General features: G+C 48.0%; 14 protein-coding genes, 2 long non-coding RNA genes and 1 other non-coding gene across 72 annotated transcripts in view; 10 read left to right on the forward strand and 7 right to left on the reverse strand.

Annotated features, from left to right (window-relative positions):
- Cavin1 (caveolae associated protein 1) overlaps positions 1-7953 on the reverse strand; it is a 12262-nt gene extending 4309 nt beyond the window's left edge. Inside the window, exons 1-2 of one of the 2 annotated variants that reach the window (XM_087570775.1) lie at positions 7326-7953; positions 1-1401 (exon numbers count right to left, since the gene is read on the reverse strand). The exon at positions 1-1401 is cut by the window's left edge and continues 502 nt beyond it. In XM_087570775.1, the coding sequence (XP_087426901.1) occupies positions 1192-1401; positions 7326-7802 (687 nt within the window). In that variant the 5' untranslated portion in view covers positions 7803-7953 and the 3' untranslated portion in view covers positions 1-1191. 2 annotated transcript variants of the gene reach the window in all.
- Positions 7954-29748: 21795 nt separating this feature from the next.
- LOC120095498 (U6 spliceosomal RNA) lies at positions 29749-29855 on the forward strand. Its single transcript, XR_015632458.1, has one exon. It is a non-coding gene; the product is annotated as a U6 spliceosomal RNA (small nuclear RNA).
- Positions 29856-47601: 17746 nt separating this feature from the next.
- On the forward strand, positions 47602-101900 carry Atp6v0a1 (ATPase H+ transporting V0 subunit a1). 23 transcript variants are annotated; one of them, XM_087571260.1, is made up of 23 exons: positions 47622-47697; positions 49885-50063; positions 55231-55309; positions 57362-57459; positions 58339-58467; positions 64258-64361; positions 65035-65161; positions 67303-67385; positions 68447-68540; positions 71761-71973; positions 74756-74906; positions 76493-76632; positions 76997-77154; positions 78016-78106; positions 81049-81167; positions 81798-82014; positions 82556-82663; positions 83493-83567; positions 86852-86959; positions 87893-87910; positions 93889-94006; positions 94309-94480; positions 100483-101900. In XM_087571260.1, the coding sequence occupies exons 2-23, from the start codon at positions 49947-49949 to the stop codon at positions 100574-100576; spliced, it is 2613 nt and encodes an 870-aa protein (XP_087427386.1). In that variant the 5' UTR covers positions 47622-47697; positions 49885-49946; the 3' UTR covers positions 100577-101900.
- Positions 101901-113546: 11646 nt separating this feature from the next.
- Positions 113547-121050, forward strand: Naglu (N-acetyl-alpha-glucosaminidase). Of its 6 annotated transcripts, none has more exons than XM_087573178.1 (6): positions 113547-114096; positions 114617-114764; positions 115562-115708; positions 115889-115974; positions 117362-117618; positions 119632-121032. In XM_087573178.1, exons 1-6 carry the CDS (start codon positions 114077-114079, stop codon positions 120834-120836), a joined length of 1863 nt encoding a protein of 620 aa, XP_087429304.1. In that variant the 5' UTR covers positions 113547-114076; the 3' UTR covers positions 120837-121032.
- Positions 121051-121729: 679 nt separating this feature from the next.
- Hsd17b1 (hydroxysteroid (17-beta) dehydrogenase 1) lies at positions 121730-123930 on the forward strand. Its single transcript, NM_012851.2, is given in 6 exon segments — positions 121730-121865; positions 121944-122111; positions 122248-122427; positions 122508-122601; positions 122988-123162; positions 123262-123930. Coding segments are annotated over 6 exon segments (1035 nt in total). The 5' UTR covers positions 121730-121768; the 3' UTR covers positions 123583-123930.
- Positions 123931-126638: 2708 nt separating this feature from the next.
- Coasy (Coenzyme A synthase) lies at positions 126639-130894 on the forward strand. Of its 5 annotated transcripts, none has more exons than XM_087570776.1 (10): positions 126639-126714; positions 126894-127731; positions 128621-128835; positions 129049-129180; positions 129284-129473; positions 129558-129622; positions 129805-129889; positions 130059-130156; positions 130270-130416; positions 130520-130894. In XM_087570776.1, the coding sequence occupies exons 2-10, from the start codon at positions 127035-127037 to the stop codon at positions 130580-130582; spliced, it is 1692 nt and encodes a 563-aa protein (XP_087426902.1). In that variant the 5' UTR covers positions 126639-126714; positions 126894-127034; the 3' UTR covers positions 130583-130894.
- A 713-nt stretch (positions 130895-131607) lies between these two features.
- On the forward strand, positions 131608-136356 carry Mlx (MAX dimerization protein MLX). Of its 4 annotated transcripts, none has more exons than XM_087573183.1 (8): positions 131608-131847; positions 132073-132109; positions 132548-132637; positions 132898-133004; positions 133207-133306; positions 133485-133584; positions 134051-134252; positions 134790-136356. In XM_087573183.1, the coding sequence occupies exons 1-8, from the start codon at positions 131644-131646 to the stop codon at positions 134796-134798; spliced, it is 849 nt and encodes a 282-aa protein (XP_087429309.1). In that variant the 5' UTR covers positions 131608-131643; the 3' UTR covers positions 134799-136356.
- On the reverse strand, positions 136311-139411 carry Psmc3ip (PSMC3 interacting protein). Its single transcript, NM_134458.2, is given in 8 exon segments — positions 136311-136610; positions 136682-136741; positions 136884-136937; positions 137019-137164; positions 137611-137722; positions 138948-139037; positions 139172-139272; positions 139356-139411. Coding segments are annotated over 8 exon segments (654 nt in total). The 5' UTR covers positions 139390-139411; the 3' UTR covers positions 136311-136553.
- Positions 139412-140792: 1381 nt separating this feature from the next.
- Positions 140793-164626, reverse strand: Retreg3 (reticulophagy regulator family member 3). 2 transcript variants are annotated; one of them, NM_001135804.1, is given in 9 exon segments: positions 140793-142886; positions 143289-143421; positions 143844-143926; positions 145273-145410; positions 146300-146384; positions 147055-147181; positions 148012-148042; positions 150759-150865; positions 164338-164607. In NM_001135804.1, coding segments are annotated over 9 exon segments (1401 nt in total). In that variant the 5' UTR covers positions 164577-164607; the 3' UTR covers positions 140793-142428.
- Positions 164627-164876: 250 nt separating this feature from the next.
- Tubg1 (tubulin, gamma 1) lies at positions 164877-171458 on the forward strand. Its single transcript, NM_145778.2, is given in 11 exon segments — positions 164877-165038; positions 165341-165453; positions 165661-165828; positions 167602-167670; positions 168498-168577; positions 169222-169348; positions 169542-169628; positions 169735-169884; positions 170317-170469; positions 170548-170709; positions 171072-171458. Coding segments are annotated over 11 exon segments (1356 nt in total). The 5' UTR covers positions 164877-164989; the 3' UTR covers positions 171270-171458.
- A 31736-nt stretch (positions 171459-203194) lies between these two features.
- On the forward strand, positions 203195-209568 carry Tubg2 (tubulin, gamma 2). Of its 2 annotated transcripts, NM_001399488.1 has the most exon segments (11): positions 203309-203462; positions 203739-203851; positions 204043-204210; positions 204516-204584; positions 204860-204939; positions 206495-206621; positions 207805-207891; positions 207999-208148; positions 208582-208734; positions 208813-208974; positions 209183-209564. In NM_001399488.1, coding segments are annotated over 11 exon segments (1356 nt in total). In that variant the 5' UTR covers positions 203309-203413; the 3' UTR covers positions 209381-209564.
- An 879-nt stretch (positions 209569-210447) lies between these two features.
- On the reverse strand, positions 210448-218878 carry Plekhh3 (pleckstrin homology, MyTH4 and FERM domain containing H3). Of its 8 annotated transcripts, none has more exons than XR_015630824.1 (13): positions 218287-218878; positions 216218-216273; positions 215794-215873; positions 215513-215704; positions 215270-215427; positions 215042-215162; positions 213976-214282; positions 213185-213392; positions 212770-212897; positions 212373-212505; positions 211744-212180; positions 211242-211433; positions 210448-210822 (listed from the first exon to the last, which is right to left on the reverse strand). XR_015630824.1 is itself a non-coding variant. In XM_087573189.1 (13 exons), exons 1-13 carry the CDS (start codon positions 218446-218448, stop codon positions 210646-210648), a joined length of 2385 nt encoding a protein of 794 aa, XP_087429315.1. In that variant the 5' UTR covers positions 218449-218878; the 3' UTR covers positions 210448-210645. The 8 variants fall into 8 exon arrangements, 4 of the variants coding, with proteins under 4 accessions (XP_087429315.1, NP_001032279.1, XP_087429316.1 ...); XR_015630823.1 differs by having other exon boundaries at positions 212761-212897; XR_015630821.1 differs by having other exon boundaries at positions 212761-212897; positions 217717-218878.
- Positions 218879-220535: 1657 nt separating this feature from the next.
- Positions 220536-222973, reverse strand: Ccr10 (C-C motif chemokine receptor 10). Its single transcript, NM_001108836.1, has 2 exons — positions 222927-222973; positions 220536-222230 (listed from the first exon to the last, which is right to left on the reverse strand). Exons 1-2 carry the CDS (start codon positions 222948-222950, stop codon positions 221166-221168), a joined length of 1089 nt encoding a protein of 362 aa, NP_001102306.1. The 5' UTR covers positions 222951-222973; the 3' UTR covers positions 220536-221165.
- On the forward strand, positions 221253-237579 carry Cntnap1 (contactin associated protein 1). 7 transcript variants are annotated; one of them, XM_087574676.1, is made up of 24 exons: positions 221253-221973; positions 224737-224838; positions 224951-225144; positions 225550-225697; positions 225788-225991; positions 226332-226516; positions 226992-227135; positions 227797-228058; positions 228775-228924; positions 229312-229483; positions 229755-229861; positions 229985-230104; positions 230425-230628; positions 230775-230931; positions 231018-231145; positions 231419-231604; positions 232046-232267; positions 232560-232799; positions 233607-233960; positions 234096-234223; positions 235143-235236; positions 235382-235627; positions 235732-235779; positions 236237-237574. In XM_087574676.1, exons 3-24 carry the CDS (start codon positions 225010-225012, stop codon positions 236515-236517), a joined length of 3915 nt encoding a protein of 1304 aa, XP_087430802.1. In that variant the 5' UTR covers positions 221253-221973; positions 224737-224838; positions 224951-225009; the 3' UTR covers positions 236518-237574.
- Positions 237580-238002: 423 nt separating this feature from the next.
- On the reverse strand, positions 238003-273928 carry Ezh1 (enhancer of zeste 1 polycomb repressive complex 2 subunit). 5 transcript variants are annotated; one of them, XM_087572280.1, is made up of 21 exons: positions 273898-273928; positions 264256-264323; positions 262769-262889; positions 262523-262651; positions 260831-260950; positions 259348-259468; positions 257144-257320; positions 255899-256001; positions 255301-255464; positions 254840-254931; positions 250467-250647; positions 249838-250034; positions 247811-247902; positions 246895-246935; positions 246140-246265; positions 242552-242730; positions 241928-242023; positions 241503-241584; positions 240714-240794; positions 240211-240295; positions 238003-239992 (listed from the first exon to the last, which is right to left on the reverse strand). In XM_087572280.1, exons 3-21 carry the CDS (start codon positions 262883-262885, stop codon positions 239932-239934), a joined length of 2244 nt encoding a protein of 747 aa, XP_087428406.1. In that variant the 5' UTR covers positions 262886-262889; positions 264256-264323; positions 273898-273928; the 3' UTR covers positions 238003-239931.
- LOC134480876 (uncharacterized) lies at positions 273673-274588 on the forward strand. The gene is made up of 2 exons (XR_015632121.1): positions 273673-274039; positions 274358-274588. It is a non-coding gene; the product is annotated as an uncharacterized LOC134480876 (long non-coding RNA).
- A 5143-nt stretch (positions 274589-279731) lies between these two features.
- The window catches only part of LOC120095184 (uncharacterized), a 1874-nt gene continuing 1367 nt past the window's right edge, over positions 279732-280238 (reverse strand). For both annotated transcript variants that reach the window (XR_015632122.1, XR_015632123.1), the window contains exon 3: positions 279732-279967. This is a non-coding gene — a long non-coding RNA (uncharacterized LOC120095184). The remainder of the gene's footprint in view (positions 279968-280238) is intronic.

The following is a 280238-nucleotide window of genomic DNA, read 5'->3' on the forward strand; positions in this document are numbered from 1 at the left end:
GGACAAGTATTAGCCAGCTGGGGGTAGGAGCCTCTCTTGACCTAGTGCTAATCAGTTCTATTTACACTGGTGCAGAGAAAGACACTGGAGTTGATTCTGAGACCTAAGATCTGCTTAAAGAGCTAGTAGAAGAGACGATATTGTGGCACGGAAGATGCATTGTGAATAAGAAATGAAGCGGGGAGTCCTAAAAGCCCAAGACCTCTCTCTGCTTTGTGCTATGGAGTCAAGGAGGCACTTTCTCTACAGCTCCCTCAGCAGTCGACATTGTTCCCAAGAGGAACAGAACTGACTCTCGGGAAGATGGCAGGGCCTCTGTTATTAGGACTGTTTGTGGTGCTCCAAAGAACCCCCATACAAAAACAATCATAACGCATATCTATAGTATTAAATTTTCATGAGGGAGGTAGATGGGGGGGGGGAATGCACAAGGATTCCCTAGGGGGATGGATGAAAAGAACTGAGAAGCTTTGTGCGTGGAGTCAGCTAAAATGTCCTCCCTTTGGGCCTCTCTGAGCTGGCAGCTTTTGGGTGCCCCACCCAAGGTAGGATCTGGCAAACATAAGGGATCCCTTTGCAAAACACTTCCTAAAAGAAAATGAAAAAGAAAAAAAAAAAAAAGTAAGTGTAAATGTTTTCCTCAGCTACAGGGAGTGGGTGAAGAGGGCACGGAACAACTCCCAGGCCTGGGCCTCATGAAGGCCCCCCTCCAAAGAGGCTTTGAGCCAAGCTGGCCTGTCCCTGAGGGGTAGGGAGTGAGGGGGCAGGGAAGAGGGAACCAGAAGACACACCCAGTCTCATGCAGTTTTATGCAAGGCAGCCTTCGGGTGCAGCTCAAGTCTGGTGCTGAGAGAGCTACAGTTTAAAAAGAAATCAACCAGTTCTGTGGTCGAGCATTTGCTTAGCATGCAGGGAGTTCTGGGGTCCATCCACAGCACCGGGAGAGCAAAACATCCCCACCACCACCCAAGAAAGGGAGAACCCACTTCCTTACCCTCCACCCTCACCACACACACAACATTTTTCTGAGCACTGAGGCACAGAAGCATTTTCCAACACCCATTGCCAGCCCATAATGGACAGCAGCTTGAAAGGACAGAGCCATGAAGGCACTGTCTTCCATCAAATGATGAGCCCATAAGAACTGGGAGGGACACCCTGTTCCCAGAGGGCCCGGTGTCCCAGGAGATCCTAGATCCTCCCACCAGCCGTTGGCTCCTCTGGGGTGGATCGGAGCCCAGGCTCTGGGTAATAGGGCAGTGGGCTGGGCATCTGCTCAAAGGCTGGGCGGTCAGGCACTGTTTCAGGCTTCAGGTGAAAGGGCTCAGTCTCAGGCAGGAGGTCAAGAGGCACGATCTTGGGTGTGGCTGGGCCAGAGGGTGCATTCGGCTTCTTCTTGGGCTAAGATGAGGAAAAGGGGTTTAAATGGCACTTGGGATGAATGCAGGGAGGTTGACAGAAAGAGGCCTCTGTGGCATGCGGAGCGGGGTCTGGTTGAAGAGGGAGAGGCCCCAGAATGAATCAGGGTGTGCCGAAACCACATTTGAAACACTTCTTTAGGAGGGCCCAAGGGCTAGGAAGGGGTGGGACAAACCCAAGCCCATGAATTAATAAACCACTTCAGCTGAACCCCCATCCACCTCCTTCCTGTCTTCCAAAATGTTCCCTGGTCCTCTCCTATGGCTCACACCCTCTATTGCAATGTCACTGTCCTGCACGAGATGGTCATGGCTTACTGAGGGGCTGGAGTGAGTGGGGAGAGATTCTGCCAGGCATGGAGAAGGAATGTTTTGAGACCAGTTGGTAAATCCTAACAGGAAGGCTCGGCTGAGTGGAAGAGACTCACACTCCCTTCCTTCTGGTTCTTCCCCAAGGCAGGGTGGGCATGCGTAGGTGCCACCCTGGACCAGAAAGGGGATAGACACAAAAAGAAGAACATTCTGGCTACTTCCCTTTTGGCGTCATTTCTACCTCCTCCCTCCTTTGCTATCAGGCACTGTAACACAGAGAGAAATCAGAATCTAAAAACAAGCTATCTTCAGGACAGGTGGGCCTCCAGGATTCCCAGGAGCAGCTTCTGACCCTCTCCAGAGCTGAGCTCACACTCTTGCTTTGTGGAGTCAGAACATAGGAGAGGGACGGTTGGGGGAGCAGCAGACTCAGACAATAGTGATGTTCAGTAAAGCACGTAAAAGTCCCAAGGCAGCAACAGGTCCCTGCCTGCAGAGTCCGGGGAAGAGGCAGGAATGGCAGGGAGGTGGGTGGGAAATGACTCTCCTAGAAAGGGAACCTAAGCCAGGGACGCCCATGGCTGCCCTGGTTTGTACTCCTTATCCCGGGCAACTTCTCCTCACTGCCCTCACATTCTAGGTGACCAGTCTTTGCTTCTGCTTCAGCCACTAATGGCCATCAATATTTTATTGCTGGCCAACATAGCACATGTATCTGCGTGCACGTGCACGCGCGCACACACACACACCCCCCACAGGGCCTATATACCCAGGTTCTTGCCCAGTTTACTTGTTGCGTCAGCGTCTCCTGTAGCTCAGGTTGACCTCAAACTGGCTGTGAAGCCAAGAGGGACCTTGAACTTCTAATCCTCCTGCCTCTCCAGACTGAGTACTGAGATTACAGGCACATACCACCCAGCCAATTTTTGTGGTGCTGGAGATGGGAGCCCAGGGCTGTAGCCCGCTAAGCAAGCACTCTAGCCAACATAGCTAGATTCCTATCCTGTTTGCTTGTCTGGGGTGGTGGTGGTTGTTTGAGAGGGTCTCCCTAAGTAGCCCAGGCTGGTCTCAAACTCACAATCCTGCTTCCAAAGCCTCCAGAGAGCTTAGAGTTCAGCTGTGCACTACCACACTCAGCTGGCCCCAGTTTTTTTTTTTTTTTTTTTGGTTCTTTTTTTCGGAGCTGGGGACCGAACCCAGGGCCTTGCGCTTCCTAGGTAAGCGCTCTACCACTGAGCTAAATCCCCAGCCCCGCTGGCCCCAGTTTTAAGGTTACCTCATCGCTTAAGTGACAATAGGCAAGTAACTTTCCCGGTCTAGGCCCCAGCTTCCTAAGACACACAATGGAGAGGATGAAGCTGGTTATCTTCTAGCTCAGAGGGCTAGAGCCACCGAAGGATGAAATATTCACATGAGTAGTGTTGCGATTAGCTTTGCTATCCCACCTAAGCTCTGGGAACGGGCCCGTGCTACACTCATCTCTGACGTTGTTGCTTAACGGTGTGCTACCCTGTCCCCTCTTGCTGCCGGCTGCTGGCTTTATACCCTCCCCTCACCTTTTTAACTTGGACTTTTACAGCAGTCAGATTTGACTTTTAAAATGGGGTAGTGGGTGAGCAGATAGTAAGATTTCCTTCAGTCCTGGGAATGCCCCTAAAAATACCCTGTCTGCTTTGGATTGCATGACCAAGAAAAACAGCCCAAAGCTGTCAGTTAGACATACCCCACAGGGATGAGGCTGAGGGGGTAAAAGGGAGCAGAGAAACAAGCTGCAAGTATTTTTAGATAAAGGTTTAGGGTTCTTCTAGAGAAAGGTATCTGTGATTCACGTGGAGTACAGGAAGGAAGGAATTAAAGGCTGGTGAAGTTTTGAGGAGAAGCCAGCAAACCCTCGTTCCAGCCATACTGTCTCTCCTCTAATGTCTGTGAGTAATCTGATCTCTTCAAGGCTTCTGGGTCCTCTCCCCAAGCCTGGGGAGCAGATCGAAAGGGTATCATAAGCTTTGCCTCATCCAAACTAACACACCTTTGGGGGGATAGGGCAATGGCAAATCACTTTGCCTAGGGTGCTTGAGCTTGGAAAAAATTACAACTTCCGGAAAGTATTCGTTTCCATTTTGTCTCCCCTTCTAGGTTCCAATCTAGCCCTGGAAGTATCAAAATCATCACTGTCCAAGTGGCCGTGTGGATTTCGGCTCTCCTGGGTTGCACGGTGCCCATCTGCCTCCATCTGCACAAATTACCCAGACTTCCCAGTGGCCCTCAGTCTACAACCCTTAGACTTTACTTCCTTGCCTAGCAGTGGTGACACACACCTTTCATCCCAGAACGGAGGCAGAGGCAGCCGGATCTCCGAATTCGAGGCCAGTTTGGTCTATAGAGGGAGTTCCAGGACAGCCAGAGCTGAAAACAACAACAGCAGCAAACCTCTGTCTTAAAATAACAAGACAAAATAAAACAAAATAATAAAAGAATTCAATCATTCACTTCTCCCCTTCACTAGCTGTTGCCTATAACTGTTACCCTGGGGCTGGAGAGATGGCTCAGTGGTTAAGAGCACGGACTGTTCTCCCAGAGATCCTGAGTTCAAATCCCAGCAACCACATAGTGGCTCACAACCATCTGTAATGGGAATCACCCTTTTCTGGTGTGTCTGAAGACAGCTTACATTGTGCTTGTATATAATAATAAATAAATATTTTAAAAAAATGTTAGGGCTGGGGATTTAGCTCAGTGGTAGAGCGCTTACCTAGGAAGCGCAAGGCCCTGGGTTCGGTCCCCAGCTCCGAAAAAAAAGAACCAAAAAAAAAAACTAAAAAAATGTTACCCTATAGGACAGAATGAGACCGCTTCCTTTTGTTTAGAGCCACACACTGGTATCCCGACATCAGGAATAGGGCATGGGTGGCCAGACATCCTGATCCCAGCACGGAGGCTCCCAGACCCTTGGATACCTTCTTCTACAGTGTCCCCTTTGCACATCATGACCCCCCACACCTAGAGGGGTAACGTCGAATCTCCTTTCTACTTCCCCTCTAAAAACTCCTATCTTCTCGAAGTTCCTTTCCAGTCAGTATCTCCCCCCCCTTCCACTCCCCACCCCCCGCCCAGCCTGCCTTGCTCTCTCTGCCTGGCCATCTCCTTATCCTGAGTTTCCCATAAACTCTGCCGCCCCCAGTCTTCCCTATTAGGCCTGCCAAGACACACGGCTATTTTTACCCTATTCTTTTCTCAGACCGTGGACCTCTGCAGACCCGGGAGGATCCGACCAGGGAGGCTCCTCCCCCTCACCCCACCTGGAACATCCTGGGGCAACTCTGGGAAGCTCTGCAACTCTGAGCCCTACCCCAGGTCCTGGAAGCCAGTCCTTACCTCTGAGCTTGTCCCTGTCACTTAAGTGACTCCTTCTTTCTTTTTAGATTTATTTACTTTTTTCTATTTTGTGTATGGGTGTTTTGCTTGTATGCGTGTCTGTGCAGCACCCCTGCTGAGGCAGAAGAGGGTGTCAGACCCCCTGGAACCGGAGTTAGATTGTTGTTAGCCATCATGGGGGTGACTGGTTCTCTGGAAGGGCACTCAGTGCTGTCTACGACTGAGCCATCTCTCCAGTCTCAGTCCCCAGCCACTCTCTCTTAACTCTCTGCCCTCTTCACCCACTGGCTTGGTTCAGACGTAGTCAAAGCCATCTGGTGAGTGCCCCACCCCACCCCATCATTCAGACAGTGACGACTGTCAAATGTTAGAGTTGGAACAGAACAGAGAGGACGCCGACCTCAGCAGGGAAGTCCCCCACCCACTCGACATTTGTCCTTTCTCTCAGAATCCTCAGCGTGGGGAGCTTTACCTCCAGGATGAGAATGTCCCCAGTTTGCACAACCTGGGACATTTAAAATGAGAAAGTCACCTATCCGAGTTCTTTGTGACAAGCACTGAAAAGAGCTAGCTTACTTCTCTTTGCCTAAACATCACCCGAGAGGGCCACACAGGTCTCAAAAACAACTCACAGGACCCAAACCTCCTGCCTCTGAGTAGTTAGACAGTGAAAACAGCTTTCCTCCTCCCCAGCGGGTGCTATAAATGGGAGAAGCAAAGCTCTTTGCTTGGTTGGTTTTAGACTGAGTCGTGTTAGTTACATGGCCTCAGGAATGATGGGGCCATGGGTATGCACCAGCAGGGCAAAACTGTTTGCAAGTCCCTTGAAAGAGTGTCTCATTAGTGTGTAGAGATAGGCACTGGAGCAGGCCTGTTCTGCCTCTGTCCTACCACCAGTCTCCAAGCATACAGACTGCTCAGTTCTTCCCCAGACACTGATCCATCCGCACAGCTCACGGTTACTCTTGGGGGAAAGGAAGCTAAGGTCCTCATCTCACATCACATGGTTACTCTGAAGCATCCTGATCAGGGATCAGGCAAGTCTCAGAGCTTGGTGATCACAGCTCCTTTACACAGGTCCTTAAAGGTGGGGCGTGCGGGAGACCTAGTCTTCTATTTTTCCATTCTCCTCAGGAGCATAAACTAACCCTACAACCGTCAGTCCTCTTAGGAATGGAAGCACCAACCAGACCCAAGCAGGAGGATGCTGGGCTCAGCACATTCCCTTCCAGGGAAAGAGCGCCAATTCCACACTCAGCTCAGACTTTCTGTCAAGGGGATCGGGGAGGGGAGAGCAGGGACAAATCTGCACTGACACTCTCAGATGCTTTAGGGGTTAAGCTACTACAGCAGGAGGAACCCAGAAAGGTGCAAAGAATGCAGCGGGTGGAGCCTGAGTGAGGCAGCCTCCACCCGCCAGCACCTTCAGAGCTCGGGGACATAGCCCCCGCAGTCATGAGGGGGTGATTCACAGCGCCCAGACTGCCACCTCCACCAGCCCCACTAACACTTCTAACGCCCACCCTACCTGCCCCACCCGCTCCTACCAGGCGCCAAAGGCGCCCGCGCACCGCAAAACAGGCTGTCCCCAGGGAACTGAAAGTGCCTAAAGGCCAGGGGCAGATCACGGCCTGGGGACATGCGTGGGCAGCCAAGGTTGGTGCGGGGGCGCGGGGATAGGGTGAGGGGGGACTGACGGTCGTGTTCCTTGCATGGCGCCCCCGCCACTGCGTGCCTGAGCCCTGAATCACCCTCTATATCGGGCCCACAGCGCCAGAGGCCCCAGGCCCCGGGCCCCACCTTTAGTGTCTGCTTACAGAGGGGTACCCAAAGACCACCAGGGACCTCGGGCATCCCCAGCACCCCCCCAAAAAAAAACTTCCTCTAAGTGGAAAGGCGTTTGACAGAGACAAGCTGGGAACTTTCAGCGTTCCCAAGCCTAGCCCGCTAACTTTTCCAATAGAGTTAGAGACCGAGGGGAGGAGCCTGGAGAGGAAGGCGCAGGGTGCGCCCCTCTGTGAGCCCCAAGAGTTCGCCACTCCCTGAATCCCACTCCAGCTGGGCTCACGGGAAGGAGGGAGGAGCTCCTGACCGCTCTCACCCGGCCGGACTGACGGAGAGACGAGCCTCAGCCCGGTGTCCCCACCCGGATCCCAGGCCAGGGCCGCGGGGGTGGGGGTGGGGTACCCCCAACTCTGGGCGCGGTCCGCCCCGCGGGCTCACCTGGTAGATCATGACTTTGAAGTTGCGGCGCCGCAGCAGCTCCGCCTCGTTGACCTCCAGTTTCTTTATCTGGCCAGCCTGGCGCTCCAGGCTGCCTCGCACCGTCTTCACGTTGACGCTGACCTTGCGCACCTTCTCCAGCAACTTGCTCACGGTGTTGCTGGTGGTGGCGTGCGCCTTGCCCAGCTTGCTCAGCTCTCCCTGGATGCTCTGCACAGCGCCCTCCATCTCCGCCTGTCGCTCTTCCAGCTGGGCTTGGGTCAGCTGGATCTGGTCAACGGCGCCGATGATTTTATCCAGAAGGCTCAGCACCAGTACACCGTTTACCTGGTCCGACTTGATCAGCTCGTCGGAACCGGTCCCCGACGGCTCCTCGGTGGCCCGTGCCTCCCCTGGGGTGGGCTCCGGGCCCTCGGAGGAAGCATCGGGATATCCGGAATACGGCCGCTCGACGATATGGAGCGTGACATCCTCCATGGCTTCCCGGAGCCGTGCGGGGCCGACTCGGTGGAACTGGAGCGGGAGACCCGGAGAGAAGGAGGAGCGAGAGAGGGGAAAGCGAGCAGGAGCCTAGAGCGGAGGAAACTCGAGCCACGTCCGTGCGCACCGGGACTCTAGCCAGAACTGTGGGGCGGGGAATCCGCGAGTTGCCCGGCTCCCAGACCAAACCTGGAGTCACGTCGGCCATTGGCTGGACCCACCCCAGAAAGGGAGGAACCGGGGCTGGAGGGGAGACCAACCCCGGAGGGGCAGCGGAGAGGGACCCAAGAGCCGGGCGCCCCACCCTGTTCAGGATGGTTGGAATAGTTGGAGCGGGAGTCTAGGGCCCCCCTTGGCAGTGAAGGCTGCGGCAGGCAGCGGGACTGGGGCGGAGGAATGTGAGCTGGGGAAAGGAATTAGGTCCTCCTGAGTGTGCTCTACAATTCTCTTTCCTTTTCTTTTTCTTCACCCACAAACCCACTCTAGCCTTTGAAAATCAAGCTGAGGCCCAAATGGAGTGTGAATTGGATGTAAACAAGTTTTATGTGTCGTGCCTCATGTCCTTGTAGGATCCTTGCCTTATACAATCTTTTTCAAAGGTTTGGGGGTCCTCCCTACGTCTATCTATACACTGAGCTAACCACTGTCCCCCAAAGCTTGTGGGGCTGTTAGTGAGAGGGAGGGAAGAGATAAAATGGCAGAAAGGTTGACAGCCTACAAAGGGCCTCTAGGTTTCTCTCAGAATTGTCAGGACAGGGCAGGATTAAGGCAAGAAGCAAATTATGAAGTAAACCTCTTGACCACCTCTCCCTGTGACCCTTCAGCAGGTATCTAGCAAACTCCAACCTCAGAGAATGTGGCATCGAACTTGTTCTTCCCTCAAGTTCCCGGATATTAGGTGAGCATTCAGGGAGATCATGGAACCACATCTCTTTATCTAGCAGAGAAAGGAAGGCCAAGAGGAGGCAGGTGGCTCGCCAGGGTTCACTCCAGGTTACTGTTGCCATGTGTTCTTAGCTCCAGGTCTCTGAACTCCACCGACACTCAGAACCTTTCCCTGGGGCAGGAATTAGGGCAACTATAACAACACTACTAAATGGAGAAGCAAACGGTTTCTTTATGGTGAACACCAAGGGGCAAGTTCTGCGCAGGCGCAGAAAAGTCCTTCGCACAGAGGTCTAGAGACACTGGCTGGCCTGCTCCCACACATCTGGTTCTCAGCAATCCCTGGAGCAACCCCAATTCCCTTTCCCACAGAGATACAGAAAACCTTTTCCCTGCTTAAGAAACCAGGCTTGGGGTTCCCCGGCTGGATGGGCTTTCGGTAAAAGGTCATTTCTAGTCTGGTGTCCACCAGCATTAAGAAGAGTTAAATGCTGCTCTGTGGAGACTCGAGGGTCGTCAATCTAGTCGTACAATTCACCAACGTGTGAGGCAGGAGATTGCCATATGAGGTATAGAACTTTAGGGACCACTGAATGTAACAGCAATCCCGGCACACACACACACCCCCCAATACTCCAATCGGTTTTCTCACTTGAGGTTAAAGATGAGACCTTCAGGCTGGTGTGGTGACACAGGCCTTTAGTCCCAACAATTGGGAGACAGAGGCAGGCAGATCTCTGAGTTCGAGGCAGCCTAGTCTTCACAGTGAATTCCAGGACAGCCAGGGCTACAAAGAGAAACCCTGTCTTGAAAAACAAAACAAAAAGGAAGAGGGAACTTCTACATACAATTGAATATTTGCCAGGAGCAGTGGAGCACACCTTTGATCAAAGCATTTGGAAGGCAGACTGGCAGATGGCTATGAGTTCGACACCATCTTGATCTACGTAGCTAGTTCCAGGCCAGCCAGAGCTACACATTGATACCCAGTTTCAAAAACAAAACAAATGGGAAAACAAAGAAACAAACAAAGAACAAAAACCCCACATATTTTATAACCATTACAATTGGCAGATTACCAACTTTTTAAAAGAAAGAAAGAAAAGAAAGGGGGCTGGAGAGATGGCTCAGTGGTTAAAGGTGATTGCTGCTCTTGAAGAGGACAAAAGTGTGGCTCCTGATAACCACGGTTCCTTTGCGTCCAGAGAATCTGATGTCCTCTCTTCTGCCCTCAACTGGCACCTGCCCACACTTGAGTGTTCCTCCACACACACACAATAAATAAATAAGTGAAATAAAGAATTTAAGAGAATTATAACAATGTAAATTTTTTTTCTATTAAGAACTGAGCATGCTTTGAGGAAAAAGAATGACAGGAGAAAGCCTTACTGACCCTTCAAACTATTCCTGTTCCTCTATTTTCAGAACAGGGCATGGTGGCACACACCTTTAGTCCCAGCGCTCGGGAGTCAGAGGCAGGCGGCTCTCTGTGAATTTGAGGCCAGCCTGGACTATAAAGCAAATTCCAGGACAGTCAGGGCTCTTACAAAGTGAAACCCTGTCCCCCAAAACAAAAAAAAAACAAATAAAAGAATGCGGCACACGGAAGAGTTGCTCATGGGTTAAGAGCATTGCTGCTTTGCAGAGAGAGAACCAGGTTCAGTTCCCAGCATCCACGTGGTGAGATGCCGATGACCAACCGTAACTCCAGTTCCAGGGGCTCTGGTGCCCTCTTCTGATCTCTGCCAGCCCTAGGCCAGCACATGGTGTACATACATCTATGCAAGGAGAACGCTCAAATGCACTAAACAAATGAATCTTTAAAAAAGATTAAAAGAATCGTGTGTGTGTGTGTGTGTGTGTGTGTGTGTGTGTGTGTGTGTGGTGTACGTGGAGGTTTGCACGTGCAGAAATGAGAGGACAAGTTTGGGAGTCAGTTCTCTCCTTTTGCCGTGAAGAGTTGGGATGGAACTCAGATCATCAGGCTTGGAGGCAAGCACCTCTACCTGCCATGCCGCCTCCCCAACAGCCCCCAACTGCATTACAGGCAAGGCGCAGATTGCAAGCACTATGCCAAGCAACGCAGAGGAATGAAGCCATGCATGTGCTGTTTTCTCTTAGAGTGCAGACATGCACCAACATGCCCAGCTCTTTTTGTCCCTTGAGATAGAACCTTGCTAGCCGCAGACTCATGGCCTCATGCTCATGGTAATTCTCCTGCCATCAACCTCCAGAGACCTGGGGTTACAGACATGCTCTGCTAGGCCCAGCTGAGGAAATTGGACTTCTTTTCCTATCCTAGATATGGTCTTCCCTCCCAGAAAACCAGTGTTGGTATTTTCCTGCGGAATTTTCTCCAGCACATGTCTGCATACGTGTTATGTTTAATCATATATTAATCATATATACCTGTAATTCCAGCTCGTGAGAGGCCGAAGCAGGATGTTTATGAGTTGGAAGCCAGCCTGGGCTACAATAGCAGAACTTATTTTTCTTTAAAAAAAAAAAAAGGAGGAAGAGGAGGAGGAAGAGGAGGAAGAAGAGGAGGAGGAGGAGAACATGGTAACATACACTTTTAATCCCAGCACTTGGGAGGCAGAGATAGAAAGCTCTATAAATTTGAAGCCATCCTAGTCTACCTAAGAGAGTTCCAGGCCAACCAGTATTACCCAATTTCAAAAGAAAGAAAGACAAGAAGAAAGAAAGAAAGAAAGAAAGAAAGAAAGAAAGAAAGAAAGAAAGAAATTTTGTGCACAAAGAGATCATATTATATATACATATGTTTTGTGTGGGGGGGGTTTGTTTGTTTGTTTGTGTTTTTTTTGGAGTTGTTAACATTCCCTAAGACTTTCTTTTCCACCCAGAACTGCCTTATTTTTCTTTCTTTCTTTCTTTCTTTTTTTTTTCCGGAGCTGGGGACCGAACCCAGGGCCTTGCGCTTGCTAGGCAAGCGCTCTACCACTGAGCTAAATCCCCAACCCCAATATTTTTCAATGTATCCATAGGCCTATTCAACCCATCAGCAGACATTTACATATTACATTTCAAAGAGGCATTTACAAATGATTGGCTTCTGTGGCTACATCTTGCTAAAGCAATGGTTAAGTCAATCTGGCTGTGACTTTCCCACCAGGAAAGTATTTGCAGCCCACTTCTTCAAAAGGAATGTCGGTATTTGTGGATGAGTCAAGTCGTGTCCCAGGGGGTAGCCCCATGAACACAGATCTGACTCATTTGCTGCCTCTCTCCCTCCCTCCCTCTCTCCCTCCCTCCCAGAGAATCTTTGCAAAAGGGCCCTACCCCTGCAAAGCTATTTTGCAAAAAATATCCACATTGGCAAACTTCTCCCGGGATTCTTATTAGTAAATGCCAACTAATTCCAACAGGGGATGTGTCGAGCCGTGCGCAATGTTTTACCAACTCTGACAGACACCCAGACCTGGAGCCCAGCCATCCTTTCCAGAACCCTTCGTTTCATTTCAGTGGAAAGCAGTGAGCCCTTTTCCTGTGTCACTGCAAGCCACCCGGCATTGCCGACATTTCAGATTCATCTTTGGGCTTTCCATTGCTCTGTCTGCTCACTGAAGTGTGTGTGTGTGTGTGTGTGTGTGTGTGTGTGTGTGTGTGTGTGTGCGTGCGCGCGCGCGCTATTCGCTATTCCCTGGTTTGTTTCAGCTGCTGAATATGAGTCCAAACAATGGATGGTGAGGGCAAAGCAAGTATTTCCTTAGGTGCAAGAAAAGCACACACACACACACACACACACACACACACACACACACACACACACCAGATTGCAATCATATCAGCAGCTAGACTCTCCCGGTGATCTATCGTGTTCCTCCAACCATGCATCTGCTCAATAAAGGGCAAGAGTTTACCGTGAGCCAGCTTTGGGGGCATAAGAGAGGATGGAGAAGCATCTGTAGGAGTCAAGTAAGGGACCAGCACGACCCAGGAAATGGCGGAGTTATGAAAGCAGATGGTGAAACAGTCGAGCACTGTCCACCTCACTGTGGTTCTGTCCTTCTCTTTACTAGGTTGCATGTAAGGAAATGCAGCGAGAGATGTCTAATCTGTTCCACTCAGCTTCCGGTCTCAGCTGAGAGAGATCCCAGGCGGACACTGTGTTTGGTGAACAATAAACCGTTGGGATGGGGGATGTGTCCTTACATCAGAGAAGCCAAGGCCAGCCATCAGCAGCTGGCTCACAGCTGCCACAAACAGCAGGCACCCCCACCCCAGCTTTAATGGTGCTATTCTTATTTCTCTCGTGTATTTAAAAGACCTTCAGTTGTCCGTATGTTTCTCCTCCTCAAAAATCCCTTCTCATGCCAGGCTGAGGTGGTGTACACCTTTAATCCCAGCACTGGGGAGGCAAAGGCAAGTGGGTCCATGAGTTCGAGGTCAGCCTGGTCTACAGAAAGAGATCCCCGGCAGCCAAGGATACACAGAGAAACCTTTCCTCCAAAGGGTAAGCCAAAACAAGTCTCTCTCTTTCTCTCTCTCTCTCTCTCTCTCTCTCTCTCTCTCTCTCTCTCTCTTAAAGATTTATTTATTGTATGTATGTGAATACACTGTCATTGTCTTCAGACACACCAGCAGAGGGCTTCAGATCTCATTACAGATGGTTGTGAGCCACCATGTGGTTGCTGAGAATTGAACTCAGGACCTCTGGAAGAACAGTCAGTGCTCTTAACCACTGAGCCATTTCTCCAGCCCACAAGTCTCTTTTCAAAAAAAAAAAAAAATTAGTATGTTGGAGCCAAGTGTGGTGACATATGTAACCGCACCATTTGGGAGGCAGAGCCAAGAGAATCAGGAGTTCGAAATCATACTCAGTTACATAATGAGTTTGAGGCCACCCTAGCTACATGAGACCCTATCTCAGACAAGCAAGCAAACAAAAACTGAACAGAATAGCTACTGGGCTGGGATGTTAGTGGAGTCATATACCTAGAGAATGTTAGGCCCTGTCTTGGGTCCCATGAATCAATCAATAACTTTTTTTTTTTTTTTGGTTCTTTTTTTCGGAGCTGGGGACCGAACCCAGGGCCTTGTGCTTCCTAGGCAAGCGCTCTACCACTGAGCTAAATCCCCAACCCCAACTTTTTTTTTTAAGACAGTGTCTCCCTATGTTGCCCTGGCTTCCTTGGAACTTGCTACGTAGACCATACTGGTCTTGAACTCACAGAGACCCACCTGCTTCTGCCTCCAGAGTGCTGGGTTTGAAGGTGTGTGCCATCATGTCTGGCTTAATTTCTAAAATTTATTTATTTTTATTTTATGTGCATTAGTGTTTTGCCTGCATGTATGTCTGTGCGAGGGTGTCAAATCTTGAAGTTACAGATAGTAGTAAACGGCTGTGTGTGTGCTGGGATTTCCCCCGAGGTATCTCTCCAGCTCCCAGTCTGGCTTAATTTTTGTTGGTTGTTTGCTTGTTTGTTTGTTTGTTTGTTTGAGACAGGATCTCACTATGTAGCCCTGGCTGTCCTGGAACTCTCTATGCAGACCAAACTGACCCTAAACTTAACAGAGATGTAGTTACCTCTGCTTCTTTCTCTCTCTCTTTCCCTCCCTGCCTCCCTCTTATCCCCCCCTCAGATTTATTTATTTATTTTATGTATGTGAGGATACCATCACTGTCTTCAGACACACCAGAAGAGGGCATCAGATCCCATTACAGATGATTGTGAGCCACCATGTGGTTGCTGGGAATTGAACTCAGGACCTCTGGAAGAGCAGTCAGTGTTCTTAACCACTGAGCCATCCACCATGCTCATCCTTTTTTACTATTTTATTTTTTCCCATTAATTAATTTACATCCTGATCACTTATTTTGGAATTTTGGATAATTAGCCTTGGACTCCCAAATGCAAGGCTCCCTCCTTCCATCCCTCACAACCTACTTAGCTATCCAGCCATCATACCAACTCAACACTAGAATGCTCTTCTGCAATCGTAGAGGGTCCTTTCTGTTAACGGCACCATCATCAACTAAGGTCACAGTGCATTCCCGACTCCTTTAACTTCTCTCTTGCCCACATGTCCCAAACCAAGTGAAATCCCACCGTCTGCCTGTTCTCCTCCATGACTGCTTCCCTGCGGTTTCCGTTCCTGGAGTCAGGGTGCTGGCAGTCACAGACACCCACACTGTTACCATATTCCTTATTAGTACATTGCTGTAGTCTTTAAAATATATATTTATTTTTATTATTTCAAAAAAAAAGTTAACGTATTTATTTGTGTGTGTGCACAGATGTGTGTGGATTCCTAGGGATTCAGAAACGGGCACCAGATCCCCTGGAACTGGAGTGATAGGCAGCCGTGAGCTCTAAGAGTCATGGTCTGGTCCTCTGAAGGAGCGGCGAGTGTTTTTAACTGAGCCATCTCTTCGGTGTCTTGTTGCGTCCTTTTAAACATTTTGACAGTGTGTGTGTCTGTGTATGCTATGTGTGTATGAGAGCAGATGCCCACAGGGGCCAGAAGAGGGCCTTGAGAGCTCTCAGGTTTGGTTCCCGGCATCCACACCGCAGCTAACAACCCTCTTGTAATTTCTGTTCTAGAGGATGCGACGCCATCTGCTGGCCTCCTCCGGGCCTAGGAATACCTGTGGTACGTAGTCATACACGTACACGAAATAACCATACGCATAAAATAAAAACAAATAAGATTTTTTTTTTTTTTAAAGAAAAGGGCCTGGGGCTCTCTGGAGCTGGAGCTCCAGGCTACTGTGAGCTGCTGGGAACTGAACTGGTGGGTCCTCTGTAAGAGCAACGCTCACTCTTTTGGTTTATTTACCTTGAGGCAGCTTCTGGGATCCCAGGCCATCTCTCCAGCTCCTGTCTCTGGGTCTTTAACTCTTCTTTTCAATTCGCACTGCAGGCACAGCATGGCTGGTTAATTTTCCTAAAACTTTGCCTTGGCTGTCCACTCCCTTTGGAGGGGAAGGCACCCTCTGCAGCTTTACCTCCCTGGAGAGGGCGGAGTCAGGAGACCTGGCTGCCGGATCTTGCCTGGGATTTAACCTTTAATACATAGTAATGATTGCTGCTCATTTCTTCCGTTTTTTATGTTAACCTCCTGCTAGTCCAGTTCGCCTGATAGATCCTAGTCCAAAGACAAGCCACAGCCACCATCTAGTTGGGTATTGCTTCGTTCTATGCATGGGTTTACTCTCCAGTTAGACCAGAACCTCTCTGATGCCGATCTGGTGGGAACACAGATATGTTTAAAAGGAGCTGAGGATAGTGGTTCATACCTGTACCCCTCCACACACGGAAATCAAGGAAGGAGGATTTTTAAAATATATATTTATTTATTTTATATGTGTGTGTGCCCATGTGTGCGTGTATACATGTATGTGTGGATCTGCAGAGGCCAAAAGAGGGTGTCAGATCCCCTGGAGTTAGTTACAGGTGATTATGAGACGTCTGGATATGGTTGTTTAGAACTAAACTCAGGTGCTCTGCCAGAACACGGAGAATTTTTGAGTTGGGAGTCAGGTTTTCTATAAGAGCAGGGGGACACTCTTGACTTGGGAGCCACTCCTGCTTCCCCAGAAAGAGAATCTCGAGTTCAAGGCAAGCTGGGTTTTATAGTAACAAGATCCTACCTCAAAAAATAAATAAATAGGTCTGGAGAGATGGCTCAGTGATTAAGAGCACTGACTGCTCCTCCAGAGGTCCTGAGTTCAAACCCCAGCAACCACATGGTGTCTCACACCCATCTGTGGTGGGATCCGAGGCCCTCTTCTGGTGTGTCTGAAGATAGCTATAGTGTACTCATGCACAAAATAAATAAATAAATCTTTAAATTAAAAATAAAAGGAGGCAGGTAAGGGCCAACATAATGGCTCAACAAGTAAAGATGATTGACACCAGGCTCTTACAATCTGAGTTCCATCCTAGGATCCTCAGGGTGGAAAGAGAGATCCCCTCAGATTGTCCTGCACACACACACACACACACACACACACACACACACACACACACACACACACGTATTCTCAATAAGACTAGGCCTGGCGGTGCATTCCTACAATGTCAGCACATGGGAGGTGCAGGGAAGAGAATCAGTTCAAGGTCATACCCAGCTCCACAGATATTTCCAGACCACCAGGGATACCCCATGAGACCTTGTCTCAAAATAACAACAGGGCTAGAGAGATGGTTAAGCAGTTAAGAACACTAGCTGCTCTTCAGGAGGACCCAGGTTCAATTCCCAGCACCCACACCGTGACTCACAATTGTCTATAACACCCTCTGGGACACCACACACACACTGGTGCACAGATGTACATGTAGGCAAAATACACATGCATGTAATGTTTTAAAATTACAATAACAGTAACAATAGCTAAGGATGTTACAAGGAGGAAATATGTTCACGTCTGTGAGGAACATGTCAGAACAGTTGATGTGCTCTTGTGGCAAGCAACCTGCATGGCCCCTTTCAGTTTCCCTCACTTGAACGAGTCTAGAATGAGGTTTCCAGTAGTTCCCCATAAGCTCATTCTACATCGGAGCTGAGCCTCCTTTCTTTCCAACTTTCTGCTTGGAACCAAACTCAAACTTTCAAAACAAGTTGTTCTCTACAAACACAGAAGCATTTAGCAGCTGAGCTCCATTCGGCCACGGTGTCTTTGGTGGAATTTGGCCCTTATCCCAGGAAACAGTGTTTCCATTTCACAATGTAACAACAGGAAGAGTGTGAACTTCGCTTGGGTTATAGATTCCTGCAGGGCCTCTAATTTCCACAACTCCATTGTGCTCTGCTTGGGAGAGTCCAGCTGTGCGTTGGCGGAGTGACTCACGTTTCCCTCAAGACACATATTCCTGAGTCCCAGGGGCTCTGACTAGTGTGGAAGGGCAATTATCTCAGACTCTTGTCCTGGATCCCCTGTGTGATTTCCAAGACATAATGGTTTCCCCTTGGGCTGAAATTCAAAGAAGCCACTGGGCTATGCAGAATTGTATGCACCAAACATTGTATGGCTTACAAGTGATTGAGTGACAGAGTGACCATTTTGACACCCAAAAATGGTACCCAAAAGAAGCAGGATCTATATGTACCGCTGGATTGCCTAATAGTCTCTTGAAGGAAATATACAAAAAGTAAAAGGTGGTGTTTTCTTCTGGTTGTTTGTTTGGTTGTTTTGTTTTGTTTTTTTCAGACATGATCTCTGTATGTAGCCCTGGCTGTCCTGGAACTCATCGTGTAGACCAGGCTGGCCTCAAACTCAGAGGTTCTCCTGCCTCTGCCTCCTGAGTGCTGGGATTAAAGGTGTGTGCCAATGCCACCTGGCAGAAGTTTTAAATAAGATGTGGTGACTCATGCATGTGATGTCAGCTCTCAGGAGGCAGAGGCAGGAGGATTACTAAAAGTTTGTGGCCAACCTGGGTTACATAGTGAGTTCCAGGTCTCCTGACTGACTGGGACTCCCCCCCCCCATATATATCAGAGAGAAAGTATAATTTACACATAATTTACAGAGAGAGAGAGGAAAAGAGAAAGGAACTTTGTTTCAATGAAGAAAGAAGAAAGACTAGATGCTTCAAAAAGGTGTATGTCATTCAGGGGAAACAAATATGTAACAGGATCTCCAGAATAAGGGAAGAGACTATCTAAAAACGTTTTGTTTTGTTTTGGAGACAAGGTCACAAGTAGCTCAGGCTGGCCTCAAATTCAGTATGACCCTGAAGGTGACTTTAAGGCCTTGATTGTGCACCTGAGTTCTGAAATCATGGGTGGGTCCCACCATATCTAGGCTAAAAGTCTTCATTATTTTTTTAGATTTATTTATTTATTATATATGAGTACACTGTAGCTGTCTTCAGATACACCAGAAGAGGGCATCGGATCCCATTACAGATGGTTGTGAGCCACCACGTGGTTGCTGGGAATTGAACTCAGGACCTCTGGAAGAGCAGTCATTGGTGCTCTTAACTACTGAGCCATCTCTCCAGTCTCAAAAGTTTTCGTTTTAAAAAAAAAATTGAATTTACAGGAAAAAAAAATTCTTGTGTCAGGACATGATGGTTTGTATATGCTTGGCCCAGGAAGTGGCACTATTAGGAGGTGTGGCCTTGTTGGAATACATGTGTCACTGTGGGTGTGGGCTCTAGAACCCTCATCCTAGCTGCCTGGAAGTCAGTATTCTGCTAGCAGCCTTCAGATGAGGATGTAGAACTCTCAGCTCCTCCTGCACCATGCCTGCCTGGATGCTGCCATGCTCCCACCTTGATGATAATAGACTGAACCCCAGAACCTGTAAACCAGTCCCAATTAAATCTGTCTTTTATAAGACTTGCCTTGGTCATGGTGTCTGTTCACAGCAGGAAAACCTTAACTAGGATTCAGGGTCTCGCTAAGTAGCCCTGACTGGCCTGGAACTAGCTACGTAGACTAGGCTGCTCTCAGACTCACAGAGTCATAGCCTCAGCCTCCTCAGTGCTGGAAGTTGAGGTGTGAATTATCATTCATTTTACAGTCAAACCCCAGACCTTATGGATGCTAGGCAAACACTCCAGCCCCAGATATATACTCCCGGCCAGATAACGGTCTCTTTAAGGGACTCCCTTCAACTAGCGCAACAGCACCTCATTCTTCCGTTGGCTTTGGTAACAGAACTTCTGAAGGTTACATGACACTTATTCTGAAAGTGTTCCCCAAGTTCCCATGAGATTAGGTGGCGGGGATTTTATCACAGCAGGGACAGCAAAAAGACGGAAGCTATGTTCCTTTTCCTTCCAATCAGGTAGACAAAATATGTAATTTGCCTATTATTACAGCAGTTAACCTTGGTCACGTAAGGGTCAAGGATGTCCTCTGCCAGCCAGATTTCCCGTAGGAAATGACTCTTTATCTCTCCCATAAACAGTAAATATTTTTACAGGGCAACATTTTGAGACTCGTTTAATATTCCATTTCTTTATAAACGTTTGCTTGCTCATTAGTTTGAGAATGCATTGAGTTTTCTGATTGAATTAGTGATGTCTATGATAGCTGTTCAATGATAATTTTTAATCTGAGTTCATATTTATTTATTTATGGGTACAAGTGTCTTGACTGTATGCAGGGATTGGGCACCATATGCATGCCTGTTGGAGTCCCTGAAACTTTTAGTGACCACATGGATGCCGGGAATTGAGCCCTGGTGCTCTACAAAAGCAGCAAGTGCTCTTGACTACTGTGCCGCCTTTCCATCCCAGAATGGTAATTTTCTCTCTCTCTCTTTTTCTTTATTATTTGTTTAACGTATATGAGTGCACTGTCTTCAGACACACCAGAAGAGGGCATCAGATCTCATTACAGATGGTTGTGAGCCACCATGTGGTTGCTGGGAATTGAACTCAGGACCTCTGGAAGAGCAGTCAGTGCTCTTAACTGCTGAGCCATCTCTCCAGCCCAGAATGGTAATTTTCTAATCCCTTTTTTATTACTTCTCTATTCAAATCGATGTTCTCCAAGCGAATCTCTCTCTTTTATCTTACTTATATAGACTATAGGCTTTGAATTACTATTTTTTTTTAGAGGCATGTAATTTTTTTTTACTCTCACCATTTTTGTTTGTGTTTCAAACACACACAAAAAGATCTTGTGTAGCCTAGGCTAGACTTAAATTTTTTTTTTTTTTGGTTTTTTTTCTTTAGACTTGAATTCTTGATCTGCCTCCTCCTCTATCCATCACTGGCCTGCTTCACAACCACCAGTATCATCGATTTGATGCTCAAATTGTCCCAGATTTGGCAGTGGAAGGTCCTCCAAGATGGTTTATGTACCATTTTGCCATTGCACCCCATTCCTCAAACCCCATCATATTGTTACTACAAGATACTCAATGTTGCCAGGCAGTGGTGGTCATGCCTTTAATCCAGCACTCCCGAGGCAGAGGCAAGAGGATCTCTGTGAGTTCCGAGCCAGCCTGGTCTATAGAGGCCAGCAAGGCTACACAGAGAAACCCTGTGTTGAAAAACAAAAATAAAAACTAAAACAAAACAAACACAAGATACTGGATGTGAACTCTCACAGCTCCTCCCGACAGTGTTGTTTTGTTAGACCCGGCCGCGGGCTGCAGCACTGCCGTGGGTTGATGTGATTAGTAAAATGTCTATTGAAGAAAGAAAAAAGGAAAGAAGGAAGGAGTTTGCTTGGAACAATTGAGGTCCTAAAATCGATCCTCCGCCCTGCTCTACGGTAACCCTCCTGCACCGTTAAAGGAAACAAAACTCACTATCTGGTAGCATAAAGTCATAAAGAACAATTGCGGGGTTGAGGATTTAGCTCAGTGGTAGAGCGCTTGTCTAGCAAGCGCAAGGCCCTGGGTTCGGTCCTCAGCTCCGGAACAATTGCAAGCCCTTAAGTTTTGTTTGCTTGAGACAGTCTTGTATAGTCCAGTCTGGTCTCAAATTCTTTATGAAGTCTGGGATGGCCTTTAAATTCCTGACTGTCTTGCCTCTCCCTCCTCAGCGCTGGAGTTACAGGTGTACACTACCCCATCGTGTTAACGCTGTCCAGGGGATCCGTGGGTGCATGCTAGTCCAGCACTCTACCAAAGGAACTGAACCTCCCGCCCTACAAAGTAACTCATAAACACAGGGCTTAAATTTCTTACCCAGAGAACGCTGTGCTCAGCGATCAACAGGCAGTCTAGGAAATCAAGGAGAACGGAGCTCCCACCAGCTCCTCGTCTGCTTCTGGGAGAATAGGAACAGCAGCCTCGAAATGTCCAAAGACCCTAATACAATAGCAAAGCCAGGACCCTGCCTTAAAAGAGTGAGGGTCTCCCAAGGCGACCGGGCTGGAGAGGCAGGCCAGCTTCCGGCTCAGCTCTAAATTATCCCACCAGAGGGCGCTCTGGTGCAACAGTGAGTGTGCCTGTGACTGGGCAAAGGCGACGCTGCACTCCCTGGGTCTCCTCTCTGTGCCCCTTTTCGTTCCCCTTTTGGGAACCCAACGCTGAGTAAAGTTCTGGAGCACAGCTGCATCTTGAGGAAGAAATCACCATCTGTTTGATGGGGTGTTTTTCAAAAATGCAGGCAGCGCGCAGTTCCTTGTCTCCATGACTTAGAAGCTTGACGACTGAGCCTATCTATGTTCTACTGCAAAATGACTTTGACAGTTTGGGATCTTAACAGAGAAGCTCAGCTACCCAGTGAAGGTAGCCGTGTTCCTTGCCGTTAATAATATAAATGTGTATCATACACTGGAAACGAGCCGCCTCTTGGCTCCATGGGCTGCACAAGTTTCCACACAATTTCACACTGCGTGACCCTGTTTTGAGAAGTCCTTACTGAGAGGCAGACACTGAAGCACAGAGGTAAAGGAACCCGACTGCAAGGAGATGCACAGGAAGGACCCAGAAAGCCATCATTCCTCTTGTTATCTTTTTTTAATATTTTTTATTTACATTTCAAATAGCATTCCCTTTCCCAGTTTCCCGTCCATAAACCCCTTATCCCAATCCCCCTCCGCCTTCTTCTATGAGGGTGTTCCCTCCACCAACCAACCTCCCCTTCCCGCTCCCTGCCCTGAAATTCCCCTACTCTAAGGGGATCCAGCTTTGGCAGAACCAAGGGCTTCTCCTCCCATTGGTGCCCAAGAAGGCCATCCTCTGCTACATATGTGGCTGGAGACATGGGTCTGTCCATGTGAGGTCTTTGGGTAGTGGTTTAGTCCCTGGGAGCTCTGGTTGTTTGGCATTGTTGTTCTTATGGGGTTGCAAGCCCCTTCAGCTCCTTCAATCCTTTCTCTAACTCCTCCGATGGAGACCCTGTTCTCAGTTCAGTGGTTGGCTGTGAGCATCCACCTCTGTATTTGTCAGGCTCTAGCAGAGCCTCTCAGGAGACAGCTATAACAGGCTCCTGTTGGCATGCACTTCTTGGCATCAGCAACATTGTCTAGTGTTGGTGGCTGTATGCATATGGCCTGGATCCCCAGGTGGGGCAGGCTCTGAATGGCTGTTCCTTCAGTCTTTGCTCCAAACTTTGCCTCCATATCCTCTCCTGTGAGTATTTTTGTTCCCCCCTTTTAAGAAGGAGTGAAGCATCTGCATTTTGGTCATCCGTCTTGAGCTTTATGTGGTTTTTGGGTTGCATCTTGGGTAATTTGAGCTTTTGGGCTAATATCTATTTATCAGTGAGTACATACCGTGGTTTTTAGATTATTTGTCTGTTTGTTTTTGTTTTTGTTTTTTGTGATTGGGTCACCTCACTCAGGATGATATTTTCTAGTTCCATCCATTTGCCTATGGATTTCATGAAGTCGTTGTTTTTAATAGCTGAGTAGTACTCCATTGTGTAGATGTACCACATTTTCTGTTTCCATTCCTCTGTTGAAGGACATCTGGGTTCTTTCCAGCATTTGTCTATCATCCCCTTGGTATTCTTTAATAATACCTGTAAAACCAGAAAAGGTTCTTTCAGTTAAGGCACACTATAAGCTGCCCAGTGCCGGTACTGGGAATCGAACTCTGGAAGGGCAGAACACACTCTTTTATTTGTTTTTGTTTTGCCTTTTGGTTTGAGATTAATGTTCAGGTTTTGTTTGGTTGGGTTGGTTTTTGTTTTTGTTTTTTTTTTTTTTTTTTGAGACAGGGATTCTCTGTATAGCCCTGGCTGTCCCGGAAATCACTCTGTAGACCAGGCTGGGCTCAAACTCACAGAGATCTACCTGCCTCTGCCTCAAAGGTGCTGGGATTAAAGGAGGAGGCTGTCATCACCTGACAAAAAAAATTTATTAATTATTTGTGCGTGTGTGTGTGTGTGTGTGTGTGTGTGAGAGAGAGAGAGAGAGAGAGAGAGAGAGAGACCTTACTCCTTACTCCTGTGGAGGTCAGAGGACAACTTTGTGGCATTAATTCTCTCCTTCCACCTTTACTGGGTTCCAGGAATTGAACTCATGTCCCTGGGCCTGCTCAGCCAGCACCTTCGCCTGCTGAAACATCTCTCCAGATTGGGGAGGTGGCAGGGCTTTCTTTTGGAACTGTCTCTGTATGTAGCCCAGGCTTGCACTTCTTATCCAAGTGCTAGGATTATAGATAGGGACCATGATGCCTGACTTTAGTAACAAACTTTGATGGGTAAAAGTTCTTAACTTAAGCTTGAATTAAAAATTTAGATCTTAGATACCTGCCTCTTTCTCTCTTTCAAGTGCTGAGATTAAAGGCATATGCCACCACCATCCAGCTGTGTCTCAAGTTTCTGTGATGACACATCTTCTATTCCTGAGGTGGTTTCTTTCCCTTTAAAAAAAAAAAAGATTTATTCATTTATTATATATAAGTACACTGTAGCTGTCTTCAGATACACCAGAAGAGGGCATCAGATCTCTTTACAGATGGTTGTGAGCCACCATGTGGTTGCTGGGAATTGAACTCAGGACCTCTGGAAGAGTAGTTGGGTGCTCTTAACTGCTGAGCCATCTCTCCAGCCCCTCTTTCCCTTTTTAAAAAGATTTATAGGGGTTGGGGATTTAGCTCAGTGGTAGAGCGCTTGCCTAGGAAGCGCAAGGCCCTGGGTTCGGTCCTCAGCTCCAAAAAAAAGAACCAAAAAAAAAAAAAGATTTATTTCTTATTGATGTGTATACGATTTATAAGTGTGTGTGTGTGTGTGTGTGTGTGTGTGTGTGTGTGTATGTGTGTGTGTTGTGTGTTGTGTGGTGGTGGTGGGGATGTGCAGATACCTTTAAAGGCCACAAGAGGGCACTAGATCCTCTGGAACTGGAGTTACAGGAGTAGGCAGTCTGATATGGGTACTTAGAATCCAACTCCAGGTCCTCTGGAAGAGCAGAAAACTTAAACTGCTATGCTATCTCTCAATCTGCTCATCCCCTCAGGTTGTGTCTTGTGCCCCCAATCACCTCTTCCTCTGAATTTCTCCAAAGTCTCTTAAGTTTTACTAAGTCTAGGGGCAAGAGGGATGGATCTGAGGTTAAGAGCGCTCACCATTCTTCTAGAGGATCAGAGTTCTGTTCCCAGAAGCCATGTCAGATGGCTCACAACTGCCTGTAACTCCAGCCCCATGGACTCAGCGCCCTCTTCTGGCCTCCACAGGCACTTGTACTCACATGGTATAGACACATGTACACAAACTTTTCTTTTTTTTTTTTTTTTTTTTGGTTCTTTTTTTTTTTTTTTTTCGGAGCTGGAGACCGAATCCAGGGCCTTGCGCTTCCTAGGCAAGTGCTCTACCACTGAGCTAAATCCCCAACCCCCACAAACGTTTTTAAAAGTTTTTTTTTACTAGTCTGTTCACCAACTTTTGGGTTGGCTGGTCATTATAAATTTCCATTAAATTGGGGTTGGGTATTTAGCTCAGAGGTAGAGCGCTTGCCTAACAAGCGCAAGGCCCTGGGTTCGGTCCCCAGCTACGAAAAAAAGAAAATTAAAAAAAATTTTTTCCATTAAATTGCCTTTCTTCCTCTCTCTGTGTTAATTTGTATAAGTGTTTTGCCTGCATATACGTCTGTGTGCCGTGTGTGCCTAGTGTCCGCAGAAGCTGTAAGAGGGCGTTGAGTTCCCTGGAACTGTAGTTACAAATAAATGGGGGCTGGGGATTTAGCTCAGTGGTAGAGCGCTTACCTAGGAAGCGCAAGGCCCTGGGTTCAGTCCCCAGGGCCTTGCGGAAAAAAAGAACCAAAATAAATAAATAAATAAATAAATAAATAAATAAATAAATAAATAAATAAATAAATAAACTGTGCCATGGTTTGTATCTGCTCGGCCCAGGGAGTGACACTCTTAGAAGGTGTGGTCCTGTTGGAGTGGGTGGAGTAGGTGTGACTTTGTTGGAGTAGGTGTGCCACTGTGGGTGTGAACTTAAGACCCTCACCCTAGCTGCCCGGAAGTCTGTATTCTGCTAGCAGCCTTCAGATGAAGATGTAGAACTCTCAGCTCCTCCTGCACCTGGATGCTGCCATGTTCCTGCCTTGATGATAATGGAGTGACTCTCTGAACCTGTAAGGCAGCCCCAATTAAATGTCCTTTTAAGAGTTGCCTTGGTCCTGGTGTCTGTTCACGGCAGTAAAGCCCTAAGACAAACTGCCCTGTGGGATCTGGGAGCAAACCTAGATGGTCCAGGAGAGTAGCCAGCACTTTTAACTGCTGGGCCATCTCGCCAGCCCCCTGTTTTCTATTATCTCTGTACACTAGTCACTACTTTCCTCCTTTTCATTGTATCTATCTATATTTTTCAATTTCCAGAAATAAATTTATAGCCTTTTTTTCCTTTTCCTTTCTTTTCCTTTTTTAAAAAAGATTTACCTATTTATTTTATATGAGTACACTGTGGCTGTCTTCAGACACACCAGAAGAGGGCATCAGATCCCATTACAGATGGTTGTGAACCACCCTGTGGTTGCTGGAAATTGAACTCAGGACCTCTGGAGGATCAGTCAGTGCTCTTAACCACAGAGCCATCTCTCCAGCCCCCTTTTTTCTTTTCTAATATATTCATTAAAAGCTATAAATCTCCATGTAGTCCAAGCTGGCCTCAAATTTTGAATTGCTTCAGCTGCCCGAGTGCTGGTACCATTACCCTTAGCTGTTATGGTCTGACACTCCGCCCCCACCCCACCCCAATAGAGTAGCCATTTTGTTCCATGCCTGCCAGCTATTTCATATTGTTGCTGTAACATGCCTGTCAGTCACTGACACAGAGCAGTGACTTGGCTCAAGGCCATGCTGACCACATCCCCTGTTTTGTTCTGTATGTCCTGAATGTTCTCTATGAGGTTCGCTAGTCTTAAGAAATTCCACAAAGCTTTACACAGGACATATCAGATCAAAGGTCAATATGAACTGTTACTTTCAAATATCTTGAGTCAGAGCTGACCACCAGGCAGCCCTTCCTGCACCTACGTATGAGCTCACTCTGGTTTTTGTATGGCTGACACTGAAGAATGCTACTAATAAGCCAAAAAGTTATGATTATAATATGCATGCTCTGTTACCTCAATTTTCTGAAATTCCCTGCTCACCACCCATCCACCACCCCCAATCAGGACCTATCACCTCCAGGTGAGCTGACAATACTTTGCCTAGTAAGTCAACTACTGCCCTCCTTGCCCTTTAAATTTGCGAACCTGGTTTTCCCTATAAAAAGCCTACCCTGAGAGCAGACTAATTGCAATTAGGCTCCTGAGTCCTTTTTACAGTCCTGGACGTCCAACATTATGGTGTGCATTCAGCAACCTATTCTTGCCTAACTGGGATCAGTGTTTGCATGGTTCGAGTGGCAATTTCTGAACCTCAACATTAGCCTTGCAAACATTTTACTATAAAATAAATGTGAGCTTACAGAAAGGTTACAAGAAGGGGGCTGGAGAGACAGTTCAGTGGTTAAGAGCACTGACTGCTCTTCCAGAGGTCCTGAGTTCAAATCCCAGCAACCACATGGTGGTTCACAACCATCTGTAGTGATATCTGATGCCCTCTTCTGGTGTGTCTGAAGACAGCGACAATGTATTTATATATAATGAATAAATAGATCTTTAAAAAAAAAAAAAAGAAAGGTTACAAGAAAACAAGCATGTGCTTGGTACCCCATACAGTCCTTATCATACCAAGATTGCTTGATCACTCTCTGTCTCACACACACACGTATACACACACACACACACACACACACACACACACACACCAAACACACACACCAAACACACCACAGGAGAGTTGTGGATGCCACCATGTCCTTTACCCCAGAATCTACAGCACTATTATTCCCTAACGACAAAAAAACACAATCTCGCATGTAACCACAGTACAACTGCTAAAATGAGGAAATTCAGCACAGATGTGATATCGTCTAACCTATCACAAAATCTCATCAACCGTTCAATAATGACTGTTGTGAGCTTTCTCTGGTTCAGAATTCAGTTCAGGAGCGCAGACTGCATTAAATTATCAAGTCGGGGCTGGAGAGGTGGCTCAGCAGTTAAGAGCACCGACTGCTCTTCCGGAGGTCCTGAGTTCAATTCCCAGCAACCACATGGTGGCTCACAACCACCTGTAAAGAGATCCAATGCCCTCTTCTGGTGTATCTGAAGACAGCTACAGTGTACTCATATATAATAAGTAAACCATCAAGTCGTCTTTTTTTTTTAAGATTTTTCATTTATTATATAATTTTTTCATTTTTTCATTTATTATATATACGTACACTGGCTGTCTTCAGATACACCAGAAGAGAGCATCGAATCCCATTACAGATGGTTGTGAGCCACCATGTGGTTTCTGGATTTGAACTTAGGACCTTCGGAAGAGCAGTCAGTGCTCTTTTTTTTTTTTTTTTTTTTTTTTTTTTTGGTTCTTTTTTTTCGGAGCTGGGGACCGAACCCAGGGCCTTGCGCTTCCTAGGTAAGCGCTCTACCACTGAGCTAAATCCCCAGCCCACAGTCAGTGCTCTTAACCGCTGAGCCATCTCTCCAGCCCGCCATTGGAAAATTTCTAACAAGCTAGTTGTTGTTGCTGTTTTAAATTTTATTGTTCTTGTTACTATTATTGTTGTACACTGTGCTACACACTAAATGTAGTGGTCAGAGGGCAACTTTGTAGCATCCAATTTTCTTTCTCCTTCCTTTCCTTCTTTCTTTCCTTCTTTCTTCCTTCTTTCTTTGTCTCTCTGTTTCTTTCTTTCTCTTTCTTTCTTTTCTCTTCTTCCTTCCTTTCTTTTTCTCTCTTTCTTTCTTTCTTTCTTTCTCTCTCTCTCTTTCTCTTTCTTTCTTTTTTTCTTTCTTTCTTTCTTTCTTTCTTTCTTTCTTTCTTTCTTTCTTTCTTTCTTTCTGTGAGACAGGGTTTCTTTAGTTAGTCATAGTTGTCTTGAAACTGGATCTGTAAACAAGGCTGGCCTCAAAGTCACAGAGATCCACCTGCCTCTGCCACCAGAGTGCTGATGTGTGCCGCCACCACCCAGTTTCTTTCTTTCACATATGGGTGCCGGCGCTTGGATTCAGGCCCCTAGGTTCGCACAGTAGGGGTGTTTTGTTGTTGTTGTTGTTGTTTTAAGATTTGTTTATTTTGTACATGTGAGTACACTGTCACTGTCTTTGGACACACCAGAAGAGGGCATCGGATCTCATTACAGATGGTCATGAGCCACCATGAGGCTGCTGGGAGTTGAACTCAGCACCTCTGGAAGAGCAGTCAGTGCTCTTAACCACTCCAGACCCCCGCACAGTAGGTACTTTAATCTGCCGAGCCATCTTTTGCTATCCCAGAGTAGAAATTTGTAGAATACACGCTAATTTTAGTTGATGTACTGTATACTGTAATTAGATTTAGATTATGTAAGATCTCAGATTCAAGATGGACAGTGAGACAAGTTGACCTTTTGGATAAAAACTTGGGCTTTTGAGAAGATAGCAGTGCAGGGGCTCTGAGAGGAAATCAGACTCACAAGGCTGAGTGGGGACTCCTCTCACATGGCAAACAGGGAGAGGGAGGTCTCATGACATCGAGTTGATGAGTAGCCATGGTCTGTGCTTGGAGTAAAGTTGTCTGTGATTTCCAACCAGCAGGGGAAGGGGGAAGGTTCAACCCTTTAGTTAATGCATGTCCATCAGAGAGCAAGCACTCCTGATAGCTTAGGGTGCTTGGTTAAGCTTCTTTTGGGGGAAGTGAGGACTAGAGGATTACAGATTCACAGGCAGCCACAGCAGGGTGTCTGATCTTACAGAGCAGCTGCGGTGAGGGCAGAGAATTTACTTAAGTAAATTCAGACGGTGTTTGTCTCCTCTCTACACTGTAGCATTATTATTATTTATTAATTATTATTTTAATTAATAAGTCATTTATAGAATGACAATATCTTCTATATACACTTAAGTTTTTGCCACCAGTTTTAACATTCACTTATTTCTTCTTCTTTTTTTAAAGGTTTATTTACATATTTTATGCATGTGAGTACACTGTGGCTGTCTTCAGACACACCAGAAAAGGACATCGGATCCCATTACAGATGGCTGTGAGCCACCATGTGGTTGCTGGGAATTGAACTCAGGACCTCTGGGAGAGCAGTCAGTGCTTTTTTTTTTTTTTTTTTTAAGAATTATTTATTTAGTGCTCGCTTCGGCAGCACATATACTAAAATTGGAACGATACAGAGAAGATTAGCATGGCCCCTGCGCAAGGATGACACGCAAATTCGTGAAGCGTTCCATATTTTTATAGGACCCCCGTTGAAGGAATCAGAGAAAGAACTGAAAGAGCTTGAAGGGGCTCGAGACCCCATATGTACAACAATGCCAAGCAACCAGAGCTTCCAGGGACTAAGCCACTACCTAAAGACTATACATGGACTGACCCTGGACTCTGACCTCATAGGTAACAATGAATATCCTAGTAAGAGCACCAGTGGAAGGGGAAGCCCTGGGTCCTGCTAAGACTGAACCCCCAGTGAACTAGACTGTTGGGGGGAGGGCGGCAATGGGGGGAGGGTTGGGAGGGGAGCACCCATAAGGAAGGGGAGGGGGGAGGGGGATGTTTGCCCGGAAACCAAAGAATTATTATTAAGTATTAAATAAATTTAAAAAAAGTAAAAAAACAAAAAAAAAACAAAAACAAAAAAAAAGAATTATTTATTTATTTTATGTATTAGAGTACACTGTAGCTGTCTTCAAGCACAGCAGAAGAAGGCATCAGATTCTATTACAGATGGTTGTGAGCTGGGATTTGAACTCAGGACCTCTGGAAGAGCAGTCAATGCTCTTAACAGCTGAACCATCTCTCCAGCCCGCAGTCAGTGCTCTTAACCACTGAGCCATCTCTCCAGTTTTTATTTATTCTTTATATGACAATGTTTAAGTACTTATAAAGTAACAGGTTTAATGGTGATATTTTCACTCAACAAATAACATTATTAGCATTATGGTTATTTTGAGACTAGGCTCACTCTTTTAGCCCAGGCTGGCTTTGAACTCACGGACAGGCAGTCCTCCTACTTTAGCCTCCAGGGTACTGGGAATTCAAGCTCATTTGTCCTCTTCTGTACCTCTTCCCCTTCTCTTTCTGGTCCTCTTCTTCTCTCCAAATAGTCCCTCTTGTTTTCATTGTAGTTATTAATAGTTTTCCCCCAATCGAGTATCACTAGAGTTGTTTGTAAGAGAATGATTTTCTAACTCTGCCATTCCTTCTACAACTGGTTGACTCTCTGTCACCCATCTGCCAGTCATCAATGTTTGCCCTGCTATTGTTCAATGGATTTACTACTGAGTCCTTTAAAAATTAACCATCAAGTTAATAGAGGTTTTTAAATGTCTTTCGGAGACCAGTGGGATGCTAAAGATACCAGCTATCAGGACCTGAGGACTTGAGTCCCACCTCGGGAACTGTGGTGGAAGGAGAGAACTGGCCACTGTAAGTTGGCTTATTCATTCATGAGCACAAACATGTGCGTGTGCACATAACACACCCACAGTGCAAAGGACATTGAGGTGCATTTTCTATATAGAACAGTTCACTCCGTCCAAGTGTACAACTTAACTTTACCAAAGCAATGCAACAGCCAGCATAGATCAGTCTAGGCATTTGCACAGCCTGCATGGCAGGTCTTTCTACCCACTTACCTTCAACTTTATAATTTAAATGTCTAGACAGGGGCTGGAGAGATGGCTCAGCGGTTAAGAGCACTGGCTGTTCTTCCAGAGGTCCTGAGTTCAAATCCCAGCAACCACATGGTGGCTTATAACCTTATGTAATGAGATCAGATGCCCTTTTCTGGTGTTTCTGAAGACAGTTACAGTGTACTTGTATATAATAAATAATAAGTCTTCAAAAAAAGTCTGGTTGGTATACACTACGTTGTAATTTTTTTATCCTTTCTGATCATCTCTGTCCTTTAACTCGATTATCTTTTTTATTTCATCTTTTTCGCCTTCTTTTTATTTTTGTTAGTTTGATTTGGTTTTCTTTTTCTTTCTTTCTTTCTTTTTTTTTTTTCTTCCAGAGCTGAGGACTGAACCCAGGGCCTTTTACTTGCTAGGCAAACGCTCTACCACTGAGCTAAATCTCTGACCCCATGGTTTGGTTTTCAAGAGAATGTTTCCTGCATAGCCGGCTGTCCTGAAACTCACTTTGTAGACCTGGCTGGTTTTGAACTCACAGAGTTCTTCCTGTCTTCACCTCCTGAGTGCTGGGATTAAAGGCGTGCCCTGCCACCACCCGGCTCCTTTATATTTATTTAGGAAATTGATGTAGTTGAATTTAGTGTTATTATTTCATATTTTCCTGTGTTTTGTGCTTGTCTCCTTTGCTGTTATTGTTCTGTTGTTCCTTTCTGCCATCTTGTATGGAATTAATTTTATACATTTTAGAATTCTATTCTTATTTATGTGTTTGTTTATATTTAGTGTGCATATGCATGTAAAGAGGGCAGGAGACAACTGGCAGGAATCGGTCCTCTCCTTCCACCTTGTGGGTCCCAGGTTTTAGGCATCAGGCTTGGAGGCAAGTACACTTAACTACTTGAGCCATCATGGCAACCATGGAGGTCTATTTAATTAATTCATTTATTCTTTTAAAGATTTATTACTTATTATATGTAAGTACATTGTCGCTGTCTTCAGACACACCAGAAGAGGGCATCAGATCTCATTACAGGTGGTTGTGAGCCACCATGTGGTTGCTGGGATTTGAACTCAGGACCTCTGGAAGAGCAGTCAGTGCTCTTAACCGCTGAGCCATCTCTCCAGCCCTAATTCATTTACTTTTGAGCCAGGGTCTCACTATGTGTCCTTACCTGGCCCGGATCACACTCTACAGACCAGGCTGGCCTCAAACCCAGACAGAACTCTCTGCCTCTACCATGCCAGAGATTAAAGGTGTGTGCCACCAGGCCTAGTCCAAATTCTTTATTTTATTTTCTATGTGTAAATGTTCTGCCTGCATGTGTGTCTGTGTACCATGGGTGTGTCTTGTGTCTGCAGAGTCCAGAAGTGTTACAGTTCCTGGAATTGAAGATATAGACTGTTGTGTGATGCCACGTGGGTACTGGGAATTCAACCTTGGTCTTCTGGAAGAGCAGCCAGGCAGCCAGTGCTCCTAACCACAAAAGCATCTTTCTAGCTTTCATATATATATATACACACACACACATACATACATACACACATACATACGTATATCGACGAATGGGTGTGTGTAGGTGTGCATTTAAGAGTTGGAGGAGGGGTTGGGGATTTAGCTCAGTGGTAGAGCGCTTAGCAAGCGCAAGACCCTGGGTTCGGTCCCCAGCTCCAAAAAAAAAAAAAGCTCAGTTGTCATCTTCAGGAATGCTGTGATCCTCCTTTGAGACAGTCTCTGATTGGCCCGGAGCTCATCCATTAAGCTAGGCTGAAAGGCCAGCGAGCCCCACTCTGCCTGTCCAGCACTGGGATCACAGGTTCACACTGCCACACCCAGCTTTCCCCCTTGGTTCCTGGGGACTGAACACTCCTGCTTACTCCTGCTTAGCGGTGCGTCTTCACATCCTCTTAGTGAGTATTACAGAGATTACAGAAAAATAAACCTCCACATTTTACAATCTACTAAGCGTTAACTCTGTGACGAGTGCCCATGGAATGTGAGACTCTCGGCCTTTTCATAGCTCCATTCCCATTCTTTGGTTGGGGGCTGGGGTTGCTTTATTTTATCTTTTTTTTTTTTTTTCCGGAGCTGGGGACCGAACCCAGGGCCTTGCGCTTCCTAAGCAAGCGCTCTACCACTGAGCTAAATCCCCAACCCCATTTTATCTTATTTTTGACACAGGATCTCTTTATGTAGCCCTAGCTGTTCTGGAAATCATTATACAGACTGGCTCTGAACTCATGGAGATCCCCCTTTTATCCTCCCAAGATAAAATTAAGTAAGTAAAATATAATAAAAAAATAAATAAATTTTTTAAAAAAGAAAGAAAGACTGAATGAACGAGAGAGAGAGAGAGAGAGGAAGGAAGGAAGGAAGGAAGGAAGGAAGGAAGGAAGGAAGGAAGAAAGAAGCCCTTGGGGTTGGAGATTTAGCTCAGTGGTAGAGCGCTGGATTCGTGGGTGGGAGGGGAGCCCTTTCAGGAGCCCAAGTGTTTCTTTGGTGTTGCGGTTTCCTTCCTAAAGATGCGGGTTTGTATCATGTGCTGTTTATTTTAGCAGAACTCCTTTTACAATCCACAAGGTTCAGATCTAGCAGTGGCAAACGCTTCCATTTCATTTATTTTCCCTCTCCCCTCCCTTTCTTCTTCCCCCCTTCTCCTCCTTCTGGAAGCTCTCAAACCCAGGGCCTTGCACTTGCCACTGACTTAATTCTCCGGACCCTGCTTGCCTGCCTGCTTTTTTTCTTTTTCTTTTTGAAGAATATTTTCCCTGGATCTAGAATTTTAGATTAGCACTTAGTACTTTGAGCACTTAGTAATATAATTTTACTGTCCACGCAGAGAGAGAGGGAGAGGGGAGGGGGTGGGAGGAAGGGAAGGGAGGGGAGGGGGAGGAGAAGGGGGAGAGGAGGGGAGGGGGAGGGCAAGGGCGAGGGAGAGGGCGAGGGTTAGTTTCTAGCTAGTGCCTACGCTGGTTTTCTATGTATTTGTTATGCCTGCGGTTACCTAAGAATTTCTTGGAATCTTTTCTCCTACCCACTACAGACTCTCCCTCTCACTTCCCCTTTCTGCCTCTTCCTCTCCTCTTCCTTTCTCTACTCTTCCCCCTGGGTTCCTAGTGAAAACTCAGAAATGAGACAAAGTCTCTATGTAGCTGAGATTGACCTGAATTTACTGTGTTGTCCAGGCTGGCCTCATGCTGGAAATCCTGTTGGGATTGCAGGAATGGAGACTTTGTGTTCTGTCTTCTCAGACTACAATCATACACCATCAGTTACTTGTGTCATCGCTGGGACAAAGTGCCTGAGAGAGAGCAACTTAATGAAGGAAGGGTTTAGGGGTTGGGGATTTAGCTCAGTGGTAGAGCGCTTGCCTAGCAAGCGCAAGGCCCTGGGTTCGGTCCCCAGCTCCGGGGAGGGGGGGGGGGAGGAAGGGTTTATTTGGTCTAAGGCATTGACGGTGTAGTCCTCTGGTGGTAGGGTAACAGTGGCGGGATGAGTAAATTCCAGGCCATCTGTTACACAGAGAAACCTTGTCTTGAAAACCAAAACAAACAAACAAACAAACAAAGATTAGACCCACCATGTCTGGTCAGATTTTTAAGTTAGAGTACAAAGTATTGTTTTTCATTAAGGCATTTTTCCTGTATCAAGATTCCTTGTGGGGTTGGGGATTTAGCTCAGTGGTAGAGCACTTGCCTAGCAAGCACAAGGCCCTGGGTTCGGTCCCCAGCTCTGAAAAAAAAAAAAAAAGAAAAAAAAAAAGATTCCTTGTTTTGCATTTTACCAGCACATTTTCTTCTCTATCCTTGAGCACAGCTATTATTGTCTTACTCCTTCCAGTCAATTCCAGCATCTGGTTCATCCTAGGCTTAGTCTCAACTGGTTCCCTTTTCTCTTGAATATGGCTTAGATTTCCATTTCGTCATCTGATTAGTAACTTTGATTCATAGTATGGGTGTTGCAGATGACACTGTATAGAGAAAAATCTGGGTTTTGTCATACTCCTGTGGAAATGATGAAAACTTTTATAGTCAGAGGAAATAAACTATGAAGCTGCTGATTGTTTATTCTTAGCTAAAGGCTGACCTTTGTGTGCTGAGCTAGAGACTTGGGAAGAGGTTTTGGTCTGCCTCCCTTTTTCCCTTCCCCTTCCCTCCCCTTTCTCCTTTCTCCCTTTCTTCTTTTCTTCCTTCCAAAATGGTCTCACTAAATGGCCCTAACTAGCTTTGAAGTCACAATCCTCCTGCCTCTGTCTCCCAAGTGGCTGGGATTTCAGATGTGAAGCACCTGTCTCTTAGCACTCTGTCTGTCTGTCTGTCTGTCTGTCCTCCCTTCATGAGGTTCCCTCCCTGGATCTCTAACTGCTCTGTTTGTCTTTTTCCTTTAAGTTTATAAAATTGTGGGAACTTTTTTTCAAGGTTTAACTACTCCATGTAGGTCTGGAGAGATGGTTCAGAGGTTAAGAACACCGACTGCTCTTCCAGAGGTCAACCATCTGTAATGGGGATCTGATGCCTTCCTCTGGTGTGTCTGAAGACAGCAACAGTGTATTCACATGCATTACATACTTACATACATACATACATACATACATACATACATACTGCTCCATGTAGGTGTCTAGAAGGCTAAAAGTTGTTTTAAAAAACTAAATGAAAAAGGAAACCGGGGCTGAGGGTGTCGTCTGCTTGGCAGAGGGCTCTTGGCAGAGGTCTTGCCTAGCATGCGCCTGATCTTTGGTTTGCTCCTCACCACTGCAGACTCCTCAGATAGCATAGGCTGGGTGGTTTTCATCCATTGACACAAACAAGGGTCATCTGGGGAGAGGGAACCTTAACTGAGGAATTGTCTCCATCAGATTGGCCTACAGAGCCATTGTTTTTTCTTGATTAATGATTCATGTGAGAGGGCTCAGCCCACTGTGGGTGGTGCATCCCCTAGGCAGGTGATCTTTGAACTTATAAGAAAGGAAGCTGAGCAAGCCATGGAGAACGAGCCAATAAATAGCAGTTCTCCATGGTGAGAACATTGTAACATATTGCTGAAATCCCAAATGCTCTGGAATGGAGGCGGGATGATGGGAGGATCCGTGAAATGGCTTTGGAAACATCATCTTGTCCTGACTGTTTTGTGTCAGAGTAGATACACCTCAGCCACCCGCCCCCACAATGGCCTTGGCAACACTTTTTGGGACTCTCCATGACCCTGACTATTGTCCAGACATATCAGCCAGAATAACTGATGTTATTATTAAACGCAAAACTAAAATAGCTAAAATAAGAGAAAGTCTAAATCAGAAATAATTGACATAGCCTGGCATGGTGGCGCACACCTCCTTTAATCTCAGCACTCAGGAGGCAAAAGCAGGTGGGAGTCTGTGCATTCAAAGCCAGCCCGATCTACAACGCAAGTTCCAGGATAACCAGGGCCACATAGAGAAACCCTGCCTAGAAAACCAGAGAGAGATGGGCCAGAGAGATGGCTCAGTGGTTAAGAGCACTGGCTGCTCTTCCAGAGGACCTGAGTTCAATTCCCAGCAACCACATGGTAGCTCACAACCATCTGTAATGGGATCTGATGCCCTCTGATGTGTCTGAAGACAGCTACAGTGTAACTCATATAAATATAGTAAATCTTTGAGAGAGAGAGAGAGAGAGAGAGAGAGAGAGAGAGAGAGAGAGAGAGATGATTTAATGTTTGGAGAAAGATGTAATTTTGTACCAAGAAACAAAATTCCTTGTTTGCTGCTATAGCCCCACGACTAAGCCTAGAACCTAGCATCTGACTTACACTTAATAAATATTTTTGAAGGCAAGGTAAGGGAAACTGGGATGTAGTTTCTTCCCTCAAACTTTGATTATTCGGGTTTCTAATGCATACCAGAGTTTTATATAAGGCCACAGAGTTAAGTGCTATAGATGAGCTCTTTGTTTTGTCTTCCCAATTTGTTTCTTTCTTTGGTGCTGAGAATCGAACCCAGGGCCTCCAGGTTCAATTTTCCTGTTTCCTGTTCCCGAGTCTCTGGGATTTCCAGCTTGAGCACCACCTCTGACTCTTGTTTGTTTTGTCAAACGGTTACTGGGTTTGTAACATTTTAAACAGGAAGCTGTGGGCAACAGAACCTGTAGAGCATGAAGGGTTCTCCAGAACACGAAATGTCTCCTTAATATATATATTAATACATATGTATACATATATATGTATGTATGTATTATATATACATAATACAGCTTTTTAAAGCTTGTGCTGTGTTCTCCAGAACACAAAATGTTTCCATATATATACATATGTGTGTATATATATATGTGTGTGTGTATATATATATATATATATATATATATATATATATATATATATATGTTATGTATACATCATACAGCTTTCTCCCTGAATGTATTTCTGCAGCCCAGAAGAGGGCGTCAGATCCCATTACAGATGGTTGTGAGCCACCACGTGGTTGCTGGGAATTGAACTCAGGACCTCTGGAAGAGCAGTCAGTGCTCTTAACTTCTGAGTCATATCTCCAGCCCTTACTTTTGGTCTTTTTTGAAACAAGGTTTCTCTGTGTAGCCTTGGCTATCCTGGAACTCTGTAGAACAGACTGGCCTCAAACTCAGAGATCTTCCTGTCTTTTTGTCCTGAGTGCGGGATTAAAGGCCTACGCCACCACCACCCCACTCACAAGAGGAGAAGAAAATTATTCAGAAAGAAGGGGACTGGAAAGATGACTCAGCGGTTAAAAGCTCTGCTCTCACAGAGAATCCAGGTTTGATTCCCAGTGTCCACGAGGCAGCTCACAGCCACCTGTAACTCCATTCAAGGGACTTCAGCGACCTTTTCTGGCCTCCACGCCCATGGCACATATTCATACGTACAGGCAACACACACACACACACACACACACACACACACACAGACACACACACAGACACACAGACACACAGACACACACACACACACACACACACACGCTAGGATGAGGTGTTTAATTTTGATTGGGCACGTTAGTGAGTGAGCCAAAGGGGGCTTCTGATTGCTGGACTTTAATAGTTCCATAGTTCAATCTTCTTAGCCTCAGAAGGAGGAAGTAACCAAATAAGGGAGTAGACCTGGGGAGCTCGCTTTAAGAATGTAATCTAACAGTCGCCAGGCGGTAGTGGTGCCTGCTTTTCATCCCAGCACTCTGGAGGCAGAGGCGGGTGGATCTCTGAGTCTGAGGCCAGCCTGGTCTACAGAGTGAGTTCCAAGAGAGCTAAGGCTACACAGAGAAACCCTGTCTCAAAAGGGAGAAGGGCAAGGCCATGTTCTCCACACTCAAGCTCCTCAGAGTCCCTTCATAGTCCAGGCCGAGTAGGACTATGAAGTGAGACAGTCTCAAACAAAAACAAACAAACAAACAAACAAACAAACATGTGGAGATGTGGCTCAGTTGGTGGCCTGCTTGTTCAGGACACCTGCAGCCTGGGTCCTGACCCTAGCACTGTATAAAGCAGGAGTGGCCGTGCACACCAGTTATCCCAGTGCTCAGGAGGCAGAGACAGGAGGATCTAAAATCCGAGGGCATCCTCAGCTACATGAGAGTTGGAGGACAACCTGTGCTGTCTGTTTCAGGGGAGGGGAAAGGAGCTGAGGCAGCCATTGTAACCACACAACCTCTGGGAATCTCTTTATAAATATAGACCCTGTCTCTGCCTGTTGAAAAACCACAGAAGCACTAAAACTATGTAACAGTGTACACACTTGATACCAGTGGGCCCGATTTCTAAATAGTATCCCTCTCTAAAAGGAAGCAGAGCTCCTTGGAGAAATGGCTGGCAGAACAGGGAAGGCTGTCAAAATGGGAAGAAGGTCCCTTTCCAGTAAGAGCTGAGCTCTTCCTTCCCAGCAAGCCTTTCCTAAAAAAGAAGTAAACAGGCATAGATAAAATATAAAAAGGAACTCCCTGAAGGCAGAAGCAAGCAAATGTGAGAAGCCGGGAGAGCGGCCTCCTTAAGGGTTGTTCTTCCTGTACCCACTGTGTTGTTGAGTTGAAAGACCCCCCTCCCCCCAGAAAGGGAATTGTACAAGCCCAAGGCCCTCAACTATAGAAGTAAAAAGTAAGTTTTTAAATACACAGACTCAGAACTAAAATAAGCCTGGGAAAGTTCAGATGTGTCCAAGCTTTGTGGGACAAGCTGACCCATCATTTAGACGAAACAGACCATAAAAGAAAACAAAATACAGAAACCAGACTAAATTATTGATATTGCTTTATGGGCCACCTAACAAGAGATAAGCCACTAGCCCCTGACATTCCGGACATTAGGCGCGCCAGTCCTCTCGAGCTGACTGGGACGCCCGCAGGTACCTGTGTACCCCAAAATAAACCCTCTTGCAGATTGCAGCCTGTGGACTCGGACTGGTCATTGGGCTTGAGGATCTCCCTCCTGAGGGAAGATTCTCTCTGAGAGTCTTACAGAGTTTAGGTTTCAAACCTGGGGTGAGTGGCTAAGGTGCCTGTTTAAAATATCAAAGCAGACCTGGCTGCCAGGTTCTCCCAGAATCCCTCAGTCCTGCTACATGGCCCTTCTGGCTGGTATACCCCACTGGTACCCTGAATTCTCCATCACATGGACTGGGTGCTCCTCCCTATATAATCCAGCCATTTTGGTTACCTGCTCTTTTCTTACCGCTGAGCCTTCTGATTCCCCCTCTCCATTCTCCCTTCTCCCCATCTCCCAGTGTGGCCCAGTTCAGTCTGGTCATGTCTACTCTGGTGTCTCCCAGAGATCCCTGTCTCTGACCATGCCCTTCCATATATCTAGAATAAATCTTCTCCTCTACCATAGCTAGGACTCTGTTATGTTTCGTAAAACGGCTGTATAATGCGGTGGGAGCGGGTGGAGCCTGCCGAGGGTACCTGCACAATCGTGCCAAGCGATCGGCTTAGTATAAAAGGAAGTTTATTGGGAGACGGGAAGGGGAGCTGGAAAAGGGTAGAGACAGAGAAAGCGGGGACAGAGGAAGACAGAAAGAGAGAGAAGAGAGAGAGGAAGAGGCTGGCCAGGAACACACACGAGATGACAGAGAAAGAGAGAGTGTGAAGATGAGGGGAGAGAGAGAACAGGAGATGGAGAGAGAGCTGGGCTGCAAGCAATCCTCTTATGCACCTGCCTGGCACCTGGTGGCAGGTGATGATGTAAGCTGTTGCTCGGTCACTGTTGCTAGGTTCCTGGGAGGAGCCTAGTGGAATTGCCTCAAGCCAAGCAGGAGCGTATTCTTCTTTTTTTATTTCTTTTTCTCATTCATCTGATGTCAAAACCTAGGATTCATGTTCCTTTGCTTTTTTTTCACTCAGCGACTACCTGTAGTTCCAGCTCCTTGGTATCAGAAGGTTTTGTAGCTTCCGAGACACATGTGATACCTACACACAGACAAGTTCGAGGAATATACTACCTGGGAGTCATATGGCAAAGGAAAAAGCAATGAATGTTCACACATGGCCACACGCGCGCGCGCGCGCGCGCGCGCGCACACACACACACACACACACACACACACACACACACACACTTCAAGAACAGGTCTCTAATCCAGGCTGCCCTTGAATTCCTGAAATTGTTGAGGGGGATCTTGAACTTCTGATAAAATGGTTCACTTACGAAAGCTATGAAAACCACCCTAATTAAGCCAATTATGAGTATATAAGTCCTGGACTGGAGAGATGGCTCAGGGGTTAAGAGCACTGACTGCTCTTCCAGAGGTCCAGAGTTCAATTCACAGCAACCACATGGTGGCTCACAACCATCTGTAATGGGGTCTGATGCCCTCTTCCGGTGTGTCTGAAGACAGCCACAGTGTACTCACATACATTAAATACAAAGAAATCTTAAAAAAAAAAACCTACAATATTTTTTTTTATAAAAAGTATATAAGTCCTTTTATTAGCCAGTGACCAAGACCGAGTTCAGGCCTCAGTGTCTCTTGGTGCTGAAGCTCTGGGGTGCATCATTCTTAAGAGCAAAACCACACTTACCACAGCGTTTGAAAGGAGCCAGAACCACATCTGTCTTTTTTTTTTTTTTTTTTTTTGCAGAGTTTAGCAGTATTTTCCAGACACCACATGACTTTAATCCCAAATGTTGGGATTAAAGGGATAAACCACCATCACCACCACTCAGCCAACTCCTCCCTCCCTGTTTCTTTCTCTCGCTCGCTTTCCTTCCTTCCTTCTTCTCTTTCTTTCTCCCCTCATTCGTCTTTTGGAACAGGGTCTCCTGTATCCCAGGCTAGCCTTCAACTCACTATGTACCTGGCTCCCGCCCAGGCTCCTACCTCCATTTCCCCGAATGCCAAGATTACAGGCCCGGTGCCACTGCACCTGGCTTAACTGAATCTTTTTTCCTACTGGAATCATCGGTGTCTTTCTCACTCCAGGTGAATCGATATAAAAAGCCAACACAGTTATAATTGCTAGAATATTCCTTCAAAAACCTGAAGATGGTTTCTTAGTTTCCTGGGCAAGTGTTGGAGGTCTGAGGTCGTGGAGCCTTCTCTGGCCTTTGTGGACCACCCTGTTGTTCATTCCCATCTCCAGCTTCCTCATGCTTTGAACATCTTGTTTCTTTAGGGCTCCCCTTTGCACAGCATTCCAACGCCCACAAGCTAAAGGGCTTCCTGCCTGCCTCGTGTGTCTGAGAGTCATGAGGGCTGCTTAAATGCTACATGCCTTAGGCTCATTCACATCTCCTCATCTGTGTAATCATTAATAGAACTAAAGGGAGTTCACCCTTGAGGCATCAGAGGCTGCCTCAAAAGGCATTTCAAAAGGTTTTTTTTTTTTTGCATTTTACCGAAAGGCCTTTATCTTAAACATTCTTGAGATTTGAAAGTAAAAGCCTGAGCATTATTTTGGGAAACTCAAGGGTAAAATTGAAAAATAGACCCCTTCCATGGAAACAAACTGCCAGTCAATACCTCAAGAATGCCCAAAGGTTTAGTAGGTCGCATAAAGATTCTTATACAACTCTCTTGCCTCAACACTGGGATTCTTTACTGGACAAGGTAAGAAATAGAATTTGTTTTTATATGAAAGGAAGGCACTCTAAAATTATTGGACTAGATACAGATGATCACAGATTTACTGTTCTTTCAAAAAGTGCAGAGATAAACTTGTGTGTCTGTATGTGTGTGTACACATACATGTGTGTGCAATGTATAAGTGTACGTGTGTGTATATGTGCATGTATGTATATGTGTGCACATGCGTGTGTATGTGTGTAGACTAAACTCAACATGTGTTGTTCCTCAGGTTTTGTCCAACTTCTTTTTTTTTTTTTGGTTCTTTTTTTCAGAGCTGGGGACCGAACCCAGGGCCTTGCGCTTCCTAGGCAAGTGCTTTGCCACTGAGCTAAATCCCCAACCCCTTTGTCCAACTTCTTATTTTATTATTTTTATTTTTTTTAATTTATTTATTTATTTATGAGTACACTGAGCTGTTTTCAAACACACCGGGAGAGAGCATCAGATCCCATTACAGATGGTTGTGAGCCAGCATCAGATCCCATTACAGATGGTTGTGAGCCACCATGTGGTTGCTGGGATTTGAACTCAGGACCTCTGGAAGAGCAGTCAGTACTCCTAACCTCTGAGCCATCTCTCCACCCCCTTATTTTTACTTTTTTGAAACAGGGTCTCACTATGTACCTCTGGCTGGCTGGCTGTGGACTCACCACATATATCAGGCTGACTTCTAACTCACAGAAATCTGCCTGCCTATGTCTCCCAAATGCTGGGATTAAATGCATGTGCCACCACACCCAATTAGGCTAGGCTGGACGACTAGTGAGTCCTGGGGATTCTCTTGTCCCTTTTTCCCCAGAGATAGGATTATTTGTGAGCATCGTGCTTGGCTTCTTTTTATGAGTCCTGGGGACGGGATTCAGAGTCTCTTAAGATTTTTTTCTTTTTTTTTTTTCTTTTTTTTTTTTGTATGGTGTGTGAATACATTGTCACTGTCTTCAGACACAGCAGAAGTGGGCATCGGATCCCTTTACAGATGGTTGTGAGCCACCATGTGGTTGCTGGGAATTGAACTTTGGGGCTGGAAAAATAGCCAATGTTCTCAACTTCTGAGCCACCTCTCCAGTCCTTTTTTCTTAAGATTTATTTTTATTTTTATGTCGGACTCAGATTCTCGTGCTTCTGTGGCAAGCTCTTTACTAAATGATCTATCTCCCCAGCTCTCAGAAGCAAATTCTCTTTCTTTATTTTTCTTTCTTCTTCTTCTTTTTTTTAATCTCTCAGATCTTAGGACCAAACCAGAACCTTGTGCTTTCTTTTTTTTTCCTTTCTTTTTTTTTTTTTTTCTTTTTCTTCGGAACTAGGGACCGAACCCACGGCCTTGCGCTTGCTAGGCAAACGCTCTACCACTGAGCTAAATCCCCAACCCCAACCTTGTGCTTTCTTTTTTTTTTTTTGGTTCTTTTTTTTCCGGAGCTGGGGACGGAACCCAGGGCCTTGCACTTCCTAGGTAAGCGCTCTACCACTGAGCTAAATCCCCAGCCCCCAACCTTGTGCTTTCTAAGCAAGGACCAACCCCTGTAGATTCATAGAGTTGAAAAATTATGTACAGCAAATTTCTTTACCAAAGTCTACATAAGAGCTATAAGGATTGAACAGTTCTTGCCCCTCAAATTTACAGCTAATCTAAATGTGTGATTATTGTGATATTGTCCCCTTATTTGAGAATAGGACATTTTCAGACGTAACTGAGTCAAGGCCCCATTGGACTCATGTGGGTTGTAATCCAGTAACTGATGTCCCCATAAGATTGAGAAAGTGTGGACGTAACAAGATACATGAAGGAAAGTGAAAAGAGGGTGTGTATTCCAGTGTATCCCCAGAGTGATACCTCCGAAAGCCAAGGAATACCACTGATTGGTAGGGATCACCAGGAGCTGGGAAAAATAGGAGTCTTTTCAGAATTATGACCACAGACACCTTCGTTCAAGTCTGTAGCTCCCAGGATCGTCAGAGTCTAAACCAATACCAGCTACTCCTGCAATACCAGCACATGGGAAGTAGAGGCAAGAGGATTGGGAGTGCCAGGCTAGCCTCAGCTACATATTGAGCTTCAGGCCAGCCTGAGCTACATGAGACCCTGTACAACAAAACTTCCACAGCCAAAACTCTCCACAAATAAGCAACCCACTGTGATTATTATGGCAGTTAAAGGAAGTCATCCAGGAAGTATACAGACAGGAGTGTAATAAGCAGATATTATACTTCGAAACACTTTATTACTGTCCTGTGAATCTAAGTTGCAGATTTAGAAATAGAGCTAACTCCTCACTGGTGGGAATTTAGATAATTGTCAGGTGTTCATTCAAGCAGAAAAATAGAAAGAAGCCTTCTTTATTATAACTACAGTAACAAGTCTTGTAACGTTGTGTTTAGTTTTTGAAACAGAATCTCATGTAGCTGAAGCTGTCCTTGAACTCTTGATCCTCCTGTCTCCATCTATCAAGTGCTAGGAGAACAGACATTTGCCAGCATAGCTTCTGTTTCTGATTTAAATTGTCTGTCTGTCTGTCTGTCTATCTATCTATCTATCTATCTATCTATCTATCTATCTATCTATCTATCTATCTAGAGTGTGTGGACATGTGCTTGAATGTGCTCACATACACAGGAATCTCATCTCACTGGCCCTCTTGTGACTTCCCAACACTCTATTTCTTTGATTCTTATATCTGCTATCTACTTTGGCTGGGTAGTGAAGGGTTAATTAATCTTTGTTATTTGGGTGTCTAAGCGAGGTTTAGAGTTGATAGCTTTGCTTAAGTCTCAAATGGAATTGCCAAACTCCTTTAGGGCGGTAGGCATAGTCAGCAACATCTTATTTTATCATCTTATTTTTGGTTTTGTCTTTGTGAGATTGGTTCTCACCCAGTTGCCCAAGCCAGCCTTGAAATTCTGGGCTCAAAGATCCTACTGCCTCAGTTTCCCACAGTTAGTAGACTACAGGTGCTTAACAATACACCTGACCCAACTGCATTTCTTTTCTCTCCTTTTCTTTACTTTTCTTTTCTTCTTTTCTTTTCTTTTTTTTCTATGCTTGGAATTGAATCTCATTCATGGCAAACTTGTGTTTTATCTCTGAGCCATATCCTCAGCTTCAAAAGCATTTAAACTTTTATCTTGTTGGACAATGCCTCCAGCCGGCTGTATCCTCTGATAAATGGGTGTATCTACCTCCTAGGGTGATTGTAAAAGTTAAATGAGTCTGTATTTACAAAGATTCGAGGAAATTTCCTGGCACATAGTACAATATTGATCGTGGCACTCACACCTCTCTCTCTCTCTCTCTCTCTCTCTCTCTCTCTCTCTCATAATTTCTTTAGGTGCTTTGTTGTTCTACTTGGCCTGGTATTCACTAGGAGGCAATCCTCCTGCATCAGCATTCCAAATTACTAGTTACTTGGGTTACGGGTGTGAGCCACCTCCCCCCCCCCCCATACATATTGAAATGTGACTTCTCAAGGTATTGGGATAGGGATGGGAAATGCACCTGCTCCCTTTTCCTACCTGCAGTTCCTAATACTGTTTGGTTCATAGTAGTAGACTGAATTCAGCAAATACATTACCCATGAGGTATTATCTAACAGGCAGAAATGCCCTCTCTGACCACAAAGAAAGCTGGTGGATAGAAAAATAGACATAAATCCCAAAACATAGATGCATAGAGGCAAGATAGCCAAGAAGAGAGCATGAAAAGAAAAATAACCAAACACTGGGGAAAGGAGTCTAGCAGGAGATGAAAAGTAAAACAAAAGGAGCCTCGGCTTAGCAGGTTAAAGCATTTTCGGATAAGCCTGATGCCTGAGGTCAGTCCCCAGGAAACACGGGGTTAAAGAGAGAACCAACTCCCACTAAGATTTGTTCTCTGACCTCTATGCTCATGGGATGCATGCTCACAAACACACCTTTTTATATATTATTATTATTATTATTATTATTATTATTATTATTATAATACTTCTAAGAGGACAAACTTTCAGGGAAACCAAGGCACAGGGTAGAATTATAGTCCAGGACAGGCTTTCTTACAGGTAGTGTATGAAACATTTGTTTGTGGTTAGGAAGCAGCTGACTCTGAGGTTAGCTTTTTTTCCCCTTCTTTTTCAAGTCTATGAGGAAGGAAGTGACAGTCATTGTGAAAGACTTGGCAGGATTTCAACTATAGGTCACTGTCTTTCTTGCCAGGAAAGTAGAAGGTGCTGTGAAATGTGAAAATGGTAAAGTCTAGGTCTCAGAAAAGCTGCTTCTCAAGAGAATTGTAATGAAACGATACCTTCAATTACCACATGCAGTAGAAAAATTCAAATAAAATGTTCACTGTGTCCATCATTTTGTTCGGGGTCACAAAACACGTTTTGTAATACTTTTGCCAGGCAGGCAAAATTATCAGTACATGTTTTTTTTTTTTTTGTTTTTGTTTTGTTTTTTTTAATCTGAAATACCTCCGTCACTACCCTTGAATCTCAATGAGTTCTGCCACCCACAGAGACTGACTGACCAGTTCTCCGAGTTCCTCCCGACGTTTCTGCTGACTCCCTACTCCTCTCGAATAGGGGGGAAAAGGACTCTATCAATATTTAGAAAAGGAGCTTTAAATACAAATAGGTATCATTTTGCATTCAAAAGATGTATGAGGAACTGAAAACTCCTACGTGGTCAGATGGGTTCACAGGAACCTACTAAGCAAGATAAAAATAATTACTTTGTCAACAAACGGTCTTCTGGGGGACTTTTCTTATCATTTGGGTAAGTGTAAAGCCTAGGTGGCTGCTGGAAGAATGAATCCGATACTTTGTAAGTGGACGAGATCCTATGCCTCTATTATAGGATTTATCTTAAGTCGCTCTCCAGTCTGGGGCTCAAATATTTTCAGAGGTCTAAGAACGACAAAGGATGCGTATATGTAGAGAAAACGAGCTTTGAGGCCCCCTGCAGCTCTCAGATCATTCTAAAATGTGCCCATTTTTTTATGCTGTTTTCTCTAAGAAAAGGTTGTGAAAGGGTTCTCTGGAAAGTAGAGATGGCAGATGAGATGGAAAGTCCGAGGATAGCAGAGAGAAAGGATTCTGATGGACTCAGAAGGCAAACACTTCAAAAGTCACACGCCCAGCCCCGATGGCTTCCAGTCTGAGATAGAAATCACAACGCCGGAACAAAGATGGCGACCGCACACCAGGACTCGCCCGAGCCCCATAGACTGTACTGAGGCAGCACGGGAGAGGCAATGTCTCATTGGTCAACTGAGATGAAGTCATCTTGGGGGCGGGACTCGATGGTGGCGTGGGGGCGGAGCCTTGCTTGCGTACGCTGGTCCGCGACTCTGCTCAGCCTGAGCCGGGGGCTTTGCTGCGGCGGCTGCGGTCGCGGCGGCGGAGCGGGCGAGAGGTGAGCGAGGGTTGTAAAAAGAGCGCTTCCCCGGGGGGCCTTCGAGGGGATGTGGTGCGCACTCCGATATCTCGGACGCTTGTCAGTAGAATTAGCCCGGATCTTAGGTCCCTGAGAGAAATATGGGGGGCTCATCTCCCTCTTTGGACACCCTTCCTGTGGGCAGAGGAACTGGAGGGCCACTGCCTAGGGATAACCCGGGAGGGAGGAGGCGAAAGGACAGAGGGGATTGGATAGGCAGAGGGAACTGGGGGGGGGGATTTCTTAAAGGGTCTTACAATTTGGGGATTTCTCCCTTAACCAAGAGACAGGTTATGCCTGGTCCAGAAAATTCCTGCTTTTTCACTGTGCAGCCCAGAAATGAAGAAGTGAACGATATATGCTCCCTGCTAGGAAGGGAGGATTGGAAAACGTGAGCGAGAGTCCTCCTGGGAGGACCTTAGGTGTGGATCACCCTTTTGCAGAATTACTCTTTCATTCGTATTTCATTTCGCGACCCCCGGAATCTGCTTTTCCAAATTCGTTTTGTGTTTGGTTTCAGTGGGTGTAGAGATAGTCTTGGAGAGGCCTGTAATCATGAAGGAACAGGAGGAGGGCGGCAACTCTTGGGAGGCTGTCATCCCTGTCAGCTCCTGGTCTATGCCTGTCAGACATGATTTCATTTATTTTGAGGTTGTGGCATCTATCCTTGTTCAAGGTGGAGAGGACTGGTTATAGCTGATGTGGGTGATTCAGATTCTTAAGTCAACCCAACGTAATCTCTTGAGAAATGTTTGCTTTAGTCGAGCGTGTTGTTTTGCTGACCTTGAACGCCAAATGCAGAGAGGATTTGTTGTCGGGTTCCTCAAAATGTCTTCCTGCCTTCCCGAAGGGCAAATCTTCTCTGAAACATCAGCCTTACCTATCAGTTAACATGGAGTATGCATGCCACTACGGCATTAAAGGTAATTCAGTGTATGATCTGCTGAGGATCGATATTGCGGATGCTGTTGTACGTAAACTGAAGGGAACTTATCGCGAATAAAAAATTGCGATTTCAGTACCACTGATAGCGCCAACTGCTGACCTGACCGGAAACCTTCAGGCTCCTAGGAGAGACGTGACAGATGGGAGAGGGCAGTTGTCTTGAGGATGGGGATGAGTCGTAGGAAGCCGCGGAGGTGGAAGGCTCTGGCTTGTTAAAAGTGCTTTGTCATTACCGACGTTTTCCTCTCTTGCCTGTATTGAAACTACGCTATGTGGGCTCCTTTGTCTTTTTAAAGTGATGCTAATATGTTGGGATTCCTTAGCCAAGGAATACTATTTTCCCAGTAGTTTGGAAGCTTGGTCCTTTTAGCCAGAGCTATAGGATAGTGCTGGGAATTTTAGGTGATGGAAGTGGGCATTGCCAGTGAGAGGGGAAGCTAGTCAGATCTTTTATATAAGAGAGTAATTAAAGTCTCTTTTTATTGTTTCCTGCTCACAAAACAAAAACAACCCCAAAATGAAACTAGAAAGAGGATGGTTTTAGCAAGAAAATTGTGCCAAGTGTGAAAAAGCAAACAGTAACGAGAAAAGGCTCTGGGCATGTTGGCACATCCCTATAATCCCAGCTCTAAAGAGATGGAGGCACTGCCTGCCGTTGGTGGTGGCACAGGATCCCAGCACTTGGAGGCAGAGAAGCAAGTGGATCTCTGTCAGTTCGAGGCCAGCCTGATCTGTAGAGTGAGTTTCAGATCAGCCAGGGCTACACAGAGGAAATCCTGTATGGGAAAAAAAAAAAAGCAAAACAAAAACAAAAACAGGTGGGAGACAGGAGTTCAGGGCCAACCTCCACTATACATTGAGTTTGAGGCAGGCTTCGGGTTATAAAAGACCCTGTCTCAAACAAAATAAAACCAAATCTGCTGGTACTGTCAGTGTCCCTGCCTCATATTGAAGAACTTTTTGGGGTTCTCAGTTCCTGTCCTTATTCTGTGTATATTCTTTTATATTGCGTTGCTCCAAGACACTGTCGTCAATCCTGATTCCGTGATCACAAAGGAAATGCCTCAGTCTAGACTCCCTAGTCTGGGATTTAGTAAATGCTTTGGCAATTTCTCTTTTGCACCCTTCTAAGCTAGAAAGCAAGAGTGCTCTTATGACTTACCCTCAGGGCATGCAAAAGAAGGACCTCACCTAGGGTATTGTTTGTTCTTGGTCCTGTAGGTTAATTCTCAAGCCACCGCCTTGTCTCTCGCCTCAGATTGGAGTGAACAACCATCGCCACCATGGGGGAGCTTTTCCGAAGCGAGGAGATGACCCTGGCCCAGCTCTTTCTCCAGTCCGAAGCTGCTTATTGTTGTGTCAGTGAATTAGGAGAACTTGGAAAGGTTCAGTTCCGGGATGTAAGTGAAAGTGAAGCTGCCTTCTGAGTACCGTTGAACTGTTCTTGTTTGTCATGTTTAATGGCTTTATCGTGAGGGTTTTCCTTTTTTTTTTTTTTTTTTACTTGCAAAGTAACAGCATGGCTCTGGTTTAGTACTGGCAGACGTAAGCTCAGGTTGGCTTTTGTCTTTCTAGAAATGGAAATGGTTTTTGCTAATTTTTCCTTGGATGCTCATCTTCAGGGTGGGGCATGGTGGTTCATCTCTAGAATGTTAGTACTTGGGAGGCTGAGGCAATAAGGTGATGGACCTGGACTAGGAGGAATGAGACCTTGTCTAGGAGGGGGAGGAGGGGGAGAAGGGGGAGGAGGGGGAGGAAGAGGAGGAAACCAAAAACTCAACCAAAACAAAAATACTAAGCATGATGGGAAATGGCCAGTGATCTCTGTCTGCACTTGGGAGGTAAAAAAGCAGTATTATGAATTCAGAGCTGTTCTTGGCTACATAATAAGTTTGAAGCCAGCCTGAGCTACCTGAGACCTTGTCTGGGGGAAAAAAAAGGAAACTATTTTAAGTACTCTTTTTTTAAAAAATATTTATTATTTATTTTATGTATATACGTACACTGTCTCTGTCTTCAGACACACCAGAAGAGGGCATCAGATCCCATTACAGATGGTTGTGAGCCACCATGTGGTTGCTGGGAATTGAACTCAGGACCTCTGGGAGAGCAGTCAGTGCTCTTAACCGCTAAGCCATCTCTCCAGCCCCCTATTTTGTGTGGTTCTTTTTTTCGGAGCTGGGGACCGAACCCAGGGCCTTGTGCTTCCTAGGCAAGTCCAGCCCCCTATTTTAAGTACTCTTGAAGTAGTTGTTAGGAATGCTGGTAGTGGGGTTGGGGATTTAGCTCAGTGGTAGAGCGCTTGCCTAGGAAGCGCAAGGCCCTGGGTTCGGTCCCCAGCTCCGGAAAAAAAAAAAAAAAAAAAAAAGGAATGCTGGTAGAAATATTTTTTACTTTGTCTGGATCTCCTTAATATTACAGCCTGATATTTAAAACAAAAACAAAACAAAAAACACCCCCCCAAGCCCCTTGCAGTTTCTCATATAGTAAGAGCTAATAGGAAAAAATTAAAACAACATCTGAGACATCTAGGTACATCAACAAAACTTATATAGTACTCAAATAAGCATATACTAATAATTCACTGTTTTGGATATTAGGGAAGCATCTCAAAACTAAAAGGACAGTTTCTGATTTATGTGTGTGTGTGTGTGTGTGTGTGTGTGTGTGTGTGTGTGTGTGTGTGTGTGTGTTTTCTGGGAGTTAATAATCTGAACAAGAAGTCACGGTGCACATGATGAAGGCTGTGGCTAGTCAGGATTGGGGCAGGGTGACTCAGATTCTGTCAGTCAGAGTTCCAGGTACTTTTCATAGACTTTATAATGGTCACAACTTGACATTTATCAATGGGAACAGTTGATTTAAGTCTCTCCTCACAATGATCTCAGCCCCACGGAGACGAGCACACTCTCTGTTTTTCTCACATTTTTGTGTCTTTAGTGCCTATATAAGGTATCCACATTGCTTGGTTGAATGAATGCGTGAATTAAACAAGAGATGATTAGAAACCAGCAGGGTTGACTCATAGAAGTCCTGGAGCTGGCAATCTCTTAGGAAATTAGCCAGCAGGTGGTACTTCTGGAACTATCGCTGTACCCTCTGTGTCTTCAATGCACTTGTCTTTTTCTTTAAACAACACAAACCTAAAAACCAAAGCCAGGCATGATCACTCGCACCGCCAATCCCCTCACAGTCCTTGGGAAGCCAACATGGTCTCTGTGGTAAGTTCTGGGCCAACCACTGCTAGGTCGTCTCTGTAACTAAAAGGTCATTGTGGGGTTTCGGAGGCAGCCTAGCTGATAAAATGCCTGCCACATGACACGTCGACCTTCTTTAAAAAGGTAGCTGTGGTAGGTAGCGCGTTTGCGATTCCAGCCCGAGGGAGGCTAAGATGTGTATCCTGGAGCCTGTTAGCCAGAGGGTGCAGCCTCCTCAGTAAGCCTCAGGTTCGACTCAGAGATCCTATCTCAGAAAGCAAAACCAAAACAAACTCCTGAAGAACAATATCCAAGGTTGACTTCTGGCATCTGTGTGTGAGTGTGCTCAGACATACGCACACGTGCACAGACACACACACACCTCACAGAGGCACCACCAAGTATCATATACATCTTTAGCATTTTTTGATGCTGTCATAGTGTCTGTCACAATGGAAGCACGCATGTGTTCTGCTCCTGTTGGCTGTCAGGTTCAAATGTCGATAGGTCTATAAATAATGATTTTATAGGTATGCAGTGGGCTCTTGTTTTACTCTGCACTTTCTGAATGTACAGCTGGCAACCTTTTGTCGTTCAGGGACAGGGCCTTTTCTCTTCTGTGACCTGTGTGTCCCTTTCCTCTGCCTATAGCTATCTGTGGGGTTCCCTGACTTTTGATTATTGACTTGGGAGGTTTGTAAAAATTCCCCATGTGTCCTAGGTGCTCTCCCTAACTCACTCTCCTTTCTCTTTTTCTCTCGCCCCCCACCCCCACCCCAACCCCTCTTTCCTCCCCTCCTTTTCCCTGCCCTGCTTCTTTTTGTGACGAGGGCTTGCATGGACAGGTCTGGAACTCATAGTAGTCAGACTGGCCTTGAACTCACAACAGTCCCTTCTGCCTCAGCCTCCTCAATGCTTAGGTGTGCCTACTCTGCTAGTCTTCTACTATTGTGTGTGTGTGTGCATTTGTATATGTGCTTCTTTGTATACACTTGCATGTGCACATGTATATACATGTGTGCAGAAGCCAGAGGCCAATATCAGATATATTCCACAGTTACTTAGTATTTATTTAGTTTTTTTTTTGTTTTTTTTTTTTTTTGAGCAAGATTTTTCTGTATAGCCCTGGATGTCCTGGAACTCTTATAGACCAGTCTAACCTCAAATTCACAGAGATCTGCCTGCCTCTGCCTCCTGAGTGCTGGGATTAAAGGCTTGGGCCACTCCTACCCTACTTCCACCCTAGTTTTGGGGACATGGTTTCCTCGCTGAACCTGGTGCCTGTCCAGCTTTCTTCCCTGGGTTCTAGATAGTGAACGCAGGCTCTCAGGGTCACATCAGGCTCTTTGCTGACTGAGCTGAGCCCAGCCCTGTTCTATTATTAAAGATAAACTTGATCACTTGGTTAATGTATTAGTTCTTAGATGTCTCCAGTGTAAAAGTATCTTATCCCTCGTATAATTAATAAATAATCTGAGGTCATACTTCTGAAAGCTGGTGGTGGTGGTGGTGGTGGTGTGTGTGTGTGTCACACATATGGAGGTCAGAGGACGGTTTTTGGAATCGATGCCGTCCCTCTAGCTTTATGGAGGCTCCAAGGGCTGAACTGAGACCATCGAGCCTGCTTTGTCTCCAGGCACACTCCTTTATGCACTGAGCTGTCTTGTCCACCTTGCAGTGGTTTATTTTTGGGCTGGAGAGATAGCTCAGTGGTTAAAGCACTAACTGCTGTTACAGAGGGGCCAAGTTTGGTTCCCAGTGTTGCATCACTCCAGTTATGTGGAATCAGATGTTCTCTTCTCCATGGGTACCTATACTACACGCACGCACCCACACGCACGCACGCACACACACTCACACACACACTCACACACACACTCACACTCACTCACTCACACACACATACTCACACATACACACACTCACACACTCACTCACACTCATATGCACACGAATTCACACACGCACACGCACACACTCACTCACACACTCACACTCACACACTCACACAAAGTACATAAGTAAATGTTTTTTTTTTTTTTGGAGCTGGGGACCGAACCCAGGGCCTTGCGCTTCCTAGGTAAGCGCTCTACCACTGAGCTAAATCCCCAGCCCCAGTAAATGTTTTTTTAAAAATGTATCCCAAATAGCTCAAACTTTTTACCCTTTGGTCAGCTACTTGACAGTTCCTCCCTATTCCGTTCTATCTGAAAATCTGTGAACTTTGACCTACATCTTCCCCTACTCACCACACTTCCTCTTTGCCTCCCTCTCTAGTAGCCGTTTGGTGGCCACCTTCCTCTCAATACTTCTATGAATTCAAGCCTCTAACATGTACATGTAGGAGGCTGGAGAGACGGCTCTGAGGTTGAAGAGCAGTGGCTGCTCTTCCAGAGAGTCAGATTTGGCTCTCAACACCTACATGGCAGCTCACAACCATCTTTAATTTTAGTTCCAGGGGATCTGATACCCTCTTCTGGCCTCTGAGGGCACCTTGAATGCCCATGGTGCACAAGCATTCATGTAGATGTACCACCTATACACATAAACATCTTTTTAAAAAGTCTAAATAACAACATAAAATTGTATGTGTAGGTAAGACTCAATGTGCCTGGTGTATTTCATTCAGTATAGCACCCCATGTTTTTTTGTCCATACACCTCTTGGCAGGTTGATTGCATATATTAGTTACTGGGAATAGCTCTGCATATTGATTTCCGTTCTTCTGTGTGTACCCAGAAGTGGGCCTGCTGGGTTGTCTGGTAGTTCTGCCCATTCTAATTTATATTCCTATCAACAATACACAAGAGTTCTCTTTTGTCAACATCCTCATCAATTCATAACACTCATCTTTTTAGACAGGTCTTACTATGTAGCCCAGGCTAGCTTAGAACTCGCTTTGCTCTCCAGGCTAGCTTTGAACTCCCAATCACCCTGCTTCTACAGAGTTGTACTGGCTCCCATCTTTCTAACATTCTAACAGGTGTGAGGTGGTATTCCTTACGGCTTTAGTACATGAGTAAACTCAGACTGCTACCAGAAGGTGACAACCTGGGGCAGAAGAACAGGTATTTACCTTCGTGTTTTCCCAAGCTGAGCACCTATGACTTAGCTGCCCAAGTTCCAGGCAGAGGGAAGGAAGGGAGCTCACTGTTTTGGCTAATTTGTCTTGTGCTGCCGTAACAAAGGAGGCTTTTAGCTTTGCCTGTGTGACCAACACAAAGCCTTTGTATTGATCAGTGGGCAATCTTGATTAGAGTTGCGTTATACACTGGTTCAAAATTTCGTTTCCATTCACGGCATGTGCTGCTTATAACACAGAACGTAGACTCGGCGTTTGAAGTCTTGCTTCCTGTTCTTGTTCTTTCAGTTAAATCCAGATGTGAATGTTTTCCAGAGGAAATTTGTGAATGAAGTTAGAAGATGTGAAGAAATGGATCGAAAACTCCGTACGTGCAATGCGGTCTCTTGACATCCCCTTGCCGAGTCATTTGTCACACGTTAGTCATTAGTCCTCTCAGTAAAGGAATAAAAACTCTACAGTAGAATCAGGAGTGCAGGCCCTAAGCCTGAGTGAAAGAAAGCCAGAAGTAGCTGCCAGCAGGGTCCTAGTGACCATCCAGCCTGCTGGCCCTCTGCAGCGTATTCAGTAAGCAACAACAAATAGATAAGAACCAGATGAGCAAGCTCAGCCTTCCTACAGTGAGGTGGGAGGGGGAGACTTGCGGGCCAGCTAACGTGGAGTACAGTACACTGGCAGGAAGCAGCTAAGTCAGGAACCAGTTCCCCAGAGGGCATAGTGGCCTCTGACCGCCACACTCACGCGTTTATGTACGCAATATAAACAAGTTTGTTAAAAGATTGTAAAAAAAGGAGAGGGAAAAAATCTGCAACCACAACATTAGGCTGAACTTCTTATATGTAAATAGATTTTATGGACTTTGACCTAGGTGGTGCTTAAGGTTGTTCAGATGACAGGCCGGAAACATTGGTTGGTTTTTATTGTTGTTGAATTGGTTTTTTCTTTTACTCTTTGACACTGTAACTCAGGCCTCACTGGAACTCTGTGTAGCTAGCTAGAACTAACCCAGGCAATGATTCTCCTGCCTCGGCTTCTCTGAAGTACTTTGGTTGCCTGTATATGCCACTACTCTTAGATTCTCAGGGGGTTTTGTTGTATTTGTTTTTATGGTTTTTGTTTTTTGTTTTTTGGGTTGTTTTTTTTTTTTGTTGTTGTTGTTTTTCTTTTTTCTTTTTTCTTTTTTTCGGACCTGGGGACCGAACCCAGGGCCTTGTGCTTGCTAGGCAAGCGCTCTACCACTGAGCTAAATCCCCAACCCCTGTTTTTTGTTTTTTTAAGATAGGGTTTCTCTGTGGGACCCTGGCCATCCTGGAACTCTCTCTGTAGACCAGGCTGGCCTCACCCTTAGAGATTCACTCGCCTCTGCCTCCCAAGCACTGGGATTCAAGGTGTGCACCACCTCCGCCCAGCCAGATTGCCATGGCAGAACTATGTTACAGAATTCTGAACGGTAGGACTCAGAACACTATCAACTTTAGAAGCCATCTGAGCAGTTGGTCAAAAGCGTAACATTCCCTAAGGCTTTACAGTTAGGGTACTGAGGAGTGGTGAAAACTTCATTCATTCCCCACAACATGCTTTTAATATATTTTTTTTTTCCGGAGCTGGGGACCGAACCCAGGGCCTTGAGCTTGCTAGGCAAGTGCTCTACCACTGAGCTAAATCCCCAACCCCAACATGCTTTTAAGATGTGGTGGCAAATGCCTTTTAGCCCTGTATTCAGAGACTTAGGATCTCTCTTAGTTCCACCGGTTTGGTCTACATAGACAGTGTCTCAAAAAAAAAAAAAAAAGATAGGTGTTACCCTCGTGAAATGCTAAGGGGCCTGTAATTTCCTTAACATACTCAAGGGCACAAGCAGTCGTAATGGAGCCAGCATTTGAAACTAGGTCATTCTGTCTGGCTCCAAACTCAGGCTCTTGCCACTCTGCCAAACTGATAGGTAAATTGGTCCCTATTCTGGGGTGGGGGATGGGGAGTCAGTAGTTGTCATAGAAACACTCTTTCAATGTTTTGGGTCCTCTTATGCTTAATTTTTGGCTTTTGATGTTTAAAAAGAATGACCCAATTGTTTCTAAGTTAAATGAATCTTTTTGACCTAGAACTGTTAAATGCTCTGTTAACTCCGAATTCTTCTGGTGCCTTGATTGACCAATAATACTTGTAAAGAGAGCTATCATACCTGAAGGAAGTGACACTCGCAGGAGGTGAAGGGACTGCAAGCCAGTTTTAAACTACCAGCAAGTCAGCCCTGGCTGTGCATGTGGAGGGGGGGGGAGCTGCTTCTTTCGTTCGCCAGTTCTTAGAATGAAGCTCTTTCTAGCCAGGGGTCACATCTCTGTAGGTGTGTTTTCTCCGTGAGAATTCCAGGCACGCGCGCACGCGCACTCCACATGAATGCTCTGCCTCTATCTTCCAGGGTTTGTTGAGAAAGAGATAAGAAAAGCTAACATCCCAATTATGGACACTGGAGAGAACCCGGAGGTGCCCTTTCCCAGGGACATGATCGACTTGGAGGTAAACAGTTCCCAGATGACTTTCTACATTAATGCAGGAATCGCCTTCCTGACCGGTTGGCACAGAGGAGTTCTTGCCAACCTTGTGAGCGTTGCTTTTCATTGTCAGCTTTTTCTAGGTGGGGACTGACAAACAGCAGCTCACAGAGATAACATCATAGAGCACTGAATTCATGCTTACTGGTTTACTGAGCCCTCGTTGATGATGGCCCTCACATACTAAACAGGTCTTTGATTTTTTTTTTTTTAGTTCTTTTTTTTCCGGAGCTGGGGACCGAACCCAGGGCCTTGCGCTTCCTAGGCAAGCGCTCTACCACTGAGCTAAATCCCCAACCCCAAAATGCTTTATTTATTTATTTATTTATTTATTTATTTATTTATTTTTTTGGTTCTTTTTTTTCGGAGCTGGGGACCGAACCCAGGGCCTTGCGCTTCCTAGGCAAGCGCTCTAACCACTGAGCTAAATCCTCAATCCGTCTTTGATATTTTTGAGTCCCTGAATTATCGCTGAGTTTATAGTGGAATCTGTAGACAAAGGCTTTTTTTTTTTTTTTTTTTTTTGGTTCTTTTTTCCGGAGCTGGGGACCGAACCCAGGGCCTTGCGCTTCCTAAGTAAGCGCTCTACCACTGAGCTAAATCCCCAGCCCCGACCAAGGCTCTTTTAAGTGAAATGTTTTCCTTAAAGTTGCTGGGGATGGGGGTGGGGAATCACAGCATTTGAAGCTGTAGATAATTCGTTACCATGGCAACAGTTGGGGGTACAAATTCAGTTAATGTCTTTTAGAGTGAGCACAGCAAGCTGAATTTGAGTTAACCTCTTAATTTTTCCCCCTTTTCTTTCTTTCTTCTTTCTTTCTTTTCTTTTTAAAAAAAACCCTAGGCCAATTTCGAGAAGATCGAAAACGAACTGAAGGAAATCAACACTAACCAGGAAGCTCTAAAGCGAAACTTCCTGGAACTGACTGAATTAAAATTTATACTGCGCAAAACTCAGCAGTTTTTCGATGAGGTCAGACTATTGTTTCTTCTAGTACGGGCAGCTGGTATAGCTGCACAAGTGGGCCATGTTTTGATCCCAGTGGTTATTTTAGCCCGTTAGTTTGGAAGCAGTGCCATTTCGCACCCTGTTTTAGTTAAAGAATGTCAGAACGTGTTCCATTTTCCATGTAGTACACAGCCAGCCACGGCTTCCTATGTTTTTAACATTCCCTGCCAGCTTTCACCTCAGGACGGGGGTGGGGTGGGGTGGGGGTAGGGTTAGGAAGGCACCTCCAGCCGCTGGGCAAGTAAGTTGAAATGTTTGCATGATGCCTCCAGCTATGTGTTATAAGGTAAGTATAATTTATATGGCCCTGGAGAAACAAGTCTGGTTACGCCCAAAATTACAGTGAAATGTCTACCTCCAGACCTTTAGTCATGAAATTATTTTGTTCCCCACATTTGGGAGTCTTTTCCGAGTTTTCATGGTATCCTATGGAAATAGCGATATGACGCTAGTTTGGATTTTCCCATAGCACAGTTTATTATTTATAAGGAAAGATGTGACTAAGTTCCCGGGTTTAATATACAGGGACTGAGTTGCCAAATGGCAGCTTTCTAAAGAGAACCCACCCCCTCAGCCCCCCAAAGGAGTTAGCTCAGGTCTGCGGATGGCTTCCTTCTCCTAATTAATCTTAGCAAGGAACATTCGCTTCCAATCCAGATATGTTTTTCCTGATGGTCTAACAGGTATCTTTGCCAAACTTTAGACACTTTATATATCACCCTAGTTACTGTTACTGTGTTCACCCAGAAAGTTTATTTCCTTTACTCAACAAAATCCTTGACAAAGATTTTTAGATATGGAGGACCCATTTCAATCAGTATCTTTCTTGGTTTCACTTTTAATCTGCCTCTCTCGAGAAGAGAACAGTCCTCCACAGTTGTCAAGGTTTCCAGCCAGCAACAACAGCCTCACCTGGAACCTTGGGAGAAGTGTAAAAACTCAGTCCCCACCGCAGACCTGCTGAGTCAGAAACCAGGGCCGGCAGGGACAGGGCCCAGCTGGCTGTTTTAACATGTTTGAACTCAGGCATGCTACTTTGAAAACCACTATGTGGAGAAAAGTCTGCCGAGGATGTGATACATTCTTTAGTAACCATGGATTTTGATTCGGACAAGTCGTGCTAATCCAAGGAGTCTGTGGAGGGAGACAAGGAGATGAGGAAAGTTCCTAGGAATGTATCTACCTCGTCTTCCCAGGAGTAGGGATCTGGTTGTAAAGTAATAGACATTTCCTATTTGCTTGCCACCGAAGCTGAGAGTTTTGAGCCTGGCCACATTAGGAGGCCTGAGGTAATGAGATCAACGCTCAGTGAGCACTTACGTCTTTGCCAGAGGCAAAGCCACCTTCTGCCATCTGATCCCATTGAATGTGGATCCCTGGATGGTCACTGCCACACATTGATGTATTCTTATCTGTTAACTCCTCGGGTGTATAAGGAGTACTTACTCCTGATGAAGTTCAGGCTGGGAAAGACCTTTTCGGTCGAAGGCTATGTCATCTGGTTATATCGGTTATGCTCGGGGGACCCTTGAGCATAGCCCTGCGTACGCTCACAGATCCATTCTATTCTAAATGTGCCCAGGCTGCCCTGGTATATCCTACCTGGCCTCATAGTCAAAGCTTAGCTACTTTTAAATTCATTTGCGGCTTCTCTTACGAGTCATGCAGCAGTGAGGAAAAGGATCTCATTACATCGCTCAGGCAAGCTTTGAATTTGAGGTCCCCCTGATTGCCAACTCAAGGCCAGCCCAAGCTAAACAGTGAAACTCTCTCCCGCCCCCCAACTCCCCCCAAAAGAAATCACTAAAAATAAGATGAACCTTTTAGAAAAACGAGTTGCTACTTCAAAAGCGCAGTTAGGCCCCGGGTGTGGCGGTGAGAGGCAGAGACGAGAGGACCAGGAATTCAAAACAAGCCTATGCTTTATGGAGGGTTTGAGTCCATACTGCGCTATGTAAGGCCCTCTCTCAAAAACAAACAAACAAACAAACAACCAGAAAGAAAAGAACACAAATAGGACTTTATTTCTTTATGATTATTAAGTCTAAACGTTAAGTGCCCTAAAAAGAGACTCCAAGTCTGTATGGCCTTCATGCTCTATCCAGGGTGGGTTCTCTCTCTCTCATGCTAAGCCACCCCAGCCCCGATCTTCCAGGCACTTTGAGCATAAGGCCTTGGCTGTGAGAGCTTCTCCACCGCTTTTTTCATCAATCTCCCTTCATTTCAAGCACGACCCAGCAGTGCACAGTCTTCCGGCCACAATCACCATGCTTTCTCTCACCACTCGCAGCCGGCACCTGGCCCATTCTTGCCGCTGTTCCACTGTCTCAGCCAGGTCCCTTTCCATAGACCTTGCCCCCGCTACCAAATAGCGATCGCAGACGCTGACGCTGCCCTTACCAGAGGCAAAGTCTCACTGAGTGATCACATTGTATGTGCAGGTGCACACTTAAGCCACACAGAAAGGTGAGCAAACCTCGGACCTCAGATGCGGGAAATTCAGTGTGTAATGAGATTTTGCTTCATGTTTGCAAATGGCGCCAACCACTGCCAACCACAAACCTCTCCTCTTCTCTTATAATTGGGTGACTTCAATCAATAACTCAGAGTAATCAGTCAAAAGTGGCTAAATCAGAAAAATGACGCTTTCCTATTGGTGGTAATAATTGGCAGGGTGTGTAGAAAGGGGATGGTAAACATATGTTGAATCTTACGATTTAAGATGATTGTGAATTCAGCGTAGCCATTCCTTGCCCAGAGCGTTTAAGATGATTTATTAATGATTATCCTTTTCTAGTCTTCTTGCTTATGAAGAACTGTAAGAGCTGGAGAGGTTTCTCTACATCTTTTACCATAAGCACCATAACATATGCGAGCGTAAAGAAGACTGGGAAAGTAATGGTTAATGGCATGCAGACCCCGCCTCCCTCCCCTCTCCGTTTCCTCCCATCTGCTTTCTTTCCTTTTCTTTTCCATCCGCCATCTCCTCTGGGTGAATGCTTCAAGTAGCAACATTTCATTTCTTTCTCGTTGTAGCAGGACAGTTAAGTGCACGCAGTAGCTGACATAGCTTGACGGGACGTGCTGCTTATATTGAGTTGCCACAGACAGAGCTGAAGTTCTGTAAGGTGTGTTCTCAGTGTTCCCAACAGAGAAGGGACAACCCAGAGAAATACAGGTGACTTAGAGGATTTGGCAGTGTTGTCATTACTAGAGAGATGGCGCCGTGGGTGAGAGCACTAGCACTGGTTACTCTCCTAGAGGACACTAGCACTGGTTACTCTCCTAGAGGACCTGGGTTTGGTTCCCAGCACCCACACAGGCAGTTCTCAATTGTCTGTGACTCCAGGTCCACGGGATCTGGCACCTTCACACAGATAGACATACATGCAGACAAAACATCAATGCATATAAAAGAAATAAACCTTGGGGGACGGAGAGAGAGAGAGAGAGAGAGAGAGAGAGAGAGAGAGAGAACCAGCGCACCATGGTCTCTGTGATCATGTTTTACTTTTAGATCTTTTTTTATACAGGCTCTTAGTTCTGGTCACTGCAGTCTCCCAACAAGCAAAATTTTATTTATAATTTTTTTGAGTTTCCTATCTAAGACTTGGTGCTCTTAAATAGGAAGTGATGAAATTAGTATTTAGAATTTGATCTTTCAGTTGGGGATTTAGCTCAGTGGTAGAGCGCTTGCCTAGCAAGCGCAAGGCGCTGGGTTCGGTCCCCAGCTCCAAAAAAAAGAAAAAAAACAAAACAAAATAGAATTTGATCTTTCTGTTTAATTTTGATTCGCCTGGGTTTTTTGGGTTTTTTTGTTTTTCTTTTTTCTTTTTTTCAGAGCTGGGGACCGAACCCAGGGCCTTGCGCTTGCTAGGCAAGCGCTCTACCTCTGAGCTAAATCCCCAACCCCTCGCCTGGGTTTTTTTAAGTCTCCGCTCCAGATAGCATCTTTGGAGCAGTTGAGTCTAAGTACAGACTGTTCTTGTCTGCTGTCCCGTGTAAAAGCACACATCTCACACTAGTAAAAGCCAGGTTCTGAGAACCATGTAAAGCCAGTAGGAGAGTCTTGTGGGGAAAAGTTAGTGCTTTTCACTTTGCCAGTGGACACCCCAATATCCATGGGAATATGGTAATTTGACGATTCAGATTGCTTTCAGCTGGCTGATTTGTTTCCTGGTTGAAAAAAGAAACCCTTATCTTCCCATTTGACAGAAATGCAATAACCAGTAATAACCAGTGTTCCCATCATCTCACCTTAAATTCTAATCACATGGCAATATTCCTTTGCTCCATGTGCCTAGTAATAATAGTAATAATAATAATCAGCCCTGATCCTAACTTCCCAAAACAATTACTGTTTCTTTTTTTTTCCTTTCAGAATTATCTGGTTTACACTGTTGTTTGTTATATGTATGGTCCATGACTTTACCATATAAAGCAAGCATGTGCCTTTGTTCCCCCTTGTAGTTTAATTGACAGGATTAAGGTGAAATTGAAATTTGGAATGAAAATGAAAGGAATGTCCCCTGGTGTTTTGATTGCTTTGAATGGGTAGATTGTTCTAACTTCTTCTAATCTTTGGTCATACACATAGCACATGGATATTACAGTTGGGTAGATTAGGCAGTGGAGGTGGATATTGCAGTTGGGTATATTAGGCAGTGGAGGTGGATATTACAGCTCGGTAGATTAGGCAGTGAAGAAGCTGATCAGAGTTCATGTTCTAATGCAGCTTCTCCATTTCAATGAGACTAGAGGTGTTAAAGGGAGAGAGGTGAGAAACAACAGACCTCTGTAGGAAATCCTTTGCCTTCATTTCATTGTATAAACTGTCCTAGTGGAAGTCATTTTACGTTTCACCAACTAAGCAAGGCCAGTAACTCTAGACTGTTTATCTGTGGCCCTTTATTTACTGGTTGTTGTTTTCTGCTGTAAGTCTGTACAGATTTTTCAGTATCACTAGATTTTTAGTCAGAAAATATAACCATTGGAAATTTTACCTTTATCTTGCCTTTATGAGGGCAACAGAGGCTCAACACTGTCCAACTGCTGCACTTCTTTTTTTTTTTTGAGCTGGGGACTGAACCCAGGGCCGCTGCTGCACTTCTTATCCATGTGAAGAAGCTCTCTTTAAATCCTGTGCTTTGAGGCATTTGTGTGTGGCCATGCTGACAGTCCTCATGTTCTGCATTTACCAAAGGCTAGCCTAGCTGTGCCCCTTCTAGCTCCAGGTCGCCGCTTACTTGAAAGAGTGTCCCACCTCCTGCATGCTCGCACAGACACACTCTACTTGGTTGCTGCCTAGAAATGAGGTATCCACAATATCTGCAGAGCTGTTTGGGAGTTTGTTTGTTGTTTGTTTGTCTGTTTCTCTCTCAAAAAGGAGAACTTTTTGGCTTACTGACCAGGAAAGCATTAAAGAACAAATGACTTCCACCTAGTTACAGATTTATACATGTCACCATCACTTCATGTTTTTCTTCTGTTTGCTGTTTCCCCAGATGCTTTCCTGGGGAAGTTTTGCTTTCTTTAGCTTGTGTGTAACCTTTGTCCTTTCTTATTACTCTTCTCTTCTTTTTGTGGGTTTTCTCTATCTTTTGGTGTTTTGGGTTTTTGTTTTGGTCTGTTTTGTTTTGTTTTCTTCCTTCTTTTTCTCTTTTCATTTTTATTTTCTGAACCCATCTCCTGGTTCCTCGTTCCCTGCATGCCACTAACTATTTTCATTAGATATTAATTGATTTGTGAATTCAGGCTGAATTGCATCATCAGCAGATGGCGGATCCAGACCTGTTGGAAGAGTCCTCATCACTCTTGGAGCCAAACGAGATGGGAAGAGGCGCGCCTTTACGACTTGGGTAAGGAGCACTTCAGTCTCCGTGGGGTTAAGTTCTTCTCTGCAGCTGTTCTAAAGAGCAGTGAGTGCTGCATGCATGGAATCCCACCCCCAGCAGGCAGAAGCAGGAAGACCATACATTTAAGGCCAGCCTGGGTCGGCTACAGTGAGATCATATTTAAAGCATGGCCTGGAGACATGGATCAGTGATAGGCCTGGCCCTGTGTTTAATCCAAGGCTGTGTGTGTGTATGTGACTATGTAGATGTGTGTGTGTGTGTGTGTTAGACTATGTAGGTGTGTGTATGTGTGACTATGTAGGTGTGTGTGACTATGTAGATGTGTGTGTGTGTGTGACTATGTAGGTGTGTGTGTAACTATGTAGGTGTGTATGTGACTATGTAGATATGTGTGTGTGTGTGTGTGTGTGTGTGTGTGTGTAGAATCATAAGTCTAGGGATTGATTTGCTGTCGGGAACCACTTTGCTCTGAGACACCGAGAGCCTTCTCTAGTTTGTCTGGACTTTCTGGCAGCCCTCTGTGTGCAGAGGTGATGTCAGGAAGAGAGTAGCAGACTCCCCTCCGGACACCGCAGACCATAGTCTCCTGTGCAGTGTAGAAGCTTCCCGCGTTCCTTCTCGCTCTCCTGCTCTGTCTCCCAGCCTGGAGTTCCCAACCTGACTCTTCTCCCTACAGCTTCGTAGCTGGTGTGATTAACCGGGAACGGATCCCGACCTTTGAGCGCATGCTTTGGCGAGTGTGCCGAGGGAATGTGTTCCTGAGACAGGCTGAAATCGAAAACCCGCTGGAGGATCCCGTGACTGTAAGACAAGGAAATTGTGTCCTGAGGAGTAGGTCTACCCCAGAGCAATAGCATAGTGTGGTGTTCCCCAGATCCGCCATCCACTAAAGGAACAAGCCCCGACACTTGAAGGCTCACTCCCCTCTCTCCAACTTAGCGCCTCCCATGTCTCCACATATGTAGACATGACACACACATGTTTTCAAACTTTACCAGTGCAGGGTCTTTTTTGTTTTGTTTTGTTTTGTTTTGTTTTTGTTTTTGTTTTTTTTTTTTTTTTTTTTTTTTTTTTTGGAGCTGGGGACCGAACCCAGGGCCTTGCGCTTCCTAGGTAAGCGCTCTACCACTGAGCTAAATCCCCAGCCCCTTGTTTTGTTTTTTGTGCATGTTTTCCTCTATTATTCTAAACCTTAGCTTATATATAATTTTTGTTACTAATCTGAGCTGAAAGAAAAATGGCCTTTTGTGAAAATTAGCATAAAATCAGGATACCTCATTCCAAATTTGGTAATATTGTATATAAAAAGATAGATTTCAGGGTTGGGGATTTAGGGTGCTTACCTACCAAGCACAAGGCCCTGGGTTTGGTCCTCAGCTCTGGGAAAAAAAATAGATTCCTTAAACCTTAATCTTTATAAGCTGATGAAAACTTTACTCTCAAGATCCTATTATCTGCTTGCTTCTTGGGAGAATCGGAAACTTAATTAAGCACAGATAAATGCATGGTGAGAGCGATCTTGCCCACCCAGCTCTTTGGAAAGGAGGAATTTTCTAATGTCTTGGCACAGACAGGACGGTGCACAGCAACATCTACATGGCGTGGGTTCAGATGCGCCATGGCGACTGCATGTCGTTCTTGCCCGAGTATCAGAAGCTGATAGCTAGCTTACCTCACGAATGCTTTAAGGTTTTTTTTGTCCTAGGAGAAGTTTAACTTGGAAATTCCTCAGCTTTGGTGGGGAGCACTCTGTGGCTTTTACCCCACCCCGCTCCCTGAGTAGAAGCACGGTGACAGTGTAAATGCTTCAATCTTGGGGTGCGCTTTTTCAGGCTGCCTTGGGTTGTGGAAGCATTGTAGTCTGTAGCCATGTCCAATATGGAGCCCTCCTCAGGGGTGTTCAGTCAGGTTTCCTCTATACAGCCGAAAGGTTATTTTATCACAACGCCAGGAAAGCAGGGTGTGGTGTCTCTGGCTGAGCAGCTGTGCCAAGAGTGGGCCCCATTTTAGCCAGGAGAGTTAGGGATTGATTGCCTGGCATCTGACTTTCTTTCCTCTTTATCTTGTGGTAGCCATCTGAAGTTGTTTTTTTTTTTTTTTTTTTTTTTTTTTTTGGTTCTTTTTTTTCGGAGCTGGGGACCGAACCCAGGGCCTTGCGCTTCCTAGGTAAGCGCTCTACCACTGAGCTAAATCCCCAGCCCCTGTTTTTTTTTTTTTTTAATAAAAGCAGTACACACTCTGTATGTGGGGTGTTATAGACAACCAGAGGAATGGAATCTGGGTAAATAGCTCACACGTGTATTTTTTTCTGATTTTTCCTCGCTGCCCTTGTACTTGAGGTGTGAGCTTGGCGTTCAGGGTTGTCCGCCTTCTTGTTCCGCACAGTCTAAGTTAGTCCAGTTCATGAGCTTGAACACCGCTGTTTTTGCCAGTGACTTAGTGCCTTGTATTCAGGCAGCTCTTTTCATCTGGGTTCTCTAAGCCCAGGGACAGACAGGCTTCCTTCTGTTTCCTCTCTGCCTTTGTCATTGTGGAAACGGAAGCGTCCGAGTAGAACTGGAGAAACAGGCTCCCCTGTACTGAGCATCCTCAGCCTCTCCCAGCCTTCTGGTTGTATCTGAAAACAGGAAGGCTTTGTGAGTCTGGGCTCTAGGGCAGATATCTCCAAACGAAGCTTAGAAATGGGGTAAGGGTAAAGCACAGAAGGCCGGGTCCGCAAAGGATCCGTTCTGATGCCACTCAGGTTTCATTGTTCTAGAACTTTAAAGCTGTGCCTGTAAGCCCAGCACTCAGGAGCCTGGGGCTAGGACTGCTGTGAGTTCAAGGCCAGTCTGACCTATACAGTGAATGCCAGGCCAGCCTGAGCTGCAGTGTAGACTGTGTCAAAGGAAGTTTTCACCCATATTGAGAGTTCTGAATCTTTGGTTTTCCTTCTGGGGTCCAGGGCGACTACGTGCACAAGTCCGTGTTCATCATTTTTTTCCAAGGTGACCAGCTGAAAAACAGGGTCAAGAAAATCTGTGAAGGGTAAGAGATGTTGCCTGCAACCAAGAGGCATACAATGCTGTCTGCTACAGGCTCAGGAAAGTGACCAGATCCCTGTTAGCTCTTTTACACTGTGAATGATGTTAAGAATATTTTAAAGCATCAGAATTAGCTCAGGCTTTGCTTATGTACTTTTCAAGGATCAGAAGGGCAGCTCAGGCTGTGGAGATAGCCCTGTGGATAGGGTGCTTACTGCACAAGCATAAGGCCTGGAGTTTGGGTCCCTAAAGCCCACATAAGTACCAGCTAGGCATAGCAACTATAATCCCAGCATTTGAGAAGCTGACGATGGGATCTCAGGAGCATGCTGGCGAATTAGGTTCTTTGAATGAGCGAACTTGGGTCAATTGAGACCCCACCTAAATGACTCCTGGTGTCAAACTTGAGTTCCCAAGACATGCACACACACATACATGTTCCTGCCCATACATACATACATATATATATGCTACACACACATGTCCCCATCCAAAAAATCCAGCAAAGTTGTAATTCCTTTATTCAAGGACAGTGGGTTTACATGCCAGCATAGTGCCATAGGCATTGTATAAACTTTCTGGTACTCTGGTTATGAACAGAAATTTTTCCATGCCATTTTTCCCTAGTAACATAATAAAAACTATTTTTTTAAAGTTATTTTTTCAACATTCTTTTGCAAGGATTTATTTATTTTGTGTTTATGAGTGTCTTGCCTGACTGTGTTATGTGCACCACATGCATGCCTGGTGCTTTTGGAGGCCAGAGGAAGAGTGTCACATCCCCTAGAATTGGGATTGCGGGCAGGCGTGGCCCACCATGCCGGTGAAAGAGAAGCAGTGCTCATAACTGCAGAGCAAGCTTTCCAGCCCCTTATAGAGAATGTGCAGTCTGTTCCGCATTATTCCTGTCCGCAGGCCACGTCCCATAAGTGACCAGAGTTGATTGCCACAAAGGCCAGTCTGGTTGTACTTATCCTGTAGTAGCTAGGATTGTTTTCTGAGGGGATTCACATGCAATGCACGAAGAAGCTTCAGTGTCCCTAAAGCTGTTCCTCTGCCCTGCAGGTTCCGAGCCTCCCTCTATCCCTGTCCTGAGACTCCACAGGAGAGAAAAGAAATGGCTTCCGGAGTCAATACCAGGATCGACGATCTCCAAATGGTACAGGGGGCCATGGGAGTCGGACTTTGTGAGCCACTACAGTAGCAAGCCAGTCTCCTCCCTTAAATCCCTGACAGTTTGTTAAGGCACCTGCAGCAGTTGGGTACCACAAAGAGAAATTCGTGTGGGTTGGAAGTCCCCCTGGGAACTGGCAAAAGTCTAGGATAGGACCGTTAAAAACAGCATTAGCCATCCTCTAAAGAGAAAGGAACGCTGTGTCCTCCGGAATCCTTACTGCTTAAGAGCAGTCCGTTCCCTCCATTTCTTGAGTCTGGGGTGGTTTTTGCAATAATAAGTTTTTCTTAAGATTTGCTGCATTGGGGCTGGGGATTTAGCTCAGTGGTAGAGCGCTTACCTAGGAAGCGCAAGGCCCTGGGTTCGGTCCCCAGCTCCGGAAAAAAAAAGAACCTAAGAAGATTTGCTGCATTAAGAATAAGAAAAGTCAAACAACCCAGAAGTTCCTGTAGTCTTTTCTCTCCTCACACATTCTTTTAGCAGCCTCTTACGACAGCACAATATGTCTGGTTACCTTTGATCTTAACCACATGGGCCAGTCAGAGAGCCCGGAGCTGACTCTTGAACCCAATAAGAGGACTGTTAGATTTTTATCAATTTACAACTCAAAAGTCATGCACATCACAGTCCTATGAGGGTTCTAAGGGAAGACCCGTGATTTGTGCTTATTTGGAAGGAAAAGGTCACCAGGGGACTTGTTACTTTAGGAAAGAAAGAGTGCCGTAGTTGTTTGTTTTCTTTAAAACATTAATAGACCCACCAGCTTGACCTGCTGCTGGCTTCTTTGAGATACACTTACCCATTTAACCATGGGAAAGACAAAGGTTGATGTTTGTAAAGAACGGTTGTTGGGTGATATAGATCATTTTTAACACAGTTTGGTGTCTAAGCCATTATACTCCCTTCTAGGCTTAGGGTGGGTTTAAAGAGCATGTGTAGGAGCCATTGTGAATGACTAGAATTTGATTTTTTTAAAAGTCCAGCTAGGGGCAACACAATGACTTAGCAGATAAAGGCATTTGACACCAAGCTTAACATCTCCAGATCACACACTGTGACACAGCGTATTTGTCTACACACACACTTTTGAAAAGTTAAAAAAAAAAATGGCCAGGGGCTGGAGAGATGGCTCAGTGGTTAAGAGCTCTGATTGCTCTTCCAGGGGTCCTGAGTTCAATTCCCAGCAACCACATGGTGGCTCACAACCATCTGTAATGAGATCTGATGCCCTCTTCTGGTGTGTCTGAAGACAGCTACAGTGTGCCCACATACATGGAATAAATAAATAAATCTTAAAAAAAAAAAGTCCAGCTATAGAAAACCAAGGAACAGCATGGAGAAAGGGAAAAGCAAATAAGACAAAAGAGCTTGCAAATTCAGACATTATTCAGATTGAATATTAAGAAATTTCAGCGTTTTTTGTTTGTTTTTGTTTATTTGTTTTTGTTTTTTAAGACAGAATTTTTCTATGTAGCCCTGGCTGTCCTGGAACTCCCTCTGTAGACCAGGCTGCCCTTGAACTCAGAGATCTGCCTGTCTCTGCCTCCTGAGTGCTGGGATAGGGGGTGTGTCCCATCGCCACCTGACAACTACAGTTTCTGAGCCTTGCTCTGTCCCTGTCATTCTAGAAGGTGGAAAGAATTGGAAACAGCCACAGCTAGCAGGAAAGAAACGAGTGTAACACACCCCTAAAGTGGCATGGCTTCCCAAGCATGGTGGCTTTTTTTATTTTTTTTTTTCTTTTTTTTTTTCGGAGCTGGGGACCGAACCCAGGGCCTTGTGCTTGCTAGGCAAGTGCTCTACCGCTGAGCTAAATCCCCAACCCTGGTGGCTTTTTTTTAAACCTGTAGAACTCACCTCCTTTGTGCAAGACAGATTTTCAGGGATTAGCTGCTACCCTGTGAGTGGAGGCTTTTCCTTTACATAGTTAATATGAAAGGCTTTCCTTTTCAAAGAATTTAAAAAATCCTCCCAAAGCTTTAAGAGATTCTCACACAGAAGTGCGAGGGTGGGTAGTTCGCACAGTTCCTTCCAACCGGGAGCAGTGGGCTTAGCTTCATGTCTCAAAATTACATTTTTTATTTCATTGTATTTACCGCATACATATGTGCTTGTGCATCACGGCACACACGTGGAGGCCAGAGGACAACTTGGGAAATCTGTTATCTCTTTCCCCTGGGAATGGTACTCGGCTTCTCAGGCCTAGTCCCAAGCACCTTTACCTGTTAAGCTGTCCATCTCACCAGCTTCTTAGTTTCCTACAACTACGAGCGTCTTACATATTTGTCAATAAACAAGACTTGGGAATATAGACTGTCCCTGTCTCTTCCTCTAAGGGCGTCTGTCCCCATTTTTAAAGGACCAACACATTAGCTGTTTTCCTCCTTCATAGAGTGGCGCCTGGACCTGCTGTTGCTCACTGCCCACTGACCCTTTCCTTAAAGATTTATCTTTATTATTTTTAATTATATGTGTGTATGAGTGTCTACATGTGCGTGTGAGTGCCTTTGGAGACCAGAGACTTGCGTGGGATCCCCGGGGCTGGAGTTACAGGGGATTCGGAGCCTCCTGGCATGGGTGCTGGGAACTGGACTCTGGAGCAGCAGCAGCAGCAGCAAGAGCTCTGACCTGTGAGCCACCTCTCCCACCCAAAAAAGTCACTGCCCTTAAACAATGCAAGCAAAGCCAGGGGTCTTTCTGTGTTGTGCCTTAGATTCGTGGTAAGATTGAATATTGAGGAAAAAAAACTACAAAATACGTTTCCATTTGTCATTAGCTTGAAGCTAAAGAAGACAGTTATAATGAGAGCTCATTTCCTTTCCTTTTTTCCTGCTTTCATTGTGGTGGTGCTGGGATGAGCCTAGGGCGTCAGGCGCGCTGGACAATCCCCTCTACCACAAAGTTACGTTCTCCACCCAGAACTCGTGTTTTGTGAGCTGGACACATAATTCCATGGTGGCTTGCTTTTATAGCATGTACAAGGCCCCAAGCCCTGTCCCCAGCACTGTAAGAACTCCCATTTCTTGTCCTTTGACCCCCACAACCCTCAACCCACAGAACCCCAAATAATACACCTTGCTAGGGGAAGAATAAGACTGTTTCCTGGCAACCCTTTTTAGAAAGCAGTGCCTCTCTGCCATCCCATTCTATGATGGAAGGCCTGTGTTGGAAAGGTCCCTTCCCCTACTCCTTCCTCTCCCAAAAGGTTCTGAATCAGACAGAGGACCACCGCCAGAGGGTTCTGCAGGCGGCTGCTAAGAACATCCGGGTGTGGTTCATCAAGGTGCGGAAGATGAAAGCTATCTACCATACCCTGAACCTCTGCAACATCGATGTGACGCAGAAGTGCCTGATCGCGGAAGTCTGGTGCCCCGTCACTGACCTGGACTCCATCCAGTTTGCACTGCGAAGGGGCACGGTGAGTGTCCAGCCAGCAGTGAACCTGCTGGGCAGGAGGCGAGCCTCCTACTAATTAACTTCATATCTACGACACTCTTGCTTTCTTTTTTTTTTTTTTTAAAGATTTATTCATTTATTATATATAAGTACACTGTAGTGTCTTCAGATACACCAGAAGAGGGCATCAGATCTCTTTACAGATGGTTGTGAGCCACCATGTGGTTGCTGGGATTTGAACTCAGGACCTCTGGAAGAGCAGTCAGTGTCTTAACTGCTGAGCCATCTCTCCAGCCCCACTCTTGCTTTCTTTAATGTGTTCTTCTACCCCAAGAGTGTGCTCTGTTGTCTGGAGGACTGGCCGTATCCTACAGAGCGGAAGCTGCAGCTCAGTAGTGGGAAGGCATTTGGTCATGGCTGTGATTCCTCAGAGCAGACCATGCTGGAGCTTCCTGACTGACTCGCTCTCTCTGTTGACTGCTCCTACTTGGTGGATAGAGCAGCTGCTTTCTAAGTAAACCAGGGAGGGTGTGTATATGCATATGTATGGATATATGCACATGTATGTGTATAGGGAGTGGTTCTCACCTTTCCTAGTGCCGTGGCCCTTTAATACAGTTTTTCAGGTTGTGCTGAGCCCCAATCATAAAACTGTTTTCATTGCGACTTCATAACTGTGATTTTGCTACTGTATTGAGTGCTAATGTAAATATCTGATATGCAGAATATCTGATATAAGACCCCTGTGAAAGGGTGGTTCAAACCCCAAAAGAGGTCTTGACCCACAGCTTGAGAACCACTGATGTAGAGGGAGAGTGGACTTTTTTCTAACAAATATGACTAGAAAAAGTGTCAAGAAAAAGTAGAGTTTGGTGGAACAAGCAATTGGCTTGTCATGTGTGAGGCCCTGGGCTCAGTCCCCAGAGCTGAAAAAAAAAAAAAAAAAAAAAAAAAAGCAAACAATTAAAGGGCGACGAGTGATCAGGAGCCAGAATGGTGCGGTGGTTACATATGTGGGAAACCATGTACACAATTGTACACAAGGCAGGGGAGGCAGCGCTAGGAGATTGCTGGCTGGTCTTGCATGTACAAAGCCCTGGTATTTTTGTTTGTATGTTTTGCTTTTCAAGATAGGGTTTCCCTGTGTAGCCCCTGCTGTCTTAGCACTCACTCTGTAGACTAGGCTGGCCTTGAACTCAGAGCTCCACCTCCCTCTGCCTCCTGAGCGCTGCTAGCTCTTGCTGTGTGAAGCCCTAGTTTAATCTCTGGTGCTGCGTAAACCAGATATGGTGGCAAATCCTTATCCTTGTAATTCCAGTACTCGGGAAATAACAGCAAGGGGGATCAGGAGTTCAGGGCATCCTTGGCTATCTAGTAAGTTTGAGACCAGCCTGGGCTACATGAGACTTTGTCTTAACAAACAAAGCCTCCCAGTACAAAAGGAAAATCACTGCAGATAGCAGCCGAAGTACAGTGTGGTAGAGCACAGTGTTTATAATGGCTTCTGGAAGAGTAGCTGCTGAAAGTGCATCCAATCAATGAACCCAGTTACGAATGACTTTTCAAAGGTTACAGGATTTAAAACTTCACTCTGGGAGGTTAGAGAGGCCGTGAGTTGGGCAGCTGTGATCAAAGCAGATTTGAAAGCATGATCAGCAGACCATGAAGAGCAGAGGAATCCTGAGGGTCAGTGGCCAGTCATGGGGCTACTGTGAACATAGAGCTGTCATTGATGAGGGCTGTAGGCAGAACTTGATGAAACACGATGGATTTGTGAGACATTCTCAAGGGAAAACTGAGTGCATATCCTCAGGAATGAGAATTAAAAATGGTTCTTAGGCACCAAAACTGTGTGTCTCAGGTGATTAAAGTTCATGGGAGTCAGAGCCCAGCAGGAGGAGCTTCTTAATGGGAAGGCTAGCAGGTTGAGTGGCAGTCACACCGAGGCCCTGAACAGAAATCTGTGAGAAAATAGCAAGCAGGCAATGGGGCTAAACTAAAGAGATCGGACTGTTAGCAAGCGTGAGGACACCGAGACCTGCGGTGATCCTGGTGAGAGGAGTCCTCCAGAGTTCTGCAGTGCTACTGGTGGGCAGCAGAAGAGCTGGCGTGTGGTCAGTCTCTCCAGGCCTTCAGGAAGGACTAGGCGGGGAGCAGGGCAGAGTGTGTTTTGCTGTCTCTGGTTTTGAACTCTTTTTTTTTCTTTTTTCTTTTTTTCAGAGCTGGGGACCGAACCCAGGGCCTTGCGTTTGCTAGGCAAGCGCTCTACCACTGAGCTAAATCCCTAACCCCAGGTTTTGAACTCTTAAATTCAAGTGATCCTTCCCGTCAGCCTCCTGGGTGTGCCACTACCTGGCTTACATTTTTTTCACCATAGTGATGTACTTTCTAAGAATTCATTAAAGCTCACTTTTTATTTATTTGCCTGCAGATATCCACTCTGTTTGCTTTACTCATTGCTGTTTTCAACTGTTGAAACCATTTCTCACTCTGTACCTCAAGCTGGCCTTCATTCCCAGCCCCTTAGCTCGCCTCGTGGAGTTCTGGGGATCACAGGCAAATACCACCATGGCATGCTCTGAGACACGACAGAAATCTTCTGTTGTCAATTTTAGATCTAGTCCCAGTTTTTCCAAAGACTGAGGAAAAACATAAAATAATCTTGAATTTTGTTAGTTTAATTGGAATGTATGTATACTGAAAAAGGTACGTGTTTTATGTGTGCAGCGTGAGTGAAAATACGTGCGCACACCTGCGTAGCCATGGGGACAACCCAATGCTGACATGTTTCTAATGTTTCCTAGGAGCACAGCGGTTCCACTGTCCCCTCCATTCTGAACAGGATGCAGACAAACCAGACACCCCCGACGTATAACAAAACCAACAAGTTCACGCACGGCTTCCAGAACATAGTGGATGCTTATGGGATCGGCACTTACCGAGAAATTAACCCAGGTAAACACACTTGATCCTTTCCTCTAGCAGGTATGTCTGGTCCTCGTTCTACTGGCTGCCTATGCATTAGGATAACTGTGAGTGCAGCCCAGCACACAATTGCAAATTTATTTAATGTTTTGTGTGTGTGTGTGTGTGTGTGTGTGTGTGTGTGTGTGTGCAAACCTTGTAAATGGCATCATTATGTCAAGAGACTGGACATGTCTACCACTTGGTTTGATTCTTTTAATATTTTAAACTGTTTTTGGTGTTGTTTTGAGATAAGGTCTCACCATTTTTCCCTGGCTGGCCTGGAACTCACTTTGTAGACCAAGTTGGCTTCCAAGTCACAGAGAATCTGCCTACACCTGCTTCCTAGTGCTAGGCGTGGGCCACCATGCCTGGCTAGTATTTCAGTTTTTTTTTTTTTTTTTTTTTTTTTTTTTTGGTTCTTTTTTTTCGGAGCTGGGGACCGAACCCAGGGCCTTGCGCTTCCTAGGTAAGCGCTCTACCACTGAGCTAAATCCCCAGCCCTAGTATTTCAGTTTTAAACTCTGTTGGACAACTGTTTTAAAGATCTAAAGATGAGACTGGAGAGATGGCTCAGCGGTTAAGGGCACTCACTGGCTGCTCTTCTAGAGGTCCTAAGTTCAATTCTCAGCAACCACATGGTAGCTCACAACCATCTGTAATGGGATCTGATGCCCTCTTCTGACACATAGGTCATATATATATATATATATATTTATACACATATGTGTGTATGTATATACATACATGTATATATATGTCATATACATAAAATAAATAAATCTTCAAAAACTGTTAAGTTAAAAAATAAAAAGATCCGAAGATGGCCAGACTTCAGCTGTTGTGTAATTCCTGCAAAACGTGTCCATTGGACAAAAACAGATCCATCACCAAATAACACTTGTGTGTGTCCTCAGTGCCACAAAATATCGCCCTCTCAAAAGAGTAACATCACTAGGAATGGTGGCGCACACCTTTGATCCCCGCACTCAGAAGGAAGAGGCAGACAGATCTCTTAAGTTCAAGGCCAACCTGGTCTACAGAGTAAGTTCTAAGCCAGACAGGGCTACACAGTGAAACCCTGTCTCAAAAACTCAACCAAAGACAAGCTTGGCTTTGGGGAAGCTGAATGACTTCTTGGTTTCCTCGTCCTGAGGCTAGAGAGAAAACACGGCACTGGGAACTGTTTTCAGCATAAGCCAGGGGTCTCCTGTGTTCAGTTAATTATCCATTCAAGAGTCCAGCATTCATTTTTAGCCTGCAGCTCAGAAAGCGTTGCTGCACAGAGAGGCAACAGCTGGCCGAGCCCAGAGCAGAGTCCCGAGGCTGAAGGAAGGAAAGAGAACAGGGCTCTCTGTTTCCCTCCATCCTTACCGTGAAGTGTCAGCTGTAATGCAGCCGTCGGCTGCTCCGTGAGGGTGTGGACCTCACCGTGACAGATTTTCCTGAGAGAGGGTCTGTTCGTGCGACATGCAGGAATAAGCATTCCACGTCAGCCTCAGAGCGCAGGCAGGAATGAGGAATGGGGGACTCGTGCCTTCACTTACCTCGTGTCTTTCCCTCTGGCTCCTTTGTAGCTCCGTACACCGTCATCACCTTCCCCTTTCTGTTTGCTGTGATGTTCGGAGATTTTGGGCACGGCATTTTGATGACTCTGTTTGCTGTGTGGATGGTGTTGAGGGAGAGCCGGATCCTCTCCCAGAAGAACGAGAATGAGGTACCCTGCACTGGCCTGGGTGGTGTGGTCTCCCCAGCATTCATGATTAAAGTAATGATCAGAAGGCCATGAAGTTACAAAACGGGAATACTAAGTTATATGAATATTGAAGAAGCCATGTGCTGAGCAAGTGATTTATTTTAGCATTTTTCTTATTTCATTGGTAGTTCTGGGGGTGATCCTTGACGTCACTGGGGATAGGCTGGTACTCAGTGAGCTGCTTCTCTGGCCATCCTAGCCTCCTATTTTAGTTGTTAGTTAAAGCTCTCAGGGTGGAGTGGGCTGCTGTGTGGTTGGTGTAAGTAACATTATCACCAGGGAAACTGCCACACTTCATTCTCGCAACCTTTCCTCTGGCTCCCAGATGTTTAGCATGGTGTTCAGCGGCCGATACATTATCCTTCTGATGGGACTGTTCTCCATCTACACTGGACTCATCTACAATGACTGCTTTTCCAAGTCTCTGAATATCTTTGGGTCATCATGGAGCGTACGGCCAATGTTCACCATAGGGAACTGGACGTAAGTTGCGGAAGCCAAAAGCCAAAGCTAATTCCTTGTATGGTTAGCTCTGTAGGGCCAGCAGTGAACCAACACCCATTTCCGTAGTTGAAAATGTTTGGTTCAGAAGGGCATATTATCTCCTCATATTTACACACCAGTTTATGAAGGGCTTTATGATTTGCTCAGCAAATATCAAGGATCTGAGCCTACCAATGAATGTAACCTATCTACTTAGCTTGTAAATTAAAAGCAAGTTACCTAAATGCCCTACTCAGTTATGTATTAGTGCTTACTTTTGTTATTTTGTCTTTTTTTTTTCCCCTGGAGCTGAGGACCGAACCCAGGGCCTTGTGCTTGCTAAGCAAGCGCTCTACCACTGAGCTAAATCCCCAACCCCTCTTACTTTTTCTTTACGTTTGATTCCCTCTTGTTCTTAACTACTAATTCCTCTTTTCTTCTTTTTGTACGCATGCACGCGGGCATGTAATTGCATAGAGATACATGGGTGTGTTGTGGAGGCCCAAGGCTGACGCTGGTTGTCCTCCTAACTGCCATTCTCCTTACACATGGAGCCTTCAGGGTCTCCTGAACCTGGGGCTTACCACACAGCGAAGCTGGTTAGCTAGCTTGTTGGTCTCCACCTCCCTTAAGGACTGTTACACCAGCCTGGCTTTTATGCAGGTTCTGGGGATGCAAACTCTGGTCTCCTTGCTTACCAGGCATGCACACTCCCCCATAGCCATCTCCCCCAACCTCTAGTTTCTTCATTTTCACTGAGGAATCGAGATAGCTGTGGTTGTTTCTTTTGTGCTTAGTTTTTAGACTGAGTAGCTCCCTTTTCTCAATCAAAATTAAATGTAACTTCCTCTAACCCAATAGGGAGGAGACGCTCCTGGGGAGTTCTGTCCTCCAGCTGAACCCAGCTATCCCTGGAGTCTTTGGTGGCCCTTACCCATTTGGCATTGATCCGGTAAGTGTACCTCTTTTTGACGTGAGGCTTTCCTTACAGATTGATGTGTATTTGTTTGAGTACGAAGAGTTGACCTGAAGGCCTTGTGTGTGCAGAGTAGATCTGAAGGCCTTGCGTGTGCTGGACAGATGCTTTCTAGCTCTTGAGCTGTGCGCCAGCCCTCTGCCTGTTTTGTTTCATTTTAAGATAAGTTCTCAGCAGGCTGTCTTTGAACTCACTCTAGCTTAGGCAGGGCTTGAGCTTTTTAATCTTCCTGCCTCAGCTTTGAAGTTTTTTAACTGATCTGGAAATGAGAGGTTAGGTAGGGATAGCTAGAGCACACCCATAACCCTAGCACTTGGGGAGTTGAGCTGGTAAGATCACCCAAGTATGAGGCCAGTTCAGGCTTTGTAGTGAAACCTGTACAAAAACGCCCAAAAAACCACCACCGACAAAAAACCAAACCCCAAAACTGACTTAGATATTAAAAATTAAAGCAGGAGCTGGGATGTGCTCAGTCAGTCAAGGGCTTGTCACACAGCATGAGGACCAAAGTTCAGATCCCAGCAGCCACATAATGGCTGGCATGTTGGCACGCACCTTTAATCCAAGCACTGAGGAGTAGGGACAGGCTGGGCCTCTGTTCTTGTGGAAATGCAATCGTATAATTATGGGAAACTAATGTTTTTCTGTCATCACTCCTCAGCACGTAAGTCTCAAAGGGGCTTCTCTTTGGGTTGTGTTGCATTAGAAGGTTTTGTTTTCATTTTTTATCTTAGTGTGGTTGGAGCCCAGCATCTCAGGCAGCCTAGCCAAGCATTCCGGGCACTGAGCTAGGCCCCCAGCACACAATGTTTGAATCATTTGCCCTGAGTTCATTTAAAAGGGGGGAGGAGGAAGGGCACTAAAAATTAATCCTGCGTGAAATTAGGACAGAATTTCCAACAACTTTTGCAATGGTACTTCTGCAATTCTGTACCATGTACCTGACCAGAGCAGTTTTCTCGGGTTGGTGATTATAAAGTTAGACTATTGATCAAGTCTGAAAACTGTTGACGATCCTTTATATCACACAGTATCAGATGCTCAGGGAGGCTCTAACTCTCGTGTTTGTTTTTTGGAGACAGGGTCTCACATAGCCCAGGCTCAAACTCCTCAGGTAGTGGAATGTGGCCTTGAACGTCCAATTCTCATGCCTCTGCATTACGGAGATGTGCCACCACGCCTAGTCTAGATTTAATGTTTCACTTTGATTGAGTGTTTGATTGCCATGCCTATTTTATATTCCTATCTAAAGGGGTTGGAAAAAAATCTGTGAACCCTTCATCTAGGCATTGGGTCTTAATGGCTCCATAAAGGGGGAAGAAAAAAGAACCCAACAATGTAGAAAGAAGTCTTCCATTCTTAATGAGCCAGGCAGTGGTGGCGCAGGCATTTAATCCCTCAGTGCTCAGGAGGCACAGGCAGGTAGATCTTTGCATTCAAGGCCAGTCTGCTCTATAGAATGAGTTCCAGGACAGCCAGGACTTCCAGAGGAAGCCTGCCTTCAAAAATACAAAACAGGGGCTGGAGAGATGGCTCAGCGGTTAAGAGCACTGACTGCTCTTCCAGAGGTCCTGAGTTCAATTCCCAGCAACCACATGGTGGCTCACAACCATCTGTAATGGGATCAGTGCCCTCTTCTGGTGTGTCTGAAGACAGTAACAGTGTGCTCATATACAGAAAATAAAAACAAATTCTTTTAAAAAAAACAAAACTTCTGTGGCAAGAGTTATGCCAGTGATACTTAGTCATTTTACCTTTATTTTTCTGTGTTCTGTGTATGGTGTTTTGCCTCCATATGCATCTGAGCATCACACGTATGTGGTACTTGAGGAGACCAGGCATTAGATGCCCTAGGACCGGAGTTATAGATGGTGGGTGCTGGTCATTGAAACCAGGTCCCCTGGATGGACAACAAATAATACTAAACAACCGGGCCCTCTCTCCAGTGCACAACTGACACTTAAAAAGTAGGTGGTCGGGGTTGGGGATTTGGCTCAGTGGTAGAGCACTTGCCTAGCAAGCGCAAGGCCCTGGGTTCGGTCCCCAGCTCCGGGGGAAAAAAAAAAATAGATGGTCCAGTCGTGGTGGCACATGCCTGTGATCCCTACACACTGGGGAGATAGGTAGAGCATTGGAAGTGCTGAGGGCTTAGCTCCATAGTGTAGCATTTGCCTACCGTATACAAAATGTATAAAGCCCTGGCCTTAGACTCTAGTGTGTGTGTGTGTGTGTGTGTGTGTGTGTGTGTGTGTGTGTGTGCGCGCGCACACACACACACACAATCACTGTTGATACTTTTGTGATATGATGATTGTATTGTAGACTTTTTTTTTCAGAGCTGAGGACCAAACCCAGGGCCTTGCACTTGCTAGGCAAGCGCTCTACCACTGAGCTAAATCCCCAACTCCTGTAGTCGTGTTTTTAAAAGACATCTTTTCCTTTTAGAGATCCAGACTGATCTATTTATAAATAAACACTAGGCTATTTCAGCTTTATCCCAAAGTAATATGCAAGTGGAAAGACAGTAGGCAGAAAAGAGGTTGGCCAAGTCTTTAAATTGGTGGGAATGAAGCAGGGCATGGGGCACATGCCTTTATTCCCAGCACTCGAGAGGCAGGCAGATCTCTGAATTCAGCCTGGTCTACAAGTGAGTTCCAGGACAGCCAGGGCTATTACAGAGAAACCCTTTCTTGAAAAACAAAGTCAATCAAATCAAATCAACTGCTGATCCCCAGCAGTTTGATCATCCCGATCAAAGCTGGCTGATACGTACATAAATGTCTGTTATGGTATTATCTTTATTTGAATAAATTGTTCCGAATTTTCACTAAAAAGGGTATTTTTTAGGCAGATGCATAGTGTTTTCCCACTTGAGAATTCTTGGTGTAGTACCTTCCAGTTTTCTGTCCTTGTAACAGATTTGGAACATCGCAACCAACAAGCTGACCTTCCTCAACTCCTTCAAGATGAAGATGTCAGTTATTCTTGGGATCATCCACATGCTGTTCGGGGTCAGCCTGAGCCTTTTCAACCACATGTGAGTCCCTCTGTCACTGTCATCATACAGCTGCATCAGTGGGTGACACCCTTGCCTAAAGATAGCTTCACATTAGTTCCTTATCTGTCTATAGGTACAGAAAAAGACCTTTGAAAAAGATGCAGGAAGTTTCTTTCGATTTAGTGAACTCTTGTTTTGAAGTATGTGTATGTGTGGTTACATGCACGAGTGTGTAGTGTCCACAGAGGCCACAGGCATCACGTCCCCCCGGGGCTGGAGTTATAGATGGTAGTGAGCTGCCTGGTGTGGGTGCTGGGAATTTGTACTTGGGTCATCTGCAGAAGCAGTAAGTGCCCTTAACTGATAAGCCATCTCTCCAACCCCATTTTTTCTTCCTTGCTGTGTAATTCATACAAAAGTATGAAGTGTGATTTGACTTGATTTTCCAGGGACTTCCTTGGAGAGTATGGAGGTGGTTCTAGAGCCAATGGAGGCCCAGAAGTTGGAAGTGTAGTCTCTGTTGTCTCCAGTGCTTCTGGCTGCCGCCTCAGTGTGATGCAGACGGAGCTGAGGGAGCAGTGTGTGGACAAACCTAGCGAGGGCTCCCTCCCGTCAGTGCAGGGTCCATAGGCTGATCACTCTTAACGTCATTTCTCTTTCCCTTCTTAGCTATTTCAAGAAGCCCCTGAACATCTACTTTGGCTTTATTCCCGAGATAATCTTCATGTCCTCGCTGTTTGGCTACCTGGTCATCCTCATCTTTTACAAGTGGACAGCCTACGATGCCCACTCGTCTAGAAATGCCCCGAGCCTCCTGATCCATTTCATAAACATGTTCCTCTTCTCCTACCCAGAGTCTGGTAACGCAATGCTGTACTCTGGACAGGTACGTCAGCTCGAGGAGGGGCGTTGTAGGTGGCTACCCAGGTCACATGTAACTCTGATCTGAACAAAGCCTAGAAACGTTGTTCTGTAATACCTGGCTTTCAGTTTGTACCGTCATATAGTATGAACTAAGTAGTACCGTAGAGTCAAACCACTCCCTATACTGCCTAGCTCGGGGGTTCAGTAACGACTCCATGCTATAGAGGTAGAACTTGTAGGGCTAAGGAGTTGTAGTCCCTGAGTACAGGCCTGTACTCACAAGGCTGCGGTGGGAGAGGCCAGAGATCTAGGCAAGCCTAGTGACTTCCAAGCCAGGGTGAGTTACATAGTAAGATCCTGTCTCAAACAACTAGATGAGTAAAGGGAGCACAATGTAGATCTGCCACTTAATGGGATAGTTACTGGTTTTGTCATGGCCTCCTCATTATTTAGAGAACACAGATAATAGTCAGAGGCCAACAAAAACATATTGTTTGGGGGAAACGTGCTGCTGTTGGAAACAGTCTGTTTGGCTAGTGGATTTTGTTGTCTCTTATTTGCAGAAAGGAATTCAGTGTTTCCTCATAGTGGTGGCAATGCTCTGTGTCCCCTGGATGCTGCTGTTTAAGCCGTTGATCCTTCGCCATCAGTACCTGAGGAAGAAGCATTTGGTGAGTGTGTTTCTATGGCTGAAGGCTACTAGACTTTTTCCCTGTTTAAGATGGAGGCAGGTAATTTAGAGGAGGTAATTTACTGTGCATACATGCATGTATCCTGTCTCGGATTTGTGTTACATATGAGCATGAACACGGGGCCTGCCAATGTCAGAGAGCTACACATTTCTTGCTCAGACACCTGGATCCGAGAGAATAAATCATGTTTTTACCTTTCCTGGTGGTGATTTTTCTCACGCCCTCCGCAGCACAGTTCAGCCCTGGGCCCACCCGTCTAGGTGCAGCATCAGCCAAAACAAGGTTAGAAGAGCTGCAGACAGTGAACTCACTCCTGTGGTTTGCCCGGGCAGCCACAGGACTGACACAAAGACGGTTTTCTTTTAAAACGAGACTATGACGCTTCACCAACTGAATCACCTGGGAAAGGGTCTGATTAAAAGCACACTGATTTTTTTTTCTCCTTCTTCTTCTTCTTTTAAGAAGCAGCATATGCACACACAGGTGTTTACTTTAACATACGTGTGTATATCAACTCTCCACACAGACACACACACAAAGATAAGCTTGCCAAATGTTCAATGCTACGTGTAATTTCTGGCTATCCAATAATGCTTACTGCATTGCCCGGGAAAACCCAAGACATCTTGTTGCATGACCCCATGGCTGTGAGATGACCCCTCCGTTGGAGAGCAGCTGAGTTACAAGACCCTCCTTCTCCCTTCTCTGACCATCTTCATCTTTTCATGTGCCCTCCATTCGTCTCTCCTCCCCCCTCCCCACCCCTCTCTCGTTCTCTTCTCCCTTCTTTTCTCCCATTCACTATCAGGAAGGGCAACCCGTGGAGGCCCCAGTCACACCAGCCCCGAGCCAACAGGGATTAGAGGCAGCACCGGCTGCAACAGTGAGTCACTTAACTCCGGCAAAGCAAAATGTTTGTTTAAAGAGGTGGCAAACAGTGCAGCCGAATTCTTTTTCAATGCTGTTGAGAGCGTGGGACGTGTGCTCTCGAGAAGGGTGGCCTTGTTGCTCACCGAGACCATAACAGAGGAGCCGTCTACCTCTTAGGAATAGATCAGGTATCCTCTTTCCCATTGGCCTACTAAGTTTCTGTTTGGATGTGTAAGGACAATCCTACCTTCGGGAGCCAAGTGGCCTCTGTATCCCCTCTTCGAGTCCCATCCTCTTACTCCAGGACGGCAGCTTTTGGGCTCATCCACTTTTGTTCTGTATCCTGTGACCATGTGTGGGGTGGGTTTTCAGCATGGAGACAAGCGGGGCTCGAACTCTTTCATTGATGTCTCTGTTCTCTGCACTTGCAAGCCCTTCATTAAGGGATATTTGTCCTTGTTTTGGGGTGTTCGGTCATGACTTGCCTTCTTTAGAGGAGGTCCGTCTCTCTTTTCCTTACTGGGATGCAGAAGGCTTGTATACCCAGCTGTTTTACTGAGTCCCTGCATGCTGCTCATCTGTCATAGCCACCAGAGTCATCTGTCTAGACCTTCCCTTCTTCTGTCACAATTCAGTGACAGAACTTTGAATGTCAGACATTTGACATCATTTCACCAGAATCTTTGAATGCACCGTGTCAATGCAGCCCAACATCCAGATTTTCAGTCTAGCTGGTCAGGATTGTTCTGTTAGCATACGCCACTTTAAGGGAAACGCATGTTTCTGCCAGATGAAACTTTAATCTTGCTATCTGAAATTATCTTCTAGTTGAGGAACATTCTGCCCATCCTTGATTTCTCTCCACATCATTTTCTTGCCTGCTTGGCATTGTTCTCGGTGCCTTTAAGTGTGGCGCCGTCTTCCATGCTAAGCTCCACCGTAACCCTCCTGGTCTGGAATTTCGCACTCATGGCGTCTGCTTAGCCACCGATCTGTAGCCAAATCTCTTTCTGGAGGGCAGCCCAACAGCAACCGGATGACCATACTCCAAGAAGGACCCTGTACCCTTGACCCCAGGGGTGTGGCAGTGAGCACAGCTCCGCTCCTGCTCTGCTTCTTGTCTCCTCCGTGGTCTCAGTAAATGGCGTTGTCACAGCTCAGCAGTTCTTTTCTTGTCTTTACTGATGTTTCTCTTATCTCCTTCCTGTGACTCTTGTTCCCTGAGCTCTGCAGGATACCCATTAGAGTGTGGCTGGGAGGTCTAACCTGTCCGTTCTCACTTCTTCTGCTGGCTAAGGGAAATCTTAGGGAAATGAACTCTGTTTTGGGAATTTTGAATTCTGAGGCTTCCCACTTCCACCCTGTATGACCCAGGCCAAGAGACCATGGAGTCTTCCCTGCACCCTTTATAATGCTTAGGGCCCTCCTTTTAAAGTCAGTTACGTGTCATTTGAGTCTAACCTGGAGGTGCTTGGATGTTAGTGATTCCCAGATCTGAAGACCTAGTAAATGTTGAAAACATGGGTATTAAAACAGATGAGTGGGAGAAAAAAAAAAAGAAAGTGGTCGATAATCCCATCACCCCACTGAACTAAGAGGGGGCAGGAGGGCGCAATGGGTACGTTTTGGCTAGAGAACTCTTATACTAACCAAGAAGCCTCAGTGCCTCCCCACTCTCCTCCTCCAGGGCATTGCTACCAGGGGGAGGCTTTGCCCTCAGCACGTGTGTGTCACCTGTGGAGACACGTGGAGACATATATGTACACCTAAAAGGAGAGAGATGTCTCAGGACCTGTTTAAACTGATGCAATCTTCTGCCTCTCAGTGTTTCTTAACAGAGATGCTTTCCTAGAAGTTGCCCGTCTCTTTGTGGTACCTAACATTGCCTAGAATCCCCTGGATATGCCACAACTATGTAGTCCCTTTTGAAGATACATATGGTAATTGTTCCAGTTCTTTGCTAGCATAAACAGTGACACAGAGAATATCCTGATGTGTATGTGTCCTACGTAGATGTCCAGACACTGGGACTGTTGAATCTCCAGGGGTCAGTGCATTTTGTATCCTGGGGTACCCATCACAGCCAGTATATCCTCTCTCGGCAGTGCCCCCCACCCCCATCCCCACTCCCGTACCCTTTCCCAGACCTGAGCCTAAACTTCCTAGGGATAGCATTTGAGAGTCTATTGAGAATGTAGCTTCCAGCTGGGTGTAGGAGTGCATGCCTTTAGTCCCAGACAGAGGCAGGCAGATCTCTCGGTTCAAAGCCAGCCTGGTCTACAAAATGAATTTCAGGACAGCCAAGACTACACAGAAAAACCCTGTCTCAAACAATAGTAACAACAAGAAGGGAGCTTCCATAGAGCTCCTCCTGTGCCTTTTCTATGAGCCTTGTAGGACTGCTGCTACAAGAAAAGGAGAATCTACCACGAAAACCCTGGGGTCTGAACTGGCCAGTGAGTCTTAAAATGGTGCCCCAAAAGCTGAAGCTAAGGAGTGGGGACACAGGAGTTCCAGCCCTGTTTCCACACTGTTGAAGCTTACTGGTGCAGTCACGCTGCAGGCAGGCAGGCAGTCCTCCAACTTTGGGCTGACAGAACCCATAGGAAGTGGTCCAGGGGCTGCTTCCTAAGTCCCTTCTGCTCTGCCAGAGCCCTCTGATAGAAAGGCTCTCTGCCTTCCTTTACAGTTTTAACACTCAGAATTCTTTAGCCGTAAATGAGCGTCTGTTAGGATGTTGTGATGTTTTGTTTTGTTTTCTGCCAAGACCTTGGGGAATCTCTTTGTTCCTAGACAAGCCTGATATATTTCTGGTAGATGTTGCTGGAACCCTTGGGTCCTGTCAAGTCTCTCAGAGCAGGCTGTAGTCATTCCATCACCCACTGACATCCCTAGCCCCACAACACACTTGGAAAATCTCATCTTCAGTTCCAGCAACACTCAGGCCCTCTCAGACTTTACAGATGAGCCATGCTCATTGTGAGGGAGTGTTCGTGTTCAGCTTCTCACTCATGCAGAACTCTGTGAGCATTAGCCAAGGCCAGGTCGTTCTGTCTTGGTGTCGTTGGATGAGGTGGTAAAAGGCAGGCTGCCGCCCCTGGGGTCCAGAGTGGTGGTGGTGGCTGGGATGGGACAGCACTTGTTTTTATGTAGCCTGTCCCTTTGGTGGCCGTTGCTTCTGTTGATAGGATGTATGCCTTTCTGAGGACCGTATGTACTAACCATCGCCCTTCCCCACCTCACAGCGTGCCGCATTAAAGCCCAGGCAAATACTGCTCTTTCTGTTCGTCTGTGTAGGGAACTCTCAACTTTGGTGGGATCAGGGTGGGCAACGGACCGACAGAGGAGGATGCTGAAATTATTCAGCATGACCAGCTCTCCACCCATTCAGAGGACGCAGAAGAGGTAAGAGCCGGCGGTGCGGGCTTCCTCTCCTTACCTTGGGCAGCTCTAGTCTTGTTTCCTAAAAGGCTTACTCAATCGTCTCCTTGAAAAATAAAACTACTAATGATTGGCCACTGTCAGGCCTGCTTAGGCTGCTGCAGCTTGCCCCGCAGGGCCTGCTCTAATCTATGGCCACAGAGCCAGCTCTGCTCTGCTCTTCTTGAAGTCCTCGGGTCCGTGGTGCACTGCATGTGACCTCAGTTGCTAACTGCTCTCCACTCAGGCAGCGCCTCGCATCTCACTTCTTGTTAACCAGAACCCCGGGAGCCTTCAGGATAGCGTCTTCATCCTCCGACCCCAGAGTCCTCACGCACACTGCCCAGCAGCGGTATTCAGCGATTCTTTTTGAGGCCTGCCCCATCCATGTATTCTTGATCCAGGGGTTTTTGCTTGTTTTTCAAGAGCTTTTAAGTTTTGCTATCTGTCTTCTTTTTAGACTGCGAGTGAATGGAAAGGAACCAGGCCAGAGTAGCCTTTCCTTCTGACCTTACTTCCAGTTTCAGCCTTTGAAAGTCCATTCTCCTTGCCTGAGCATTCGTGGCATAAAGCCTGCAAACTGAACTATTAACTCTCACCTATTCATTGTGAGGAGTCTTTTTTTTTTTTTAAGCAAATAAAATAGCAGCGAGGGACCTAGACTGAGTTTCTTTGTTTAGCCACTCTGACTATAATTTTGTTTTTTATATATGTGGTTATTTTTTTTTAAGCACAAGAGTTGGGGTGCCTTTAAAAACATATCTTAATTCCTTGATTTCCCTTTTATGTGTATGCTAAGGAAGAGTACCTCCAACACATTGTCCCCAGTCTTCCCCCAAATAGTCAGTAATGTGTGCTCATAGCTTGTGGCCTGTGTGTGGCGTAGCTCCCCACTAAGTGTGAATTTGTGTTTTCAAGCCTACCGAGGACGAAGTGGTAAGACCAGAGCCTTCATGTCTATCTGGGGCTTCTCTCTTCCCATCCTTGTGCTCACTCTGTCCTCTGCCCCACTGCACCCTGGGGCCACACATATCACGCCGTGCATCCCGCCTCTCACTGACCCTGTCTAACCAATCTGTGAGCCTGCATTCCGAAACAGTTCATCTCCATAAACTGCATCTCGTGTCGGTCACCTCTGTCCTTGTGTTGTTGACTGCTGATCTAATACTGGAACTGGCTTGGAAGAGCTACAAGTATGCCTAACCTGGCATTCTTGAGGTCACTGCCCCCAGGGTTAAGTCCCAGGGGTCTCCACCTTCCTCTCCTGTGATGTGTTGTTTGCTCTGCCACTGGGGGAAGTGGTCCCCACCCTGCTCCTCTGAGTGCTTGCCAAGCAAAGCTTATCCCTCCTCCTGTCTGAGATGCAGCCTCTCCCACTGCCCCCATCAGCTTGGTGGTACTTCAACGTAGGGCCACAAGACCCTGGGAGTCAGTCCTAGCTCCACAGGACCTGATTGAGAAGCGAACAGCTTTCCAAATGAGCTTTGCCTCTCAGGTACATGCAGGGAACAGAAGTCCCATCTGCACGAAAGGCCTTCTGTGTTAAGTACATGAAGAATAATAGAGCTGAAAGAATGCCAAATGCTCAGGCCATGTCTAGAGTACCGGGCCTTGTAGCTCAGAAGCAATTCATTAACCAACACTCATGTTTTTGAGATAGGTTTTAAATGACCTTTCTGCACTGTTTGCATCTTTCCCCTAAATTTCTCTCTAACACACCTGTACCTAAGAACCTTTCCCTTCCCTCTCTTGGTCTCTCCAAGGGGCAGTGCATGACCATGGGAAAACCTTGGCTGTTCTGTGTCAAAACAGGCAGTGTTTGCTCTCCCTGATGGCTGGGGAGACTCCCTTGCCTGCATCAACAACAACCCTTGCTCCTGGACCGGGCGTCTGTGCAGAATTGCTGGCTAAGCTGCCTGGCATGGCTGAGGGGAGGGGCAAATGGGATTTCGTGTTGCTGAGGAGCCTGGCCCTCTCCCTGTATCACCACCTCCTGCTTTCCAATGTCTACTGATGTACCTTCATCACTGGCAGAATGTTCTAGTCAGCTATCTAGTGCCAGTGTCCCCAGATAGCCATGTCCCTGGCAGTTGGACAGTCAAGAAGATGGGCTCCACTGTAGTCTTCCCATTCTCTGGCCACCGAACACACTAAGTTAGCCTCCCTAGCTTCTGCCCTGGTCATAACTTTGCCTTTTTCCAGCATTGATTTCCCAAATTTAGAAAACTGACATTTTTTGCAATGATATCAAACAAAACAGAGTCTTGAGAAGCAGTGCAGCGAACCTCTGTAATTCCCTACATTGCTTGGATGTAAACACGAGTTTATTCCAGGCAGGGCAACTGTGCCCTCTCGCTAGGAGGCACTCAGTCCAGGTTCAAACCAGACCCAGACAACTTGATATCTGGGAAATCTCTGAAGGCTGTAACCTCTCAACAAGGGTCGGTGGCCCCTCCCCCACTGTGTCTTCTCACCCGCTGCTTTCACCAACTCATCCATGCTCACCCACCCATCTGCCAGTCACGTGACCTCAGTGTGTCAAGCACTGCGTAGTGCTATAGAAACGGAGAGATCGTCCAGACAAGGTAGGAAGGTCTGCTGACAGACTCCACGATGGATATGTGCCTGGGATGCTTTGGGAGTGCAGAAGGGTGCCTGACAGGCCCCGGGGTGATTGGAAAGAGAGCAGGAAGGATTCCCTTAGGTTCCTCCTGGGCCGAGGCTGGCTGAGGAGGAGTGTCTGGAGAGAAGCAGAGGGGCAGACCCACCACCGTCTACAGTATTAAAAAGACGCAAGCCACAGGCTCAGCTCATGCCCAGGAGTGGTTCAGCTGATGTGGGAGCTGGGGACTCCTGAGAGGAGGGGTTGGCAGAGAGTGGCAGAAGTTGTCTCATTTTGGCAACAAGGAGCTCAGAGTAGTGAAGCCCAGGTACACGGGCCCTGCCGCTGAGACCCCGTGGGTAGAGCCGTAGAATCCTTTGGGTGGGAGAGGGGCACAGCCTGAAGGCAAGGACATCCCGTAGTGTGCTGTGATTTAGTAAAGGACTGGGTAGCTTCAAGTGAATTAAGTCACTCACATGAGGGAAGGGGTGGAAGGGAAGGCCCTGCCTGGCTTGGCTGTGGAACAGTGAGCGTAATCTTGGTGGGACCAGAGGACAGACTGCTATATTTCAGTCAGTGACGTTGAGTCTGGAGGCCTGTGGAACACTAGGAGACAGCATAGCTAGCTGAAGATGGGCAGCACAGAGGTGGGGGGTGGGCAGCAGAAGTGGGGATGTTTGCTTGAGAATTATTCCTGGGATTCCCCGTGTGGCTTTGTCAGTCCAACAGAAAAGACTTAGGGGAAGGAATGTCAGAGGAGGAAGGCCAAGAGGCATCTCAAAAAGGAGGGTGCAGCTAGGGTCACAGGGTGTCTGTCAGATGGAACCATGGGAAAGTGTCACCATCTCCCTTAGAAAAGCCATTCTGAAGGATAAAGGGTGAGAGCCAGGGTGCAGAACAACCTGGCCAGAGAGAAGCTGGGAGAGAACACAGATGGAGAGCAGAGAGGGACTGGTGTCACTGCAGAGTTGCTGTCTCGGACGAAGGAAGATTCCTTCCACGTGCGGGAATACATTTCTCCCTTAATTCTCGTCCCTCCTGAGAAAACATTCCCAAGAAGGTGAGAAGGAAGGAAAGGAAAAGCCAGGGTATTGCCTGGAAGTGAAGGGTTCCCCTTCTTTCCTTTCCTCCGGGATGGACATGGAGACTATCTTCTATAGCCCAGGATAGCCTAGAATTCACTAGGTAGCCAAGGATAGCCTTGAGCTCTTCACCTTCTGGCATCTGCCTTTCCAGTGCTGGGATCACAGGTGTCCATGACTATACCTGGGTCTCCCTCACACAGTCCACCCTGACAATGGTTCTCTTTTTTTAATGAGAGAAAATAGAACTGAATGAAATGAAAACACTGACATCACCATCCTTTCACTGAGCTCAGGAAAAGGCCAGGTCTCCTTGGAGCTCCAGGCTCCCTTCTGCATTAGTTCATGCAGCCAGTATACGAGAGGGTTCTTTTGCCATTGCTGGGCTGAGGTAGCTCAGGGTAACAAGGGCCACTCCTTTTCAGAGTAAGAGGCCCAAAGACAGAAAAGTCCAGAAATTCACAGGGTTAAACAGCGATGGCTGTGCGTGAGGCATTCCCCAAGGTAGCTTGCTGGAAGTGGCCTCGTCCTACTGGCCCTACCCTTATGGCTTGCCAGCCCCTTCCTTATACAGTATAGAGACTATAGCATCCGACAGGCCTCACCATGAGGGCAGAGGAAGCTTCTGGAGCCTCAGGAGCCGGAAGGCTCGGAAGGCTGATAGCCATACGGTGCTGCTCTCCCAGAGACAACGTCAGAAAGAAAAACATGACTTGATCTGTGGTGGACTTTTTGATTTCTCCACCCGAACCTTCTAGAACCTACTGGGTTCAGAAAACTGCTCCTAAAGTGTACTCTAAAGAACTTCTCCCAGAGCCTGAGCTCCACCCCATCCGTCCTCCTTTTACACAATAAAAAAGTCAGACTGAACCCCAGGCAGTGCAAGGGTCCCCGCTGAACTCACCCTAGCTCCTGAACACTTGTTTGGTTTCATAGTTTTTGGGACATAGTCTTACTATGTTGCCTAGGCTCTCCTCAATCTCACGGTCCTCCCACCTCAGCCTCCTCAGTGCTGGGATTATAACACAAGCCACCAAGCCAGCCACACCTACAGTATTTCCCAACTAGCTCTTTTTTTTTTTTTCTTTTTCTTTTTTTTTCTTTTTTTGCGGAGCTGGGGACCGAACCCAGGGCCTAGCAAGCCCTCTACCACTGAGCTAAATCCCCAACCCCTCCCAACTAGCTCTTTATGTGGGAATTTGTAGACTCTTGGCAAAAATTTCTCCTGGTGAACTTTTCTTTTCTTTTCTTTTTTTTTTTTTTGGTTCCTGGTGAACTTTTCAAAAGTCAGAGAAGGAAGTTGTCTAGCTCTCAGAAGATTGGGAGGAGGAAGCAAGGAGGCTTGCAGAGCTCAGTGTGCAAGTGGCTTCCTACCTGGGAGCTCCCTGTCTGCCCTCGCCATGTTCCAAGCAGTGGATGCACAGAGCTCCACTGTGAGGTGGGGATCAGTGGGGCCAGGCCACTGGCAGGGCTCTGGTCGCTCAGAAGAATGGGTGTGATGGCTAGTGTTAATTGTCAACTTGACAAATCTGGACTCACCTGGGAGACTCCAGCCATGCCTCTGAGAGGGTTATTGCAGTTCAGTTAGCTGAGGTGAGAAGACATGGCTTAAAAACAGGTGGCACCGTTCCCTGGGTGTGGGCCCTGCCCCGAAGGGCATGTGCTCATTCAGTGCACTCTGCTTCTTGGCTGTAGACATGACGTCACCAGCTGCTGCAAGTGCCTGCTGCCTTGAGTCCTCACCACGACAACTGCTCCAAACTGAGCCAGATAACCCTCTCTCCCCTAAGTCGCTTTTGTTGGGGTATTTAATCCCAGCAATAGGAGGAGGAGGAGAAAGAAGAGGAGGAAGAAGAGGAGGAGGAGGAGGAGGAGGATACAGTGGTTTTTGATTCAGTATGCCCCACTGTATGTGGAGATCAGAGCCCACCAGGGAGAGGAAAAAAATTGTTAAAAACAGTGTGGCTGAGTGGTGGTGGCGTACCCCTTTAATTCCAGCACTCTGGAAGCAGAGGCAAGCGGATCTCTGTGAGATCAAGGTCAGCCTGGTCTAAATAGTAAATTCCAGCACAGTCAGAAGTGCACAGAGAAACACTGTCTGGAAAAATAATTTTAAAAAATTAAAAATAAAAAAAAGATAATATAGTATGGTGGAGATGGTGGCTCACCCCTTTAGAGCAAATGGTACTCTGGGTTCAAAGCTAGCCTGGTCTACAGAGTGAGTCTACAGGACAGCCAGAGCTACCCAAACCATGTCTTGAAAAAAACAACTCACCCCCTCCCGGAAAGATCTACAGCGTGGACCTGGAGAGATAGTTCAGTGGTCAAGAGCACTGGCTGCTCTTACTGAGAACCTTGGTTCAATTCCCAGCACCCATGTGGATTCTCTGGTGCCCTCTGCTGGCCTCTGCAGGTACTGCATGCACATGGTACCCAGCCATAATACAGGAAAATAAGTCTTTAAAAAAAGAGATACACGGTGTGATGGGCATGGTGGCATGCACCACTAAAGCCAGCACTCGGGAGTCAGAAGCAGGCAGATCTCTGAGTCTGAGGCCAGCCTGATCCACAAGGTGAGTTAAAGTTCCAGGCCAGCCAGGACAATACAGTGAGACCCGGTATGAAAACAGGTATACTGCTCTTCAGAGGACCTAGGTTCGTCCCTAGCACCAACATGGTGGTTCACAACTACCTTAACTCCATTTCCTAGACTCCAAGGTGCAAATGCACTTATATGCAGGTACAGTCTTATATACACAAAAGAAAAAAAAAAAGCCAAGTGGTAGTGGTGTACACCTTTAATCCCAGTTCAAGGCCAGCCCAGTCTACAGAGTGAGTTCCAGGACAACCATGGCTACACAGAGAAACCCTGTCTAAAAAGATAGAGATTTCCTGATGCAGTTAAAGCCAGCACAAGGGAAGCCGAGGAGGTAGGGTTCTAAGTTCAAGATCAGCCTGAAACTACATAATGAAATTCTGTCTTAAAAAAAGAAGACACAGTGTAACATATTGATGGGTATTAGTGTGCCCCAGTTGGAAGCCAGGCCAGGAAGGATTTGTGGGGAAGTCATTGCTGAAGTCATAACTCGTAATCAACAGCCCCTCTACAGGTGAGGTGTCAGCTAAGAGAAATGTAATTCCTGCCCTGGCATGGGCTCTAGGGACCTCTCAACTCCTGCACACCGCCCTCCTAGCCTGATCATCATCTCTGTGGTTTCCTCCCATGCCAGTTTGACTTTGGCGACACCATGGTCCACCAGGCCATCCACACCATTGAGTACTGCTTGGGCTGCATCTCCAACACTGCGTCCTACCTGCGGCTCTGGGCCCTCAGCCTGGCCCATGCACGTGAGTGTGCTCTCTCCAGTCCTCTCCTCCGGGAACTCCCTTAGAGCGGTGGGGCTTCCTCTGCATGGAAGTACACGAAGGTTCTAGAATCCGTCCAGCCCTGTCTCCAGGAATGAGTGCAGATAAATCATGTCATGAACTCTCACTCAGGCTAGCTGTTTGTAGTGATCCTGCCCAAAGCAGGCAGGGATACAGGGCTCAGGGCACTTACCACAGAAGTGCTGGAAGAGCCAACTTCGAGGCTCACACCCCTTCCCTTTGGCTAAACTCAATTGCACCTGTGTGCCCCCCCCCCCCCCCAGAGCTCTCTGAAGTACTCTGGACCATGGTGATCCACATCGGCCTGCATGTCCGGAGTCTGGCAGGGGGACTGGGGCTGTTTTTCATCTTCGCTGCCTTTGCCACCCTGACCGTGGCCATCCTGCTGATCATGGAAGGCCTCTCAGCCTTCCTCCACGCACTGCGATTACACTGGTGAGTGGCAAGGGGCCAGAGGTGGGGCGGGCCACAAAGAACAGACCGACCTCTTGCTTAGCACCACAAGTCTGTCCCTTCTTTAGTCTCACTGCAGTACCCCTCCCCCACCTTTCCTGGCACAGACCCCTGAGGAAGGGCCACGGAAAGCCTGGCCCTTCTCATGGCTTCCAGGAAAGGCTCCCACTCCTTGCTTCAGTATTCCTCAGTGCTTTTGATTGTGCTTATTAAGTGCAGAGGAGGGAGCTGTGGTAACAGATCTCGTTTTGTTGTTGTTTGCTTGTTTAAACAGGGTCTCACTGTATGGCTAGGCTGGCCTTGAACTCACAACTCCCCTGCTTCAACTTCTCAACTGTTAGGGTTATAGGCAAAAACTGCCGTGCGCAGCTAGGGGTTCGTTTTGTGTGAAGGTGTTTCTGTTTTGTTCTGGCCTGTGACTCCTGCCTTTAGAGCACTAGCTTGGTCCCCACCCAGGAACTGCTGGATCACACTCTACCCCGACTGTCCCTGTATAGGGCCTCTGTGCCAGTGCTGCTCTGGTGGGATGCTAGGTACACTAAAACAGCTTTTCCAAAGGCGGGTATGGTGTGTGGGAGTGTGTGTGTGTGTGTGTGTGTGTGTGTGTGTGTGTGTGTGTGTATGTGAGGGAGTGTGTGTGTGTGTGTGTGTGTGTGTGTGTGTGTGTGTGTAAGGGTGTGTGGTGTTTGTTCTCTAATGTACTATGTGACCCTTCTATATGAAGAAATGGCTCAGGAATAGGAGAGCTAGAAGCTGTGGCTGTGACTTCAAATGAGGGTTGCTAGGCTTAGCAAATACGAATACAAGAGAAGGCTAGCGAAATGGCCCAGCGGGTTAAAGCATTCGCCATCAAGCCTGATGACCCGAGTTCAATCCCTTGGAGCCATGTGGTGGAAGGAGAGAGCTAACCTTTGCAAGTTGTCCTCTGACCTCCAAATGTGTACACTTAATACCCCCCCACCACAAACACACAAGATAAGAAACTGTAATTTAAGAATTCTCTAATAATACAGGATGTTCATTAGATTGAGTTTCTGATAAACAGTGAATAATTTTTCTATGAATATTTCTTAAATGTGCCTGAACCACAATTATCCTAAAGACCAGGAAGCCTGTGTTTTGCTAGCAGCCCTGCCTCAGACTCTGTCTCCTCGGGGCTCCATTTATTCTTTGATGTTGTGTTCCCCATTTCAGGGAAGGGTTAATTCAGTATCCTGGGAAGGTCTACCTAACCCCACACTGTGAAGGGCTCACAAACTCAGAAAGCCCTGGCTGAGGTGATGGGTGGTGTGGGGTTCCAGAAGGGCTTTGCACAGCTCTGACCGACCTAAGAAGCCTCCCCCTATGTCCCTCATCTTCCCCTCCTGGCTGCCTTGCAAATTTAAGATCCTGTGGCTGGCTGTACCAAGCTATGGGGAGACTTGAGGCTTGTCAGGGCTGGGCTGTAGTCCTCCCTCCAGAGCTGCTTTAGAAGGCTGTGCGGCCTCAGTAGAAGCTGCTCCCTGAGCCGGCCCCCTCTCTCCTCCTGGCTCCTCTTCCCCACACCCAATGACTTGTTTACTGTAAGCCTGGGAGGTTGGGAGTACTGCGTACTCTCAGCTGCTGGCTTGGCACCTTCTCTCGGTTTATCAGCCAGCTCTCCCTTGCATACTTCAGCCACTCCAGTGAGGAGATGTGTGTGTAACCAGCCCCCTGCCCTGTGACTCACTTTTTCTTGTCCTCTTGGCCCTCTTGCTTTCGTGTTCACATCTGTTTCTCCTGAGCTCGAGATCTGAGGGAAGAGTGCCCATCTCTTCTTCAGTCCAGCCTGTGTTAAAGCCTGGTTGCCCACCCTGGGCATGGCGAGGATCCATGAGGGTTGGATCAGAACAATCAGTCAGATCCACAGGCAGGAAGGAGCGCCATGTCATGAGGAGGTTGCCTGGCCTTGGGTCTCTCTCTTTTATCAGGAGCTCAGGCAGTTTGGGATGCCATTTCTTATTGCCAGATCACCAACGATTGCAGACTTACCTTTGGCCTTTAAGTGACCATGTACCTTCCTCCACTCTCCTAAAGGAACATGGAGAAGTCGTGGTGGTGTGAAGTAGGCTTCTGAGGTGACTGACCTCACTGGCAGGTGATCCTGAGGTCTCTGAACATGACTTTGTCTCATGTGGAGAGAGAAGGCAGCAGTCACATGGCAAAGTGACTGTGAGGAACAGAAAATAATATACATACTACGTGTCTCTTTTTTTTTTTTTTAAAGATTTATTCATTTATTATATAGAAGTACACTGTAGTTGTCTTCAGACACACCAGAAGAGGGCATCAGATCGCATTACAGATGGCTGTGAGCCACCATGTGGTTGCTGGGATTTGAACTCAGGACCTCTGGAAGAGCAGTCGGTGCTCTTAACCGCTGAGCCATCTCTCCAGCCCCCACACTACGTGTCTCTTACATGGCCCGACACACTGAAGCAGACAATGGCTGGGGGAAAAGTGCATTGCCCTGTAGAGACCTGGCTGCAGGCCCCATAAACAAACTACTTTGGTTAGAGAGTGGGGAGACCCTAAAGGAGGCGCCTGCTGCCATCTGAATGTGCATCTCGTGTTATTTGTCTGTATGGTAGTGTAAATATTGAGTAGAAGAGGAGAAACAGGAGGAGGCCTCCTGCAACTTTCAAAATCCCGGGTGGGTGGCTGTTGAGACTTAGCGCCAAGTTTAATTGGTGTTTGGGCGCCCTCTATTGGCCAAATGCAGAAGTATGCCAAGCCCTGGGAGGAGCTGAGCAGTGGGATAGCCCTGGGGTGAGAGGCGGAAGAGCTAGCAGGTCCTTGACAAAATGGTCCAGGGATAGTGCACCAGACACAATCATCTTCACGCCTCACACCGGCATTTCCCCGATACACAAGTTCTGAGTCTCTTTGGTGGAATCGAGAAGAAAAACATTTGATTTTGATTTGATCTCATAACACAAGCCACTGGTAAGGTCAGTGATATTTGAAAATATAGTTTCTTTCTCCTGGGCTGTGTCTCCTCCCACCTACCATGTAAAGTGTGCTTGGTATTCATGCCCACCATAATTAGACAGGAAGCAGGGATCAGCCATTAGGATGATACATAAGACTGTTGTCATGAGACAAGAGTCCATCATGTCCATGCTGGCTGGTGAAACAGAACTGGGGAGCAGGTGTGAGGAACAGGGTGGTGCCGAAAAAAAATCCTGGGAAAACAGTCCCAGGCTGACAGCACTGCCCGATGTGCGAGTCGTCGGGCAGATGTGAACAATGTAGGCAGAGCCCGAGAAGCAGCTGCTCTGGGCTTTCTCCAAAGCTGCCTCCCTCCACCACACCGCACCGGGAAGGGAAGAGGCCCCACACCCCTTTCTCCTGAAAAGAGGTCCCCTGGACCAAGGCAGAGCACTCATATCTTCTCTCTCAGCCCCGCCCCCACCCCCACGGCTTACTGGGTGGCCTTTGCCAGGAGCTGAAGCTGGCAGAGGTTAGCCGAGAAGCCCATTTGCCTTCCCAAGACTCTGAGCTGTAGGTTCATTTCAGTAGAGCTGACCAGCAGAAGAGCTTGTGGGGTCAGCCCCTCTCGCTCACAAAACAACTCTCTCAGGAAGCACTCGTTTCCCTGGTTGGGGGAAGAGGGTGGGGTGGCCAGAGGGAAATTGTTTTCCATCTCTGTACTTGGAGATTGAGGTGGACTCTGGGTGGGAGGTAAAGTCAGATTTGACCTCTAGATAACCCCAAGATGTTGGCCTCACACGCCAAGATCTTGTGTGTGTGTGTGTGTGTGTGTGTGCCCGTGTGCATGTGTGTTTGCATCATAAACACTGTGGAAAATTTAAAAGATCCAAGATGTCCCTGGTTAAGGACCGCCCGGACTTCTTGCTGGTGGGAAGGCTAGCACCAGAGGGACCTTGTCTGTCAGGCCACATAGCAGAGCTTTTATGGCTCAAGCCAAACATAGGCAAGCAAGGCCTTTGCTGAACGGGCTGGGACTCCTTAATCCTCCAAGGAAAACTCAGGCTCCATTTGCCCTGTTTGGAAATTAGAACTGTCTGTCTATGTGACTGACCAGCCAGGGAGTCCAAGTTCTGAATGTGTCCTTAGAAGTGGAGGCATGAGTTGGGACCCGTGACGGCACTCTTGGTGTAGAATAAAGAGAGATGCACATCTGTTGTCCAGTTATTCAGAAATACCCATGACACATGTGAATGGGGCCTACTGAGAGCCAGCTCTGTGGCTGGGACTTAGAGAAGGGCTTAGACACCAACACTGCAGTGGTAGCTCTGGGCCCTGGAATCCTGCAGCTGATGCTAGCTCAGAGCTCCATTCCTGGGCTCCATTTTCCCTGGGAGCCATTGGGGCCTGGACCCTGCCCCTGCAGAATGTGGAAGCGGGGCACCATATGATCAGTTCTGCACTTTTCCCAACAAGTACAGCTTGTTCTTCCACTGTGTCCTCAGGCAGGCACCCCAGAACTGAAGGGGCCTCTGGGGTTCTGATCTACCCCTGGCCACCTCCTGCCTGCCGTTGTCTGGTTGAGAGTCTAAAGCTGAAGGGTAGGTTGGAACTGGGTTAGTCTCGAGGCCTTGAGACATTTTAAAGCCTTTGTCACCTGTCCCCTAGAGCCCACCCGTCTCATCCCTGTCTGTTCTTGCAAGAGCCACACGGTGCCCAGTGGAAACTATGCTTTGGAGCTGCTCGGCCTTTTTCTCTGAATCATGCGTGCATGTTCCTGCCCATATTTGGTGGTGGTTTGGCTGCTGGGCTGCAGCCCAGGGGAGTGTGCGGGAGGAAACAGGCAGGCAGCCCTGACGCTTTCCTGCCCCTCTGAGTAGGAAAAGGCCCCAAAGCCCAGCAGGGACAGCTGCTGATCTGCCTGGGAAGACAGTTAAGGCCCTGTTTTTCCTTTTAGTCTCTAGAGAAGAACTCTTTCTCAGATGTTTTTGTGGTTGGAGAATATTTTTGCTTTGAGAAGAATATCCCCCCAAGCTTCCCCCACCCCTCTGAACTGACTGCCTTCAACATTTACTCCTGAGTCTCCTCTCCCTGGGGTGAGGCAGGGGAGGGTGGGGGGGTCTGTTTACCCAGAACCAGAATTCTTCTCAGAGGCTTCCCTTAGAGGTGGGCTGTGTGAGCTCCTGCCAGGAAGGGGTTTGGGGCTTTTCTTCCTTAGCTTATTGCTGTCCCTCTGTGTTTTCTGCTGTCACTCTGTGCTTTCTGGGCTGCTACAGTGTTTAGCGCAAACAAGAGGACAAAGAGAATGAGATGTTAAGACAACAGACAGACTTACCTAGGTGTCCTCTCCTGCCGGCTTGCTGAGGATGGGACAGGGCTCTGAGGAGGGGCAGAGTGGTGCTGTAGGAAAGGTGCTGCCACTAAGCCTGGAGACCTGAGTTTGACCTCGAAACACAGAAAGGTGGAAGAGGAGAACCAATTCCATAAAGCTTGCCCTCTGACCTCCCCTCATAATAAATTTGAATTTTTTTTTAAAAATTTATTTATTGTATGTATGTGAGTACACTGTCACTGTCTTCAGACACACCAGAAGAGGGCATCAGGTCTCATTACAGATGGTTGTGAGCCACCATGTGGTTGCTGGGAATTGAACTCAGATCCTCTGGAAGAGCAGTCAGTGCTCTAACCACTGACCCATCTCTCCAGCCCCCTATTGTTTGATTTTGAAAGCAATTTTATTTATGCGTCTGAGTGAGGGTGTGGAGACTGGAAGAGGGCATGAGATTTCTAGGAGCTGGAATTATAAGCAGTTGTGAGCAGCCTTGCAGGTGCTGGGAACTGAACTCAGGTCCTCTGCTAGAGCAGCACATGCTCTAACCACTGAGCCATTCAACCTCTTTATTTTATTTTTGACAGTGCCTCACTATGTCACCCTGGCTGGCCACAGACCACCTGCCTCTGTCCCCGCAGTTGAAGTGTGGTGGAACCACTCCATTTTCCCTGTAAAATGACAACTTTGCTCTTTTTCTTTCCAGGGTGGAATTCCAGAACAAATTCTACACTGGGACTGGTTTCAAGTTCCTCCCCTTCTCCTTTGAGCACATTCGGGAAGGGAAGTTTGATGAGTGAGTCTCAGGCAGGGCGCATGCTCAGAGCAGCTCTCCTGCCTGCCTCTACAGTGACTGTGTCTCTTGCCTGCTGGTTGTGATCCCTGGATACTCGGGCGTTTGTGTCACCCTACAACCCCTGTCCCCGCTGTGACTCATTTAGGTAGTGCTGGCCTTCCCTGGGTCTCTTTATCCCAAGCCTTGGGTGTTACGTACAGACTTTCGACTGAGAGCTGGATGGCTGTGCCTGATACCCACCCATCCCCATGGCACCACTTGGCCTCCTGGCCTCCAGACAGATAGCCCTATTCCATCCCCTAATGGTGAGCCAACCTGCACAGACACATAGGGGCACGGAGCCCTCAGGATGCAAGGGGTCCCTCATCAGTCCAGGAGTTCTTGGTCACGCCTTGGAGGAAGATGGCAATGGGTTCTCTCCTAGAAGGGGATATTGCTTATGGAACATACCCGACTCCGCTGGCAGGGACAGTCAGGAAGATGCTGCTGTCACCCTTTGTCCAGCCTCTCCAGTGAGTATTCAGGAAACTCAGTTGGCCCTACCTGGGCCATCTCAAAGGTTCCAGGATAACCCCCACCCTCCTAGCCCCCACCCTCCTAAACACTCTCCTCCCCCAGCCCTGTTGGCACAGCATAGCTAGCATCCGTAGGAATGGGAGGGTCGCACTGACTTGCAGCACCGGGCTTCCGGACCTTAGATTCCCTTCTCTGTCAGTGCGTGAATGGGCCTTGCCCAACACTACACCCCAAGGCAGAAGTTAAAATTGGCACTCTCCCGGCATATCCCTGAGCCCTTCTGCACCCTGATCATGATGTCCTGAGGCTGTGGTCAGTAAGGTTGGTTCTGCCGGCAGGCCTGCCTTGATCTGCCCACTTATTACTCCCTCTCCAATCCCCATGCTGACCCCAGGTTTCAGGAGTGGCGTCCTGGACAGGGAAGGTCAGTGTCATTTACAATTTGCTAATCAGAGGCGACTGTTGGGCTACCAGAGCAGATGTGGGAGCGCTGCTAAGCCCTTGCCGCCTACCTCATGTACTGTGGATCTCAGACCCTTCTAATCATGTGCTGACTCCCGAAATTCACTCACTGCCTTCCCTGTGGAGGTAATACTAAATCAGCAAGGCCCCTCCCCTCCCCCACCCTGGCGCTCTTGAGCCGCTCCCACGGTAAATTGTTCAGAGCCCCTCTGTCCTTTTGTGCCCAGTTTACATGATGATCTCTGCTGTTTACAGAGAGGCCCACAGCAGAGGTCTCTGTGGGGACCCTGCCCAAGGCCTTCTGTTCAGACATTCTTATCCGGAATAAAGTGTGTTTGACTCTGACAAAAGCTGCCTGCCTCTGAGTGCTTGGCCCCTGCCACCCCAGCTCAGCCCTCCCGAGCTGTCTGGTGCCCACACCCTCTTCATCTTGCCAGCGTTTCTGCTTTTCTTCCTGATCTGAGGCCACAGTTGCCATGGCCCTGGCTGGGCCTTGAGTCTGTGAAATTAGCACCTTATCTCAAGCTGTCCAGGCGCCTTCCCACTGCCGAGAGCCAAGCTAACTTTGCATAGCTTGGGCAGTCTTATCTCCCTTCCCCTGTGTATCCCAACCGGAGAAGGGGCCTGGTGTCTGCCCAACTTCTCTCCAAGTGCATTCTCCAGGGCTTCAGGGCCTGGCTATTTTGAGCCTCATGGCTTTGGCCTTGGTGTGAGTAGAGGGTTGGCAGGCTCTTGGGGCAGCTGGAGAATATGAGGTACTGAAGTAGGCAAGCCGCAGGCCAGAGAACCAGCAGACTATGCAGGGAGATAGCTGGGTGCAGAGGGCACTTCCCTTCCCTGAGACACACACATTCTTTCTCTGCCCTGCCCCCTACACACACACACACACACACACACACACACACACACACACCACAGGGAGAGGCTGGGACATCCTGGTCATTCCATCTTCTTGGCCTACCCTAGCCTAAACCTCTCTCTCCCAACCCTCCCCCTGGAGCAGTGTTCCCCTACTCCATCTTTAAATGAAAGCCCCAAAGGGAACTCTGATCTTGCTCAAAGGGAGGCCTAACAAGAATAGCATAGCAGAGTCAAAGAATCCAGGATTAAACCGTAATTTACAATCAACCAAGTTTAGACAAAGAGGCCAAGGTAATTCTCTGTGGAGAGAACAGAGCATGACACTATATGCCTGTAGTCCCAGCCCTCTGGGGGTGGATACAGGATTGGGAGTTCAAAGCCAGCCTGAACTACATGAGACCCAGTTTCCAAAACAACACAACAAAAATCCCTTTGTTTTCATTAACTAGAACTAATACAACTGAGTGTCTGCCTGCTGGGAGAACACATTCGGATTGCTCCCTAACCATCGCAAAAATAAAATTCAAACACCAGGCCTGGGCCTGGGAGCCCAGGACTCAAGGCCTGGAACAGAAAGATGAGTTTAAAGCGAGCACACATTGTATAGCTAGGTCACATCTTATCAACCATAAATAAGTGAATAGATGTTTTTTATTAAATAAACTTAAAAAAAAATTAAAAGTGGACCATAGACCTAAATGGAAGAGTTAATGCTCTAAAACTCCATGACCTTCAAGCTAGGCAATGAGTCTCCCATGTAAGTAACACGATAAAAACGCAGACGTTAGCCTTCAAACTCTGGGTAAGCTTTTGTGATTGGAGGTCAGAACCAAAGCGTCTGGAGATAGAGAGAGATAGAGTAAAGGTCACAGCCAGATACCCAGGCAGTCTGAGCTGTGCCGTTCAAGGAGAGGATGACAGGCCACAAAAAGACTGGCGAAGAATCCAAGATGGCCGCCGTCTCCAAGGAGTGTGAGTCTGGGCAAACGAACGCTGCTGCACAATCCGTTCCCTGTTTCTCCGGCCCGCACCCCTCCCCACAGAAGACGGGCTCAGTAAGGGTGGGAAGTTGCTTACCTTCTCTTTCTATAAAAAAGAAAAGGGGTGCCCTCCCCCCCTCCCCAGTGCCTGAAGTTCCTGCAACTTGGACTTGAAGCTTAAAGGAGTAGCACTGAAGTCATCCTCACCTTTGGTCACACAGTGAGTTTGAAGCCAAGCTGGGCTACCTGAGACGCTGTCAAAACTTTTTTTTTTTTAAATCAGACACAATAGCTTAGCAAGTAAAAGCGCTTGCCACACAAGCCTAATGACTCCTTAGATTCCCAGACTCCAAGTTAGGTTGAAAGGAGAGGGTTAACTCCACAGAGTTGTCTTCTGACCTCCACCACCCACCCACCCACCTCCACACCCCATCATACACACACAACGGTGATAATCAAAATAGTATAAAATTTCGAATAAAACCTAGGGCTCTCTCTGAATTTTTTTTTCAGTACACTTTTTTTTTTTTTTTTTTTTTTTTTTTTTTTTCGGAGCTGGGGACTGAACCCAGGGCCTTGCACTTGCTAGGCAAGCGCTCTACCACTGAGCTAAATCCCCAACCCCTCAGTACACTCTTAAAAGAAAGGAAAACAGAGGCAAGCATGGTGGCTCAGGCCTTTAATGCCAGCAGCACTCAGGAGGCAGAGGCAGGCATATCTAGAGCTCTGTGAGCTTGAGGCCAGCCTGATCTACAGAGCCAGTTCCAGGACAGCCAGGGCTACACAGAGAAACCCTGTCTTGGAAAATGAAAGAAAGAGAGAGAGGGAGAGAGGACGAAGGGAGGGATGGAGAGAAAGAAACATCAGGATGATAATGGTACATGCCTTTATTCCCCCACTCCATGGGGGGGATACCGTGTTCATGTGAGAGCCTGGGTACACACCAAGTCCCAAGATCAATACTGGACCTCTGCCTTATTCGAGCCTCCCTTTCTGGCATTTTTTTTTTTTTCCGGAGCTGGGGACCGAACCCAGGGCCTTGCGCTTGCTAGGCAAGCGCTCTACCACTGAGCTAAATCCCCAACCCCCCTTTCTGGCATTCTTTTTTTTTTTTTTTTTTTTTTTTTTTTGTTCTTTTTTTCGGAGCTGGGGACCGAACCTTTCTGGCATTCTTGAGGTAGAGTTTTGTCGTGTCTCTGGTTGGCTCTGAACTCACGCCCCACCGTGCCTGGCTAAGGTACACACCTGGAAAATGTGTTACTTTATGTCTTAGTTACCTCTCTGCTGCCGTATATCCACCCCGGCTAAAATCGACCTACAGAAAGGTTTGCTCTGGCTACATTCCCGAGGGAGACTCCATAATGGTGGGAGGCGAGGCAGCAGGCGGCCAGCGCATATCTTTCACCACAACCCGGAAGCAAAGGGGCCAAACAAGAAGTGGAGCGAGGCTATACTATACTCCTGTCAGCCTCCTAGAGCAGCGGTTGTCAACCTTCCTCCTTCAACCCTCATGTTGTGGTGACCCTCAACCACAGTTGTATTGCTCCATAACTGTAACTTTGCTACTGTTATGAATCGCAATATAAATGTCTGTGTTTTCCAATGGTCTAGGCGACCCCTGTGAAATAATCGTTTGACAACCCCAAGGGGTCGCGACCCACAGGTTGAGAAAACAGTGCCTTAAATGGTTTGGTTTTGTTTTTGGGCTTTTTTCTTTTCTTTTCTTTTTTTTTTTAAATAACCTCCCCCAAATAATAACACTAATCCGGGATCAGGTGTTGTAATACACGAGCCTATGGGGGCAATTTCTCATTCAAACCACCACAGTATGTAATCTAAATAAAGTTAAGAGAAGACCCAAAGGGGTTGGGGATTTAGCTCAGTGGTAGAGCGCTTGCCTAGGAAGCGCAAGGCCCTGGGTTCGGTCCCCAGCTCCGAAAAAAAAAAAACCAAAAAAAAAAGAAGAAGAAGACCCAAGACTTCCTCGGAAAGAAATGACTCTCCAGTCTGGCTGATTGGAGTGGGAAGAGAGCAGAATCCTTAGGTAGGCTGAGTTCTCAGAATCCAGAAGCTTCTGGTTTCCTCCAGCCCGCTGAAGACCTGTATGTGTGGAAGTTAGGGGTGAGGAACAGGCTCTAATGTGCCTGTTTCTAACGCATGTTCTTTTTCCTCTACAATTTCCAAACGCCATCCTGAGATCCTGAAACAAGCTTTAGAGATGGCATCCGCAGGTCTCCCGGAAGGCCCAAACTTCACAGCAGCGGGGAGAAATCCATCACCTTCAGTACCAGCTGTTTTCCCCCGCCCCCGGGGTTGCCGCTTCTTCAAACAATAACCCACCAGCAAGAGCCCCTCCCAGCCTTCCCAAATCATGCTAGGTGGCGGCTGCCCCCTGGTGGCCACACAGGGAAAGTCTCGTTCTTCACACCAAATGGTTAATTAAGGTTGTAACCGACCTTTCAAGGCAAGACAGAAAGAATTCTGGGATTGTTCTGGAGTGCGTAGCAGAGGGACAGGATGGTCAGAGACAAAACAAAGCAACAACAAACCGGAGCTGGAGAGCAAGCTGAGACCCAGCCGGCTTGCTTCTCCCATTAGTGAAAGAGTGGTAACACCTGTCACACACTAAAAAGCTCAAAATGTACTCAAACCCCACTGTGAAAGTGAGTTCTACCCGTGCCAGCACTGGAGGAGCAGCCTACATGCTAGCACTCAGGAAGCAATGGTAAGAGAACTAGCAAACTTGAGACCTACCTCATGGACATAGAAACTTCCAGGCAAGTGGGTCTATTTAATGAGATTGAAAAAGAAAAAGGGGGGGGGGGAGAAAAAAATAGAGGCAGAACCAACAACAACAACAAAACCCCGTGGCACACTTTTTTGTTTTTTGTTTTTTATTTTGTTTTTCGAGACAGCGTTCACCGCATAGTCCTTGCTGTCCTGGAACTCACTCTAGCTGCCCCGGAACTCAGAGATCCACCTGCCTCTGCTTCCTGGGTGCTGGGATTAAAGGCAGCTGGTGGCCCATCCTTTCAATCTCAACACTTGGGAAGCAGAGTTCTGTGGAATCAAGGGCACCCTATACACAGTGAGTGTCATGGTTTCCAGAGCGGCATGGCGACCGAGACTTGTCTCAAAAAACGTGGGGGGTAGGGCGGGGGTGGGGTGGAGGGTGGGGAACCAAAGGAGATGGTTCAATATTTAAGAGCACTGGCTGCTCATCTTCCAGAAGACCTAGATTCTACTTCCGGCGCCCACACGGTGCCTCACAAGCCTCTGTAACTCCAGTCCCAGGGATCTGTAACCCTTTTCTGGCCTTGCAAGTGCCAGGCAGGCATGTGGTACTTTGACATATATGGGGGCAAAACTACCTATAGATAGTTAGATAGAAGTAGGCCGTCCATCCCTAGGACCCCACTTTAGTGCACCTGAGCATGTGCCATGACTCACTACCAGCGTGTGGAAGTCACAGAGCAACTTTTTTAAAAAATATATATTTATATGTGTGAGCACACTGTCACCATCTTCAGACACACCAGAAGAGGGCATCAGATCCCATTACAGATGGTCACATGTGGTTGCTGGGAACTGAATGCAGGACCTCTGCTCTTAGCCCCCCTGAGCCATCTCTCCAGCCCAAAGGGCAACTTTCAAGAATCAGTCTCCTTCCTCCTCTTCCATCCGGTGGGTCCCGGAGGCTAATTTCGGGTTGTCAGGCTTTGTGGCAAGGGCATTTGTCTGCGGAGCCATCTGCCCTCCCTATCGTTTTCTAAGGTTTGCTTTTGTCCAGGCTGGTCTTAAGCTCCTGGGATCAAACTACTATCAGCATACAAGTCCATCAACCTACCAAGACTTCCCTGTCCTAAAAAAAAAAAAATGTTAGGTATACCTATAAGCACAGGAACTTGAGATTCTGAGGCAGGAGGTTTACCTTGACTTCAAGACCAATGCAGTCTAGAGAATGAGACTTTGTCTCCAAACAAGGAGAAGAAATTAGAAAACGAATTGATAAAGGAAAATGGGTCTGTCGACAGTTTGGTCTGAAGTCAAAATTTCTGGTCTCTTTGAAGACTCCTTTGTGTCACGTGATGTTCTTATAAAAGCTGTCTTGTAAGAAGATGCTTTTCCGAGGTTGGGAATTTAGCTCAGTGGTAGAGCGCTTGCCTAGCAAACGCAAGGCCCTGGGTTCGGTCCCCAGCTAGAAAAAAGAAAAAAAAAAAAGACGCATGAAAGAATGTTTTGCTAAGAACACATGACGCTTTTCTAGAGACAGCCTTAAAAAGGGGGAGCATGGGATGTTTTCCTAGAGCAGATGCTTGAGGAACCCCGTGATGTTTTAAAGAGATATAAATATAGCCCAGTGGACAGCAGACAGAAGAGATGGCATTGGTGCGCCTTGCCACTCTTTGTTGGTTGACATTGGTCACGACTTCATTGAGAGAAACGCACCAAGAACCTTCTGGTGGTGTTCCGGTGACTTCTTGCCGCTTCCTTGGACAAGATTGGCAGAGCCTTGGGCTTCTTCTAGATTGCCCTGCCGTTGCTAATCCACGTAAATCGTGTTTATGGGTAGAGTAGACAGAGCTATTGTTACTGATGCACTAAATCACCAGTGTCCTGACAACGACGCAAATGAGATTTGCTCCAGAATAAATATCTCTAAACAGGTCCACATCCACCTTTGCTTTAGTAACCCTTTCCTTCCCACTCTGGTAGGTGATAACATAAAATAAAAAGATGTTAAAACATTTAAAATGCAGGGCTGGAGGGATGGCTCAGAGGTTAAGAGCACTGACTGCTCTTCCAGAGGTCCTGAGTTCAATTCCTAGCAACCACATGGTGGCTCACAACCATCTGTAATGGGGTCTGATGCCCTCTTCTGGTGTGTCTGAAGCTACAATGTACTCACATAAATAAAAACATAAGAATAAAAAAAAAGCAGGTTTCAGCGGCTGGAGAGATGGCTCAGCGGTTAAACGCACTGACTGCTCTTCCTGAGGTCCTGAGTTCAAGTCCCAACAACCACATGGTGGCTCACAACCATCTGTGATGAGATCTGATGCCCTCTTCTTCTGGTGTGGATGAAGACAGTGACAGTGTACTTACATATGATAAATGAATAAATCTTAAAAAAAAAAAAAGAGCCTACCTTGGTCGAATTGGGAGTCATTTTTACCAAACCTTAGCCAGCATGGCTGTAACAATCCCTGTCCTCAATGTCAGTCTGTCCTGTAGTGACTTCCAACAAACTGTAAAGCTTCCTGCCTGCCCAAAGGGCCTCAGCCTTTAGTAGCTCCCAGCATGAGATCCTTGGGAAAGTTCAAGTTTCTTAGTCTGCACCGTCTAGGACACCAGATAGACAAAAGGAAGAACACAAATGTCTCGTTCAAGCAGTGGTTCTCAACGTGTGGGTCTCGACCCCTTTGGGGGAGCCGATTGACCTTTCCACTGGGGTCTCATATCAGATGCTTACATTATGATTCATAACAGTAGCAAAATTCCAGTTATAAAGGAGCAGCAAAATAATTTTATGGTGGGGGGTGGTTCATCAAAACCATGAGGAACTGTATTAAAGGGTCGCAATGTTAGGAAGGTGGAGAGCTATGAGTTTAGAATATCCAGGATATTTACCATATTGCTTTAAACTTATTTAATTTTATGCACGTGTGTGAACATGTGGGGGGGAAGAAAGTGGGGAAAGGACCCCCAAAAGACTGTGGGGAGACAGATGCATGGATGCACGGTTCCTGGCCACAGGTAACAGCCGCATGGCAAAACGTAGGTTAATTTAAATGGGTATCTTTAGCTGTGATCTAGTCAGAGTAGAGCCTAGCTATATGGCCAAGGTATTTGTAAATATAATTTGTGCCTGAGTCTTATTTCTGGGACTATGGGGCTGGAGTCAGAACAGGACATGACTTCAACGTGTCCCCCATGTGCTGTCCCTGCCAAAGGAGTCACTTAAAACTGCTTTTTCTAATGAGCACTTGGGTCCAGAGAGTAACCCAATTGCAGGCTGAAAGTCTGGCTCCCCGCCTTCAGTTTCGTCTGCCTTCCTCCCTCTGGGTCAGCTGCTTCTGCTGCCCGATAATCTTGCCTTGAGTAACTGACCTATCTCACCCTCCTCCGAGGATAAGGTGTGTAGATAAGACTTGTTTGGGTCTTTTTGTTTTCAGTTTCATGCTGTTCTTGAACTCACAAAGATCTGACTGTCTGTGTCCCGAATGCTGGGATGAAAGGCAGGTGCTTGGCTGCAGAGGGAATAGCCTGTGAGCTTCAAGGCACGCAGCAATTAGGATGTCCACACAAGGTTTGCCTTTTGAATGTGCTCAGTTTTTCTCACACAAACATTCCTTATAATGTGATGCCAATATAAACGGTAAAACAGACATCTCACCAAGTGGGGGAACAGTTAGGGCAGAAACACTCCAAGGTTCCACTGGGGAATCCTCTCCAGTGAGAAGGCTGCGAAGTCCTTCCGCCGTGGCAGGCAGGAGGGTGGCACTGATGGAGGTCCAGGAGGTCCTTGAGTCTATAGGCCGATGGCTCGTGCTCTCGTGAAAACCTAAGTGGGCCCACCAACAGTGCCTGAAGTTCAGTGGTCACTGAAGCTGGAGCCACGCACAGAGTTTCGAGTTCTCTTGTGGATGGATATCCACCCACAGGCTAGGGAAGCTGTGTCTCAGGAGACGGCAGTGCCACCCTAGAGACTAAAGTTCCAATTTTTGTATCATTTCATTGAACAGTCGCTTTGTGTTCACAGGGCCCACACCCCTGGTAGATCACTGACACAGCGACACCATTGTTGGCTTATCAAGCCTGTCCTTGGCTAGGCTGGTACCTGAACAGCCAGCAGCTGGTTCCGTGACCCGCCCGGAACAGGCTTTTGAAGTCTAGCTCCTATCAGAGCTTCTTGGTGGCAAGCTTAGGCATCGTATTACTCTAAGTCACATAAAATGGCTTTTGAGTTACACGAGATGGTTTTTAAGCTATGCTACTAACATCAGTTAAAAACGGATTGTCCCCCTTTGTTCTGTTGTTATTGTTTGCTTGTTTGTTTGTTTGTTGTTTGTTTTAAACAACCACGCTGGACTGATGTGGCCTCTGAGTCCCGAGTGTCAAAGGCTTGCAACACCAGCACTGCAACCACGACCACCAGGCTCCCAGGTTCTTTTTGGTTGATATTTCCTCACAGCATCAGAGAAGCAAACTAGGACAGACGCCAGCCTCTAACAACAACAGCATTCGTGGTGTCAAATCAGAACAGCATCAGAGTGTACCTGCTGGTGTTTCCAGATCAAATGAGTGAAGTGTCCTACAGCACAACTAGCACAAAATTAAATATTTTTATTTTGCTTTTGTAGAAAAGGAAATGACCACAACTCCAGTAGCTCCTTCCAGAGTCCTGTTTCCATCCCCTTTTCTTCTCCTTTTCAATTAAGAAAACTGCTTTAGCAGGGCAGCGGTGGTGCACACCTTTAGTTCCTGCACTCAGAAGGCAGAGGCAGACACATCTCTGTGAGTTTGAGGCCAGCCTGGTCTATAGAGCAAGTTCCAGGACAGCCAGGGCTACAGAGAAACCCTGTCTTGAAGAACTAAAAAAAGAAAAAGAAAAAAGAAAAAAAAGAAAGAAAGAAAAAAGAAAGAAAGAAGAAAGAGAGAAAGAAAGAAAGGAAGGAAGGAAGGAAGGAAGGAAGAAAGAAAGAAAGAAAGAAAGAAAGAAAGAAAGAAAGAAAGAAAGAAAGAAAGAAAGACAAAAAACAACTTGGGGAAGGAAAGGGTCCCACTGTGGGACAAAGCCAGGAGCTCAAGGCAGTCACCTGCAGGAGGACCTTGTTCCCTATTGCGACCCTAATTTGTGGCAAGTTGCTATAGCAACCAACCATCAGGTTGTCTTTTGTGTAGTCTGGATAAGAAGACCCGAGTAAAAGCCAGGCTCAGGGTTCTCCTCTCTAACACCAGCGCCTGGGACAGGTGGAAGACAGGCGAATCCTTGGGGTTTTCTGGCCACCCAGCCTCGCCAAACTGGAAAACTCCAGGTTCAGAGAGAGACCCTGTCTCCAAAACGAAGGTGGGGGATGATCTCATCTAAAGCAATCCTCCAGTCTCCACACACCTGCGCACAGCAACTTCTACAGTTATGTGAGGATAGAGTGGGGCTGAGGTCCCAGGGGCAGATCTTTCCAGTTCTCATTCTGCTTCCTCAGAAAGAATGAGAAGGTCTAGATAAAGGGAACTGAGAGGAACAGGAGCCTTTCCTACTACAGGAATGACTTGGAGAGCTAGGAATAGAGCTGTTTCTCTAAGCCCCACACCCACCCCGGCAGGGCCGGTCAGAAAGCTCACCGAGGTCTTGAAATCTAGGTCCTCCTTCCTCAGCCTCCCAAATGGGATCACAGGCATGTGCCATCACACCTTGCTCCAGCCTACTGTTCTCTGCCCCCGCCCAGACCCAGTCACCCTCCCTGTCCTTCAAGATGGGCAGCCTGAGCATTTGCAAGGTTTGGAACATCTTTGGGGGCCCACACTGAGCTCTAGGAACTAAGAGCCTCTGTTCTCCTTCAGCTTCTCTCCTGCTGGGCCTCACTTCCCAGGCCAGTCAGGTAAAGTGCTGATTCCCAGTCTGCTCCCATAACCCTTTGAGGATCCACTGGAAACCCTTCTTGACCTCCTGCTGGCCAAGCTGGGCTCATGTGGTCACATTAGTTCCTCAAATCTCCCCTTCTTATCTATCATCCATGCGTCCCTCTGCCTAGAAAGTTCTTTTCCTTCCATCCTCTCTAAATTCCTAGTCAGCCTTGGGTTTCAGATAAAATGCCACTGCCTCTTTGGAGACCCCAGTGTTCATCATGGTTTTACAACCCAGTGAGAAATTCTGCTCTTCTGTGTATATGGTGTGTGTGTGTGGCACACAAGTGATGGTCAGAGCTTTGAAGCAAAGCTCTGGGAAAGCAGTTTCTCCAGAACCTTCTACAGTGCTGAGTGGCTCAACAGAACTTCAAGGCTCTGAAGAATTCAAATTGTTGCAGGCCCAGAACCAAATCGGGTCATTTTCAGGCTTCTCAATAACTACTGTTACCTTCCCTCCTCTGTACCCAACTTAATAGCTTTATGACAATGGGTACGTCTTTTTGAATATACTGACCACGAGTTTTCCTTTGAAATGCGTTAATTTAGCAGACCACCAGCTTCCAGCATCCCGGAAGCTAAGAACGCTCTCCGAAGCCTGCAGCTGATTTTCAGATTCACTACAACCCACCTCTGATGTCTCCACCAATGTCTCCACCAATGACCTTCACGGTCAGCAGGTCTCGATTTATGGCTTTTTGCTCTGTTACTATAAAAACTTCATTAAATTATTTCCGCGTTGGAACACGGAAACTGGGGAGGCCTAAAACTGTTCCGTGGCCATGGCCATTCATATTTGGCTTCAGAATAAACTCTCAGTCCTTTCGAAGAGAGAGTCGTGGGGCTTTTGGCGTCGATAGAGGACAATCTCGGGTGTTACCTTCTATCTTTCGATAAGGTCTCTTTCCTGTTTGTCACTTTGTACACCAGGGCGGTTGTCTCCAGCGCTCATCTCCCCGGAGCACTGTCATTGCAGACTCCCGATACTGGGACTGCTTTATGTAGGTTCTGCAGATTCAAACGCCTGTCCTCACGTGCAAGCGCTTTACCCACTGAGCTATCTCCTCACCCAGAGAAATCCTTATTTGGTTTCCAGATCTTTATCCAGAAACGACAACTGAGACATCCTTCACTAATACCAATAACAGTATGATATGAAACAAAATCCAAACACATTTATTAGATGAGGGGTTAGAATTTAGCTTAGTGGTAGAGCCCTTGGCTGGCTTCAATTCTCATCACTAAAAAAAAAAAAAGAGTGGCTAGACGTTTGGAAGGGAAGTGACTTGCAGAAGAAAGCGGGCCACGTCCTAAAGGCTTGGGCATGCGCAGCGTCCCATCTGGCCGAGGATGTTTCCTTAGGGTCACGCACCCTCCAGCCACGCGCGCGGTCAGCAGGTCTGGGTCCGGAAACCAAGTCCTTCAGGCGGGTAGCAAGAGCCCAACCTTCAGGCCATGTGGTCTGCAGTCCGCAGTCGATTGGATGTTGGCAGCCCCGCCCCACGAGCCCGGATCTTGGTATTGGTTGTGAGCCGGCCAGAGCCGCGCGGTTGGCATCATGGGAGCCGCGGGGCTGGCGGCGATTCTGGGGTTCTTACTCCTGGCCCGGGACTTGGTGGGTGATGAGGCTCAGGAGGCAGAGGCTGTACGGGAGCTGGTGGTCCGGCTACTGGGACCCGGGCCGGCGGCCGATTTCTTGGTGTCCGTGGAGCGCGCGCTGGCGAACGAGTCGGGCCTGGACACCTACAGTCTGAGCGGAGGTGGAGGGGTGCCAGTGCTTGTGCGTGGCTCCTCGGGCGTGGCGGCCGCCGCGGGGCTGCACCGCTACCTGCGTGACTTCTGTGGCTGTCACATAGCCTGGTCCAGCTCTCAGCTGCACCTGCCGTCGCCGCTGCCGGCAGTGCCGGATGGGCTGACCGAAGCCACGCCCAACAGGTATTGGTGCTGTGGGTCCCAGCCTGCTGGAGCAGCAGCCTGCAGCCTCGGGACACCCACCGTTGGTGAGGACCAGCACGCCTGGGTCGGGGCTGCAGCTACAGACACACCTGGAGACTGAGATGGAAGTGCTGGCTTGGGGGTCTGTGCCTTCAAATCTTGGTTCCCCTCTAGTTGTGTCTTCTTGAGCCAAGTCACTTGGCTTCCCAGCGACCCCACCCCCCATGCTGGAAATAATGACCAAGCCCTGGACCTTTATTCTAGCACTTGCCACACTGTACAGGAGTGACGTGTTCACATATCTGTCTCCTGCATCAAACTATAGGAACTGTGAGCCCTCTTCTGGACAGAAACCGATTTTGCCTTATGGCCCTTACACCCTAGGACATCACATGATACACAGAAGGAGCTCTGGGCATGTTGAATGAAAATGAAGTTTTCACAATAGCTACTAGGCTAGGGAGCCCTGAGGGAAGTTCCAGCCCTGCAGTCAGCTTCGCCTGAGGTGGATCTGGAATGAGCAGGAGAGGGTCCACTTTGAAACCTTTGCCCGGTATTCTGTGTGTTGGGGGTAGTATTCCAGCACCAGGTTGCCTCTAATGTGTCCCAGAGTGGTGAGTGAGGCATCCCATACGCCCCCAATAATGTGCCCCTACCTGCAGGTACCGCTATTACCAGAATGTGTGCACGCACAGCTACTCCTTCGTGTGGTGGGACTGGGCCCGTTGGGAGCAAGAGATTGACTGGATGGCGCTGAATGGCATCAACCTGGCACTAGCTTGGAATGGCCAGGAGGCCATCTGGCAACGGGTTCGTACCAACCTGACCCCTCATGCTCCTATGCCTGCCTTACACACCCCACTGGCTCTAGGGAACCGAGGCTTTCCAGGGTGGGACAAACCATCTGGTAGTACATGCCTGTAATCCCAGGACTCAGGTAGAGGTAGGGAGATTCAAGATTGAATCCCAAGGCAGGAACTCAGGCAGGGCAGGAACCTGGAGGCAGGAACAGAGGCAGAGACCTGGGAGGAGCACTGCTTATATCGGCTTGCTCCCTGACTTGGTCAGTTTGCTTTCTTTTTTTTTTTTCTTTTTTCTTCTTTTTTTCGGAGCTGGGGACCGAACCCAGTGCCTTGCGTTTGCTAGGCAAGCGCTCTACCACTGAGCTAAATCCCCAACCCCCAGTTTGCTTTCTTATATACCCAGAACCCCCTGCTCAGGGTTGGCACAGCCTCCAAAAGGCCGAGCCCTTCCATATCAATCACCAGTCAAGAAAATGCCCCCAAAGGATTGCCTTTGGCCAATCCAATGGTATCTTTTTTTCTCAGTGGAGGTTTTCCCTTCCCAGACGACCTTAGTCAGATTAAGGGGGGAAAAAGGCACAAAAACTCTCCCTAGTTTGAAGAAAGCCTCTTTGTGCCCCAGATCTTCACCCATCCCACAAAGCTGACACTTCAGCGTACTTTCTTCTCACGGAGCTGTTTCCTGGACTGTGAGCTCCCTGTAGTCTGAAGTCTATCTTAGTAGCCATAGTACCCAGCTCAGAGAGGTGACGTGGTGAATGGGGACCCATGTGTTTATAGGTGGGGCCTCTTCCTGCTCCACAGGTATACCTGGCCTTGGGCCTGACCCAGTCAGAGATCGATAACTACTTCACCGGTCCTGCCTTCCTGGCCTGGGGACGCATGGGTAACCTGCACACCTGGGATGGCCCCCTGCCCCGTTCCTGGCACCTCAAGCAACTCTACCTGCAGGTAAAGAGTGGCTAAGGAAAGGTGGGATGGGTGCTGGGTGTTCGCAGACCCAGGGATGGGGTGCTGAGCTAGCCTCAGGGCCTTTGACTGGTCTATAGATCAATACTCCCTCCCTAAGTGAGCAAGGGAAACCCCCCCCCCCACCAGAGGTTCCGTCACATTGACCTCTATCCCTCCCAGCACCGAATCCTGGACCGGATGCGCTCCTTTGGCATGACCCCAGTGCTGCCTGCCTTCGCAGGGCATGTCCCCAAGGCCATCACCAGGTGACGTCCTCCCTCCCTGCGTAGCATGATGTAAACGCTCGGCTCGACTCCCGCCTCCACTGTCAGCCACTGCCGAGACAGATCGCTTGACGACTCTGTGACTCGGTTTTCTTGGTTGTAAAATGGAATCATTGGTGGGTGTGATGGCATACTCTTCCAATCCTGGTATTTAGGAGCCTGGGACAGGAACACCACCAGTTCCAGGCCAGCCTAAGCTACATAGAGAAACCCAGTCTTTATATATATCTATACCCACTGGGTAGGGGCATGCTGGAGAGATGCCTTAACTAAGAGCACCTACTGTGCTGCTCTTGCAAAGGACCAGGTTTCAGTTCCCAGCCATCTATAACAGCAAATCCCGAGGAGCTGATCCCCGTCCAGACACATACATCATACATGTGGCGCACAGACATAAATGCAGGCAAACATTCCTACTCATAAAATATCAATAAATCAAGCTAAAGGACTCCCAGGACCCCTAAATTGTTAACATCAAACTTAGAAAAGTCACCAACTTTTAAAAGGTTTTCATTTATGTGTGTGGGTGTTTTGCCTGCATGTAGGTCTGTGAACCACATCCGTGTCTGGTGCTCTTAGAGAACAAGAGGGCACTGGATCCCCTGATGCTGGAGTGACAGATGGCTGTGAACTGCCATGTGGGTGCTGGGAATCAAACCTGGGTCCTCTGGAAGAGCAGCCAGTGCTCTTAAGTGCTGAACTCTCTCTTCAGTCCCTAACCTTAATAACTTAATTATTTAATAAAAGGATAAATATTTAAAGAGAAGGAATGGAAAACTACTAAGTAACAATAGCTCCTTCAGCTGCTGTCCTGAGCGTGCATATTGCCAGGCACAGAGCGTTATGTGTAGCTGCTCTTGCCAGTGGCCTAGGGAATGTGCTGGTCTCTCTCCTTGTTTTTGTTCTGTCTTCTCTTCTGTGGCTGGAGAGAGAGACCCTCAAGGTCTGGATGAAGCTCCTCCTCCTCTGGAGGCTTCGCCAGCCAGCACCTGCAAGGACCCTTGTCACCAAGCCGTGTTAGCACCTGGCTCCCACCACTGCCCAGCAGTCAGACCCCGTCCTGTGCTAGGTCTTGGGGGGTGCCCATGTGTGCCCATGGCTCTGTCCCTAACAAGAGATCGTTGGCAGAGGGAGATAGGAGAACCTTTTTAGACAGGTGACTCTCAGGGACCGTGAGGAAGAACCAGGTGGATAAGCCTTAGGGGTGGAGGGAAGGACACCAGGCAGGGGACAGAGCATGCATAATCATGGGGATGAGAGAAACCCAGGCACAGTCCTGAAAGCCACTGACGTGAGACTGGTGAGGGGGTCAGGCCAAGACAAGCATTGTATGAGCCTCTATCAACTTTAAACCTCCCCCCCCCCCCAGGGTGTTCCCACAGGTCAATGTCATCCAGTTGGGGAACTGGGGACATTTCAACTGCTCCTACAGCTGCTCCTTCCTTTTGGCTCCAGGAGACCCCCTGTTCCCCCTCATTGGGACCCTCTTCCTACGGGAGCTGACCAAAGAGTTCGGCACGGATCACATCTACGGGGCTGACACCTTCAATGAGATGCAGCCTCCCTTCTCCGATCCCTCCTACCTCGCCGCAGCCACCGCAGCTGTCTATGAAGCCATGGTCACTGGTATGGTGCTGGGATAGGAAACTCCTCCACCCCCAAAACATCGGGGAGGGAGGCTGGGTAGGAGGAGGATCTGTACCCTGGTGACACCATGCTTTCCTGCTCAACAGGCCTTAGTGCATATATGCCATCCCACATAGCCACACTGGGTGCTGAGTGGCCAGTAACCTAGGGCATATTCTTTCCCTCCTGGTGTATGTTGTTTCATCTGTGCAATGGGACTCGCTCATGGTCCAGGATGCCTAGTCCTGTAAAAAAAAAAAAAAAAAGAAAAAAGTCACTGAGTACAACCTAATCGAAAAGATTTTAAGCCAGGCATGGTGGCATAGGCCTGTAATGCCAGTGATCGAGAGGCAGAGGCAGGAGGATCGGGAGTTCAAGGCCAGCCTGGGCTACTGGAGACCCTGGGCTATATACTTCAAAAGAGGGTGGTGGCAGCAAGGAGAAGGCTTGTCCAGTAAAGGCACTCAAACTTAGTGACCTGAGTTTGATCCATGAAACCACAAAAAGATCAAAGGACAGCACCAACACCATAGAGCTGTCCTGTGACTTGCACATGTATGTTCACGTATACACGTCACATATATGAACAACAACCACCACCACCATCACCATCATCATCATCTTCTTCTTCATGTTTTTATTTGGAGCCAGCCTCTTGAGTTTGAGGCCGGTCTGGTCTGAGACTATCAGGACAGCCAAGGCTGTATAGAAAGACTCTACCTCAAAACAAAACAACAAGAAAACAATTTTTTTGCTTGTTTGTTTGTTTGTTTGTTTGTTTGTTTGTTTGTTTTTTGAGACTGGATTTCTCTGTGTAGCCTTGGCTATCCTGGAACTCACTCTAGACCAGCTGCCTCAAATACAGAGATCCACCTACCTCTACCTCCCAAGTGCTGGGATTAAAGGCGTGTGTCACCATTGCCCAGGAAAATTTATTCGTTCTCCACCTCATTGTTAAAGTAGGTCATGTAGGCTAGAGGCTACACACGTATCCTGTCACACAAACATGAGGCCAAGACTCCTTTCTACCACTTATAGAGGAGAAGGGGCCCGATTGATAAAGAGCCCTCTGAGAGGTGTCCTGTCATCCTGAAAGAGAGGGACACATTGGTTTATGTTTCTCTAAGCAGCACTCTCCAAGCATGATCTGGAACCAGAAGTCTGAGCCTTGCTCTAGAGCAAAGGTGCCCAACCTTCTTAATACTGAGACCCTCTAATACAGTCCCTCATGTTGTGGTGACCCCCCCCAGTTGTAAAATTACTTCATTTCTACTTCACAACTGTAATTTGCTACTGTTATAAATCATGATATAAATATCTAATATGCAGGATGTCTGCTCTGTGACCCCTGTGTAAAGGTCATTTGATCGCCAAAGGAGTCCAGACTCACAGGTTGAGAACCACTACTTTTACAGCCTTTGTTCTTTCGATTGAAAGTTACATTTATTTATTTATTTGTGTGTGTGCATGTGTGCCACACCTGGTGCACATATGGAAGTCATAGGATCGCTTGTAGGAGTCTTTTTCTTTCCTTCCACCATGTGAGCTTAAGGGTAGAGCTCTGGTTGTCAGGATTAGCACAAAATACCTTTCCTAGCTGAGCCTCCTCAAAGACCTGAGTCTTGACTGTTTTTATTTCACAGTGGAGATCAGGCATGAACTTTAACCTTTAACCTTTAATCGTTAAAGTTAACTGTGGGAAATTTTATGTAAACCCAAATATGCCAGTATTTGAATATAAGGATTCTCAGGCCCAACTCCTGGATGTCCTGATTGGCAGGTCCAGAATTTGGAGCCCAGGGACCATGTCTTAAGTTCTCTGGGTAGCTCTGATATCCAAGAAGCTAGATCAGTAGTGTCCTGGAGTTTCAGGAGGCAGGATAGGCAGAGGAGCCCTGGTGATGGCAGACTGGGAGATAGATCAGTCATGGGGGTAGTGTGAGCTGTAACGATCGGCTGATTTCCTCAACAAAACCACTTCTCATGGCCTCTCTTTGTCTTCTCCCACTGTAGTGGACCCTGATGCTGTATGGCTGCTCCAAGGCTGGCTCTTCCAGCACCAGCCCCAGTTCTGGGGCCCCTCTCAAATCAAGGCTGTGCTGGAGGCCGTGCCCCGTGGTCGTCTCCTGGTTCTAGACCTGTTCGCTGAGACCCAGCCTGTTTACAGCCGCACAGCCTCCTTCCATGGCCAGCCCTTCATCTGGTGCATGCTCCACAACTTTGGGGGCAACCATGGCCTTTTCGGAGCCCTCGAGGATGTGAACCAGGGTCCCCAGGCAGCCCGCCTCTTCCCCAACTCCACCATGGTCGGCACTGGCATAGCCCCTGAGGGCATTGGCCAGAATGAAGTGGTCTATGCTCTCATGGCTGAGCTGGGCTGGCGCAAGGATCCTGTGCCGGATTTGGTAGCCTGGGTGAGCAGTTTTGCCAGCCGCCGGTACGGGGTCTCCCAGCCGGATGCAGTGGCAGCCTGGAGGCTCCTACTCAGGAGTGTCTACAACTGCTCTGGGGAGGCGTGCAGCGGGCACAATCGAAGCCCACTGGTCAAGCGGCCATCCCTACAGATGAGTACCGCTGTCTGGTACAACAGATCAGATGTGTTTGAGGCTTGGCGACTGCTGTTAAGAGCTGCTCCAAACCTGACCGCCAGCCCAGCCTTCCGCTACGACCTGCTGGATGTCACCCGTCAAACGGTGCAGGAGCTGGTCAGCTCGTGCTATGAGGAGGCAAGGACCGCCTTCCTGAATCAGGATCTTGATCTCCTGCTCAGGGCTGGAGGCCTCCTGACCTATAAGCTTCTGCCTTCACTAGATGAACTGCTGGCTAGCAACAGCCACTTCTTGCTGGGGACCTGGTTAGATCAGGCCCGGGAAGTGGCTGTGAGTGAGTCTGAGGCCCAGTTCTATGAACAAAACAGCCGCTACCAGATTACCCTTTGGGGGCCTGAGGGTAACATTTTGGACTATGCCAATAAGCAACTGGCAGGACTGGTGGCTGATTACTACCAGCCACGTTGGTGTCTCTTCTTGGGGACCCTGGCTCACAGCCTAGCCAGAGGGATCCCCTTCCAACAGCACCAGTTTGAGAAGAGTGTTTTCCCACTAGAGCAGGCTTTCATTAACAACAAGAAGAGGTATCCCATTCAGCCCCAAGGGGATACTGTGGACCTCTCCAAGAAGATCTTCCTCAAATTTCACCCCCAGCCTGACTCTTTGTGACAGATCAGCCATCTCGAGGACCTGCTGGAATAGGTCCTCAAATCCAAACATGCACAGGATGCTTCCCACGATTTGGAGAAGGAGACAGGGTCTGACAGTGACAGTAATGGCTTGGAGGGAAATGGGGTGCTTTCTTCCACCCCAGACTTGGGGGTTAAAGTACCATTTTCTGTTAACAATAAACCACTGAATCCGCCTGGGTCTATTAAAGTACCTTACGTTGCTGGTGTGCCTGGAAGGGCTCGGGCGTACATGTGGACCCTGGGGTGGAGAGAGTTCTTCCCAGCCCTCACTTCAACTCCATTTTAATACTGGTCCCCAACCTTAGAAGGTTTACAGCAGCAAGCTGGTAACTGTAATTGTCCCTGAGAGTGTTGTGGTCCACACCTGGAACAGCCTTGAAAAGCTAGAGGCAGGAGGATCAGACGTTCAAGTCCAACCTCAGCTCCATAATCAGTCTGAAGACAGCCTAGAGTACAAGGCAGCCTGTCTCAAAAAAGCTCAAAATGAGGCCCTTGCCATTAATCCCGACACTGATGGGTCAGAGGCAGATCTCTTGAGTTTGAGGCCAGCTTTGTCTACTTGGTTGTCTCAAAACCAAACAAGAAGTTCCAAGAACAGAAGCAGTTTCCCCGTGGCCAGATCTGCCTGCTCAGTTTGAACCTAACAAGTTGCTTCCTATAGAGCTTGCTACTTGTAGAGCACCCCTTCCTCTGACCAACTAGGGTAGTTTAGTGTTACAAACACCCTTTTCTCTTGCTTTGACCCACTCCAGGCTAAGGAAAGCTTTTCAGGGACCCAACTCAGCCTTGAGATTGCCAGCAGACACAACAAGGGGTGGGGGCACCGTGGGCAGGAGCAGGGTCAAGCAATTACCCAGCCCTAGCCTGCCACTAGGACCCTTCATGCTCTGAGCATCAGTACCTTTTCACATGGACCCCACGGTAGTGCTCATTACCGGTTGCTCTTCTGGAATTGGCCTGCACTTGGCTGTTCGTCTGGCTTCCGACCGTTCCCACAGCTTCAAAGGTATAGGAAGGGAAAGTTCTGGGGAGAGGCCCCAGAGGTGAGCAGAATGATGAATCTTCATCCTCTACCAAATTTTAGTTTATGCCACATTGCGGGATCTGAAGTCACAGGGACCATTGTTGGAGGCAGCCAGGGCTCAAGGATGCCCTCCTGGCTCCCTGGAGATACTGGAATTGGATGTCAGAGACTCGGAATCTGTGGCTGCTGCCCGGGCATGCGTGACGGAGGGTCGAGTGGATGTACTGGGTGAGCCTCTCTGAAACGTGATAGGGGACTTTACCCTCCAGTGTCCAAACTGTGTCCGGAGTTCAGGGGACATGGGAGGACGACGGGGGAGGGGAAAGAGCAGTGCACAAGTGGGGTCTGTTCTCTCTCCCTTCAGTCTGTAATGCTGGACGCGGCTTGTTCGGGCCGCTGGAAGCGCATGAGTTGAACGCTGTGGGTGCTGTACTGGATGTGAATGTTCTTGGGACCATCCGGATGCTTCAGGCCTTTCTGCCAGACATGAAAAGGCGCCACTCCGGGCGTGTGCTGGTGACTGCGAGTGTGGGAGGTTTGATGGGTGAGCAAAAGGGACAGAGTAAGGGGTTCTGAGTAGAGTGAGGAGCCGCGGGGCCTCTGCAACTTTGTCTCCCTTTCTAGGGCTGCCATTCCACGAAGTGTACTGTGCCAGCAAGTTTGCGCTCGAAGGTCTGTGCGAGAGTCTGGCGATCCTGCTGCCGCTCTTTGGAGTCCAGTGAGTCACCAGCTCTCCAGAACCCTCTGTAGCTTGAGAACCCCAGCACCAGATCTTGCAAATGCTCTGCCTCTGGCCCTCCTTCTCCAATTCATGATGTGTGCTAGACACTCTACAGGGCGCTTGGCACAGGTTAACTCACTTCACAAGCCACCCTAGCTCTTAAGGCATACTGGGATGAGTAAACAGACCGAGTAGGTGACTGGGCCCCAAATGGACACGGGAGCTCTTCCATAGCAGCTCTCGACTCTGCCAGCGCTATGGTTCTGCCAGTATCTGCTTCCAGCGTTCAGTCCCCTTTCGGTGTCTTCCCTTTGCGGAACTAGGGCCAAGCTTGTGGTCCCCGCCCCTAACCAGTCGCTGTTGCCCTCACCCCTTCCCCTCAGCGTGAGCCTCATCGAGTGCGGGGCAGTGCACACAGCCTTCCATGAAAAGCTGGAGGGCGGCCCGGGCGGGGCTCTGGAGCGAGCAGATGCCCAGACCCGCCACCTCTTTGCCCACTATCAGCGTGGTTATGAGCAAGCCCTGAGCGAGGCGCAGGACCCAGAGGAGGTGACGGAGGTGGGTGCAAACGGGGTCTCGGGGCGCAGTCTGTGGGTGGGGCGTGGTGATACAACCCCAGGGGTGCCCGGCAGACACATGCTGCTCTTCCCGCTTCAGCTCTTCTTGACTGCGATGCGAGCCCCGCAGCCTGCGCTGCGCTACTTCTCCACAAACTGCTTCCTGCCGCTGGCCCGAATGCGCACAGAGGACCCCAGTGGCAGCAGCTACGTCGAAGCCATGCACCGCGAGGCCTTCTCTGATCTGCAGGTCCAGGAGGGTGCCAAGGCTGGGGCCCAAGTTTCAGGGGATCCAGACACGCCCCCCAGAGCCCTCATTTGTCTCCCCGAGTGTGCAATCCCTAGGGTGACAGCTGAATTGGGATGGTCTGCATCAGATAAACCGGGTCAGAACAAATCATGTTACCAGCAAAAGATCTAAGCTAGAATCTCTTTTTATTATTTTAGAATGTGTTTTGTTTTAAGACAAGGTTTCACTATGTAGCCCTGTCTGAACTGTAACTCATAAAGATCCACCTGCTTCTCCTTCTGTGTGCAACCGCACACTTCTCAGAATCATTTGAAATAGTGCAAACATCATCATGGGTCAAGATAAGAGGGCTGTAGTCGGGGTTGGGGATTTAGCTCAGTGGTAGAGCGCTTGCCTAGGAAGTGCAAGGCCCTGGGTTCGGTCCCCAGCTCCAGGGGGAAAAAAAACCTAAAAAAAAAAAGAGGGCTGTAGTCAAGGTTAAGGGTTTTTCCTTCCAATAAATGTACTTATTAATTATTATTATCCTGCATGGTGTGGAGGGGGGCACATTCTATCATCACACAGAGTACAGAGATCAGGTGACAAGTTTGTTTCCTCTTCCACCATTGGGTTCAGGGATTGAACTCAGGCTTGAACTGGAAGTGCTTCTAACCCATAAGCCGGCGGCAGGTTGGGATGGGCTTTAATAACCACCACTGAGTTTGGTTGAATAGTGTCTTATGTAGCCCAGGCTGGCCTTGAACCTGCTATGTTGCTGAGGATGACTGAAATGTCTAATTCTCTGTCCTCCTCTTGTGGAACCAGGTCTAGGCTTGTGGTCCCCACCACTAACACACAATCCTTGTTCCCATGTATATGGGCAGGTGGTGTGTGTGTGTGTGTGTGTGTGTGTGTGTGTGTGTGTGTGTGTGCGCACGCGTGTAGATATATGTGTGCACCTGTGGAGGTCCACAGTTAAAGTCAGGAGTCTTGACTTGCTCCTTATTTGTTGACTCGGGGTCTCACTGGCCTGGGAGCTTATGCTTCCAGATTGTCTAGACTAACAGCTTGTCCCCAAGGATCCTAGGTCTCTGTCACCCTAGTGCTGGCATTACAAGAGGACACCAAGGGAACACCTGGGTTCTGGGGATCTGAATGGGGTTCCCTGGGCTTTTTTCCATGAGCCCCTGCTTCCTTTCTGACCTCTTATGCCATCTTCTTCATCTGTATACGCGTCGTCTTCTCTCATGGCCTCCGAAAAAGCTTTGCTGACTGTTGTTGTTTTTGTTGTTGTTTTTATTATGAAAACATCATATAACTTTCTGCCGGCATGTATGCCTGCAGGCCAGAAGAGGGCATTACAGATGTTGTGAGCCACCTTGTGGTTGCTGGGAATTGAACTCAGGACCTCTGGAAGAGCAGTCAGTGCTCTTAACCGCTGAGCCATCTCTCCAGCCCAACAGTTGTTTTTGTTGTTACTTGTTTGTGTTTGCTTTTTGAGACAAGGTTTCTCTGTAGCCCTGGCTGTCCTGGAACTGAAACTGTAGACCAGGCCAGCCTCAAACTGTGCCTGCTTCTGCCTCCTTAGTGCTGAAATCAAAGGTATGCACCACCAGCACCCGGCTATGACACTTGCTTTTTTTTTTTTTTTTTTTAAGATTTATTTTATTTATATGAGTACACTGTAGCTGTCTTCAGACACACCAGAAGAGGGCATCAGAACCCATTACAGATGGTTGTGAGCCACCATGTGGTTGCTGGGAATTGAACTCAGGACCTGTGGAAGAGCAGTCAGCGCTCCTAACCACTGAGCCATCTCTCCAGCCCATGACACTTGCTTTTAACTGGTTCACTTTCCCTGGACTATGACCGTATTGGGTTGTCAGGTCTTTGCTATTTTCCTGAGCTACCCAACTTAAACAAGTATCCCTTCCACTCCAGCATGGATCTTTCCATCTGTTTTAATCTTCTTTATTGACTGATCACCACCAAACGTATTCTGGATTTATTATTTATTCAAGCCCTTCACTAATCTACTTCAGTGAACTTTGTTCTCTGTTCTGTCCTTTCTACCTAGAACAGTGCCCTAAATAGACACTTACTTAATAAAAGCAACGCTGTGTGGGCTACACAGTGAGATTCTGTTTCAAAAACAAACAAACAAACAAACAAACTAGCAAATAAAAAAATGTAACCGTGCCAACTGTAAGACTAAGGCTTGCTTTGATTCCCTTAAACACCTCTCTAAAATCCAGTTTGAACTGTCTCCTGCAACCCGCTTGATTCCTTAACAAATTAGTTACTTTACAAGGCCACATTTCCTGACCACAGCACAAGTGTCTCTTCTCCTCTTGTCTGGCTGCAGCACTCCCACCCTCTCCAGTCCAGGACCTTGCTATGTAACTCGGGCTGATCTCAAACTTGCAGCGATGCTTCTGGGATCGCACATCAGCGCTCGGCCCTTTACAGGAATCTTGATGCGGGCTTGCTTTCTGTTTTGTGATCTCCGTGGGCCTGAGATATTTTCTGACGGGTGTCTGGCTTTCCCTCCATGCCCACGACTACCAACTTAACTTTCAGTCCTCATTAACTTCTCTGCGAATCCTGTCCTCTAGGTCTTCTTCCTTCCAACCCTTCACCCCCAGGGGGCCAGAGATCCCCGAAGCGCTACTGAACTATCTTTGCAAACCTAAGCACAGGGTTACATGATTCCCAGAGAATTCTTTTTTTTTTTTTTTTTTTTTTTTTTTGGTTCTTTTTTTCGGAGCTGGGGACCGAACCCAGGGCCTTGCGCTTCCTAGGTAAGCGCACTACCACTGAGCTAAATCCCCAGCCCCTGAGCTAAATCCCCAGCCCCGAGAATTCTATAGAAGGCACCAGACTTTGCCTCTTTCCAAAATACTCAGAAAACCAATTTCCCGTGTGTGAAATGATGATGCGGGTAGAGATATCCAGTAGCTTCGCTGGGAACCCTGACCCAGAGCAAGCACAACAAAGTCATCAGACTGTCCGCAGTCCTGGCTTTGCCGCCGCCTCCTAGCAAACTGGAGGAAGCAAAGAACACCAGGAATACGCGAAATGAGCTTTGCAATCCGCTCTGCCCGCTTGCGTCTAAGAAGATCCGGTGCCAGGGTTTTACTCATCCCCGTAGCCTCCGCGCCCCGCCCCTCCGCGCCCCGCCCCTCCGCGCCCCGCCCCTCCGCGCCCCGCCCCAGGAGTCTCTCGGAGTTGCATTGTTTGATTACTCTGAGTTCCCGTAGCGCCGTGCTTTGAGGCTTGAGGGTAGTGCTTCCGGGCCGCAGCCTAGGACGCCTCCTCGGCGGTGTAAGTAGAAGCAAAATCCCCGAGCTCAGTGAGTAGGGAAAGCAGCCCGAGCCACGGCATTCCCTCTAGTCCCCGCCTCCGAGTCTTCGCAGATGCTGGTTCAGCTTAACAAGAGGGGCTAGGATCCCTGAAGCCCCAGTCCCATGACTCAGGGGTTCCTGGTCGGTTCTCCCTGCCAGGATTCCGGTTTCTATCAGCGAACGGCCCCCTGCCCTGCTCCAGGTCCCTCCTCCTGCGTCCGAGTTCCCCTGCAGGCCTCGGTCTCAGCCCGCCTAGTCACTCTCGCTTCGTCTCCCTGACTGTCTGCAGGCCTGGATAGCATGGCCGTATTCCGCTCAGGCCTCCTGGTGCTGACAACGCCGCTGGCCACCCTGGCCGCACGCCTGCCTCCCATCCTGACCTCGGCGTCACACCTGGTGAATCACACCCTCTATGTGCACCTGCAGCCGGGCATGAACCTGGGGGGACCCGCTCAGCCCCAGCCCAGCCCTGTGCAGGCCACATTTGAGGTTCTGGATTTCATCACGCACCTCTACACTGGTGCCGACCTGCACAGGCACCTGGACGTCAGAATTCTACTGACCAATATCCAAACCAAGAGTACCTTAATCCCTGTGCTTTCCTCAGTCCAGAATCTGGCCCACCCTCCAGAAGTAGTTCTGACGGACTTCCAGACCCTGGATGGGAGCCAGTACAACCCTGTTAAACAACAGCTGGAGCGTTATGCCACCAGCTGCTACAGCTGTTCTCCACAGTTGTCTTCCGTATTGCTGTATCCGGATTATGGGACTGGAGAGATGCCTTTGGAACTCCCGAATGCCCTCTTACCCTCCACCATAAGGCCAGCTTCCCCGGTGGCCAGATCTCCGAGGCAGCCTGTGCGTGGCTACCGCCGTGGGGCCGTGGGTGGCACTTTTGACCGCTTGCACAATGCCCACAAAGTGTTGCTCAGTGTTGCATGTGTACTGGCCCAGGAGCAGCTTGTGGTGGGAGTAGCGGACAAAGATCTGTTGAAGAGTGAGTGAAGGGACCCTGGATTAGGGCAATGGAAGACACCCATCACATTTTTTGTCTTCCCTGGTGCCAAGATCAAGGAAGGGTAGGGCTGCTTCACACCCTTCCAAAATGCCACAATGCCTAACACTCTGTTTTTGCTAAGAGACTTTTGTTAAATGAATACATGTGGTATCCAATGGGAACCAAGAAATCTGCACTTTGTGGTTGTCCAAGTGATCGACTCAGAGGTTAGAAATGCTGAGAATAAATGGATAGGAGATGATTGTGGGTGACCCAGTACTGCTGTGAACAGTGAAGGGATTCTTTCTTTGTTTTGTTTTGTTTTGTTTTCCGGAGCTGGGGACCGAACCCAGGGCCTTGTGCTTGCTAGGCAAGAGCTCTACCACTGAGCTAAATCCCCAACCCCCAGTGAAGGGATTCTTTTTTTTTTTTTTTTTTTTCCTTTTCTTTTTTTCAGAGCTGGGGACCGAACCCAGGGCCTTGCGCTTGCTAGGCAAGCGCTCTACCACTGAGCTAAATCCCCAACCCCCAGTGAAGGGATTCTTAAGAATAGAGTACCCTGGTTTCGGTCCCCAGCTCCGAAAAAAAAAGAACCAAAAAAAAAAAAAAAAAACAAAAAAGAATAGAGTAGTTCTTGGGGTTTTCCACCAGTTAATACCTACTGGTACTGCTGCTCTGTAAGCATTTCTTAGCTTGTTCTTGGGGTACATAGCAGACCTCTCGGTGAGTGTGATGCTTGTTTCTCCCTCTGTCCCCCAACCTGTCCCCGTTTCACCCTTTCTTGTTGCCACTGTTGGGAAGATTTCAGTGCTTGGGACACTCTTCCCCAAATGGGCCCGCACATCTCCCCCAGTGGAAATTCTCACTGTTGTTCCTGCTCCTTCCTCAGGCAAGTTGCTCCCTGAGCTGCTCCAGCCTTATTCAGAGCGTGTGGGGCATCTGAATGAGTTCCTGGTGGACATCAAGCCCTCCCTGACTTTTGAACTCATCCCCCTGCTGGATCCCTATGGGCCTGCTGGGTCTGACCCCACTTTGGAGTTCCTGGTGGTCAGCGAGGAGACCTACCGTGGGGGGATGGCCGTCAACCGCTTCCGCCTTGAGAATGTAACTCCTGAAGGAGTCTGGCAAAGGGAATAGGAGGGGGAGGCCTGTGAGAAGTACTGTGGTCCCAGAGCAGGGAAGGGAGGGTTGGGAGGAGAAGCCAGAAGGAACTTGTCTGTGGAGCTGGAGAAAGAGAGGGGGAAGTAAAGGACAGATTGGGGCTCCAGGTTCATTCTCCTATCTCTCACCCCTTTCCTCCTTCTCCCTTTACCTCAGGGCAAAGAGGAGCTCGCCTTATACCAGATACAGCTGCTGAAGGACCAGAGTCACAAGGAAAACGAGGAGGAAAAGGTCAGCTCCTCCAGCTTTCGCCAGCGAATTCTGGGAAACCTGCTTCAGCCTCCGAATGTAAGCCTCTCCTCCTCCTCACTGGCTGGGCTGATGAAGTGCTGAAGCTAGAAATAGGCCATCCATTGGAAGCTGAGATTCCTTCCCTTTTGCCTGTCTTTAGGAGAGGCCCGAGCTCCCGTCAGGTATCTATGTGCTGGGGCTGACAGGCATCAGCGGCTCTGGGAAAAGCTCAGTGGCTCAGCGGCTGAAGAACTTGGGGGCATACATCATTGACAGTGACCATCTGGGCCACCGGGCCTATGCTCCCGGGGGCCCTGCCTACCAGCCTGTGGTGGAGGCCTTTGGAACAGGTACTAACCGGAGAAGACTGAAAATGTCCTGAGGTGAGACGATGGCGTGACGTCTTTGCTTAGCCTTCTTTCTCTGTCACCCAGATATTCTCCATCAAGATGGGACCATCAATAGGAAGGTCCTAGGCAGCCGGGTGTTTGGGAATAAGGTGAGCGCACACCTCCTCCAGAGTTCTTCAGCTGCTGCCACCACATAGATGGGCGGGATCCAGTGGACTCCCTAGTCTGGTACAGGAAGTCAGTCCTCTGCTCCTCTGCTCCTACCCCCACCTCCCAGCTGTATTACTCAGGAAAGTTAACCTCTGCCCACTCCCTCTGTCCCCCTCCCCAGAAGCAGCTGAAGATGCTCACAGATATTGTGTGGCCAGTTATCGCAAAGCTGGCCCGAGAGGAGATGGATGTGGCTGTGGCTAAGGGTGAGTGGGAGGGATGACGGGAGCAGCCAAAGTGGGACAGTGAAGCAGCAACACCCTGTGGGATCTTCCTTGGCCCCAGGCAGACCATTCACCACATAGGACTGCATTTGGTGCACTAACCGGTAGCCAGTGTAAGGTGCTGCTGGCAGTGACTAGCGTTTCCCCACAGGAAAGACTCTGTGTGTGATTGATGCTGCTATGCTGCTTGAAGCTGGCTGGCAGAATATGGTACACGAGGTGTGGACCGTCGTCATCCCTGAGTCTGAGGTATCTGGACCCCACTCCGCCCCATCTGAGCCCACTGCAGACAGTTTCCTGCTCTGACCCAGTAGACGGGGCTGGGGCCCTTCCAGACCAGTCTGTCTGTCATCCGTGCCCAGGCTGTACGTCGCATTGTTGAGAGGGATGGACTGAGTGAGGCAGCCGCTCAAAGCCGGCTGCAGAACCAGATGAGTGGGCAGCAGCTGGTAGAGCAGAGCCACGTGGTTCTGTGCACCTTGTGGGAATCACATGTCACACAGCGCCAGGTTGGTGCAAAGGGAAAGACGAGGTTAGGTTGTGGGACGGGGAGGTTCAGTGGTTATCGTTTCTGACCCTGTCTTGTCTTCTCTGGTTCTGGACTGGCCAAAGGTGGAAAAGGCTTGGGATCTTCTACAGAAACGCCTCCCCAAGGCTCACCAGACCAGGAACTGACAGTGGATTTTCTGTGGCGCCACACTGGCCCTTGGAACTAACAAATCTAATGGTGAGGAGGAATGGGGGCCTCGATGTTTACCCTATGTCAGGCCTCAGGGGCTTCAAGCTGAGCTGTGCAGGACACAGAGAGAAGCTTGGAAGTCGGCCTAGCATGCTGGAATTTGGCCAGCAATGAGGACACAGCAATGGGGAGCGGCCCCCTCTTGGGTTCTGTCTGCTTTTTGGTGGTGGAGATTTGATGTCTAACTAGTGTTATGGGTTGTAGTGAAGACTGGACCCAGTAACTAAATTAAAGATGTTTCCAAGTGCTGCCTGTGTGGTTTCTGTTTCCTCTCCAGTGACTCTAGGTATCTTTGGACCATTAAGCTCCAAATTCAGGGGCAGGGCCTGAGCTGGAAGCCAAGGAGTGCTGTAATTAAATGTCACCTGAGCTATGTGCTTTTGAGTATGTTATAGACTTTACTGGAAGTTTAACTTAAAAGCTTTTTACAAGACTTAATTCAACAAAGCACCCTGTCAGACACCTGCTGGATGTTGGGAGATCAATGCTGGTGGTGGCTGTGTCCCCTTGAGTCAGATCATGTGATGTAGAAGTTCTTTTTTTTTTTTTTTGATGTAGAAGTTCTTGACCCAGCCGCAATTACAGGACAGATCAGCTGTGCGCGTGCGTACACAGTGTCACACTGTTCAGATTTTTTTTTTTTTCTGAGATGCTGGGGCACTCTCGCCAGTTCTATCACTGAACTAATTACACTTCTAGTCCTTCTGACAATCTTTTGGAGGTGCTCCATTGCACAGAAAATCGCCCCCATTGAAGATTCTCATTCGGAGGCGGGTAGGAACCCTAAGGGGCTGACACTACCTATATTAATGAGAATTGGGCAAATTTAGCCACCACCAATATTCGTTTAACAACTGGAGCTGCGCAAGCGCAGCGCTTTCGCACCGCTCAAGACTGCGGTTGTGGATTGGTGGCTTGGATCACGTGACTGAGCCTCGCCTCTTCCTGGAGGTTGGGGGCCAGTCCGCTGGCTTGTTTCCGGTTCGGTAGGTCCACGATGACGGAGCCGGGCGCCTCTCCGGAGGACCCTTGGGTCAAGGCAAGCTCCGCGGATGCGCACGCCGGCGAGGGGAGGGCGGGTCGGGCTCGTGCACGTAGGGGGTCCGGAAGACGTGGGGCTCCCCAACTATCCCCAGAGTCTCCCCTGCTGTCCAGGCCCCGGGGCTGCAGAGAAGACAGCTCTCACCCGGCCTGTGCCAAGGTGGGGAGACAAACCGGGCGTGTGTGCGGGAATGAGGGGGTCGTGTCCGAGAGATGGGGCGGGGACCGTAGGGAGCGTACAGAGGGGGCGGCGCCCCTGCGGCCTAGCCAGGGCTGAGCTTAACCATTCAGTGGTCCCTGCACCCGTGGTATGTGCATTCGCGGACTGCGCGTGCCTTCTTAGAGGCAAAGGTTTGACAAGATTCTTCCTTGCTTGGTGCTGCAGGTCGAGTATGCCTACAGTGACAACAGCCTGGACCCTGGTGAGTGCCTCCTTAACTGTCTGCACGTCGGTAATGACCCGTTTCGGCTCTATAGATTCTTGTGGTCTTGCCAGCCACACCTGAGCACAGTCCACAGTCACTGCGCCAAGGACTTGGCTTGAGAAGTGAGGGTGGAGCTGGAGAACAGGCAGGAAGCGACCATGGGTCACACCTGGTTCCTCTGCTCTGGAAGGGGAAATGATAGGTGACAGCTGGTCATGCTCACTGCATCCAGATGCTCCTTTGTGAGCCAGATAGAAGTCCTGTGGGCAGTGTAGACACTGGGACGGGAGCGTTGAAGCATGAAATGGAAGGCCCGTGGTGGCTGGCTTTGGAGTTGATGGGGAGAGGTCAGCATTTGAAACCATTGTGTCCGTATGTGCCTGAAGTCATAGCAATGTTCCGCACTCTTTAGTGATTGAGGCCTCTTTTTTCCAGGGCTTTTTGTAGAAAGCACCCACAAGGGGAGTGTAGTGTCCAGAGCTAATAGCATCGGTTCCACCAGTGCCTCTTCTGTCCCCAACACAGGTAGGCAGCAACATAGCCCATCACACACCGGGGAAAACTTAACTATCTTATCATTCTAGTATCTCTCCTAGATAGGGAGCTCCGTCCACTATCCACACGGGGGTGGCCTGAGTCTCACGGTCTTTCCCCGCATCCGAGATAATTAGGTTCTTTCCATTCCACATATCTGGGCACCAGGTTTCCCAGCTGGGGAAGGGTGGGCTAACTGGACTTGGTGTGCCCTAAAGTGAGTGGCCTCTCCTTCCTCCACCTGAGTTTAGACGATGAGGACAGCGATTATCAGCAGGAATCCTACAAGGAGTCCTATAAAGACCGGAGGCGGCGTGCGCACACTCAGGCTGAACAGAAGAGGAGGGATGCTATTAAGGTGACTGGAAGCCTGTACCCAGGTCCTTCCCTGGCCCTTCATCCCCAGATGTCTGCAGGGGGCTGGGCTGGGCTGGTTGTGCCTGCCCCTTTTCCTTCCAGCCTCTATGCTTTGAGTCTCTGAGCATGGAACTGGTATCAAGATTGTGTGCTCACCTTTGTTATTCCTGAGCTAAAGAAACCCATTTCCCTGCTATTTCCAGAGAGGCTATGATGACCTTCAGACCATTGTCCCTACTTGCCAGCAGCAGGATTTCTCCATTGGCTCCCAAAAACTCAGCAAAGCCATCGTTCTACAGAAGAGTATGTCCAGGGCAAGAGGGGGTGGGAGGAGGAGCAGCAGCTGGAAGTGGCCTGGTCTCACCCAGGTGTGGTGGCCAGAATGGGAAAGTTGGGTTATAGGGGAAGGGCAAACAAAATAAGCCCTCTTCCTGGTTCAGACTTCCTCAGTGCCCAACCCCTCTCTTGGCTCCTACTCCAGCCATTGACTACATCCAGTTTTTACACAAGGAGAAGAAAAAACAGGAGGAGGAGGTGTCCACCCTGCGCAAGGACGTCACAGCCTTGAAGATAATGAAAGTGTAAGAGGGGTGCTGAACTGAGGGCGGAGGTCAACTCTAGTGCACTCTTGCTCAGAGGCTGTACTGGAGAGCACAGCATTTGGTGACACTGACTGCAAGGCAGTCGCTGTAAGGCAGGGCTGGCCGGCCCCCACCAGTCTTTTTTTTTTTTTTTGGTTCTTTTTCTCGGAGCTGGGGACCGAACCCAGGGCCTTGCGCTTCCTAGGTAAGCACTCTACCACTGAGCTAAATCCCCAGCCCCCCCCACCAGTCTTCTACACATACAGGACATAAACACCTGCCCGGATAACCAAGGGGTTTCACCGTTTCTGACTTAGGAGTGTCTAGCTGATATTGAATGTATCCCCAAAGGTCTCTAGGGATCCCCTTATGGCATGGGCATGGCCTACTGGATTATCCTGCCATGCTTTGCAGGGCTGACTGAGTTGCCACAGCACTTCAGCCCTATTTGCTTGAATGCTTTCAGGAACTATGAGCAGATCGTGAAGGCACATCAGGACAACCCTCATGAGGGAGAGGACCAGGTCTCTGACCAGGTCAAGTTCAACGTCTTTCAAGGCATCATGGACTCCCTGTTCCAGTCTTTCAACGCCTCCATCTCTGTGGCCAGCTTCCAGGAGCTCTCAGCCTGTGTCTTCAGCTGGATTGAAGAACACTGTGAACCGCAGGTATGTGGCAGGCGGGTCATGGGGCCTGAGGCTCTGCCACCTTCAGGCAAAGTGGTCCAAGCCATCAGAAAAGCAGTGTGGCTTCCTTAGAGTCTCTTCAGGGTGTCCACAAAGCTTAGTACCTTTGTCTTTGCTGCCTAGCCCAGTGAATGGCTCATCTGGCAAGCAGGGTGTGAATATTCAGTGCCAGGTCCAGCTTGGGCCATGTCATTGGTGACTCATTAGCTACTCTACTCCTTGGCTGCCCTGTGTGGAAGCCAATAGCTTCAAATGTCTAGAAATGTGAGGCATGCAGATACCAGAAGCCCCCACCCCGCAACCCCCACCCCTGCAGCTCCAGGGCTTTTTACTGTGCTGGCTTCTACTCTTGAGGCCTGTTTTTTCTCAGATTTTCTACTTTCTTTTGTTTCTCAACATTTTCGTTGTGAAATACTTTACACAAACACTGCCAACAGCTAAGGACTGTTTGAGTGAACGCCATATCCATTGGTCAGTTATACCAATGACAAATTCATCCTTGTCTCCATCTTATTTCAGGGATCTTGAAATTAAAAGGAGGCCACACTCCATTTCAGGGACTTTATGTACATGGGTATTTTGTCTGCATATAATCTGTGTACTACATGTGTGTGCCTGATGCCTGAGGCCAGAAGAGGGCATTGGGTCCCTGAAACTGGACCTGCAGGTGCTTGTGAGCCACCAGAGGGTGCTGGGAACAGGACCTGGGTCCTCTTCAAGAGCAGCAAGTACTCTTGACACTGAGACATCTCTCTCTAGCAACTCCCCTCCCCAAATAAACAACTTATTTAGTGAGGGAGGTCAGAGGCAACTTTCCTCCCACTTCCTGTGGGCTCCACGAACTGAGCCCCAGTGACCAGGCCTGCATGCAAGAGGTTTTCCTGCTGAGTCATCTCACCAGCCCTTCCTGAGTGCTAGGCAGTGCTCCATCAGGCTGCCAATACTTGGGTGACTGTTTTGAGTGCCTTCAAGAGCACGGCCAGTCTAGGCAGGTGTCTTACAGGCTCGTGTGTCACCTGAGCACTGCCTTTCCAGACTCTACGGGAGATTGTGATCGGTGTCCTTCATCAGTTGAAAAACCAACTCTACTGACGGTTCCCAGAAACCCGAAGAGCAGCCAACAAGTGGCCTTGAGTGTTTGGTCACGGAACTGCTGGGCCTGAGATTGGACTGCAACACCTCACACCAGTCAGCTGGTTTCTACTTGGTGTTTGGTTTTCCCAGCCCCACTTGAGCTTCTGATTAATTTATTATATTGCCTACAATGTTGAGCCTATCCAACCTTCCCCTTCCCAGGAATAGCATCTAGGGCAAGTCTGTGCAGGGAACCTCAGAATCCCGAGCCTCTCAGCCCCTTCTCTACCCATTGGGTTCCTGCTCACAATCTATATATACAATTTGGAAACTGTTTGCCTCTGCTTGGTCTCTTGGGCAACACTTGGCTCAAGTTTGGGTATTTTGGCAGTTCTTAAGTTAGAGGAAAAAGAAATAGCCCCATGGGCATGAAGGGTAAAAGGCCACCTTGTGTATAAGCTAAGGCTGTGTGGTCAATACTAAGTTAAGGCTAGAGTATTCTAGCCAGCTCAGGGTAGAGCTGCCAGGTTCCTGCTGCCCCTCACATTCTGCCACCCACTTCTTCAGCTACTGTGGGTGCTACAGGAAACAGTGTCCCATCAGCTCTTGCCCTGTCTTTCCCCAAAGGCAGCATTACATATTTGAATTTATTTTCTAAATACCAACAGTGCATTTTTGTTACGTGCAGTTTTCCGAGATTCTTAGCAGACCTGCAAAGCACCCCAGCCTCTTCTGCATAATGTGTGTTTCCGCCCCACGCGTGTGTTGCCTACATTTCTCCTAGGATCTGGGGAGAGAGTAAGTGGTACAGAAGATACCCAAATCTTCTGGGGGCAGGCAAGGGTGATACCTTGGGATTCTCAAAATGTTGGTGTGTGACACCCTTTCTGTACTTTTATCCCGTGTTCCCTACTGCCTTCCCCAGGTTTGATATCTGGGAGGTTTGATCATCCAGAGGAAATTAAGTATTTTTATATCAAATTATATTACAATAAATATTACAAATACTTTAGGATTGTTACAAGTCCTTGTTGAGGCCTGTGCAAAATGATTGTGACCGTCCCTTTCTAACCAGCAGCCTCTACCTAACACTATGCCTCTGTGCTCCTCTGTCCACTGCTCAAAGGTGGAGAACAGCAAGAATAAAAAGGCCACCTCAGTAAGGTGGCCAAAGCAGGACGGTCTGTTCCCACCTCCATCAAGGGCCCCTCAGGGGTCTGGGAGCGTAACATTATGATCTTCATCTGTCTCTATCCCAACTTCCTCCTGTGAAAGGAAAGCAGTGAAGAGTCCCCTGGGCAAAGATCCCAGGGGAGCAAGAGAGGAAAGTCACTTACAAAGAACTGCTTCTTGCTCTTGGGGTAACCTTCAAGGATCGCATCGCACAGCTCTGTGGTCTGACAAGAAGCAAAGCCCCCTATGAGATGAGCGGTGGCAGTACTAGGAACTGCCTGCCAGCCAGGCCATTTTACACAAACCTCCCCAGTGACCGTCACTTCCCGCAGTGCTTCCGAGAGCACCCTTGGGATTCCCACTCACCATTCTCTTCCGCTTCCTCCACTCTTTACAGTACTTCTGTCTCTCCCTGTACACCTGAAAGGAAGGAGCATGCTTGTCTGAGCTGGTGCTCGTTCACTGCAGACAGCACAGGCAGCCTGCAGCCGCCCAGCTCACCTTCTCCTTCTCTTCTGGAGTGACATGGTTGGTAGCTGCTTTGATGTTTTTCAGTCTCTCTGTGTAGCGAGCACACTCCTTCTTCAACTCCTGAATCTCTGTCTGCATCTCAGGAGTGGTCAGCGCACTTGTTAATTCCTTCAGCTCTGAAACCACATGCCTTCCGAGTTACTTGGTGTGAGGGAGGGAGGAAGGGATTCTGCCTTGCCCAGCAGCTGTTTCCCAGAGGTGGGAGGTCAACTTCCATCTTGCTCTGGGACCTCTCTAGAATAGGACCCCACATTCTGGAAAAGCTCAGGAAAAGGCTTATAGCAGTCAGTTTGTTTTCCTAGTTTTCTTCCCTCCTCCATCTAACAGCAACAATGACTTCTAAGCTTGAGCAGAGTGCGGTATGCAGTGTGTGCTCCCAGTGGCAGGGAGAGCAGTGACTTCTTGCTCAAAAGAAGTCAGCTAATTCTGCACTTCTTTCAATGCAACAACGTAGGTACCCGGCAGAGGGGTCCTAGCTACAGTAGGATGTTGCATTCAAGGAACCATCCTGTTAGCATGTATGACCGCCAAAGCACAGCAGCTTGGAGGGGCCCAGTCTTACCAGCCTCCATGTGCCGGCAGCTCTGCTGTAAGCCCTGCACCTTGGCAGTGAGGGCCATGATACTGGCATCCAGACTGTGGAGGTCCGCATCACTCACTGTGTCAAACTGGTCCTGCCAGCCAAGAGAAACACAGCTGAGTTCATGAGGCACAGAGAGAAAAAAAAAACCACACACACATCTCGGGGAGGCAGCATTCACATATGGAAGAACCAGGTACATCCTTAAACCCTATAGTGAGAGAGAATCCTGGGGCTAGTGGTGCAGGCCCATAACCCCAGCAACCTGGAAGGCTGAGGCAGGAGGACTGTCTATACATTAGTAAGTGGCTGGGCACATAGCCCAGTGGCAGAGTAGAGCTTTATTAGTGAGACCAAATGCTTTAGAAAGTCTAAAAATACAGTGGAGCTCCTGAGCCATCTTATCGGCCCTGATTTGCATTTAAATCACTCTTTCTGCATACAACATCTAACATGAGATCTTAGTGCTTTACTTCAGATCAGAGGGTCTGACAGAGAGCAGTGACCACAGGTTAGATGCAACAACCGCAAAAAAAAAAAGCCAGCCTGAGGCTACATAGTAAGGGCCAGTCTGAAAAAAAGAGGGTGGGTGGGAGTAATCAGATATAATTGAGGAGCAGCCACACATGTCAGCTGTATAAAGTAAAAGAAAGAATTACATTCTAACCTCTGGTTTGAGAAGAGTGGTTCCATGACAGAAGAATGCTAGAAAGCCAATTAGCAGGCAGAGAGTAAGCACTCTACATTGACCACATCCATACTGATACTTCATATTACCTGGGTAATAATTACCCTGAGAGAAGTCCGGGCGGGAGAATACAAAGTTTATTGTATTTAAGGTAGTGGAGCAGAGAAAGAGGAAAATGATGTTAGAGGTGGGACTAGAAAAAACGATAGGGCTGGAGAGATGGCTCAGAGGTTAAGAGCACTGGCTGCCCTTCCAGAGGTCCTGAGTTCAAATCCCAGCAACCGCATGGTGGCTCAAAACCATCTGTAATGGGATCTGATGCCCTCTTCTGGTGTGTTTGAAGATAGCGACAGTGTGTTTACATACATAAAAAATAAATCTTTAAAAAAAAAAAAAAGAAAAAACGATAGTAGAAATGACTGGGAGTTGTGAGTCAGGGTCTTCTGTCGTCCATAGCTTACATGAACACTGATGAAGGGTTATCACAGGCAGCACACACCTGACTTAAGGATATCTAAAGTCCTTTTACTGCACAGATTAATTTTGTGAGGTGCCTCAAACACTCCTAATGCTGAGAGTCAATTCTCTCAGACAGGCTCTCAGGTGGACGTTAATCTGCTCGAGTTCTCACCTGATCGGCAAAATATATCTTCTGCTTGCCGTAAGTCTTCTCTTTGATCTTGCCTTGCTGGGCCAGCTGATCGAGTGCCTTCACCACCGCCTGGCGGAGGGGAGAGTGAAGCAATTTGGGCGAGCCAGGGGAGGGGAAATTCCTGTTGGTGACAGGGAAGGCGGGACCCAAGCCTAAACAGGGGAGTTCAGCGGAGAGGGAACTCCCACAAAGGGGGTTCTCACCGCCTTGCCCAGTCCATGTTCCTTCTGCAGGTTCCCGAACACGTCCTGGGCGCTGTAGGGCCGGTTTTGTTCCTGCAGGTACCTTAGGACGATCCCGGGGGCTGCGGGAGACAAGGTGGGAGATGGAGTCACCTCCGACCCACTCTCCCACTCGCCTCCCGGGTCCTGCGGGCGCTGCCGTTACCTCCAGCCGCAGCTTCGGCCCGGCTTTTACTCATGGCCTTTCCCGCCACCAAACTCGAGATCTGGATCTGTCTGTTGCTCCGGGAAACGCCTCCTTCCGGTGAGGGGGCGGGACCCTAATATTGATTGGTTGAGGGAGAAGCCTTCCGGAAGAGCGCCGGGACCTTCCGGGACCTCGTAGGCCTAGTAACCTCGGTCTAGAAGTCTCCGGCCTTTGCGACAGGTCAACCGCTGCCTCCTGGGCCCGCAGTGTTGGCTGTGGTGAGCGGCCCCCTCCACTCTAAGCTGCGAGAGCCGGTTGGGCTGTGTTTGAGCACTCGTGACCTTGAGCTAGACCCGCGTGGTGTGGGAACGGGAAAAAACTTTAGGGGTCAACTCTCACGCTGCTCAAGGTTGCACAGAGCTAGTCATCCACGGGAGTGGGACAGTTTTCTCACGTGTGAAGTAGGACCTGTTGGTACTTTTGTCAGAGGGTGGCTGTGAACGCGAGCACGCTAATGATTCCCGTTTTCGTGTCGCATGTAGGGGGCGCTCGAGACTTACTGTCGTTTGAATGCCCAAAAGAGACGGTTAGGAGTGGGGGCTACTCAAGCCACAAAGCTTGACGCCTCCAGTTATCTCGAGCTGCAACACCTGGCAGGTGCTGCTTTCCATTCCTGACCACAGGGGCCAGTCCGGAGGAGCCTGAAATAAATGTTTCTAGTTTCTGAGGTCTGCTGATGACCAAAGAGCAGCTAGCTGTCCCTTGCAGCTCAGTGGAAGGGCAACAACGATATTAATTTTTCAATCCTTCAGCCTAAAACTTCATTAGCCATTATTCAGAACATGTATTTGTCCCTACTTGTTTAAGGGGCAAGGTTAATTTAAAATGGTGGAAGGATGAGGCTGGAGAGATGGCTGAGCAGTTGCTTTTCTTCAGACACACCAGAAGAGGGCGTTGGATAACATTACAGATGGTTGTGAGCCACCATGTGGTTGCTGGGAATTGAACTCAGGGCATCTGAAAGAGCAGTCAGTGCCCTTAACCGCTGAGCCATCTCTCCAGCCCAGCAGTTGCTTTTCTTTGCAGAGGACCCTACATGGCTCCTCTACATGCACACGGCTGCTAAAAATGGTCTTTTACTCCAATTCCAGTATATCTGCCTTCCTTTTCCGCAGGCAATTGGTAAGCACATGGCATACACATACAGACAAAACACTCATATACATAAGAAGATAAATCTAAAAAAGGGGGGAAAATAACAATGGACAAATGCCAGTAAAAGTGTTAGTTGTATTTATGTCTTGGTTCTGTAGGGGGAGATGTGGCCTCATGAGGGAAAAATAGGGCAGGAGGGCCCCTGATATCCACCTGGGCTTCCCCTTCTGAGGTCAGCACCCCAGATTAGCTATTATCCCATTAGTAAGACCTATTAAGAAAGTACACGACGAAACAGCAGTCTCTTAAAAATTGTTCTCATACAAGATTTATTCCCCAGCACCCCCACCCCACCCCCAATTCACAGTGGAGGAGTCCAGAGATTCAGAGCAGGATCCCACTGGTACAAGAAAAGACCTGGATTTGCTCCCCTTCCCTCCCTCCCTCTTCCTCTTGCCAACTCCCAAAGCATGAAGCTACACACACTCATGCAAACACGCAAAATCCCAAGCCTTTCCCTCACCTCCCTTTTTTTCCACATCAAAGTTCACCTGTAAGACATCTGGCTCTAAAGAAAGAGATGCCCCAAGTATTTGAGAACCCTAAAGTGGAGAGATGCCATTATTACGCCTAACTTTCACACTCAATAGTAAACAGGCACCTGCCATTCCTCTTCTCACTTAAGTATTTTCACTCCCTGGCCTCTACCTTGTCCATCAACCAAGAGCAAAAGTGTTAGCACAACCCCCAACCTGCAGCACATGAAAATGGGCTCTGTCCAACATCCCTCACCCGAACATGGGAGCGCTGGGGGAGTGGTCCCTGAGGATCAGCAAAGGGTTAATGCAAGAGGGAAAGAGGATAGAAGAATTTGGCTTGAGCTCTGATTTGGGAGACAGAGAGGCAGTATGCTGGCACAGGTTGAGAACCAATGATCATTAAGGGGTTTTGTTTCACATGATTTGATTCGGGACTGCAGAATACCTACCCTTCAGAAGGGTCTCTGCTGATTACCAACACATCCTTACTAACTGGGCTCATCCTTACAGGAGTTAGGAAGCAGTATGGTAAGAAAAGCTGGTGGCTCCTAGGATGAACACCATGGGCATTTGTAAAGTGCTACTTTGCCATCCCCCGTGGAATTATTGCTTCTCCAGAGGAGGAGCAGGGGAAGAAAGAGGAACATAAAAATGGATATGATATTGCTTTGCTCACTGCTCAGACTGATGGTCAAATGGAGCCAAGGGTTAACAGCACCAAAGACAACCACACAGCTCCAGAAGATTCCATGAGATCTCAAGATAGGCACTCACCAACCCTACCAGCCAGCTGATCCTGTAGCTCAAGGTGAGAGAAGAGGCTCAGCCCCACATTGGGTTCACATTTCTCACACTCTGCAAGCACTCTAGAGCGCTCAGGGTCAGCCATCTAGAATGAAGATGGGCTCAGGGGCAGGAAGTGGGCCTGCTCTACAGAACCAAAGGACAAACTTGCTTTGAAAACACAAATCAAATCATGGTAAAAGACACAGATGACAACTCCTGTAGCTGCTGCTGACTTCTGTGGCTCTGGTGAGGTGAGAAAAGATGGGCTCTTGTTTCAGTGAGGGCCCCTGAGCACCCAGATCTAAAAGCAAACAGCACTACCTCCTCACAGGGGAATCAAGATTCCTACTTTGTTGCCTGTAGTACCACCCTGATGGAGAGAAGCCTCCCTTGGGGGAGTATGTTCTCACTCAGTGACTAAGCACAGATACGGTGTCTCACTGGCAGCAGGGTAAGAGTATGTTCTCTCAGCAGGCCTCTGCGTCAGCCAAGGCCACCCAGCACACAGATATAATTCAGGGGACAAGACTGGGTTCTTCCCTTGCCCCATCACAGTAAGTGGGGTGGAGGAAAATAACCTACATCACAGTGACCCCCCTCAAAGGAGTCTCTCAGTGGCTCCTAGAACTGGCAGGGTCTAGCTGATTCAGCTCTGATTGGTCCAGAAGTTCAAAATCATCTCCTTCAGCATCAGTGTCCAGGTCTGAACTAGGGGCCCGGAGGAAGCCTCTTGCTGCTCTTCGGGGAGGTGGGCCAGAAGGGTCTGTCTGGGAGGCCTCTGACAAGGCCAGTTGAATCATCCCCTGGGAGACCAGGCTGGCAAGGTTGCTGGTAAGGTTAGATCCTCCAGGAAGGGAACTAAGCAGGAGCTCTGGCAGTGCAGCCTCATTCCGACTAGCAGGCAGGCCCTGGGTATCCCCAGTTCCTGGTGGGGAGCGGTACATCAAGCTGGGCATTCCAATGCTGGTGTCGTCCTCATCATCCAGGCCAGCAGGGTCCACATTAATGGAAGGGAAGTCTGGAAGGTCTCTGGCAAATGATTCCTCTGGATCACTGTGACCATCTAGGTCTGAGAGAACACAGTTGTGTGAAACATGGTAGCTACCTGTTCTCTGTGCCCAGACCCACAAAAAGTCAACCCTATGTAACCAGGTTTTCCCACCCAGTACTGCCGTAAGATGAGGCGAAACCTGTGAGACTGGTTAGTTTTTTGTCATCATTCAGATAGCCATGGCTGCTGATGGCAGCGAACTGCCTGTCTTCCTCTACAGTGTTCACGAGGCCAGAGGCAAAGACTATTAAGGGACTGGGGGCTTTGAGGGCAGCAGTACCAGCTGTGTCCTATCACACCCGTAGGTGGCTCTACTACTTATGCCACAATTCAGGAGAGGCGGTGGCACAGGTAAGCCCTGCCCAAGGAAGCTATGATGCAAAAGTCAGAGTTGCTATCAACTCAGTTAAAGGTTCTCACCTTCAGAGCCTTCTGTTAGAGGTGTTTGGCCCCTTGACAGGTTGAATGTGCCATTTTCTGTACAGGAGACCTCAGCGTCAGAGTGCTCCGAATCTGTGATAGCCAATTCCCTGGCAACAGTAGAATCATCCAGCTTAGAAAAAGAAAACAAGTCTGAGATGACGCAATTGGCTTTACGGATGCAAGCCCTGGAAGATCCTCAAGCCACCCATGAAACCAGGGAGATGGAAACTGCATCTAGTCTTGACTCGGGAGGCTGCTTCCCTAAAGGGAACACTCTTTCTCATCAACCTCTTGAGCTCAGGTAGTCTTGGGTAACCAGAAAAGTATACTTATTAACCACACCTCTAGATGGGTCGGCTGCTAGAGTAACAGTAAACCTGAGTGAGTGCTGTTCTCATGCCCCACACAGTACCAGGTTCTCTTCGCAGCTCTGTACTAATGGACTCTAGGGTCTCTGAGGGTCTGTGATAGGCTTGAGAGCCGGTTACTGTGTCAATGCCTGTCACCAGATGGATTAAAGGGACAGTGGAGCAGCTTCCACACACAAGATACCTGAGGACAGAAGGCCGCAAGTTCCTCTTCACTGTCACTGTGGGTGTCCACGGCATGCTCTGAGTGCAGAGCTCTGCGGCGCACTATGTGGAAAGAGCAGAAGGTCCTGAGGCCTTTGAGGGAAAAATCTCCCTTTGGATTCCAAAAGCAGGTATCACAATACAAGAGGCCCTCTAAATATGGCCCTAGCAATGTCTGAAGGTATGAGTGCTGAGTCTAAGCAGTAACACATGAGACTTCATCTCTCCAACATCCCTCCTCCTCCCAACCCAGCACAGCTCTAGAGCATCTGGCTAATGAACTACCAAACTGCCCAGCAACTTTGAGAATCTCCTAGGGGTAAATACAAAGCAAAGTGCTAAGTGGGCAGAGTCATGGGAAGGAGGAGGGAGGTGCTCACCTTGAGGAAATGAGGCTTTTAAGGACTGATAATTCTCAACTAGTTGGCCCAGATGATGCTGGGCTTGGAGACCACATATGAGATTCTTTGAAGGCCAGTGCTTAATCAAACACCCAAATTGATAAGACCAAAGAGAGGGATTCGTTTGCAGCACCCTCTTTGTGTTAGGTAGCACTTGGGCTAATAATAGTACACTTCGGGTACCTATGGTGGCTGTTCTCAATCATCTTTGGAAAACAGCTTTCATTAGTGGAAAGAGGCTGCCTTAGAAGTGCAAAAAACTTGAGCTAACATTTACTCAGTTTAAAACCATGGTCTTATGGTTTGTGCAGATTAAAACGATGCACAAAACAGTCAATCCAGCGCTCGGACACTTGGAAGGTGTTTGAGAACAGCAGATGGCACTACACACATCTTCCCAATCTTTTACTCAATTTGGAAGGTTTTCGCAAATCAGTTTAAAATGGGATTTTAAAGCCTTTGTAAGAAAACCTGGCAAGCCTGCCTAGGTTTCTCAGGAAAAGAATATTGCCTACTTTGTTCTCCTACCAACCACTCCACACTTCTACTTTTAAAGTTACTCTTACGCACACAGTTCCCTGTGGCAGTCAGAGCACAACTGTCATGCGTGTGCGTGATAGTTCTCCATTATGAGGATCCGAGGGGTTAAACTCAGGGCATCAGGCTTGGTGGCAAGCACCCTGTACCTGCTCAGCCGTCTATGGGCCCTATTTCTCCCACTTTTTTTTTTTTTTTAAAGATTTATTTTATTTATTATATATAAGTACACTGTAGCTGTCTTCAGATACACCAGAAGAGGGCATCGGATCTCTTTACAGATGGTTGTGAGCCACCATGTGGTTGCTGGGAATTGAACTCATGACCTCTGGAAGAACAGTCGGGTGTTCTTAACCACTGAGCCATCTCTCCAGCCCTATTTCTCCCACTTTTAAAGACTTACCCAGTTTGTGAGAGCGGGCTCCTCCTCTATCCCTAATGGGTAGAAGAAAGCCATCCCATGACACTTACATTGTCTTTCTCTCTGCTTGGACATCATGTAGCCACGGACACTGAAGTCCAGCCGCTGCAGAGCTGGCTTCAGTCGCACATAGGCTCGATCCCATAGTCGGTGATAGACAGCAAGAGGCCACATAATAATGATGACAACTGAGAAGAGTGGAAATGAAAGGAAATGGAGATGGCACAAGGCAATGCTACCTGCCCCTCCTAGTGTGTCCTTAGGACTCTGGGCAGAAAAGTCAACTTAATTCTAGTGGTCACCTCATTAGCGACCCCTACCATAGATAGGTTTTGAGAGCAGGGACTTCTGTAGCCATCCACAGGATCCACACATGGCCATACACAACACAGTACGCTACAGAACCAGGCAGTGTGGACATATACAGTCAAACGGTGACAACCAGCCATCTGGCTCTGAGATAAAATTATGTATATAAAATAGTACACATGGATGTCCAGCATGTTGGCACAAGTCTTTAATCCCAGCACTCGGGAGACAGAAGCAGGGAGATCTCTGAGTTTGAAGCCAGCCTGGTCTACATAATGAGTTCCAAAATAGCCAGAGCTGCACAAAGAACCCGTTTTTCAAAACCAAAAAGAAAAAAGATGGGCCAGCTGCAGAACACCTGCCTAATACACACGGCTCCCTGGGCTGGACCCCTAGACTCCAAGCTCCCCAAGGACATGGAGTTTGTGCCTTTTATGTGGAGTACCAGTTCCATGTGCAAAGACATTTAACAACACTAATCATGCCCTGAATATATGGGAAAGTCATTGTCGGAGGACTAAACTATAGAAGGCCTCTTCCTAGACAGCAGTTCTTAACCTCTGGGCTGTGACCCCTGTAGAGGTTGAGCAACCCTTTCATAGGACTCACATATCAGACATTTCTACTAAGACTCCACAGTAGCAAACAGAGTCATGACGTAGCAACGAAAATAGCAGGGTTGAGAACCTGTCCTGGACCCCAGATGACTGTGACAGGAAAAGCGATGCTCAACCTACAATGTTTGAGGGGAAGCATGTTCACACTTACGCATCAAGTAGGACAGCAGGAGCCCAGGGACGTAGCGGCCCAACATGGCCAAAAAAGTCAGTATCCCACAGCTTAGCAGGCAGAACTGGGAGAAGAAAGAGCATTAAGTTTCTGCTATATGGCAGAGGACTGAGGTGAGGATGGGGATTAATGGAGGTGTGATTAGACTCTGTGATCTGAGTCAAGCATGTCAGGATGACAGCCTCAGCTACAGTCCAGGGTGATTCTGTTTTGGTAGACAAGAGAACTGTCCCTTCTACTCAAGCTTCCTTCACATGGAGAACCCCATATAGCTGTACCTTCCATGCCAGGAAACTGGTTTGAGTTAAGTTTTAGCCAAAAATTCTCTCTGAAAACAGGTATAGGTAGTGGGTTTTTTTTAAGTAAAAGTAAGAAAAAACATTTAAAACCCAACAACTCCTGTGAAACAGAACGCACACAAGCAAGCTTCCCTTCTTGAGACAAGAAAATGGCCTGCTCCACGCGGCTGGAGGTGCAGCTCAGCTGTAGCTTGCCTAGCCCTGAATCCAATCCCTAGCACAAAAAGAAATTTAAAGAGGAAAAAGAAAAGTGGCTACTCCAAGCACAGCAACCATGTGCCTTTACTGTAGCAGCCGGTCAGAACCCTTCCTATCACCTCCCTTTGCTTCTATGAACCTCATGTCTTTTATGAATGAAGGTACATGGGGAGGGCGTCTCAACTTAATGTGAACTGAGCGGAAGACCAGAGCTGAAAGTGAAAAGGGAGGTCTTACCTTGCCTGGGTTTTGCTTTTTGAAAAGCAAAAGATTCCTTATGAAAATGGTCCCACTAACCCAGACTTCAGCTACATGGTGGCAGAGCTCGGGCACGCTGAGCAACCGAGGGTGCACAAAGCCCCAACTATGGGAGAGAGAAGGGGAGCTGTGAAAGGAGGCTGTTTAGGGGCCCCCCATCTTGCTGTGCTGGCAGCCAATGCTTCCGGGTTTAGAGGGCCTGGGAGCGGCTCGTCCCAGGTGCTTTAGAGGTGAACCATGTCATTCTAATTGGCTCACCAGGTTGAAACTTGATTTTGGGGACTAGGAAGACAGACTTGTTCCAACGACTCCACCCTATGAGCAGGAGGCTCCATCCACATGTATAAACCTGCCACCAGCCCCAAGGCCCTGTGTGCTCAAGAACACCGTCTTCACCACACTCAGACCACAGCAAGTCTGTGCGAGTGCAAGCCGGGGACACAAAAACCTGACTGAGTCCTCTGCAGCCGAGAGGGTGGCCATGTGAGGGCACAGAGCAAAACCAAAATGAAGCTCAGCAGGGGAGATCCCTTATCAAACGTCCGGTGGGTGCATTAGGACGAAAGCAGAGGCTCCAAGACACACAAGACCCTCAAGCTCAGCTCTGGCTGATGCCAGCAACCAACATGTTCTGACACAGAACTTAAAAACAGCCACAGGTCCAGAAAAGAGCAATGATGCAGCATGAAGGCCAGGAAGACAAACGAGTTTTCACACTGTGGCTTATTAACACAGCTACTCCCCTGGCATGTCAGGCCGTAAGTCACTACTACCACTTTTCCACAAGTGTCTCATCCTATAAAGAGTATTCTCAACCTGAACTTTAGGATTTGTTATTACTGTAATGTATCCAGAATATGGGGTTAAGAAAATGTAACCAAAACAACACAACGGACTCCATTAGAAAAGAGAAGTGAAGTAACTGCCACTCCATACCTCTCATTGTCCAACGCGTCAGGTCTCGGCACTGCAACATCAAAAACAAACATCAGTATTAGCTGGTAGGCAAAACTAAACATGAGAATATGAGGCCTGGTGGTCTGACTGTTCAAGTTTTAATATGTTTAGAAAAAAGTAAACATCAATAGCCAAGAAAAAGGAGATTCCATGTTATATTGCCAGAGTAAGGGAGCTGCAGACAATGGAATAATGGTTTATACATAAAGGATTTTCTCCATGGGGAAGGAGAAGGTACAAACGGACCACAAGAGCGACAACCGAACACTTCAGCTTACAGCCAAGGTGTATAGGAGGGCAGTGCACACACCCCTTGAGTGTCAAGACTCATACACATGGCTGTGCCATGCTTCTAAGGCTGTTGTAACTACTCCAACGCTACAGACCGTCTGCTTCCTTTAGAGACACCTATCATCTGCTCTGACAGTATAGTCTTTTGCTGATTTCTTGAACTCTATAATAAAATAAAGAGAGCGAAGTACTTAAAAGCTCTAGACTGCAGTGTGGACATCCTGCCACACTTCAGTTCTCCTTTCACCCTCCCACCTGAACCGATCTCACTGCCTTTGCCTATAGCTGCAAACGCAGGCAATTCTCCCACTCTCACTTCAAAAGTCCCCAAGTCGGCATTCCTAACCCCTCCATTCTGTATCAACACTTAGCTCCCCCCTCTCTTCATACTCTCCAAAACACCCACCGAGAGACTCATGGACACCATGGCTTCCTCCCACAAGGTCCAGCTGCAGCTTTCTAGCAGAGCTTCTGCTTGCCCTTGGCTCAGCCTATCCCACCCTAAGAGATGCTACCAAGTTCATCTTTACTCATGCAGCTCTAATGTAAAAGATCTTCAATGACCTCTCACTACCTGAATATCTAAGCCTAACTTTCAAGGGCTTAGAAATCTAAGTTCTCTCCTGAAAACAGACTCCTCGTTCCTACCGAAATGCTCATTTTTCTGTTCCCAGGAGACACTTAGCAGGTCAGGATTCGTTTGTGCACCTGGTTGTAAGAGGATCTTGTAAACTCGAACTAACCTCCAACTCACTACATAGCTGAGGCTGACTCTGAGGGCCTGCTGTGCTGGCATAGAGTATGCCTCACTTGCCCATGGGTCTTTAAGCAAGCTACTGCCCTGCTTGGAAAGTTGTTCTTTTTTTTTTTTTTTTTTTTTTAAAGATCTTTATTTATTTATTGTATATATGTGAGTACGCTGTCACTGTCTTCAGACACACCAGAAGAGGGCATCAGATCCCCTCACAGATGGTTGTGAGCCACCATGTGGTTGCTGGGAATTGAACTCAGGGCCTCTGGAAGAGCAGACAGTGCTCTTAACCGCTGAGCCATCTCTCCAGCCCGGAAAGTTGTTCTTTTTAACCTTCCACGTATTTCACTTCCGTCCTTGATTGGCTGGAGATAACATACATAAATCCATCAACTACACACTACACTGTATCTCTGACTTATCCCTTGAGTTGTCATTACCTTTTCTTCAGTGTCTATAGTTTTTGAAAAGAGAAACTATTTCTTATTGCTTATTGCATAATTTAAAAGAAATTCTTGGGAGGCAAACTGATGATGCCTGGAACTGGGCATGGTAGTACACACCTGTAATCTCAAGAGTTGAGAAGAGAGGCAGGAGAATTAGGAGTTCAAGACCACCCTAAACTCCACAGTGAATTGGAAGCTAGCTTGGACTACATAGACACTGGGTTTTGTTTTTTTGTTTTTAAGTAATGGCCGGGACACGGTGGTGCACATCTTTAATCCCAGTACTAAAACAGGAGCAGTAAGTGAACTTTGGTGAAACTGAGGCCAGCCAAAGCAACACAGTCAGACCTGGTCTCAAAAAATAATTAATAAATAAATAAATAAATAAATAAATAAATAAATAAGAAAGCTGGAAAGTGGGGGAAACACCTTCATAGAAGGGGAGGGGGTTGGGATAAGGAGTTTATGGATGGGAAACCGGGAAAGGGGATAACATTTGAAATGTAAATTTAAAAACTCCAACTAAAAAAAAGAGATCTGGAGCAATGGCTCAGCACTTAGGAGCACTGACTACTCTTCTAGAAGGCCTGGGTTCAATCCTCGGCACCCATGGGGCAGCTAACAATAGTCTATAACTCCAATTCCAGGGGATTCAATGTCCTCTTTTGGCCTCTGTATACATCAGGTACACAAGTGGTACCCAGACACACATGCAGGCAAAACACCTATTCAAATAAAGTAAGAATACACTGATGATGTCTCAGTAGCTAATGGTATCCACTAAGATCATTTGAGTCTAAGATAAAACAGAAAATGGTAAAGACTTTGCATTCCTCAGGCCAATTACACCAGCAACATCAGCTCAGGTGGCAGACACGATCTGCCAACATCAACGTAATGACAGAAAGGCAGAAAGAACCCAGCCCTGCAAGTCCAGATGAGGCATAGGCTTTTCTTTTCTTTCTTGTCTTCTTGAGATGGGGTTTTCTCTACATTGCCCCGGCTGTCCTAGAACTAACTCACTATCTGCCCGCCTCTGCCTCCTGAGTGCTGGGATTAAAGGTGTGCACCACCCCTGGCCTGAGGCTTAAACTTTCCAAATGTCTCCTAAAGCAACTAATTCAGACTTAACAATTAGTCCCCAGCAACCCACACTCCTCAAACAAACAACCCTAAAGGTGAAAGTCACATAAAAAGTTACCACCAGTTCAGACTGTTCTAAATGCTACAAATCTTACCGTTTATCTCAGGCCAAATTTTGTTCTTCCATTGGTCAATACAGACAATGATCATCAAGCTGAATGCAAGTAAAAATACAAAACGAAGGGATGTCAGTGCAAAAAACCTAGGGAAAGAAAGCAGAAGAGGGTTACTAAGTAATAAAGCTGGTTCAGAAGACTCGTGCCCTCTGGGCTGGGTGAACACACCCAGATTCTAGTTCTAGGTTTTGGTGGTTGTTCACTCTTCACTAGTGATACACCTTGGTTAAGTCACTCCGATTTTCCCAGCTACTTTCCTATGGAAACAGTAATTTCTTCTGTGAAAGTAAAGGACTAAACCAAATAACCTCCTGGTGACCCTTCCAACCTTTCAGTCTATTCAGCAGGGACAAGTTGGAATGAAAGCAAGTATTTATTTACTCAAGTTAAGCCCTAATAGAAGTCAGTAACTGACACAAGCACATAAAAATACACCCCCCTCCAACCAAATGACTCAATCAAGGTCATACAGAAAGCCAACACTAAAGATGTGTCTAAAAGGTACTTCAGGATTAGCACCAATACTCAAACGCCTGTAAAGAGGCCCATAGGAAAACCAGGAGCAGTGCTCCATATGTCTGTGATCCCAGCACTGGGGAGGTGGAGACAGGGCGATCAGGAGTTTGAGATCATCTTCATCTAAATCATGGGTCTGGGGCCAACCTAGGCTATTTGAGACCCCCACATTGGGGACGGGGACGGGGATGGTGGTGGTTACAAAGCACATAGTTTTTGGAGAGGCCAGCATTACCCTGTTACTGAAGCTAGGTCTAAGCAAATCCTTATGATTACGAATGCAACTCTGCAATAAAACATAAACAAGCGCTCTATCTCCATGACCGCCACTTCTCACTCCTCCCCATCATTAGTTCTCCTTAGTCCCCGAGAGTTTCACACCAACTGTCATGTCATAAATACATGTATGATACATGATTTGATGTAGCTATCTACAGTCTAAGACGCACGAATGAGACTTTTCTGATATGGTATTCGTCTTTCTGAGACAGACTTGTTTACTGTGATTCTCCCCAGGCGCATCAGGTAGGAAAGTGTGTAGACCAGAAATCTCTTATCGTTCCAGAGAGGTCTTCCAGCACAGCCCTGGCTGCCCTCGAACTATGTAGTCAGGGTGGCCTTGAGCTCACAGAGCCCTGCTTACCTCCCGCCTGAGGAGCAAAGGTGTGAGCCACTATACATGGCACTCCACTTCATTTCAAACAGGGTTTCTACTGAATCCAGAGCTCGGCAACAGGAAAGACTTCTGGCCAGTGAGTTCCCGGGCTCTGTCTGTCCCTGACCCCTCACTGGGGATACAGACGTGTGACCAGACTAGGCTTTTACATGAATGTTGGGAGATCCATGCTCAAGTGCTCCTGCTTGCACGGCAGGAACTTTACATGTTCAGTCTCCCATTCCCAAGTGGGGTTTACCTTACAACAGCAAGGGTCAGCAAGATCAGTAAATGTAGCATGCCATCACCTCAATAAAACGAAGGGACTGGGAATGTAGCTCATTGGTAGCATGCTTGTCTAGCATGCATGAAGACCACGGGTTCAATCCCAGGGCAGCACAAACCAGGCAGGCTAGTGCACGCCCATAGCCACCTCTCAAGAATGCCCACTTTTAAGAGCTGACATCTTGCTAGGTTAACTTGGTTGGTCTCCATGTTCTTGAGCTGAAGTAATCTTGTTTCAGCCTTCAAATTCTGAGGCCAAAATCAATACCACTGCACCAAGCAAGAAACAGCTTTCAGATTGTAAGAGGGACAGAGATAGGGCCAGTGGATAAAATTACTTGTAGCACAAGTCTGAGAACCTGAATTGGATCCCTAAAATTCACAATGGAGGGAGAGAAGGACTTTGGAAAGTTGTCCTCTGACTACCTCATGTATACATCTACACCAACAGACATACAAAAATCATAGAATTATATACACTAATAATAAACAAAACAAAAATTAGGCCAGACATGGTGATACACATCTTTAACTCCAGCCCATGTAAGGCAGAAAGTGAATCTGAGTTTGAGGTCAGCCTGCTCTCTATAGTAAATCCCAGGCCAGCTGGGGTCACACAGTGACCTGTCTCAATAACAATAACAATAATAAAAAATTAAATTTAAATTAAACATAAAATCAAGTGACCCTGAGTTTGAGTCCCTAAATAGAACCATTACGTGAACTTTAATGAATGTTTCCTCAGACATGCTGTGATGCTAACATGTTTTAAGCTAGGGATGGAGCTCAGCTGGCAAACTGCTTGCCTTGCGTGCATGAATACCTAGTTTGAGCCTCAGCACTGAATAAAACCAGTGTTGTAGCTCACACCTACACTCCCACCACTTGGGATGCAGAGGCAGGAGGGTCAGAAATTCAAGGTCATCTTTAGCAACATCGTGAATTTGAGACCAAGCTGGATTATAAGACTTTCTTGGTTTTTTTTTTTTTTTTTAAAAAGGAGAACAGCAGATTTAATCACCTATAAAACATCACATTTGATGCTGGCCAAAAAGCCAAGAAGAAAGTGTAAGGCGCCAGCACCTGCCTAAGAGTTCTGCTCAACTATTCCCCGTCACGGTGGCACTAGGTATTAGCACAGCAGCCAACCAAACAGCTGAAGATGATCAGGGGGTGGTCGTAAGTCACCGTCACCATTCTGGAACATCCTCAGCTCAGTACATGATTAGTAATGTTATATAATCACAGAACAACTGAGCACTATCCCTAGCCTTTTGTGCTCAGTGGGTAGGGCTGTCTGGGTGTAGATCCTTAACCAGGAGAGAGAAGCAGGGCAATCCAAACGGCTTCACAGAGAGTTTAATACCACGCTAGGCCCATGAGGCAGTCTCTAAATAATAAAATATGCTGGACATGGTGGCAAATGCTTTTTATCACAGCACTGAAGACAGAGGAAGAGTCCAGCCTGGTCTACACAGTGAGTTCCAGGACAGCCAGACAAACTCTATCTCAAAAAAAAAAAAAAAGTAAAAGTAAATTTTTTAAAAATTAAAAAGCTAGGGCTGGAGAGATGGCTCAGCAGTTAAGAGCACCGACTGCTCTTCCAGAGGTCCTGAGTTCAAATCCCAGCACCCACATGGTGGCCCACAACCATCTGTAATGGGATCTGATGCCCTCTGCTGGTATGCATGAAGAGGGCGACAGTAACTCACATACATAAAACAAATAAATAAACCTTAAAAAAAAATAAAAGTAGTACAGATTTTGTCTACAGATATTTCTGGACAATAACTGTCACTGCATGCTACCTGCACACTTTAAAAATAACTTATATTAAAATGAAGGATGAAAGGACATGAAAAGCAGGAGTCAGTCACCAGACAACTCTTAAAGGTTAAAGGGCACAATCGCACATGAGATTAAAGAATGATAGCAGCTTAGCAGAGACAAACTGAGGAGCTGCCCCAGGTCATTAACCCCCTCAAAGCCAGTACATCTTCCCAACAAATAAGCAACTTCCACAAGGCCACTGTGCTGAGGGCTCTGTTCCCTAGGACTTGAAAGTGATCTCTGAGGGGCAAGCCAGGCTACAGTCACCCCTTCCCAGAGCACTGACTGCTGACAAGAAGAAACTCAGGTGAGGGGAAGATGTTTAGCTCTCCTTCAGAGAGTCATTTTCCAGCCAGGCACAGGAATACATGCCTGTGAACTCTGCACTTGGGAGGTGAAGGCAGTAAGATCAAGAGTTCAAGAGCGTCCCCCGTTGAAGGAATCAGAGAAAGAACTGGAAGAGCTTGAAGGGGCTCGAGACCCCATATGTACAACAATGCCAAGCAACCAGAGCTTCCAGGGACTAAGCCACTACCTAAAGACTATACATGGACTGACCCTGGACTCTGACCTCATAGGTAGCAATGAATATCCTAGTAAGAGCACCAGTGGAAGGGGAAGCCCTGGGTCCTGCTAAGACTGAACCCCCAGTGAACTAGACTATGGGGGGGAGGGCGGCAATGGGGGGAGGGTTGGGAGGGGAACACCCATAAGGAAGGGGAGGGGGGAGGGGGATGTTTGCCCGGAAACCGGGAAAGGGAATAACACTCGAAATGTATATAAGAAATACTCAAGTTAATAAAAAAAAAAAAAAAAAGAGAGTTCAAGAGCACCCTCAGCTACACAGAGGTTTGTTGCCAACCTGGGCTACATGAGACCTTGACTCAAAACAGACAATAAAATCATTTCTCCCCACACTAGACTAAACAAACAAATCTGAGGGTGTACATACAAGCCATGGGCGAGCAGCCCAAGCATAGAGTAGTAAAGGCAGGGTGTGGCGGTGGATACCTTTAATCCCAGGAACTGGGAGGCAAAGGGAAGAGGATCCACACAGACCTCCGTGAGGAGTCAGGGATATACTGAGACCCTGTCTCAAAGCAAATAAAACAACAAAGTAATAAGGCATGAGTCTTACAGAGTACAGTTGCCTGTGTTTATATCATGGGACAAAGTAATGAAAAGGGAGGAGAGTGCATAAAATGATGTGACAGGACACGAGGTAAGAAAACAGAGAGCAAGGAAACAAATGGGAAGAAATCCAGACAAAACATCCAGGCGGGGAGCAAGGGTGCACACCTATAATCCTAGCATTCAGGGCTGGGGATTTAGCTCAGTGGTAGAGCGCTTACCTAGGAAGCGTAAGGCCCTGGGTTCGGTCCCCAGCTCCGAAAAAAAGAACTAAAAAAAAAAAAAAAAAAAAAAAAAAAAAAAAAAAATCCTAGCATTCAGGAACCAAAGCAAGAGGACCAAGGGTTTGAGGCTGGTCTAAACTATATAACGAAATCCTTCTAACACACACACACACACACACACACACACACACACACACACACACACACACACACAAACACTCTAAACCTCAAATCCATAAAGCTTGCTAAAATAGCACACGAAACACTTTCAGCAGCTACAATCAGCATAGAAATTCCCCACTAAGCAAAGAGCACCCAGAGACACAGCCAATGAGGAACACGCACAAATAAATTCCTCACTGGAGACTGCCCTTGTTGTTATGCACGTATCTATTTTTTGTTAGTGCTTTTCCTTTATTTCTAAGGCCAAGCTTATTTGTTGAAGGTTTAGAAAATGCAAGAAATAAAATGTCAGGCATAGTACAGCATGCCTTTAATCCCGGTGCTCAAGAGGCAGAGGCAGGCAGATCTCTGTGAGTTTGAAGTCAGCCTGGTCTACAGAGTGAGTTCCAGGAAAGCCAGGGCTACACAGAGAAACCCTGACTAGAAGAACAAAAAGAAATAATAAAATAAAGATGAGAATATCACTATAAAATAAACTGGTTTGCACTCCGCCTTATTATTTTGCTTCCAGAACCACCACACACAAAAGCAAAGCAGTGCCTCACACTCTAGCTACCTAGTGAGAAAGGAAAAAAGGGAGAGAGGGACAGAGAGGGAGGGGTGCAGGGGAAGGAGGAGAGAAAAGAAACAAGAGGAGAAAAAGAGAAAGGAAGAGAAAAAGGAATTATAAATCTGAATCTGACCAGGCTTCTGAAGTGGCCGCCAATTCACAGGAAACATGAGACAGGAGAACATGCTAATTCACAGGAAACAGGAGACAGGAGAACATGCTAATTCACAGGAAACAGGAGACAGGAGAACATGCTAAGCCTCAGGGAGGCAGCTAGAAGGGTCTCAAGGGCACTCTCTGGACAAAGGATCGGTTCAGAGCAATCGGTCACAGTATATACACTTCATTTTTACTTACTTATTCATTTATTAACTGTGCAAGCAAATAAAGTTTTTTGCTTTGTTTTATTTTAGGCCAAAAAGTATCAATTTTGAGGGGAATTTAAAAGAAAACCAAAACACAGACATTTCAACACTGCACAAAATCATTTTACATGTGATAAAGTTAGCGATGTTTTAAATGTCTACTTTACAAAGGCATAGGTAATGATCAATACTTTTATTTAACACACAGAATCAGTAGGAGGCTAGCACCAGGGCTCAGGATAAAGGCATTGGCCACCAAAGGTGGCAACCTGAGTTCAATCCCTGGAACACAGTGGGAGGAGAGTCAGACTCCCACAAGTTATCCTCTGATCTCCACATCTGTGCTCCTAAGTGTACACACACACACACACACACACACACACACACACACACACACACACACACACAATGGGAACTAGAAAGATGGTTGGGTGGTGAAGAGTGCTTGTTCTTGCAGAGGACATAGGTTCAATTCCCAGAACCTACATGGAGGTTCATAACCATCTGTAACTCCATTCCTGGAGAATCGGACACCTTCTTCAGTCCTGAAGGCACCAGGTACTATACAACATCATGCAGGCACGTGAAAGACTAGACTTAGTCAGGTCTAATAACAAATGTAAACAAACAAACCACTGGGAAGTAAAATGTAGTGGTTTGAATGCAAAGGTTTGAATGTTCTGTCCCCAATTAGTGCAACTATTTGGGAAGGACTAGGAGATACAGCCTGTTGGAAGATGTGTGTCACTGGGGATGGGCTTCAGGGTTTCAAAAATCACACGCCAATCCCAGGATCTCCTTCTCTTTATGCTGTCTGTGGATCTAGGTATAAAATTCTGAGCTACTGCTCTAACACCATGCCTGTCTGTCTCCCCACCAACCATCTAAAATGGTAAGCAAGCTCCCAATTAAATGTTTCTAAGAACTGCTTTTGTCATGACGTCTTTTCACAGCTAGAAACCAGTAACTAGGACATATACAATATACCTAATTTTAAAAACTATTTTATTTAATACATAAGCAAGTTTTCTCATGATGCAGGTACCTTTAGTCCCAGCACTTAGGAATGAGAGGGAGAAGGGAAGAGGAGGTGGAGGCAGACAGATCTCTGTGAGTTCAAGGCTAGCCTGGTCTACAAAGTAAATCCAGGACAGCCAGGGCTTGTAACACAGAGAAGCCCTATCTCAAAAAAAAAAAAAAAAATTAAACATTACTACTTTTTTGCCAAGTGGTGGTTGCACACTCCTTTAATCTTAGCACTCAGGAAGCAGAAGCAGGTGGATCTTTGTGAATTCCAGGGCAGCCAGGACTACAGAGTGAGTTGCAAGACAACCAGTGTTACAAAGAGAAACCAGGTCTCAGAAAGACAGTCAAAAACAAAAACAACAAAAACAAACAAAACCCCTCTAAGGCTGCAGATGTGGCTTAGAGCCTACCATGCACAAGGTCCTGGGTTTGAGCCCAATCACTGTATAAACTGGGCACGGTGGTTCTACACAGTAATTCCAGCACCAGGGAGGTGGGGGTAAACTATCAGGAGTTCAAGGTAATTCCTGGCTGCATAAGGTAGCCTGGGCTACAGGAGACCCCACCTCAAAACGAAAAGCAAAAAAACACATGAATGAAAACACAAAACAAACAAAACTGGGGCAGTGAAATGGCTCAGAGAATAAAAGCAAATGCCAAGCAAGCCTGATGACCTAAGTTTGATCTCTGGAACCCATAGCAGAAAGAGTAAATTAACTCTTCAAAATGGTCCTCTGATCTGTGCAAACACACCCTCATTCTCCCTCCTCCCCTGTCTCTAACACACACACACAACACACACACACACACACACACACACACACACACACACGATATGTATACACACAAGGATAATAAATTAAACCACAGACCTCTGACCTTACCTATAATTAAATAAGCAGAACAGCGGGCCATGAAGCAGCCATTCTCTTTATAACAACATTACCATAAGATTCACCCTTTAAACCACCTAGTGCAATGGTTTGGAGCACATTCAGAGTCCTGCAACTGTCACCATTATCTAACTGCACGGAATTTTCATCAACCTCAAAGAGCGCATCCCCATTATCAGTCACTCCCTGTACCCGCTGTCCCCCGAAGAGGTGCTAATCACTTAGCTTAGCAAATGTTGCCAAACTACTTCCTAAAAAAGTCATCCAATGCTGGCTTCTATCAGTCATGTCCATTTTCTCGTATCTTCCCAAGAATTAAACAGTATCAGTTCTTAAAACGTAATAAGCAGCTGGGCGGAGTGGTACACAACTTTGATATCGGTACTCGGGAAGCAGAACCAAAACTCTTGAGTTCTAGGACATCTGTGGCTACATACTGAGACCCTGTCTCAAAATCAAATAAAAGAAACAAAACTTAATAAGCAGAAATTGGCAACACAACTTGATGTCTATTTATTTTTTAAATTGATTTATCGTATGTGCGTAACTGTCTCACCTGCATGCATATGCATGCACCACAGACAGGCCTGCCTGACGGTCCCCAGGACTGGAGAGTCTGTGAGCCACCATGCGGGTGCTGGGAGTCAAACCTAGTTCCTCTGCAAAACCAAGAGCTCTTAACACCCGAGCTCTCCTCAGCCACTTCTACACTTGAGTTTCTAAAATACCAGTGACAGCAAGATTTTATAAACCTACTGTTTTTCCTTTTTGGGAAGGAATGCACACACACATACACACACACACACACACACACACACACACACACACACACACACACACACACACACACACACACGGCTGGATTATGGGCTTGCACCACCACATACAGATTTCCCTTTTGTAAACTGTCCTTTTATTTGTTGGGAGCTAAAATCCAATTAAACTGCCAAATAAAATATATTCCTTGGAATAGCAATTTGGTGTTCAAAAAGGCCATGAGAAATCCTAGAAAGTTTTCTGGAGTTACCTATAGCACAGATCCCCGGTGGTGACAGAAGCTGGAGGTTGGTCTAGAGTAACAATAGCTTGCCTAGCATACAGGAGACCCTGGGTTCAATCCACAGAAACACATACAATTGTAAACAATGACAGCACATCTATTTTCAATCAAAGAAGATGCTATTTCTGGGTTCCTCTGTTGTCACAGAGCACACTTGTCCCTGTGGCACTTGAGAACAAAGCATCCCATTCTATAGGGACAGGGAGCCTATTCTTGTGCAACACTTGTGACTGCCTAGTTAATGAGCCAGTAAATGAAAATCAACCCAACCTATATCACATGATAGCTGCTCACACACTCACACATACACACGCACACACGCACGCTCGCACGCTCTCACGCTCTCTCTCTCTCTCTCACACACACACACACACACACGCGCACACACACACACAGACACATAGACACAGTGAAACCAGCTAGCTGCTAATGACCCACCCAACCCTCAAACAGAGAAAGCGTCAACCTTACAATTAAAGACAAAACTCCAAGGCAAGGCTGGCTGCAGAGCTCAGAGATAAAGAGTCTGCCTAGTATTCATGAAGCCATAGGTTTAATCCCAGCACAAAAACAAATGACTAATCTACCTTTAAGGTAAAGAGAGGCAAAGCAGAGGAAGATGCAATTAGCAGCCTGCTAGGAAGGTTACCAACCAGACAAGAGAGCCCTACCAATGCAACAGACTCCCAAGAGGAGAGGACAGCTTTGGCTGCACAGGCCCAAAAGCAAAAAGAAAAAACTGATCATCAGAAACACTTGTCAATCATTTTCATCAGTTTTTGGTTGTTTTGTTTGTTTGTTTGTTTGCTTTGAGACACTAGCCCCACGTAGCCCCAGCCAGGAACTCACTATATAGGAACAAGCTAGTTTTGATCTCACAGAGATCTGCCTCCCGAGTGCTGGGGCTAGCAGCTTGCACCACTCTGATTCACCACAGAATAAATGTCTCTATTGAAATGGGCTTTCCTTGTCATTTAAAGGAAAACTAAAATCTTAAAATGTTTGTTTACTTTTCTAAACATCTCCAGAACTCATTAAAAAAGAGGAGGAAGAGGAAGATGAGGAAGAAAAGGGTAGGAAGATGGAGGAGAGGAGGAGGGGGAGGAGGAGGCGGTGGCTGGGTGGTGGTGCGTGCCTTTAATCCCAGCAGTTGGGAGACAAGAGACAGGTGGATCTCTGAGTTCAGGGCCAGCCTGGTCTACAAATCCAGTGTTCCATGACGGGGGTCGGAGTGGGGGGACATGCTCTCCGTTCCATTTCCTACTGGTTTTTAGTTGGATTCTAACTTTGTAAATGAGAACTGTTGCATACCTTTAAGCACTTCTCAGATCACTTTTAATTTTGTTTAGAAAAAAAACTTCTTAAAAATTCATTCAAATAACATCGTCCATAATCACAGACCCCTTTCACATTCTGAGTACAGAATAGTTAACTATTCTGGTAAGAATTGTTGGTGACTGGTAAGATTGGTGACTGTGGGGTTGGAGAGCTGGCTCAGCAGTTAAGAGCACTGACTGCGGGGTTGGGGATTTAGCTCAGTGGTAGAGCGCTTGCCTAGCAAGCGCAAGGCCCTGGGTTCGGTCCCCAGCTCCGAAAAAAAGAAAAAAGAAAAAAAAAAAGAAAGAAAGAAAAGAGCACTGACTGCTCTTCCAGAGGTCCCAAGTTCAGTTCCCAGCAACCACATGGTGGCTCACAACCATCTGTAATGGGGTTCGATGCCCTCTTCTGGTGTGTCTGAAGACAGCTACAGTGTACTCACATATAAAAAATAAATAAATCTTTAAAAAAAAAAAATTGGTGACTGTATTCCCAAAACAGTTCAACAGGACATCAACTGTGGATAATGCTCATGTCCCCAAAGGCCACCTAGAATCACAGGAACAACCCTGGAAGGGAGCTCCATAGTCTTTTATCTGTGAGCTCTGTGCTGTTCATGAAGTTAAGGCCAGCAGTGCCTGTACACTTCCAGAGCTCCTTTTACTCCCGTGCTCCCTTATCTCCTATCAGTCCCATCAAGGCTCCTGGAACCTGTCCTTTTCTGATCCTGTTGTGATGCGCTCTTGCTGACTTTTCATGGTTTCCCTGAGGATCACACATCTACAGATGGGGTGAGAGTGATGAAAACATAAGCATTTAGAGGGAGGCCATCATTATCCTAAAGATAGTAACACATCAGGGACCAGAAGTGATGTGGGTTACAAGATTTTTGATAGGGTCACCCTAATTTCTCTAGAGCCTGGGAGGGGACACCCTGGAAATACATGGTGGCACCACACTACTACAAGGATTTCTTCACAGGTACAGGCAGAACTACACCAGAGAATGCACAACACTAAAAGCACTAGGTGCCCTGAATCTGGAGGACTTTCGGAGTGAGTGTGAGTGAGTGAATGTGTGTGTGAGAGAGAGAGAGAGAGAGAGAGAGAGTGTGTGTGTGTGTGTGTGTGTGTGTGTGTGTGTGTGTGTAAGGCAGAGGACAGCTTACAGGAGCTGGGTTGAGGCATCAGGTTTGGAGGTGGATTCCATTACCCTAAGTGGACTCTAGCCCTGAGATGACTTGGTGACTTTTTTGTACTAATCTTCTGACACATCAAAAACCACCTAACGAGAAGTATTTCAGATTTGTTGTTTCTGACCCAACTTAACGACACTTCTTTAAAATGCTGAAAATCCAAACAGTCATTCTTTACTTCCCTAAGTGAAATGTCAACACTTACAAAGACACTACCAAGGAGTGAACCATGCTTAACCCTCAAACTTCGAAGGAAGTTCACTTCTCCCAAAACAATTCCGAGTGCCAATGTCTGACTATTTAACATCTTGGACCTTAATACTATGTGTGCCCTTCCTAAGGTATGAGTCCCCTCTATAAATGACAAGCTCCATTGTTCTTTAAGTCTTAAACCACCCTCACTTTGGTGGATCTCTCCCCCACCTCCTGTATTGTGGCTACACAGCAGGCAAACTACCAGGAAATGCCAGAGATAAAGATCAGTCACGATTTTTAAGAGATCCAAAGCACAAGCGGGGTTCTGAGAAAGATTCTAAACACAGACTTAGCCTAAGTAAACACTACTGGTACAGCATGGTGGCCAATGTCAATAGTCCCAATCTTCAGGAGCAGGGAGCAGGAAGATCAGAAGTTCAAGGCCTACTACACGGAATGTTCCAGGCCAGCGTAGGGTATATGGAACCAAAAAGTAATACACTGTTGAGGACCAGCAAATACTGTTGCAACTTTAAAATGTGTTCCAGTGCTGAAGAGATGACTCACACTGCTCTTCTGGAAAAGTTCAGTTCCCAGACGGCCCCTCGCCCGTCTCCAGCACCAGGGGGATCCGATGCCTCGAACCTCCACAGACCTGCAACTCATCTGGTGCACACTTGTGCACATACAATTAAAATAATAAAAACAAATCTTTAAAAAACATGTTTCATCAGCCAGGCATACTGGTGAACTCCTTTAATCCCAGCCCTTGGGAGGCAGAGGCAGTTTGAGGTCAGCCTGATCTACAGAGTGCCAGGCTAGCTAGGGCTATGTAATGAAACCCTAATTCTTTTTAAGAAGGAAGGAAAGGAGGGAGGGAGGGAGGGAGGGAGGGAGGGTGAGTGGGTTCAGTCAGAACTGCCTGTGATGTATACCTGAAGTCTGCATTCTAAAAACTGCTTTAATAAACATCGGTTTCTTTTTTCCTGGATGTTCTGCCTGGACAAGCACTACGAACGGGAGAAAGCTGGTATCTGAGGTCAGGAAAGAAGCATTACCAAAAACCGATGACAGTGGCCTGAAGTTCACTGTTGGAACATTTGCCCAGCATACACAAGGTCGCCTGTTCTAGCTCCAGAACTCCAACATACATACATACATACATACATACATACATACATACATACGCACACACACACACTTTTGCTTTTTCAGGTAATTCAAGATAGTCTTATCTCTTTTGGTTGTAGAGGCCTCAGTACACGTGTCAGTTCCCTTGGAATTTGATCAGTATTATGGTTATTAATAAACCCAAACTATGGTTGGTAGACTCGATGAGGGCCAAACCCCACTCCCAGGTGGTTTCATTATTCAATGAATGAAACGCACACTTTAACATAAAGCCACTTGTCCAGCTAAAGGGACTCCACGGTTCTCAGATACCCTCAAACCCCTTGAGCCTTAAACCATGGCTAAGGTCTTCCTAATTTCTTGGGAGAAGAGTTGCAAACCTAAGTGGCTCTGAAACAAATGAAATCTCATCAGCGTTCTGTAATTCTTTTTCTTCTTAATACCATCTACTTTTCTTTCAAGCTGAAACTCCATACCGACTTCACCAACTTGACTGGGTGAGACAGTATCTAACATGCTAATCCATGATAACCGGCTCAAGCTTGTTTTCCTCCTACACCCATGGGTACCATTTTTCAAGTCCTGCTGCCTCTCTTCCCACCCTAAGTTAAAATCTCTGGGAATCACACTGGGACAAGCAAGAGAAACGGAGGAAATAAGTCTCAAAGTGAAATCGCTTTCTCTAGCTAACAAGAGGCACTCTGGCTTACTGCGAGCGACTTGGGATGTTACCAGAAGCTCGTGGAGAGTGTCCGGGGCGAGAGTGGGGGCGCGGGGAAAGCGGGGAAGACCGGGGAAGATCGGGAAGGCACTGCGAGCACCCGGGGTGCCAAAGCCTGGAGGCGGACGTGATGTAGGGGAAAGTGAAGCATCATAAGGCAAGTTTAAGAAGCAGTCAGGGCAGCGAAAGAAAACAGGGCAGGGCAGGTGAGAGATAGATCCCCCCAGAGCAACCTGATGAATTCCCGCCTAGTAGGGTCAGCGAGGGTCCAGGTCTCTCACCAGAACGCCGCGTTCAGCCCCAGGCACCACAGGGCGCTCCTGGCCGGCCGCTCCCACACCAGGGCTGCCTGAACCCGGCTCAGCAGAGGCTCGTAAGGCCCCAGCACCTCTACCAGGGCTCGCTGCGCCGCCTCAACCTGCTGGTCGCGCTCCCAGGAGCCGGACATAGCTCGGCGGCCCCTGAAAGCCAACCCCGAAGATGGACCCGGGGCCGCGGCCACCCCTTCAGCCTCCTCCATCTCCCCTCCAGCAGCCACAACATCCGGGGCCACGGCCCGGCAGTCACAATAACACCAACTGCGCAGAAGCGCGATTTAGCTGCGGCCGGGAGGGGAAGGAGAGGGAGTTGCTAAGCCTGTTCGTCCCACGCGCGCGTGCGCATAAACTCCTGTGCGCATTCTCCGGACGGAAGAGAATGTTGCGTCAAAATACGTTCCGGGCGCTGAGCGCGATTCGGAGCCGCGCACGCGCAACCTGCACTACTGAAGCCCAATGAAGGAGGAAATTCCATCTGCGGAGCTTAGCTCCCATTGGAGCGGGGAAAGATCAGGGGTGGAGCGCATTGCCTAGCGCCTGCGTCTTGCGGGCGAGCGCGCTAGCGGTCGGCGGCGTTGCTGGCGGGAGAGACTGCAACGCCTATGTCTGAGGAGCGATGCCGAGAGAAATCATCACCCTACAGTTGGGCCAGTGCGGCAATCAGAGTGAGCGAACCTCCAGACCCTCTGCCTGCCAGGTTCCTTAGGTGCAGTAGGGCCTCGCAATAAGGTCGTAGATTCGGTCTGTCCTCAGAATCCTAGTTCTCCCCGACAAAGGCGTCCTCCAACCCTGTACCCAACTGCCCAAAGCCTATGAACCTTCCCTTGTCCAGTTGCTGGCCTAGACACTAGGAAGTCCCAAGGATAATCTTGATCCCTAGACTCAGGCGTTCAATCCCCCACTGGCTATTTGGAACCTACCCAGACCCACGTATCCTTTTTCTTCTCCTCCCGCCTCCCTCTCTTAGTTGGGTTCGAGTTCTGGAAACAGCTATGTGCTGAGCATGGCATCAGCCCCGAGGGCATCGTAGAGGAGTTCGCCACCGAGGGCACTGACCGCAAGGACGTCTTTTTCTACCAGGTGCCCCCTCCCCCGAACCCACCCCAGTGACTTGCCAGGTCCCTGGGGACATGAAGGTACTGGTGGCGACCTGGTACTGGGAAAGTCACTGGGCAGATGGGAACAGAATGGCTGTCTTGAGGGAGGGCCTGCCGAAACCAGAGTTGGGGGACTCAGGACTTGACTCATCCTAGCTCCCTGGGCCAATCCTGGCTTTCCCTTTGACAGGCAGACGATGAGCATTACATCCCCCGGGCTGTGCTGCTGGACCTGGAGCCCCGGGTGATCCATTCCATCCTCAACTCCTCCTATGCCAAGCTCTACAACCCAGAGAACATCTACCTGTCCGAGCATGGAGGAGGGGCTGGCAACAACTGGGCCAGCGGATTCTCCCAGGTCATTACTGTTCTCCTGCAGGGCTCTCAACTCCTTGGGTGGGCACAGACCCTGTGGTTTTTCTACAGATGAAACTAGGTCAGAGGAGCATGAGTGCTGAAGCAAGATAGCCTTGGCTTCAGGAGCTAACTGCAAGGCTAAGAACCTATTCTAGCTAGTCCCTTGTTGCAGGCCATTTAAGTACTTTATATGTTAGCTTTGCAAACCTCTGACTAACCCTAGATGTAGGCGCTGTGAGTTTATATTTTATCTACTTTTTCAGACTCAAAAAAACCTGAAACCAAAGATATTTCAGACTTCGCTTAGCAAAACCAAAAATCAATAGGGAAAGCTACATTGATGTTTCTAGTCAATGCACTGTCATCAGACGTCTCACTGCAGAAATATTAGCATATCTGATAGCACATCTCAGACCTCCACCGTTGTATGGGTAGTATTGTTTATTTTGTAGCTTCTAGGAATGTGTTGAACATCACACACTAGACAAACTTACACTGCTGAGCTAGACATCACATCCCCAGCCTTCACGTGGTCTTTTTGTTAAATCCGAATATTTATTTCTTTATTTTGAGAGGGTTTCTCTGCGTAGCCCTGGCTGTCCTGGAACTCACTGTGTAGGCCAGGCTGACCCCAAGCACACAAAGATCCACCTGCCTCTGCCTCCCAGATGCTGAGATTAAAGTGTGCACCATCACTGCCCAGCTGATATGCAGTTTACATTTGTATATACAAAGCTACCTTTCGGAACCAGAAGTATTTTGATTTCTTTTTTTTTTTTTTCTTTTTTCTTTTTTTCGGAGCTGGGGACCAAACCCAGGGCCTTGCGCTTGCTAGGCAAACGCTCTACCACTGAGCTAAATCCCCAATCCCTGATTTCTAAAAATAGCTGGCACCATGAATATTACATGATGGAGTGTGGACCTCTGTTTACCTTTATTTTATAAATGAGGAAACTGAAATAGATCCCTCTTCCTGAAGTCACATGACTAGGTGACTTCAATTGGTAGAAAGAATGCTTTTCTAGGATGTATGAAGCCGCGGCTTCAGTCCTTAACACTGCATAAAACTGGGCAGCCTGGGGGCTGGGGATTTAGCTCAGTGGTAGAGCGCTTGCCTAGGAAGCGCAAGGCCCTGGGTTCGGTCCCCAGCTCCGAAAAAAAGAACAAAAAAAAAAAACTGGGCAGCCTGATACTTACTGGAGGTGAAGCAGAAGAGCCAGTATGTGAGGGTTATCCTCAGCTAAACAGAGAATTAGATGCCAGCCTTGGCTACATGAAACTCTGTCTCCCAAAAAAAAAAAAAAAAAAAAAAAAAAAAAAGAGAGAGAGAGAGAGAGAGAGAAAGAAAGTAGAGCCCTTGCTAGCATAAGCAAGGTCCTACCCGGGCTCCAGCAGTTCAAACCTGAGTGTGAACAGATCAGCTTGGTTGGGTTGTAAATTACTTGCCTGTAACCACTGTTGTAGTACCTCTCAGTGCAAAGCAAGGCAGCTATGATGCATGTAAGACTCAAGGGCAGAGGGCTGGACAGACAGCTCAGCAGTTTAGAGCACAGAGGTCCTGAGTTCAATTCCTAGCAACCACATGGTTTCTTACAACCATCTGTAATGGGATCTGATGCCCTCTTCTGAGTGGTGCTGTCTCTTGTCATATAGGCATACATATAGAGTACTCATATACATATGCGTGTGTGTGTGTGTATAAATAATCAATGGTGGGTACACTGAGGTCAAGGTCAATTCCTGTCCCACCTCACCCTCTTCCATATCTGTCCAGGGAGAAAAAATCCACGAGGACATTTTTGACATCATTGATCGGGAGGCAGATGGCAGTGACAGCCTAGAGGTGAGTGTCCCAGGAATGTCAGTGGAGGTGGACATGTAGAGACTTGGCAACACCATTTAGAAATCCCCTGCTCTGGGCCGTTGAGATGGCTGAGCAGGTGACGATGCTTGCATTCAAGCTTGACAACCCAAGTGTGGTCCGTAAGACCCATGGTAGAAAAAGAGAACTGATTCCAAAAAGTCGTGCTCTGACTCTGCACACATACAGTGGCGTGCGTGCACACACACACATACACACACACACACACACACACTAATTAGAACAATTTTTTAAAAGCTACCTGTTAGGTACAAGACCAACTCATTCATCGTTGCATTTCACAGAAGCCACCAAGCCTTATTAAAGAGAAGACAGTCTCCTAGGCAGTGAGGGGACTTGGGAAGACAAGAGTCCAACACAATTCAGGATGTGTCTAGTTGGAAATTAGGGCTAGAGCGATGGCTACTGTGGTTACAAGCACTAACTGCTCTTGCAAAGCACCTGGGTTTAGTTCCCGGCACCCAGCATGGTGGTTTACGATCATCTATAACTCCACTTCCAGGAGATCTGATGCCCTCTTCTTTTTCTTTTCTTTTTATCAGAGCTGGGGACCAAACCCAGGGCCTTGCGCTCGCTAGGCAAGCGCTCTACCGCTGAGCTAAATCCCCAACCCCCTGATGCCCTCTTCTAACCTCCACAGGCACCAGGCACACACATGTATGCACACATATGTGTGCATATACATACGTGCAGGCAGGCACGGGAAATAAAAATAAGCTTAAACTTTTTAAACTAGATCCTGTCACCAGACAGACACCAAAATGCTTATAAGCCGCTTTTTTACACAGGGATTTGTACTGTGTCACTCCATTGCTGGGGGGACAGGCTCTGGCTTGGGCTCCTACCTCTTGGAACGGCTAAATGACAGGTAAGCCTATGTTTGTGGGGCTAGGTGAAGATGGGTCCTTTCTCTTTGTTCCCTAAGGCACTTGGGGCCCAGCAGACATAGCTCCCCATGTGCTGTAGCCTTTCCATTCGAATCCTCAGACTGGGAGGAAACTGAAGGTGCAAGGCAAAAACCCAATAGAATTTGCAGAGCTCAGAGCCCAGCATGTAGGCCCAGCTTTGAATGGCCAAGGGATGTGTCCAGGTTTGGAGCATAGGATTTTACAATGTCTCTTCCCTTGCCCTTTTTGGGGTTTTATCCTTTCAAAAACTGCAACCTCAGGGCTAGAGAGATGGCTCAGTGGTTAAGAGCACTGCCTGCTCTTCCAGAGGTCCTGAGTTCAAATCCCAGCAACCACATGGTGGCTCACAACCATCTGTAATGAGATCTGATGCCCTCTTCTGCTGTGTCTGAAGACAGCTACAGTGTACAATATACAGCTACAGTATACATAGATAAATAAATAATTCTTCAAAAAAAAAAAAAAAAACTACGACCTCCTGTTCTGCTGCTTTTGGCGCAATTCTATTTTTCCTATTCACAGAAAAATGCTCCTAGACCCACCCGTTGAGAAGGTTGATGTTCACAAAATCTCTAATGTTGCCCTCTCCTCTCAACCCCACCAGGTACCCCAAAAAACTAGTGCAGACGTACTCCGTGTTCCCCAACCAGGACGAGATGAGTGACGTGGTGGTCCAGCCCTACAACTCCCTCCTCACGTTAAAGAGGCTGACCCAGAACGCGGACTGTGTGGTGAGGCCTGGATTCTTGTTCCGGCTCCCATCCCCCTGTCTGCTCATCTTCGTTTTGAGCTCTCTTGTGCCGTAAGCCTGAGAAGGTCCCTTTGGAGTGAGTGTTTCCGACCATAAGGCTCAAGGCTAGACTCAGGCCAAGCTTGCGGTGTTCTTGCCCTTATAAATCTTCAACCCTTTGCTATCTCTTCTAGGTAGTGCTGGACAACACGGCCCTGAACCTGATCGCCACAGACCGCCTGCACATCCAGAACCCATCCTTCTCCCAGATCAACCAGCTGGTGAGCCCCCACTCCTGGAATGAGAGCCCTCTGTCTAGAGAGGGTCATCAGAGGAGGGACGCTCCACCTCCATCAAGCCCCATGACACAGTATCTCCTGCTCCCAGGTGTCCACCATCATGTCAGCCAGCACCACCACCCTGCGCTACCCCGGATACATGAACAACGACCTCATCGGCCTCATCGCCTCACTCATTCCCACCCCTCGACTACACTTCCTCATGACTGGCTATACCCCCCTCACCACGGACCAGTCAGTAAGAGCTCCCCCAGTGTCCCAGCACTGAGGCCTTTCCCTTTTCCATACTCTCCCACACAAACCCGCTCTTTGCAGCCCTTCTCTACCCACCTCCCAGGTTCTATACTCAGGGCCTAACACTGCCACCAGCTTGCAGCCCTGCCTCCGTGTTCTACTACCTTTGTTTGGCTCCTGCAGGGGTGCTGCCCAATGGGGTCTCCTGCTCATTGCTCAAGGGCATGGGATTGGTGAGCTGAGAGCCATGATCGATCAATTGATCGATCCTAATCCCATGGCAGAGACTCAGCACAGACCTGATCTAAAGACAGTCCCCAGAGGCCACACCTCCTGCCAGCTGATGGGGACAGAGTTGACCCTTCTCCTCTGTCCATGCCTCTCTGAGTTGCTCCCTGACTGCTGCCCGGGTCCCTGTGAATCCCCGTTCCCTCAGGTGGCCAGTGTGAGGAAGACAACAGTCCTGGATGTCATGAGGAGACTGCTACAGCCCAAGAACGTGATGGTGTCCACAGGTCGGGATCGTCAGACCAACCACTGCTACATCGCCATCCTCAACATCATCCAGGGAGAGGTGGACCCCACCCAGGTAAGGGAGGCCCCTTCACCCTAGCCTGGGGACCACAGGATGGAGAAGAAGCCACCACCACCTCTCTGCCCACCCAAGGTCCACAAGAGCCTGCAGAGGATCCGGGAGAGGAAGTTGGCCAACTTTATCCCCTGGGGCCCGGCCAGCATCCAGGTGGCCCTGTCAAGGAAGTCTCCCTACCTGCCCTCAGCCCACCGGGTCAGCGGGCTCATGATGGCCAACCACACCAGTATCTCCTCGGTGAGCACAGTCTCCTGTTGTCCCTGTGTTACCGGGAGTCAAACCCAGGGCTTCGGGAATGGGAGGTAGCTCTCCCCACTCTGAGCCACACCCCAGCTCCTGGTCTTTGGCCACTCTGCTCCATTCCCTATGTCCTTAGTCCCCACCCTGTCTGTCCCTAGTTCTGTGTCCTGTGCTGGGTGCCCTTCTGAAGCTCACCTCTCCAACCGTACGAGCTGCCTCTGCTCTACCCACTGTCTCCGTTCCTTCCACCTCTGCTCCTAGCATCTGACTAGAGAATAACCATACCTTGGTTCCCTGACCCTCTAGGCTGTACTGTTTCCTGATTTCTTTGTGACCACCCCCAATCTCTGTGCCCTAAGCTTTTTGAAAGGACCTGTCGCCAGTTTGACAAGCTGAGGAAACGGGAGGCCTTCATGGAGCAGTTCCGCAAGGAGGACATCTTCAAGGACAATTTTGACGAGATGGACACCTCCAGGGAGATTGTGCAGCAGCTGATTGACGAGTACCATGCGGCCACACGGCCAGACTACATCTCCTGGGGCACCCAGGAGCAATGAGTCGCCCGAGACAGGGACCCTCATCTGCCTTACCGGTTAGCCCAGGCCCTGCCTGGCTGACTACCCCTCAGAGCACAGATCAGGGACCTCATCAATCACTCGCATACACATGCACTGTCTGTTGGCTTAGGGGCGGGTTTACTTCTTTGAGAGTATTTATCTTTAATAAAGCACTGGATGTAAACCGAGTCACTGGTCTCTGAATTCACACTTGGGAACAGGGGCTGAAGGAACCTGTTTCTGTGTCACTGACGCTTCCTTTCTGCACTCCCAACATCTTCAACTCTGGACAGCAAGCCGCCCGCCTCTAGCTTTGCCTTTGGCCTAATTGTGGAAGACACAGATGGCTCTTGACCCTGCTGGAATTCCTTCCAGAATAAAAGGAACCACAGATAAGATCTTTCTCTCCATCCAACCTCCTCTGCTCTCAGTTCCGTCACACTGGACCAGAGGAACACTCCTCCACTTGCACGTTTCCACACCGGAGTGTCCTGTTTGCAAAGACACGCCTGGGGCCACCACACTACCTACCCGGAGCCCCTAACCAGGGCAGTCAGCCTTTGTGCCTTCCAAGCGCAGGCCAGCAGACCAGTGCTGAAGAGCCAGTCCCAGCGAGCCTTGACTGGAGTCTAGAGAACATCAGGAGACCGTGTCCAGTGCCTACACAAGCAGAGTCAAAACTGGTTCCATTTCTGTTCTCAACTGGTCTTCATTTATGTAAAGTTTTTATTACCTTTCAGTCCTTTTGGATGTAATTATGAGTATGTATAAGCCTTGGGGTAAGTGTGGAAGTCAGAAAATAACTTGGGAGAAATTTCTCATCCACCGTGTGCGTCCAGGGTACAGAACTTAGGTCGTCAGACTCAAGGGCAAGCCACTCTGCCTGCCAAGCCATCTCACCACCCCATTTTTTTTGTAAATTTATTTTTGATATATGGGTGTTTTATCTACATGTTTGTGTGTACCATGTACATGTAGTACCGGCAGAAGCCAGAAGAGGGTGCCAGATCCCCTGGAACTAGACTAGTTGTGGATGGTGAGTCTTGGTGCTGAGAACAGAACTCAAGCCATCTGGAAGAGTGCCCAGTGTGTTTAACCTCTGAGCTCTCACCCCAGTATCCTCCATTTTTACAAATTCCACTTATTTAAAAGGCCAGTGGGAGGAAGATCACAGACAAACAGTGATTTTGTGGCTCTTAAACCCTTAGAGTCCTGGGTGGCGGTGGTGCATGCCTTCGAACCCAGCACTTAGGAGGGAGAGTTAGGCGGACTTGGAAGCCAGTCTGGTCTACAGAGTGAGTTCCAGGACCGTCAGGGCTACCCAGAGAAACACAGCCACTAAATAAATAAATTTAAAATAAAAAACAATAACAACAACAAAACCGAAAAGACCAAACCAAAACAAAATCCTTGGGCTCCAAGCCTGGCTCTAAGGGCACACAACTTTCATCCTGGCATTCTGCAGGCAGGTAGATCTCCAAGTTCAAGGCCGTCCTGCTCTAGAGATGGAGTTCCAGGACATCCAGGGCTACACAGAGAAACCCTGTCTCGAAAGACAACCGAAAAACCTACTTACCCCCTCAAATCCTTGGGATGCAAAGGGCAGATTCCCCCTAGATTATAGAGGACTGCAAAGGCCTCACTAAACTCTTGCCTGCCCCACAGGGAAGAACTACAATGACTGATGGACGTCATGCATCATGTACGTTGGTTTGTTTAAAACCTATGAAGGGGTGGATGTCATTACCTATCTCGTTTTTAAAAGGAGCAAACAGGAGTAGATCACAGACACCCTGTTAAGTGGCCTGAAGTGGCAGAGTTGGAACAAACTATGCTGTGCCTGGCGCCTGTGTTTGTTTTAAGGTAAAAGCCAAACAAGCCATGTTTTTAGATGTATTTATTTTATTTCCACATGTGTGTATGCATACAATGTGTATGCCTGGCTGCCTACAGACGTCAAAAGAAGGCGGCATTGGATCCTGAGTTCCTAATGGTTACAAGCCACTTGTGTGGATGCTAGGAACTAAGCCCAGATCCTCTGCAAAAGCAAGTGTTTTTAGGCACTAAGCCCCTCTTCCCTTTTTTGAGATTACATCATACTATGTAGCCCAGGCTTACCTAAGACTCGCCATGCTCCTCCTGCTTCCACCCCTGCCCCTCTGCCCCTGCCCCTCTGCCCCTGCCCCTGCCTTGTACTAGGACTAGATTATGTGCGTCCATTGTTGGCACACAGCACATTTGTGTGGTGCTGGGGAGCAAGCTTAGAACCTGCGTGAATTAAGCGAGCACCATGCCACCGAGCTACACTCCCAGCACTGGTGTCTGTCACTAACTGTTGGCAATATGCGATATGCTTCCTTTTGTATCTGCCAGGCCAGTATTGTAGCTGCTCATTTCCGGGGGAGGAGTTGTTGGAAGCCATGAGATGAGCCCGTCTCCTGGCTTGCAAGGATGTGTGGGCCTTGACTTCTTCTGCAAAAAGAGCATGTTTGATTCTTCCTGAGAATATCAGTATTAGCTTCCCATTCAACTGCCAAACATCCATCTTGCAGTGCAAGATATCTGGTAACATGTCTGCTGTCAGGATGTTTTAGGCAAATACTTCACTTCTCCCTAGGCTGAGAGGATGAGTTGGTGGAAGAGCCCTTGTCTCATCTGATAGACAACCAAGGACCCCATGATAATGTGAAAGCCTCACAGAACTGGTCGGCAGGAAATAGGCAGTCAAACCCAAGTCTCAGACCGTCTTACCATCTTAGGAATGAGGAGTCCGCAAGCCCATTCCACCACACTCAAAGCAGCCAACCTGTCCCTGTCCTTTGCCAAGACCTACAGGGAGCTGACTCAGGGACAAGTGACATGGTCATGGCTAACCAGCTGCCTATTCCCTCTCAGGGAGGAAGGTGACTTCTTCAAAGCCAGTGTGCACCTGGTCCCCCCCCCAGCTCCACCTCCTACGTCTGCATCCTGGGCACTCAACACAGTCCTTCCCATTTGCTGACCTTAATCCTGATGACCAAACTTTTTCCGTCCTTTGGAGACCTCTGCATAAGTGGTCTACTGGCCCACTTCCAGACCACAAGCAATCCCTCCTTTTTCCAGGGGTCCTCCTTTTCAGGATCCAGTTAAGGCAAGTATGGCCCCCCAAGCTTGAGCTGGGCATAGTGACACACGTGTCTTTAATCCCAGCACTCAGGAGGCAGAGGCAGGTGGATCTTTGAGTTAGAGGCCAGCCTGGTCTATATAGTGAGTTCCAGGACAGCCAGGGCTATACAGAGAAACCCTGTCTCAAAACAAAAAGAAGAAAAGAAAGAAAGAGAGAGAGAGAGACAGAGACAGAGATAGAGATAGAGACAGAAGAGACAGAGACAGAGAGACAGACAGAGAGAGACAGAGAGACAGACAGAGACAGAGAGACAGAGACAGAGAGACAGAGACAGAGAGACAGAGACAGAGAGACAGAGACAGAGAGACAGGGACAGAGACAGAGAGAGAAAAGAGGGAAAGAGAAAAACAGAGAGAGAGAGACAGAGAGAGAAAAAGAGAGAAAGAGAGAGAGACAGAGAGAAAGAAAGAAAGGGAAAAAAAAGAAAGTTAGGTTTGCATAGTGTGATCACCAGCCCTGAGAGGTGAATAAACTCCCTAGCCTAGCAGGGTGGAGTGACTCTGCAAGGACGCCTATGTTCTCTGACTGGTAAGTACCAGGTGTTAGAGGCATGAACCGCACTTCAATACCAGCCTCAGCCAGGCCCCTCCCCCAAAGCTATTTTCAGATCACTCAACCCCCCCACAACAGACGACTGGGGGGGGCGCCTCCCAGTTCTTGGCCAGCAGCAAACCTCAAACTGTGTCAGGCAGAGAGCAACGCAGAGGCCAGGTGGAAAGAGAGAGGCCTCTGGGAATCGGGCAGCAGGTGGTGCTGGTTGTGAAAAGCCCTGAGGTATTGTGAGGCACAGCTATAAAGTGACCTGACTGGACAACATACATGGGTTGCTATGAAAAAGCTGTTGAGAAAGCAGAATGCCCAAGCTTGGAACGGGATTGTCTTCAGCCAAATGATGAGAGAAAGTTAGCCATTTAAAGGTAATGTTCTCAGAATATTCCATGGGAGGTGATGTAACTCCAGGGGCCCTGGAACGTGGGTGAGACGGAGCTCTGGAGCAGGAAGCACATATCCCAAAAATAGACTTGAGTGAATCTGAAACATGGAGACAGTAACTTGGGAGGACATGTTGAGGTTAGGTCAAGAGGCGACAAGCTCTCACTCAGGCTCTCTCTACCAGCCATAAACATTCTAGAACTCCCTAAAAAGTGGCACTCCTCCGTGGGGAGCCAGTTTAAATCCAAAAGAAAACACTTGCTCTGAGAACGCCACCTAGTATATGCCCCCCTTATACTCTCTAGTACCTTAGATGAGGAAGAACCTACTCTGGAAAAGAAACAAAAACATTCAAGTTTCATGTTTGGGGATCTGTGGCCATGGCTCAGTGGTTAAGAGCACTTGTTCTCGAAAAGAATCAGTTCCCAGCATCCACATGCCAGTTGGCAACCATCTGTAACTCCAAGGACCTGATGACCTCTGACCTCAGGCACCAGGCACACATGGGGTGCACATACAGACATTCAGACAAAACACACATACACATAAAATAACTCTTAGAAAAAAAAGCAAAGATAAAAATAAAATAAAATCAACCTTCCAGTTTTTTACCCTGTCATGAGCTGTTGGATCACCTCTTTGTCTTGTGACAGGATCTCATTTTGTAGCCTAGCCTTGTCTTGAACTCGTAATTCTTCTGCCTCAGCTCCCCAAGTGCTGGGATTAGGGGCTCATGCATCTGCACCCGGCTGACACAAGCATTTCCTAAAAATGGAAACTGAAAGGCTGGCCAGACGGCGTGGCAGATAAACACTCTCATGAGAAACGATGGCTTTCTGGGCCCTTCCTGTGTGTTTCCCCACCGTCTTTCCTCCCGCCCTCCATTTACTTCTGAGTCTTAGTGTCTTCGCAGTATAGTCTTCTAAAACGAGAGGGAGACAGTATTAAGTTCCATAGAAACTTCTGGAGAGCATCTGCTCTCACTGAAGGATCCATAGGGTGAAATTAATTAACGTTCTTGATAGCCTGTCTGAGTTTTTGTTTTGTTTTTTGTTTTTTGTCTTTTGTGTTTTTGAGACAGGGTTTCTCTGACTCTCCTGGAACTTATTCAGTAGACCAGGTTGACCTTAAGCTCCACCTGCCTCTGTCTCCTGAGAGCTGGGGTTGAAGGTTTGTGCCACCACACCCACCAAAAGATCTTACTGTATGAGTATTGCCCAAAGAATGTGAGGCTTTTTAAAAAAGATTTACCTTTATTATTTATTTAATTTTGTGCATATGGGTATGCACTCGTGTGCATACAGGTCCCCCCGAGTCCAAAAGAGGGAGCCAGATCCTTCGGAGCTGGGCTACAGATGGTTGTAGGCAGCTGGACTTGGATGCTGGAAACTGAACTTAGGTGCTCTGGTGTTCCAACAAGAGCTCTGAACAGCTGAGTTCTCCCTAGCCCTTTTCTTTCTCTTCTCTTTTCCTTTTTAAACCATCCTAATTTGAGAGAGAGAGAGAGAGAGAGAGAGAGAGAGAGAGAGAGAGAGAGAGAGAAGCAAGTTCCTGCAGCCCACAGTAAAAAGAGAAAACCAAATTCCAAAAGTTGTTGCTGTCTGACTTCCTGACTTCCATACATGGCACTATGACATGTTCCTGTTCTGTCTCTGTCTCTGTCTCTGTCTCTGTCTCTGTCTCTCTCTCTGTCTCTCTCTCTGTCTCTGTCTCTGTCTCTCTCTCTCTCACACACACACACACACACATTAGTAATAAATCAAAAACTAAGAAATAAAAACATCCTTAAGATTTCTTTTATGTGTCCGAGTGTTCTGCCTGCATGCATTCATGTATACTATGTGAGGTCAGATGGTGTTGGCTCCCCCTGGAAATGGAGTTGCAGACGGTTATGAGCTGTTAGTGCTGAAAACCCAAACTGAGCCCTCTGTAAGAACAACAGTGCTCCCAACGGCTGAGGCATCTCTCAAAACCTCTAAGCAGCAATTTCAAAAGATAATAAAAACCGAAACTTGGTTGCAGGGTTAAGCTTCACGAGGGGCCCCACCTAAGGGCTTCCAGTGTTAGAGGCAGGAGTGGAGGACTGCTGCCACTTGTATGGGAGCCCTTTACCCTGCATGATACATTCACACATACACTGATTATCCTGCCCTTTGAGGAAGGATATTTGCCATTTATCATCAGAAGGAAATGGGCACAGGAAGATGAGGAACTTCCTCGAGTTCACATACTGGTAAATGAAACACCAGGACCTCTGGCTCTAAATCAATACACCAGTCTGGATGACCCAGGGTCTAGGAAGCACTCGGAAGCAGGCTATAGTCAGCACCCAAGTTGGAGGTTTCTTGAACTAGGAGAAGGCATGGGGGGCAGGTCTTCACTTTAGGACTGTCCAACTGGCACTGCCCTGAAGACCGTTGTGATTTAAATCTGGATGTTCCCTACTGGCTCATGTTTCATTCATGTGGTCCACAGCTTGTGACTGTGTGTGTGTGTGTGTGTGTGTGTGTGTGTGTGTGTGTGTGTATATGTATGTGTGTGACTCCTGTGTGTGTGTGACTCTGTGTGTGTATGTATGTGTGTGACTCCTGGGTGTGTGTGTGTGTGTGTGTGTGTGTGTGTGTGTATGTATATGTGCAAGACTAATGCTGTTCTCTCTCCTCTGGAGCGCTCTCTTTCTCTCTCTCTCTCTCTCTCTCTCTCTCTCTCTCTCTCTCTCTCTGTGTGTGTGTGTGTGTGTGTGTGTGTGTGTGTGTATGTATATGTGCAAGACTAATGCTGTTCTCTCTCCTCTGGAGCGCTCTCTCTCTCTCTCTCTCTCTCTCTCTCTCTCTCTCTCTCTCTGTGTGTGTGTGTGTGTGTGTGTGTGTGTGTGTGTGTGTGTGTGTATGTCGTTGTATGACTGATACCCATGGAGGCCAGGCATACACAAATAAAAATATTTTTAGAAGACTCATCCTCTTAGGATCTCAAATCCACATGAACAATTCCTGGTGGCAAAAATTAAGGACATGTTTTTATGGGCAAGCAAGCAGAAGAATGAAAGCCCACTTTTTTTTTTTTCCTTTTTTTTCTGGAGCTGGGGACTGAACCCAGGGCCTTGCACTCCCTAGGCAAGCGCTCTTCTGCTGAGCTAAATCCCCAACTGAAAGCCCACTTTTTTAATTTAAATTTTTATTCCATTTATTTATTTACTTATTATGTATGAGTTTGTGGGTGCCTTATGAAATATCAGAGGATAACCCTTAGGAGTCATTTGTCTCCTTGACTCGGTCTGACAGACAGCGGGTACCTTTACCTACCGGGCTGTCTTACTGAGCCAAAAGCTTAATTTTAATTTTTCTCTAACTGTTCCCCATAGACATAAAACCATGCAGAGGATTTGAGAATAAAAACCAATCAATTGGGGCTGGAGAGATGGCTCAGAGATTCAGAGCACTGACTGCTCTTCCAGAGGTCCTGAGTTCAAATCCCAGCAACCACATGGTGGCTCACAACCATCTGTAATGAGATCTGATGCCCTCGTCTGGTGTGTCTGAAGACAGCTACAGTGCACTCAGATAAAAATGTGTGGTGGTTGGAGGGGGTTGTAGGAGGAGGTATGAGGTGTGAGAGGTGTGGGAGGGTGTGGAGGTATGGGGTGGGGATGTTCATGTGTGGGTGTCGGGTGTGGGGGTGGGGTGGGGGTGTTGACTGGGATGAAGCTCAGTTGCAGCATGCTTGCCTGACATGCGCAAAGCTCTGGGTTCAATCCCCTGGAGCAGGTAGAACTAGGCAAGGTGGTTCTCCACTGCAGTCTGAACACTCACCGGGAAGATCCAAAGTTCAAGGTTATCTAAGGACACATGGTGAGCTTAAAGCCAACCTGGGCCAAATATCAGGACCTCATTTCAGAAAAATTAAAAAAAGGAGGTATAAAATCCACGAGGTGGGGGGCAGGGGGGGATAGCTCAGCAGTTAAGAGTGCTGGCTGCTCTTCCAGAGGACCCTGGTTCAAGTCCCAGCACCCACAAGGCAGTTCACAACTGTCTGTGACTCCTGTTCCAGTGAATCTGGCACCCTCACACCGACATACATGCAGGCAAAACATCAAATGCACATACAAATAAATAGAATATTTTTTTAAAAAAGAAGAAGGGGGCAATCAAGGAGGTACTATTGTTCATCTTTGACCACTGAGCTCAGGCCACAGGTAGGTACATGGTGACCAAATGAGGCAACGTCTTCCTCTGAAGCTGACACAGGCTGGTCCTCCTGCTCTCGCCTGTGAACCTCTGGCTCCAGCCCAGACCTTAGGCCCCTCCCCTCCAGACAACCAGGCCAGCCAGAAGAGTCCGGCTCTCAGAGTATCCCTTTGTAAGGGTGGGTGAAAAGGACTTCCAGTTGGCCAGCCGCACAGTTCTGTGTCCCTGCTTCTCTGCCTTGTCTCTCATGGCCTCCAGCTGCTGTGGAAAATCCAGTAAGCATGAACACCGGGACACTCTCGGAGGGAATTTTCTGAATCTATATTCTGGGAAGTCTCGTTTAGTAAGGTCTGCCACTTGGCCACTGGCCAGATGACATTTTTTGGGTCACGTTGACCTCTTCAAAGGCTACGCCACCTAGGATTCTCCCTCGCTGGCATCCTACTCCGACTCTGTCAGCCCCAACAGAACCAAAGGAGCCTCCATTCTGGCACCAGCCTGGGCGCTCATCCATACAGAGAGGATCACAACCTATGCCCGAAAGGACGATGACATTTTCCCCTTTATTTAAGGTCTGGCTGCCTTCCAATTCAGTTACCTCTCCTCTAAGCTAAGGGTGGCGATGTGTCTACAACCCTAAAGCTCAGGAGGCGACAGCAGGAGGGGCCAGGGGTTCAAGACCAGCATGAGCTACATGAGACCCTGTTGCCAAACAAAGAGAAACAAAGCAAACCAGTGGTTGAAAAAATAGTGGGCGGAACTTTCCGAAATAACAATTCATCCACTCTACTAAACTCCATCCCTCTGGGGAAGTTCTTCCAGTCAAGTCTTTCCCAATTGTGAGACGCCAGGTAGATCCTTCCACAAATACAGACCTATTCATTCCTACAGGTACAGGCAGGTCCTAGAGGCCTTCTTGGATGTTGTAAATTATTACAGGACATATTTTAAGGTTTTCTTTTTTTTTCATCTCATGCACCCAGCATGGCAAAAAAAAAAAAAAAGTCCCTCTAGAACCACACAGCCATGAGTGTTTGATCTCCTGCCCCCACCCTCAGAGTGCCCACTAACAATATGTTTTTATGACTATTTGGGGGGGGTTGGGTTTTTTTTTTTTTTTTTGAGCATTTTGCCTGGATGTATGCCTGTGTACCACATTCCTGATAGCCTTAGAGGTAAGAAGAGGGCATTTTTGTTTTGTTTCGAGACAGTTTGTCTGTGTAACTTTGGCTGGTCTGGAACTCACCCTGTAGACTAGTAGGCTGGCTTCGAACTCACAGAAATCCAGCTGCCTCTGCCTCCTGAGTGCTGGGATTAAATGAGTGTGCCAGAGCCACCTGGCTAGAAGAGAGAGAGAACGTTTTGAATCCCCTAGGACTGGAATTATTGACAGTTGTGACCTGCCCTCTGGGATGCTGGGATTTGAACCTTGTCCTCTGCAAGGCCAAGTGTTCTTAACCACTGAGCCATCTCTCCAGTCCCAACATTGTTCTTTATTTTTATTTGTTTGATACAGGATCTTATTCTACAGGCTAGTCTGCCCGGAAAGTCAATTTGTAACCCAGGTTGGTCTCTAACGTATGACAGCCCTCCTGCCTTAGCTTCCCAAACACTGGGATTACAGGCATGGGTCACCACACCCATCTCACAAATTTCTAATTCTGTGGAAAAACCTGCCACCAAAAGTTTAGGGCAAGATACAGTTTAACTGGGCAGGGTAACTATACCTTTAATCTCAGTACTCAGGAAGCAAAGGCAGATGAATCTTGTCAAGTTTGAGGTCAACCCATAGGACATCTGGGGGTTACATTGTAGACCCGTACCAGGATAGATTAGCCTCTGACACTTTTCTTCCTCTCTCTCTCTCCCTTCCTTCCTTCTGTGAAATAGGGTCCCAACATGTATCCCAGGCTGGCCTGCAGATTAGGTCCTTCTCCTCCTCCATATCTTCAAGTTCGAGATTACAAGTCAGTACACCATAGCCAGTCTTATAGCTTGGTTTCAAATAGTACAGTTCAATTAAAATGTCTTGGTAATTTCCCTCTCAGAAAGTTGTTATTAAGTAGACTCGTGATCTTGGGCAGGTCACTTCCTGTCCCAAGATCATTCATCATTCATTCATTCATTCAGACAAATGTTTATTGAGAGACTACTAATTTATAGACACCTGTTAGGTGCCGGAGACAACTAAGATGGGCAAGATACCACAGCTGTAAAATTCCACTGCACGCTGTTCTCCTGTCAGCGTAAATAACTCATCAAGTTGCTGCGTGATTAGGTCTCTGATGAGGAGGCTGGACAAGACACTGGAGGAACTGGAGAAGACATTTAAGTCTCATTAGGGGTACAGGGGTCTGCAAAACAAGGGGTTGCATCTCTAGAGGGGCTATTATACGGTCGGGATGCATTTCAAAAGCACACAGAGGTTGCTAGGATACTCAACTTCAGAAGAACCGTGTGAGATACCAGCTCTGCACAAATTCACCTCAGGAGTTGGCCAACTATTTTTGGCCCAAGATCTTCTGGCCGGATTCAATGTTAGAAGAACATTTTATAAAGTTCAGCTATACGTGTAGTTATAGGATCAAAGAAACAAATATATCATTTGGCAAAGGATTTAAATCTAGACATACATAAAATGAGCCCATCTGTCTTAGTCAGGGTTTCTAATCCAGCACAAACATCATGATCAAGAAGCAAGTTGGGGAGGAAAGTGTTTATTCAGCTTACACATTCACATTGCTGTTCATCACCAAAGGAACTCAGAACTGGAACTGAAGCAGATCAGGAAGCAGGAGCTGAAGCAGAGGCCATGGAGGGATGTTTCTTACTGGCTTGCTTCCCCTGGCTTGCTCAGCCTGCTCTCTTATAGAACCCAAGACTATCAACCCAGGGACAGTGCCACCAACAATGGGCTGGGTCCTCCCCCCTGATCACTCATTGAGAAAACGCCTTACAGCTGGGTCTCATGGAGGCCTTTCCTCAACTGAGGCTCCTTTCTCTGTGATAGCTTCAGCTTGTGTAAGTTGACACATAGAACCAGCCATTACACCATTCTAATGCCTTCTCTCAAACAAGCCAAGTGTGGTGGCAAATGCCTTGAATTCCCAGCACTTGAGAGGGAGAATTGGGAGGATGGGGAGCACAAGGCCAGCCTCAGTTACACACGGAGTTGAAGGCCAGACTGAACCATAAGAGACTCTGTCTCAACAAAACAGACCAAAAATAACAGCAACAGAAGTTGTCTTTAAAACAAAGCTACAAAGAAAGTTTTCTTGCCAGAAACTCTGTATTCACCCCGAGTACTGTTGAATTAGTAACTTACTAGCTGTGATTTATGCCTAAGTCAAACACCAGCTGATACTATGTAAATCCTTAAGTGCTGAAGAGAATAGTTATCATTCCTAAAAGCCACTGTGAATCCTCCCATGTAGTCACTCTGGTCTACAGAGCAAGTTCCAGGATAGCCGGGACTACACAGAGAAATTCTCTTTAAAATAAAAATGAAAAAGCAAGGTTTGTATTAGTGTATGGGTGTTTTGTCTGTGTGTCGCATGCACGACCGGTGTCCTTGCAGGCCAGAAGAGTGTATCAGATCCCCTGGAACTGGAGTTAAATGCTTGTGAACTGTCACGTGGGTGCTGGGAACTGAATATGAGACTTCTGGAAGAGTACCCAGTGCTCTTACCCACTGAGCCATCTCTCTACCTTTCCTTTATTTTCTAGACTTACTTCAATACATACTTTTGTTTTTGCAATGCTTATTTATTGACTGACTTCTGGATTACGTTTGGTGGTGCCAGAGATGGAATTCAGGGCCTCGCATATACAGGCAAAACTGCTCTACTGGGGGTTGGGGATTTATCTCAGTGGTAGAGCGCTTGCCTAGCAAGCGCAAGGCCCTGGGTTCAGTCCCCAGCTCCGGGGGGGGGGGGAGCTCTACCACTGAGCTACATCCCTAACCTGGTTGTCATCATATTCAAAGATGGAGAGAAGTTATTTTATTCAGAATAAAGTGTGCTTCAGGATTCTCTATTAACAACCATGCCTTATTTTTCAAGATTTGTTTCTTTTTATGTATATGAGTGCTTTGCCTGCACGCATGGAAGTCTACCTTCCATATGTGTACCTGGTGCCCTTGGAGGCCGGAAGAAGATATCAGATCCTCTTGGCACTGTAGTTACAAATAGTTGTGAGCTGCCGTGTGGGTGCTGGGAATTGAACCCAGGTCCTTCGCAACTGCAGCCAGTGCTCTTAATTACGGAGCCATCTCTCCAGCCCCGGTCCTGTTGCCTATAAACAAACAAAAATTTTTTATTTCTCCTTAAAGCAATAAAATAAAACAAGACACCTCTACATTAGCAAGTAAAAGATAACAGGGACTGTAATAAGATTTTTTTTCTGTATAAAATATTTTTTTTCTGTAACTCAGTCACTTCCAGAAAGGCTCTGGGGGAGGAAGTTTACTAGATGAAGAGAACACAAGATTAAAATCACTTTGGTTCCAACATCTTTGAACAACAGAAAACATCCCAAGCCACTTGTGTGTCTCCAGAACCACAAACAGGGGTGTACAGCAGAAGACAGCAGGATCCTGCACGTGGTTCTCTTTTTAAGGTCCCTTGGTTTATTAACTCCTTATCGTTAGAGCACAGGGTGATTCAACCAGGGATCAGTTCCAACCTGTCTGGTGTTGGTCTATCCTGGGAACTTCCTGGTCCACTTGCTTCTTGCTTCATTGCCAAAGTGCAGATTGTAACAGCTCTCACCACTGGGGACTCTTCATAGGCATCGCGCATTCACTGTGACGGTCTCTACAGGACAGAGCTACTGGGCTCCAGGGTCAACAGCCAAAGTCTTACTCAGAGCAGAGTAGGCTATGGGAAGGCACTAGGCAGGCTGACTGACCGCAGCTACTGCTGTCCATGAAAAGCTGGGTGTGGTGAGCACGAGACTATAATCACAGCACTTGGGAGGAGGAACCTGTGGTGGGTCAGGGGTTTTAAATCAGCCTAGCTACATGAGACTCTGTCCAAAAATAAAAAAGCCTGGTGGATCAGGCTCATAAGGGACATTGAGACCCGTCACCTTTGTGGTTGCTGCCTCTAGCAGCCCATCCAGGACAAATGGCTTCCACCTCCCTGTCCTATGACATCATTTCCTGTGTGAGCACTGGGGGCAGGGTTGGGAAGACCTAATTAATAAATGATCTCCAAGTCCGGTCCAGCTGTAGCATGCTGTCACTGCCCCTGCAATGAATCAACTGCAGGATGCATGCCGGCTGCACGGGAGGAGACAGACTCCATCCTCATTCTGCACAAAGGCCAGAAAGAGAAGGGTAGAAGCAGCAAAGAACACCACGATTTTGAAAATTAAATACAATCTAAGAACAGTAAAAAGGGGGTGGGGTGGGGAGTTTTCTTTCTTTTCTTTTATTTTCTTTCAATTTTTTTTTTTTTTTTTGGAGACAGGGTTTCTCTATATAGCCCTGGCTGTCCTAAAACTCGATCTGTAGACCAGGCTGGCCTCCAACTCAGAGATCTGTCTCCCACATGCTGACATCAGAGATGTGTGCCACCACATCCAACTGCAAAAATGTGTTTTCCACAGTGGACCTAAATGAAGACTGGGGGAGTATCTATTATGGCTCTGCTGGGAAGTGAGAATTGAAAAGGGGACGATACCGATTGAATAAAAACTGTCACAGAGTCACGAAAACTACATCATGAGGTTCCAATAAATAGCACAGAAATAGACACAGTGGAGTAAGGAGACGGAAGCTTGCTCTGTAAGCAGGAGGTCCTAAGTTCAAATCCCCAGCACCCACATAAAAAACTGGGCAGAGCTGTGTGCCCCTGAAACACCAGCACTGGGGTACAGAGACAAGTGGGTCCTGGGAGTTAGTTGGTTGGCTAGTCAGTTCAGAAGAAAAGGCAAGCTGCTGTGTTGTTAGGAGTCCCTAATTTTTCCTTCCTTCCTTCCTTCCTTCCTTCCTTCCTTCCTTCCTTCCTTCCTTCTTCTCTTGGTTTTTCTTTTTTCTTTTCTTTTTTTTTTTTTTCTTTTTTTTTTTTGGAGCTGGGGACCGAACCCAGGGCCTTGCGCTTCCTAGGCAAGCGCTCTACCACTGAGCTAAATCCTCCAACCCTCCCTTGGTTTTTCAAGACAGAGTTTCTTTGTGTAGCTCTGGCTATCCTGGAACTTACTCTGTAGATCAGGCTAACCTTGAACTCACAGAGATATACTTGCCTCTGACTCCCCAATGCTGGGATTAAAGACATGGGCCACTACCACTCAGGGAGAGCCCCTGTTTCTTGAACCTGGCACAGGTCTTTAATGCCAGCACTTGGGAGGTAGAAGCAGATGGATCTCTGTGAGTTCAAGGCCAGCTTTATCTATGGAACGAGTTCCAGCACAGTCAAAACTACACAAAGAAGACTCGTGTCAAACAACAACAACAACCACAACATACTGTGGAGTAGTGCCTGTGCATATGACTCAAAGATCTCCTAAAGACACAGGTCCAGATCCAGGAGGTCCGCAGTGGCCCTGAGATGAGGTGGTTTCAGGGTGCCCTCCTAAACGACAATGCTGAGACTGGCGCAGAAGCCCACAGCACGCAGGGCAGCAGGAGGATTGCGCCTCTCAGTTCTCAGGTGCTACAGGCCTCTGAAGGGCTCCTTTGACCAGATTGCTGCTTGCCACCCCTAGGATTCCCAACTTCGAAGCCCTTGGATGAGCACAGAACACTGTGATTCTGGAGACTTGCTAGGTGCTGGTGTTTCCTGCCTGAGACCACTCTTAGAACCATTGCTGCCCAGGAAAGATTCCAGAGGGCTAGGGTGCAAACCTGGGTTTAGCTTTGCCTCTGCTTCTAGCCGGTTCTATGACTCTATCCAGCAGGAATGCATTCAGCTGCAGTCAACAGAATGCCCAATTAACAGCAGCTTAAGCAAACAGCACACTGTGGATGTTTTTCTTACTTGCTAAACACTGAGACAGGCAGACCAAGGCTGGGCCTCTCTTAGGAAGTCAGTGAGAACACTGTGGTCTGCTAGAGTTTGGATCTTGACTATCCCCGCAAAGGCCCATATGTTAAAAAGCTTGGTCCCCAGTGTATCCCTATTGGGAAATAGGAAAGACCAAGGTCAGCAAGCCTGGGAGATGGCTCAGTGGTCTGAGTAACTATTCCAAGCTTGGTGAGTTGAGTCCAAACACTGGAACTCACAGGGGAAGGAGAGACTTGACTGCTGAAAGATGTCCTCCGACTTCCTTCCATGGCACAAGTCCACTACCACTGTAACACGCATGCACGGACTCACGGGTGGGTGCATGCGCTCGCGCAGGCGTGCACGGACACCCAAGCGTGTGCACAATAAGAGCAAATTAAAATAAAAAGGGGTAGGGATTGAGTCAGACTTGGTGATGTTGCTCTGTCATCGCTGCATTCCAGAGGTGAGGCACTCAAGTAAGTTCAAAACTATCCTCAGCTATGTAGCAAGTTTGAGGGACAGCCTGTGCTATGTGAGATCCTGTCTGCCCCCCCTCACACCACCAAAAACCCAAACGATAAAGGGGCAGGGGTGGGCTCATTGTTTAGTATATTGTTTGCCTGGGTTTGATCCCTAGCACTGAATAAAAACTGCGTGTGCTGGTGGACGTCTGTAAGCCCAGTGTAGAGGTAGCACAAGTAGGAGGTTGCTAGGCGGTTGACGATTTTCTGAGATCCAGGCCAGCCTGGACTACATGAGACCTGAGACCCAGTTTTTTTGGTTTTTTTTTGTTTTTTTTTTTCTTTTTTTCAGAGCTGGGGACCGAACCCAGGGCCTCTACCACTGAGCTAAATCCCCAACCCCGAGACCATTTTTTTAAAATAAGAGTCAGGGACTGGGGAGAGTTCCTAACATTATGGAGATACACCCTTTTAAAGGGAACTGTGGGAACCTGACCCTTCCTCTTTTGTTCCTTTGCTATAAGGTAAATGGGAAATGGGTTTGTTCCACCACCACGAGATCCTGCCTCACCGCAGGTCCAAAGCCATAGGGCCGAGAGCTCATGGCGTCCTGAAAGCTAGGCACCAAATGACCCTTTTCTCCTTGATGGTTGATCTTCTCAGTTATTACAGGGGAAACTCACCAACATGTGGTCACCTTGCCTTTCTGTCTGTTGTGTGACAAAAGTTCCCCTGAGGAGATGCAACACCCACGTCTACTCACAACAGACCACAAGATGGACAGCACTAAAGTTCAAGCAGGTGAACAGTGAGTTTTGTTGGGGTGATTTATGGAGTGGTTCTCAACCTGTGGGTCGCTAGCCCTTAGGAAGTTGAATCATCTTGACACAGGAGTCACCTAAGACCATCAGAAAACAAATATTTGCATTGTGATTCATAACAGCAGCAAATTTACAGTCATGGGCTAGCAATGAAAATAATTGTATGGTTGGAAGTCACCACAACATGAGGAACTGTATTAAAGGGTTGCTGCATTAGGAAGGTTGAGAACCACCGACTTATAGGAATCTGGATGAGGGGTTACCCAAAGACAGATGCATCACCAAAACCCACCCCAGCATGGATAACATCTCACACAGCTGGGAACCTGGAGCCCACTGCACAGCCTACACGCAGCTCAACAGGCCGGCTGGAGAGTGCCCTTTCCGGGTGCCTCAGTTGTTCTGAACCTCTATATGCTCGTTTCTGCTTCTCCCAGACAGCTGGTCTGGGTCTAAGAGTCTTCTTTGCAGCTTTGCAACTTGACTGCCTTTCTGATGGGGACTCTGAGCTTTTTACTGCTTACTCTGGCAGGGAGGAGCCTAGTAAACCTGGTCAGTTTCAGGGACTTCCTGAATTGACTTTAGTTGTCCTGCTTAAGGAGTGCTCCTGTAGGATGGAGCAGGCACAAGAAGGCCACAGAACCTCCAAGGAGAAAGAGGGGAGCAGAGCAAAGGAGGCTGAGGCATCAAGCTGCTCCCACTTTTTCCAGTTTCATGTCTTATCTGGTACTCAGAGTCAAACCCAGGGTGAGTGATAGACAAGCATTCTATGGAGCCACATTCCCCAGGTCTATCATCGTCATCATCATCGTCATCGTCATCGTCATCACCATCATCACTACTATATAACGATGATGATAACTATTAAGACAGGTCTTGCTATTTCTCCCAGGATAGTTTCAAACTTGCAATCCTCCTGCCTCAGCCTCCTCTGTGCTAGAACAAGTGTGTGCCATGATACCCACCTTTATTACGACTTTGCTTCATTTTGCCAGGTGTGGTGGCAACATGCCTTTAATCCCAGTATCAGACAGGTGGGTCTCTGTGAATAAGGCCAGCCTGGGCTAAATATAGTGTATTTAAGTTTCCAGTGATGATCAACTTCTTCATATTTGTTTGTTTGTTTGTTTGTTTGTTTTTCAAGGCAATCAACTTGAAGGAACCTTAATCAAATGCTGGAGCCTTCTGGCAACAAGGGTTCCTGGGGAGGTGGGGTGTGTGTCTTGTGTGTACTGGCCAGAACTTTTCGGAGTTTATACAATGTGACTCTGAGGGATCTTAATCATAAGAAAAGGAGAAGAGGGGAGATCCTTGTTCTCCACACAGGCAGTCATATGGCAGAGTGCTGTGTGACTGGGTGAAAGGACTTGCCCTTCAGACCAGAAGATAAAACAAGACGAAATTACTACAAGGGAGGAGCAGCGAGCCTGCAGGGACAGAAGGACCTCCTGCCTGATGCCTTGCACTCACACTCACCAGGCTCCTCCCTGCACACGCCAAGCCGACCTTCAGCCTGGTGACTCAGGCATCCCTACAGGTACTCTCCTTGGAATGGCCTTCCCACCTCCTGGGCCCTTCACTTCTCTGCTTCATTCGCCCACACTTCGGCAGATCCCAGGATTGGTTCTCCTGCTGCTCCTTAACTTTAAACTTTGAAATGTTATTTTATTTGCCTATTTAATATTTTTTTAGATTCCCGTTTATTTTGTGTATGAGCGTTTCACCTGAATGAGTACCACTTGTGTGCCTAATGCCTTCGGAGACCAGAAGAGGGCGTCGGATCCTCTGGAACCAGGGTTACCGATGATTGGAAGCTACCCAGGATGGGTGCTGGGAAGCAAACTCCAATCCTTTGCCACAGCAACCGTCCTCTTAACCTCCGAGCCATCTCTCTCACCCTTACATTTCGCTTTTTCTTGTTATTATTATTTATTTGTATTTGTGTGTTTGTGTGGCGTGCATATCACAGCAGGCACATGGGTGCCACTGCACGTGTATGGAGGTCATAGGACAACTTTTGGAGACTGGTGCTCTCTTTCCCAGGTGGGTCCCAGGAATTGAACTCAGGTCATCGGGTTTACACTAAGTGTTCTTAACTGCTGCATCGTCTCTCCAGCCCTGTGCTTCTTTCTTTCTTTTTTATTTAACTTAATTTTTTTTTTTTTTGGTTCTTTTTTTTTCCCCCTGGAGCTGGGGACCGAACCCAGGGCCTTGCGCTTCCTAGGCAAGCGCTCTACCACTGAGCTAAATCCCCAACCCCTTATTTTATTTTTTGAGACAGGGTTTCTCTGTGTAGCCTTGACTGTCCTGAAACTCATTTTATAGACCAGGCTGGCCTTGAACTCAGAGATCCAACTGTCTCAGCCTCCCTAGTGCTGGGATTATAAAGGCGCGAACGTGTGAGGGGGGTGTCTGTGCATGTGTGTGCGAGTGTCCTTGGAGGGCTGAGGTGTATGCCCTAGAACGGAGTTACAGGCAGTTGTGAGACACTTGACGTGGATGCTGGGAACCAAACTCTGGTCCAGTACATGATCTTATGCTTAACTGCCCTGGAGGGCAGTAAGGGCTCTTGACTCTCTAACCACTGAGTCATCTCACCCGCCCCTATCCCACTACTTTCAACCTTAAACTTGACGGCTTATTCCTGTGAGTGCGTTTCCTGCACCTCTGTTTCCTTTCTCTCTTTGTCTCGCTGTCTGCACAGGGCTGCTTTCTCTCTCCCAAGTCATCGATGGCTTTGTGGATTTATATATCCTTCTCCCTGGAGTCTGGATGACCCGATCTAATTATCCTTTACTCCGTCGTCGTCTTCAGCTGGCCCCCCTGATCAAACCCGGGACTAGCTCTCCCTGCCTGACTGCTCTCAAAGTCCTCCAGCTGAGTACCGATCGAGACGGTGCAAGCCTAGGCTGCCCACAGTTGCCATGGCAACTGTCTTCAACCTGGCAATCTTCCCCCACCCCCTGGGGCTCCGAGTACTGGTCTGTCTTCACCAACTCTCTGCTGTTTCCTACCGTGGTCTCCCTCCTCTCTCCGCTCCAAATGCGGAACTTCACTCCTACTTGACAGTGAAAATCAAAGCGTGCTGAAGCCCCATCAACTTCCTGTTCCCCCACACACACACTTCCATCCCTACTGACTTATTTTTAACTGCCCTCATCCTTTCCTCCTTCCTGCAGTTAATCTCTCCACCTTCTCAAGGACCTTGGAGCTCCACCCCCCCCACACCTCTCAACCCCCATCCCCCCATTTCCCACCCCCCCACCCCGTCCTTTCAATATTTTGACAAGGAAGTTTCCTCCCTCATTCTGAAAAGCCGAGTCTCCCAGACAACACATTCCAGTTCCATCAGGGGACAACCTTCCTTCCTGTCTGTCTTTTAGAATACTTCTTAACTTATTTTTAAATTATTGTTATTATAATTAACAGTATTTTTTATTTTTATATTATGCATTTCATTTTTACTTATTAGTATTATTTATGGATTGGTTTTTTTTTTTTTTGAGACAGGGTCTCTTTATATAATTCTGGCTATTCTCGAACCCACTGTGTAGAACAGGCTGGCCTCGAACTCATGGAGAGTCGCCTGCCTCCAGAGCACTTGTATTAAAGGTATGCACCACCATGCCCAGCTTCTTCTTCTTTTTTTTTTTTTTTTTTCGGAGCTGGGGACCGAACCCAGGGCCTTGCGCTTCCTAGGTAAGCGCTCTACCACTGAGCTAAATCCCCAGCCCCGCCCAGCTTCTTCTTAACTTTCTCAAATTACAGATGCCTTCTGCTGCATATTCTTTGACTGCATAAAGTAGCATGTGTGGAATCACAAGGAGAGTCTGCTGTATTGTAAATATTGTTACAGTATTTGTAAGTTTTATGATATTTGGGGAGTGGGGTCGCAAGCACATGCATATGTGTTCTTGTATGCTTGCAGAGACCAGAGAAGAATGTTGGTGTTCGGCTCTGTTAGTGTCCGTTTATTCCCTTGAGAGAGATCTCTCAACAAAGCTGGATCGAGGCTGGCAGCCAAAGATCTTGAGCAACTTCTCAGTGCTGGGGTTACACAGGCCTTCATGAGGTCATGTCCAACTTAAAAAAAAGTATATATTTGTGTATATGTGTATATGTATGTATATATGTGTATATGTGTATGTGTGTAAATATGTGTATGTGTGTAAATATGTGTATATGTGTATATATGTGTGTATGTGTGTAAATATGTGTATATATATGTGTATAGGTGTATATCTGTATATAGGCATACACACACACACACACACACACATATATATGTATATGTATATATGAGGCTGAAGAGATGACTTGGTGGATAGGAGCACTTGTTCTTTCAGACGACCCAGGTTCAATTCCCAGCATCTCTTCGGCAGCTCACAACTGTCCATACAGTTCCCCTTTTCTGACCTTCGCGGGTACCAGGCATGTGGATGATGGGGATCCGATGTACTGTGGGTGTCAGAGAACAACTTTGGGAAGTTGGTTCTCTTCTACTTTTTTTTTTCTATTTTTTTCCTTTTTTTTTTTTTTTTTCTTTTTTTCGGAGCTGGGGACCGAACCCAGGGCCTTGCATTTGCTAGGCAAGCGCTCTACCACTGAGCTAAATCCCCAACCCCCAACTAGAATTTTTATTGACGAACACAGGAGCATATAGGTTGGTGTTCACCGTTATGAACACCCCCGCAGGGCTGGAGAGATGGCTCAGCGGTTAAGAGCACTGACTGCTCTTCCAGAGGTCTTGAGTTCAAATCCCAGCAACCACATGGTGGCTCACAACCACCTGTAATGGGATCCAATGCCGTCTTCTGGTGTGTCTGAACAGCTACAGTGTATTTACATATAATAAATAAAGCTTTAAAAAAAAGAACACCCCCGCAGGAAACACCCCTACATGTATATCTTCGAACACATGTCCTAGGCTGTATTCCTCAAAGTGGAACTGTTGGGTCGGGGTTTCATGCACTTTATATAATAAGACCACCAGTTCCCCTCAGGAGTATAGCCACTTATGACACCATGAATACTGTACAAAAATCCGCACAGAAGACGCTCCATCAACACTGTTAGCATCCGAAGCTGTCTTGAGCCAGCCTCTGAAACCAACGGTGACATCATCCCTAGGCAACAAGGACCCTCCTGTGTTTGTTGCCATGGCCACCGTCGCACACACCCCTGCGCATGCGTTACATGCACGTTACCTGCTTCACCTGCGCATGTCACCACATGCGTAACCTACGTCATGGCCCAGATAAAAGACACAGACCCTGACCCATAGATAGCTCTCTTCTCTCTTCCTCACTTCTTCCCCTCTTTCAATAAAGACCTCCCAAAGCGAGAACTGTGCTGGCTTGGCGTGATCTATCCAGGAAGGAATATGCTGCTTTTCAACTAACAAACACTAGATGCTAATCAGACCCTTATATTTGTCCTTCAGCAATTTATCATTTTCAATCTTCATGCTTCTTTTTTGCACGTGTATCTGTGTGGTGTACGTGTATATGTGCATGTGTGTTTGAGGTTTCATGTGCACATGCATCCCTGTGTAGAGGCCTTAAGCTGACATTGGGCGTCCTCTTCCATCACTTTCTACTTTATTTATTGAGGGGGAGTCTCTCACCGAACCTGGAGTTTGGCAATCCAGGCTAGTCTAGCAAGCCAGCTTTCTCTTGAGAATTCCGTGTCTGTTCCATGAGTGCTGGGATAATAGGCAGCCATGACACCGGCTGACTTTTACAAGGGTTACAAGCTCTGGTCCTCCTGCTTGCAAGTTAAGTGTTTGCTCCACTAAGCCATCACCCCAGCCCTAAATCTGCATATTTCTGACAACTAGTGAGACTGAATATCATATAATTTATCATGAACGGTTTATTATTGTTATTGTTGTTGTTGTTGTTGGAGTGTTTTGTTTGTAGCTCCCTTTATTTTCCCTTTATTTTTTTCAGCTGCCCAATTACCAAACCAAACTCCCAGACCTGGGCCGGGTGCCACCACCTCCAGAAAGTCTTTCCGGGTTAATAGTCCCACCTCACCAAGTTCAACCAGTTATGCCGAAGTCAGGCCCAACATATTTGCAAGTTTATTTCTTCCACAAGACCAGAAGCAGATTGGTTCATTATCAAGACACACCAGCTTAAAGCAGAGTCCCTGACAGAGTGCAGGTACGTAATAAAAGAGTCAGCAAATGGACCATGAACAGGATTGCTTTCGGTCTTATTTTCTCTTTCCTCTTTCTTGAGTAAATAAAACAGCACAGAAAAAGTCTGCTTCACAAAGTATGAATTTGCCCCAACTCCCTTCACACAGAGAGCTTTGCTTTTGTTTTCGTTGTCCGTGCTTTAATTTTCAAAGATTTTATTACATCTGTGTGGGGTCGGGGGAGGACTGGGAGGTTTGTGAAAGTCAGGACAACTTTTTTTAAAAAAGGTTTATTTATTTTATGTATGAGTACACTGTAGCTGTCTTCAGACACACCAGAAGAGGGCATCAGATCCCATTACAGATGGTTGTGAGCCACCATGTGGTTGCTGGGAATTGAACTCAGGACCTCTGGAAGAGTGGTCAGTGCTTTTAACCACTAAGTCATCTCTCCAGCCCTGCCCCCCTTTTTAAATATATTTTATTTTTATATTTTATATTATATTTATATTTTATTTTATATTTTATTTATTTAATGTCTGGGTGCTCTGCTGCATATACATACACCTGTCTGAAGAGACCATCAGATTCCCCTGTAGATGGTTGTGGTTGCTGGGAATTGAACCAGGGTCCTCTAGGACGAGCAGTCAGTGCTCTTAACCACTGAGCCATCTCACCAGCCCGTCAGAGGACAACTGAGAAGGTTGATTCTCTCCATCCACCATGTGGGTTCAGGGGATGGAACCTGGATTCTCAGGCTCGGTGACAAGTGCCTTTACCCAGTGGCAGAACCTGTGAGAGCTGAATTTCCTGGGGTAACAGATTCTGGCCTGAGGAGGTGGGGGGTAGCTTTATGTAGCAGCCGTGCCCGCTGCTCTTCTTCCAGGCACTGGGAAATAGCCTCACGTCCCAACCTCACCCCTCCACCTCTCTTTACCTCCACAAGACCCCTAAGCTACTAACACAGTAAATCGAAGCCAGGCAGAATGAAGGCACAGCCAGGGATGATGGCTGCTGCATCTCTGTGAGTTCGAGACCAGCCTGGTCTAGAGACTATGACGAGCGTGTTCCCGGCCAGTCAGGGCTACACAGTGGGAGCCTGATCTCAAAAAAGCAGAGAAAGGAAAAAAAAAAAATGAAAATGAGAGTTGGGGATTTAGCTCAGTGGTAGAGCGCTTGCCTAGCAAACGCAAGGCCCTGGGTTGGGTCCCCAGCTCCAAAAAATAGAAAAAAGAAAAAAAAAATGAAAATGAAGGAGTACCCGAACCCATGTTTCCTCAATATTGGGATGTCCCCAGTTAAAGGTCCATATGTTTGTCACTTGTTAGTTTACAGATGCAATAGGTAATTTGAACGGCAGGCTGAGGCCTTGGACAAAGGTACCTCATCCTGAATAATTACCATAACCAGGATCGGAAAACCTCGAGTCAAGGGTTCTCGACACCAGCAATGGGCAAACAGCCTTTAGATCTTGGGTGAGACCAACCCCTCGGCCTATGCTCTCTGCTTGTCAGTAGAATTCAAATGGAAACCCAGTCTGTACAATCGGAAACACCCGAGTTCGGGTGTTTTGTTATTAGTTACTTAACTATTTGTGTTCTTCGTTCCCTGAATAAGATGGATGGTTCATCTGTAGCAACACCCAAGCTTGCTGCATCTCTGATTACATCCAGCCATGATAAAAACAGCTAATGTTCCTTGAGGGTTTGCTAGGCACTGGGTGTGTTAAGTGCCCGTTCTCCAGTCTCACCGAACCACTACTAATGATCAGTTCTCAACAGAAATAGATGGAAGGGTTCACCCTCAGCTGCGCCAACACACAGATTTCCCAGTTTCCCACTCATCTCCACAGGACTAAGAGGAGAGGACACCTCTGCCGTGTCAGGGTATGATCTGCACATTCTAACCTTGCTTGCCTATAAACAGGGATTTGGAGACAAGTCTCCCCGCTTCTGGCACAGTAGAAGGCGCAATAAGGAAGGCACTGTGATTAATCCAAGAAAGGGCGAAATTCAACTCTTACTCCCCAAGCTTTCACAAACTGCTTACAGCTTATTTGAAAGGCAGTAAACTGAGCCTCACCAGGCTCACCCAGTGGGGAGGCGAGTTCACACCCATTTGCCCGGGCTTCTGGGTAGGCTCTGAAAAGTGGAAGGCCTGGCCTCGGAAGATCATCCCACCCAGCAGTCTCAAACCCCCAGCTCTCCCACCCCACTCTCAAACTTCAAAGGCTGCAGCTAGGCTCTCCCTGGCACTTTCTCTTGGGGTCGCTTGCTAACTAACCTGTAAGAGGAAAAGAGTCCTGGCACCGGGAGGGGGATGCAGACAGCCGAGGCCAGGGAGGGCTGTGGGGTGATTTAAAGCCTTCTACAGAAGTCAGAAGGTTCTATGCGGAGAGCCTGGAAGGCAGCCAAGTTCTCTTTTTAAAAGAGAAAGGAAAGAAAAGAAAAACCCTTGTCTGATCATGACTTAGTAGAGGCACTTTGCCTAACAATTTTCAGTGTCTCCCTCCCAGAGAAAGGCAGCCAGACCGGGACTGCCAGACCCAAAGGAGGCCAGAAGCCTGCAGCTGGTGGCTAACAGCCCAGCCAGATTGTAGAGAGCAGCAAACAATCAGCAAGCAGGGCTTGGAATGTTCCAGAGGCTGGAGGAAGAGGCTCCGACCGAGCCCTCAATAATTGGTTCAGAGACAATTAGACATCCATATGGAAAAAATAAAATAGATCCCTATCTCACGGCAGGCCTCCAGATAAATTCCAGATGAATTGAAGACCTACAGGGAACAAGCTGAACTATCCAAGCGCGGCTGGAAGAAGGCATAGGGTAGATGCGGGGCTCCGGGACAAACATGTAAGGAACGATATAAAGGAAAAGATGGGTGCTATCCTCATGAAGAGGAAAATGGTAAGCAGGAGTTCAGGGGTGATGCCCGCTGCGCTCGCTCTGGAGCTGACTCTGGGGCTCGCTCTGGGGCTCGCTCTGGGACTGGGAGCAGGAAACAAAACTCTTTTTCTTTTTTTTTTTTTTTTTTTTGGTTCTTTTTTTTTCCGGAGCTGGGGACCGAACCCAGGGCCTTGCGCTTCCTAGGTAAGCGCTCTACCACTGAGCTAAATCCCCAGCCCCACTCTTTTTCTTTTTTAAAATTTTATTTTCAAGACAAGGTTTCTCTGGGTAGCCCAGCTGTCCTGGGACTCTCTGTATAGACCAGGCTAGCCTGGAATTTAGAGTTTCACCTGCCTCTGCCTCCTGAGTGCTGGGATCAGAGGAGTGTGCCACTTTAAAAAAACAAACAAACAAACAAACAAAGAAACAGATTAAAAAAAACCCCTATTATTGTGTATATAAATTTCTGCAAGTGAAGGCCAGAGGACAATTGTATGTAGTGAGTTTCTCACCTACATTTGGGTTCTGGGAATTGAATTCTTGTCAGCAGGCTTATGAAGCAAGTGCTTTTCCCACTGAAACAGCCTGTCAAAATCTTTTCTAGGTGTAAAACTTAAGACACCTAGAATACACACACACACACACACACACACACACACACACACTAGAATACACACACACACACACTCAGTGTGTGTCTGTGTGCAAGTATGTGTGTGTGTGTGTGTGTGTGTGTGTATTAGACTTTTTTAAAAGACAATGATTTGCAGCGTGCACTTCAGCCAAGCAAGTGCTGTGATGACAAGTGTGCACCACCATACCTGGCTGAAGAATATCTTTCACTGTTTAAAAGAGACAATCCAAGGAGCAGGCAATTCAGAGAGGAAAAACCCCCAAATCATAAGAAAAGTAGAAATGCCAGGTGTTGGTGATCTTGTTACTACCAGGCTGCCTGCCTTTGCGAGATACTCAAAAAACCCATTTTCTTCCAAAAGAAAGAGGAGTCGGGGGAGGTGGGTAGGAAAGTTTAATGGAGTTCAACTGTGATAATTAGAAACAAGAAATTCCATCCAGGATCCAGGGAACTGACAACTGTTGCCATCTGATAGCCCAGGTGCAGATTTAGGTACAAGAAAAAAAAGAGAAGAGTGTAACGCGCTACAACGATCTATAATGAAATAAGAAACCCATTGAGTAACAAGTTTCCCAAAGATTAAAATTCCATCCTGGAAGAAGCTCCTAAGGAGGAAGGTAAACAATTCAAAATAACTTCAGGAAGCCCCTGAAACTGACAAGGGTCACTAGGTTGTCCTTGCCAGAGTAAGCAATAAAAGCTGAGATTGTTTATGGATAAAGAATAAATTTACTTTATTCGTCCACTGGGATACTACCAAGCTGCTGCAAAGAACGAAACCGGGCTGGAAATGCAATTCAGAGATGGGAGTATTTAACTAAGCTTATGAGCACAAAAAACAAACAGCGAAAACAAACAACAAAAGGGGCTTTAGGACAGCACAGTAGGCAAACATGCTGACCACACAAGGATGAGACATGCATTTTGGGGACCTGGAGAGATGGCTCAGTGGTTAAGAGCACTGACTGCTCTTCCAGAGGTCCTGAGTTCAATTCCCAGCACCCACATGGTGGCTCACAACCATCTGTAATGGGATCCGATGTCCTTTTCTGGTGTGTCTGAAGACAGTGACAGTTACAACATAATAAATTAATTAAAAAAAAAAAAAAAGAAAGAAGTGGAAAACATACGTTTCCTCTCTGGAACCCACACTCCTAAAAGTATGACCTCCATGGGTATGTCATGATTTTTTCCTGCCTGGTGCCTACACACACAAGATATATACATATATCCTATAATAATAATGAAATAAAAATATTATGGGCCGGAGAGACAGCTCAGCAGTTAAGAGTACTTGTTGCTCTTGCTAAGGACCGGAGTTCAATTCCCAGCACCTATTTGATAGCTCACAACCATCTGTAACCCCAGTTCTGGGGGTCTGACATCCTCTTCTAACCTGTAGGCACACCAGACATACACATGGTACACACACACGTGAGGTATATGTATATGCGGGCAACACACTCATATACCTAAAATGTAATTAAATAAATAATACATAGTGGCCAGGGATGTGGCAGAGATAGGATACGCTGGCTGAATACCTGCAAGGTCTTGGGTTCCATCCTTAAGAACAAATATTTTAAAAGTGTTTAAATAAAAATAATAGTACTATGTATGCATATATGTGTATATATATATATAGCATATATATACTCTGTGTGTGTACAGGAGAGAAGGAAAGAAAAGAAAAACTAAATTTACATATATAAACATGACCAAATCACAACAATTCTAATGTACAGAGAAAAAAAGTAGGTTGCTTTTCTATGCTGTTGTACTCTGACACAATTTATATAAGATTTCAGGGTCAGAGAATTAAGGCATTAGTTAAGGGCATTTGTTGTTCCTACAAAGGATCACCCTCCCACCTGATGCTTTCTTTTGGCCTTTGAGTGCATATTCATACATGAATACAAACCACTCAAAGACAGAAAATAATAAAAATAAATCCTCTCGAAGGCTGGAAAGGTTTTGGTCTGACCTCAAAGCTGAGGTCAAACAGTCATAAGTTCAAGGGTAGCCTGGGCATTTTTGTAAGACCCTGTCTCAAAATAAAAAGTAAAAAGGAGCTGGCATGGAGATTAAGCACCCTGACCAATCTTGGAGAGGATTAGAGGTCGAATGCACACACACACACACCACACACACACACCAAAGTAGTTAAAATAGACATTTAAATTTTAATTTTAGTTTTTGGGGTTTTTTGTTTGTTTGTTTGTTTGTTTGTTTGTTTTTTCCTGAGTACTGGTGTTTGGGCTGCAGGGTCTGTGCTACAGCAGGGACCAGAAGAAAGCATCGGAACCTCTGGGACTGGAGTTGTTAGCCATGATGCACTGTTGTGTAACAATTTCCTCAGAGATTGAAACATTCTATTTCCTCAAGATTGAAACACTCTACCTCTCTAGGAAGCCCCCGAAGCAGGAAGGTTTTAAAAAAAAAAAAAAAACAAAAAACCTCAAGCTTCAGGAAGTCCCTGAAACTGACCAGAATCAATAAGCCCCTCCCTGCCAGAGTAAACAATAAAAACTGAGAGTCCCTTTCAGCCAAGGTAAAGCTAAGCCTCAAAGATTCTCAGACCAGACCAGTTTTCTGGAAGAAGAAAAACCTAGAAAGCTGCTTGAAGGAGGGTTAGACCAACTGAGTCACTTGGAAAGGACAAGGTCCAACCTGTTGAACTGCCTGTAGACTGTGCAGTGTGCTCCAAGCTCCCAGCTTTGTGGGCTATCACCATCCTGGGTGGGCTTTGGTGATGCACCATGATTCATTTCTGCCTTCACCCACATCCCTGTAAGTAACCCCAATAAAACTCACTGGTTCAGCAACTTTGACTTTGGTGTTATCTGTGTACTATGGTCTGTCCTGTGCTTCCTATCTGGGGTGAGTAGATGTGTGTGTTGGGTTTCCCCAGGAAAAGTTTTGTCACTATATACAAGTGCTGGGAACCAAACCCAGTTCTCTTAACTGCTGGGCCATCCCTGCAACCCCAATGGGTTTTGTTTTGTTTGTTTTTTAAGTAAAAAGAGAGCTGTGATTATATCTTGAGGAAGGGTATTAGCCTCATGTGAGAGCAAAATCCTAGGTTCAGTTCCTAGCACCACAAGAAGAGAATGGATCAAACACACACACACACACACACACACACACACACACACACACACACACACACACGTAATTCTTTACTTTTTATCTAGTTTTAAATTTTATTACTATTATTATTTTATTTATTTTTATTTGTTCATTTTCTAAGACAGGTTTTCACCATGTAGCCCTGGCTGTCCTGGAACTTGCCCTGTAGACCAGGCTGGCCTCTAACTCAAAGATCTGCCTGCATCTGCCTCCCAAGTGGTAGGACTAACGGCATGTGCCACCACTGCCTGAACTATTATTCAACTTTAAAAGGCAAAGCTGGGGCTGGAGAGATGGCTCAGCGGTTAAGAGAACTGACTGCTCTTCCAGAGGTCCTGAGTTCAATTCCCAGCAACCACATGGTGGCTCACAACCATCTGTAATGAGATCTGATGCCTTCTTCTGGTGTGTCTGAAGACAGCTACAGTGTACTTATACACATAAATAAATAAATCTTTTAAAAAAAAAGGGGGGGGGTGGGGATTTAGCTCAGCGGTAGAGCGCTTGCCTAGGAAGCACAAGGCCCTGGGTTCGGTCCCCAGCTCCGGGAAAAAAAGAACCAAAAAAAAAAAAAAAAAAAGACAAAACTGTTCTGACTGTATGGATCCTTTAAGTAGGTAGAGAAGGCAAATCCCTAAGACAGAAAGGATGGTCAATGTCAAGGGTTGGAGAGGGGTGGCTACACAACTGAGAAGTTTGGAGCTTTAGTTTGGGAAGAAGTTCTGGCTGTGGTGGCCTAAGAGAAACATCAGCCGGGAGATCAAGAGATCATGCCTGTGAGCTACAGAGTGATGCTGTGGTCAGCCTGCGTCACATGAGAGATCCTGTCCCCTCCTCCAACCCCTCAAAAAAAAGAATCAAAACAAAAAGTTCTTACACTTACAAAAGGTTAAAATAGTAAACTTTGGCATGGCAGTGGTGGCGCACACCTTTAATTCCAGTGTTTGTTGGGGAGTCAGAGACAGGTGCATCTCTGTGGGTTCAAGGCCAGCCTGGTCTCAGATCGAATTCCAAGACACCCAGGGATACAGAGAAATCTTGTCCCCCAAAACCACTTGGTATCTTTTAAAAAGGTACACATTAATTAATTAAGATACAGGGGTTGGGGATTTAGCTCAGTGGTAGAGCGCTTGCCTAGGAAGCTCAAGGCCCTGGGTTCGATCCCCAACTCCGAAAAAAAAGAACAAAAAAAAAAAAAAAAAGATACAGTGTAGCCTGAGCTGCCCTAGAACTCAATGTATAGACTAGGCTGACTTTTCTCTGGCTCTGGGTGCTGGGCTAAAAGGTATGCCTCTGCCTGGACCTACTTTTTTTTTCTTTTTTTAATTTTTTTTTTTTTTTTTTCCGGAGCAGGGGACCGAACCCAGGGCCTTGCGCTTGCTAGGCAAGCGCTCTACCACTGAGCTAAATCCCCAACCCTTTTTTTCTTTTTTTAAAGATTTTATTTACTTATTTTATATGAGTACACTGTCGCTGTCTTCAGACACACGAAAAGAGGACATCAGATCTCATTACAGATGGTTGTGAGCCACCATGTGGTTGCTGGGATTTGAACTCAGGACCTCTGGAAGAGCAGTCAGTGCTCTTAACTGCTGAGCCATCTTTCCAGCCCAGGACCTACTTTCTAATTATATTTATTTATTCTGTGCAAGTTTGCATACTCCAAGAGCAAGCATATACAGGGGTCAAAGGACAACCCAGGAGTAGGTTCTTGATTCTCTCTTTCCATCATGGGGACCCCACAATCAAACTCAGATATTGTCAGGTTGGTCAGACAGGCCCTTATGTCGCCCGCCAGCCTAAGATGGTGATTTATTTTATGACCCAGGGTCTCACTATGTAGCTCCAGTTGGCCTGAAATCCATTAAATAGATTGGATGACCTAGAACTCACAAAGATCCTCCGGGCTCTGCCTCTGCCCCGCCAAGTGCTGGGATTAAAGGCACAAGCCACCACACCAGGTCCCAGATGACAAACTCTATAGTTTTCATAGTGTAAGACTATGAAAATAGCTGAACCCTTTTAGTCCCAGCACTTGGGAGGCTGAGGCAAGCAGATCTATGTATTCGAGGCAGCCTAGTCTACAGAGTGAGTTCCAGGATCGCCAAGGCTACACGGAGAAACCCTGTCATGATACACAAAAAGATAAAATTAAAGAATACACACACACACGGGGTTGGGGATTTAGCTCAGTGGTAGAGCGCTTGCCTAGCAAGCGCAAGGCCCTGGGTTTGGTCCTCAGCTCCAAAAAAAAAAAAAAAAAAAAAAAAAAAGAATACACACACACACACACACACACACACACACACACAAATTTGGCTTGGGTTAGATGTGTAGCTAAGTGGTTTGGCTCTTGCCTAGCATGCTCGGGGACATGGGTTCAATTCCCCAACTTAAATATAGCCCCTCAATTTAGCAGATCCGGCAGGTGTAGGCAGGTGACTCCCACACTTGGAGCATCCACCTGGCCGCTTCTCCCTCTCCTCCCCCACATCCCTGGGGATCCTCCGCTGGCCAAGTGTTACCGTGCGCACGCGCACATAGTGACAGGAAGCGTGGCCTCACTCTGCGCCTGTGCTGAATTCCAGCTGCAACTGCTAGGAGAGAAAATGATGCCCAGGATGGGCTCTGCCGCCCGCCGGCTGCGGAGAGCCCACACTGCACACGCGCAGACACAGCGCCCGCATCAAAACAGCGGCGGACAGCGCGTTCCCCATGTCCTGCGCCTCTGGCTGGCAGGAGTTCCTCTCAGCCGTGACCCCCGCCCGGCCAGGCCAGACGAGCTCCCGTCTGATCGGAGATGCCCCGGGAGATCATCACCCTGCAGCTGGGCCAGTGCGGCAACCAGAGTGAGCAAGCAATCACTGTGCCCCGCTAGTCTCTGGTTCTATCCCTCGGGCCGCACTCAAGTGCCTGGTACCCATCAATTCCCTTTGTCCTTCCCATGGACCACCCTTCCTATTGAGCATGATGATTCAGGGAAGAGCTGCCTTCTCAGCCCTGGGCTGTGACATCTTCCAGACCCAGGCGTTTTGGGTCACCTCCTGGAGTGTAATAGGCTCTGAGCCTGGGGTTCTCAGGCCTTAAGGCTCTAGCAGACTTGGGCCTCTTTCCCCCTCCCCCAGTTGGGTTCGAATTCTGGAAACAGCTGTGTGCTGAGCATGGCATCAGCCCGGAGGGCATCGTAGAGGAGTTCGCCACCGAGGGCACTGACCGCAAGGACGTCTTTTTCTACCAGGTGCCCCTCCCCCTCCACAGAAACTTGCCAGGACCTTGGAGACCTGAAGGGACTGGCAGCCACATGGTGCTGGGAAAGTCACTGGGCAGATGGGAACAGAATGGCTGTCTTGAGGGAGGGCCTGCCGAAACCAGAGTTGGGGACTTGACTCATCCTAGCTCCCTGGGCCAATCCTGGCTTCCCTTTGACAGGCAGACGATGAGCATTACATCCCCCGGGCTGTGCTGCTGGATCTGGAGCCCCGGGTGATCCATTCCATCCTCAACTCCTCCTATGCCAAGCTCTACAACCCAGAGAACATCTACCTGTCCGAGCATGGAGGAGGGGCTGGCAACAACTGGGCCAGGGGATTCTCCCAGGTGTCAGTCCCAGACTTTCTTGGTAATCCTAGCCAGGGATAAGGCAAGGCTCAAACAAACCTGGGGATCTGTCCAGGCTAGACTTGCAATTATTAAAGAGACTAATGGATATGTTGAGAAGAGGGACTACTTGGAAGGTTATGCAAATTTTATGTAAATCCTTTCACAAAGTAGCATTTCTGGGTTGAGAAAGGTTGCAGTCGGGAAGCTCAGCTTCAGGATGGCAACAGAGACAAAGTGTGGAGTTCTTGGTGCTGAGAAAGGAGCCTTTGGCCTGACTTTCCCTTCCCCATGTCTACATATAGGGCGAGAAAATTCACGAGGACATCTTTGACATCATAGACCGAGAAGCAGATGGAAGTGACAGTCTAGAGGTGAGGGTGTTCCACAGGGAAACAGACTGGGGGAAAAGATCAGGCAGGATTTAAACACGTGATGCGGTGGAGCCATTCAACTGGGCATCCATTCGGGGACATCATATAGAACGCATTAAGGTGACTAAGCCACTGCCTTGTTCCAGGGAAATCAGAATCTCAGTGCTGTCACTTAGCCTCTCCTTGGTCTCTGAGCCTTTCCAAGGAGCCTCAGAGACAAGGCTGATGTCTCTCTTTGAGATACCTGGACACTGCCTCTTTCTCTCCCCATTCAGGGATTTGTGCTGTGTCACTCCATTGCTGGGGGGACAGGTTCCGGTCTGGGCTCCTACCTCTTAGAGCGACTGAATGACAGGTAAGCCTGCGTTTAAGAAGTCATTAGCCTTGACTCTTTGGTATGCGGGTTAATATTTTAATTACACTGTTGCTTATTTTGGGGGAGGCATACCTGTCCATGCATAGATGCATACGTGTGGAGGTCAGAGGACAGCGTGTGCCGGTTGGTTCTCTTTCACCACGTGGATCTCAGGAACCGCTGAGGTCATTAAGTTGTGGTGGCAAGCATCTCTACCTTACCCGCTGAGTCACCTTACTGTTGACTGGTTTCTTTTTTTTTTGGGGGGGGGGGGGGTTCTTTTTTTCGGAGCTGGGGACCGAACCCAGGGCCTTGTGCTTCCTAGGTAAGCGCTCTACCACTGAGCTAAATCCCCAGCCCCTGGTTTCTTTTAAAACCCAGTTATGTTCTGTGAATGTTTTTGTTTTAATCCCAGGTGTGGGATGAGAGGCTGCTTCCCAGCAGGTGATTATGATTTGCCTCGTGCACTGGAAGGGGCGTGATCTTTGCCAGCTGCAGATAGTTTGATTCTGGGGACTCTGGAGAGAGTATAAATGCCAGAGGCCTGAGAGGGGCAGGGGTGCTTGAAGGGAGGCTGCTACTCTCCCCCACCCCCTGCTTCTGGTTGCTGTTGTTGGTTAACAGGAAGCTGGAGATACCCTGACATGAAGATCGAACTGGCCCCAAGAAGCTCGACAGCCCTAATCAGCAGGAAGTAGTCTAAAGAGGACTATGACCGCTTCCCCCTTTAGCCTTCTTTCTCCCATATCTAGTGTTTGGGGCGTTGGAAGGGATCAGAGTGAAATAAAGGTTGGAAGGAAGGTAGAAGTAAAAAAAAATAATAATAAAATAACTAAAAAACAAAAAATGCGAACACCTCATTGGTCAATAAGAAGAGAGTTTTGATGAGTTACCTACCTTAAGCTGACCTGTTAACATGTCTGGAAGGGACTGGCCTGATGGTTAATTGATACAGGAAGACCTGGCCTATTGTAGGTGGCACTATTCCCTTGGTAGGTGTTCCTGCACAGCATAAAAGAGAAAGCTAGCTGCCAGCCAGCAAGCAAGGATCCATGCATTTAATTCCCTCTGCTCTTGACTGTGGACGTCCTGCTTTGACTCCCCAGAAATAATGTGTTGTAACCTAAAACTGAAAGTCAAACAAGTCCTTTCTTTCCCAAGTTGCTTTTTGCTGTGTTTGTCACAGTAACAGGAACTGAAGTAGAATTCCTAGATAATCTCTTTCCACGTTGTTTCTTTACCCCCTTGAGCTGGAAGTTTTGGGGGGTTCTGTTGTGTTGTTGTTGGGTTTTTGTTTGTTCATTTGTTTGCTACTCCCTGAGTCACCGGGACAGAACCATCCAGAGAACACCTTGGAAGCAAAAACTGGGCAGGGAGATGGGATGTTCCCTTGGGACCTACAGAACGTGGCTTGTCCTCTGGGTGCCAAGCACTGAGGCGTGCTCTTGATCCTTTTGTACACGAGCTCAGTGGCACTTGGAAAGGAGATCGATGGCTGGGGAGGTCCTTCCGGTTCACAGTGCCTTCCTCTGCTTTCCCTCTTCTTTGCCCTCAGGTACCCCAAGAAATTGGTGCAGACCTACTCTGTGTTTCCCAACCAGGATGAGATGAGTGACGTGGTGGTCCAGCCCTACAACTCCCTCCTCACCCTAAAGAGGCTGACCCAGAACGCGGACTGTGTGGTGAGGAAAGGAAGAGGGAGTCAGGACTTAGCTCCCCTTCTAAGACTTGTCCGTGCCCTTCTCTGGCCCTGGCTCACACAAAACACCCAACAAAGCCATGACACTGGGCCAGATTATGAACTAAGATGCCAACTTCCAAGTTGCTTCCAGGATTTTGGGGCAGCCACAGAGTATTCCCCTGTCCCGGCATATTACCCCATTTTGCCTATTCGGTGCCTCCTTGTGCTTGAACTCAAAGGTCACTTTAATAGCAAAACCTCCCCGCCTCCATTATTCAGATTCCTTTGTGTATGTTGTGAACTAAACTTGTCTTAGGTGCACGTGGTTGTTTATGCCCGTAATTCCATTTTTGCGTAGGCTGAGGCAAGAGGATCACTATTTGTTCAAAGGATAGCCTGGGCTACATAATTAAGTTCCAAGCCAGACTGAGCTATGGACTGAGATCTAGTCTAGACTAAAAGAAAGAAATGGGGGTTGGGGATTTAGCTCAGTGATACAGTGCTTGCCTAGCAAGCGCAAGGCCCTGGGTTCGGTCCCCAGCTCCGAAAAAAAGAAAAAGAAAAAAAAAAGAAGAAATGAAGCAGGATTTTACTAAATCTGTCCTAGCTGACCTCAAACTTGTGATCCTCCTTACCTTACCTTTTTCTTAAATGTATTTATTCTATGTGAATACACTGCAGCTGTCTTCAGACACACCAGGAGAGGGCATCAGATCCCATTACAGGAGGTTGTGAGCCACCATGTGGTTGCTGGGATTTGAACTTAGGACCCCTGGAAGAGCAGTCAGTGCTCTTAACCGCTGAGCCATCTCTCTAGCTCCCCTACCTCGGCTTTTTAATTGGAAATGTGTGTACTCCCATGCCTGCTGTATTTATGGCTAAAAGAGACTAAATCTGAGCTATACCTCCAGCCTTGTTTCAATAATTGCTTTTTCCTGGACTGTAGGCCCAAGGGCGGCACATATCTGTTCTCTGTAGTCTCTCTAGAACCAAGGCATGTGGGGGACATATATGTTTATGGTCCTGTGTCATGCCATTACTCTTATGGTATCCCAGAGATAGAATATTTCTTTGAAGGTAGCAAATCTACTTCCTGGTTTGGGAATTTACAGACATTACGCATTGTCTTATTCCGAGGTCCCCTTTTGCCTCAAAAGATGTTATAGAGCCCCATATCCTGCCAGGTGGTGCTGGACAACACGGCCCTGAACCGGATCGCCACAGACCGCCTGCACATCCAGAACCCATCCTTCTCCCAGATCAACCAGCTGGTGAGCCCCCACTCCTGGAATGAGAGCCCTCTGTCTGCGAGAGAGTCATCAGAGGAGGGATGCTCCACCTCCATCAAGTCCCATGACACAGTATTTCCTGCTCCCAGGTGTCCACCATCATGTCAGCCAGCACCACCACCCTGCGCTACCCCGGATACATGAACAACGACCTCATCGGCCTCATCGCCTCACTCATTCCCACCCCTCGACTACACTTCCTCATGACTGGCTATACCCCCCTCACCACGGACCAGTCAGTAAGAGCTCCCCCAGTGTCCCAGCACTGAGGCCTTTCCCTTTTCCATACTCTCCCACACAAAGCCACTCTTTGCAGCCCTTCTCTACCCACCTCCCCAGGTTCTATACTCAGGGCCTGACACTGCCACCAGTTTGCAGCCCTGCCTCCGTGTTCTACTACCTTTGTTTGGCTCCTGCAGGAGTGCTGCCCAATGGGGTCTCCTGCTCATTGCTCAAGGGCATGGGATTGGTGAGCTGAGAGCCATGATCGATCAATTGATCGATCCTAATCCCATGGCAGAGACTCAGCACAGACCTGATCTAAAGACAGTCCCCAGAGGCCACACCTCCTGCCAGCTGATGGGGACAGAGTTGACCCTTCTCCTCTGTCCATGCCTCTCTGAGTTGCTCCCTGACTGCTGCCCGGGTCCCTGTGAATCCCCGTTCCCTCAGGTGGCCAGTGTGAGGAAGACAACAGTCCTGGATGTCATGAGGAGACTGCTACAGCCCAAGAACGTGATGGTGTCCACAGGCCGGGATCGTCAGACCAACCACTGCTACATCGCCATCCTCAACATCATCCAGGGAGAGGTGGACCCCACCCAGGTAAGGAAGGCCTCTTTACCCTAGCCTGGGGACCACAGGATGGAGAAGAAGCCACCACCACCTCTCTGCCCACTTCAGGTTCACAAGAGCCTGCAGAGGATCCGGGAGAGGAAGTTGGCCAACTTTATCCCCTGGGGCCCGGCCAGCATCCAGGTGGCCCTGTCAAGGAAGTCTCCCTACCTGCCCTCAGCCCACCGGGTCAGCGGGCTCATGATGGCCAACCACACCAGTATCTCCTCGGTGAGCACAGTCTCCTGTTGTCCCTGTGTTACCGGGAGTCAAACCCAGGGCTTCGGGAATGGGAGGTAGCTCTCCCCACTCTGAGCCACACCCCAGCTCCTGGTCTTTGGCCACTCTGCTCCATTCCCTATGTCCTTAGTCCCCACCCTGTCTGTCCCTAGTTCTGTGTTCTGCCTGCATGCTGTTCTGAAGCTCTCTTTCCCTCTAGCTTTTTGAAAGTTCCTGCCAGCAGTATGACAAACTGTGGAAGCGGGGGGCCTTCCTGGAGCAGTTCCGCAAAGAGGACATCTTCAAGGACAACTTTGAGGAGATGGACAGATCCAGGGAGGTGGTGCAGGAGCTCATCGATGAGTATCACGCTGCTACCAGGCCGGACTATATCTCCTGGGGCACCCAGGAGCAGTGATTGCATTTTCTGCTGTTCCCCTGGACAAGCCCAGCCTCCACCATGCCTGGACCCTCTGACACAATGTCCCCTCACATTTCTGAGTTCATGTCCCGTCTAGGAGCTGTTCCTATCTCTTCCTTCTCATTCCTGGTTCTTCACTGACTTCTTTGGTTCTAATAAAGCAAGAAGGCTCGATGATAAATACAGCAGAGCTTGGTCTGTGACTATGGGACACCAAGTGAGCACACCTTCCATATGACAACACATGACAACAGGCTGGCCTTCACCTGCTCCAACTTACTCCTTAGGTCTTAGTGTGTTTTCACTGTTCCCCATCTTACCTCGAACCAGCCTGTTTTCCTAGGGGTCAGTCCCTCTCTTGGGATGACTGAAAGTTCCTGACCTGCTGTATCCTCAGTGCCTATGCCCCTGTTCCCAGTTGGGTGACGTTGCCTTAACCTCTTATACTCAAGAGATACAGGGTCTAGGGACAAAGGGGCCATGGTGGTCTGAGCAAGTTAGAATAGCTAGGATAGAGGAGTCCCATTGTCTAGGACCACCATCGTCTTCAGGAACATAACCGTACTGAACCAGCCTGACAGAATAAAAAATTCAAGAGTAGTCCTGCGCCCACCATACCAGAGATGTTTCTACATCTGCACGCGGCCCCAGTCACCTCTCCATTTCATTCTGAAGGCACAGGGAAATGAAACATGGACCAGATAGGGCCCAGGAACTGAACACCAAGGGAGGACCTGGGTAGTGCCTGTCTTGATGACTCACTGCCCTCACAGGCCAGGGATGACAGGAGGCCACCCTCATACCACTTCATGGCAAACAGAGGGTGAGTAATTGCCAGCTTCCAGTATTGCCTTCTTGCCCGCTCCACCCACCATCCTATGATGGCATACTGGCCAGGAGGAGGTTAAAACCAGAAGGTCAAGGAGGGTGGAGCTCTGTGGTATCCAGACTTCCCTCAGTGCCTGGTAAAAGCCCAGTGTGTGGGTGTCCTGGAAGGGGGGAGGGGTTGTTCTGAGCCATGGGGACTCCGACTTGTCCCACCAACAACAGTCCCTCAGGAAGGCTTTGTGTAAATAGCGATTTTTTTCTTCTACAAATAAATTAAGAAACAAACTAGAAAACTGTCCACACCCATTGCTGCCCTCTGGTGTGGGTGTACCCTGTCCCTGCAGGGCCAAAAAGGGTCCATGGTTGCCTCAGATCTCGGAGCACTCCCGGTCTCAGGCTGGAGGCAAAAGAAAAGTCCTGACCTCTTGGCAGACTTAGTCCTGCAGCTGCCTCAAGCAGCCAGACTGTCCCTGGGGCTTTTCCAGAACTTGGTGCTGGCTGGGAGGGGAGGTGTCCGACAGGTCTTGGCTTGGAGGACCAGAGCTGCTGCAGGGCCTCTCAGGGGAGGGGTTGGCCAAGTAGGCATTCACGAGCTCCATGATCTCTTCCACCTAACAGAGGGCAGAGGGCAGTGTGTAACAGGACCCACTGGGTTCTCTTTTTCTTTCCTCTTCCTAAGCTCTAGGGCTCAAGCTTCTGCTAGGTAGGTTCCTGCATGTTCCAGGCTGAGCAACTTTCTCTTCCCTTTCACCTCTCTCCCTTCACACTCATTCCTCCCACCTCTCATCTCTTTCCCCACATCTTCCTAAGGCTGTCTTTGTGAGACTCCCTCCCTACTTACCCAGTGCCTCAGGCCTCTCCAGTGGACTCCTGTCCAGTTACTCTTTGTACTATCTTGGTCTTAGTCTATCATTTGACTCCCCCCAATCCCTTGAAAGCTCTTTAGGCTTGCTTCTGACCACAGCTGGAACCCGAGTATGTACAGCTGTACCTATGCCCGCGTTTTCTCTTCAGCCACCCTTGTTCTCACCTGGGGACTCTGCAGGAGGAGCTGGCTGTCACCCACCCTCAGCGCTAAGGTGTGAGGGCCTATTAGCTGGCAGGCGGCCACATGACCATAGCTGACACTGTGGATGGGTTCTGATTCACCAGGCCTGGAGAGCGACATGGCCTTTGCTCCCAGACCAAGGCAGAGCTTCTGTGGAGCACCTCCACCAGGCTCCTGCAGAGAGATGGGCGGGGTCAGGGTCGAAGGCGGGGCTGCTGCATCTTTATTTCTGGTAAGGGAGATGGCTGCGATCCGAAAGCTTCCTTGACCCTTGATTGACAGCACAGGTGTGGAGTGGCCAAAAGCACCTGGAGGTGCAAGCCCAAAAGCCTGAGAGTCCAGGAGTTTGAGATGGGCGAAAAAACCCTCACTGGGGGTATAGAGGGAGGCCTATGGCTCTGGGATAAAGGTATTGGGGCTTGGACCACCAGAGTCCCCCTTCTCCCTTCTCCCCCTCACCGTGCTCAGCTCCAGAACGTCATACCGAGCAGCGCCGAACCCCGGACACTGCGCCGCCAGAGCCAGGTAGGCAGCCATAGCCTCAGCTTGGCCCATGCCCCGCAGCCGCTTCCAGCCTCCCAGCACCGCAGCCGTCGTGCTGCCGCCGCCTCCTCCTCCCACCTGGGCTGTGCTTTCCGTCGAGCGGCCCGTCCCGATGCGCCGGGCACGCTCCGCCCGCCTCTTGGCCAGGCCAGGGCTCCAGAGCGCCCCGGCCAGCAGGGCGGCGGAGGGCGGTGGCCTCCGGGCAGGGCGCGACGGTTGTTCCCGCGGCGGGGCGGGGGGCGGCATTAGACGGTCCAGGAGCGGCAGGGGACCCCGTGGGGAAAAGTCGCGGTGCAAACTCTGCAGGCGCAGCGCCGCCAGGGCGCGCAGTGTGTCATCGGGTGGGGGCGGCCGGCCGCGCAGCAGCAGTGCGTGCGCCTGCAAGGGAAGTACAGCGTCAGTGTTGAAGCTGTAAAGACACCTCCGGGTTTGGAATCTGGGGAGATCTGGGTTTGAGGAAAGTCTCCCGTGGGGTTGCCAGAATGGTGAAATGAAGTTGGTTGGGAATAAGAGTTGTGCAAGCTTTGGTCGGTTTGGTCTGTCTGGAGGCGTGGAAACCAGAGATCCCACCTGCTCAAAGAGGAAAGGCAATTCGTGACCCTCTGGAGATAGCCCTTCTGGGTGCAGAGGTCCGTGAAGGCGAAGACACAGCCTCCACCCGGAGTCGGGCGAGTCCTCCAGTCCGACTTCCTCTGAGGTCAAACTGCAGAAGGGAAAAAGCAGCATTGAGACCGGGAAGCAGGGCCCTTTGGATGCAGGCTAGTGGTGGGGAAGGGGCAGGGACAAGACACATTTGGGGGCTGGGCCCTGGCGAGCTTTTTAAATCAAGACTACACACCACCGGCGGGTAAGGACTTGTCTGCAGATCAGCTAGCTACTGGCACGCCTAGATAAACGTGCTCAGTGATAGACAAAGTGGATTGGCTAATACAGCGCAGGGCTGGGGCTGGACATTTACTTCTCAAACCTGGTGAGCACGTCGGCCACAAGAGTCCCGCCAGCCAGGGCTCGCTCCTGGGCCCCTCGCTGCTCATACAAAGCGAATGCGTTCCGGCTCCGGGCCAAACCTAGTCTACCCACCAACTCTCGAGCCACCTAGAAAGAAGGGAGGAAGACGAAAGTCAAACCACTCGGGAGTCTTTTTCAGAATTCTGGAAAGAGCTGATCCTACTGGAGAGGGTCCCTTCGTTTTTGTTACCACCATTCCCAATGAAACAAATCTGAGACTAGGGGCAAAACGGTACCAGAGCTGGGCATGAGAAGCTAGAAAGGGTGTACCCTGTACCGGGGACCCTGAGTTCAACCACCAGTACTGTGGGTAAACAAAGCTGGAAGGTGAGTTTCCGAAGTGGAAACGAGAGGGATTCTTTCTTTGACCTCACCTCTCCCGCCGTAGTGTGGGAATCGATGGACACAGGACAGGCTCCAGCTCCGGGACAGTGTACGGTACACAACAGCTCTTGCCTTCTGCTCAGTGCAGAAATCTCTGCTAACGAAGGCACCAGCTCTCGGCCCCGAGTACGGCCCAGGGCTTTCCGAATGAAGCGTGCATATTCTGCCAGTTCTGAGTCTGGGAGTGCCTGCTCCGTCCTGAATTAGAAGGAATCCAAGGAACAGTGTCCCAAGAGTTTCTTTCTTAGTTTCTTTCTTCCTTCCTCCCTTTCCTTCCTCCCTTTCCTTCCTTCCTTCCTTCCTTCCTTCCTTCCTTCCTTCCTTCCTTCTAGCCTGCTGTCCTACAATTACTCTACCTACTTCCTCCAGCTCCATGATCTTAGGGGGATTAAAATCTGAAATCCAGGGGTTGGGGATTTAGCTCAGTCATAGAGCGCTTGCCTAGCAAGCACAAGGCCCTGGGTTCGGTCCCCAGCTCCGAAAGAAAAAAAGAAAAAAAGAAAAGAAAATCTGAAATCCAAGCACATTGCTTCCTTAAATCTTGCCTTTTTATACTTTTTTTCCCCCAAAGGGAGTGCCTTGCTGTGATTCACCTGGTCACGCGTGGGATATGATCTTGTAATTCCTATGAAGGTACTAAATACATTATTAGCACCAGGCCAGCTCTTGGGCATGTCTCGTCCCTTCCTTGGATCTTGGTTCTCCATTTCTCAAACTATTACACAGGGTCTGCCATGCTCTCCCAGCCTGGTAGCTTTTGGACTGAGGCCTCCACTCTTACCTCTCCAAATGCCCCAGGAGGTGCCCTCGGACAGCTCCCCCGGGCCGAAAGGTACAGCTCATGCAAGTGAGAAGCTGCCAGTATCGCAAGGCTGCAGGATCTTGAGTAGCAGGGAGCCCAGGGGGACCGGCAGGACCAGAGGTCTGCTTAGCCAGCTGCAGGAAAAGTTCGTCCTGGAGTGCAGGCAGGTCCCGGCAGGTCTGGAGCACACCCTGCATCAGGGGCCCAGGGCGCCGTGCCCCCTCCAGCGCCTGCAGTGCCAGGAACAGCCTCACTGCCTCCTCTCGTAAGGGTGCATAACCTGGACCTGTGGGAGGGTGGAGGTGGAGGGATGGTTTGGAGAGGGGACACAGAGCAGCGCCCTGGGAGGAAGGCACCATCCAGAGGAAGGTCAGAGGGAGTTTAAGGGCACAGGGGATGGCATGGAAAGGAGGGTACTAATGAAAGGAAAAGCAATGGTTCACAGACCCAAACTCTCAAGAACTCCTCTCTAGCCTGCTTAGCCTTTCCTAGTGAGGAAGAGAGAAACACTAGGGGCCAGATATTCAACCCCTCCCCACATTCTTTAACTGGGTACCCAGAGCCATCACTGTAAGCCAGTAAAAGAAAAAAATTTGCTCTGGAAACCGAAACCAGGGCTCCTGACATTCTGTAAGCCTCTAGCTTTATGACTTGAGCCAGTCAGTACTCCCTTTGCAGGGAGAAGTGTCCCTAGATGAGGCTGGCACAATTCCCCCAAATGATGGTTTCCCACTACCTGTAAGGATGATGTGTCCTAGTCTTAAGAGGATAATGAAAAAAAGATAGGAAAGTGTAAATGCTTCTGAAGGAAGTAATCAGAATGAGACCCTAAGGGGTAGAAGCCGGAGGGAGGCAGAGTTTTTATCCTGTTCTGGTTTTGCTGCCTCCAATCTTAGACTGCTTCCAGGTACACCCATAGACACTTTGAGAAGTCAGGTGATGGCTAGAACCCCAAAAGACTGAAAACTCCCTTCAGCTATTCAATTCTTACCCCAGGTCTACCCCATCCCATCAAGGAGACTTGATCTAGGGTTCACTCACTCACCTGGAGCACTGACTTCATAAGGCAGGGGCAAGAGTGGGGCATACAAGGCACTACTGGTGTGCCTCAGAATAGGGTTCCGCCGGTAGATAAGGGCCACTGCTTCTGGGTCCCCACCGCTCTCCTAGAGGTCAAGAAGAGGCTCGTTTAATAGAGGAAGGGAGTTCTTTATGAGACCAGAAGGTTTCTAGGACCACAACCCTCCTGGTTCTGATTGGAGAACTTTCTTACCTGTATGTCCCTGAGCAGTAGTTGGGTAGGGGTCTCCAGTGGAGCCTTGGAGGCAATCACCTCACGCAGTGCTACCCCCCAGCGCTCTGCCTCTGCCTGGCGTGGGGAGCAGAGGCGGATGCTATGTTTCCGGCCAGACACAGTGACTGACCACAGACCTGGTGGAAAGAGAAGCCACAGAGAGCAATCAGGGATTGTTGAGGCCCCTACCAGGAAGGTAGGGAAGTTCTCAAGATGTCTCACCGGTCTCTTTGGGCCTACGTTCCGGCCCAGTCACTGAGCACAGGCTTGTGAGGACCAGACTTCCGAGACGCCTTGCCCCTTTCCCGCTGCTGCTGAACTGGTCTAGGGAATCTCTGGTGAGCACAAACCAAGCTCTGCGTGGGAGCAACCATGGCCGTGCCCCTCCTCCACGGGGCTCCCGGTACAGCCAACCTGGGGGGTGGGGTGGGGAGATAGGGAAGACATTATTCCTAGGAGGGATGTGTTTGGGGGCCTCCAAAATTGGACCCAGGTGTTCCCACCTTTCACAATGACGTCAGGGTCGTCCTCCGGAAGTCCCTTGTCTGGGATGAGGCTCCAGGTCTCTTCCCAGCTCTGCAGTCTGGACCAGAGATGAAAAGTTGGACGAGGCTGAAGGGCCTCCACTCCGTCTCCTTATTAGGGGTTCCCCCAGACTACAAGGGGTACATGCTCCCTCACTGGGCACCCATCCTCCAGGTTGTGGGAACCGCGGGGCCGTTCTGACCTTGCACCAGAAATAACTAGGACCCCCCTTCCTCCCCGCGCCCCCGGCTGGACCGCCCCCCGGGACCCCAGCCAAACCACAGCGTCCGGAGGCACAGGCCTCTCCCTTATTGCACAACCCGAGGAGGGAAGACAGCAAGGAAGGGGGTCCTGAGAACTGGCTGCAATATTCAAACTAAAAGACGTAGAGTAAAAGCTCACCTGTCTGTGATGGGCCCGTTCCTTGTTGGCTGAGTCAGTGTAACGTCCAGGGAACCCTAGGGAGAGAAGCAGGAATACACTCAGAGGCCTTGACCCCTGGCACCAATGGTTTCACATGGGCCCAGGACATCTCTCACTGGATTGAGGAAGGAGTGTCTGAAGTCCGGTGACCGGGCAGGAAGAGCCAAAGCCACTCTGGGATTGTCCCTTCTACATACAAGTCTCTGAGGACCACTAGAGAATGCCCGAGAGCTATGAGCTCTAGACTTTTATCCATTGCCCTTTGAAAATGCAAGTATGGGGGCAGGGAAATACAGGGCTGGGAGTCAGGAGACCTGTGTTCTGCTGACAGAGGCTGGACCACTAAGCAGCTGCCATGCCTTAGGAGAGTCCCCTCCCATCTCTGGGGTTTAATTCTCCATCTTTCGAACTGGAAGCCTGATGAAGTCCCTTCTACCCACGGAAGCCTCTTCAATTTTTCTTTCCTTCACCCTCCTTGATTTGCTCAGAACCTCCAGGGAAGGAGAAGATAGGCTCCCAGGAAAACTGCAGGACCCAAGACTGGGCAAGGGTGGTTACAGGGCTGAACGAAGAAGGGAAAAGGGGCCCTTTTACAGAAGATGTTCTCCAAGAGCTTTGTGTGTTACTTTGCAGACAACCCTGAAGAAAGTGACATATGACCCCCTTGCTAGGGCTCAGGAGGGCATGAGGCTGCTAAGTGCATACAATTCAGGCCAAGGGTGGTTTGGAATTTTGCCCTTCTTGTACATAAACCCTGCCTAGGAACTTCAATTGTAACCTGGGGTCTGAGGTTGGTCAAAATCAACCCAGAGCCAAGCTAACTAGACAGGAACTGTGCCACGGTCCCATTGAGCCCAGACTGCTAAAGCCAGGAGGAGGATTGGGGGAGGAGGACTAGGGACACCTGTCCCTGAGCTCCTAGGAGTGGGGTGGAGGTGGGGCACAAGAGAGGCCATGGCCTATTTGACAGATATCCTACCCATGCTGGAAGCTTGAGAACTTCCAGGTCTCACTCTTGCCCTGGGAACCTACCCATTTCTTTTCTGGAGGTTCTGGGGGGGGGGGCTATCCACCACTCCATCAGAGGGCAGGTACTGATCCCCCCACCCCCCAACTACCCTAATCTCAGTCCCCTGCTTCCCCCCTCCTCCTCCCCTCCTCCCCTCTATATTTATCTGCCCTCTGCCTCGCCAGGTGCTGGCTCCTGCACTGGCTTCGGTGCAGCCCGCCCCACCCAGGAATGGAGCCACCGGGATTGCTGGGGACCCCTGAGCGGGGTGGTGGTGGGGAATAGGAACTGGACCCAGGCCACAGCACACAGAAGTCTGGTTGCCTCTGGTGGGTAAGGGTGTGAGGATGGAGGTCCTACACACCAATTGTTCCAGAGTGTCTCTCTCCCAGGGGAGATTTGATTTAAAAAAAAAAATCATCAACCAAGTGACCCTCACCCATTCCCCCTGGTTTCCCAGGAACCTCACCAGAGAAGGCAGAGAGTTCTGTCTTAAGTGGCAGGATAATGAGAAGTCCTCAAAGGGCCATCGTCCTGAGCTTTTTCTTTGTGAGGTCCCTGATGCAGACCCCAATTCTAGGATGTCTTTTTCCCCTCGCCCAGGATCCCGTGGTGGGAGCTCCCGCATCTGGCCCCAGTGCTCATGAACTATGAGCAGAGCGAACCCAGGCGTTCCAGCCGCCCAGCCGGCCTCGCCACATTCCTTGGCTCTGGCGGAGGCGGAAGGAGACGGGATGGGACGCGGGCCCGGCAGGGAAGGGAGAGGCAGGGCCAGGTCGGGCCACGCGTGACGCCTCCTCTGCCTCAGGGCCCCCAGCAGGTGGACAGCGCCTTGTGTGAGGCGCAAGGCCCACAGGCACATCCCGAATAGGGATACTTGCCCCTGGAGCTCCGGGGTTCTGGCCTTCAGACAAGAATCTCCCCCACATTTCCAGTTGGCCAAGAGGACCGAGTTTGGCCCAAGTATGGAGCAGGTTCAGGCGTGACGGCGATTGTAGTAGGAAGGATTGAACACGGTTCTAAATCCCTCTAGACTTACCCTCCCGCCGCCCGCTGGACTCGGGCTCCTTAGCTCAAAGGTCTCGTCGTCCTCGTCTTCGTCCCCGTCCCCGCTAAGCTCGCCGTCCCCGTAGTCCCGGTGCAGAAGAGTGAAGCCTCGACGGCAGCAAAGAAGCCACCACAATCCCCCGGGGAGAGGCATCCGGGCGAGCAGCCTGGGAATGGGGGCGCGGGCAGCGTTGCCGGAGCAGCAGGGAATCTGAGAAACTGAAGGTGCTCCGACCAGAACTCGGTAGAGATGAGGTGCGATGAGAGGAAAGAAGGGGGCCGGAAGGAGGCAGTGTCCAGCACTGAGGTGCAAGAGAACTACCACCAGAACCCGTTGGGGGCTCGATGTTTGGGCCCGGGCAGAGGAGGGGGGATTAGTGTCCAGGGCCGGGAGAAGGGAGCGGGGAGCAATGTCCGGAGCTGGGAAGTAGTGTTCGTTGTAGTGTCCAGCCCTGTAGGAGAAGTGCCTGGTGCAGCAATCGTGGTGGGCGGTTGTCCAAGCTCCAAGGAGGGTGGTGTCCGGTAGGGCGTCCGGTGGCCGGGGCCCGGGCGGCGCGCGCTGCGCTCCCTGCAGCCCCGGGACTGGCGCGTTGGGGGCGCGGGCAGAGTTCCCAGACCCCGCCTCCCTCTCTTCCCCCCCCTCCTTCCCTCCGCCTTCCCTCTTCTTTCTCTCCTCCCTTCTTTACTGGGTAGGGTCTACGTTGCATCACAGCCTCCTCTGCCCAATCACTGTTCCTGGCGCCGGCCAGTGAGACCAATCCCAAGCTCAAAACCACGGCGGGTTGTGTCACGTGTCTCGCTGAGCGACAGTGCGGAGGGGCGGGGGAAACTGGGGAGGGAGGGGGCGGTGCGATGTTAGCTACGCCCCAGCTTTTGAGGTCGGACCAGGGTGTCTGTGGCGTCACGAAGGCCCGCCTTCGTGCTCTTGTTTTAACTCTTGGCTCACCAAGCAGCAAATTAAAAACCCTCTCGAAGATCTGGAGAAGGAAGGGCATAAAACTGGAAGGAAGCCGAGCTACTGGCCTGTGATTACCTGTCACATCTTGGAGTCCCTGCAAAAGCAGAGAGCCTTAATATCTTTGAGGCACCCCACTCCAGCGTGTGAGATTTAGCTGAGAGGATTTAGATGAGATGGCAGCTCTCCATCCTTGGAGTTAAAAGAGTCCAGATTTAGATCTTAGCGACCCCCACTTTTGAGATGAAAAAGCTGAGAAAGGAGCTCCTGGAAGTCTCAGACAAAGATCTGAAATAAACGCAAATTTACAGTGCATCGAAGTGGAATGGGGAGAGTGGCTTGGCATGCTCGGGGATTCTGTGGTCTCAGAAAATCGACAGATCAGAAGCCCCTCAGGGCAACTATGCTGCATTTTCTGAACAAGAAGGGGTTAACGAGGGTGCTAAGAGTCCAGGGCGGGGTCCGCGCTACAGCCTAGACAGCGGGCGCGCACCAGTGCGCGTTGCTGACTCAGCGGCGATTCCCGCGGTCACTGGCGGAGGGCTCCAGGTGGACTCCGGTGGGTAGTGTATCCCTCTTGGAATATATGCACAGTTTTCGAGCCTTTCCTGGTTTCTGGTTCCAAGAGGCCAAAGTTTTAAGTCTTTACCGCCTGAGGCTCTAGGACCGGCGCACGACTAGCCAAGGCTGGGCTACGCTAGGCTGGACGAAGTGCAGACTTCAGGCCAACGGCTCCCTAGGGACCTGTACACCACGCCCCTTTTGCTCCTAGACTCCAGGCTGGAGCGGTGGTCTGACTTTGCTGACAGATACTAAACTGGGAGAGTTGTCTCATTTGAGCACAATCCTGGCACTTGTGATTATGCAAAGCAAAGACCAGAAATCAATGTACCATCTCCAGAAGCCATCCTGCCGGTACTTTCACAGTAAAGTGGTGTATGCTGAGATTTCAGAGGGCCAGGGACTCCACAACCATAACCTCCCTTCCTCTTCAAGATCCTAGACCCTTGTCTGCGGGAGAGTTCTGTCTGATATCTAACCTCCCCTTTCCTGGCAAGCTCAGCGCGTTTCCTTTGACTTGATCCCCAGGGGAAATAAGCAGCACAAGCCGCCCGCACCCGCACCCGGAGCTCAGGCTGATTAACTCCTCTTGGGAAATTTGCAAATTGCACACCCCCCCCCCATTTTTTTAAAATCCTATGTGGAAAACTCCGCCTCAACATTTTTCTATTTGTCTCAACCTCTGGAGTGGCTGGGGTTACAGGTATCTGGTCGTCACACACCATCAGATTCAACTTTTTAAATACGTTTTTCTTTTCACAGCAGGATTTTAGAAGGGATCCCCAAACCCACCCCAAGCTAGAATCTCTTGTCTCCTGCCCCTACCAGACCCACGCACAAACAGCTTGGGACAACATCACCGCGCATATTTCACACGCTGGGAGCTAGGTACTTGGCTAAAGCAGCCATTACTGGATAGCTCTAGGGTTGTTAAAAAGCCCTTTCTTACGGTGACTCGCGAGGAGAAACCCCGCCCCTCCTCACCTTGGCAGCTTTCTCACCTCACCTCGGTTGGCAGAGACCGAGGGAAGCAGAGGGCGTGTCAGTATTCAAAGCTTTAGCCGACTCAGCAACCCCTCTCCCCTCACACCTCCTACTCAGATCCAAGCAGGGGCGTGGGGGGGGGTGTGACCCACTGCCTTGGCCCTGCTGCAACTCATTTCCAAAGCTGCTAATTCAAAAATAGTAACAGTAGTTGGGTTGCAATATCATTTGCATTGAATCATTTAATTGAGCACAGAGTCAGTTCCTTTAAATCCTAAAGTCTTTCTCAACGTCCCCCTACTTACCTCCCCTTTCTGTTTCCCTCCCTGGGATCATTTCTTTAGCCCTCCCCCTTCTCTGGAATTGTAGCCCTAGTTGTCCCAAGAGACACTGTGGGTCTCAGTAGGAGCGGAGCAGGAAGAAAGGCGGAGTCGGCGGGGGCAGCGGCCACGAGGGTTGGGCTTCGGGCTGCATCCTCCGCCCTGTAGCAGCCTCCTCAGGTCCTGGCGGAAGCGCAGGCCCAAAAAAGCATACAGCACCGGATTGAGGCTGCAGCGGACTAAGGTCAAGCCTCCGGTGACCAGCAGAGCTAAATCCTTGCGCTTGCTGGAGGAGCAGCTCCGCTCACGGGCTGCCAGTAGATCGGCTGTATCCAGCAGCAGGGCGAGGCTGTAGGGCAACTGCAGCACCACGAAGGCCACCACCAAGGCCACCACGACGCGCAGTGCACGCCGCCGCTCTGGCCCCCTGGCGGCCAGAAGCGTGCGGCCCAGGAGCGCATAACAGGCTGCCATGACACCCAGAGGCAGCGCGAAGCCGAGGACCACCTGCGCCACGGCGCTTGCCCCTTTCACAGTCTGCGTGAGGCTTTCGGGAAAAAGGAGCCGACAGCGTCGTTGGCCTTCCCGTGGCCCGTCCCGGCTGAAAAGGAGCGCAGGTAGAGCCAGAAGCAGCGACAACAGCCACACGAAGACTGAGACCAAGTGGGCACGGCTAGGCGTGGAGGGCCGCTGCCCTGCTGGGAGAGCTCTTGTGATGGCCACATAGCGGTCGGCGCTGATGCAGGCTAGGAAGAGGAAGCCTGCGTGGAAGGAGGCCGAGTAGAGGCCTGAGATGGCACGGCAGGTGGTACTTCCTAAATTCCAGCCCTGAAGAGCCCCTGCTGCAGCAAAAGGCAAGGTCAGGGCCAATAAGAGGTCAGCCAGGGCCAACTGGAGCAGGTGAACGGAGGTGGGAGATCGGGTAGTTCGGCGGGCTGCCAGATGGGTGGCCAAGACTAAGCCATTGCCCACCAAACCCAGCACAGCCACCATCAGGGAGACACTGGGTTGGAAGGCCCGACTAAAAGCCTGGACATCGGCCTTGTAACAGAGCTCCGGCAGCGGCCCAGCTGAATAAGCCTCCTCCTCATACCCGGAGTAAGGTCCCCAGGAGACCTGATGGCATCAAAATGAGAAGAGGGACCGTGTAAGACACATTCCTACACCTCTCCCTCTCACACACTAGTCCCTCACTTGAAGCCTCGACACCAGCAGAAGACGCATATACTCTTTCCAGATTCTTGCTAGTGTACCCTGAGCAGGCAGTTAAGCTTCTCTTGCAGTCTCCCTAGCTCTGCTTCGAGCTTCCCCCGGGTGACCTTGAGCAGCCACTGACTCTTTCTGGATGCCACTTACCAAATGTGTTCTACCCAGTGTAGAGGTCCTTCCTATTCACCCCATGGGGCAAGGTTAGCAGTGAGCACGGTTGAAACCATGAAAGATAACAGACAACGGAAACATCTAACTCCCCCTAGACCAAGCATTTGTATTATTAATAAATCTCAGCTCTTCTGTTCGCTTTGAGGGCCCTCTCATGGAAGGCAGGTCAGATGCAGGACTCTGCGTCAGCCCTGGACCCTGGACTTCAAGCTTAGGCTAAAGGGCTTCTCCTTTCCCTTCTCTCCTCCCCGCCCTACCAGTAGAACTCAGACATATTGAAAACACTCACACCAGCGGGGTCTTACATAGGATTTATAGGCTCCTGCACAGGTGCTAAATGGCAGAGGCCTGCTATCAGGCGGGGAATCCCATTCCTTTCCCCTTCCCCACCCTCTCTGCAACCCTTTTCCGCCTCCCTGCCCCGACTCCCACCTGTTCTGTGGGCTTGGTCCCCATCTCTGGCTACAAGGGTTTCTGAGGTACAGTCACAGGGGCTAAAGTTAAATAACTAGTGGGGCAGGAAGGAAGGGGTGGGGAGAAGGGCCAAGAAGGAGGTGGAGATTAGGGTCTGCGGGTTCACTTTTCCATCCCACCTTGCCTGGTTTCTACCTAGTCAAAGGAAAAGGAATGCTCGCATGGTCTTGTGTGAGCTTTGTTTTCCTCCGAGCCTTCCCTATGTAAGGTACAGTAAGGTGAAAGTTCACAGTTTCCAGCACTGAACCAGGAGCACTTTTTTTTTTTTTAAATTTGCCCTTCATTCCATCTCTAGGTGTCCTTCTCCAAAGCTTTTCCCCTTTCCTTGAAAATGCCAGGCTCCACCTCGCCTCCTCCGATTTCTCTTTTTTGCCACCCTGTAGCTCCATTCCTTGTCAGCCTTGGGTTACTTGGGGGTATTTCCCAGCGGCAGGTTGCCTACCCCGCCCTTTCGGAACAGGGCTGAGGCACGCGCTTGCGCGGGGTCCGGGAAAAAACGTGCGTGCAAGGAGAGGCGGGGTGGGGGGGCAGAGGGAGAGAGAGAGCGGGAGGGAGGGAGAGAGGAACAGAGAGGGAGGGAGGGAGGGGGAGAGAGAGAGAGAGAGAGAGAGAGAGAGAGAGAGAGAGAGAGAGAGAGAGAGAGATTGATTTTGACTGGGGGTAGGAGAAAAGGAAGGGTGGGTGAGGACGGAAAAAGCAGCATCGGTCAGCCGCGAACCCCAGGAGAAAAGCTGGGGGCCTGAGCCAGAACCGGAGCCCTAGCGGCACAAGGCAGACACCCAGGGTTGGTCAGCTCCGCATGATGAGTCTCCGGCTTTTCAGCATTCTGCTCGCCGCTGTGGTCTCTGGAGCCCAGGGCTGGGGCTACTGTGAGTGCTGGTCTCAGAGGCAGGTGGGATTTGGTGCAGGAGTCTGGAGTTTACTGGGCGAGTTCTGCACCGCATTGCGGCTGGGTGGTCGCCGGTCCTTCCCGCACGCGCCGGCTCGCTCCCATCTTTCCCTGCCTCTCCCCAGCGCTCCGCAATGCAGCTCTGAGGCTGCTGCGCGCGCGCCGCCGCCGTCTGGGGCTGGTCTCTGATCTGAGGAACCAGTCAACCCAGGGGATTTGGAGCTGTTAATCCAAGCGGGAGCTGGTGCCTAGGTTTGAGGTTAGGGTTGGCTGTAAGTGCTGTACTGGTGACCCAGGCTAGAGTTGAGGATTTCCCCTAAGGGGTTGGGGCTAGAACTGGGAGCTGGCCCAGGGACTAGGTTGGTTTGTGGTTGAGGCTGGATTTTATGGCTAGAATCCAAATAGGAGTTGGTGACCCCGACTAAGGCCAAGGATGATGCTAAGAATGGGACTGGGGCTGGGGCAGATTGGGGAGTAAGGTCTGATTTGGGGATTGGTGCACGTTTTAGTGGGGAGGGGTGCTGATGAACGAAAGCAATGGTTAGGCTGGGGTTAATTTCATGTTCTGAGGCCCATTTAAATTTTAAATACGCTGAAGTTTGGGGATTATGTTTAGGGGAGCACTGAGCCAGGGGAGGCACTGGGTTAGCAAGGATCTGGCTCTGAATCTATAGATGGAGGCTATGGGTACCCCAAGAGGAGAGGGCAAATTCCCCTAGGGAGTAGCTGTTGCTGCAGCTCAGGTTGAGTGCACGGGCTTTAAGGTAGGGCTGAGTCAGCCACAGGGGGGCAGTGAAGAGGCGCTTTAACTGCTAAGTGGGCACAGCCTTTGGAAGAGGGGTCACATTAACACGCTCATCTCCTCACCCCCACTCCCAGATGGCTGCAATGAGGAGCTGGTGGGGCCTCTGTATGCACGGTCTCTGGGTGCTTCCTCCTACTATGGACTCTTTACCACAGCCCGCTTTGCCCGGCTACACGGTGAGTTTAACCAACCAGGGAGGGGAGGAGGACCTCCCCCCCCCCCCCCCCCCCCCCCGCCAGAGAGTTGAGAGAGGAGAGTAGGTGGTAAAAGCCCTTGCCCCTTTTGTAGGCATCAGTGGATGGTCGCCCCGGATTGGGGACCCGAATCCCTGGCTCCAGATAGACTTAATGAAGAAGCATCGAATCCGGGCTGTGGCCACACAGGGAGCCTTTAATTCTTGGGATTGGGTCACACGTTACATGCTGCTCTACGGGGACCGTGTGGACAGCTGGACACCATTCTACCAACAAGGGCACAACGCGGTACTCTCAGTGCCCAAGCGCACATACTTGGGGAGCCTTCCCCAGCTCTGAGCCCTGGGCTGGGCACTAGCCTGAAGGGAAGGGGAGGGGACAGCATGAGGCAAAGGTGAGGTCCCCTCTCTTGGAATCTAGTCAGCTTAGAATGTTCCATAGGATTTAACACATAAACCATAAGGTTTAACACAATTTAGGGTAAAACCTAGGAGAGCTTACTGAGGGCAGTGACATTCGATTTTTACTTTGAAGAAATAATAGGACACTCTAGACCAGGAAGACTGTGTAATCATGGAGACGGAGTAAACTCCTGTTGTTACTGCTCCAGTCAAGGTTGGGTAGGTTTAAAGCTATCGCTGCCAGGGAAGCTGAGGGTGGAGGCACAGTTACTAATGTTCCCAATCCCCACAGACCTTCTTCGGTAATGTCAACGACTCGGCGGTGGTACGCCATGACCTGCACTACCATTTTACGGCTCGCTACATCCGCATCGTGCCACTGGCCTGGAACCCCCGCGGCAAGATTGGCTTGAGGCTGGGCATCTACGGTTGTCCCTACAGTAAGGCTGTGGAGGCCAGGGGGTGGGGGCGAGGACCCTGAGAGGGACCATCTCCCTGGTCCCTCCACCCACCCACGGTCCTTTGCACAGCGTCCAACATCCTGTATTTTGACGGCGATGATGCCATTTCATACCGCTTCCAGCGAGGGGCCAGTCAAAGTCTTTGGGACGTGTTCGCTTTTAGTTTCAAGACAGAGGAGAAGGACGGGCTGCTGTTGCACACCGAAGGCTCCCAGGGGGATTATGTGACGCTTGAACTGCAAGGAGCACACCTGCTGCTGCACATGAGCCTGGGTGAGCCTCAGAACCCCACCAGGAGCTGTCTGAATCGAACTTCCCTTTTGTAGCGCTTGGGGCTAGCAAAACAGCGGGCTTAAGAGTCAGAACTGGATTTGGTTTACCAACTGTGTGGAAGCCTTGAACTAGACATCACAAACACATACAGACACACAAAATGATTTTTGTATCTCCTTTGCTTTCCATAATACCCCTGTAATGAGATACAAGCAGCGGCTTCCTCTCCACTCTAGGCTTTGACTGGGTCCTGGGTAGCCTCTACTCTGTATTGAGAGCTGCTGCTGGCATGGGAGCTAGAGCCTGCTAGAGTCCTCACTCTGTCCTGCACTGCCCTCAGGCAGCAGCCCCATCCAGCCGAGACCTGGTCACACCACGGTGAGCGCTGGTGGCGTACTTAATGACCTAAGCTGGCATTATGTGCGGGTGGACCGATACGGCCGAGAAGCAAATCTCACCCTGGATGGTTACGTACATCGCTTTGTGCTCAACGGCGACTTTGAAAGGCTGAATCTCGAAAATGAGGTGACTAAGGGTGGGGTACCATTTTGGGGATGTGATAATAGGAAGGTGGGGATCCACTCCCCCATCCCATGTGCCAGAGTTAGAGTTAGTTCTTGTCATTGTTCTGGTCCTCACCAGAGATCTACTAAGATGGGTCTAGAAATCCAGATTTGGGGTGCAGGGGGAAAAGCAGAAAATTGTCCCCTAGTCTCCTCCCAAAATTTTGCACGGTTGATAAAAAACATGTTTCCATCGTCATTTTAAGTATCTAAGACTGACCATTTGACCTACTGAAGGCCTACAACCAACTAGTACTGATGTTAAGGCTTTTAAGCCTAAACACAAGTTTAGTACTAACGCTGGGGAAATGTGTTCCAAGGCTTTTGGAAGCCAGGCCAGTACGCCACTGTGGAAAGGGTACTTACTGAGCATGCACACAGGAAAAGCAGGCGTTCCCCTCAGCCCAGGGAAACCCCTCTTCACCTGCTTCCCACAGATATTCATCGGAGGTCTAGTGGGCGCAGCGCGTAAGAACCTGGCCTACCGCCATAACTTCCGTGGCTGTATAGAAAACGTGATCTACAACCGGATCAACATAGCTGAAATGGCAGTGCAGCGCCATTCGCGGATCACCTTCGAGGCCAGTGGGGCAGGGAGATCTGGGAGGACAGGGACATTAAAGCCACTTGGAAAGCCAAGAGGCAAAGAGAAAAGAGGTCTTGTTGGGGATGAGACCCACTCAGAACGGTCAGCTTCTCAGATGTGGGGGGAGTACCACGAACTCAAAGCTCTAAGTACCATTCACCCCTTAGTTAAGCTGTGAACCGATCCAGTTGTTAGCTAGACAAGAAAAGTGAGGTGCAGAGGCTGAGAGCAGTTTGATCAGGAGCATGTGACTCTGAAGTGACAGGGTAGTCACTGAACTGTCTGTCACTGGAAGTCTTGATAAGCTTTCCTCTTCGGTCGACTCTGGAGCTTGTGCGCATGCTCCGTAGCCTTTGGGCTAAATTTGGCTTGTGCTCTATGATACTGCTCTTAGCACTCTGAGAGGAAAATTTTTTTGTTTTGTGGACATTAGGATTAGCAACAAAAAGCAAACACGGGGTGGGGTGGGGGAGTCCGAAAGCAGGCTTGTTAGATAGAGTCTCTTCCACAAACATGGACATATTTGCATGGGTGATGGAAGGAAAACAATTGGAGGTCTTATCTCCACTAATGCTTAGGGATTGTTTCAACTGGGTCTTTAAACCCAGTGAGAATATTGATGGCGAGTCCTGATGCATCCATCCATTCTGCTCTAGGGTAATGTGGCTTTCCGGTGCTTGGATCCCGTTCCACACCCCATCAACTTCGGAGGCCCTCACAACTTCGTCCAAGTGCCTGGCTTTCCACGTCGAGGCCGCCTTGCTGTCTCCTTCCGCTTCCGCACCTGGGACCTCACAGGGCTGCTCCTTTTCTCCCGCTTGGGGGATGGGCTGGGTCATGTGGAGCTGATGCTTAGTGAAGGGCAAGTCAATGTATCCATCGCGCAGACTGGCCGCAAGAAGCTTCAGTTTGCTGCGGGTGAGGGATTCTTGGGGAGGCACAAGCAGGCTGGAAAAGGGTGGGATCTGGAAGACACAGGTGTTCTCCGGTTCTGGGGGATTCCTGAAGATGCTTGCCAGTTAGAATCAGTTTTGCACACTGTGTCAATGACTAGGGCTGCGGATAGTGAAGGGAACCATCAGAAGTGCCACTGCGCAAGGAGTGAAGTGTAATAATGGGGTGCACTTAGACTGCGATTGGGATCCAGAGTGGGGCTGCTGCTTTCCCCATTCAAGACCATCCACTCTCTGGGCATGGTGGCTTCTGGTAATTGATGCCCATAATCCCAACATCTGGGAGGCCAAGACAGGAAAACCACGAGTTTGAGGCCAGTCAGGACTACATAGTGAGTTCTAGGCCAGAATACAGAGAGACCCTGTCTCAAAAACACAGCGAGGGGGCTGGAACCCGCTTGGGTGTTATGCAAGTAGCTACTGAACTGCTCTCCAGCCCCACTGTAATTCCATGAGGACCCAGCTCCCCCTTCTGGCTTTCCAGGGTACTGCGCTCATGCGCACAGTTCATTTCTTTCTCTTTCTTTCTTTCTTTCTTTCTTTCTTTCTTTCTTTCTTTCTTTCTTTCTTTCTTTCTTTCTTTCTTTCTTTAAGACAGGTGCGAGAGTGGGGAACAAACCAATCTTCTCATATTCTGCTTACTTCTTCCGCCCACTTACCCCATCTTCCTTTCTTGTTCAGGGTACCGCCTGAATGATGGCTTCTGGCATGAGGTGAACTTTGTGGCACAGGAAAACCATGCGGTCATCAGTATTGATGATGTGGAGGGGGCAGAGGTCAGGGTATCATACCCACTGCTGATCCGCACAGGGACTTCATACTTCTTTGGTGGTGAGTGGCAACTTTGCCCTGTCTCTGGGTGAGAAGGTCTTATTTCAGTTCTGTCCCATTGCTTTTTTTTTTTTTTTTTGGTTCTTTTTTCGGAGCTGGGGATCGAACCCAGGGCCTTGCGCTTCCTAGGCAAGCGCTCTGCCACTGAGCCAAATCCCCAACCCCAGTCTTATTTCAGTTCTGATGGGGCCACATGGAGAGTACTGGAGAGAGACCAAACCTCCTTTCACCTCTGGGACCTTGGGGTGTAGTCCCTTGCCTTTATTTGCACTTGGATTCCTGCATCCTTTCATTTAATATACAGCTTTCTCTTGGCATTTCCTCAGGGGGTGGGGCACGGCTCTGGGAGCTCTCCTGGGAAGGACCTTACAGGTGTGGTTGCTCCAGGTTGTCCCAAACCAGCCAGTCGATGGGGCTGCCACTCCAACCAGACAGCATTCCATGGCTGCATGGAGCTGCTCAAGGTGGATGGTCAACTGGTCAACCTCACTCTGGTAGAGTTTCGGAAGCTTGGTTACTTTGCTGAGGTCCTCTTTGACACATGTGGCATCACAGACAGGTAACTAGAAGGTTCTCTCCCTACCTAACAAGTGACCCCTCCAAAGCTCACTTCCATTTTTCTTTTTAAAAAATAATCTCCCTTCTGCTTATGTTCATGCCCTCCTACACACACATACACACTCGTGCGCACACACACACAACAGAGAGAGAGAAAGAGAGAGAGAGAGAGAGAGAGAGAGAGAGAGAGAGAGAGAGAGAGAGAGCTAGGAGTCTGGTCCTCTGGGTAGCTGGTCCCAAGCCTCCTTCCCTTGTGCTGACCCTTCCCCCAGATGCAGCCCTAATATGTGTGAGCATGATGGGCGCTGCTACCAGTCTTGGGATGACTTCATCTGCTACTGCGAACTCACCGGCTACAAGGGAGTTACCTGCCATGAACGTAAGCTAGATGGTATAGGGGGTGGGGTGGGGTGTTGTTGGGGATCAGGAAGCTGCTAGAGATGGTAGGGATGACCATTCTTCTAGACTTCTAGTTTCACAATTGCCTTGTTGCTCCCACTAGCATTGTATAAGGAGTCCTGTGAAGCCTATCGCCTCAGCGGGAAATATTCTGGAAATTACACCATTGATCCTGATGGCAGTGGACCCCTGAAACCATTTGTAGTGTATTGTGATATCCGAGGTAAGCGGCTTTGATGGGTAGAGGGTTGACTAGGCAATGTAGGAGATGTGGAGGTCAGAGAAGCTGTAGGAGGGGTCAAGATGAAACTGTAGTGGGGCTAAAGGACAGCGTGGAAAGGAACACCTAACAATTTGTAATGTAGCCTTACAGCTAAGTTCCCACTTCTGGCCATTGCAGCAGCCTCATCTCCATCCTCCATTGCGGAGAACCCAAGGCTGGACTGCAGTGAAGTGGCTGGCCACTTTGATTGGCTCTAGCTAGGTTGGTAAGGAGGGAGACAGAATGTTCACGTACAGCTAAAGCTCTGTCCTCTCTTTCAGAGAACCGAGCGTGGACAGTTGTGCGACATGACAGGCTATGGACCACTCGAGTGACAGGTTCCAGCATGGACCGGCCCTTTCTGGGGGCCATCCAATACTGGAATGCCTCCTGGGAGGAAGTCAGTGCTCTGGCCAATGCTTCCCAGCACTGTGAGCAGTGGATCGAGTTCTCCTGCTACAATTCCCGGCTGCTCAACACTGCAGGTTGAGGCTGGTGATAGGGAGGGCAAGGCATAGCTGGTAGAAAGCCTTGGGTGGGGGGTGAGGTCAGGGATGCTTGAACCTAGGTAAGAGGAACTTAGAGGCTGACAGAGAGGCGGGGACTAGAAGCTGCTTGGTGTCTGCCCCAGGAGGCTACCCCTACAGCTTTTGGATTGGCCGAAATGAAGAACAGCATTTCTACTGGGGAGGCTCCCAGCCTGGGATCCAACGCTGTGCCTGTGGGCTGGACCAGAGCTGTATAGACCCTGCACTGCACTGCAACTGCGATGCTGACCAGCCACAGTGGTGAGGAAAGGACGGCAGGGTTTTCTCCTCAAGACTCTAGGGGCAGCCGAGAGGCAAGGTTGAGTTACTGCATCCTATTCCCACAGGAGAACAGACAAGGGGCTCCTGACCTTTGTGGACCATCTGCCTGTCACTCAGGTAGTGATAGGTGACACAAACCGCTCCAGCTCTGAAGCTCAGTTCTTCCTGAGGCCTCTGCGCTGTTATGGTGACCGTGAGTGGCAGACTTTGGTGTGCCTATCCAGTATTGGCTGTTCCCGAAACCTAGATCACCTGACCCCCTGAGGATGAAGTCACATGGCCAGATGCTCCAGCTGTGATCTTACCTCCATTGTCTTTCTGCACCTTATTCATTCCACATCTTAGTCTCTGTTCAAAGAGGCTCCCCAACTCTCCCTGCTCCACCCTCCCTCCTGTCCACTGAGGCTCCTTTACTCCTCCACCCTCCACCTCCCTTGACAAGGCCTTCCTCACTCTGTTTTCGCAGGCAATTCCTGGAACACTATCTCCTTCCGCACTGGAGCTGCACTGCGTTTCCCTCCAATCCGTGCCAACCACAGCCTTGATGTCTCCTTCTACTTCAGGACCTCGGCTCCCTCAGGAGTCTTCCTAGAGAACATGGGGGGTCCTTTCTGCCAGTGGCGCCGACCTTACGTGAGAGTGGAGCTCAACAGTGAGTGGGCAGACCAGGAGGAATGGGAAGATAGAGAGGGCTGGGTTAGGGAACAGGGCAGTCGCCTTTCTGAGAGATGGCAGGAAGAGGATTAGAAATCACTCTAGGTCCTAGACTTACTGTCTTGGTGTCTGGCTGTGTGGCCAGTGACCCTTGGGCACATACTCTGCTTCTGCAAGCCCTTAGGCTCTTGAGGTCTCAACCCTAACTAGCTAAGCTTCTAGCCTGGGCATGGAAGCTGGGATACTGGCTGCAGGAAATCTGTAAAACTGGGGAAGAGGTTGTGTGGTTTCTTTCGTAGATTGTTTTAGGCTATGAATGAAGTGGAGGGCCATAGGGGGACCCCATTAGGTGAGGAGATTGTACTGGACAAGAATTCTGGGAGGGATCTAGAAGATCTGGGCTTCTCTTTACTCCCTTACCTGCTGTCATGCTGTCCAGCATCCCGGGATGTGGTCTTTGCCTTTGATATTGGCAATGGGGATGAGAACCTGACAGTGCACTCAGATGACTTCGAGTTCAATGATGACGAGTGGCATTTGGTCCGGGCTGAAATCAACGTGAAGCAGGCCCGGCTGCGAGTGGACCATCGGCCCTGGGTGCTAAGGCCCATGCCCCTGCAGACGTACATCTGGCTGGAGTATGACCAACCCCTCTATGTGGGTAAGCGTCAACCCCGGAGCACGGAGAGAGCCTCCATGACACTCCTATACTCTCGTGAGCCACGTTTCTAGGAAGTCCATGTTCTAATCCTCCCTGCCCAAGTGAGCCAGGGGGCCATATATCTCCTTTGCTCCCTTATATCCTAGTCCCTCCTCCTAGCCCCCTGGGCTCCCTTCCCACTCATAGTACTTACTCCTGTCTCTGGCTCTGCAGTCATTTTAGGGGAGCTCTTGGGATGTTCTACCTTTGAGCTACACCCCCAGCCTTAGCCTCTCCACTTACTCCTGACCAGGATCTGCAGAGCTTAAGAGGCGCCCATTTGTGGGGTGCTTGAGGGCCATGCGTTTGAATGGAGTGACTCTGAACTTGGAGGGTCGTGCCAATGCCTCCGAGGGCACCTTCCCCAACTGCACGGGCCACTGCACCCACCCCCGGTTCCCCTGTTTCCACGGAGGACGCTGTGTGGAGCGATACAGCTACTACACGTGTGACTGTGACCTCACAGCTTTTGATGGACCATATTGTAATCACGGTCAGTGCTGCTGGTCACCAGGGATGGGAGTGGGGATGACAAGGAGCCTTAGGGCATGATGGGAGTTTAGAAGGAAGGGAAAATAACACAAGTCAGCAGTCGTGGAAAACTGAGCTCTTAAATGGGGCAATCAGGCATTAGAAGATGCTGGGTATAACAAGGGAGTGACGGTAGAGCTAGCTGACACAAGAGCCCCAACATTAGACAAATGACTCCCATTTTCTCACTATCATCAAGGTCACACAGGTTGCTCCCAGGCCCCATGCATATCTGCTTTGTGTATACGCAGATGTATGTGCATGTATGTTGGTGGCGCATGAAGGCCAGGGGTCAACCCCGAGTGTTGTTTCTCAAGTGCATCTACCCTGTGTTTTCAGACAGGGTCTCTCACTGGGACCTGGAACTCAATATTTAGGTAGGCTGGCTGGACAGTGAGCCACAGAGATCCTCAGCCTCCCTTGGCTGTCCATATAACCTCGTCCTTGGGAGAAATCATCACTCATCTTTAGGGTTCAGTTTCCTCAGGTGTAAATGCAGGGATGAGACCAGATGATTCCGTTTCTTAGACGACTATTCTTCTATTTAGTGCTACAGGGGGTGGTGTGAGCTTGTCATCCCAGCACTCGACAGGCTGGCTGAGGCACAGGATTCTAAATTTGAGCCACAAAGTGAAAGTGTCCCCAAAATTAAAGGGGGGAAAAAGCAAATAGTGGCAGATACGGTTATGTGCATGGATTGGTGACGTAAAAACCCTTTGAACTTGTGACTGAGACGTCTGGAGCCTTCACCTTGATATCTCTGCCTCAGATATTGGTGGATTCTTTGAGACTGGCACATGGATGCGCTATAACCTCCAGTCAGCACTGCGTTCTGCGGCCCAGGAGTTCTCTCACATGCTGAGCCGGCCGGTACCGGGCTATGAGCCTGGCTATATCCCAGGCTACGACACTCCTGGTTACGTGCCTGGGTACCATGGTCCTGGGTACCGCCTACCCGACTACCCAAGGCCTGGCCGGCCAGTGCCCGGATACCGGGGGCCCGTGTACAATGTTACTGGAGAGGAGGTCTCCTTTAGCTTCAGCACCAGCTCTGCTCCTGCAGTCCTGCTCTACGTCAGCTCCTTTGTGCGTGACTACATGGCCGTGCTCATCAAGGAAGATGGTAAGTCCTCCACGGCTGTCTCCCTCCTGCCACCCAAACCCCCGAGATACTGATGAATGCAAAGACCCACACTTTAGAAGCCGAGGGGTTGTGGAAGCTGAGAGAAGAGCCCATGTTCCTCCTCCCACCCTACAGGGACCCTACAGCTTCGCTATCAGCTGGGCACCAGTCCCTATGTGTACCAGCTAACCACCCGGCCAGTGACCGATGGCCAACCCCATAGTGTCAACATCACCCGGGTCTACCGAAACCTCTTTATCCAGGTACAGGCGGAAGGGGATGGGCCAGTTTAAGTCATAGCCTCATGATCCTGGCTATGGCACCAAGAAAGTGTCAAAGGATTACATGTCTGAAACACAGTTCCGTATGCGAGGGATTTTCGCATGTATCACCATTGGCTCTGTGAAGTAGGTGTGACTGGAAACTATTCTGAGCCTCACTTTACAAATCAGTAAACAGGCTGAAGAAGGTAAAGTGTTTTTCTCAGTCGAACTAGTAGGGGTATTGATGTAGCTTAGTTGGTAAGAGTGCTTGTCTACTAGGCATGAAGCCCTGGTTCCACCCCCAGCACTGCGTAGCCTGGGCACGTCATCTCAGTATGTGGGAGGATGGCAGGAGGACCAGAAGTTTAAGACCATCCGTGGCTGTACAGGAAGTCTGAGGCCAGCCTGGGCTACATGAAACCCTATATCAAAGAAGGGGAGGTGGTGCTGGTGAGATGCTCAGTGGGTAACCTGATAACAAGAGTTTGATACTGAGATCCACATTGGAAAAGGGGAGACACAACTGCCACGTTGCTACCTGAACTTCAGACAACTTGTGGCACTCCCCCTAAGAAAGTGTAGTACAACAGCTCAAGCTTTTAATCCCAACACTTGGGAGGCAGAGGTAGACATGGATCTCCGAATCTGAGGCCAGCCTGGACTACACAGGGATTTCCACAACAGCCGGGGCTATGTAGAGACACCTCCCACCCTACCCCCCACCCCAAAAAAATAAAGTTAGACTACTGGTAAACTGCAAAGACGGGGACCAAAACCAGATTGAGTTATGTGTCAGCTCCTACCTCTGGGCCCAGGGGTTCGCTCACTTTGAGCAAGGCTGGTTTGGGTGGAGTGAACTCCTTTATGGTCTTGGCTATGTCTACCCAGGGTTCTCCTCCCTCCCGCACTCCTACCCTAGGTGGACTACTTCCCGCTGACAGAACAGAAGTTCTCTCTCCTGGTGGACAGCCAGCTGGACTCCCCCAAGGCCTTGTATCTAGGGCGTGTGATGGGTAAGCTGCTTGTGTGGATGGATCTGGGGAAAGAGCAAGTGAGAGTGAAGAAATGGAAGGCAGGAAGGTAGTGGGAGGGGAACAGAAGAGGGGCAAGGCTTCCGGGTGGATCTAGATGCCTCTCTCTCGGTGGCCTCTCCCCCAGAGACAGGAGTCATTGACCCAGAGATTCAGCGGTACAACACCCCAGGTTTCTCAGGCTGCCTGTCTGGTGTCCGGTTCAACAATGTGGCTCCTCTCAAGACCCATTTCCGAACCCCTCGCCCCATGACTGCTGAGCTGGCGGAGGCCATGCGGGTTCAAGGAGAACTGTCGGAGTCTAACTGTGGCGCTATGCCACGCCTTGTCTCCGAGGTGCCACCAGAGCTTGATCCCTGGTACCTGCCCCCAGGTAAATCGCTAGACTCAGGTGAAGATGGAGGTGGGGTGACAGTGATTGGAAATGGCTCTGAATACAGAGGCAGTGTCCCTTGATCAGCCTTTTCTCCTCTTTAGATTTCCCATACTACCATGACGACGGATGGATTGCCATACTCTTAGGTTGTAAGTAGCATTGGCCACGAACCCAACTTCCCAAGACCACCTTGCCAGCATCTTTCCTGGCTCCTGTCCTCAGAAGCGGGGTGGGTGGAGGGGTTAGCGGTGAGAAGGGTGAGGGAAGAAGGGTGAGACAGGCTATGCTGACATCAGTGTATAGCTGGGGGAAGATTGGGCAGCTATAAATTTTTAATTGAAATGAAATATTAAAATGTAGCCCTAGTTACAGGATAAGGAAAGAGAGAGATGTAGTAACATTTAGAGAAATAAGAAATTGGAGAAACCATCAGAGATATGGAAAGAGTAAAGTGGGCCGTGGATAAGCCAAGAATTCAGCCATTTTAGACAGAGCCATGGCCTGACAGTTATGTTTGCCATACACGGGTATACATAATGCTTTGGCCGAGTGTGTATGTGTGTACCCCAAAGACCTTCCCTAAGTCACTGCTTTTCTTCCATTCAGTTTTGGTGGCCTTCCTGCTGCTGGGGCTTGTGGGAATGCTGGTGCTGTTCTATCTGCAAAATCATCGATACAAGGGCTCCTATCACACCAACGAGCCCAAGGCCACCCATGATTCCCACCCTGGCGGCAAAGCTCCCCTACCTCCCTCAGGCCCTGCCCAGGCCCCTGCCCCCACTCCAGCTCCCACCCAGGTTCCGACCCCAGCCCCAGCCCCAGCCTCTGGCCCAGGCCCCAGGGACCAGAACCTCCCCCAGATCTTGGAGGAGTCCAGGTCTGAATGAGTCACAAGGGCTTCAGGGACCAAGGCCAACTCCTCTAAGTCCCTTCAGCTCCTGCCTCTCCTCTCCCCTGTCAGGGACATTTGGCTCTTCTTAGCAGGCTCTGTTCACCAGGAGGATCCCCTCTTGCCAAGTTTGGTGTGCAGAGCTACAGATGGGACCAAAGGGAGTGGCCGAGTCTCACTGCCTAAACCAATGCCCTGCCCCCACCCCCCACCCCAGCTCCTGGCTGTTTGCCTGCCCTACGGGAGAAAGCTCATGGAGCTGAGGCTGGCCTTTCCTGCCATCTCTGTCCCAGCTGCTGGCAAGGATTAACAACCAAGGGCAGGGGAGATGAACTGCCTCCCTTCCTGTGGGTATTATCAGCAGGGACAGATGTGGGGGATCGAGGGGCTGCACAGGGCAGGCAGGGAGGGAGGGAGGAGGCTGCTAAAACACACCCTGGAGCCTCCCCCCTGCCCTGCTGACCGGCTGTCTTCCATCTGCTTCCTCTCAGCTGGGGTTGAGGGAAGAACTTCATCCCCACCCCCCACCTCACCCAACCCTTTTTGTTCTTACAGAGACCAAGAGGCCTCAGCTTAGCACTTTAGTACCTCCACTGCTTCACATGCTTTAGCCAAAGCCATAAAAAGCCTGCAAGTAGAAGAAATAATGCAGACCCTGCCCAGCCAGTCCTCTGCTCCTCCACCCCTTTCCAAAATACGCAATAGCCTGGGTGCCTGTGTGCAGGCCTGGCCCCCTCCGTGCATGAGGAGCCCCCCTCCCCCGCTCAGAGATGCTGCGTGTTCGTCCAGGAGGTCATATTCTTTATATATATTTTTTGTTGCAAAGCCTCTCTCTAGAGAACTATATATTACTCTAATTTTTTAATTATCTGTTTATATATAAAAGAACTCAGTGGGCCGTCCTGTGCTGTGCCCAGTTTGTAGTGAGCTCCTTCTGTTGGATGTCTCATGAGTCCTGCCAGCCACTCACCCGCCTGCCGGGCCTCCATTCTAGAGCAGGGCAGAGCCCGCTGTGCCCTCACCTGAGCAGGTTCAATAAAAGCAGAGTGGCAGAGCCCCAGTCTGTGCGTGGTAGCTGGCGTCATGGCCAAGGGATGAATGGAGTCTTCTTAAGGGACCTACTATGAGAGCTTGGAAATCTCCAGTCCTCAAAACCTATACAAATAAGTCAGGAAGTGGTGGTCACACCTTTGATCCCAGCATTCAGGAGGCGGAGGCAGGCGGATCTCTCAGGCGGATCTCTGAGTTCAAGGCCAGCCTGGTCTACAGATTGAGTTCCAGGCAGCCAGGGCTACACAGAGAACCTTGTCTCCAAAAACCAAAACCTATGCACCTGACAGGGGCTCCACCTGGTCACCCTACCTCCCACCCCTGCTCCCAGAGGATTGTGGTGATCAGAGTGCTAAAGCTTCTACCCAATCTGTTCCCATGCCACCACCTCTTATGTTTCCAGCCCAAGCATGCAAGACACAACTTGCCAAAATGGACTCTAACACTTTATTAGATAAGAGGTCACAAGCCACAGGGCTTTAAAGTGCAAGAAACTCACTGGCAGCAAAGCCGCATGTACGCCAGTTCCCCACCAGTCCACAGCACCTCACGTTATCATTTTCCATGACGTGGGGCACAAGTGGAGAGGAGGGGTGAAACCCGTCATTAAAAATAGAGGACAGCAGAAACCAAGAATGGGCGTCTGGAGGAGGATGAGTATTATTGGCCTGAACTGTGGTGGAAGGAGGGGCTGCCAGTGATGCTTGCTGAGGGAAGGCTGAGGTCAGTCTAGAGCCGACATGTTTTAAAGCATTCCTCATGACCAGTCCCTCCTCCACCTGTCTCTGTTTCCCAGAGAATTCATGAGTAATTCAGAGCCTGTAGCTAGGCTTGAGGGTATCCCTGATACACACAACAGACACAAACCATTGGCAGATGTCAATTTCAGAACTGTGGTAGGGACTAGCCTGATTGGGAGGTGGGTGAGGCTACTGTCAGGAGCTGTGGGGTATGTGCTGAGTGTGAGTGTGAGGTACACATGTACCTACCAGTGCAGTGAAGGAGTGTGTATGTGCACAAGCATGCATGACCCATGCAAATCTCTAAGAGGCAGTGTGGTGGAAGGGAGCCTGGTTTCTTTGGTGGAGAAGGGAACAGTTAGCAAGGACCACGGGAGGAGCTCTGGTTCTCCAGGAACAAGAAGCCTGTCCCCATTCCAACACTGCCTAGGGCAGTCTATCTGCCCAAGCCCTTTCCAGAACATAGCCCTGTGTTCTCAGCACATCAGATTCAAGGCTGACTGGTTTTTGTTCTTGTGTCAAGCCAGCTCCTCCTGCCTCTCAGAAGATGAGATAGAACTGGGGAATCTTCTACTCTCTTCCTCCTACAGAGGTGGGATTTGGGTAGGAGCCCCAGAGACCTTGGCTCAAGCTGCACTCTATGCTCTAACCCTTCTACAAGAGAGTTAAAGTGCGGGGTTCTGTAGGAGTCCCAGAGGACGGTGGTCCGCCTGCCACTCTACCCTGCACTGTGACATGCCCCACCCGCAAACAGCCAACAGCAGGTACTGCAGATAGGAGAACCCAGACCCGCAACACCTCACTCTGTCTAGATAGACCCAGCTACCCTGAAGAAGCCAAGCTGCTCCCTGGATAAGCCTCTGAGGAATGGAGGGCCTGACGCCAACTGCAGCTTCACTGACCTGGAGTACACGCTCCAGCCAGGCACTGCCCCGTGCTCAGCAGCGGCCTAGGCATGCGGCCATTGAGCCAGGACTTCGGAAGGGGTTGGGTCACTGGCACATGCTCCTAGGAGCCTCAAAACGCCCTACGGCCCCCAGAATCTATAGGATAGGCCTTTGCCAGGGTCTAGCTGGCTCTTCCTATGTCTACAGGACAGGGATGTAGCCTTCCCTCCTGTATCCTTAAATTCCTGCTTTGGTGTCACCAGACACATCTCCCTTTGAGTTCTGTCTGCATTGCCTGCCAGGCTCACCTTTGACCCCGAGCACCTGCAGGCTCCAGGCACCTGGTTTCACTTAGCAATGCATGACAGCTAGTGACATAAGAATTCTCAATTTAGAAAGCCGAAATGGTAGCACTGGTTGATTCCTGAGGGCCCACAGCTTGGGAGCTGAGGAAAAGTCAAGCACTGATATCATCCCAAGCCCACCATCTCCTCTCCTCTAACACAGAGGTGCAGCTTCTCACATCTGAACCCTCCTGGGAGAGCAGGTCTTCACCGCCTGTTCCCCTTCTCACTGAGGCAGAGTGTCATCCCCTTGGAATAAAGTGGAGGCCTAGTTATGCAGGAGTGGGTGGGTTTTCAGCATGGAAGACATTGCAGGAGCTGGAGCAGCAGTGGTGTATGCCTGAAGCCATGACAGTGCAGCTACCACAGCACTGGCACAGGGCCCAGAGGGCTAGAAGACGTCCGTTTCCCTTTCGATGCCCACATACTTGAGGGCATCAGCTTGGCTGTACCTATCCCAGGGCAGGGAGGAGGAACTGGGTTACTCTGTGATTGACAAGATGGGGGTCCCTCCTGCTTCCCTTCCACCCGATTTCCAGCAGCCATTCGTAATGTTCCTGGTTCTGAGGCAAACAGTGACAACTGTAGACCCTCTCCTCCCCCCACTATAGCTGCTGCAAGCCCCAAAACAGTTCCAACAGTCACTCTGCATCCTTCCCAACCACCTCACCTATAATCAAAGAAGAGCTCTTCGCCAGCCTGAATTGCTCTCTTGGCAAAGATCCCAATGCGGTGATCTCCATTCACCATGACCACTGCAGAGAGGAGAGGACAAGCCTAGGCTAGCTTCCAAGCCTTCCTACTTAGTGACAGGGCAAGCCTGCATTCAGAATACTGGGCTGGTTTCTCCAAATTCCCAAGAGGATCAAATGGAAATAGAATGTAGTCAAGAAGGCAGGCACTTATCTCTCTGCTTTTGACTCTGCTATTCCAACAGTGAGTTTGGGGAAATGGTGACCTTTTGAATCATGGTTATAAGAATGCGTTTTTACTGTAGTCAGTGGAAAACGCCAAGTAAGAAAGGAGAGGCCTAAAATGATGGCAGCCAGGCCACCAAGAATCTCCTTGGAAAATGGTTAACACAGCCTTGAAAGTTGAATGACAGCTAAACATCACAGGCTGTGAGGAGTTCACTCAGCCCGCCCGCTCCCTAGGCTCTGAAGACTCACTCACCTTTGGCATAACAGTTGGGGTTCACTGAATGGTTTGCAAAGCGAATTTTGTTTCCTTTCCGGGTAGCATCCACTACAAAATCTACATGACATAAATCAAAGAAAATCATGAGTGTCCCAGGAATCTCTATACTTGGGGAGTGAGGGGGGTGTATACAAGGTCTAGCTCTGTGGCCCAGGATGGCCTAGAACTTACTGTAACCCTCATGCCTTAGCCTCTCCAGTGCTACGATCACATGTATGTACCACTGTGATCAAAACAGGCAAAAATATGCCTGTTTTTGTTTGTTGTTGAAGACAGGATCCCCTGTGTCTCAGGCTGGCCTCACATCTGTGGTAGTTCTCTTGTAGCCTGCAAATGCTGGGATTAGACATGAAAAATGTGCCTAGTTTCAACCCCCCACTTCTTTAGTTCTAGTTTAGATCAGTTAAGTGGTAACAGAAACAATGTAGTCTAATGGGAGTGTGAAGCCCAGAATAGTTAAAGGAGATGGGAAAAGCAGAGCCTGCCTCCTCAGGTGGGGGCATCCCCTGTGGGTCCTCCGTCTGAATTTTAGACCTCCTCCCATCTACTGGTTGGGGTAGCATCTCAAGTGGAAGTGTCCACTGTTCCCACTCCAAGCAGAACTCAGAAATGAAGCATATCCAATGAGGCCTCAGAGCTCAGCTTAGCATTCTGTTAGAAAAATCTGTTGACAGACTCAGTGTGGTTTAAACCTGGATCACAGCAAAGGTTGCTTAGTGTAAAGACTTGCACATGATCACCCTGGTACAGAAGGCCATGCCATACCATTGTTGAGGTTGAAGAGGAAGCTGGACATATATTTATCATAGACCTTCCCTCGTCGATCAGCCTCATCCTGAGAGATGAGCTGGAGGAGCAAACAAGGAAGAAGAGGGTGTCATGCCCGCTCGAGGTATGACACTGTAGGAACCGGGAAGGGGCAGTGCAGGAGAGCAAGACCCTGCTAGCCCCATCCCTACCCAGAGCTGATCAGGGTGAAGGCTAGAGAGAGTCAGACACCAACACTTGACAAACAGTGGTTTGTTTCAGGATTGCAAACAGTTCTGTGGGATTCCCTGTGAGGCCACATGAAAACTGGGCTGAGTTATTTAGAGACTAATTAATTCACAGAAGCCTCAGCCACAGAAAGTCAGAGAGTTTCTTGTCAGTATCTTCCCAGTAAGAACACAGGCTCAACCTGGAACACTCACCTCACCACAGTATTCAGAAATGAATTCGTTCTTCTGCACAGACTCCTTGATGAAGGTGCCCCATCCGGCCACATCGGAAGGGGCCAGCAGCAGGTGCTGGGGGAGAGGGAGGCAAGCCTTAGATGGCAGGCGGGTTGAGTGGGTGTGGGTACTTTATGTGCACGTGTGTGATGGGGGCAGGTGGAAAGAATTACCAACTGTCAGGGGAACCTGAAAACAGAAAAGGTCCAAACCATTTCACGCTTGAGGGGGTAAGAAAAACTGGAAATGGTAAGGAAATAGGATACTTTCTTCCTCTTCCTTGGGGACCTCTGGGGCTGAGTCTGGGCTACACTGTAATGTAGGCAGTAGCACGGGCTACACTGGGCCTGAAGGCAGAGGCTGGAGGTAAAGGGCTCGTCTCCCATGTGTAGAGACCTGGACTTCAATCCAACACCAAAGGGGAACAGAATGGTGCGTACTCCTTTGCTCCGTTTCGTAGAATGGAAAATTAGATTAATTCGACCACTGGCAAAATCTGTCAAGCACTTTTACATACAACCCCTCCGAGGAGCCAAAGGAACAACGACATCTGGGGACATTTCTTCTTTCCCACTATGATCTTGACCCAAGAAAAGACCTCACCTTTTTGAGGCCACGCTGGATGCTGCAGTTTTTGCAAGACACCACCTTACAGTCCCAGTGCTCTGAGGCCCCGCAGGTGAGGCACAAGTCAGGGTCACACTCACGAACGGCCAAGTAGCAAGGACACTGCTTGGTATTGCACTGAGTCTTACAGCGACAACCAGGGAAGCGGTTCTGGCCTGAGTGAGGAGATGGGGTGGTTAGGAAGCCCGCACTGACACAGGTCAGACTCGGGGACAGCAGAGTAGTGAATGTGACACGGCCAACCAAGGACTCGGCACAACAGGCAGAAGGCTCCTTCTCTTGAACATCTGGCTTTCCCCTTAGACAAGGAAGTGTCTCTTTCAGGGCTCAGGACATGGCTCAGTTGGTAAAGTACTCACCATGTAAACAGGAAGAATTGAATTTGATCCACAGAACCCATATACAAAAATCAGGCATGGGAGCACCTTGTGCTTAGAACCCCAGTGCAGGGAGGGTGCACACAGGTGGATTCCAGATAGCCTAGCTAATGAGCAAGCCTTAGCTGCAGTGAGAGATCCCATCTAGAAAAACAAGGTAGGTGGCTCCTCACAAATGACGCCCAAGCCCAAGGTTGACCTTTGGCTACACATGTATGCACATGCGCACATGTGCTTACACAGAAACAAACACACTGTGAACTAATCCCCAACAGACAGGAAGGCAGGTGTAACGACCAAGTGTCACCTGGAGATTTCCTAACAGGGTTCCCCTCTTGTCCTTGTTGACAGAATTTGGAATCAAGGTGGAAAGAACCCTAAAGAAAATGAAATCAGTGCTTTTCACAGTAAACCCTCCTCTTCAACACAAGCATCATCTTCTGAAACGAACGCATCCGCTCTACGCTGTCCCCCTGCCCACAGCCCTCAACAGCTCTAGTTATTATCTACTGTGGCTGAGATCGCTATCTGTTCCTTGTCAGGTGACAAATCACAGCACAGATGCCTGGGCACTGCCCTCTGCAAACCCAGAGGCTGCCATCTACTGCTTGGCCACAAGCAGGAAAAAGAGGAAAGGTATGGTGGGTAAGAAGTGGACAACTTTTCTGCTGACACCACCCACTCTGTCTCCCACCAGATGTGTATGCACCTATGTATGTATTTTTATTTGATTTGGTTGTGGGTATGTGTGCCCACGTATCTATGTGAAACAAATCCACAGAGGCCAGAAGAAAGTAGCAGATTCTATGAGTGGAGTTATAGCTGGTTATGAGGGTGCTGTGAACAGAACCCAGGCTCTCTGCTTTTAACCACTGAACTGTCTCTCTAGCTCCCTCCTACACACGTATTCTTAAATTTAATTATTTGTGTATATCTTATAATTCTGTATATTATTTGTGTATTATTTGAATATGTGCACCTGAGTGCAAAAGCCCTTGGAGGCCAAAAGGTGACAATAGATCCCTCAGAGCTAAAGTTATATTTCCTTCCACTCAGGAGGCAAAGACAGGTAGATCTCTGTGAGTCTGAGGCCATCCAGGACTGCACAATAAGATCCTGTCTCAAAATGAATCAAAATATACCAACAAAATAAACTCCAGCTAATAAGAAAATATTGAAATCAATGTTCTTTATCCTGCTCACGTAATACATGCTGGGGAAAAGAGTTCTAAGAGAACTTCAGCTAGGATGAGCATACAGACAGAGTCTAGCAAGCACAGGTCATAGAGTCAACAGCGAGTCTGCAGTTATTACAGACATAAAGAATCCACACAGGGGCTGGAGAGACGGCTCAGCAGTTAAGAGCACTGACTGTTCTTCCAGAGGACCAGCGTTCAATTCTCAACAATCACAACTATGAGTAACTCCAGGATACAACATCCTCATACAAACATACATGCAGATAAAACACCAATGAACTTTAGAAAATTAAAGAAATAAATAAAAGACTCTGCGTGGGTCCAGCGTGATGGTGCACACCTATCATCCCAGCAGCTGGGAGGTGGGGCCGGAGGAGCAGGAGGTCAAGGTCAGTTCCAGTTCAGAAACGTTTGCTCAAACTGCTAAAAAATTCTATGCATGTACTCTTTTTCTTCTCTTCAACCTTTTCCCTTTAATTACATATTTAGTGGGTGTGCACCCACGTGTGGGGTTAGAGGACAGCACAGGAATCCATTCTTCCCTTTCCTCATGTGGTTCCAGGATCTAAGCAGCCCTCTTTTTTCTTCTCTTCTTTCCCTTCTCCCCACTCTCCTGTTCTCTCTTTTGAGGCAGGGTTTAAGCTGGGTTCAAGGCCTCGTCATTCCCAATGCTGGGGTTGGTTATAGGTAGGTGCTCCTGTATGTACTTGAACAAACCTGGAGGTGGTAGGTGTTGCTAAGATATAGTTTCTTTAGTATCACAGGTTGGCCTTGAACACTGATCCTCCTGCCTCAGACTCCCACAGTGGAGTTCCAGACTTAATTACAGTTACACACTACCACACTCAACCCTCATAACTTTTTTTGTTCACTTTTATTTTTATTTATGTCTATGTGGATGTCAAATGTGCATGGATGTCCAAGGACAGAAGAGAGTGTCAGATCTCCTGGAGCCAGAGTTACAAGTGGTTGTAAACTGCCTGATACGGACGGGTGCTGGGACCAAACTCAGGTCTTCCAGAAGAGCAGAAAATGTCTTTAACCACTGAGCCATCTCTCTAGCCCTACACTCTTAAAAACATCGCCCTAGAGAGGAGACCCTGAATGCGCCTTAGCAAAATCTCCTGCTTATCAGCGCTCCTTGGAAGCAGATGGAGAAGCATCATATCTAGTTCCAGCTTCTAGAGTCCCCACTAAAGGCTTAAAAATGACTTCCACAGTTAGGAAAGGTGGTCATACCTATAATCTCAGCTACCTGTGAGGTAGAGTAAGGAAAATTGCTTGAAAATACAGACCCCGTAGGGAGGAGAAGAAGAAGGCAGGAGATGGGAGGGAGTGAAAAGTCTTTTTGGTGGTGGGGGCGTGTTTTGTGTCGGGGTTTTTCTGTGCAGCCCTGGCTGTCCTGGAACTCAAACTCACTCTGTAGACCAGGCTGGCCTCAAACTTTAGAGAGCCGCCTACCTCTGCCTCTAGAGTGCTGGGGATAAAGATGTGCACCACCACCTAGTGTTTAGGTTTTTTTTTGTTTGTTTTTGTTTTTTGAGACTTTATGAACTCAGGAATTGGGTAGAACAGGGTTTGGAGAGACAGCTCAGCAGCTAGGAACAATGGCTGCTCTTCCAGAGGCCCTGAGATTGATTCCCAGCACCCACATGATGGCTCATGACTGTCTAACTCCAGTTCCAGGAGTTTTTATTCCCTCTTCTGACCTCCTTGGACAACAGGTATGCCCCACAGTGCAGACATACATGCAGGGAAAACACTCATATACATAAAATAATAAAATAAAGTTTTAAAATTAAAAATAAGAAAATAGAACACACCAATCCCCACAACTTGGGGAGCCCACCTTCCTTCCCTGTAGGATGCCTAAAGCCCAGCAAAGGGAAAGGAAAAGTCTACAGGCAGCTAGGGGGCAGGAGAAAAGAGCCTGGGCAGTCCAAGGCCAACCACTTTGGTAGACGATGGTGAAAGCAGGGTGCTCTTACAGTCTGGGCTGCACTGGCAGAACTTTTCACAAAAGTTCTGGGTCATGATGCAGGGGCATGTGCTGTCACAGGGACGGTCCGGGTGGTCACAGGGTTGGTAGTTATACACTTGTGTAGAATTGTTGTCTAAAAGAGAGAATAGAGCAGGACATTGTTGCGACCAGGCTACCTTGATGGCCTATCCCCCAAATGTTCCAATGCCCCAAGTTTGAAGCCGGCGTGTCCCAACCGTGACCCTGGACACACTCAGCACCTGATAATGTGGCTGACCCCGTGCATAAACAACAGAGTATCTGCTTTGTGGGCAGGGTGTAGAGATGGCCCGAGATAAGAAGGCAGCTACTTTAAACATGAAAAGAGGCCTAGAACTGGCAAACAGCACACTAGGAAACTCAAGAGACCACAGGCTTAAAGTTTATCTTCTGAGACGGCATCCTGGCTGTAGTCATTGGCTCAGCCCTAGAGATGCTGCAAAGAAATCTGCAATCTGTAGAAGCAGCCAGGGCCAACAGGAGAGCTACAGGGTGCAGCAGGGTGATAACCACAGGGTGAGGCCTTAATCTGAACTCACACACACACACACACACACACACTCTCTCTCTCTCTCTCTCTCTCTGTGTGTGTGTGTGTGTGTGTGTGTGTGTGTGTGTGTGTGTTCCTGTGAGCAAGAGCCTAAGATGGAGCCCATGACCTTGCACACGCTAACCGTGCACTCCACTTTGATCTGTCCCCCACCTTTCTTCAACTGAACTCACCTTTCTTCAGCTGAATTTTCCTGCAGTGCGCAGCCCACAACCTAGGGGAAAAAGAAAGACAGGGCTGAGCGTGCAGGCAAATGACAGCATGCCCTGCTCTGAGGGGCAGCTTAACAACTGTAAGGTACCCTTTCTGAGTTCTTTAACAGGAGGCTCCTCCTCCCAAAACGAAAACCCAGACAAAGCAAAAGTCGTGTAACTGTTGACTCATACTACCGCTTCCCCCTGTCCCCACTTCTTCCCTTGCCAGGCAGAACTCTAAGGTGGTGGGTGAGACTTTCAGTGAAGATGCTGACAGAGAAGAGCAGAAGGGACTTCCTTTGTAGTAGAGCTAGAACCACCTCCTTTATTTGTCTGGTAATACATTAGGGAACCTGGCCATCAAAGACAGCATCTCACCATGTAGTTCTGGTTGGCCTGACACTATGTAGATCAGGCTAGCCTTGAACAAACAAACAGAGACCATCTGCCTCTGAGGTCTGGGATTAAAAGTATATGACCATGCAAAGCTATTACTTTTTTTTTTTTTTTCAACTTCCAGCCAATAAACAGCACTGTGTATCTCTGAAAAACAACACTACAGTTAAAGAAAGGGAACAAACTCTACAGAGTGGGGAAGATGGTCAGCACCCAAGAAAGGGAAAATAATCTTAGTGAGTGCAGAGCCAAAGGCCAGCCATATCGGACTGGCTAGACAGCAGGCTCAGAGCCCTCAGGGTGGGCACGGGGAAGGGCTGGCCCCAGTCACAGGTCCTGAAGGAGTTATGAAGACACCGGCTCTCATCTGAGTGTCCCAATGAGATGGGCTGCCTCTGCCCAGTGCACTGAGTGGCCAAGGGGGAGGCAAGGGTGATCCCAAGGAGGTCAGAGCAGAGATAACACGAGGAGCCTTAAGAGTCCTTTGTGTAACCCTTGCCTGTGTTTTCTTTTCTTCTTCTGTGAAGGGTTCATGAGCTCATCTGTTGGCAGCTTCAGGATAAGTGATTCTTTGACTGCAAACTGAAAGACCTGGAAGAGAAATGAATAGGACCAGTCACATCTCTGGGATGGAGACCAGGCAGGTGACTGGGCAGGTGCTGGGCTTGTTAAGAATCTGGAATTTGCAAGCAGCTAACAGGGCACCTTTTTAATAGAGACAGACGGGATATGGCTGGGATGGAGGTCACTGGCACTGAAGGTTTAGTTAGACCCGGGAGGCAGAACTCCCAAGCCGGTACTGCTGTCTACCATCTCTGGCTTTTATCTACCACTTCTCAAGCCACAGTGAGCTGCCTGAGTAGCTCTGTGTTTTTAGAAAGAAAACTGCAGTTGCTGAGGGAGGCCTGATGGGAAGGGTGTCACTGGGCTAAGCACTAGCTCCCTCTGTCGGTAGAAAGGTACTAGGGTCTTGGCTGTCTATCAGGGCAGCATTTAAGGAAACCCGGCTCCTCTTCCAGGGTCCTCTTCCTTTACAGCACTCATTTCTAGTGTCTCCTCCCTCATTTTCTTTATTCCCCTCTTGGCTACAGAAACATCTGATGTCCTGCAAAGACTATAAATAGTATCAGGAAAAGACTTGCTTGTTTATGGTTTTCAAGACTGGGTTTTCTGTGTAGCCCTGGCTGTCCTAGAACTAGCTCTTTAGACCAGGTTGGCCTGGAACTCAGAGAGCTGCCTGCCTCTGCCTCTCAAGTGCTGGAATTAAAGGTGTGCACCACCATGCCCAGCTGTCTTTTTAAAAACACACATAATCTACAGACTTTTAGGTTAAGGAACCTGTGCTGTGGGCTGGCAATACAATGGCTGAGCAGGAAGAAGCACTTGCCGGGTAACTCTGATGACCTGAGTTTCGTCCACAGATCCTATGGCTTAAGGAAAGGACTGATCCCAAGAGTCGTTCTCTGCCCTCCACAGAAATGCTATGGCAACGCACACTTACACACTTACATACCACATGCAGACATAGTAATAAACATAATAAAATTTAAAAAAGAATCTGGGTTGCAAGGAAACAGATCTGGGCTCTGAAATGAAAGTGCAAATCCCTTCCTCTCATAATTCTCCTTAGCAATCCCATGAAGGAGCGTGAAGCAGGCGCCCAAGGCCTTCAGAAGCGCCTGGCTTAGTAATGCCATGGATGTGCTCCTAGGAAGAAACCATGCAGGCCTGCAGAAGTCAGGGAGCTGTGGGGTTAGGGTGTCAGCGTTGGGCTCCCTTCTTGCTGGACAAACTGGCCCAGGCACCTGATTCTCATCTCTGTTCTGCCCTCCTTTCTCCTGCCATTTCTTCTGAAGAATTTTACTACATTTCATTTATTCATTGCGTATGCATGTGTATGTTTGTGTAGGTGTGTGTGTATCATAGTAAGTGTGAAGGCTGGAGAACAACTTTGAATAGATGGTTCTCTCCTAACGAGTGGGTTCTGGGGATTGAACTTGGGTCATAAAGCACCTTTAGTCTGCAGTCTTTTCTTGCCTCTGGATCATCAGTGCACAAGGTGCTATCAAACTGCATTTTCAGGTATGGTATGAGCAAGAAGGCTAAGGTCTGCACCCAGGTATTGGAGTGGCAATTAGAAAGCCAAGTGACAGGAAACTTTGAATACAGCATGTGAAGGGCTGGGCATGGCAGCACACACAACTGTAATGCCAGCATCTGGGAGGCAAAGCAGGTGCATCTCTGGGAGTTCAATGTTAACTTATATGTTAACCTATAGCCTACATAGTGAGCTCCGTTCTAGGCCAACCAGAGCTATCTCAAAGAAAAAAATTTCTCTCTCTCTCCCTCTCTCTCTGTCTCTCAACACATGCACACATGCATACGCACACATGCACACGTGCACGCGCGCACCCTGATCTAGAAGTTCGCAAGACAATTCCTGTCTGGACCCAGCCTGCTAAGGTGGTGGAGGCGGTGAGCAATGAGGAGGGAACCCACTTTCATCCTGTTGCTCTCAGAAAGTACCTGTTTGCATGTCTTTGTCCCCAGAAGCCTGGCTATTGAGCAGAAGTTGTTGAAGTAGGTGCCATGGAAGACTCGGAAAAGAGATTCTTCAGCTCCAGTCCATTCCACGGGCTCTGAGGGAGCTTCCACAACACAGAGCTGAGGTGGGGCTGGACTAGCTTTCTGTTTCGTGGGGGTCTGACAGCGAGAGTTAGCCTCTGAACAAGGGAGAAAACACACATGTGTGGAATGCAGCTTGTTGGCAGCCTTATGTCAGAAGTGCATCGTTCTGATTTGAAAAGAACATTTAGGAATGGTAATGTTAGCTGTACATGGGCACCTTCCTGTAATCCAGTCAGCAGGATCAGGACAAGTTTGTCTGTGTGTGTGTGTGTGTGTGTGTGTGTGTGTGTGTGTGTGTGTGTGTGTGTGTGTGGTATCTGTGTGTGTGTGTGTGTGTGTGTGTGTGTCTGTGTGTGTGTGTGTGTGTGTGGTGTGTGGTATCTCTATGTGTGTGTGTGTATGTCTGTGTCTGTGTCTATGTGTGTGTACCTCACTTTCATTGCTTACAGATAAACTGGTAGAAAAGATGAATAGTTTTTAAAAGTTATAAATATTAAGAGATTAGGAGCTGGGCATTTTCTGTTTACCTGAAGAACTGGAGGCCCAGTCATTGCCAGTGTCTCTGTCACTGTCTCCTTCTTTAGTCTCGGCCATAGCAGAGGCGGATGTATTGGAACAGGAAGCACTGACCACTGGGTGCCTTCGGCGGCGGCGCCCAGAGCACTTGGACCGAGGGTTATGCAGCATGGCGTACTCCTTTGCTCCTTCCTGTGGTGAACACATTTCAGGATAGAAACAGGAATAGGCACAGTCTCCAAGTTGATGCCACCATCATAAAACTGTGCACAATGATACTTTGTTTTTATCTGTACCACGGAAGTGTGACCATATTATAACAGTGGTTAAACATTCCCCAAACATGGAAACATTCCTTTTCACAGAAAAGGTGTCCTAAAATCTTTAAAGATATAATCTATACATCGTGAGCTTTGAGGAGCATCTGAAATTCTTCCCGTGTTAGCCATCTGGGATTTGAGAACATCCCCTGTGTATGAACCGAGGGTCAGAGGGGATGGAGCCTGCTTTGGAGACTGTAGCTCCATGTTACAGAGTGGATAAAGAGTCAGGGCTCCTTTCCCTAGGCCACTCTCTTCACAGATGACCACAAAGCTTCCATTTCAGCTAACACATGTGTGATCTTTGAATTACAACATAATCTACCACTGTTTAACTTAGAAGCTTCTCCCTAAATCTGCATAAGACTCAGAAGAATGCAGAAACTATAACTTAGCTCGGCCATAACTGCCTCCCACAGACTTCTACCTGTTTCTCAGGAATAGTATATTGTGTTTTGAAATTAATTGGCTCTGATAGCACACATGCTCTCCACTCTGAATACACAGCACTGGCTTCCTAAATTCCGTGTACTTTCTTCCTCTTTTTTGTTTTGTTTGTTTGTTTGTTTGTTTGTTTGTTTGAGACAGGGTTTCTCTGTGCAGCTTTGGCTGTCCCAGAACTTGCTCTGTAATCAGGCTGACCTCAAACTCAAGAGATCCTCATTCCTCTGCCTCCTGGGTGCTGGGAGCTGCACCCAGTCTTTCTTCCTCTTTTTTTTCAGTGCTGGGAAATGAATGCAAGATGTTGTACACGTAGACAATTGCTCTCCCACTGAGATATATCCAAGCCCTATAAATATTAGCCCAAAATACTGTGTTACCATAAATAAAACCCGATCACAGAGCTTGCTTCTGAGAATCCTGGGGTCAGAGAACAAGGCCAGTGATGCTCTGAGAAAACAACTAAGTCTAGAACACAGGTCATCCCACAACACTGAACCTGCACGAGGAAGACATGAGGGCTGGATGCCAGCACTCGGGAGACAGAGGCAGGCAGATTTCTGGGAGTTTGAGGCCAGTATGGTTTTCAGAATGAGTTCCCAGACAGCAAGGCAAATAAAGTGAGACCTTGTCTCAAAACAAACAAACGAACACAAAAAGAAGAAATGAATGATGGAATTGTCTGATGTAAAAATAGTAAAGTATCTTATGTGAAATATGGTCTCTGCCTAGATAATGTGTAGTCAAGGATGCGGCTCCCGGGAAGGGATGTGTCTAGCAAGCATGCCACCTTGGCTCTAATCCCTGCACCAAAGTCTTCACAAACATCTGGATAAAGATGGGAAAATATTTCAAGTCCAGGAAGGCTTCTTTTGATTTCTTTGGGCATTAAAAATGTTATTTAAGAGCTGATGCAGACAAGTGCTGGTACACACCTATAATCCCAGCATTTGAGAGGCTGAACCAGGATCTTGAGCCTGAACTATATTTCAGACTAGTCTAAAACCAAAAAGTTCTTATTAAAAAGTTGGTAAGCCGAGAATAGCTCAGTGTTCGAGCACTTGCCTAGCATACATGTGGCTGTAAATTCAATTCTCAGCACTGTAAAAAGAAAAAAAAAAAAACCTAAAGAAACTATAAACACTGGTTTCTCTTCAGTCTTTTGCCTTCTTCTGAAGCTTTTTATAAGAACTGAGTCCTAGGTTACCATTCCAAAGGCTTGCTTTGGCAGGGCCAAACATCTTGTTATGATTAAAGACACTGTCTGTAAAGAAAAACAAAAATAGGGGGAAGATAGCCCAGCACATTAGACAGGTCACACAAATGTATGTGTGTGGCTCTCAAGTTGAACAAACACACGCACAAGGTTTCAGAGTGGTGACTCTAAGAAGAGTGATGACCTTTTGAGTTAATGAAGTGCTAAATGTTAACATTATGTTGGGAGAAAGGCCTGGAATAATTTTAAAAGGACGAGTTATAGATCAGGACCTGAATCTGAACAACACTGCGAGCACTGACTTATCTGTTACCCTGCTGAAGATGGTCCAGAAGGCACATGGCTGTGCACTGTAGTTTTTTTTTTTGGGGGGGGGGTTCTTTTTTTTCGGAGCTGGGGACCGAACCCAGGGCCTTGCGCTTCCTAGGTAAGCGCTCTACCACTGAGCTAAATCCCCAGCCCCGTGCACTGTAGTTTTAACCAATGGCAGAAACTGTGTGAAGCAGCCGATCCTTCGCCTGAGCACAGCCTGTTACATAGAGAACTGAGCAATGCCCTCCTGTGGGGGTTGTTCTGGCTAAGTACTTTCCCCCACCCCTTTCAAAAGTACCTCCCCTTCCCCTGCCTAGCATCTGAGGTCTAAAAACAAGTGACATCTTAAGCAGTAAATAATCTACGCACAGGCTGACAGACCCCGAGAGCAGCTGATGGCCTTCAGATATGTATAGAATTCTGCATTATCCTTCAGTTTGTGCATCGCCTCACGCAAACCACACAGATTACTGAGGTTTAACAGCAGTATGTCTGGGCAGATGACTCAGTGGGTAAAAGTGCAGCTGACCTGAGTCTGATTACCAGGACTCACACAGAGGGAGAAAACTAACTCCCGAAAGTTGTCTTCCGACCTCTATACATACACTATTGACACGCCTCACCCAAAGCTCAAAATAAATGATTAAAATATGTCTGCCCACAGAACTACAGAAACTAGCCTCAGAAGATCAAGATCTACTGATATGTGCTAGACGGCGATGAAAGGACACATGCCCCAGATGACCAAGATCTCACCCCGCACACACAGCCCTCCAGCAAAGCATCACATAGCTCCCCACGTCAAAGCCTTCCGTCCCCAAGTCCTCCATCCTTTCTCCCATTTAGCGCTGAGGAGCCAGAATGAATGAAGGGCTGGCAGCCGAGTCAATGGCGGCCCCTTAGCAGTTGCCCTGGGGAGTCCCTGTTACTTCCCTTTCTCTTTGCCCCCACAGTTGTCACCTTCCTTTGCCCAATTCTAAATCCTAATGAGAAGTTCACCCAAATGATCAAGATATTAAATGCTGGGGTTGGGGATTTAGCTCAGTGGTAGGGCGCTTGCCTAGCAAGCACAAGGCCCTGGGTTCAGTCCCCAGCTCCGGAAAAAAGAAAAGGAAAAAAAAAAAAGATATTAAATGCTAACTAGTCTTTCTTTCCACATACAGCATGCACGGTACCAGATAACGAGAACACAGGAACTCCTTACTGTTTACAACAGTGCATCAGCTCAGAGACCATGTGGCTACTCTGAAGGTTAGAAATGACCTATCTGCCTACGTAACTAACTGTATGGATTTACAAAGGAGGCTGGGGACCACTGGGCCAGTCAGAGAACTTTCAAAACACTCCCTGAACGACCAGATCCTCGTCAGCCAACTGCCATCCTGCCTACTCCTCTGTTCCTCCCTGGAAGCCCTTTGAGTTCCTTCGTTCTCTGAGACGTTTTTTCCAGGTTTTTCAAGACAGGGGTTTCTCTGTGTATCCATGGCTGTCTTGGAACTCACTCCATAGACCAGGCTGGCCTCGAACTCAAAGATCCATATGCCTGTCTCCTGAGTACTAAAGGCAGAGCCATCACGCCCATCAAGATGGAATCTTAAGGTACCCCACCACCACATCCTCAGGATGCCAGCCAGCTGTTGAGTAAACACGATCTTCCCACCAACTCTCTCTTATCTTCCAAGCATTGGTTTTGTGGAGAAAACAGCATATACACCATACACACACACACACACACACACACACACACACACACACACACACACACACTTTGCTCTATTATTTTTTTCTTTGATGGTGCTGGGGGCCAAGCCCAAGTACTCTAGCACCAACACACAGGTACAGACCTCTTTGCTCTAAATTGAACAACAGTCTCAAACTGAAGTTTAAAAAGCAGAAAATCCTTTACTAATGTTCATCAAATCTTACCCCATCAGCCCAAAAGAAAGACTAAATCCATTCTATCATGTCTGGACTGCCTCTGCAGTGCTGTGGGCTGACTCACTTAGCATGTGTTCCCAGACAAAGAAAGTTCAAGGACCATTTCCTGCTCAACCTTAAGCAGAGCTAACCAAGCCAGGACAGCTTATGGACTTACCAGCCAAAGGAAGCAGTCTGCACCACATGGTTCTGGCTCAATCTTGATTTCTCTGTTCTTCCTTTTGTACACATTAGGGGTGGCGTGGAAAGCTAGAAAACAAAAGGCTGTAGTGTTTCCAAGGCTCTACCCCAACTAAGAGGAAGCAGGGAAACCGAGTCAGGGAGCTATGGCAGGTGTTAACTCCATATGAAGGTGACCCAAAGGGTACAGAAAATTTAGTTCTCATAACTATACAATCCTTTCAAAGACGGGAGGCACCAAGGGACAAGCCCAGTGTTTAATTAAGTTGAACCTATCATGCAAACCATATCAGTGTCACCCAGCAAATCAAGGCAGACCTGGCCTTTTGTGAAGCCCTTGCCAGAGCAGGAACTGGGAACTCCACAGAGTAAATACACAGGAGGAATTGGGCTGGGGTGGGAGGAGAGAAGCACTTCACACAGAGCAGCCCCACTCACGGTGAAGGAAGCAGTCGTATTTAAAACAGCGCCGACAGAACAGGGTGTGGAAAGAGTGCAGAGACTGCTCCCGCTGCACTGACTTAGCATTGGGGCCATCGATGTTGGGTGTGCACTGAGGGGGAAGTGCATTGGGGTCCGACATCTCTGTCAGCTCTCGATACCTGTAAGAAAAGAGAGAACTCCTCTTTAGGAAACTCCCCACTGTAACCAGGGGAACTGCCATAAAGGGTTGGCGTGCCAAGGGAGGATGGGTGGTTTTTATAGGCCTGGTGGGTGGGACGATAAGCAGCTAAGCGGACATGCCATCGGAACTGTGCAGGGCTGTATCAGAGTAAGGAGAAGGTGGCTGGGTAAGTTCAGTGCTGGTAGAATTATCCAGAAGGACAGAGCAAGTTTTCTGCCCATTCAGCCTCAAAAGCAGCACAGAGAATGAACCCTCATATGACAAGGGACATTCAGAGGTAACCAGACAAGAAAGTCAGAAGTGCAAGCAAACCATGGCACACAACAGGGCTTTTTATTAAGCAAAAGACGGGCTTGGCTAAGAATCTGTTCACGAGCCTGGGTGTAGCCTGAGAGGAACAGCTTTCCCTACCTCTCCTTCATGTCGTCAGGGACACCATTCTCGGGGAACATGGAAGCAATGGCGCTGAAGATCATGTCATTTGGAAACTGTTTCTTGGAGCTCTTTTTGTTGCCTGAATGGGAAATGACAGTGAACTCGTGAGTGTAGGCAAGGCTGTCTGGATTTTCCCCCTTGGGTGCAGCAGAGTGATTAGAGCTGCTGTGCTCATCCAAACCTCAACTATATTGACAACAAAGTCTGTAGTCCTGATAGAATCAAGAGAAGGGTCTCTCGGAGGTGAAGACGGACAGACCCACCATGACACTGTGCTGAGGAGCGGGACTGACACTGGGACTCTTTCACAGGAAGAGAGACATGTCTCTGGATATACAATTAAAGAACAGTGCAGGGGCTGGGGATTTAGCTCAGTGGTAGAGCGCTTACCTAGGAAGCGCAAGGCCCTGGGTTCGGTCCCCAGCTCCGAAAAAAAAAAAAAAAAGAACAGTGCAAATCCGTAATCTGACAACTCCTTCTGTCCCCAGTCTTATGTGCATGGGCATGTATGCAGATGTGTATTTGTGTATGTGGGCACACATGTGGGCATGCATGCCAGCAAATGTGAGGTCCTGAGGCAGATTTCTAGAATCATCTTCCTCCACTCCTCTTCCACCTTATCCTTTGGCCCAAGATTTGCCAACATGAATATTCTGGCTAGCCATCTTGTCTTGGGGATGCCCTTTTGGCCCTTAGAAGGCCAGAAGTACAGACAGGTTTCCCCATTCTGCATTTCCATGGCTCCTGGGTATCTGGAGACCTCATGCTTGCATAGCAAACTTCACAGCCAAGTAATACTGAGTTAAATACTAATGACTTGGAAAATATTTATAAAATTAATAAGATAAAAGTTTATATCATGCACCCATACGATCTCAATTTAGTATCATGATGATTTATTTATGTACAATTTAAAATCTACAAGAAATAATCAGATTATTCCTATGTAGCAAGATTGAAGTATAATCTTATTTTCTCCTTTATATCTTCCCAGATTTTCCAAACACACTAGAATTAGAAATAGCAGTGATTATTCTAGAAGTTGTTCTTTTTTTCAGCTAGTTCAGTCAGCTGAAGCTATCAGTTAATGACCAGTTTTTTCTTTTAAATAGACCAATGAGAAGCATGAATATTTTTTAGCGAATAATACACTTCTCAAGTTTTCCCTTCTTTCCTGTCCCTGTCAACTTCAAAATAGTCTGTGGGAGTGGGGCTATGCACCTTCAATAGCATGGCGTTTCCGCTTTCTTGTCACTGGCAGGTCCTCTTTGCTGTCATCCTGCTTTCCATCGGAGGTGTCATTGTGCCCTTCCTCCTCCTCATCCGAGTACTGATTGAGGGCATCTACCAACTCCAGAAACACAGCATCGCTGATCAGCACAGACCCAGGGATCATCTCTGGAACACAAGGAGGAGAAAAGTGAGCAGTGGTGGCCTCATCTTTATAGGTAGGGTTCCCCCTCCTACCCACTTAAGACAGGGTCTTGGGGCTGGAGAGATAGCCCAGTGGTTAAGAGCCCTGCCTGCTGTTCCAGAAGACCCTTGTTCAATTCCCAGCACCCACGTAACAGCTTACAACTATCTTTAACTCCAGTTCGAGGGGACTCAATACCTTTACCTAGACATACAAATAGGCAAAACACTGGGACATTTAAAAAGACTGTCTTATCAGGTGTGGTAGTGCACACCTCTAATCCGAGCACTTGGAAAGCAGAGGCAAGTGGATCTCTGAGTTTGTGGCTAGTCTATATAGTGAGTTCTAAGACAGTCAAAGCTATAAAGGGAGACCAGTCTCAAATTTCTGTGGTCACTGTTAGCACTGGACTTGCTGTTCAAAATCTCAACAGCAAGCCTAGCACAAACTTTGTGGCACAAACTTTAATCCCAGTCTTCGAAAGACAGGGCTCTACAGGTCTACAGCCTGGTCTGCAAAGCGAGCTCCAAGACAGCCAGGGCTGTTAAACAGACAAACTCTCCGATCATCAAACAGTAACAACAAATGCATGCCAACAACTACAAGCGAGGCAGAAAAATAACAGTCAAGTGAAAAATCGCTTGGCTTTGTGCTACCTCTCAATAGTGACTTCTCTTAATCAAGACACTTTTTTTCAAAAATCATAGTCCATTTGGTTATACAACTTGAAATAATGTCTTTGAACACTAGAGGGTGCTGTGGGTGCACTTTTGAATGTTAACTGTCCGGAGCAGGCAGGGCTATTGGCTGGCGTCTGCATGGGGAGTCAGGCCCTCTTCTTTCTCCCCACTGAACTCAGGGCTGTGGGCAGGCTAGGCATGCGCTCTCACTGAGCTATATCCCAAGTCTCACTAGATTGCCTAGTCTGGCATTGAACTTCCTCTGCAGCCTTAATCAAACTTTGAATTTGCAACTCCCCTGCCATAGCCTCCTGAGTTCTTGGGACTACAAGGGTGCACTGCCATGCCCAGGTCCCCTTTCTACTTTTTTTTTTGTTTGTTTGTTTTTTTAAATTCTTCAAAATAGGATTTCTCTGTGTCACCCTGGCTGTCCACAAATTCAGAGATCCTCCTGCCTCTGCCACCACATCCAACACCTCCTCCTACTTTTTATTCACTAACAACCTTTTCTAGAATTAAAACTAGGACCTGGCAAGATGATGACGGCTGGCTGGGTAAAAGCACTCGCTGTCAAACCTGGTGACCTGAGTTCAATCCTTTGCATCCGCACGGTGGAAGGAGAGAATTAACTCTTTGATTTCCATACCCACACTGTGGCAAGTGTGGACTGCATCCCCCAAATAAATGTTTTTTGGTTTTGTTTTAAATTACAAGGGGCTAGAGAAACCATTCAGAGGTTAAGAGGACCAACCCAATGGACCTAGTCCCAGCACCCACATGGCTGCTCACAACCTTCAGGAACTTGAGGTCCAAAGAGATCCACTGCCCTCTTTTGGCCTCCTTGGACACTGCAGACACATGGTACACAGACATTTGTACAGGCAAAACAACAATACACATAAAATAAACAAACAAAAACTCAAAAGAATTAAAAAAAAAAATAACAACTAAGTTCAAATGTTTTGCTTTGATAAAATAAGGATATTTAAGCCAGTTTCTGAGAATCCAGAGGAAACCTGGACTAAAGTACTATGACAGAGATGATATGCCCAATGCTCTTCTCAGAGAAAGAGAAATGAAAATCAAGATGGCCTCTGATGTATTTATGGAAAATGTCAAAGATTAAATTCACCTGTTCAACAAACACCGTCCTAGCCACCGATTGCTAGGCAGTTCTTGTTGTGGCCCCGCTTCTTTTGTAATATAGAATTCTAATCCTAAGTCCTGTCATCACACTGGAATACTCTTTAGCATGCGCCCACAGGGACGGGACAGAACAATGGCAGCAGTGTGCGGGCAAAGCCCTCCTGCAGTGAGCCCAGGACCACTACCTTCTTCACCATGGACTTTGCCGTCATAGTTGTTGATCAGCTCCTCGATGAAAGTTTCGTCTTCCTCCTTCACCTCATCACCCATGTAGGGAATATTGCACAAAACCGTCTCATCCTCCACCTGCAAAACGATGGATTCATCCCATGAACCGCCCTGTCTCCCTCCCTCCTATCCAATGGAACATCTGCTGCTGGTCTTTCTTTGGCCTGAGTCTCTGACATGCCTTTTAAGGATCAGCCATTTTGTTTGGCAACAAAACCTTAAATGAAGGGGGCAGCACTACTCTTAGGGGGAAAAAACAAGTTTAGTCAAATATCAACCACTAACTGTTTACCTTGACATTAGCACTGGTATGTCCCAGCCTAAAATTTGACTACAGGTACCATAAAAACAGAAACATCCACTTCCCCATAATGAAGAAGCATGGTTATAACTCGTATCAACACAGGTCATAGACGTTTTAGGGCAATAAATAATACTAAAGGAGAAAGGTGTTCAGCAGAGAACACAGACATACACCAAGGCTAAGCAAATGCTCTATCACTAAGCTACACTCCAGTGCCAACCTAGTCATTCTTCAATCCCCGGGGATCAAGTAAAACCACCTGACAGTTTTACTCTGAGAGATGACTCCCTCCTGCAGACCCTGTCTTAGTCTAATCAGGAGCACTGCTCTCAGTGGGCAGATGATGAGTGACAGGATTAGAGGAGAGAGGACCAGATCCTGGCAGGCGTCAGGATAAAGGACTACACGAAGGCACTGTTACCCACAGCCACCTCTGTTCTCTCCGCCACTGTCAGAGTACCTTGCCATTAGAGGATTCCGAGAGACTTGCTCCATCAGCAGAGATGGCAAACTGCTTAAGCCTAAAGGGTCTGACTCAGCCACATTTAACTGTGAGTAATATTATAAAGTTGGGTCAAGGTAATAAGAAAATTGGGAGTCTTGTCCTATCTCGTTAATTAAAAAAACAAAAAAACCCAGCCATCAGAAGTGTATTTTAGAGAGCACCAAAATCTAACAGGATAGTGCAATCTGCAGTGAGAGAGAGAGAGAGAGAGAGAGTGAGAGAGAGAGAGAGTGTGTGTGTGTGTGTGTGTGTGTGTGTGAGAGAGAGAGAGAGACAGAGACAGAGAGACAGAGACTGTGTGTGTGTGTTGGGGAGGTGGGTGGAGGACACATATATGTAGAGGTCAAAGGAAAACTTGCAAAAGTCGGTTCTTTACTCCTACAACATGGATTCTGGAGACAGAACTCAGGTTGCCGGGCAGATTGGTAGCAGGTGCCTCTATCTGCTGAGCCTCTCTGCTGCTTAAAATATATTTATCATTTCAGAGCGAGTGAGTTACAATAACCTTGCACTCTCTAGGTCCAAGTTTTGTGGCATGCCCTGACAGTCTTTACTCTAAAAGACCTTCACACAGATCAGCATAAAATGACAACACAGTTTTAAACAATGTGTCAGCGTTTTCAACACATACCATGAAGTTCTGCTGGAGAGGGGACCAGGAATACATGATTGGAACCAATGCAACTGTGTTCAGAGACCTCATCAACATATCCTGGCTGTCAAAACCTGGGAAAATGCTCTCTATGGTACACTGAAAGGAAAGCAGTGATTCACAGTGAGTAAGCACAGAACTCAAGAGAGGATCAGCTGTAAGTCACCTACCACGGCATCACTCCCACAACACCGACACTCAGGAGGCTGAGGCAGGATAACCTCGGTGTCTGAGGCCAGGCTACCCTACGGTGAATTCAGGCCAGGCTAGGCCACAGAGCAAAATGAATGACAACAAAACTATAAGAAACACTCTACAGTTTCCTTCCAAAAAGATGCTGATATTTTTCTAACCTTTTTTCCCCCATTGAGGGCCAAGATTACAGATGTGTGTCATCGTGCCAGTTTAATGCAGAGAGAGCTTAGGATCAAACCCAGGGTTTCATGTACGCTAAGCAAACACTCTACCTCTGAGCCACACCCCATCCCCATATTCTTTGAAATCTTCTTAGATTAATTTTAAATTATGTATGTATGTGTGTGTCTATGTACGAATGCAAATGAGTGTGAGTGCCCACAGAGGCTAGAAACATCAAATGCCTGGAGTTAAAGGTGCTGGGAGTCACCAAAGTGGGTTCTGGGACCCGAACTCAGGTCCTCTGCACAAGCAGTAGTCTCCAAATTCTTCTAAGCTATTAAGTTGGGCAAGTGTTAATGGCAGCTCCTACAGGGAACCGCTAACCTGAACAGCTGTGGAAAGCAGGGACTGTCACTAACTCACATCTGTGTCTCTACAGAGTTTGAGGTAACACTTGCCATACCCTACAGATGTTTGCATCTGCCAGAGTATGGATCTCCTAGAGGATCTCAGAATCCTGGGACTTGAGATCAGAAATACTTTCTAACAGATCTCGACTTTGGATACAGCTACAGAGGTAATGGAGACTGCACATGGGGAAGCAAAGTGGTGGACAAATTAATTATATCCTGTTTTGGGAATGTTCACTGGTCTTAAAACACTATCAGATTTTAGAATTAAAAAAAAAATTTACCAGGCCATTAAGATGACGCGTTAGGTAAAAATGCTGGCCACCAATCGATGGCCTGAGTTCAACTGCTGGGAGCACCTGTGCATGCACGCATGTGGGAACACACACACAATTTGAGCAAAATAAAGACAAGCAACCAAAAATTAAAAGTATTACCTCTTGAAAGCAAGAGTGCTTTTCTTCCCTTTTAAACACAGGCTCTACAGTAGCCAGGATAACCTGATTTATTACGTAGCCAAGCTCAACCTCAAACTCCTTACTCTTCCTGCCTCCACCTCTTGAATTGGGCTTTAAAGGCACGTGCCACCATACCCAGCGAGAGTGTGCTTTTAAACTTACGATTCAATTTAACAGTAAACAAACATTCATTTACAGTAAGGCAGTCGCTCTGATCGGCACACTTCTGCCCATTACCTAGAGAATTTGTCTCCTAGTATCTACGTTTATCAAGCACAAAATAGGACGCTGTGGACAAAAGAATCAGTAAATGTTTTGTTTTTCTATGAAAAGTCACAACCATATTCATTAACAGAGGACGGATAGGCAAGATGGTTAATTTTCAAGCTAGATTTATAACTTCATGTCTAAGGAGAAAGGAGGGCTAGCTCAACCCCCGAAAGTACCTTTTTCAGAAAAGGGTGCCCACTCACAGGCTTCATTGGCTGAACAGGCTGGACGCGAAGTTTCTTCCACTCTTCATTGAGGAGTTGGGTTTTTTCTTGAACTTTTGCAAAATTTGCCACATACAGAGCCTAGCAAAGGCAAGGCAAAGACTGTCAAGAGTTTAATTCGGGTCACAAAGGAAAAGCCCCTAAGTGCACAGCGGACAGACACAGAGACACAGCCTTGCTCTTGGGAGCCGTCTTTACCTTTGCCCCCATATTTGCCTGAAGCCGTTTGAGCTGCCGCAGCCGCATGTATTCAGATTTCACCTTTCTTTTCCAGTATGTGATGCATTTGGAAGTTGGGGGACTTGCTATATCCATTTTCCTGGACTCAGAAAGACAGACATGACAAACACCACTTGATTACCTGGGAAGGAAGACTTCCTTGAATTTAAATGACTGTGGTACATCAGAACGCCCAAGTAATGAATTTAAAATTTCCACTGAAAACAGGTCTTGCGGGAGTAATTTCTGGTCTGAACTGTGAAAACCTACAATGTGTGTCAGCCTTTAGTGCCTTGCATTACACTTAGAACCGCAGCAGCATGGTGCAGCTCAAAGTGCAGAGATCACGGTGGACATGTGTGGCTCTAGATTCTAGCCCCGGCACTGCAACAACCAACGAAAACATTGTAGAACTTTATAGAGAAAATACCCATGTCTAATCTCATCACTCGGGAGACAGAGGCAAGAAGGCCAGGAGGTCAAGGCCAGTCTGCTCCATATAACCAGTTCCAGGCAACCCTGAGCTACAGAGCAAAAGTGTCTCAAACAACAAAACAGGATGAACTTCAATGGCAGAGGACTGGCCTGGCATGAGCCAGGGCCCTGAGTTCAATCCCCAGGCAATCCCTGTCCTCATAGCTATTAAAGACTTGATTTTTTTTTTTTGGATCCATTGATGACTGTTCACTAAATTCAAATTTACTTTTGTTACTTTTAATTACAAGTATGTGTGTATCTGTGGATGTGCACGTGCATGAGCTAAGTTTTTCAGTGTTCATTCAAACCTCACTGAAGTCACAAGCAGTTGTAAACAGCCCAATGAGAATGTTGCAGCTCAACCTAGTCCCCCTGAAGAGCTGCAAGTACAACTCACTACTGCAAGGCCAGTTTCGGAGCATCCGACACCCTCTTCCTGCCTCCTCGGGCCCTCTGTGCACATGGTGAACAGACAGTTATGCAGGCAAAACACCCATATTCATAAATAAAAATATACATCTTTTAAAAAGGAGAGGGGGGGGTTGGGGATTTAGCTCAGTGGTAGAGCGCTTACCTAGGAAGCGCAAGGCCCTGGGTTCGGTCCCCAGCTCCGAAAAAAAAAGAACCAAAAAAATAAATAAATAAATAAAAAGGAGAGAGGGGTTTTTAATGATTCATTCATTTCTTCTGTGTACTGTGGTGGGGTCATGTGAGGGTTCTGAGCCCCTGGTACTGGGGTTACAGACATTTGGGATTAGTTATGTAGGGACTGAACTGAGTCCTCTGGAGGAGCAGCGCTATCTGCTGAGCCATCCCTCCAGCCCCAAGAGAAGGGGGATGCATGTACCAAGTCCAAGCTGATACTCAGGCTCTCACCTGCACATCAGCTGCAGCCCCACAGACACTGACCACGCTGCAGCTTTCCTTTGGGGGTGGGGTTGAATTACATTTGGAAATTTAGAGAATTTAGTGTGATATGCTCTACTTACCTCACGGAATGCAGCAGGAAATGTTGGACTTTATACTGTACCTCTGTTCTTCAGAAGAATGGCGAGACCTAAGGGTAAAAAGAAGTGTTCAGCTTTTCTTTCTTTTCTTTTCTTTTTTTTTTTTTTTTTTGGTTCTTTTTTTCGGAGCTGGGGACCGAACCCAGGGCCTTGCGCTTCCTAGGCAAGCGCTCTACCACTGAGCTAAATCCCCAACCCCGTGTTCAGCTTTTCATGAGAATGAATACATGGGTTTATGAATCAGTCCAGCATATTCAGATACTGAGTCTCGGAGCAGGATACTTCTCCAGAACCAGAAAACTTCAGGGTCTCTGCTGCCATTTTGTATATTAAGTCAGTCTCAAAGATGCTTGACACTATTTAGAAAGTTGCTTTCAAAATTCTATCCTTCTAGGGCTAGAGAGTTAGCTCAGAGGTAAAGAGCACTTGCTGCTCTTGCAGAGGACCTCCACGGGCACCACATACACTCAGACACATATGTGGTGTAAATATACATGTATAGGCAAAACCAACATATACATAATATAATAAATATTTTCTTAATTAAGAAAAAAAAGCAACACTTTCAATCAAGTGCATTCCCGCAATCACCAAGCTTTTTTCCTTATCCAATTGCTTTTTTAAAAAATATTATTTTATTTTAATGTATGAGTACACTATAGCCATCCCCACATACCAGAAGAGGGCATCAGAACCCATCACAGGTGGTTGTGAGCCACTATGTGGTTGCTGGGAATTGAACTCAGGACCCATGGAAGAGCACAGTCACTGAGCCATCTCTCCAGCCCCTCCTTACCCAATTTCTAGGCTTAACCAGTGGATAGACTTAAAACATTAAATATATGTACAAATCAATAAAATCTAGTTTTATTCTATTTATTCTAGCAAGTAACTACCTTGCTAGACCTATTTCTTTTAATCACAGTTATTTTCATTTTATGTGTATGAGTGTTTTGCCTACAAATATGCATATGCGTCGTGTGTGTGTGTGTGTGTGTGTTGCCCGCAGAAACCAGAGGAGGGTATCAGACCCCGTGTGACTGCAGTTCCAGATGACTGTGAGCCACCACGTGGGTGCTGGGAATCCAAACTAGGTTATCTGAAAGAGCAGCCAGTGCTCCTCTGTGCTCTCTCTCCAGCCCTGAGAACTACTTCTGCTCAAACTTCCCTCAAACAGTTTACGTTTCAAAAATCATTTCAAGGAGCCATAAATAAAGCTAAAATTCCAAACAGAAACAAGAGGTTTCAGACTGTGTATGTGTGAGTGTGCCTTTTTGATACTGAATCTTATATAATCTACATTGGCCTTGAACTCTTGATTTTTCTGCATTAGTCTCAAAAGTGCTGGGATTTTAGGTCTCCACCACACATCCAGCTTTGTGAAGGAAGACTAACGTTAAAGGTCAACCTTGTTACTCAGAGCTCACCCTGGACATGGTCTCAAAAAATCATTTAAAAAAATGCTATTAAAGGTATGTATCAAAATATGTAGTTATTAACAGCTGTTCTAACATTGTGTGTATATCTGAAAAATTTTTTTCTTTTCTTTTTTTCGGAGCTGGGGACCAAACCCAGGGCCTTGCGCTTGCTAGGCAAGTGCTCTACCACTGAGCCAAATCCCCAACCCCATATCTGAAATTTTAACTTTAAAATATTTTTTAAAGAGTTGCTTATTGGGGGCTGGAGAGATGGCTCAGTGGTTAAGAGCACTGACTGCTCTTCCAGAGGTCCTGAGTTCAAATCCCAGCAATCACATGGTGGCTCACAACCATCTGTAATGAGATCTGATGCCCTCTTGTGTGTCTGAAGACAGCAACAGTGTACTCATATACATAAAATAAATAAATAAATCTTTAAGAGTTGCTTATTTATATGAGTACACTGTCACTGTCTTCAGGCACACCAGAAGAGGGCATCAGATCCCATTACAGATGGTTGTGAGCCACCATGTGGTTGCTGGGATTTGAACTCAGGACCTCTGGGAGGAAGTGCAGTCAGTGTTTTTAACCTCTGAGCCATCTCTCCGGCCCTTTAAGACACTTTTATCTATTTAATTTTAAATTGGGGTGAGGGTGGGGCTGTACATGTGCATGTGATGCCCACAGTGACTGGGAAGAGGCACACAGATCCCCTGGAACTGGAGTTATAGGTGTCTGTGAGCCTGGCTTAGGTACAGGAGACTGAATCCGGTCCTCCAAAAGGGCTGCAATTGCCTCTTAAGGATTTCTTTTCTTTATGTGTCTGTGAACATATATTTCACAGGTGTACAGGTCTCTGTAGAGACAAGGAAGAGAGCTGTGAATTCCTTGTGCTGGATTAAAGGTGACTGTAAGAAACCCAATGTGAATGCTGGGAACCAAACTCATCCTCTGGAAGAGCAGCAAGCATCTCTCCAGTCCCAGGCAAAATTTAAAGTCAATAAATTTTTTTTTTCGGAGCTGGGGACTGAACCCAGGGCCTTATGCTTGCTAGGCAAACGCTCTACCACTGAGCTAAATCCTCAACCCCAATAAATTTTTATTTACTGATTTTACATGTTGTGGGTTTTCACTGCCCATAAAGCCCACTCTAAGTCCCTTAAAGCTAAAGCCCAAGAGTTTTCAAAATCACTTTTGTGTTTAGTTCTGTGGTTGAGACAGGGCCTTTCTTGTAGCTCTGATCGGCCTGGAATACACTACATGGACCAGGCTGGCCTTGTACTCAGATCTGTCCACTCTTCCTCCTGAAGACTGGGATTAAAGAGGCATGTGTCAACAGGCCAAACAGCCCACACCTTTCAAATCTCAGCTTCTATTATCTCCATTTGAATCATGGACATAATTGATAAGAGTTCCCCATCTGAAATCTACAGCATTTAACTCCTTAAAAACCATTTACTTCAGGACAGGTTGAGTGCCTGGCTCTCATCCGGTGGCATCCTAAGCTGGCCTGCTTCTTGTTTTGTTTTGTTTTTTTAATATTTATTTATATATTATGTATACATCATACAACTTCTTCCCTGCATGTATGCCTGCAGGCCAGAAGAGGGCATCAGATCCCATTACAGATGGTTGTGAGCCACCATGTGGTTGCTGGGAGTTGAACTCAGGACCTCTGGAAGAGCGCTGAGCCATCTCTCCAGTCCGGTTTATTTTTTGAGACAGTCTCATGTAGCAGGGGCTGGCCTTGAACTCCCTATGTGACTTTGAACTCTCCATCCTCCTGCCTTCACTCAAGTGCAGTTATGATACAGCACACATGGCTTCTTCTGGTCTTATCACCTCTGCCCTGAACAAACTGAGTAACAAGCCTACTCCAGGAAATGAAGAAGTACTTCAACCACAAACAGGACTGGCTGCCTCAGAAACCTTAGGCTATGTTTACTGAGACCCACATGACCTGAATGCAAACTCCAGTTTAAGGAGACAGCTTTAACAAAAGTTCTCTCACTGCTCTTACTTAGTCCCCGTCACACACACCCCGTCTCTCCTCCCTTCCCAAACACATGCCTCATTTTTTGTTTGTTTTTTAATTTTTGAAACAGGTTATGCTTTGAACTCAGGATCATTCTGAAGCAGCTAAGTGACAAGTGCAAAGTTCCATGTTTTGAAACAGTAAGCTCAGAACAAATCGCTCTATCCAACTGAAACTGGATATTAGTAATAGGGAAAAACTTACCCAGATGCTCCCAGTACTCACTGTGGTGGTACTGAGTGAGTGGGGTGCTGGCTGTGGTGAGGGGGTGAGGATGGGGTGTGGCTGTGATGAGGGGGTAAGGATGGGGTGTGGCTGTGGTGAGGGGTAAGGATGGGGTGCTGGCTGTGGTGAGGGGTGATGATGGGGTGCTGGCTGTGGTGAGGGGTGAGGATGGGGTGTGGCTGTGGTGGTACTGAGTGGGGTGCTGGCTGTGGTGAGGGGTGATGATGGAGTGTGGCTGTGGTGAGGAGGTGAGGATGAGGTGCTGGCTGTGGTGAGGGGTGAGGATGGGGTGCTGGCTGTGGTGAGGGGGTGAGGATGGGGTGTGGCTGTTTTGAGGGGTGAGGATGGGGTGCTGGCTGTGGTGAGGGGGTGAGGATGGGGTGTGGCTGTGGTGAGGGGGTGAGGATGGGGTGTGGCTGTGGTGGTGTAGGGAGCTGTATGGGATTTGGGCCTGGCTGCTTTGTGACTCTATGGCCACAGTTAAGATTACTGCCATAAAGTCTTGAGATTGTTGGACAAAAGCCTCTCCCATGAATTTACGGCACAGGAAGAAAATACCAAGTATCTCCTGAGTAAACACCCGCTGTCTCCACTGCATGACCCCTGCTGAGCCCAGCGGATGCATGTGGAACCGACACACCTGGGCGGTGGTCGATTTACTTCAGCCTTTTGCCTTCTCAGCCTTTATCCTTGAGATTTAGGCTGGTCTTCTCGGATTTCTCCCTAATTAATTCAGGTCTTGTGTTCGATCTTTAGTTACCGAAGTCACGAGCCAGGGTTTCCCACTGTGCTTCCCAGACATATTTTCTACCTGGAGAACTTGGGTATATAAGTGGTGAATAAAGCTACAGGAGGGGTTGGGGATCTAGCTCAGTGGTAGAGTGCTTGCCTAGCAAGCGCAAGGCCCTGGGTTCGGTCCCCAGCTCCGAAAAAAAGAAAAAAAAAAAAAAAGCTACAGAAGACTCTTCCGCTCTGACTTACACATACACACACTCTCTCTCCCTCCCTCCCTCCCTCTCCTGGCTTGACACGAATAGCCTGTGTGTGTGTCTTTAATCCCACAGGCTTTCGCCCGATTCTCGGTACCGTGTCAGTGCAGGCGCCGACATGGTGGGGTGAGGATGGGGTGCTGGCAGTGGTGAGGATGGAGTGTGGCTGTGGTGGGGTGAGGATGGGGTGCTGGCTGTGGTGGGGTGAGGGTGGAGTGATGGTTAGGTGGTGATTAAGGGTGAGGGTAAGTGCAATGGCCGTGGTAACAGTGGCATGTATTTAGAGTTTTTAGAGGAAGTATTCACAGAAAAATACCAGAATTTTCATTAGAGTCATAACTGAACTGTTATCACCCACGTACAGTCTGTTGGGGGATGACAGTAACGAAACAATCCAACAACTGACGGTGCCATATCTAACTTTTCTCAAGTGTTTTATTTGGCAAGGAATGTATACACATACACATGAAAAAGTCCTAGAATTTTAACTAGTCACAACGCAAATAAAACACACTTCCTCTTACAATTTAAGTGGTATGGGAATCTTGCGTGTCCACGAGCCATATTTATCTCACTTGGCTTTTTGATTCACCTTCTATGTCTCTAAAAGTTTACTTGGCAGATGATTCCTCACAGAATGTAAAAAGAAATGAATAGACTGTAGAAACAGGTAGACATGATCAAAAAACACTTGAAAGGGCTGGAGAGATGATTCATTGGTTAAAAGCACTGCATGCTGTTCAAGAGGACCTAAGTTCTATTCCCAGGACCCACACAGCAGCTCACAAACATATGTAGTTCCAATCCCAGATTCGACACACTTTTTGGACCTCCCCTACTACCAGGCAAAGCACTCATATACACTAAATAAAAATAAAATGTAAAACAAAACACAACACTTAAGTACAGCTCCATGATAGCACAGCAGCAGCTGGAGCCTCCTAATTGGTTATCACAACAAAGAGAAAAAAAAAGCAAACAAACGATTGAGCATCTGGAACAGCCTTGGAGAAAAACCGGGTCATCTACCTCAGGCACAGGAGGGGGAACAAAAAAAAAACACCATTTCTATAACCATTTTTTATCAGCACTTACACTTCAGTTAAGTATTACAAGCCTTCCATCATGGTCATTGTACACTGAAGACACCCCAAAACGTCCTGTTTGGGGCCTACATCTTCATATAATTAACTTCAGCTCCACAAAAACAGCTTAATAAAGAGCAGCATCTCAAACAGATCATAAAGGACTCATTAGAAAATGCTGATTAAGCACAATAAGGGGCTCAGGGACTAAGACCACTTGCTGTTCTTTCAGAAGACCTGAGTTCAATCCCCAGCACCCATGAACGACCACCTCTTACTGCAGCTCCACAGGATCTGATACCTCTTCTGGCCTCCAGGGATACCCACACTCACACACATGGATAAGCAATTAAAAATTAATTTCAAAAAATAATGAGATTGTAAGAATACTCACTAATATGGCTAACTTAGAAAAGGTTGATAAGGGCTGGAGAGATGGCTCAGCAGTTAAGAGAACTGACTGCTCTTCCAGAGGTCCTGAGTTCAATTCCCACCAACCACATGGTGGCATAAAACCATCTGTAGTGAGATCCGATGCCCTCTTCTGGTGTATGTCTGAAGACAGCAACAGTGTACTCATAAAATAAACCAACCTTCCCCCCCCCCCCCCCCCCCACGGAGCTGAGGACCAAACCCAGGGCCTTGCGCTTGCAAAGCGCTCTACCACTGAGCTAAATTCCCAACCCTTTAAAAAAAAAAAAAAAAAAAAAAAAGGCTGATACAATTAATTATAAATGGGTATGTGAGGCAAACAGAACCGTCACACTGGGTGAGAATGTGAAATTTGAATAAAGGTTCTTCCTGCCAAGCCTGACAACCGAGTTCCAGCCCTTAAACCCACATGGTGGAGAAACTACTCCTCAAAGATAACCTCTGACTTCATGAGTGCACACAAAGAAAAACAAATAGCAGAGTGCTGCATATGCTTAGCACACAACCTACCGTAGAAGAAAAAGCACCACACACACACACACACACACACACACACACACACACACACACACACACACACAGAACACACACAAAGACCACACCTGGCCCTTCACTACTTACTTAATAATCCAGTTAGGAAGCAAAGTAAGAAAGGCTTTGGAGCCACGTGGCACCACTGCTTCTTCATTTTCCCATGATGTTTATTTTTCATTTTAACTAAAATTCACTTTCAGATTTTATCTCATGTCAGTGTTTGGTCTACATGTGTGTATGTGTGCCATGAAAGTAGCAGTGCCCTCGGAGTTCAGAAGCTAGTGTCAGTCTGATCCCCTAGAACTGGAGTTATGGGCCATGTGGGTCCTGACAGTCAAATCAGGATCCTCTACAAAAGTAACAGACACTCTTTAACAGCTGAGCCATCTCCCCAGCCCACTGGAAAGCAGACAGTGCTTTTTTTTTTTTTAAAGATTTATTTTATTTATATGATATACTGTTGCTGTCTTCAGACACACCAGAAGAGGGCATTCGATCCCATTGCAGATGGTTGTGAGCCACTATGTGGTTGCTGGGAATTGAACTCAGGACCTCTGGAAGAGCAGTCAGTGCTTTTAACCACTGAGCCATCTCTCCAGCCCCTAAAATAAATAAAATCTTTAAAACATATATAATTATTATGTGTCTGTGTGTGTGTGTGTGTGTGTGAGAGAGAGAGAGTCACTTTTCTCAATTTCACCAATATTTGAATTAAAATCAACCATGAGGCAAGAACACAAGTTAAGAGAGTAGTCACAAGCTGGAGCTGCTCCCAGTTAATAGAACCAGGTCATTTCCCCTGCAGATAAGAGTGACAAAAATCAAAGCAGGTTTGGTTTTCTTGGGGAGACTTTTATTTTTATTTCCAGGAACAGAGGAAAATGCTGCCTTGGAGATATACAATGTTGATGGAGAAGAGCTACAGCAGTCTGCTCCAGGCAAGGCCCTGCCTTAGCTGGTTATGAGCTACATAGGTATAAAGTTTTTTTTGGGGGGGGTCTATCCATTGTCATTCAATAAAAACAAGATTTTTCAGTTAGATATACAAGTATTAGAATAAATGAGTCAGGCTGGAGAGATGGCTCAGCGGTTAAGAGCACTGACTGCTCTTCCAGAGGTCCTGAGTTTAATTCCCAGCAACCACATGGTGGCTCACAACCATCTGTAATGGGATCCAATGCCCTCATCTGGTGTGTCCAAAGACAGCAACAGTGTACACATATATAATAAATCAATCTTTAAAAAAAATGTAGACTAAATGAGTCAGAACATACCACATAAGGCTTTAGAAGGGTGTGCATACCACATCCCATTAGATGTTGCATTTTTACAGGTGGTTCTTCCGTGTTTACATACTTTTGTGGTTGTTTTGGCACTGGATTTAGTTTAGGCCAGGCTGACCTTGAACTCGAGTCTCCCAATTCCATTAACCAAGTTCTGGGATTCAAAGCCTGCACATCACAACCCGATCTCATGATTAAGTTCTTCTCTCCTAACATATATTCACTCCTATGTGGACTGGTCACCTCCCTTTCAGTGCCACAACTAGGGTTCCAAGGCTAAAACCACCTTTCTCAAAAATCAAAAGACTAGCAGAGGTCATACCTTCTCAGGCCGGAAAAAAAACAGCCCAGGTCCTTTCCTTATCTTAAAATCTTTGGGCGGAGGGTGGGCCACACCTTCCAACCTCAACATTCCTGAGGCAGAGGCCTGAGGATCAGGTTAGTGTAAGGTCTGCCTAGTCTACAAGGACAGTTCCAAGACAGCCAGGGCTATGCGGAGACCAAAAACAAAAAAATTTACTGGGTGGGAGATTTCTTATTCTGAGAGATCATGTAGCAAATGTACCCCCAAATCCTCACATTTTCAATGTCATTCCTGTACATATCCAATTATTTGTGTTCCTTGGCTTGTTTTTCCCCAACACTGACCTCTATCTACATCCATTCTCTTCCTTGTGCCCCACCACCTACATCATCTCAGTGGTCACTTTGACCAAAATAAGTTAGTCCCCAAGGGCTGGAAAGCCACTCTGCGGTTAAGAACACTTGTTGCTCCTGCAAAGAACAAGGACGGGTTCAGTTCCCTGCACCCACATGGTGTGGTACATAACCATCCTTAACTCTAGTTCCAGAGGATTTGATGCCCCTGGTACCATCCACACACAGAGTGCACACACATTTAAAGTAAAAATTAAAAAAAAAAAAAAACCCTAAATCTTAAAAATCCTTTTAAATTTTTTCCTCACATTTACTTCCTGACAAGTTACATCCCACATATAGTACCTCCCCTTTTACTTCAGGACACGTTCATTTGTATATCGTTTGTTTCTCCAGAGAATTCTGGGGACCGGAGAGACAGTCACAGTTTGAAGGCAAATCTTTACTCAAACCCGGAACTAAAGTGAGGCGAGTTAGATCAGCGGCAAGCTCCGGGAGCAAAATGTTGGGGAGGTGACGCGCGACCCTTGGAAGCTCGACCCTTACACTTGGGCGCCTTGAGAACCTCGCTCATTTCGCCTTCATATCGGCCTGGCCACCCCTTCCTCAACATCACCTAAAGCCTCTGCAAGCTCGATCCGGGCCTCTGGCCCGCCTGCTTGCGAGTGGCAGGGTCCCTTGCAGACGCCAAGGACCACCCACGCTTGCACGGGACACGAGCCGGGCCCGCCCCCGCCGCGCCCCCTCCGCCACGCGGCCCCCCGCAGCTCGCACGCGCTCTCGCCCCGGGTCCCTCAACATTCAGGACCGCACCCTTCGCGCTACCCCAGGTGAGGCAATGGTATGGACCTCAGCTTCCCCTCATCAGTTTCCTCATCTCTTCGCCTCTCGAGCCCTGAGTTTCCGATGTCACGCCATGCCGAGGCCCGGCCCCACCGCCCAGCCCCGGCTTGTTTACTCACTCACCCTCCATCCTGAGACGCAGACACTCGCCACTAGGACGCCTGCGCGCTACGGCCACGCCCCTGCGCCGCGGCCACGCCCCGCGCCTCCACTCCGTGCGCGTGCGCACTTTGAAGGTGGAGCACCTGGGCTGTCTTCTTCGCAGGTATGTGTTTTCGCTAAGGTGATACTGCGGTAGTCTGACACTTTCCCAGGTGGCGCTGCCAGAGAAAATACATCCCGGAGCCACGGATCTCTAGAAGACTTTATTCAGCAGCGCACCATCGCCAACCGTGTTTAGACAACTTACATGTCAAGTTTTGGAAGACAGCCTAGAATTTCTTCACTCTGATACCTCGTATTTACCGACACCCCAAATACCTCTGGGCTCTTAAGTTATTGTTTTATTCATACTTGATATTCCTATTTCTGTCTATCCTTTACCTAAAAATATAAAACCTTATATCAAAATATCTCCCCACAGAGCAGGAAGAGCTGGATCAGAGGTTAAGAACATAGCTTTTCGGGGCTGAAGAGGTGGCTCAGCGGTTAAGAGCACTGGCTACTCTTCCAGAGGACCTGAGTTCAATTCCCAGCAACCACATGGTGCCTCACATCCATCTGTAATGCGATTTGATGCCCTCTTCTGGTGTGTCTGAAGACAGTGACAGTGTACTCATAAATAAACATATAAGTAAACATATTTAAAAAAAAACAACATAGCTTTTCTAGATGACTCCGGTTCAATTCTCAGTACCCACAGCACTCAGCCTCACAACCATCTGTAATTCAAGTCTCAGGGGATTCGACTCCTTCTGGCCTCCAGTTACCGGGCACACAAGTGCATGGACATACCATTACATATATTTTTTAAAGATTTATTTATGGGGTTGGGGATTTAGCTCAGTGGTAGAGCTCTTGCCTAACAAGCACAAGGCCCTGGGTTCGGTCCCCAGCTCTGGAAAAAAAAAAAAAAGAAAGAAATTTAAAGATTTATTTATTTTATTTATATGTTAGTACACTGTAGTTCTCTTCAGACACTTCAGAAGAGAGCATCCCATTACAGATGGTGGTGAGCCACCATGTGGTTGCTGGAAATTGAACTCAGGACCTCTGGAAGAGCAGTCAGTGCTCTTAACCACTGAGCTATCTCTCCAGCCCCACTACATATATTTTAAAAGCTAGGATTAAAGGCATACACCACCGCCTCCAGCCTTGATAATTTCTTTTTAACCTCTCCACAAAATACTTAATAGTGCAAGAAGGAAATAGTAACTTTAGAGGTAGGAAATATCAATCACCAGAAATTAGCAAGTTCTTTTTTAAAAAATATCTTATTATTTATTTATTTGCGTGTGTGTGTGTGTGTGTGTGTGTGTGTGTGTGTGTGTGTGTACATTAATACTTGCTATGGTGTTCTTTTGTAACAGCTGTCAGAAGTTGTTCCTAGTCTTCCTTCATGTGAGTGCTAGGGCTGGGACTCAGGTCATCAGGCCAGGCTCAGTAGCAAGTGTCTTTTTTGCCTCCTGAGAGCGCCCTCTTGCTGACCTTAGCAGTACTTCTCACTATGATGCAATGAAAGGGGCACGAATTCACTAATACATGTCCTTGGCAAATTACATGACTTCAGGTTATTCAGGTTATTCTTTTTTTTTTTTAAAGATTTATTTTATTTATATGAGTACACTGTAGCTGTCTTCAGACACACCAGAAGAGGGCATCAGAACCCATTACAGATGGTTGTGAGCCACCATGTGGTTGCTGGGAATTGAACTCAGGACCTGTGGAAGAGCAGTCAGCGCTCCTAACCACTGAGCCATCTCTCCAGCCCCAGGTTATTCTTTTAACTAATTTTTTCCATCTTTATTAACTTGAATATTTCTTATTTACATTTCAATTGTTATTCCCTTTCCCGGTTTCTGGGCCAACATCCCCCTAACCCCTTCCCCTCCCCTTCTCTATCGGTGTTCCCCTCCCCATCCTCCCCCCATTACCGCCCTCCCCCCAACAATCACGTTCACTGGGGGTTCTGTCTTGGCAGGACCAAGGGCTTTCCTTCCACTGATGCTCTTTTTTTTTTTTTCCCCGGAGCTGGGGAACCGAACCCAGGGCCTGCTAGGCAAGTGCTCTACCACTGAGCTAAATCCCCAACCCCTCCACTGGTGCTCTTACTAGGCTATTCATTGCTACCTATGAGGTTGGAGCCCAGGGTCAGTCCATATATAGTCTTTGGGTAGTGGCTTGTCTCTGGAAGCTCTGGTTGGTTGGCATTGTTGTTCATATGGGGTTAACTAATTTTTTTTTTAAATAATTATTTATGGGGTTGGGGATTTAGCTCAGTGGTAGAGCACTTGCCTAGCAAGCGCAAGGCCCTGGGTTCGGTCCCCAGCTCCGAAAAAAAGAAAAAAAATAATTATTTATTTTATGCATATGAGTACACTCGCTGTCTTCAGACACACCAGGGGAAGGCATTGGATCCCATTACAGATGGTTGTGAGCCACCATGTGGGTGCTGGGAATTGAGCTCAGGACCTCTGGAAGAGCAGTCAGTGCTCTTAACCGCTGAGCCACCTCTCCAGCCCTTTAGTTATTTTTTTTTTAAAGATTTATTTTATTTATTATATATATAAGTACACTGTAGCTGTCTTCAGATACACCAGAAGGGGGCATCAAATCTCTTTACAGATGGTTGTGAGCCACCATGTGGTTGCTGGGAATTGAACTCATGACCTCTGGAAGAGCAGTCGGGTGCTCTTAACCGCTGAGCCATCTCTCCAGCCCCCTTTAGTTATTTTTTAAAGATACATTTTTTTTTTTTTGGTTTTATTGTATATGTGTGTGTGCATGTGTGGCTGTGTGCCTGAGTATCTGAGTATATGTATCTGTACCATGTGTGTGCAAGCACACTTGGAGACCAGAAGGGGGCAGTAGATCCCCTGGGACTGGAGTTGCTGATTGTTGAGGTACCATGTAGGTGCTGGAGATCAAACCCTGGTCCTTTGTAAAAATAGCCATAGCTGTTAGCCACTGTAACCTCCTGCAGCCCCTACTATTCTTTTCCTTTTATCAAAAACTTTGGAGGTAGGTATAGTGGCACACACCTTTAATCCCCCGCACTTGAGAGGCAGAGGCAGCTATCTGGAGACAAGGGACTGCGGTGCATATTTTACATATCAAAACAGACCTGGCCTCCAAGTCCTCCCAGCATCCCTCAGTTCCAACTTGGGCACCTGATCCTGAACTTTCCAGCCCAGGGGCTGGGCTTCTCTTCCCCCTATATAATCCACATCTCTCCATATAATCCACCTCCCTCTCCCTCCCTCTCTCTCCCTCTCCCCCTCCCCTCTCCCCCTCTCCCTCCTTCTCCTCCTCCTCCTCTTCCTCTTTCTTTTCCTTTTCTGCTCTCCATGTGTTTCCCATTCCTCTCTTCCTCTCTCCCTCCCCACCCCGCCCCCTTTCCCCATGGCAACTCCCCTGGCCTCAATCCTTGGGAGCAGAGAATTTACCTGCCTGAGAGCAGCTCCCTAAAAAAACTGCCCATAATCTAATCTGGCTTGAATTGGCTCATTTCACCAGCAGCAGAGGAGTAACCTATCAGCAGGTAAGTAGATCTTTATGAGTTTGAAGCCAGCCAGCCTGATCTACATGGTTAGTTTCAGGGCAGCCAGATCTACATAATGAACGTCTGTCTTAATAAAAGAATATGGAAGGAAGGAAGGAAGGAAGGAAGGAAGGAAACCAACCTTTGGGTTTCTAGTCCAGTGAGCTGGCTCAGAATAAAGGTGCTTTCTGGGCAAGCCTGGTGACCTGGGTTTAATCCCCACACTCTAAAGGTGAAAGGAGAAAAGCAACTCATCCTGATACCTCAAAGGTGGCTGAAGCACTCCCACCCACCCACATCCATTGCTGCTACGACTATTTCAATAATAATAATAATAAATAATAATAAATTTAAAAGCAAAGAAAACATTTTACTGTTTTCCTCTTGTACCTTTTTGTTCAATAACCAAATTAAGTATTCCTTTTTGTTATTTTGGTTTTTTTTTTTTTTTTCCTTCTCTGTAACCTTGGCTGTCCTGGAGCTCACTCTGTTTGAGGCTGTCCTCAAACCCAGATATCTGCTTACCTCTTGCCTTCCAAGTGCTGAGATTAAAGGCATGTGCCACCACTGTTTAGCATCCCGTTATATTTGCAATGTGTAATAGTATTCTCTTATATTTCTGCTGCCTTCTGGGTATGGGGATATTTGGGTCTCAAACTTGGATTATACTAAGATTGTCTGGAGAATTCGAGTAATTAAAGAGGTCTGCAAACCACCTTCCAGAAAAAAAAAAAAGTTTAATCAGCCCAGAGGACAGCCTGGGCTTTCAGTGTTTTAAAAGCATTTGCACCGCATTTATAATTAGAGAAGCGTTGCCAAAGTCAGAATCTCTGAAGTGACAGAAAGAAGATTGAACCAAATACGCAAGAACATAGGCAGAGGTTTCCTGGAATTTCAGCTCAGGAGCAGAAAGAACCCAGCACTGACCAAAGAGATCAGACATTTCCCCCAAAAGAGAGGGAATAAGCTTCTATTGATTTGCTGAGGTGGGCTGAAGGGCCAGCCTCATTTTGCCTGGAGAAGGCCAAGTGCTTTACCAGGCGGGTACAGCCGCAGTGAAAAAAACGTGAGGCTGAGATCAAAGGAAACGTACACCAAACTCTTAACAGTGAGCAAGCTGAGTAAGGGGCCCTAGCTTCTTTGCCTTCTGTTGTCTTGTGGTAATACCCGACTTTCTCAAAATAATGCGTGTTATCTAAAGAGGGGTTCAGAGGATCTGAATGTCAGAGAGACTACTGAGAGATTTGGGCATCACCAACAGACTGATAACTGAAGCCAAGGGAGGGGACCTGGCCTTGGGAGGTGTGCCAAGTAAAGGTGGAGAGGAAAGAAAGGCACATTTGAGCTAACAACATGGTGACAACATGGGATGTTTCTGAAGTGGCAAGGAAGGGAGTTGGAAAGATTTGTAAAGATATGATGGAGGATGAGAGTTGGGGAGAGCAGCCAGAGTTCCACCTCTTCCTTCAGCCTAGCTGTCTTCCTCTTCCACCCCCAATTTTACCCCTTTCTTCCTCACAGTAATTGGCATGGGACTAACCACAAGGTTTAGTAATTCTTGTCAAGGAAGGACTGTAAAACAACTTTCCACTTTATCCTCCAGTATGGGGTTCGTGGAGGAAATTTTGCCTCCCAGTGTGTTCCTCCTCCTTGGACTGGGCCAGGTACAAACCCCCTCCCCCCACCCCCACCCCCCTCCCCAGACCAGGCATTTTCTCAGCTGACAGTGTTCCACCAGATACCATCAGCAAGCCTGTGTTTGGCCAGCTCTTCTTCTGAATCTTTTTTTCTTTTGCAACCCTTTAGGTCTTTGTCAGGGGTTGGGTGGTTACAATGACATCTGCTGGCCAGTGGTCAGCAGCTGGACCTTTGAAAGACCAGCATATCAGTCTCATTCTCTCTTGGCCCCGCCCTCAGCCACACTGTCCTCTCTGTCCTACTCCCAGGAAGCTACAGAGAGAAAGGAATAGCTTTGCCTCTTCTGGCTTCTCTCTGCACATCTTGCTCTTAAATTGGAGGCCTCCGGGGCCAGGGAAACTGGACACAGTGTGCTGAGCAGTCTAATAGGACTGGTTCTTTTTCTGAAATTTCCCCTATTGCGGAAAAATAAAATTATGTGTTTAATTTCTGAAACCTAATGCCTCATTTGCCTTGGCAGCCATTCTGCCTGGCTTGGCTGAGAGTCTGGCAACACAAGTCGACTGATTAATACCAGCTCAACTTGCTCCCTGAAGGAAAGTGTTATTTACTTGACCATTTTCTCAAATCCTCTTTAATTGGCTTGTATTTCAGTATAATCATATTGGTTTTAACATGTCCTGTCTCTGACTACCAGCCCCAATGAAGCCGGGGAGAGCTCCCCAATCGGTACACCCTCATCCCCTTCACAAAGCAAGATTTTGTTCAAACCAGTGATTAGAAATGGAACATCATGTGTTCCTTCTGGGATGGGCACGTTCTAAGTGTACTTTCATCTGGGTTAGTCCTCCGTCCCTGGTAGAAAGGGAAAGAGATGAGGCGTCTCAGAATGTCAACAGGGCTTGCCATAGTCTCCCTTCCTCCCTTCCAACCTGAGATCCCTTCAGATAAGTGACCCCAACCCAATGTCCTAAACCCTCCCTTGTGAAGCCCCCCAGGGATATCAAATAGCAAGTGTTGGAGTAGGGCACAGAGGGACTGTGGAAAGATTAGGCCCCAGATTTCCCCAACAGTGAAGTGTAAACACAGCTGTGGAGATGGGTGTGAGGCACCCTCCCTCCCCCAG

Source organism: Rattus norvegicus, chromosome 10, assembly GCF_021556685.1.
Source record: "Rattus norvegicus strain SHRSP/BbbUtx chromosome 10, alternate assembly SHRSP_T2T, whole genome shotgun sequence".
Lineage (NCBI taxonomy): Eukaryota > Metazoa > Chordata > Mammalia > Rodentia > Muridae > Rattus > Rattus norvegicus.

Excerpts from the sequence above, each read along its gene's own strand:
- Atp6v0a1 (XM_087571260.1), top strand. The coding sequence starts at position 49,947 with ATGGGGGAGCTTTTCCGAAGCGAGGAGATGACCCTGGCCCAGCTCTTT. Across the intron at positions 64,362-65,034 it reads GGCGCGCCTTTACGACTTGG|CTTCGTAGCTGGTGTGATTA; the intron begins GTAAGGAGCACT and ends TTCTCCCTACAG. Across the intron at positions 83,568-86,851 it reads AGGCAGCACCGGCTGCAACA|GGAACTCTCAACTTTGGTGG; the intron begins GTGAGTCACTTA and ends TCGTCTGTGTAG.
- Tubg2 (XM_087574231.1), top strand. The coding sequence starts at position 203,223 with ATGATGCCCAGGATGGGCTCTGCCGCCCGCCGGCTGCGGAGAGCCCAC. Across the intron at positions 203,463-204,042 it reads GGGCCAGTGCGGCAACCAGA|GCAGACGATGAGCATTACAT; the intron begins GTGAGCAAGCAA and ends TCCCTTTGACAG. Across the intron at positions 208,735-208,812 it reads GAGAGGTGGACCCCACCCAG|GTTCACAAGAGCCTGCAGAG; the intron begins GTAAGGAAGGCC and ends TGCCCACTTCAG.
- Ccr10 (NM_001108836.1), bottom strand. The coding sequence starts at position 222,950 with ATGGGGACCAAGCCCACAGAACAG. Across the intron at positions 222,231-222,926 it reads GGACCAAGCCCACAGAACAG|GTCTCCTGGGGACCTTACTC; the intron begins GTGGGAGTCGGG and ends TGATGCCATCAG.
- Coasy (XM_087570776.1), top strand. The coding sequence starts at position 127,035 with ATGGCCGTATTCCGCTCAGGCCTCCTGGTGCTGACAACGCCGCTGGCC. Across the intron at positions 129,623-129,804 it reads GCCGGGTGTTTGGGAATAAG|AAGCAGCTGAAGATGCTCAC; the intron begins GTGAGCGCACAC and ends CCCCCTCCCCAG. Across the intron at positions 130,417-130,519 it reads CACATGTCACACAGCGCCAG|GTGGAAAAGGCTTGGGATCT; the intron begins GTTGGTGCAAAG and ends GACTGGCCAAAG.
- Plekhh3 (XM_087573190.1), bottom strand. The coding sequence starts at position 218,109 with ATGTGCCTGTGGGCCTTGCGCCTCACACAAGGCGCTGTCCACCTGCTG. Across the intron at positions 212,898-213,184 it reads CCCACACTACGGCGGGAGAG|GTGGCTCGAGAGTTGGTGGG; the intron begins GTGAGGTCAAAG and ends CCTTCTTTCTAG. Across the intron at positions 212,506-212,760 it reads GTGCTCACCAGGTTTGAGAA|TTTGACCTCAGAGGAAGTCG; the intron begins GTAAATGTCCAG and ends TCCCTTCTGCAG.
- Naglu (XM_087573178.1), top strand. The coding sequence starts at position 114,077 with ATGGAAGTGCTGGCTTGGGG. Across the intron at positions 115,709-115,888 it reads TCAAGCAACTCTACCTGCAG|CACCGAATCCTGGACCGGAT; the intron begins GTAAAGAGTGGC and ends TATCCCTCCCAG. Across the intron at positions 117,619-119,631 it reads CTATGAAGCCATGGTCACTG|TGGACCCTGATGCTGTATGG; the intron begins GTATGGTGCTGG and ends CTCCCACTGTAG.
- Cntnap1 (XM_087574672.1), top strand. The coding sequence starts at position 223,768 with ATGATGAGTCTCCGGCTTTTCAGCATTCTGCTCGCCGCTGTGGTCTCT. Across the intron at positions 228,059-228,774 it reads GAAGCTTCAGTTTGCTGCGG|GGTACCGCCTGAATGATGGC; the intron begins GTGAGGGATTCT and ends TTTCTTGTTCAG. Across the intron at positions 235,628-235,731 it reads TCCCTGGTACCTGCCCCCAG|ATTTCCCATACTACCATGAC; the intron begins GTAAATCGCTAG and ends TCTCCTCTTTAG.
- Retreg3 (XM_087573186.1), bottom strand. The coding sequence starts at position 146,345 with ATGTTGGGCCGCTACGTCCCTGGGCTCCTGCTGTCCTACTTGATGC. Across the intron at positions 145,411-146,299 it reads CCTGCTGTCCTACTTGATGC|TTGTCATCATTATTATGTGG; the intron begins GTAAGTGTGAAC and ends CACTCTTCTCAG. Across the intron at positions 142,887-143,288 it reads TCTAACAGAAGGCTCTGAAG|ACCTAGATGGTCACAGTGAT; the intron begins GTGAGAACCTTT and ends GTGTTCTCTCAG.
- Ezh1 (XM_087572280.1), bottom strand. The coding sequence starts at position 262,885 with ATGGATATAGCAAGTCCCCCAACTTCCAAATGCATCACATACTGGAAA. Across the intron at positions 256,002-257,143 it reads GAAACGCCATGCTATTGAAG|GCAACAAAAAGAGCTCCAAG; the intron begins GTGCATAGCCCC and ends TTTCCCATTCAG. Across the intron at positions 255,465-255,898 it reads CCTGACGACATGAAGGAGAG|GTATCGAGAGCTGACAGAGA; the intron begins GTAGGGAAAGCT and ends CTTTTCTTACAG.
- Mlx (XM_087573183.1), top strand. The coding sequence starts at position 131,644 with ATGACGGAGCCGGGCGCCTCTCCGGAGGACCCTTGGGTCAAGGCAAGC. Across the intron at positions 131,848-132,072 it reads CTCACCCGGCCTGTGCCAAG|GTCGAGTATGCCTACAGTGA; the intron begins GTGGGGAGACAA and ends TTGGTGCTGCAG. Across the intron at positions 132,638-132,897 it reads CTCTTCTGTCCCCAACACAG|ACGATGAGGACAGCGATTAT; the intron begins GTAGGCAGCAAC and ends ACCTGAGTTTAG.